The sequence below is a fragment of the Heteronotia binoei genome, chromosome 12, assembly GCF_032191835.1.
Source record: "Heteronotia binoei isolate CCM8104 ecotype False Entrance Well chromosome 12, APGP_CSIRO_Hbin_v1, whole genome shotgun sequence".
Taxonomy (NCBI): domain Eukaryota; kingdom Metazoa; phylum Chordata; class Lepidosauria; order Squamata; family Gekkonidae; genus Heteronotia; species Heteronotia binoei.
In genome coordinates, this window is record NC_083234.1 from 72,816,228 (window position 1) to 73,101,496 (window position 285,269).

General features: G+C 49.2%; 3 protein-coding genes and 1 non-coding gene across 4 annotated transcripts; 2 read left to right on the forward strand and 2 right to left on the reverse strand.

The window, feature by feature from the left end:
* The first annotated feature begins 45,881 nt into the window (after nucleotides 1-45,881).
* RALGDS (ral guanine nucleotide dissociation stimulator) lies at nucleotides 45,882-160,612 on the forward strand. Its single transcript, XM_060251657.1, has 18 exons — nucleotides 45,882-46,135; nucleotides 117,327-117,437; nucleotides 127,182-127,375; nucleotides 130,094-130,168; nucleotides 131,356-131,552; nucleotides 132,711-132,832; nucleotides 132,952-133,167; nucleotides 134,555-134,658; nucleotides 134,950-135,034; nucleotides 138,608-138,685; nucleotides 139,725-139,811; nucleotides 142,838-142,870; nucleotides 144,227-144,348; nucleotides 147,230-147,325; nucleotides 149,546-149,801; nucleotides 152,251-152,496; nucleotides 156,806-156,920; nucleotides 158,048-160,612. Exons 1-18 carry the CDS (start codon nucleotides 45,905-45,907, stop codon nucleotides 158,221-158,223), a joined length of 2,544 nt encoding a protein of 847 aa, XP_060107640.1. The 5' UTR covers nucleotides 45,882-45,904; the 3' UTR covers nucleotides 158,224-160,612.
* Nucleotides 74,850-74,916, forward strand: TRNAN-GUU (transfer RNA asparagine (anticodon GUU)). Its single transcript has one exon. It is a non-coding gene; the product is annotated as a tRNA-Asn (tRNA).
* Nucleotides 160,613-162,354: 1,742 nt separating the features above from the next.
* CEL (carboxyl ester lipase) lies at nucleotides 162,355-186,844 on the reverse strand. Its single transcript, XM_060251655.1, has 11 exons — nucleotides 186,714-186,844; nucleotides 184,071-184,221; nucleotides 180,235-180,357; nucleotides 179,789-179,986; nucleotides 176,635-176,765; nucleotides 174,155-174,262; nucleotides 171,652-171,769; nucleotides 170,741-170,927; nucleotides 167,863-168,066; nucleotides 165,620-165,817; nucleotides 162,355-162,594 (listed from the first exon to the last, which is right to left on the reverse strand). The coding sequence occupies exons 1-11, from the start codon at nucleotides 186,777-186,779 to the stop codon at nucleotides 162,399-162,401; spliced, it is 1,680 nt and encodes a 559-aa protein (XP_060107638.1). The 5' UTR covers nucleotides 186,780-186,844; the 3' UTR covers nucleotides 162,355-162,398.
* Nucleotides 186,845-190,562: 3,718 nt separating this feature from the next.
* GTF3C5 (general transcription factor IIIC subunit 5) lies at nucleotides 190,563-213,984 on the reverse strand. The gene is made up of 11 exons (XM_060251656.1): nucleotides 213,757-213,984; nucleotides 211,805-212,021; nucleotides 208,798-208,996; nucleotides 204,903-205,098; nucleotides 204,144-204,248; nucleotides 201,255-201,369; nucleotides 199,702-199,782; nucleotides 198,073-198,170; nucleotides 196,999-197,081; nucleotides 193,327-193,469; nucleotides 190,563-191,486 (listed from the first exon to the last, which is right to left on the reverse strand). The coding sequence occupies exons 1-11, from the start codon at nucleotides 213,898-213,900 to the stop codon at nucleotides 191,329-191,331; spliced, it is 1,539 nt and encodes a 512-aa protein (XP_060107639.1). The 5' UTR covers nucleotides 213,901-213,984; the 3' UTR covers nucleotides 190,563-191,328.
* Nucleotides 213,985-285,269: the final 71,285 nt, after the last annotated feature.

The following is a 285,269-nucleotide window of genomic DNA, read 5'->3' on the forward strand; positions in this document are numbered from 1 at the left end:
TGGAGCGGATAGCTGTATTCCGCTGGGAGCTAGAGGAAACTCTACGGTGTCAAGTGGTATAGCAGACAGAAATACCATTTGTTTGTAGAAAGACCAGTCCACGCATGCAGAGATGTACAGTTAGCAAATGCAGTACACAATTGCGTAGGCATTTTTTGAATGTCATATGTGCAAATGGACATGCATGTTTAGGGCAGTGGGGAAGTTCTGACTGTGGTGTTGAGATCTCGTACTCACATGCAAACAGTGTTCCCTCTAAGTTGAGTTAGCATGAGCTAGCTCACAGATTTTTAGCCTCCAGCTCACACATTTTTGTCTTAAAAAGGTAAAGGTAGTCCCCTGTGCAAGCACCAATCGTTTCTGACTCTGGGGTGACGTCGCATTTTAATGGGGTGGTTTGCCATTGCCTTCCCCAGTCATCTACACTTCCCCCGCAGCAAGCTGGGGACTCATTTTACCGACCTCAGAAGGATGGAAGGCTGAGTCAACCTTGAGCCGGCTCCTTCAACCCAGCTTCCGCCAGGATCGAACTCAGGTCGTGAGCAGAGCTTAGGACTGCAGTGCTGCAGCTTTACCACTTTGCGCCACGGGGATCAGGAAAAATAGCCCCAGAGCACAATAATTTATGCAGTAGCTCACAACGTTAATGCCAGTAGCTCACAAAGGAGAATTTTTTGCTCACAAGACTCTGCAGCTTAGAGGGAACATTGCATGGCTGACCTCATTCAATTCAATGATGAATGGGCACGTGGGAACAAAGAACTTGCCAAGCTTTTCTGGGTTAAAGTCTGCCTTCCTTTGGGACGCTTGTTCTCTTCAAGAAGCGCACGGCAGGAAGAATGTTGCTGGACGAACTGTGATGGGGGGTTACCTCGATTAAAATCCCATCTTTGTAGAGGATCTTGCCGTGTCCAGATTTGGAATCCCCACCCTGTCCAGCTCTTAACGGCTGAATTTTTAAGTATCTTGATACTTGTGTAGAGTGAAACGGTTTGGAAGTTTCTGAGTTTGCCTCTGTTTCTGCGCTTGTGAGAACCTTTTTGTCCGCTGGAGTTGCTGGTGGAAAGCGCTGTCAGTTTGCAGCCCACTTGTGGTGACCCCGTCAGATTTTCAAGACAAGAGATGAGCAGAGTTGGTTGGCCAGTGCCCGCCTCTGCTTGCTGGACCCTGGACTTTCATGGTGGTCTCCCATCCAAGTATTAACCAGGGGCCAACTGTGCTTGGCTTCTGAGATCTGATGAGTCTGGGCCAAACTGAGCAATCCAGGTTAGGGCTTCACTGGAGCTAGCCACTGGCTAGTTAAAAGTTCAGGCCAGGGGTGGCCAAACTTGCTTGACATAAGAGCCACAGAGAATAAACATCAGATGTTTGAGAGCTGCAAAACATGAACATCTGATGTTTGAGGAAGGAAGGAAGAAGAAGAAGAATTGCAGATTTATACCCTGCCCTTCTCCCTGAATCAGAGACTCAGAGCGGCTTACAATCTCCTATATCTTCTCTCCCCACAACAGACACCCTGTGAGGTGGGTGGGGCTGAGAGAGCTCTCACAGCAGCTGCCTTTTCAAGGACAGCCTCTGCCAGAGCTATGGTTAACCCAAGGCCATTCCAGCAGGTGCAAGTGGAGGAGTGGGGAATCAAACCCGGTTCTCCCAGATAAGAGTGCGCACACTTAACCACTACACCAAACTGGAAGGCAGGCAGGCAAATAGATGAGGGGTGGAGGTGGAAAGAAAACAACTTTAACTTTAAATGCATTTTCCAAGCCATTGGCTTGGAGAGGTGGTTTAAAGAGACAAATGCCTGCTCCAAGCCAAGCCGATGGGGTAGGGTCAGGGTGGGGGGCTTTGAGAGCCACACAACATGTGTTAAAGAGCCACATGTGGCTCCCGAGCCACAGTTTGGTGACCTTTGGTTCAGGCCATGCAAAGACAGCTTCCTAGATAAAGCTGCTGGTAAAGGCATAAGAACAGACTAGAAATTTTTTCTGGTCATCTGGCAGCACTGAAAGGGAAGAAGGGGAAAGAAGGGGAAAGCGGCATGTCTTTTCATCCAACACTAACTAGGAGACAGCTAATTAAATTAGGGCAGTCACCTTTTTTTGTTGGACCTGATCCGTAGAGTTGCTGGCCCAGCAGGAAGCATGTACCACTGAGTCGTGAATATTATAGAGGCTGTAAGACTCCAAAGATAAGAAATATTTAAATAAATATTTTTGAAGCTGACATAAGATTTAGAGCGCCTCAGAGTCAAGGCTTTAGTTATTCATATGCGCATCTCTTGACAAAGACACTAATCAAAACGGGAAATATAAGGATCGAAATTCCGTTGAGAACATATTTTATGCACAGTTGGAGGATATATTTATATCACCTTTGAGTGTTGTACAAGTCTTGACATATTCTTTTGAAGCCTTGAACTGTAATGGAACTTGATGGTTTGGTTTATGTTATTCTGGATATTGTATTTATTGGCAACAGAGTTGAGAGAGCCAGTTTGGTGTAGTGGTTAAATGTGCGGACTCTTATCTGGGAGAACCAGGTTTGATTCCCCACTCCTCCACTTGCAGCTGCTGGAATGGCCTTGGGTTAGCCATAGCTCTGGCAGAGGTTGTCCTTGAAAGGGCAGCTGCTGTGAGAGCCCTCTCAGCTCCACCCATCTCACAGGGTGTCTGTTGTGGGGGAGGAAGGTAAAGGAGATTGTGAGCCGCTCTGAGACTCTGAAATTCGGAGTGGAGGGCGGGATATAAATCCAATATCTTCTTCTTCAGTGTGTGTGTGACAACATTTTGAATTTTTCTCATAAGTAAAACTAGTGTTTTGTGTATTATTTATGTGCCGGAGATATTAGTGCATTGTTTTCATTATACAAGGGAGATCTCTGGTGTTTTCTGGTAAAGGCATAAGAACCGATCGCAAAACTTTTCAGGTCATCCGGCCACACTGAAAGGGAAGAAGGAAAAAGTAGTGTGTCTTTTCCTCCAACACTAACTAGGAGGCAACTAATTAAATCGGAGTAGTCACCTTTTTTATTGGACCTTGATCCATAGAGTTGCTGTGCTGTTGTAAGCACAGGGCCCAGGAATGAGACGGCAAGGATAAAAGAAACTGGGTCAGGGCAGGCGTCAAATGGACATTCCCCGTACGTATATCTTATATATTCCCCGTACGTATATTGCAGACTCTCATAAAGCCAGGGAGGGGCTGATTCCTTCAAGTGTCTTTACACTTCCAGTGTAAAGACATTGAAGGAGACAACTAAGGGAGGATGAGAGACGGAAGGAAACGCAGGGCTTTTTTTTTGTAGCAGGAACTCCTTTGCATATTAGGTCACACCTCCCTGTTGCAGCCAATCCTCCTGGAGCTAACAGGGCTCCTAGTAGAGGGCCTCCTGTAAGTGCCAGGAAGATTGGCTGCATCAGGGGGGCGTGGCCTAAGAGGCAAAGGAGTTCCTGCTACAAAAGAAGCCCTGGGAACAAGAGATGAATCTAAGACTGCACTTAGGCGTTGTTTCAGTTGGGGAGGGGGACTAATCTTAAAGGGCTGGACTAGGGTTGCCAGGCCAGCTCCAAGCTGGGAAATACTTGGTGATTTGGGGGGTGGAGCCTGAGAAAGGCAAGGTTTGAGGAGGGGAGGGAGTTCAGTGCCACAGACTCCACCTTCCAAAGTGGGCATTTTCTCCAGGTGAACTGGTCTCTGTCGTCTGGAGATCGGCTGTAATCCCCAGGAGATTTCCAGCTAGCACCTGGAGGCTGGCAACGCTAGGATGAACTGAAGACTTCCTAGAACAAAGTAGGAGTCCAGTAGCGCCTTTAAGACCAACAAAGGCTTATTCAGGATGGAAGCTTTCGTGTGCTTCAAGAACACTTCTTCAGACGAGGACCTCAGGTCCAGTGAGCTGACATACAGCTGGCAGGCAGTGGCTTAGAATGCAAAGTGGTACAAATTCTAAACCGCTGCCTACCGGCTATATGGAACTCTGCTCACTGTGCCTGATTCCTCATGTGAAGAAGTGTGCATGCGCACGAAAGCTTCCATTTTGAAAAAAACTTTGTTGGTCTTAAAGGTGCTACCGGACTCCTGCTTTCTTCTACTGCTTCAGACCAACACGGCTGCCCACCTGGATCTGAAGACTTCATAGACAAGTAGGTTCTGTACACACATACACACACACACACAGAGCGCGCATGACGCAGGAGTTCTGGGAGGACGATCCAGACATGTGGTGGTGGAAGGAGCCATCAAATCACAGCTGGCTTATTTATGGTGACCGTGCAGGAATCTCAAGGCAAGAGATGTTCCGAAATGGTTTGCTGTTGCCTGCCTCTGTTTAGCAGCCCTGGACTCCCTCAGTGGTCTCCCAGCCAGGCACTAACCAGGGCCAACCTTGTGTAGCTTCCAAGCTCTGAAACGCTTGGGCCAACCAAGTCAGGGTGATCCAAATACAACGGATAGCAAAAGAGAACGAGCAGATTTTCAAAGAGCACAATGGACTTGTGGAACTCAGTGGGACACGATAGGACATCAGGGTGCAGTTTCTGCTCGGCGATCTCCTGGGACTCAAGTCGTTTCGTTTGTTTCAGATTCAAACATTTGTACTCCAAAGAACTAAAGAGCCAGTTTGGTGTAGCGGTTAAGTGCGTGGACTCTTTATCTGGGAGAACCGGGTTTGATTCCCCACTCCTCCACTTGCACCTGCTGGAATGGCCTTGGGTCAGCCATAGCTCTGGCAGAGCTGTCCTTGAAAGGGCAGCTGCTGTGAGAGCCCTCTCAGCCCTACCCACCTCACAGGGTGTCTGTTGTGGGGGAGGAAGGTAAAGGAGATTGTAGGCTGTTCTGAGACTCTGTCCTTGAAAGGGCAGCTGCTGTGAGAGCCCTCTCAGCCCCACCCACCTCACAAGGTGTCTGTTGTGGGGGAGGAAGGGAAGGGAGATTGTAGGCCGCGCTCTGTCCTTGAAAGGGCAGCTGCTGTGAGAGCCCTCTCAGCCCCACCCACCTCACAGGGTGTTTGTGGTGGGGGGACAAGGTAAAGGAGATTGTGAGCCGCTCTGAGACTCTGAGATTCAGAGTATAGGGCAGGATATAAATCCAATATCTTCTTCTTCTTCTTCTTGTGTGGAATAGTGACCAAAGCCATCAAAGAATTACGTTTAAAAACCCCAATAAAACAGCTCTGATCCTGGATAGTCCAGACAAACTGATCTTGTCAGATCTCGGGTGGGAAGCAGGGTCAACTCTGGCAAGGGCTTGGATGGGAGACCTCCTTGAAATACCAGCAGTCGGGAGGCAGGGGCAGGCTCTATGCAGCCACCTCCCTGAATATCCACCGGGCCCCCAGTAGGGGTCAGTCACCAGAGGTCGCTGTGTCTTCCAGGTGCACAAAAAAACATCTGCATGCACACACACACACACACACACACACATCAATACAAAAATACACCTCTTAAAAACCCTCAATAAAATATCAAGGCATGGATGGAAAGTGTACCATCTGACAAGGAAGTCTCTCCTGTTGATCTCATACTGCCGTGGGCGGGTTGTGGCCACTGGGCGGGGGTCAGGCTTTCTGATCTTGCTCAGACGCATTCTTGCCAGAGCAGCGGCCAGAGAGTTCCAGCAACCAGGAGAGCAGATTTCGGATACCTTAAGGAAGATGAATGACAGCGAATGCACTGTGGCTTCCCCGCCCTTCTTCTCCCGATTGCAAGTGGTTATGTATGAGGACTAAAGTAAAGACTATTATGGGTGGTCCTGCCTGGCTCATTGGAGCCTGTAGGACTGAGCTTGGGGACTTAGGAACAATGGGCAGTAGGATCCAAACCCCTGCTGCCCTGCTCCAATCACGGGCCCCTTGCTGATTTGAATGATCCAATGGCATGCTAGCGTGGGAACCTTGAAGGGTATATAAGCTGGCCCTGTTGGCCCAGTTCCCCAGTCTTTTAGTGCAGCCCTATACTATGCTGTACTTAATAAAGAGCTATGATCACTACCACTTCGCTTCTTTCGTGTGTTGAACCCAGTATATTATAGCAAGAGAGGGGGAGTCCTCCCCACCCCCTTTCTCATTGTGTGCTGTGACAATGGAGGAGAAACTGGGTCAGTTGCCTTTGTGGTTCCTGCGGTGCTCCTTGTTTTCACTCCCACCTCCTCCCACTGGTCAGACCCCAGGTGTTCTGGGCTCCAGACAATGCAGAGGGGTGGGGATTTCCTCCTGCAAGGGGACTTTGTAGTTGTTTGGGTAGACCTTCCTTTCATGTCCCTTTGCTAAAAACATCTGATGCTGTTCTGGGTGGAACCCGCCCACGGATAAAAACAATTCACCGTTGCTGGAACGCAGAGAACTAACCATTCAGCACCATCTCCTCTGCAGCCAACCGGCTAGGTGGGCCAAACCCTCTCTTTTGGCGGTGGTAGCTCAAGGATACACGTGGCTCTTGAAGCCCTTGCTGGCCTGTCCCTGTCGGCTGGCTTGGAGAAGGCATTTCTTTTGAAAAATCGTTTCTCTAAGCCAAGCCAGCTGACAGCTTGGAGAATGCATTTACAGTTAAAGTTGCTTTTTTTCACACCTCTCCTTCCCTCCTTCCGTCTATTTGCCCACTGCCCTTCCTTCCTGATCTCGTCAGATCTCAGAAGCTAAGCAGGGTTGGCTCTGGTTAGCACTTGGATGGGAGGCCACACAGGACGTCCAGGGTCGCTACGCAGAGGCAGGCAACGGCAAACCACCTCTGAACATCGCTTATCTGGAAAGTCCTACGGGCTCACCAGGCCTTGAATTCAGCAGGAGCTCACAGGAGCACAGCTCCTGAACCTTTCTGTGGGTTCCCCCTCTTCCTCCCCACCTACCTACCTTGCCCATTGAATAGTAGGTGCAGCTGCATAACAATCCTTGGATTGGGAGAGTGGGCAGCCAGCCAGCCAGCCAGGGGCTTTGCCATGCCTCCAGCAGCCCTCATTAACCCCTGGAGAAGCCCACCCCACCCTTCCTCCACCTCTTAGGTGATTTTGGACGGCAGGTGGCTTGCTGTCCTTTTGACTGGGGAGGGGGCGGCCCTAGAAAGCCCCAGGCGAGCGAGGCCTGCTTGGGCTGGCTGGATCTCTAGCCAACCCAAGCAGGCCTCGCTTGCCCGGGGCTCTCCTTTCTTGCATAGGGTTGCTTTTGGCTGGGAGGTGGTGGCATAGGTTAATGAGCTCCACCACCTATTTTTCTACAAAGTGACCCCTGGGGGTCACCATAAGTCAGCTGCAACTTGATGGCCCTTTCCACCCAGCATGAAGAAGGGGGATGCTTTGCCTGCTTCGGAGGTGACGCCTCACTTGTTCAATCGGCCTGTGCCAAGGTGGTTTTCTTGCCAAGCCACTCTAGTTAGGCTGGCACAATCCCAACGAGGGCTTTTTTAGTAGCAGGAACTCTTTTGCATATTAGGCCAAACCCCCCTGATGTAGCCATCCTCTTGGGACTTACAGTGGGCCTTGTAAGAAGAGCCCTGTAAGCTCCAGGAGGATTGGCTACATCATAGGTGTGTGGCCTAATGTGCAAAGGAGTTCCTGCTACAAAAAGCCCCCCGATTCAGAAGTGCAGGAGGTGCCTGGCATCCCCTCCAAGACCCACATTGAACATTAGGTTGGACCTGGCTGGTGGCATGGGACGGGAAGGTGACAGGTATAATTTGCTAGGGGAGCAACAAGCTTTATTCCCTCTCTTGTTAGTGGCCTGCCTCACAGGGTTGTAGCACAAGCCAAACCGTTATGGACTCTAAATTATGGGTGTTCAATAACTGGTGTCTCCAACTGGCCTGGAGAGAAAAGAAGTCCCATGTTTTTAACAGAGGCTTAATGGGATGTTTTTGTCCTTGGGATGTTTTTATTTCCAGGCCAAGAAGCATGAAGCATCTATTAAAGGGACAGGATATTTCCCCCCCAGACCTGTTGGCAAACCTGTTTATAATGCTTAATACTGGGTAGCCAAACTTGCTTAATGTAAGAGCCACATAGAATAAACGTCAGATGTTTGAGAGCTTCAAGACAGGGATGGAGGGAGGGAGGGAAGGAAGGAAGGAAGGAAGGAAGGAAGGAAGGAAGGAAGGAAGGAAGGAAGGAAGGAAGGAAGGAAGGAAGGAAGGAAGGAAGGAAGGAAGGAAGATAGACATGGGAAGGGAGAGGTGGAAAGAAAACAACTTTAACTTAAAATGCATTCTCTAAGCCTGCTGACGATGTGGGGAGGGGGCTTTGAGAGCCACACAATATATGTGAAAGAGCCACATGTGGCTTCTGAACCACAGTTTCGCCACCCCTGCCTCATACAGGTGCCACCCTTTCCTTGTCCTGCTCAGGGAGAAATTAAATGGGTGAAACTGAAAACTTTCTCAGTTGCAGATCTGAAGCCAGAGGAGTTCTCTTTCTGTTTATCAAGGGTGCAGGCTGTATGTCATGGCTGAGAGCAGATGCTGTGGGAGAGGTAGCAATTCAACCGGTGAAGCATTTCCAAACAAAGAGGCGCAGCGAAAGGGTTTCTTCCAATGCCCAAACCCCTCCAAGTCACAGGAGTTCTGCTAGAGAAAGGTGGCGTGCTGTGAGGGCCACCCTTTCCCGCCACCTCCTTCTCTGTTGTTACAAGCATCCGAATGTCCTCCCTTCTAGGGCTGTTGTGAACATGGACCGGGGGTGGGGGGGAGGCTAACGGAGGCCTTTGTGTAGAATAAGCATGGGAATCTCAATAGCTTTTCAAGTGGGGCAGATGAAGCCCCTTTTCTGGGGAGTCCTCAGAAATGGCGATGGAAACGGCTGATAATTTGACCAGAATTAATGCACAGGCGCAAAGATGTTTCCGGCACGGATGAAGCCCGCGCAGGGCAGACATCCATGGTGTGAGGGTACTTGCGTAGGAGCTAGAAGTCATGAATTGGGTTGCTGTTTTTCTCTTTGTGGCCCTGCTCCTGTGTGCCGAATAGTGGATAGATGCAGACGCAGAAACTGAGCTGGCGAAGCTTTTCCTGGCTGGGAAGTAACACGCTGGGAAAAGCGTCACTCCCTTTGTTTACTTGGTGTGCTGCACAGTGATTGGGGCCAGAGTCTGGCAGCTCCCCTTTGGGGAATTCTGTCTCTACCTGCTTTCTATAGGCCTTGCTCCACTACTGTCTTGTTTTAGCTGTCTAAGGAAGGAGGGTGTAAATCTAGGACGGGGGTGGCCAAACTTGCTTAATGTAAGAGCCACATAGAATAAACATCAGATGTTTGAGAGCCACAAAACATGAACATCAGATGTTTGAGAGCCACAGGACATGAACATCAGATGTTTGAGAGAAGGGAGGGAGGGAAGAAGACAGACGGACGGATGGATGGATGGATGGATGGATGGATGGATGGATGGATGGATGGATGATGGGGAGGAGAGATAGATAGAAAGAAAGCAACTTTAACTTTAAATGTATTCTCCAAGCCGCCAGCTGGCTTGTTTTGGAGAAGTGATTTAAAGAGAGAAATGCCTTCTCCAAGCCAGCAGATGGGGTGGTGGGGGCTTCAAGAGCCACACAGCATGTGTGAAAAAGCCACAGTTTGGCCACCCCTGATCTAGGACATGAATCATTTGGGTTGCAGGAGTAAACTGATGGATGCTGGGCCGCCCCTAAGGGCCCTTGGGCAGGACTGTTCCACCCCTTCCCTTGCCTCCCCTTCGGATCTCCCTCGTTACAAATTAGGTATTACACAGATTGCTCTTCTTTAAATTATTCAGTGGTGCAGGCAGCCCTCCTGACTGTCCCACTAACCAAAGAAGCTTGTCTGGCATCGTCACAAGACAGGGCCTTTTCAGTGGCAGCCCCACAACTGCAGAACAACCTCCCCGGCAGGGGCGGGGGGGAGGTGTGTGTGTTCCTTGTCCCCTCACTTTCCATCTTTAAGAGGCAGTTGCAGACAGTGTTTTTAGGACTGCATTGAATAATTTAGGTTTTATTTATTGGCAGTCCGAATTGAGATTTTAAATTGGGATCTTTTGTGTGGTTTATAAATTCTGCTTTATTTGCATCGAAAGCGGCCTAGAGTTCTCCGAGGCAGAAATGCAGCTAGCAACTGTTTTAAGTAAAGCAAAATAAAATGTTAGAAAATGCACTGCCACCTGTTCATAGCAATATATAGTGAGAGCAACAATGAATAAAACAACCCTCATCCTGACAGACAGGATGGAAGGACTTCACCTCTCTTAGAATCCTTTCCTGGAAGGCCATACGTAGCCATCTGCGGGGTGGAATTCTAGCAGGAGCTCCTTTGCAGATTAGGCCCCACCCCACTGATGTAGCCAATCCTCCAAGGGCTTACAAGGCTCTTTTTTGTAAGCTCTTGGAGGATTGGCTACATCGGGGGGGTGGGGCTAATATGCAAAGGAGCTCCTGCTAGAATTCCATCCCTGGCCATTTGTATTTATTTATTTGATTTATATCCCGCCCTCCCCACCGAGGCGGGCTCAGGGCGGCTCACAACATAAAATACCAGAACAATAAAATTAGTAAATATTAAAACAACATTCAGTAATTTACAATAATTAAAACTATAAAACCAGGAAAAAAAAACAGTCTAACAGTTTGGTGCTATTCTGACGACCTTCCTCAGCAGTTCTTAAATACCAGTCAGTCGTATGCCAACCGGAAGAGGACAGTCTTGCAGGCCTTGCGGAACTGCCCAAGGTTCCGGAAGGCCCTCACCTCCTCCGGTAGCTGGTTCCACCAGCAGGGGGCTGTGATTGAAAAGGCCCTATCTCTGGTTGACTTCAGATGGGCTTCCTTCGGCCCGGGGATTACTAACAGGTTTTGAGATCCAGATCGAAGTACTCTCTGGGGAAACTCAGGGCAGACTCCCAATTCTGTGCTACTGCAGAGAGCAGGAAGTTCTCCTTGGGGCAAGTTAAGAAAGGCATTTGACCTGCAGGTGCCGGTGCTAAAGCCAGAGTTCTCACTGCGCGGCATCTGGTTGGAAGCTCTTGTGCGTGTGAGCTCGCGCGCAGGAGTGTGCCAGATGCACACGAGTGTCCTTCCTTTTCTCCTCCCCAAAGTAGCATTCAACTGCAAAATGCATTTGATTGTAGACTTTGTAGGCAGAGGGCCAATGGAGAATTCACCAGAAGCTGTCCCTGGCCGGGTGCCCTTACTAAGCCTCTGACCATCTCCAAAACAGACTGCTTTGTTCTGTATTGAAAAGGAAGCATGACACGTTTAGCTTTAAAAAAGAAGAAGCAAAGCATGTGGCCCTGACTTGGATGGGCCAAGCTAGCCTGATCTCATCAGATCTTGGAAGCTAAGTTTGGTCAACCCTGGGTAGTACTTGGATGGGAGACGGGCAGGGAAGACCAGGGTAGCTATGCAGAGTCAAGCAGTGACGAACCACCTCTGTATGTTGCTTTCGCAACGTTTTGACGGCAGACTTTTTACGGGGGGGGGGGGTTGCCATTGCCTTCCTCTATGCTTTCCCCCCAGCAAGCTGGGTCCCCACTTGACCGACCTCAGAAGGATGGAAAGCTGAGTCAACCTGGAGCCGGCTACCTGAGCCAGCTTCCGCTGGGGATTGAACTCAGGTCATGAGTTTTTTGCCCTGACCAGGGTGGCGCAGGCTAGCCTGGTCTCATTCGATTTCGGAGCCCAAGCAGGGTCAGCCCTGGGAAGCGCTTGGAAGGGAGACCACCAAGGAAGTCTGGGGCTGTGACGCGGAGGCAGGCAATGGCCAGCCACCTCTGAATGCCTCTTGCCTTGAAAACCGAAGGGGGTTTTGGGTTTTGGGTTTTATTGGACCATCGGTATGTTTTTTGATAAGGTTAAGAGGATAGAGTATAAGGGTTTTTTTTTAAAGAGATATTACCTTGTATTTTTAGCAATTTAAGTAAACACCGGCGGGGGTCAAAATAAGGGGGATGGAAGGGGTGAAAAGTGATGTATTGGTATTATTTTTGCTTTAGTGCTTTCTCTGTAGATATTGTTACAATAATAAAATTGGTTTGACGCACGAAAACCTTAGGGGTTGCCATAAGTAACCTGTGACTTGGTGGACGGCACCTGGAGTATTGTGTTCTGCTTGGGGCACCACATTTTAAGAATAAGCTGGAACGAGTCCAGAGGAGGGCGACGAAGATGGTGAGGGGTCTGGAGACCAAGTCCTATGAGGAAAGGTTGCTGGGGATGTTTAGCTTGGAGAGGAGGCGGCTGAGAGGTGATAGGATCACCATCTTCAAGTACTTGAAGGGCTGTCATATAGAGGATGGTGTAGAATTGTTTTCTGTGGCCTCAGAATGTTGGACCAGAACCAGTGGGTTGAAATTTATCTGAAAAGTTTCCGGCTCAACATCAGGTAGAACTTCCTGACTGTTAGAGTGGTCCCTCAGCGGAACAGGCTTCCTCGGGAGGTGGTGGGCTCTCCTACCTTGAAGGTTTTTAAACAAGCTAGATGGCCATCTGACAGCAACGCAGATTCTGTGAATTTAGGGGGAAGTATTTGTGAGTTTTCTGCATTGTGCAGCAGGTTGGATTAGATGACCCTGGAGGGCCCTTCCAACTCTATGATTCGATGACCCAAAAAAGAAAAGTGACTTTGGGTGTCAACTCTGTGTGACTCTTTCACACATGCTGTGTGGCTCTTGAAGCCCCCACCACCCCATCTGCTGGCTTGGAGAAGGCATTTCTCTCTTTAAATCACTTCTCCAAAACAAGCCAGCTGGCAGCTTGGAGAATACATTTAAAGTTAAAGTTGCTTTCTTTCTATCTCTCCTCCCCCATCTTCCATCCATCCATCCATCCGTCCGTCCGTCCGTCCGTCCATCATCCATCTATCTATCTATCTATCTATCTATCTATCTATCTATCTATCTATCTATCTATCTATCTATCTATCTATCTATCTATCTATCTATCTATCTATCTATCTATTTTCATCATCATCACCATCATCTACCTTCCTTCCCTCGATCATCTGAGGTTCATGTCTTGTGGCTCTCAAAGATCTGATTCTATGTGGTTCTTACATTAAGCAAGTTTGGCCACCCCTGTTATACAGCCTAGGTTTGCCATCGCTGTCCTCCCAAGGAGCAAACCTCTTTTAATTTCACGCCTGCAGTCACCATCAGCAGTGATCTGGGATCCCAGGAATGTGAAGTCTGTCACTGCTTCCACGTCTTCCCCTCCTGTTAGCCAATGCACTCCACAATCCAGCGAATGTTGGCAATCTGATCTCTAGTTCCTCTACCTCTCTGAAACCCAGCCTGAACCAAGCCCGTGCTCGGTTACAATTTGGCTTCTCCATGGCCCCCGGGGAGAGGCAGGGACGATTCTCAGCATCCGTTTGCCCTCGGGGAGACCAGGGTGTGACCCTTTCCAGGCGACAGCAGCAGCGTGGGTTGCAGGGGAGGGCAACGGTGGGCTGCGTCTTCAACTCCCCCCTTCCCATCTTCCCCCCTTCCTTCCAGCTCCCCCGCCTGCCGGAGAGACCACTGCAGGCAACTGCTGCTGCTGCTGCTGCAGCCGCCGCCTCTGAAGCCAAAAGCAGGCAGGACCTGTTGTGCCTTGGGAGACAATGCATGGGCTCAGGGCGAGCACCAGGCATGTCGATGAGGCTGGGGAGATGCTGGCAGCTGAAGGAGCCGTGCAGGAGAAGAGAGGCAGCTTGGGGGGCCAGGGGGCGTGAGGAGGAGCAGGGCAGCATCTTGCAGCAGGGCTGCCTGCCGGAGAGGGGCTGGCCCCTGGGGAGTCTCCGCCGCCACCTCCTCTGCACGCACGCGGAAGTCTCCGGCTGGTGCCCCCCTCTTGGATTTGTCACAGAGAGGAAAGGAGACCACTTCACTGCTGCTGCTGGCAAGATGCTCGGGGAGCGCTGAACGGCCAGGGGGAAGCTGCCAGCGCTCAGCTGCAGGGCCGGGCTTGGCAGGAGGGCAATTAGGAGCTGGAGGGAGAGGAGACCCAGTCCCCTTCTCTCCCCCCTCCCTCCTTCCAGCTGCCGGAAGATGGAGGCGAAAGCTTTGTTCAACATGCAGAAGGCTCTGGTGCAGCCTTTCCAGATGTGCATGCTGGATATCCCCCTCAGCGTGCAAGACGACGACGTGAGTAGGGGGCTGGCGGCGAGAGGGGGTGTGCTCGTGTGCTGGGGGGGGGAGGCAGGGTGGCAAGGGGTGGACGGCCTGCCCTGCTGCCTCAAAGTAAGGATTTGGGGGAGTTTGGATGGTCAGTTGCCAAGGGGTGGCCAAAGACTGACCCCCAGGAACCTGGCACGCAACTTGATTGCACAGGGTGTGATTCACTGGGGAAGTTCTCCCGCACAAGCTCCGTTGCAGCCAATGCTCCCTATAAGCCGTGGAGTCTTGTGAGCAAAATTCTGCTTTGTGAGCTACTGGCATTCAAGTTGTGGGCTGCTGCATACATTATTGTGCCAGGGTTCCCTCTAAGCTGCAGAATCTTGTGAGCAAAAATTCTGTTTTGTGAGCTACTGACATTAAAGTGGTGAGCTCCTGCAAAGATTATTGTGCTCTGGGGTCATCCTTCCTGAGGTAAGACAAAAAAACACGTGAGCTGGAGGCTAAAAATCTGTAAGCTAGCTCACGCTAACTCGGCTTAGAGGGAACACTGTCTGGGGCCATCCTTCATGAGCTAAGACTAAAATGTGTGGGAAAGGAAAGGTCCCCTGTGCAAGCACCAGTCGTTTCCGACTCTGGGGTGACATTGCTTTCACAACGTTTCCACGGCAGACTTTTTACAGGGTGGTTTGCCATTGCCTTCCCCAGTCTTTTACACTTTCCCCCCAGCAAGCTGGAGGCTCATTTTATCAACCTCAGAAGGATGGAAGGCTGAGTGAACCTTGGGCCGGCTACCTGAATCCAGCTTCCGCCGGAACCGAACTCAGTTCTTGAGCAGAGAGTTCAGACCACAGTACTGCAGTGCTGCTGCTTTACCACTCTGCGCCACGGGGCCGCTAGAAAATGTGTGAGCCGGAGGCTAAAAATGTGTGAGCCGGAGGCTAAAATAGGGCAAGCTAGCTCACACGAACTAAGCTTCGAGGGACCATTGGTTGCAATGCGTGGTGTGAGGAGGAGACCTTCCCGGGTGACGGTGATGCGCAGATCGGATGTGCCTGGCCATGGTTCTGCACACAGGGTCCGTGGCCTGAAGCGTCCCCTCCGCTTGCCTAGCGGCAGGGCTGGCGTGGCTCTCGGTGGTCTGAAACAGTGTGGTGCAAGGGACTTGGCTACGGAGCGAAACACGGGGTGGGGTAGGGAACGGTCCCTCTGAGAGTGACTGCCATCCCCAGATTGGGATCAGCAAGTGGGACCTCGTGGCTCTCCCATTGCGGGGGCCATGTGTCGTGTGCACACCAGGACTATTCGGAACCAAGCTGCAGAGCGGAATTATCTCTTGTGACATGCCGTTAATCACGCCCCCCCCTCCGTCCCAGTGTCTGCTGCCCCCCCCCCCGCCTGATGCTGTTTCGAGGTCTGCTGCAGCCCACTCTGCTGGCGCCGAGTTAACGGGGGGGGGGGGGGGCAGCCGATTCGACAGCTCACAACCCAGTTCTGTCCCGATTATTAAGAAGCAAAAGCCGAGTTGTACCAAGTCGTGGTACTTGGGGCTGAGAGCGGCCCCTCCGTTGCAGCGCCAGTCTCTGGGGAGGGGGCCGCGGGGAGGTTTTGGGGCTCACCGAGACACATGGCACGCACGGGGACTGGTGCATTTTAACAGGGGGGTGTCCTGTGGCGGCTCCCTGTTTGAGCCAGGCTGTTCCTGGCTGAAATTTTGCAGCGTCTAACAAACCACTTTCTCTCTTTTTTTTGGTGCCCTGTCTGTGATACGGGAATAGCGATCCTGACCTACCTTGCTGGTCTGGGTGGGTGTGCTTAACGATTGAATGAAATAATATACACGAAGTTCTTTACACACTGCAAAGCCTTATGCAGATGCCAAGACGGTTGTTATTTACTATCTGGTTCCTTACATGGGAGGAGGTATAGGGAAGCACTTGTGAATAGTATCAGGGTGGGAACATAAGTGCCTCCTAGTTCCAAGCACCATCTTCAAGCACTTGAAGGGCTGTCCTGTAGAGGATGGTGCGGAATTGTTTTCTGTGGCCCCAGAAGGTTGGACCAGAACCAATGCGCTGCAACTAAATCAGAAGAGTTTCCGGCTCAACATTAGGAAGAACTTCCTGACGTTTAGAGCGGTTCCTCAGTGGAACAGGCTTCCTCGGGAGGTGGTGGGCTCTCCTTCCTTGGAGGTTTTTAAACAGAGACTAGATGGCCGTCTGACAGCAATGAAGATCCTGTGACTTTAGGGGGAGGTGTTTGTGAGTTTCCTGCATTGTGCAGGGGGTTGGACTAGATGACCCTGGAGGTCCCTTCCAGCTCTATGATTCTGTGATTCTAGGGGGAAGGGATGCTCCCCAGTCATGTTCCAGAGGGAGTCATTGAGAGTCAAGCTTGTCAGTCAGTGATCCGTATTTGCCTCCAGGCAAGAGTTTGCGTTAACTTTTGCACAACTTCCAAGTTTTGAAATGTGGTAAAAATTGGTTTGCATCGTCCCGTCTCTCCCCCTGGATAACCACATCCCAGATCCTATTTCTTGGTTGGGCAAAAATGTGACAGAAGCAGAGAATTGGGCTTTGATGTGTCGGTTCTTTTTTGGGCGGCGCTTCTGATGTGCAAAACGCCTCTGGCTTTGCTGAACGTATTCTTGCAAGGGCTCTCCTTTGGGACTCAAGAACGAATTGGAGAGTGTTTCTGCAGAGAAAGTCGGCTGTTCTGGCCCATCATCTTTGCCCACCCTCCCCATCTTTAAAGAATTAGATGTGAAGGAATGTCATAATATCAGAACATGCACAGAATGTATCAGAACATTCCTTCCCCAATGCGCAGTTGAAGTCTGTCCCCCCCCCCTCCCACTTGGAATTCAGGAGTCAGGCTTCCAGTGCAGATGGCAAGGGCTTACCCCTTTGGTATTTTAGAAACCAAACTCCACCCCCTCCACACACACCCCTGACCTAATGAAAGATGTCCCATCCTTTTCATAGAGGCTGATTGGGATTTTCTTTGAACATAAGAGAAGCCATGTTGGATCAGGCCAATAGCCCATCCATTCCAACACTCTGTGTCACACAGTGGCCCAAAAACCCCAGGTGCCATCAGGAGGTCCACCAGTGGGGCCAGGACACTAGAAGCCCTCCCACTGTTGCCCCTCCCAAGCAGTAGGAATACAGAGCATCACTTGCCCCAGACAGAGAGTTCCATCAATATGCTGTGTCTAATAGCCACTGATAGACCTCTACTCCATATGTTGATCCAATCCCCTCTAGTGTGGCCTGATATGCAAATGAGTTCCCGCTGGGCTTTTGTGTGAAACAATGGTGATGTCAGGGGTGTGAATATAAGAATGTAAGAGAAGCCATGTTGGATCAGGCCAGTGGCCCATCCAGCCCAACGCTCTGTGTCACACAGTGGCCAAAAAAACCAGATGCAATCAGGAGGTCCACCAGTGGGGCCAGGACACTAGAAGCCCTCCCACTGTTGCCCCTCCCAAGCACTAGGAATACAGAGCATCACTTGCCCCAGACAGAGAGTTCCATCAATATGCTGTGTCTAATAGCCAATGATGGACCTCTGCTCCATATGTTGATCCAATCCCCTCTTGTGTGGCCTGATATGCAAATGAGTTCCTGCTGGGCTTTTGTGTGAAACAATGGTGATGTCAGGGGTGTGAATATAAGAACATAAGAGAAGGCATGTTGGATCAGGCCAGTGGCCCATCCAGTCCAACACTCTGTGTCACACAGTAGCCAAAAAATCCAGGTGCCATCAGAAGGCCTATCAGTGGGGCCAGGACACCAAAAACCCTCACACTGTTGCTCCCCCCCCAGGACCAAGAATACAGAGCATCTCTGCCCCACACAGAGAGTTCCATCTATAAGAACATAAGAGAAGCCATGTTGGATCAGGCCAATGGCCCATCCAGTCCAACACTGTGTCACACAGTGGCCAAAAACCCCAGGTGCCATCAGGAGGTCCATCAGTGGGGCCAGGACACTAGAAGTCCTCACACTGTTGCCCAGACAGAGAGTTCCATCAATACCCTGTGGCTAACAGCCACTGATGGGCCTCTGCTCCATATTTTTATCCAGTCCCCTCTTAAAGCTGGCTATGCTTGTAGCCGCCACCACCTCCTGTGGCAGTGAATTCCACATGTTAACCATCCTTTGGGTGAAGAAGGACTTCCTTTTATCCGTTCTAACCCAACTGCTTAGCAATTTTATTGTCAGGTGCCCTGAAAAGTTATCACATCTGCAGCCCTCCATGGTCTCTGGGCCACCTCTTCCCCTACGACACCTCTGCTCGTGTAACTGAGGGTTTCCGCAGGTGCCAACCAGCAAGTGGGCAGACTTGTCAATCGCTCCTCTGTGTGCCGCCTCCGTTGTGGGTCCCGCCTTGTGCCCTGCCTGGGGAGGTCAGGGAAGCTTCCGCTCGCCCGGCCTTCTGCAAACGATGCAGAAGCGAGCTGTTCAAGAGAGCTTTTCCGCGCAGGTTATAAGGCAGCACAGCACGAAATGGTTTCCCAAACGTGCTTGGGGAAACGATGGTTGGTTGAGTACGCTGCAAACGTTGCATGTTGCATACAGGAGTCATTGCTGTTTAAACCTGGCAAAGCTTGCATGTTTTCTTAGAAGCATTGCTGTTAAAAAGTTGGTTGTGGCATTTTTCCTTTAAACGCCGTTAACATAAATACTCAATACATTGCAGAGTGTGATGAAGTGTTTTTGTGCAAATCCCAATGGGGATTCCGGAAGGACTTTTTCCTTCACCAGAGATCAAGAAGAAGAAGAAGAAGAAGATACTGGATTTATATCCCGCCCTCCACTCCGAAGAGTCTCAGAGCGGCTCACAATCTCCTTTACCTTCCTCCCCCACAACAGACACCCTGTGAGGTGGGTGGGGCTGAGAGGGCTCTCACAGCAGCTGCCCTTTCAAGGACAACCTCTGCCAGAGCTATGGCTGACCCAAGGCCATTCCAGCAGGTGCAAGTGGAGGAGTGGGGAATCAAACCCGGTTCTCCCAGATAAGAGTCCGCACACTTAACCACTACACCAAACCGCTCAAGGTGGCAGAGAAAGCTGATTGCAGAGAGGCTCCTTTAATTTGCCAAAAGGACCACAAAGGGAGTGAAGATGTATCGTAGACCCTTGTTTTTAAGTTTCTTCCCCCTCCCTGGGTTTTTGCATGCTTCTTCCCTTTTGAACTCCTGTACTTGTTTAAAAAATGAGAAGAGAAGAGGGTGACAGCAACAGAGAACACCTAAGTAGTGCTTATTCTCCACTAAAGGGCTGCCCACCCCATAATTTTGCGTTCTTAGACAGAGGGTTCGAAATCCCAAGTTGCTCAGCACGTCGTCAACCATCAGTCAACAAAAGCATCACTATAAACACAAAGCAACCTCTGCGCAACCCGTAATTAGTGGCACCTCGGAGGCTTTTGCTGGGTGTTGCTTGCCTGGCTGAGATCACAACAGGCAGGAAGACGCTGCATTGGCTACCAGACACTGTTGTACCCCAGCTTGGCCTCTGTGTGGCTTGGCGGAGCACTTCTTGCTGGCCTGGCGGTTCGTCTCCTCATCGAAACCGGGAATGGAGAGTGGGCCATTCCCCAGTCGCAAAGAGGTTGCTTCGGAACGCCACCTAGCAATGTTTATAACAAGCGGCTTTTCTCTTAGCAACGCCATGAAATTGCTGAGCAGTCGGGTTAGAACAGGTAAAAGGAAGTCCTTCTTCACCCAAAGGGTGATTAACACGTGGAATTCATTGCCGCGGGAGGTGGTGGCAGCTACAAGCATAGATGGTGGTGGCAGCTACAAGCATAGATGGCTTCAAGAGGGGATTGGATAAACATATGGAGCAGAGGTCCATCAGTGGCTATTAGCCACAAGAGATAGATGAGTCCCCAGCTTGCTGGGGGGAAAGTGTAGATGATTGGGGAAGGCAATGGCAAACCACCCTGTAAAAAGTCTGCCAAGAAAACATCATGCTGTGACATCACCCCATGTAATGGGGTAATGACTCCGTGCTTGCACAAGGGACTATCTTTACCTTTTTATAGATGGTACTCTCTGTCTTAAAGAAGAAGATATTGGATTTATATCCCGCCCCCCACTCTGATTCTCAGAGTCTCAGAGCGGCTCACAATCTCTTTATCTTCCTCCCCCACAACAGACACCCTGTGAGGTGGGTGGGACTGAGAGGGCTCTCACAGCAGCTGCCCTTTCAAGGACAACTCTTACGAGAGCTATGGCTGAACCAAGGCCATTCCAGCAGCTTAAAGTGGAGGAGTGGGGAATCAGACCCGGTTCTCCCAGATAAGAGTCTGCACATTTAACCACTACACCAAATTGGCTCTCAGTCTGGGTCAAGTGATACTCTGTATTCTTGGTGCTTGGGGAGGCAACAGTGGGAGGGCTTCCAGTGTCCTGGCCCCACTGATGGACCTTCTGATGGCACCTAGTTTTTTGGCCACTGTGTGACAGCGTGTTGGACTGGATGGGCCATTGGTCTGATCCAACATGGTTTCTCTTGTGTTCTTATGAGTCGATGTGGTGGTGCGACTGGAGTCCTCAGTTCAGATACTCACTTGGCTATAAAGCTCATGGGTCATTCATTCTCTCAGGCTTGACCTACCTCACAAGGGTGTTGTCAGGATCAAATGGAGTGTGCAGTCCTAAACTGCTTGGGCTGCAACGGTAGAACTGGCCACTAGCTTGTCTTTTTAGTCTAGGCTTAATATGTAGAAACGGGAAGCTGAAGCTTTTCATGCCATGGAAGCAAATAACATCACCTGGTAAATAACGTCCCGTGAAAGGGACAGGGTGTTTTTTCTCCAGGTCAGCTGGCAACCCAACCTGGAACCTGCTGTTGGCACCATGATTCCAACCTGGAACATGCAAAGTGGTAGTTAGAACTACCATGCAGTTACAGTAGGCTAGCAGCCACTCATCTGTGGTGAGTAAAAATTGCCTGCAGGGGGATACACGAGGGTAAAAGGTAAAGGTAGTCCCCTGTGCAAGCACCGGTCATTTCCGACTCTGGGGTGACGTCGCATCACAATGTTTTCACGGCAGACTTTTTACGGGGTGGTTTGCCATTGCCTTCCCCAGTCCTCTACGCTTTCCCGCCAACAAGCTGGGGACTCCTTTTACCGACCTCAGAAGGATGGAAGGCTGAGTCAACCTTGAGCCGGCTACCTGAACACAGCTTCCGCTGGGATCGAACTCAGGTCGCGAGCAGAGAGCTCGGACTGCAGTACTGCAGCTCACCTTCCAAGAGGGACCTTGCTGCAAAATTGGGGGAAACATTCCACCCCTGTGTGCCTCCTCCATCAATGGGATCAGTGGTAGTTGGGCCAGGAAATATTTTCTGTGGCTTGACACCTTTTGCTGATTTATTTGCAAGGCTGAATGGAAGACGTTATCCTCCGCCTTTTCATTTATTATTTAGATATTCATACCCGGCCTTTCTCCCCCCGGGGAACCATAATGGCTTCCAACAGCATTCTCCTGTCCCGGATTTTATCTTCACCGTTAGGCTGAGAGAGAGCCCAGGTTCTGTCCCGTGAGCTTCCATGGCCCAGTAGGAATTTAACCCTGTGACTCCCAGATGCTAGTCTGACACTAAGGTAGTCCCCTGTGCAAGCACCAACTTTGCTTGCCAACTGTGCAAGTTTCCAACTCTGGGGTGACATTGCATCACGATGTTTTCACAGCAGACTTTTTACGGGGTGGTTTGCCATTGCCTTCCCCAGTCCTCTACGCTTTCCCCCCAGCAAGCCGGGTACTCATTTTACCGACCTCAGAAGGATGGAAGACTGAGTCAACCTGGAGCCAGCTACCTGAACCCAGCTTCTGCCAGGATTGAACTCAGGTCGTAAGCAGAGAGCTCAGACTGCAGTACTGCAGCTTTGGGGCTGACACTAACCGCTATATGAACGTATGAAGCTGCCTTCTACTGAATCAGACCCGCGGTCCATCAAAGTCAGTCTTGTCTACTCAGACTGGCAGTGCCTCTCCAGGGTCTCAAGCTGAGGCTTTTCATGCCTATTTGCCTGGACTTTTCTTTTTTTTTAGTTGGAGATGCCGGGGATTGAACCTGGGACCTTCTGCTTGCCAAGCAGATGCTCTACCACTGAGCCACAGCCCTCTCCCAAAGCAGTCTTGCACTGTTGCACGACGGGGGACTCCTGAGGATTTGTCTGCCTCCCACCCACAGTTCTTGGTAGGCCATCCATTAGAACAGACATAAGAAGAGTCCAGATGAATCAGACCTGGGTTCTCTTTAGTTCAACATCCTGTTTCCAGCCAGACGCCTCTGGGAAGTTCACAAGCAAAACATGAGGCATCGGGGGGGGGGGGGTATACTGTTTTTGGGCTGGGAAATTCAAGCTGGCTACCAGGACCAACAGCTCTGGTCAACATGATCTCTCCCCCCCCCCCACATAAATTATAGTCTAATCCCATTTTGAAGCCCTCTGAGCCAAGGGCCAGTGCTGCCTTCATGTGTGTAAAGTGCTGTCGCGTTGCAGCTGATTCGTGGCGATCCCCCGTAGCGTGGTCTAGGCAAGAGACAAAGAGAGGTGGCTTTCCATTGCTTGTCTCCGTGTAGTGACCGTGGATGTCTCTGAAGGTCTCTCATCCAAGTTCTAAAAAAGAAAAGAAAAAGGTCAAGGTAGTCCCCCTGTGCAAGCACCAGTCGTTTCCGACTCTGGGGCGACGTTGCTTTCACACCGTTTTCACGGCAGACTTTTTACGGGGCGGTTTGCCATTGCCTTCCCCAGTCCTCTACACTTCCCCCCCAGCAAGCGGGGGACTCATTTGACTGACCTCGGAAGGACGGAAGGCTGAGTTGACCTGGAGCTGGCTACCTGAAACCAGCTTCTGCCGGGATCGAACTCAGGTCGTGAGCAGAGCTTAGGACTGCAGCACTGCAGCTTTAATACTCTGCGCCAGGAGGCTCTTTTTTGTATATTGTAACCAGTCTGTATATTGTAACCAATCACATGTTAAGGCTGTGGGCATATCTGCACTGCAGAGTTAAGCTGGTTTAAGAGTTCAGCTGCATGTTTGCCATTGAAGGGATTGAACAATGAGTTCGATCCTGGCGGAAGCTGGTTTCAGGTAGCTGGCTCAGGTTGACTCAGCCTTCCATCCTTCTGAGGTCGGTAAAATGAGTCCCCAGCTTGCTCCTTTCCTTTTTGCCATTGCCTTCCCCAGTCATCAACACTTGCCCCCCAGCAAGCGGGGGCTCCTTTGACGACCTCGGAAGGAGGGAAGGCTGAGTCGACCTGGAGCCGGCTACCTGAAACCAGCTTCTGCCGGGATTGAACTCAGGTCGTGAGCAGAGTTCAGACTGCAGCACTGCAGCTTTACCTCCCTGCGCCACGGGGCTGTTGCCGTTCTAGTTCTAGGCATCCAAGTTCTAGTCAGGGCTAGCCCTGCTTAGCTTCTGAGGCCTGACGAGATCGGGCAAGCCTGGGGCGTCGAGGTCAGGCCGCACCGCTTCCAGGTGGCAGCACACTCCTGAAGTTCATGAATCCAGGTGAGGCGGCCATGTTGGTCTGAAGCAGTAGACCAGTGTTAGGGCCCAGCGGCGCCTTGAAGACCAGCGGAGTTTTATTCGAGGTATGAGGCTTCTTGCACCCGCACACCAGGCCCGTAGCCAGCAGCGGGGCACTGTTGGCGGTGCCCCCTCTTGAATTTACAGCACCTGCCCCAACAGCCGGGCCCCTCGCCAGCCACGTGCGTCCGCTCCTTAGCTTCCGCTCACCGCGGCCGCTCAGGGCTTGCCGGGTGGGCTCCTTGTCCAGGCCGTGCCGCGGAGCAGAGCTTGTGGCGGCAGAGCTAACTGCCAGCTTGCCACTGCCACCCAGGGTTGCAGCCAGGATTGTAAAAGTGGGAGGGGCTTGTAAAAAAGCCAGGGGGGACCCTTTCCCATCCACTGTGGGGCTTGCTGCTTCTCAGAAGCTTTCTGGAGTGGGGCAAAAGCCGGAGGCTCTGAAAGTGGCCCAGTCAAGGCAGCCAGCCCTATTGGAGTCAAGAAGGGACTGCACCATGCATGCACGCGGGGCGGGGGTGGTTTCCTTCCACCTCCCTACCTCCCACCCGGTGCTTTGCAGCCAGAAGCTCCATCCCCCCCCCCCCCCCGCTCCACATGGCTTCTTCCACCTCCTGCTCCTCCGCCTCCCTCCTCTCTGCTTTTGCTGCTGCACTGTGCCCTGCTCAGCTCTCCCAGCTCTGGCTGCTGCTGCTTTGATGGCTCAGCCATGGCAAAAAGGAAAAAAAAAAGCAGGATGTGTCCTGCAGGGTCCCCTGAGAATTGGGGGCCCTGCCTGGAAGTCGGGGGGCAATGCCCCACAGGGCCCCCCCCTGTGGCTACAGGCCTGCTGCCACCTCTTCCATGCCCCACATCTCTGGGCTCTTCATACCAGTGGGCAGCTGCCGCCCTGGCGCCTGAAGAAGAAAGTCAGGAAGAGCACGAGGTCATCTGAAGCCCCGGCTGCCGACTTTCCAGGCCGGTGAAAGCGTGCCCAGTGGGAGCCTCTGGAAAGGAGCAGGAAGCCCTTCCCCAAGCAGCTGGCTTGCCAGTTTGGTGTAGTGGTTAAGTGTGCAGAGTCTTATCTGGGAGAACCGGGTTTGATTCCCCCCTCTTCTACTTGCACCCGCTGGAATGGCCTTGGGTCAGCCATAGCTCTGGCAGAGGTTGTCCTTGAAATGGCAGCTGCTGTGAGAATCCTCTCAGCCCCACCCACCTCACAGGGTGTCTGTTGTGGGGGAGGAAGGTAAAGGAGACTGTGAGCTGCTCTGAGACTCTTCGGAGTGGAGGGCGGGATATAAATCCAATATCTTCATCTTCTTCTTCTTCTCCTCCCCCTCCTCCTGGCCCTATATCTTGGGGAGCTCCACAGACAGACGTAGCTCCAGGAAAAAGGTGCTCCCTGAGGAACAAGCCAAGATGGGCCAGGGGGGAGAAGCCCTGGGGGTTAATTGGCACCCTCCTGTAAGTGCCAGATCAAACCCTCTGGAGGCCCCTAGGCAGTCGACACCTTGGGGACCCCCTCACAAATTATCTGAGTTTTTGAGTGCCCGCCCCCCCACCCATGGCCCCCACCACCCATGGACCTTCTCAAAAGCCCCTTTGACAAAGCTGCAGGGGAGAGGCAGAGAGAGGCGAACCTGGCAGCAACGCCAGCAGCAGCCGCATTTCTTCATGCCTGTCCTTAAATTTTTTGCCAGTTATGTTTGAGTGCTGGCGTGACAAGAGAGAGAAGCGTAAACATCACCCCCCCCCCTCCACTGTGTGGAGACCAAGCATAAATTCCACTCTGCATTCGCCTGTCTTCTCTTTAATTGCCCTTCCTTCCTGCTCACCAAAGCCTCCAATCCCTGAGCTCTCGTGCTTCCAGGATGCTCTTTTCTGCCCCCGCCTGTCCTCACTGTTGGAGCTCCCGAGGGCAAGGAGCCACGTTCCTCTCCATCCTGCTTTGTAAACACCACCTAGGCAGACGAGAGCTGGAAGAACCGCCAGCAAGAGTGTCTCATATCCTACCTGAAGCTCCAGGAAGTGCGTCCAGCCAACAGAGACTTCCGGGCAGCTTAAGCGGCGCTTCCGTTGGAGGAAGAACTTCTCCCGCGGGAGAAAGGCCTTCAGCTTTGCTCTGTGGTTTGGCAGGGCACCCGCTGGTCTCTGTGGAGCCAGTACACCGTTTGTGTCAGGGCTCAGAGCCTGCAGCTCAGTGCGTGAGCCAGTGTTTCCTCTAAGCGGAGTTAGCGTGAGCTGGCTCACAGATTTCTAGCCTCTGGCTCCCACATTTTTGTTTTCGCTTAGGAAGGATGACCCCAGAACACAGTAATTTATGCAGTACTCACAACTTTTATGCCAGTAGCTCACAAAGTAGAAATTTTGCTCACAAGCAAGCCTCAGATTCAGCAGGAGCTCACAGGAGTGTAGCTCCTGAACCTTTCTGAGGGTTCCTCCTCTTCCTCCTCACCTACCTTGTCCATTGAATAGTAGGTGCCGCTGCATAACAATCCCTGGGTTAGGAGAGCAGGCACCAGCCAGCTACCGGGGGCTTTGCCGTGCCCCCAGCAGCCCTCATTAACCCCTGAAGAATCCTGCACCACCCTTTCTCCACTTCTTACGTGATTTTGGGTGGCGGGTGGCTTGCTGGCCTTTGGACGGGGGGGAGGGGCAGGAGAGCCCCAGGCGAGCTAGCCAGCCCAAGCAGGCCTTGCTTGCCTGGGACTCTCCTTTCTTGCATCGGGTTGCTTTTGGCTGGGGGCGGTGGCATATGCTAATGAGTTATGTTAGTGAGCTCCGCCACCTATTTTTCTACAAAATGACCCCTGCTCACAAGACTCTGCAGCTTTATCACTTTGTAATTCTTTTTCCAGAAATTGGACCATTGTTCTAAACTAGTATTATGTTGTAAATTCTGCGCCCATTTCACCATAGAGTTTTTAACCACTTCATCTTCTAATTTAATTTGCAACATATAATTATAAACTTTCTTAATTATTTTCTCCTCTTCCCTTAATAGCAATTTATCAAAATCGAAGTTTACTTTTGTAAATCCTTTCGCCTTGTCTGAGTTATATTTGGTTATTACTTGATTTCTGGTCCACCAATCCATACTTATCCCTCTAGAGTCTAGAGTCTAGATCTTCTTTTCCTCTTAAGTTATCTTTATCATCCAAAATATCCTGATATCTTATTATCTTTTTAAAGTTAACCAGTTGAGGCAAAATTGACGCCTCTTCAGGAGATATCCATCTTGGTGTCTTAACATAAATCAATCTTCTAATTTTTAACCAAACCTCATAAATGGTTTTGCGGATCAAATGATTTTTAAAATATTTCTGCCCTTTCTGCACATACCATAGATTAGCATGCCAACCTGATTGTAGATCTGAGCCAATTAATTACAGGGAAAATTTTTTTAAACTATTTCACAGATGGTATCTTACCCCGGTACAGATAGCTAAATTTAACCGTGCAATGTCACCTGTATGTTGGAAGTGCAAAGTAGATATTGGTTCATTTTATCATATGTGGTGGAACTGTAAAGTGGCCAAAACTTTCTGGAAAAAGATACACTGTATGATAAAGGAAATATTAGCTAGAGATTTTGTCTTTGAACCAGAAGTGATGCTATTATCATTTATTAAGAATACAGTTCCACAAGCAGAAGAATACATGGTGATTTATATTATAACTGCGGCAAGGATAGTGTACGCTAAGTACTGGCGTCAGGAGAGGGGTCCGAACCTGAGTGAAGTTATCGAAAAAGTCTTGGATGCCGCCAAAATGGATGTACTTTCAAATATGTTAAGAGGAGAATCTAAAGATGACGCTGTTAGAAACTGGGGCAAGTTTTATGAATGGTACGAGAAAAAAGAAAATATTTTTATCACTGATAAAACCGAAAAAACTTAAAAATAATTATTATCTAAAAATTATCTAAAAATGATTTGTTGTATTTATAATTTGTTCTGAATTCTATAAAGCAGATAAAAAGTCGTGTAATTGTAATGTAACGATCTAAAGTTAAACACTGTTTGTATTTAAGTTAAGATAGATGCCGCGGATATTCTCCTCAAGGAAGTTTATTCAACTCTACTTATGTAAATAACGTGTATATATTATGTGACAGTAAGTTGATGAAGTGGGTGTATTAATGCCATTGACATTGATACAAAGAAAATAAAAATTATTAAGGCAAAAAAAAAAACAAGACTCTGCAGCATAAGCATTGGTGTGAACTGTGCCACACCATCTAGCTTGCTTCTGCATTGGGTGTGGCAAGGGGGATTCCTGCACCTCAACGAATTGCTTTGTTGTTGTTGTTCAGTCGCACAATCGAGTCTGACTCTTTGCAACCCCATGGGCCAAGTCACGCCAGGCCCTCCTGCTTTCCACCATCCTCCGAAGTCTGCTCAAATTTGTGTTTGTGACATCAGTAACGCTGTCCAGCCATCTCATCTTTTGCTGTCCTCTTCTTCTTTTGCCTTCTGTCTTTCCCAGCATCACGGTATTCTCCAGGGAGTGCTCCCTTCTCATTTGGTGGCCAAAATATTTGAGCTTCAGCTTCAGCATCTGACCTTCCAGGGAACAGTCTGGGTTGATTTCCTTTAGGGTGGACTGATTTGATCTTCTTGCAGTCCAAGGGACTCTCAAGAGTCTTCTCCAGCAGCACATCTCAGATGGTGACTGTAGCCATGAAAAGACGTTTGCTCCTTGGGAGGACAGCTATGGCGAACCTGAGCAGTATAATAAAAAGTAGAGACATCAGCCTGCCAACAAAAGTCCGTATAGTCAAAGCGATGGTATACCCAGTAGTAATGCATGGCTGTGAGAGCTGGACCATAAGGAAGGCTGAGTGCAGAAGAATAGATACTTTTGAGATGTGGGTTTAGGATTGTCCAAACTAGACTGGAAGTACGTTGGGCCTCCAAAGTAGCTCATGCTTCTGTTTCTTCATGGAAAGTGCCACGTACAAAGGCTATATGTGTTCAGAGGCCAGCATGGTGTACTGGTTAAAACAGGGGTGTCAGACTCATTTGTTATGAGGGCCAGATCCAACATAAATGAGACTTTATCATAAAATAAGACTAGCTGATATGGATTTTTACTGTTTACTATTGTATATATATTGAGAACATGATCCAATCTAGATAAGCATAAGCGTGAACTTACAATATTCATATAATATTGGTTATTTTGACTCTATTCTGAACTTATTGAAGCACTCTGTGGCCTTTCTATTTTTAGCGATATATCGACATGCAGAATGCACTACCCTTTTTATCTATGTATTGTCTACCTTTGTCCCATTTCTCCTTCTTTTTATGGAAACTCAATAAAACTTTAAAAACAAATAAAATGAAATAAAGTCAAATATAATGCCAGCAGCAGGGATACAGACTTTTTAAAATTCACAGGCAAACACAATTAAAGATTTTTTTTAAAAAAACTTAAGACACGCTTAAAACATAATAATAATAATAATAATAATAATAATAAATTTTTATTTATACCCCGCCCTCCCTGCCGAGGCAGGCTCAGGGCGGCTTACAGGACATGGCAAAAGCCATGTTAAAACAATAAAGCAAGATAATACAATTCAATACAATTAACAATTAAGTATTTAAATAATCTAAAAACAGTCTAAAAATATAATCTAATAGTGCTACTATCTCAGTTATATTAACGATGGCGTGATGTTTATTCCAAGTTCCATCTTAGAAGGCTAGCCAGAAGAGGGCGGCTTTGCACGCCCTACGGAACAAGCTGTAATTACAGATAAAACAGAAACCTTGTGAATTGGGAGATACAGCTGACCCAGGAATAGGTGCTCAACCTGCAACAGACAGGGCTGAAGGGACATGAAGGGCAGTTTGGGCCTGCTACTGGAGGTCTTATTGATTAGCACTCGTTGATCTTAAAAGTACTTTCTCTCCTGTGCAATCCAGGGAATTGGGCAAAGGACGTTCTGGCTCTTTCCTTCTTTCCCCAGGGGACCAGGAGGGGGAGGAGCCTCAGCCAATAGAAGGAAAAGAGGCTTGGCTCAGTAGCTCTGCTGTGCAATTGAGCAAGCCTGGCAGAGCAAGCTGTGATGCAGAAGGCAGCAAGAGAGAGGGAGAAGAAGGAAGCAGATGACAGCCAGTTGCTCAGGGGCCTGTTGGGATCCCTCCCGGGACCTGATTCAGCCTTTGGGCCACATGTTTGGCATCCTTAGGTTAAAGGGTCGGACTAGGATCTAGGAAACCCAGGTTTGAATCCCCACCCTGCCATGGAAGCCTGTTGGGTGAACTGGGGGCACTCACACAGTCTCAACCTAGCCTACCTCATAGGATTGTTGTGAGCATAAAAAGGGAGAAAGGGAAATGACATAGGCCATCCTTGTCAGTGCCCCCAATTTTGGCCAGGCTGTGTCAAGAGTGCCTATTGCCATGTGATTCAGTCTCAGGATTGTTATGTGACTTGATGTAACCTTCCAGCATCCAGCTTAGTTTATCATTATCTTATTCCTGCATGCTTTTGCCCGTTATGTCTGTGCCTTACCAAGTAACCACTTCTGCCCTGAGAAAGAGAGCACGATGGTACCAGGGTCATCCTGTGTTATCTGACTCTCAGAGAATGTACTTTCCTCACCTTCTCACCGAGGTTGCTAGGGATGTTTGTAGGGGAAATAACTAAAGGTAGTCCCCCTGTGTAAGTACCAGTCCTTTCCGACTCTGGGGTGATGTCACATCACGATGTTTTCACGGCAGACTTTTTACGGGGTGGTTTGCCATTGCCTTCCTTAGTCACCTACACTTTCTCCCCAGCAAGCTGGATACTCATTTTATCGACCTCGGAAGGATGGAAGGCTGAGTCAACCTTGAACCGGCTGCCTGAACCCAACTTCCGCTGGGATCGAACTCAGGTCATGAGCAGAGGGCTCCGACTGCAGTTCTGCAGCTTTACCCCTTTGCACCACAGGGCACCTACTAGGGGAAATAGAGGGGGCTGCAATTGGTAGATTTTGGCGCTTAGCATTTTGAATGTATAATGGATGGATCCAAGCTTATATCTGGGGGAACTGAGGCCTTGAGCCTCTGTTTCAGCAAGAGAAATCTTGTTCACTGTACCTGTCTATTATCATGCAATAAATCTACTGTACTAAAACTGAGAGGTGATTATTGGTGAGAATTATTGCAGGACATCACAGGCTGCCGGGCCTTTCCCAGCTGTGTAGGTAGGCGGAAGACTCACAGGCCATGCTGACTTCAGTGTGGAAATGAAGTCCCGCAGAAAGCGTCGCCTCCTTGAAGTTGCCACATTAAAGGCACAAGAGCGCTGGCCAGAAAAGAAGTTGACTACCCGAGACAGAAATAAGAACTGTATACTGGGAAACCTGTGGATTGGCAGATGGGCTAATAGAGAATTTCATGAGCAGGAAAGTTTTGTGGAGATCATTGCAAGGGTTGGATAACGAGAAGCCAGGTCTCTTTATTTATTGTATTATCTCTTTGTATTTTTTATTGTAGGGAAATTGAAGAAATACTGTTGCCATTGAAATTATACATCAGAGAGGCTAGCACCAAATCATTTTTTGACTGTTTTAATTATTGAATATGAAATTTTATAATACTCTATGGATTTTGATTGTTTGTTGTGGGTTTTATGCTGTGAGCTGCCCTGAGCCTGCCTCAGTGGGGAGGGCGGGATATAAATCAAATAAAGTATAAGTATAAAGTATATTTACAGGGCTTTTTTTGGTAGAAAAAGCCCAGCAGGAACTCATTTACCTATTAGGCCACACCCCCTTACACCACCACTGTTTCACATAGGCCTTTTAAAAAGGAAAAGCCGAGCAGGAACTCATTTGCTTATTAGGCCACACCCCCTGAAACCACCACTGTTTTGCATAGGCTTTTAAAAAAGGAAAAGCTCAGCAGGAACTCATTTGCCTATTAGGCCACACCCCCTGAAACCACCACAGTTTCGCATAGGCTTTTTTAAATGGAAAAGCCCAGCAGGAACTCATTTGCCTATTAGGCCACACCCCCTAAAACCACCCCTGTTTCGCATAGGCTTTTTTAAAATGGAAAAGCCCAGCAGGAACTCATTTGCCTGTTAGGCCACACCCCCTGACACCACCACCGTTTCGCATAGGCCTTTTTAACAGGAAAAGCCCAGCAGGAACTCATTTGCCTATTAGGCCACACCCCCTAAAACCACCCCTGTTTCGCGTAGGCTTTTTTAAATGGAAAAGCCCAGCAGGAACTTATTTGCCTGTTAGGGCACACCCCCTGAAACCACCACTGTTTCGCATAGGCTTTTTTAAAAGGAGAAGCCCAGCAGGAACTCATTTGCCTATTAGGCCACACCCCTGACACCACCACTGTCTCGTATAGGCTTCTTTAAATGGAAAAGCCCAGCAGGAACTCATTTGCCTGTTAGGCCACACCCCCTGATGCCAAGCCAGCCGGAACTGCGTTCCTGTGCATCCCTGCTCAGAAGGAGCCCTGGTTCTGTGTATTGTGTTTACACTTTACAAAGAACGGGGAGGAGGGTGGGCAGAGCCGAGAAGGCTGCCTCTTTCTCCGCAGTGCCAGTCCCGCCCGAGAGCAACCACAGCAGGGGGCTGTGAGCCAGCTGCTGACTCACCCGCCGAGTCATGCTGCTCCCGAGGTTCCTGGAAATTGAGGGGCACCTGGTTTCCACTCTTGTCTCCTCGGAATAATAATGAATCCGAGTGTACCCTCCGGTCTCATCTGCTGGATTTCTTTTGGACACTGGATATCAGCATTGAGTCCACATTCATGAATAAGCACTCACCTGATCGCCTGGGGCGAGTGAGAGATTTGTTTTTGGTCGAACAGAAGGATAAATATGTAGGATTTAGGAAAGAATTCGTTGGGGTTTGTTGGTTTGGGTGTGTGTTTCTTTAGTTTCAGGCCATCTGTGTGTCAGAAGAAGTGACTAATGGAGCAGGCTTTGGCTACCAGGCTATGGAATGTTTTCACAGGTAACTTCAGTGCAAGAAAAGCCTGCGTTAGTCGCTGGAGGGCATCTGCCTTGCCTTGGCAGGACTCTGATTGTCCAGTTTAGAAAAATCCTGAGCGGGGAGGGGTGTTAAACTTACACAAGAGCCGTAGCCAGCCTTTGCCCCTTTATGAAGGGGCAGGAATAGAGATGTGCATTTGAATACATCCAGTCCCTATGTATGTGTATACACACACACACACACACACACACACATATACACACACTGAGGGCTATTTTTGTAGGGAAAAGCCCAGCAGGAATCATTTGCATATTAGGCCGCACCCCTGATATAAGCATTGTTCCACACAGGGCTTCTTTGTAGAAAAAGCCCAGCAGGGACTCATTTGCATATTAGGCCACACCCTCTGAAACCAAGCCAGCTGGAACTGCGTTCTGGTGTGTTCCCGCTCAAAAGAAAGCCCTCCCTCTCTCCCCTTATACTTTATATATATATACACACACACACATTTATACTTATACTTTTTATATATATACACACATACAGGGCTGTTTTTGTAGGGAAAAGCCCAGCAGGAACTCATTTGCATATTAGGCCACACCCCCTGAAACCAAGCCAGCCGGAACTGTGTTCCTGTGCATTCCCACTCAACAAAAAGCCCTCCCTTCCTCTCTCTCTATCTCCAATTGATATTTCCCAGATAGATTTGGGTCTGTGGCTGGTATTCAAGATTTTCTGGGAAGCCAGGAAATGGCTCCCTCAAAATCCTAGGGATATTTGGGGTTAGACATGAATATTGGGAGCCAGTGTTTAAAGCAGGGGTGTCATAGTCATCTGATATTAATGAGACCTTGTTGGGCTGGGCCATGCGTGTAATTTAAGATTAGGTAACAGAGATATAAATTTTATAAAGGACAGAGACAAACACAATTAATTAAAAAAACCCTCTTAAAATAAAGCTGTGCAATTGGGAGAGCCTGGCAAAGCAAACTCTGCCTCCCCCCCCCCCACTTCTGTCTCAAGGGAGGAGCCTCAGCCGGTTGAGAAAACAGAGGCTTTACTCTGTAGCTGCTGTGCTATTGAGCAAACCTGGCAAGGCAAGCTGTGATGTAGAAGGAAAGCAGATGACAGACAGTTGCTCGGGGGCCTGATAGGAGCCCTCGGGGGGCCTGATCTGGCCCCTGGGCCACATGTTTTGACACCCCTGGTTAAAAGGCTCTTAGGACTGTCTTTTGTTTTCTTTTTTTCTCCTGTGTGTCCGTGTCTTGCAGGGCTTGGTGTGGGCTTGCCATGTTGGTTTCATGTCGAGTCTATCCTTTTACGTTGGCTCTGTTAGACTTGCGCCATTGTATTCTTTGGATGAGTTTATATGCTTGTGTCAGGTTTGTGGTAGATTCTTGGGTTTGGCATTGCCTTTGGTTCTCAGGTTGTACACTGCCACAGATTCTCTGATTTTACAGTCGTTAGGCTTGCAGCAGCATCCCTGTGCGGTTTGGCTGGAACCGTTCTCTGGGTTGACGCTGGGTTGGATTCCTGGATTGAACATACGTTGTGTTAGTCTTGCCACGTTGCCCTGCAGTTTTGCTGGGATTCCTTGGCTCTGCATTGGTTCCTTGGGCTTTTGGGTTATTTCTGCTTTGAGAGGGGTTGCTTTGCTTGCTCACATGTCTCTCTTTCTATTCTTTGCCATGGATTCCGCACCTCACACCCCCAGTAAGCAGTGAAGTATAGCTGAGGGTATCTTGTTGAAGGGCCCATAGAATTGGGCCTCTTGGTCCGATCCTCTTGAAATCTGGGAGTTATTTAAAGGAGAGGCATCCGCAGCCCTGCTGTGGTTTTGGCGCAATTTGGTCAAAAACAAGCCTCTCCAGAAATATTCACCATAGGGAATAATAGAGCCAAATAATACTGGGATTTCCCCCTCCTCAACCCCCCCCCCCCCGTTCCGAATAACAAACTGTATTTGGAACTTGGAAAACTGAGAATACCAATATTTCTCAGCTCCCTGATAACTGAATCTGAAAAATACTGAAATATACGAAAAATACTGGGGGGAAATCCCTAGGGAGCTACGTGTCCCTAGCTGGCAATAGCCTTGCTAGGTGGGCTCAGACAATCAGGAAGTCTTGGGATCCCCTGTTCCAGCAGCCATTCTTTTCTCTGTTCTGCTCCCTGCTTGCTCTGTAGCAGACTGATCTTTTGTTAATCTTTCCCACGTTTAAAAAACCACAATGGACTCCCAGAGAAGAGTCCCAGACCTAACCGCCAAAGCCTGAGCTGAGCATGTTTACCCAGCAGTAAGTCGTATTGAGCTCTGGATACATACAAGCAAGCTTGTCCCATAAAACAGTCTAAGGGAGCTCACAAGATGATTTCTGCTCCTCATGGGCCTACCGCAGGGGTGGCCGAACTGCAGCTCAGGAGCCACGTGTGACTCTTTCACACATATTGTGAGGCTCTTGAAGCCCCCACCGCCCCATTAGCTGGCTCAGAGAAGACATTTAAAGTTAAAGTTGCTTTCTTTCCACCTCCCCCTCCCTCTCTTGTCCCTCCCCATCTATTTCCTTTTCTTCCTTCCTCATTAGGAAGAACTTCCTGACAGAGCGGTTCCTCAGTGGAACAGGCTTCCTCGGGAGGTGGTGGGCTCTCCTTCCTTGGAGGTTTTTAAACAAAGGCTAGATGGCCATCTGACAGCAATGAAGATCCTTTGAATTTAGGGGGAGGTATTTGTGAGTTTCCTGCATTGTGCAGGGGTTTGGACTAGATGACCCTGGAGGTCCCTTCCAGCTCTTTGATTCTATTCCTTCCTTCCTTCCTTCCTTCCTTCCTTCCTTCCTTCCTTCCTTCCTTCCTTCCTTCCTTCCTTCCTTCCTTCCTTCCTTCCTTCCTTCCTTCCTTCCTTCCTTCCTTCCTTCCTTCCTTCCTTCCTTCCTTCCTTCCTTCTTTCCTTCCTTCCTTCCTTCCTTCCTTCCTTCCTTCCTTCCTTCCTTCCTTCCTTCCTTCCGTCCGTCTTGCGGCTCTCAAACATCTGACAGTCATGTTTTGTGGTTCTTAAACATCTAATGTTTATTCTGTATGGCTCTTACGTTAAGAAAGTTTGGGCACCCCTGGTCTACAGACTGCCGCTGGCCTTCTCCCATCACAGCAGGACACTCCCCCATTCTCCTGCAGGATGAGCTGTGCCAGTTCCTGGGGGAAGAGGGCGCCCTCTCCTGGCCTGCCTTCCCTGGAACACAGAGCTTGAAGAGTCGACATTCTGGAAAGGTTGCCTCAGTGCTTGGAGCTGGTCCCATGGGTGATGTGAGGAGCGGGAAGAAACAGAGGAAGTCCAGGTGATAAGATGGGTTGTGCTTATTAGCCAGTTTGATGTAGTGGTGAAGTGTGTGGACTCTTATCTGGGAGAACCGGGTTTGATTCCCCACTCCTCCGCTCGCACCTGCTGGAATGGCTTTGAGTCAGCCGTAGCTTTCACAGGAGTTGTCCTTGAAAGGGCAGCTGCTGCGAGGGCTCTCTCAGCCCCACCCACCTCACAGGGTGTCTGTTGTGGGGAGAGAAGATAAAAGGAAATTGTAAGCTGCTCTGAGACTCTGATTCAGAGAGAAGTGCTGGGTATAAATAGACAGTTGTCGTCGTCTTCTTCTCCTTCTTCCTCTTCGACAGTTACAAAATGCTATTAATGTTCCCTCTAAGCCATGGAGTCTTGTGAGCGAAAATTCTACTTTGTGAGCTTCTGGCATTAAAGTTGTGACCTGCTGCATAAATTGCTTGGCTCTGGGGCTATTTTTCCTGAGCTAAGACAAACATGTGTGAGTCAGAGAGCAAAAATCTGTGAGCTAGCTCACACTAACTCAGTTAGAGGGAATACTGCCTGTCAGTGGTTTTCTGGATTGGGGTTGTATAGCCCTGGTAACTCCATCTTTATTACAGGCTGGTACTAATGACCTCTTTAGTTTCCTTGAGTTTTATGTGGGGATGGCCATCAAGCCGCTCCCAAGGGAATATTTCTCGCTCTCATGCTTGTTGTTGCTGTTCAGTCGCACAGTCGAATCCGACTCTTTGCAACCCCATGGACAAAGTTACGCCAGGCCCTCCTGCCTTCCACCATCCTCCGAAGGCTGCTCGAATTCGTATTCGCTGCATCAGTAACGCTGTCCAGCCATCTCCTTTTTTGTCGTCCCCTTCTTCTTTTGCCTTCTGTCTTTCCCAGCATCAGGATCTTCTCCAGGGAGTGCTCCCTTCTCATTGGGTGGCCAAAGTATTTGAGCTCTCATGCTACTTAACAGCTATTATTCAGGAAGCTTGATTTGTTTTCTCTCCCCGCTAGATTGCAAGCGTGAGATGCCCAGGCTCATCTCAGTGTTTGGGATAGCTCTATGACAGGGGTGGCCAAACTTGCTTAACATAAGAGCCACATAGAATAAACGTCAGATGTTTGAGAGCTGCAAGACATGAACATAGGAAGGAAGGAGGAAGAGAAGGAAAGGAATAGATGGGGAGGAGGGAGAGAGAGTGGAAAGAAAGCAACTTTAAATGCATTCTCCAAGCTGCTGGGCTGGCTTGGCTTGGAGCAGTGATTTAAAGAGACAAATGCCTTTCCAAAGCTGGCTTTCGAGTTATTAGTTGGCAATATAATAGCTAGCGAACAGAGTTGGATCATGGCAATAGCCTCTGCCAGTCTGACCTGTGTTGTTCATTGTGAAAGGAGGTGCTTTCACATACCGAGAGCCAGTGTGGTGTCGTGGATTCGAGGGGCAGACTAGGACCTTGTATGACCTGAGTTCGAATCCCCACTTCTGCCATGGAAACTCGCTGGGTGACCTTGAGCCTGTCATGAACTCTCACCCCGGCCTACCTCACAGCATTGTTGTCGTGAAAAATAGAAGAGTCGCGTAGTTCTGAAAGCTGCTTTGAGTCCCAGCTGTAGGGAGATAGGCAAGGCTATACATACACAAATGCATATAAGTGGCCAGGACGCACTCCTGAACCACCCCGGCCAAAGCACTCCACTTTGCTCATCTTGCCTCTACCAGGAGATGCCCGTCTTGCCTCTACCAGGGCCGGGACCTTTTCGGTCCTGGCCCCGACCTGGTGGAATCTGCTCCCTATGGAGATCTGGGCCCTACCTGGCTTGTTAGCCTTCCATAGGGCCTGTAAAACGGAGCTGTTCTGCCAGGTTTTTGGATGAGGCGATGGGCATCTATCCATTAGATCGGTTGGCCTCCCCTCCTGTACTTCTGTACTGCTGCACTATTCTGCTGCGCTATTCTGTAGTACCATTCTGCCATATGATTCTGTTGTCATCTTGCTGGACCATCCTGCTGTGCTTTACTAACTGTTGTAATTGGTTTTTATTGTGATGCTATTGTAATCTTATTGTGATTTTATTACTACTTATGGTGTACTCCCCTCTGAGCCCCCAAACGGTGGAACGGGCGGAATATAAATAAAATAATAATAATTAATAATAATTTGCTTGTGTGACACAGTTGGGTTTCACAAAGATTGACAACATATGCACACTTCATGTTTGAGAGCCGGTTTGAGAGCCAGTTTGGTGTAGTGGTTAAGTGTGCGGACTCTTATCTGGCAGAACTGGGTTTGTTTGATTCCCCACTCCTCCACTGGCAGCTGCTGGAATGGCCCTGGGTCAGCCATAGCTCTGGCAGAGGTTGGCCTTGACAGGGCAGACTCTTATCTGGGAGAACTGGGTTTGATTCCCCACTTCTTCACTTGCAGCTGCTGGAATGGCCTTGGGTCAGCCATACCTCTGGCAGAGGTTGGCCTTGACAGGGCAGCTGCTGTGAGGGCCCTCTCAGCCCCACCCACCTCACAGGGTGTCTGTTGTGGGGGAAGATAAAGGAGATTCTGAGCCGCTCTGAGTCTCTGATTTAGAGAGAAGGGCGGGGTATAAATCTGCTATTCTTGTTCTTCACAGGGAAAAAGGAGATGCAGAAGCAGATTTTTAAAAATTACGCATTGTGTTAATTTTTTTGTATGCTGTTTCTCACGCAACCAAGTGGATGTCCATAGAGAATTTGTTGACTCGGGATCTCAGCGCTTGCCTCCTTCTCTGTGTGCTCATCAGGGTAATTTTTACCCTGGCAACTTTTGAACCCACGTCTGTTTGCCAACTTCAAACGGCCCCCTGGAACAGGATGCGGGAGGCGCTGCTTGATCCAAGCCTGTTAAGATGAAGGATTTGGGGACTTAAAACAGCTTAATCTTCCTCAAGTGGATGCAAGGAGGCTGGTTTGAATTGCAAACCACCACTCCCTCCCCCCGCCCGGGGGGCTGAGCAAATTGTGGGATTGCTTTCCGTGCTGAGGAGGTGCGGGTGACGTGGGCGAGGACTGACACACAGGCACAAATTGAATCTCCAGCGCCAGTAATTAAATCGGAGAGTTTGATTAAGACTGAACCGGGATGCGTCCTGAAGTCGGATGCCGTCTCCCACGGGGCTTAACAAGGCCCTAGGCTTCCTTAGTCATGATGAGTTTTGGCTTATGTAGCAGAAGGAAAATGGTGTTATCACCATTGGACCATTATTATATGTATGGTCTCTGTACTGTTCCTCCTTACATTTGTATTTTACATAATTATGTTATCATTGTATTTCCTGCATGCTCCAGCCCTTTCATTTTGCTGTTTAATTGCCCCCATGACTTAACATAAGAAAAGCCATGTTGGATCAGGCCAATGGCCCATCCACTCCAACACTCTGTGTCACACAGTGGCCAATATATGTGTGTGTGTGTGTGTGTATATATATATATATATATATATACACACATACATACTGTGGGTAATAGCCACTGGTGGACCTCTGCTCCATATTTTTATCCAATCCCCTCTTAAAGCTGGCTATGCTTGTAGCCGCCACCACCTCCTGTGGCAGTGAATTCCACATGTTAATCACCCTTTGGGTGAAGAAGTACTTCCTTTTATCCGTTCTAACCTGACTGCTCAGCAATTTCATCGAATGCCCACGAGTTCTTGTATTGTGAGAAAGGGAGAAAAGTACTTCTTTCTCTGCTTTCTCCATCCTATGCATAATCTTGTAAACCTCTATCATGTCACCCCACAGTCGACGGTTCTCCAACTAAAGAGCCCCAAGCATTTTAACCTTTCTTCATAGGGAAAGTGTTCGAAACCTGTAATCATTCTAGTTGCCCTTTTCTGTACTTTTTCCATTGCTATAATATCCTTTTTGAGGTGTGGTGACCAGAATTGCACACAGTATTCCAAATGAGATCGCACCATCGATTTATACAGGGGCATTGTGATACTGGCTGATTTGTTTCCAATTCCCTTCCTAAGAATTCCCAGCATTGCATTGGCCTTTTTTATTGCAGTCGCACACAGTCTTGACATTTTCAGTGAGTTATCTACCACGACCCCAAGATCTCTTTCTTGGTCAGTCTCTGCCAGTTCACATCCCATCAACTTATATTTGTAGCTGGGATTCTTGGCCCCAATATGCATTACTTTGCACTTGGCCACATTGAACCTCATCTGCCACATTGATGCCCACTCACCCAGCCTCAGCAGATCCCTTTGGAGTGCCTCACAGTCCTCTCTGGTTCTCACCACCTTGAACAATTTAGTTCACAGTTGCCAAGTGGGAACCCACAATATGCATCTGACAAAGGGGGTGCAAGTTCACAAAAGCTTCTGCTGGGATAAAAACTTTGTAGTCGTAAAGGTGCTGCTAGCCTCCTGCCTATTTTTTATTGCAGATGTAACACTACCCAAGGCTTTTTTTTTTTAGCAGGAATACACAGGAACTATTGCAGTTTCTGCCCTTGCTGGACGGCTCCACAGAACCCTTGTGGCTGCTCACAGTCGAGTCTGACTCTTTGAGACCCCACAGGTCAAGTCATGCCAGGCCCTCCTGTCTTCCACCATCCTCCGAAGTCTGCTCATATTCGTGTTTGTTACATCAGTAACGCTGTCCAGCCATCTCCTCTTTTGCCGTTTCCTTCTTCTTTTGCCTTCTGTCTTTCCCAGCATCAGGGTCTTCTCCAGTGTGTGCTCCCTTCTCATTGGGTGGCCAAAGTATTTGAGCTTCAGCTTCAGCAGCTGACCTTTCAGGGAACAGTCAGGGTTGATTTCCCTTAGGGCTGACTGACTGGATCTTCTTGCAGTCCAAGGGACTCTCAAGAGTCTTCTCCAGCACCACAGCTCAAAAGCATCTGTTCTTCTGTACTCAGCCTTCCTTTTGCTCCTTGCGTAGCAAGCAGATAACAGAAGTCATGTGTTTAAAACAATGAAAACCAACAAAATGTCCAGATTAAAAAAACCAGCACTAAAAAAGAGGCGTTTCCCACGGTTGGCAGGTGAATTCACAACAAAATTAAAAGTTATCAAAGATTTCAGGTTTTCACGGCTGGTAACATCATTAGGGTTTGTAGAATCTTTCGGGATCAAGTGCCGTGTTCTACTGGAGAAGTAGTTCTACTGGAAGGAAAACTTTCTCCAGTAGAACACAGCACTTGATCCCGAAAGATTCTACAAACCCTAAAAATTAAAAGTGTGGCTCCAAATTCCTTTTCGAACAAAGACGTTTTAACATTAAGGAAGGAAACAGAGACCGTCTGGCAGATATTTTTTTTTGGGGGGGGGGGGAGGTATCACCACTGAGAGGGGCTCTACCCTTCATTCTTAAATGTAAAGTTAGTCCCCTGTACAAGCACCAGTCATTTCCGACTCTGGGGTGATGTTGCTTTCACATTTTCATGGCAGACTTTTTATAGGGTGGTTTGCCATTGCCTTCCCCAGTCTACACTTTCCCCCCCCAACAAGCTGAGTACTCATTTGACTGGCCTCGGAAAGATGGAAGGCCGAGCCAACCTTGAGCCAGCTACCTGAACCCAGCTTCCACCGGGATCAAACTCAGGTCATGAACTGAGAGCTCAGACTGCAGTATGGCAGCTTTTCCACTCTGCGCCACGGGGCTGCCTCACAACAGAGATTAGGACAATGGGGGTCCTTCAATGAAGCACTCTGGGAAGCTGATGTGCTCAGACACTGGAAGACCAGAGAGTGAGAAAAAAACAACCCTTTTCTCAATGTTGAGTCTGTAATAAAAGGGAAAACTTCCTGGAAGAAAACTTGTCAGGGGATAACTTAATTGCCCTCACAGTGATGTGGGGGAGGGCAATTAAGTTGTCCCCTGACAAGTTTCCTTCCAGGAAAGTTTTCCCTTTTATTACAGACTCAACGTTGAGAAAAGGAAGGGTTTTTTTTCTCACTCTGGTCTTCCATTGTCCTAATCTCCGCTGCAAACACAGGGAAACAATAGACTGGATTTGCCACATTCATCTCAGGAGGCCGTTAGGTTCCAAGATCAATCGTAGTTGCTCAAATGACAACTTGGTTAACTCTGCCTTCCGTTTAATCTCTGCTGCTGAATTCCAGCATTATCGACCGGGCTGGGGCACGCTCCTGAGTTGGAGACACGGTTCGCTCTTACGCCTTGCAAAGGTTTCTTTTTGGAGCGTGTGAATGTATAAACCACTTGTCGGCAGTAGATGCTATCCCTGCTGTGTGCCTGCTGGAGCCCCTGTTCTAAATGTGCTTCCCAATCGAAAGGAGCAAGCCTATGGCACTGACTCTTCGGAGATGTAACAGTCAGCCTCTTCCAAAAGCAGGGTGTTCTGCTGTATCTGTGGCACAGGTGTGATTGACTGAGACACTGAAGAACTGAACGCCCTGAGCTGAAGGCAGTCAGACCAGAACAGTTGAGCATGCAGAGATGTAACAGGCAGCCTCTTCTGCTCGCTGACACTTTGGACACCTTAATTTTTAAGTTATTCACTCAGTGGCATACTGCTTGGGACCCAGTATTGTAAAGTGCTGTTTGTTCATATAGAACTATCAATGTAAAGGTACTGTATAGAGTAACTATCACCAAATGTGCATGTACAACAAAAGCGTATACCCAGAATCAGGCCTCAGATTCAGCAGGAGCTCACAGGAGCACAGCTCCTGAACCTTTCTGAGGGTTCCCCCTCTTCCTCCCCACCTACCTTGTCGTTTGAATAGTAGGTGCAGCTGCATAACAATCCCTGGATTAGGAGAGCGGACAGCCAGCCACCAGGGGCTTTGCCAGGCCCCCAGCAATCCTTATTAACCCCTGGAGAAGCCCACACCACCCTTTCTCCACTTCTTATGTGATTTTGGGCGGCGGGTGACTTGCTGGCCTTTTGACTGGGGGGAGGACGGCCCAGGAGAGCCCCGAGTGAGTGAGGCCTGCTCGGGCGGGCTGGCTCTCTAGCCAGCCCAAGCAGGCCTCACTCGCCCGGGGCTCGCCTTTCTTGTGTCGGGTTGCGGTATATGCTAATGAGTTATGCTAATGAGCTCCGCCACCTATTTTTCTACAAAGCGACCCCTGCCCAGAATGAAACTTTGTCGGTCTTAAAGATGCCGCGGGACTGGAACTTTGTCGAATGGTATTTCTCCTCAAGCTGAGTGCCTAGCGCTTTGCAGTGAGTGTGCCGGAGATGACACCTGACCCCACTCCAAAGTGCACAAAGTTAGTGCCTGGTTTTCTGGCTGGGGTCCTGTCTCTTGTACCCCCCGCATTGCAAAGCAGGCATTTGGAGAAATGCAGCTTTTCCTTGTTCGAGCTCCTCTCTCTCAGCTTTCCTCCTCTGATCTACCTGGCAGGGTTATTGTAAAGGTCCCTAAGATAATGTTGATTGTAATGGGGAGTGTTACACAGCTGGAGCACCCTTGCAGGGCTTTTTTGCAGCAGGAACTCCTTTGCATATCAGGCCACCCCCCTCCCCCAATGTAGCCAATCCCCCTGGAGCTTACAGCAGGCCCTGCACTAACAGACCTGTAAGCATCCTGGGGGTGTGGCCTAAGATGCAAAGGAGTTCCTGCTGCAAAAAAAGCCCTGCAAAACTATCAAAATTTGTGGCAGGGCAGGAGCTTTGGTGAGTCATTGCTCCCTTCTAGAGGTACAGGCAGATCCTGCTCACTCCAGCTGTATGCCGCGCCATGAATTTTGATAGTCCTTTGAGGTGCTCCTGGACTCTTGCTCTTTTCTACGGCTTAATCAGCTTGTCTGAAAGATGCAAGGACCAAACTGGACTAACAAGCACAGTTTATATGGTCACCGTTTGTTTGGGTTTAATTCTTGGTGGTGGTGGGAGGGGGGGGGAAACCAATGTTCCCTCTAAGCCGCAGAGTCTTGTGAGCAAAGATTCTACTTTGTGAGCTACTGGCAGGGCTTTTGTTGAGTAAGAATGCGCAGGGATGCGGTCCCGACTAGCTTGGCATCAGGAAAAAGAAAAGGTCCCCTGTGGAAGCACCAGTCGTTTCCGACTCTGGGGTGACATTGCTTTCACATTGCAGCAGACTTTTTACGGGGTGGTTTGCTATTGCCTTCCTCAGCCATCTACGCATCCCCCCCCCCCCCCCACACAGCAAGCTGGGGACTCATTTGACCGACCTCGGAAGGATAGAAGGCTGAGTCAACCTCGAGCCGGCTACCTGAAAACCCAGCTTCTGCCGGGGATCGAACTCAGGTCGTGAGCAGAGCTTAGGACTGCAGCACTGCAGCTTTAACACTCTGTGCCACAGGGCTCTTTTGGCATCAGGAGGTGTGATCTAACATGCAAATGAGCTCCTGCTAGGCTTTCCCCACCAAAAAGCCCTTTGTGAAACAATGGTGATGTCATGGGGTGTGGCTTATGATGCAAATGAGTTCCTGCTGGGTTTTTCCTCCAAACAAAAGCTCCGGCTACTGGCATCAGAGTTATGAGCTGCTGCATAAATTAGTGTGCTCTGGGGTCCTCCTTCCTCAGCTAAGACAAAAATGTGTGAGCCGAAGGCTAAAAATCGGTGAGCTAGCTCACGCTCCCTCAGCTTAGAGGGTTGCAGGGGGGCAGCCATGTTGGACTGAAGCGGGAGAACAAAGCAGGAGTCCAATGGCACCTTTAAGACCAATTAAGTTTTATTCAGAATGTAAGCTTTCGTGTGCCTCATCGGTGTTCCCTCTAAGCTGAGTCAAGTTGCAACTTTAAGACCGACAAAGTTACCCCCCACCCATACACACACACGCACCCGCAGACACTGTCTTCCCACTGTATAAGTTTCCCCTCTTAATCAACAAACTGCCCGGATCTCAGCTCACTGGACCTGATCCCTTCGTCTGAAGAAGTGTGCTTTTAGCACACAAAAGCTTACGTTCTGAATAAAACAGGAGTCGCTCGCACCTTTAAGACCAACCGGTTTTTATTTAGAAGGTAAGCTTTCGTGCGCTCTTAAGCACACTTCGTCAGACGAGGGATCTGGCACAGTGAGCAGAGCCAAGCATAGCTGGTAGGCAGTGGCCCAGAATGCAACATGGTACAGAATGCAACATTGCATTCTGGGGCACTGCCTACCAGCTGTGTGTGGCTCTGCTCAGCTATTTTATGGCTTTGCTCACTGGATTCCTCGTCCGATGAAGTGTGTTTAAGAGCACACGAAAGCTTACATTCTAAATAAAACAGGAGTCAAATGGCACCTTTAAGACCAACCAATTTTTATTTAGAACATAAGCTTTCGTGTGCTCTTAAGCACACTTCATCAGACAAGGAATCGGGCACAGTGAGCAGAGCCATACGTAGCTGGTAGGCAGTGGCCCAGAATGCAACATGGTACAGAATGCAACATTGCATTCTGGGCCACTGCCTACCAGCTATGTGTGGCTCTACTCAGCTATGTGTGGCTTTGCTCACTGCGCTGGATGCCTCGTCTGATGAAGGGTGCTTAAGAGCTGGTCTTAATGGGTTGGTCTTAAAGGTGAGACTCGACTCCCGCTTTGTTGGGTCTTAAAGGTGCCACTTGACTCCGGCTTTGTTTTATCCCGAGTGCAAGCTTCCGCGTGCTAGAAGCACACTTGCATTCTGAACAAAGCTTCGTTGGTCTTAAAAGGTGCAACTTGACTCAGCTTAGGGGGAGCACTGGCGGGGACATGTATGACAATCAAAAGATTGATGGGCAGCTGATGTGACCTTAAGGGCGCAGGGCTGGGCTGGAGCTCCCCGCCCGGCTGTTACCGTCTCGCGAGGCTGCTCTCGGCCGCTAGAGGGCGCCAGCGGGCTTCCTTTGCCGCGGGGAGGAAAACGGAGCCTCCCGGGTCCGGTTTCGCTTTCGCCCGCCCCGCCGCCGCAGCGGATGACATCAGGCCCTGGAGCGGCGAAGGGGCGGATCGCCTGGCCCTGCTGGGCGGCCCGAGCTGCCTCCCGCAGCCCTGCAAAGGCAGGCAGACGGGCGAGCCGGAGCGCAGGAGACGCGCTCTGGGCAGCGGGCGAGTCCCCCCGGCGCCCCCCGGAATGAGTCCCAGGTAGCGCGGCGGCAGGAGCCCCTCGCCTCCCCCCCCCCATGGTGAACCTCATGTGGTCGGAGCTGCTGCAGGATGAGCGCCCCAAAGCCGCCGGCGGAGGAGGAGGAGGAGGAGGAGGCGGCGGCAGCCCGGAGAAGATGTTCGACGGCGGCTCCCGGCGGCTGCGGAGCTTGTGGGACGGGGTGAGGCTGGAGGTGGCGGCCGAGAGCGCCGGCCCCGTCGTCCTGCACAGCTTCACGCAGCTCGACCCGGACTTGCCCCCCCTGGAGGTAAGACCCCAGGGAGACGCCCGCGATGGAGGACTGGGGGGGGGGGGGGCGTAGGGGTTCCCCTCCCCACTTTGCAGCCTGTGCAGGTCTACTCTGGAGCAGTGTTCCCTCTAAGCTGTCTTGTGAGCAACAATTCTACTTGGTGAGCTACTGGCATGAAAGTGCATGGATTAGTTTGCTCTAGGGCAGGGGTGGCCAACGGTGGCTCTCCAGATGTTTTTTTTTTCGCCTACAACCCCCATCAGCCCCAGGCAGCATGGCTGGGGCTGATGGGAGTTGTAGACAAAAACTTCTGGAGAGCTACCATTGGCCACCGCTGCCCTAGAGCAAACTAATTCATGCACTTTCATGCCAGTAGCTCACCAAGTAGAATTGTTGCTCTTGGGTCCTCCTTCCTGAGCGAAGACAAAAACATGTGAGCTGGAGGCTAGAAACCTGTGAGCTAGCTCACGCTCACTCAGCTTAGAGGGAACACTGTGAGCTGCTGGTATTAACGTTGGGAGCTCCTGCATCAATGGAGGGTGCTCTGGGGTCCTCCTTCCTGAGCGAAGGCAAAAACGTGTGAGCCGGAGGCTAGAAACCTGTGAGCTAGCTCACACTCCCTCGGCTTAGAGGGAAAGGAGTCAGCCTGCCAGAGGGCAACGCTGCAAACTTCCCGGGAAGGTTTGAACATCCTCGCTCGACTGAATGGGTGGGCGATGGCGGGTTTGTCCTGTCATTCAGTCTTGCGGGATGAAGTTCTTGATTTGGTTTCTCTGCCAAGTTTCTAGTCCTCTTGTTGGGCGCGCTGCTTCAGCCAGTCAGTCGGTCATATTTGTTACGGTCATTAGACCTTCCGTACGTGTTGCTTCTGAAAGAGGGACATCTCTCTTCCTCTCGGGATTAGTTGTGGAAGCTGCAGGGTTCGGGCGAGCCAGAGCAGAATTCGACTCTGGTTCCAGAGGGGCAGCCCTCCTAGTCCGAGGGGGAATGCCAAAGAGTCTGTCTTAGAGCTCCATAGAGACCAGCAGTCTTGCATCTGATGAAATGGGCTATATAATCCACCCAAGTTTGTGCTAGAATAAATGTGGCTGGTTTTCTAAGAGCCACGAGATGCCTTTGCTCAACCCCTTTCCCCCCTTCAAGGATCTCAGGGTGGGGTTTCTTGCTCCCTTTTATTCTCACCTCAAGCCCCGGAGTGGAGTAGGCTAGTTCAAAAGCTAGAGACTGATTCCTAGTTTTGAGAAATCCTTTGCTTACGGATTTCACTCCTGTGAGATAGAGGGATGATGCCTGTTAACTTGAAAGGGATTCGCTAATTTCCCAGAGAGTAAATAAACTGATGTCTTTTAGCTGTAATAACTCACTGGAGCCTCCATGTTCTGGGGCTCTATACCTTTGCATATCCCAGGTAACAGAGCTAGGCAGTCAGGTAGAAGCTGTTGCCCATTGATCACCTGGCTGCTTGGTTGCAGGAAACAGAACACAGGATTAGTAGATGAACTTTGGTCTAGAAAGTCTTAGAAATGTTGGGATCGTCTCATCCCTCCCAGTTTTTGCCCTATATTTGTGGCAACCTCTGGGCAACCCGGTGGAATTTCCTAAATTTCTAGGCTTCCTGATGTATTTACTCTGCAGTAACGGGAACGACTCGATTGCTGCATCTCTCCTTCGTTTGCGTTTGATCTCCGGATGAAAGGTTGGGGACCCTCGAGTTTCTAGTTCTGCACTTGCGTCGAGAACCCTCCAGCTGAAAACAGCTGGATCTCAACAACAAAAAAGACTTTGTCTTGCTGTTGGAATCAACATCCAGATGTCAGGTGCTGGGAGGAAGCGGCCCTGCTGTGCTTGAAAGGGGAAGGGAGGGAATGGCGCCAGTTGAAAGGGCCGCGTCCTTGGTGCTGTCTGCTGTTTAACAATTCGTATTTTGTGGATTTCTCGGTGCTTAGTCTGTGGTTTTTGGCTCCTGCTAGATATCGAGGGGGTGCGCTGATGGACTGTAACCCGAACTGGGATGATCCGTGGGGGCGGTGGACATCTGGACTGGTGGAAATGCGGGGACAAATAGAACTGTGGGATCCTTGGGGATCTGCGGGTATGCGTTGCGTGAGCCTGATGGCGTCATCTGTGATCAGCGGCACAGTAGGGAACCTTCAAGTAGAGGCCGTGGCTTTTGGCTTGAGCTAGTTAAGGGTCACAGGTCGTCAGGGAGTGTCTGATTTTGAATGAGGCACAGGGCAGTGTTTGGTTTATGGATGCAAATGGATGGTTCTTTTTGGTTGGGGGGGAGTAATCTCCTTGCTATATGTGGGGGGAAAAGCTAGGGCAGGGGTGTCGAACATGTGGTTCAGGGGCCAAATCAGGCCCCCAGAGGGCTCCTATCAAGCCCCCGAGCAACTGGCTGTCATCCGCTTTCTTCTCCCTCTCTCTTGCTTCCTTCTGCATCACAGTTTGTTTTGCAAGGCTTGCTCAATTGCATAGATGCTACAGAGCAAAGTCTCTGTTTTTTTTCCATTGGCTGAGGCTCCTCCCTTGGGGAGGTAGGGGGAGAGGCAGAGCTTGCTTTTCCAAGCTCTCTCAATTGTACAGCAGAGCTACTGAGCCAAGCCTCTATACCTTCTATTGGCTGAGGCTCCCCCCCATCCCCTGGGGAAGGAAGGGAAGAGCCCGAGCTTCCTTTGCCCAGTTCCCTGGATCCCATGGGAGAAATACAAAGAAAGCACCTTTAAGACCAATGTGTGCTAACATTTTAAGCATGTTTTTGTGTGTGTATACATATATATATATAAAAATTGTGTTTGTGTCCTTTACAAAGTTTATATCTTTGCTACCTTATTTTAAATAGGTACACACACGGCCTGAACTGTCATGGCGCAGCCCAACATAGCTCAGCCCAACCCGACATGACCCGGCCCAACAAGGTCTCATTTATGTCAGTTCCGGCCCTCATAACAAATGAGTTTGACACCCCTGAGTGGGAGATGCCGTTTACCCCCGGGGGAAGTTCTGTGCATGAGCACTTTAATAGCAACTAGCTTTGAAAGGAGTTGGTCAAAGAGTGGCCAGGATAGATCTCTCTCAAAAAATTTTTAAAAATTGATAGAGAGAGGGCAGGTTAAGATTTTGCTCCCTGTCTCCTAAAGCTGGAACTCGGTCCTCAGTGCAATAGATTGGTGGCAGGTTTGGGAAAGAGAGAAAGGAAGGAAATCCGCCCCCCCCCCAACACACGCGCAAATGCATACATGTGACACAGAATTAACTTGTAGAAGAAATTGCCACGTGAGGTAGTGGTGGCTCTAGGATGCAGTAACTTTAGAAGGGGATGAGCTAGCTTGAGCTAGCAGTGGCTTGGTCTCATCCAGCAGCACCGCAGACAGGTCGTGGTTTGCAGAATTTGTTCTGTGGAATAGTGAATGAATAGTGGAATTGTGCGAGGCCCATCGGCCGTGCATACAGGCTTTGGCGTGCCCTTTCTTTCCGCCAGGGCCAAGAGCATCCTTTGGCGCGCACGCTCACGTGATGGCCTCATCAGTCATGCGATTATCACTCCAGCCGGCGCGCAGCCAAGCTCGAAGACCCATTAGGGGAGAGATTCTGTGGCGTGAGTTCAGGTCTGGCGCCTTTTGCGCATTTGATAGACGAGGCAGGCTTCCTGTGGTGGACCTGATTGGACCTTCTGTTCACATCCGAGCTGCCTGCCAAAAAGCTCTTTGGCCCAACCGGGGATCTGGGGAAGGCTCAGACCTTCTGTTGAGGAAGAGTCCACAGAGCAGACACGGGCTTCGGAGAATGAGTCCCAGCTGCTGGCCAAACATCTGTATTTCTGTCCCAGGGGAGCCACTGCCTTGACCTGTTGTGGCAGCTGGATTCCTGCAGGAGTTTTGGCTTTGCTTGTGACCAGTAGGTTCTGTCAGGGGGCTAGATGGGTCATGGCAAAAATCTATATGCTTCAGGCGGTAGATTGCATAGGAAAACTTTGGATCATCTGTGCCTCTGTTAAGCCTGACTTATGAAGGCACACTTCCTTGGTTACTTGCAGCGAGTTGAGAATGTTCTCCAGGAGACCACGACGACATTTTGCTTTGTTTGAACAGAGTGACTAAGGGTGTGTGTTCTTCCCCGTGAAGAAAGGTTAAAACACTCGCGGCTCTTTAGCTTGGAGAAATGTCAACCAAGGGATGACACAATAGAGGTTTACAAGATTATGCATGGGATAGAGAAGGTAGAGAAAGAAGTTCTTTTCTCCCTTTGTCACAGTACAAGAACTCGTGGGCACTCGATGAAATTGGTGAGCAGTCAGGTTAGAATGGATAAAAGGAAGTACTTCTTCACCCAAAGGGTGATTAACACGTGGAATTCACTGCCACAGGAGGTGGTGGCGGCTACAAGCATAGCCAGCTTCAAGAGGGGATTGGAGAAACCTATGGAGCAGAGGTCCATCAGTGGCTAATAGCCACAGGGTATTGATGGAACTCTCTGGGGCAGTGATGCTCTGTATTCTTGGTGCTGGGGGGGCACAGTGGGAGATCTTCTAGTATCCTGGCCCCACTGATGGACCTCCTGATGGCACCTAGGTTTTTTGACCACTGTGTGACACAGAATGTTGAACTGGATGGGCTATTGGTCTGATCCAATTTGGCTTGTCTTATGTTCTTATGTTCTTTTTATCAGGCTAGCCTAGATTAGGTGCTGACGAGAGAGGCTGAGGACTAGTAACTTTTCTGAACATAATTGCAAGGTTGTGTTAGACTGAGCGATGTGGAAGGTTTGGGGGCAGCAGCAAACAGCGGCAAATCGACCAATATTTCGGTTGTCATCGGATTTGTTGCAGCCTTTGGATTTTCCTTTCTCAGGCATCAAAATGGGGCAGTTGCCCGATCTTTCCAAGTAGCCAATAGCAAGCTTTCCTGTCCCCCCCCCCTTTCCCGACCCTTGACCCTTTGGCTGAAAACTGAGCTGAATGTTGTCTTTTCGAGACACGGGGCTTCATTCTGGGCCGGGGGGAGTAGGCGAGGGATGTTGTGGAACGCGCATCATCTGTTTCTCATTAGGTCTGGCAAGAAGTCATTTAACCTCCCAGATTTCCTCTCCCTTCCTCCCTCTCCCCCCTGCACAGAGTTGCCTGCCTAGGCGTGGCTGCAGCAAAAGAAGGGGGGGGGGGAGCTGTCCTTCATCCGCTACCTCTTGCAATGCAAGTAGAACCCATCAAGACTTTCTTGCCCCCTTCTTTGAAGGATTCTCTTGCAGGCAGGAATAAGTAGGGTTTGGTGAGGCGGAGTACCTACAAGAACAGAGAGGTAGAATACAGTCTTTTGCTGTGGCTGGTATAGACAAAGCTTTTTTTGTAGCAGGAACTCCTTTGCATATTAGGCCGTGCCCCCTGATGTAGCCAATCCTCCATGAGGGGATGGGCCAGTGGCTCAGTGGTAGAGCATCTGCTTGGTAAGCAGAAAGTTCCTGGTTCCAATCCCCGGCATCTCTAACTAAAAAGGGTCCAGGCAAATAGGTGTGAAAAACCTCAGCTTGAGACCCTGGAGAGCCGCTGCCAGTCTGAGTAGACAATGCTGACTTTGATGGACTGAAGGTCTGATTCAGTAGAAGGCAGCTTCATATGTTCACACGAGAGCTTACAGGGCCTACTGTAAGCTCTTGGAGGATTGGCTACAGCAGGGGTGTGTGGCCTAATATGCAAAGGAGTTCCTGCTACAAAAAAAGCCCATATAGATAATCTTCCTCCAGCTTTTCTCAGTGTAGCTTTGTCATTTTTATCCTGACCAAAAGGGCTTTTGCTCTTGTAAGGAAATATTGCCCTGCTGAGTCAGGTGGGATCGGCATTGTCTAGCATCTCGCTTCCCAGGGCCGGGGCTAGACTGGCCGGCACCTTAGGCAAGGCTAACTTCTGTTGCCCCCCCCCTCCGCACTGATAACATCACCAAGTCACATGGGAAAGGCCCAGTTCGGCACCCCCAGAAGGCCAGCGCCCTAGCCAATCGCTTCCACCAGCAGCTGGTAGGGCGAACCAGATTCCCCCCAAGGAGGGGACAGCACCCCGCCTCCTCTTGTTTGGTTGCAGCGTTTGAACCTACCTGAGCACTACTGTCATCTTTGGATTCTGTGCTTTGGGTGTCCCTGCTACCTGGGGGTAGACAGGTGGCAACCTGAGAAAGGGCCTTCTCAGTCGTGGCACCACAATTATAGAATTACCTCCTCAGGGAGATTTGTCTGTCCCCTTCTATCACTGTCTTCCACCAGCAGGCGAAGAACTCTCCTGTTTTGTCTGGCATCCCCTCACTGGTTGTCACTGACCCAACCTCCTGTTTATGTGTATTTATATTTCTTTTCAGTTTTTAAATGTTTGCATCGGTTTAGGAGCTCAAAGTTGGGTGGAAAGGCAGCTTAGAAATGCTTTAAATCAGGGCCGGCCAAACTGTGGCTCAGGAGCCACATGTGGCTCTTTCACTCGAATTGTGCGGCTCTCAAAGCTCTCGCTGCCCTGTCAGCTGGAGAAGGCATTTAAAATGCCTTGGAGAAGGCATTTAAAGTAGAAGTGGCTTTCTTTCCACCTCTCCCTCCACCCCAGCTCCCAACCTTCCACCCCAGCTCCCCACCTTCCTTCCTCCCCTCCTTCCTTCCTTCCTTCCTTCCTTCCTTCCTTCCTTCCTTCCTTCCTTCCTTCCTTCCTTCCTTCCTTCCTTCCTTCCTTCCTTCCTTCCTTCCTTCCTTCCTTCCTTCCTTCCTTCCTTCCCTCCCTCCCTCCCTCCCTTCCCTCCCTTCCCTCCCTCCCTCCCTCCCTCCCTCCTTCCTTCCTTCCTTCCTTCCTTCCTTCCTTCCTTCCTTCCTTCCTTCCTTCCTTCCTTCCTTCCTTCCTTCCTTCCTTCCTTCCTTCCATCCATCCATCCATCCATCTCAAACATCTGACATTTATTCTAAGTGGCTCTTACGTTAAGCAAGTTTGGCTTTCCCTGCTTTAAATATATCAATAAACCAGGATATAGTTGGGAATGTGTGACTGTCTCAAGGTAGCCCAGCAAGCTTGGCCAAATACCTTTACTCTTTACCCGCTTGCACCATTTATTGTTACCATACTTTTTCAATGAGCTCTTTCTGTTTTCAAAATTCAAGGCTAAGTTTTGTTTTGTTGCTTCGACTCGGAGGTAGAGCCTCAGCTCGTTGAGCTTCCTTTGAGGGTAAAAATCACGTTATTAATAAGTCAAAAAGCTCTGTTGGGCCTGAATGCAAATAGAGGAAGAACACACATAAATTGCTATTTATCCTAGGGAGTGCTGGTGGAAGCATTCTTGGGAGGCCATGAGTGGATGCTCACTACACAGCTGTTAATTTTTTGAAGTATTTTTTTGGCTGTTGTAGATTTTCCGGGCTTTGTGGCCGTGGTCTTGGCAAGACCACGGCCACACAGCCCAGAAAATCTACAACCACCAATGGACTCCGGCCGTGAAAGCCTTCGACAGCATGTTATTTATTTGGCCTTCAAGAGGCAGTCCCCGTCTGGTGACCCTAGAGCAGGGGAGTCAAACATGCAGCCCGGGGGCCAATTCAGCCCCCCTCAAGGGCTCCTATCAGGCCCCCAAGCAACTGGCTGTCATCTGCTTCCTTCTCCCTCTCTCTTGCTTCCTTCTGCATAACAGCTTGCTGGGCAAGGCTCTCTCAATCACACAGCAGAGCTACTGAGCCAAGTCCCTCCTCCTTCTCTTGGCTGAGGCTCCTCCCCCTCCTGGTCCCCTGGGGAAGGAAGGAAAGAGCCAGAGCTTCCTTTGCCCAGTTCCCTGGATCCCATGGGAGAAAGACAAAGAAAGTACCTTTAAGACCAAGTGCCAGTGGATGTTTTTCAGGTTTTTTTTTAAAAAAAAATCTTTGTGTTTGTCTGTTTCCTTTATAAAGTTTATATCTCTGCTACCTAATCATAAATAGGGACACACATGGCGCGGCCCAGCAAGGTCTCATTTATGTCAGTTTTGGCCCTCATAACAAATGAGTTTGATACTCCTGCCCTAGAAGTTTCAAGGCAAGAGGTGTTTAGAAGTGGTTTGACGTTGCCTGCCTCCAAGGGGTAACCCTGAACGTCCTGGGTGGTCTCCCAATCACCCTGCTTAGCTTCTAAGGTCTGATGAGATCGGGCTAGCCTGGGCCACGGAACAACAGAAAGCCAGTCTCAAGGGGCCGCTCAATGCAGAGTGGGGTATAAATATGAAAAATTCAATGTAAGCACGACAGCCATTCGCTCATTTTGTTGAGCTGGTTAACAGCTATAATGGGTTAGGACAGGTGTGGCCAAACTCGCTTAATGTAAGAACCACATAAAGTAAATATTTGAGAGCCACAAGACATGAACATCAGATGTTTGAGAGTAGGAAGGAAGGAAAGAAGGAAAATAGATGGGGGAGGGAGGGAGAGGTGGAAACAAAGCAACTTTTAACTCTAAATGCATTCTCCAAGCCGCTGGCTGGCTTGGCTTGGAGAAGTGATTTAAAAAGAGAAATGTCTTCTCCAAGGCAGCCGGCAGGGCAGTGGGGGCTTCGAGAGCCACACAGGATGTGTGAAAGAGCCACATGTGGCTCCCGAACCGTAGTTTGGCCACCCCTGGGTTAGAACTTAAGACTAAAGATTTGCTAATGCAGTTAACTCGTGTGATTTCAGAGGAGTATTCTTGTTAGTCTGTGGCAACATCAGTTGTTCAAAAGATGTAATTTTTCTCACTCGGCCCGCTTCATCAGGTGCACGAAGTGTTGCGCGTTTATTGCGCAGATGCATTTCTTTGCACATTTCTCCGTTTGCCTAATGGGGATTCACTTCGTGTTCACACACATACAAGCCTTTATTGGCATAGATCAGATAGCAAATAAAACAAAGAACAGGTATAGAAGTAGCAAGGAGAAAAGGTATGTCAGTCATGTACATCTAAACATTAAGCGATCGATCCTTAATTACCGGACTTAAAAATAAGGCTACCTGTTCAGTTGTTTCGGTTGATGCGTTCAGGAGATGAAGCACCTTAATGGTATCTGAGTAACCCGCCGTGTTGCTGAGGAAGCGAGGTGGGCCCCGTGGTGGGAATCATTTGGTTGGTTTTTAAGATGCCCTTGGAGTCTTGTTTAATTTTAACTAGCGATTAAAAATCTCAAATCCTTGTTCAAGCTGGGGGGTTGGGGAGGGAGAACAGGAATAATATTGGACTTCTTGCTGAATCCAAATTCGGCACTTTGGCGTTGGATTCTCCCTTTGAAGTTCTTTTGTGCGAGAAATAGAATACCCTGGGCTATTATACTCCCCCCTCCCCTCCCCGTGTCAGGACATTGCCAATTTTCACAATAGATCGAGGTCTTGTTATTCTTTTTCACGGGGAGGGACAATGTTGCTCCAGCGACGTGGAGAGCAGAAGGGTATTGTTGACATGTTAGGGCTCTTGTTGCATTGGAGGATTTCCTGGCCTCTTGACCCGGCTGTTTTGTTTTGTTTCCATACCTCCCGCATCAAAGGACGGCTTAGTGCAGCTCCACTCATTGCCTCTGACAAACGAGGCTGCGGTCCAGGAAGGCTTGGGCTGGGCTACGATTTTGCTAGCTCTCAAGGTGCCAAAAGGATTCCCATTTGTATTTGTTGTAATAGATGAACTTGGCTGCTGCTGTGGGGTTTTTTTTTTAAATCACTATAAAATAGTCGGGAGAAATGTACGGCCTCTGTGTCCCTGTCTCTGTGGTAGAACAAAGCAGGATTCAAGCGGCGCCTTTAAGACCAACCAAGTTTTATTCGGAACGTTCCGAATAAAAACTTGGTTGGTCTTAAAGGTGGGGCTTGAATCCTGCTTTGTTCAGCTGCTTCAGACCGGCACGGCTGCTCTCTTGGATCTATCTCTGTGGTAGCTTTCCGCGTGGCTCAAACCATTTAGGTCAGGGGTGTTAAACTCATTTGTTATGAGGGCCAGAGCCAACATAAGTGTGACCTTGTCAGGCTGGGCGATGTGTATCATAAAATGTAATGCCAGGGAATGGAGATATAAACTTTATAAAGGACACAAATGCAATTAAAGGATTTTTTAAAAATAAAACATGCTTAAAACATTACCATTTGTTGGTCTTAAAGGTGCTTTCTTTGCATCTCTCCTGTGTGATCCAGGGAACTGGACAAAGGAAGCTCTGGCCCTTTCCTTCCTTCCTTAGGGGACCAGGAGGAGGAGGAGTCTCAGCCAATAAAAAGAAGAGAGGCTTGGCTCAATAACTCTGTTGTGCGATTGAGAGAGCCTGGCAAAGCAAGCTGCCCCCCCCCTTCCTTCCCAAGGGAGGCGCCTCAACCAATAGAGAAAACAGAGACTTTGCTCTGTAGTTCCTGTGCGATTGAGCAAGCCTTGCAAAGCAAGCTGTTATGCAGAAGGAAGCAAGAAAGAGGGAGAAGGAAGCAGACAACAGCCAGTTGCTCAGGAGCCTGTTAGGAGCCCTCCGAGGGCCTGATTTGGCCTCCAGGCTGCATGTTTGACACCCCTGATGTAGCCAATCCTCCAAGAGCTTACAAAAAAGAGCCTTGTAAGCTCTTGGAGGATTGGCTACATCAGAAGGTGTGGCCTAATATGTAAAGGAGCTCCTACTAGAATTCCACCCCTGCTGTGTGACTCTTGAAGCTCCCACCGCCCCTTCAGATGGCTTGGAGAAGGCATTTCTCTCTTTAAGTCACTTTGCCAAGCCAGCCAGCGGCTTGGAGAATGCATTTAAAGTTGCTTTCTTTCCACCTCTCCCCCCAATCTATTTCCCTCCCTCCCTCATAGATGTTTATTCTGTGTGGCTCTTGCATTAAGCAAATTTGGCTGCCTCTGGTCTTTAAGGTGCTACTGGATTCTTTTCTACAACCTCTGTTTATCTCTGCCCTGATTTGGCTGGGCTAAGCAGTGTCGAACCTGGTTAGTACTTGCATGGGAGACCACCAAGGAAGTCCAGGGGGGGTACACAGAAACAGGCAATGGCAAAACCGCCTCCGTTTGTCTCTTGCTGTGTAAACCCTATAGGAGCCACCATAAATGAGCTGCATCACCAGCAGCTTTCAAGGGAAGACATCTGATCCCCAAAATTTTCCTGTGATCCTGGGACAGCACATTGCAAATACTTGCCTCTGGGGCTCGTATGCGACAGCTGGTGTGTGGCAGCATACGGTATCCGACAGCTGACGAGATTCCGCACTTGATGGCTGCCAAAACAAGCCCGAGATGCCGCGGAGGCCTAGCCCTTGAGCGTGGAGGTTGGAGATGCCACGTTCCAGTTTGACATCTGGGCCTGGAATGAGGCGGAAGTCAAGATATTTGTTTCAGATTTCGCCCGAGAGGATGTGGTTTGACCGTGGAAGCCGGGGGCGGAGCGCAGTCTGCTTGCCGAAGGCTGTGAGAGTGGGTTGGGACCGAGCCCAGGGTGGCTGAGAAAGGGCTGTGTTCAGAGCCCCAGTAAAAGCGGTGAGCATATCCTTGCTTTGGATCTCCCACTTCCTTGCAAGTCTCTGCCTCTTCCTCCTCAGTTGCCCAGTTGCAGCTTGTGCTGGGCTCTGGTCGATGTACAACAGTGGTCCCCAACATTTTTGGCACCAGGGACTGGTTTTGTGGAAGACAATTTTTCCACGGACTGGTGCGGGGGGTGGGGCTGATGGTATTGGGTTGATACAACTGTGCACTTTGTTTCGGTGCGGTAGTTACGTGTGCAGACTCTTATCCGGGAGAACCCGGTTTGATTCTCCACTTTTCCACTTTCAGCTGCCGGAATGGGTCAGCCATAGCTCTTGCAGAGCTGTCCTTGCAGAGCTGTCCTTCTGGGAGAGGTCTCTCAGCCCCACCCACCTCACAGGGTGTCTGTTGTGGGGGAGGAAGATAAAGGGGATTGTGAGCCACTCTGAGATTTGGAGTGGAGGGCAGGATATCCAATGTCGTCTTCTTCGCCATCACCATCATTACATGTATTATTACATTATTACATTGTAATATATAATGAAATAATTATCAGTTAAAACAGTATATCAGTTAAAGGAAAGGAAAGGTCCCCTGTGCAAGCACCAATCGTTTCCGACTCTGGGGCGATGGTGCTTTCATAACATTTTCAGCCAGACTTTTTACAGGGTGGTTTGCCATTGCCTTCCCTAGTCCTCTACGCTTTCCCCCCAGCAAGCTGGGGACTCATTTGACCAACCTCAGAAGGATGGAAGGCTGAGTCAACCTCGAGCCGGCTACCTGAAAACCCAGCTATAGCCTGGAGATCAGGGAGATCTCCAGACCCCGCCTGGAAATTGTCAACCCTAATTGGGAAGCTGATGGAGTGTTGATCTTGCAACCGCGATCCCTTCATTCCTGAATCGTCATTTCATGGGCATGCAGGTCAGGCACAGAAATGGTTACGGAGGGGTACAAGTGGTTTAAAAACAAGCTGCTGGTCATTCACACTTCATGGATAGATTTAGTTCCAGATGGGTAACCATGTCAGTCTGCAAGCAGCAAAAAGCACACATAGGAATGCATTTCTATTGGGAAGACACGCATGTTTTTCCAGCCGCCTAATGGATATACCCCTTGTGCAACTGAGGAAGTGAACCTCCACGTTCAAAGGCAATCAGCCTCTGAATCCCAGAGCCAGGAGGCAACATCAGGGGAAGGCCTCGGCCTCTCTGCCCTGTTGTCGGCCCTCCAGAGGAACTGGTTGGCCACTTTGTGAGACAGGAAGCTGGGCTAGGTGGACCCCTGGTCTGATCCAGCAGGACTCTTCTGATGATCTTAGGAAGGCCTCAGCTTCTGTGCCCTGTTGTTGACCCTCCAGAGGCAGTGGTTGGCCACTTTGTGAGACAGGAAGCTGGTCTAGATGGACCCCTGGTCTGATCCAGTCGGGCTCTTCTGATGATCTTAGGAAGGCCTCAGCCTCTGTGCCCTGTTGTCGGCCCTCTAGAGGAACTGGCTGGCCACTTTGTGAGACAGGATTCTGGGCTAGATGGACCACTGGTCTGATCTAGCTGGGCTCTTCTGATGATCTTAGGAAGGCCTCAGCCTCTGTGCCCTGTTGTTGACCCTCCAGAGGAACTGGTTGGCCACTGTGTGAGACAGGATGCTGGACTAGATGGACCACTGGTCTGATCCAGCAGGGCTCTTCTGATGTTTTTTGAAGGCCTCAGCCTCTGTGCCCTGTTGTTGGCCCTCCAGAGGAACTGGTTGGCCACTGTGGGAGACAGGATGCTGGACTAGATGGACCACTGGTCTGATCCAGCAGGGCTCTTCTGATGTTTTTTGAAGGCCTCAGCCTCTGTGCCCTGTTGTTGGCCCTCCAGAGGAACTGGCTGGCCGCTGTGTGAGACAGGATTCTGGGCTAGATGGACCACTGGTCTGACCCAGCAGGGCTCTCCTGATGTTCAGTGAGCTCCGATCGACAAAAAACACTGGAATAAATTTTGTTCCTCTTTAAGGTTGTGCTAGGCAACCTTCAGTAGATAGGCTTGGCACTGCAGGAGCGTGACTAAATAAATAAAATTCAAGCGTGTCAGCTTTCTAGTAGCTGGGGTGGAGCTTTAGGGCCTTTTCTCCTCCCCCTGTGCGGGAAAAACAGGAATATCTGTGGTTTATAAACTGTCAGTCTTGTGGTAAAGGAGGGGACGGAAGGAGAATTGTTCCCAGGGGGCACGCTTTTAAAAACTAGGATCTTTGGTACGGTCGTGGGCCATGAGAAGGTGGGCTAGTCTTTGCAGATTTCTTTAGAAGGCTGACACGCCTTATGCAAAACTGGCAAACATTTTTAGCCGTGTTTATTTTTTGCAGTACATCGGGGGTCCTCGGCTCAGTGCCCGTGGGAGCCTTAATGCCTGCTGGCATTAACCTGGTACCTGCCACAGGTGGGGTGGATGAGGGGGCCAAAAGAGCTTCTTTCTGGTTGTTGGAGTGCTGCAGGGCTTTTTTTTGGGAGCAGGGACTCCTCTGCATATTCGGCCACACGCTCCCTGATGTAGCCAATCCTCCAGGAGCTTTCAGGGCTCTTAGTACAGGGCCTGCTGTAAGCACTTGGGGGATTGGCTATATCAGGGGTGTGTGGCCTAATATGCAAAGGAGTCCCTGCTACTGCTACCAAAAAAAAAAAAAGCCCTGAAGATCTGACAGATGAGTGTTTCTTAGCTGGCTCATTGGGTATACTTTGTGTGCAGGCAGGGAAACATTTTTAAATAACATGTTCCCTTTCAAAAGTGTCCTGTTAAAGAGTGCTTCTGCCTGAAATGCTGCAAAGCCACGCCCAGAGTTACGCGTCGCCTCGGTTCCTGATGTTTTTTGTGCGTGGTTGGCTTCACCTCTTGTGGCAGCCATCTTGTGGATGCACCCACCACCCTGTGTCCAGTTTCCAGAGGTATCCGCAGGCTCAGAATTGTTGGGGAACCCCTGCTTGGCAGCTGTGTGGGTTGGCCTTTTTGGTGGAGAACTCTTGGGTTTCTTAGAGCCGATAGCGGATGTTGAGAGCATGCGTTGATCCGTGTCATGGAAAAAAGAACTGTGGCCCCGTGAAACGTCGGGAGAAAAAGCTGAAGAAGAACTTGATAAGCGAAACCGTGAGGATTCCTTCAATAAGCGGTTCCTTATTCTCTCCATACAAACCACGAGCGGAACACTAAAAGACTCCACCCATAGCCACAACAGCTCATTTGGAAGAGACATTGCCCTTAAAAGACTGAGGTAGTGACTTTGGGGGGGGGGGGTTCAATATTCAGTATTAAGTGTTCTTTTGTCTTATTTCTTTTCCCCTTATTGCACGAAGGCTGCGGGTCTCTCGTCTGTGCCCTCCTGCCCTAATGTGGTTCTGCAGGTCTCTTGGAGAAAGGCCTTCTCTCTCCCCCTCTTGCTGCTGTCTTTGGCAATCCAGAGAGCAAACGTCACCCGTCAGCTTTTCCTGGCAGGGTCCTCCTGGCTCCTTTCCAAGGAAGGTGCAGCGGGGAAGTCCTGCTATGCCTGGAGAAGAACAGTGAATAGCACCGGACGTCTGAGGAGCAGAGGGAAGATGCTTTACTCTCTGCCTGGTTGCCAACGATTGCTGCGCAGGGCGTCCGAAGGAACGCACGGCCATTTCCAGTGTGCCAACCCGAGTTGGGAGCTTTAAGAGGATTTGGGGCCAGCTTGGCAGCTTTGGGAAAGAGGCTTCCGCTTATCCCCTGGCTCCCATCCAAGAACAAACATGCCCTCGCCTAGCGGGACCACCCAACGGTCTTTTGTTCGCACGGCGTGTGTGTGTCGCTCCAGTGCTCTGTTTCGAGGGCTGTGTTGGAATTAGGCTTGCCGATAAGAGTCTGGGCGGGCGGTTTCTCCCACCCCTTTCCTGAAACACAAGGCCTGATCCAGCTTGGTTGGTGCCCTTCCTTGACAAATGGAAGTATATTGTTCATGTGCATTGCCCTTGAGAGCCAGTTTGGTGTAGCAGTTAAGTGTGCAGACTCTTATCTGGGAGAACTGGGTTTGATTCCCCACTCCTCCACTTGCAGCTGCTGGAATGGCATTGGGTCAGCCATAGCTCTTGCAGGAGTTGTCCTTGAAAGGGCAGCTTCTGGGAGAGCTCTCTCAGCCCCATCTACCTCACTGGGTGTCTATTGTGGGCAGGGGGAGGGGAAGGTAAAGGAAATTGTGACCGCTCTGAGATTCAGAGTACAGGGTGGATTATAAATCCAATTCAAGAGCCCCATGATGCAGAGTGGTAAAGCTGCAGTACTGCAGTCCTAAGCTCTGCTCACAACCTGAGTTCGATCTCAGCGGAAGCTGGGTTCAGGTAGCCATCTCCAGGTCGACTCAGCCTTCCATCCTTCCGAGGTCGGTGAAATGAGTCCCCAGCTTGCTGGGGGGAAAGTGTCGATGACCGGGGAAGGCAACGGCAAACCACCCCGTAAAAAGTCTGCTGTGAAAACGTTGTGAAAGCAACGTCGCCCCAGAGTCAGAAACGACTGGTGCTTGCACAGGGGACTACCTTTGCCTTTTATGAACTTTTGCCTTTTATATTATTATTGTTGTTGTTGTTGTTATTTCTTCTTCTTCTCCTCCTCCCCCCCCTTCCACTTCTGTCTGTGTCCTGGGTGCATTTAAAGTTCTTGAGCAGGGTTCTTGAGGGACGGTGGCTCAGTGGTAGAGCATCTGCTTGGGAAGCAGAAGGTCCCAGGTTCAATCCCCGGCATCTCCAACTAAAAGGGTCCAGGCAACTAGGTGTGGAAAAACTCAGCTTGAGACCCTGGAGAGCCGCTGCCAGTCTGAGTAGACAATACTGACTTTGATGGACCCAGGGTCTGATTCAGTATCAGGCAGCTTCAGATGTCCCTCTGGATGCGGCCGACAAGCTGCCTCAGTGCAGCCGCCTCTCCAAGTCGTAGATGCAAGCAGGGGACATTTTGTAGAAAAAGAAGTGCTGGGGCTCATTAGCATAACTCCTTTGCATAGGCCACACACCCCTGACATCACCGGAAGGTGGGCTAAACTATATCCCAGCTCAGCGTTTACCTTAAAAGGCTTCTTGAATAAGAATGGTCATCTTAAAACCTGACTCCCATCATACTTTTTAGATGACTTTCTCCTTTGTGGCCACAGGGGCAGGAGGAAGATTTGGTTCTTTCCCCGTTTTTTTGTGGGGGGGAAATGTTAGAAAGTTTGTCAAACCTTAGCGTTCACCAAAATTCTCCCAAGGGGGTTCGAACAATGGAGCCCAGAAGCAAGCATTGGGGGTGGGGGGTGGGTTTAAGAACGAAAGAGCTCAATAAAATTGAGAGGTTCTGGAGTGCCGCTCCTGTGAGCTCCTGCCCAAAATGAGGCCTGGATGCAAGTAAGGCAGAAGCCAGGAATTTGGGTGCCCTAGATCCGGGTTCCCCAATGATGCCCCCTGACCCCTTTCCTGGCTTCCACCAAGCCTTTATAGAAAGCGGGCATGGCAGAGTGGGTCATCTGATTGGCCCCTGGAAATCTGCTTGGGTGTGCAAGTTTAAAATGATGTTTCAGCAGCAGCTGGCTCTGCCACCGCAGTGCTGGGCTTATTCTTTCTCCTCTTTCCCTGTGTATTTTAAAAAATTACTCCTCACCAGTGTTCCTTCTAAGCTGAGTTAGTGTGAGCTAGCTCACAGATTTTTAGCCTCCAGCTCACACATTTTTGTCTTAGCTCAGGAAGGATGACCCCAGAGCACGCTGATTGATGCGGGAGCTCACGACTTTAATGCCTGGAGCTCACAAAGCAGAATTCTTGCTCACAAGATTCTGCAGCTTAGAGGGAACATTGCTTCTCACTCTGTATCACTGGATGTGTGTGTGGGGGGCGGGGAGGAGGTATTTGTGAATTTCCTGCATTGCGCAGGGGGTTGGACTAGATGACCCTGGAGGTCCCTTCCAGCTCTATGATTCTAACTCGGGATCAGCAGTGAAAATAGGTCTGGTCAGGGCTTTTTTTTGTAACACATCCCTGATGTAGCCAATCGTCCAAGAGCTTACAGGGTTCTTCGTACAGGGCTTATTGTAAGCTCTAGGAGGATTGGCTACATCAGGGGTGTGTGGCCTAATATGCAAAGGAGGTCCTGCTACAAGAAAACCTCTGGGTCTGGGGTGCCAATTTGTGGGATGATGGGGAGGCCTGTTGCAGTTGCCTCGGCTGTGCGACGGAGAACTTTCAGAAATGGATGTTTGGACGGTATTGAACACATTGTAAAGTAAAATTGCACATATTATTGTTGGGCTTAAGCTGGAAGCGAGGGTGACAAAACGTGGATTATGTTCTCAGTTGGTGGCCAAGTCACAGGACTTGCAGTGTTTTTTGAGAAGTCCTTTGGCTGGTAATAAACATAGCTGGATGTATTTTCCAAAGCGGCGTTGCTATGTTATTTGCTTGGTAAGGCAGAAGCGAATAGTATTAAGCCGGCGTTGAATGTATTAACTGGGGAGCAAATAGAAGGAAAACATTTGAAATGGCTTTTTTTAAAAAAACAACAGCTGCCGATGAGGAAATGCTTGAGCCCGGCTCTCAGGAAGGATGAAGGAGATTACAGAAAATATACTGGGATTGGTTTTATAGGACCACAAGACATACCATTGCTATCTGTTAAAGCATAAAGTCATTCATATGATGGGAAAGAAACGAGCATATTTTGTTTTGAGGCTGTTCACAATCGGAAAACGCTTTCCTCTTTCCTGCAGAAGGGAGAAGGGAAAGGTGTTTTCCAAGGACCTCAGTCACGTATGCACGTTAAGAAATCCAGACTTTGCAGCCTGAATTAATGGGGGAGGGATGGTGGCTCAGTGGTAGAGCATCTGCTTGGTAAGCAGGAGGTCCCAGGTTCAATACCCGGCATTTCCAACTAAAAAGGGTCCAGGCAAGTAGGCGTGAAAAACCTCAGCTTGAGACCCTGGAGAGCCATTGCCAGTCTGAGTAGACAATACTGACTTTGATGGACCCAGGGTTTGATTCGGTATAAGGCAAGCTTCATATGTTCGTATGGGGCTCTTTCCAGTGCTGCCTCTAAGCTGTGGAGTCTTGTGAGGAAATATTCTACTTTGTGAGCTACTGGCATTAAAGTTGTGAGCTGCTGCATAAATTAGTGTGCTCTGGGGCCATTTTTTCCTGAGCTGAGACAGAAATTTGTGAGCCGGAGGCTAAAAAACTGAGCTAGCTCACCCTAACTCAGCTTAGAGGGAACACTGGCTCCTTCTAAGAATGTTAGAGCCCTCCTGGATCAGGCCCAAGAACCTTTTAGTCCATCATAGCATTTCCCTCAGATGCCTCTGGGTGCCCACCAGCAAGGCTAGAATGTGTCATTCCCATCTCAACACCCTGTTAGGCATGTCCACTTTCTCTGAGTATGGAGGCTTCATTTGGCCATTGTGACTAGCAGCCATCGCTAGAGCCTGTAATCTGGGAATTTGTCTAGCTCCTTTTTCAAACCGTCTTAAGCCTAGAGGCTATCTTGTGGCCTTATTAATCAGGAGACTTTTAATTAATTCACCCAGTGACTCTCCTAATCTGTGGAGCCCTGCAGGGTTTCTAGGGCCTTCAGGTAGGTCCTCTGGAAGGCGGGGTATGGGAAAGGGGACCGCCTTGTGCCTTGAAAATGGGTGGCACTTGGGGGGCAGTAAGCGCTTTGCCCCAACTTAGGTCTGCTGTCCTCCAGGTGAGGCCTGCAGATCTCCTGGAATTATAACCGATCTCCGAATTGCAAGAGATCAGTTTGCCTCGGGGAAAAATGTCATCTTCCAAGGTTGGCACTGTACCCCAAGGAGGTCCCCGAAACCCACCATCACCGAGCTCCGCCCCCAAATCTCCACGAATTTCCCAACCTAGAATTCGCAACCCAAGTTCAAGCTGCGTAATAGCTGTAATACGATTTTAACTCGGGGTCAGAAGTGAAAATAGGTTCGGTCAGGGCTTTTTTTTGCAGCAGGAAATCCTTTGCATATTAGTCCTCCGTTCCTGAGGACTGGAAGGTAGCAAATGTCACCCCCATCTTTAAAAAGGGTTCCAGAGGAGATCCGGGAAATTACAGGCCTGTCAGTCTGACTTCAATACCGGGAAAGTTGGTAGAAACCATTATTAAGGACAGAATGAGTAGGCACATTGATGAACACGGGTTATTGAGGAAGACTCAGCATGGGTTCTGCAAGGGAAGATCTTGCCTCACTAACCTGTTACAGTTCTTTGAGGGGGTAAACAAACATGTGGACAAAGGAGACCCGATAGATGTTGTTTACCTTGACTTCCAGAAAGCTTTTGATAAAGTTCCTCATCAAAGGCTCCTTAGAAAGCTTGAGAGTCATGGAATAAAAGGACAGGTCCTCTTGTGGATCAAAAACTGGCTGAGTAATAGGAAGCAGAGAGTGAGTATAAATGGGCAGTCTTCGCAGTGGAGGACGGTAAGCAGTGGAGTGCCGCAGGACTCTGTACTGGGTCCCATGCTCTTTAACTTGTTCATAAATGATTTAGAGTTGGAAGTGAGCAGTGAAGTGGCCAAGTTTGCGGATGACACTAAATTGTTCAGGGTGGTGAAAACCAGAGAGGATTGTGAGGAACTCCAAAGGGATCTGTTGAGGCTGGGTGAGTGGGCGTCAACGTGGCAGATGCGGTTCAATGTGGCCAAGTGCAAATAATGCACATTGGGGCCAAGAATCCCAGCTACCAATACAAGTTGATGGGGTGTGAACTGGCAGAGACTGACCAAGAGAGAGATCTCGGGGTCGTGGTAGATAACTCACTGAAAATGTCAAGACAGTGTGCGTTTGCAATAAAAAAGGCCAACGCCATGCTGGGAATTATTAGGAAGGGAATTGAAAACAAATCAGCCAGTATCATAATGCCCCTGTATAAATCGATGGTGCGGTCTCATTTGGAGTACTGTGTGCAGTTCTGGTCGCCGCACCTCAAAAAGGATATTATAGCATTGGAGAAAGTCCAGAAAAGGGCAACTAGAATGATTAAAGGGCTGGAACACTTTCCCTATGAAGAAAGGTTGAAACGCTTGGGACTCTTTAGCTTAGAGAAACGTCGACTGCGGGGTGACATGATAGAGGTTTACAAGATAATGCATGGGATGGAGAAAGTAGAGAAAGAAGTACTTTTCTCCCTTTCTCACAATACAAGAACTCGTGGGCATTCGATGAAATTGCTGAGCAGCCAGGTTAAAACGGATAAAAGGAAGTACTTCTTCACCCAAAGGGTGATTAACATGTGGCATTCACTGCCACAGGAGGTGGTGGTGGCCACAAGCATAGCCACCTTCAAGATGGGTTTAGATAAAAATATGGAGCAGAGGTCCATCAGTGGCTATTAGCCACTCTGTGTGTGTATATATAAATTTTTTTGCCACTGTGTGACACAGAGTGTTGGACTGGATGGGCCACTGGCCTGATCCAACATGGCTTCTCTTATGTTCTTCTGTGGCACAGAGTGTTGGACTGGATGGGCCATTGGCCCGATCCAACATGGCTTCTCTTATGTTCTTAGTCCACACCTGCGTTCCCTCTAAGCTGTGTTAGCGTGAGCCAGCTCACAAGATTTTTAGCCTCCAGCTCACACATTTTTGTCTTAGCTCAGGAAAAATGGCCCCAGAGAACAATAATTTATTCAGTAGCTCACCACTTTAATGCCAGAAGCTCACAAAGTAGAATTTTTGCTCACAAGACACTGCAGCTTAGAGGGAACATTGGTCCACACACCCCTGATGTACGAAGAACCCTGATGTAGCCAGTCCTCCAAGAGCTTACAGCGTTCTTCGTACAGGGTCAACTGTAAGCTCCAGGAGGCTACATTGAGGTTTTAGCCGGGGAGTGTTTGTGGGGCTTCCTCACAGAAAGCACAGCTGTATAGAGAGCCAGTTTGGTGTAGTGGTTAAGTGTGCAGGCTCTTATCTGGGAGAACTAGGTTTGATGCCCCACTCCTCCACTTGCACCTGCTGGAATGGCCTTGAGTCAGCCATTGGTAGCACAGGTGCTGTCCTTGAAAGCGCAGTTTCTGAAAGAGCTCTCTCAGCCCCACCCACCTCACAGGGTGTCTGTTGTGGGGGGAGAAGATATAGGAGATTGTAAGCCACTCTGAGTCTCTGATTCAGAGAGAAGGGCAGGGTATAAATCGGCAATTCCTCTTCTTCTTGGGCGGGTTCAATGTCTTCCCCGCAGGTTTGGGATCCAGCCTGTCAGGATCTCCTCACTGTCCTCTTCCCGCTTGTTCAGATACGTCTTTTATTTCCCCCTTTTCTCAGGGCCGGACCTCAGTTCCTGAATGAGGGGAAAGGGAGGACGGGAGTAGCTGTTTACCAGGCCTTGAGCGCACAAGAGATTCCCCAGCAGAGAAAACAAAAGGAGCTTTGTGTGGGGCTCTTGTGTGTCAGCCCTCATGCGCTCCAGCTCAAGGGAAGGGGGAGGGCATGGAACACAATAGCCCACAGGCACCGGGCATCAGCAGGGTGCTGTGTAGCCCTGTGTGTGTGTGTTTGTGTGTGAAGTGGGCCTTGGTAGTCCCTTTTCTTGGCCTGTTTTTTGAATTGCCTGCAGTTTGGACAGGCTTCCCCCCCCTCCTCATGTGTTTGTATCTTATTTATCCCCTCTGAAAGCTGGACAGTTTGGACAGGCTTCCCCCCCCTCCTCATGTGTTTGTATCTTATTTATCCCCTCTGAAAGCTGCTCTGCAAATTGTTATAGCTCTCTGTAGAAATCCAGTGGGCGGAGGGATGGGGGGGCCGGGGGGGGGGAGAGCCCGTTGCTAAGGAACGGGTTTTGGATGCGATGCCTGCCGAGCTGGAAGGGATTGCGTGTGTGCATCGCTTGCTTGCGCTCTCCATCTGCAGCTTTGCATCCTGGGAGGTGGAATTCCGGCCAGGGCGTGTTCAGTCATGTGACAGCGATGAGCGAACCAGTGGAAGGTTTCTTTACCAAAAAAAAAAAAAATAGCAGCAAAAATATCCCATTGTGGAAGGGCGAGGGACAGTTTTGACCACAGCGCAACCAGGATTCGATAATTCTGCAACTAGGACCCCTTAATGTAGATACAATTAACGTGCACCAGGGCGTTTTTGTTTTTTCTAAGCCGGAACTCCTTTGCATATTAGGCCACACCTTCCTGATGTAGCCAATCCTCCACGAGCTTACAGTAGGCCCTGCACGGAGAGCACCGCAAGCTGCTGGAGGATTGGCCACATCAGGGCTGTGTGGCCTAATATGCAAAGGAATTCCTGCTGCAAAAAAAAGCCCCTCCATGCGGGACTTTTCCAACTTCGAGCAAATGCAGTTGAAGCTCAGGGTGATGCTCAGGATTCTTCTCTCCCTCAGGAGAGCCAGCTTGGTGTCGTGGTTAAGTGTGCGGACTCTTACATGGGGGAACCGGGTTTGATTCCCCACTCCTCCGCTTGCTCCTGCTGGAATGGCCTTGGGTCAGCCATAGCTCTGGCAGAGGTTGTCCTTGAAAGGGCAGCTGCTGTGAGAGCCCTCTCAGCCCCACCCACCTCGCAGGGTGTCTGTTGTGGGGGAGGAAGATAAAGGAGATTATGAGCCACTCTGAGATTCGGAGTGGAAGGCAGGATATACATTTTTTTTAAAAAAAGTTTATCCTCACAAATAACCCTCCAAAGGAGGTTTGGCTGAGAGAGAGCAACTGGCCGAGGGTCACCCCATGAGCCTTCGTGGATCCTGGTCTCCCCCCTCCCTTTCTGATAGGGTTGCCAACTTTGGGATGGGAAATTCCTATTGATTTGCTTGTCTATACATTAGATTTGTTCAGGGCTTTTTTTTTATAGCAGGAACTCCTTTGGAAATTAGGCCACACACCCCTGATGTAGCCAATCCTCCTGGAGCTTACAGTAGGCCCTGTACTGAGAGCCCTGTAAGGAATTCTAGCAGGACCTCCTTTGCATATTAGGCCACACACCCCTGATGTAGCCAATCCTCCTGGAGCTTACAGTAGGCCCTGTACTGAGAGCCCTGTAAGGAATTCTAGCAAGACCTCCTTTGCATATTAGGCCACACACCCCTGATGTAGCCAATCCTCCTGGAGCTTCCAGTAGGCCCTGTACTGAGAGCCCTGTAAGGAATTCTAGCAGGACCTCCTTTGCATATTAGGCCACACACCCCTGATGTAGCCAATCCTCCTGGAGCTTATAGGGCTCTTAGTACATCAGGGGGTGTGGCCTAATGTGCAAAGGAGTTCCTGCTACAAAAAAAGCCCTGCTGCTGCTACATTGAGACTGGAGGTGGAGTCCAGGGACAGGAGAAGATGACATTGGATTGATATCCCGCCCTATACGCTGAATCTCAGAGTCTCAGAGCGGCTCCCAATCTCTTTTACCTCCCCCCCCCCCACACACAGACACCCTGTGCGGTAAGTTGGGCTGAGAGAGCTCTTACAGCAGCTGCCCTTTCAAGGACAACTCCTACGAGAGCTATGGCTGACCCAATACCATTCCAGCAGCTGCAAGTGGAGGAGAGGGGGATCAAACCCGGTTCTCCCAGGTGAGAATCCATGCACTTAACCACTACACCAAACTGGAGGGACTTCAGCATGGTACAACGCCATAGAGTCCACCTTCCAAAGCAACCATTTTGTCCAGGAGAACTGATCTTGGTATCTGGAGATTGATTGTGATTCCTGGAGGTGTCCAGCTACCAACTGTAGGGTGGCAACCATGCTTCCTGGTGCAGTATCTCAACAGGCTCTGTGCATTGCCATCACCTCCTCCTCTTACACATGAGTACAAATGGAAACTACCTTATACTGCAGGGGTGGCCGATGGTAGCTCTCCAAATGTTTTTGCCTACAACTCCCATCAGCCCCAGCCATTGGCCATGCTGGCTGGGGCTGATGGGAGTTGTAGGCAAAAAAACATCTGGAGAGCTATCCTTGGCCACCCCTGTTATACTTGATCAGAACCTTGGTCCAGCAAGGTCATACTGTCTACTCTGGCTCTGCAGGGTCTCCAATGGAGGCCTTTCACATCACCTCCTACCTGATCTTTTCAACCGGAGATGCCGGGGATTGAACCTGGGACCTTCTGCAGGCCAAGCAGAGGCTCTACCACTGAGCCATGGCCCCTCCTTAACTGACCTCAGTAGGCTGGAGATTGGTTGTGATTTTTTGGAGATCGCCTGGTCCCAGTTGGAGGGTGGAAACCTTGTTTCCTCGCTCAGTATCCTAACTGGCCTTGTGCTTTGCTCACCCCCCACCCCCCGGCCTGCTCCTTCTTTTGATAATAAAGTCTTCGCTCAGCCCAAATTTTGCCCTGAGAATAAGTGAAGTTTACAACCTCTGCACGTTAAAAGGCGGTTGCGCAAATGGCTGTGGTTTTCTAGTCTGAGAGCTGCAGGGGGGATATGGCAGGTACCGGCAAGCCGTGGCCCAGGCTCTGGTGCTCTCGTTTCTGCCTTCTTCAGCTTCTGGTACTTCAAGTAGACATTTCTGCAAGCTTTCAAGCATATTTCGCAGCTTGCACTGAAACGGAGGCATTGGATCCCGTGTAAGCGCTGTAAATGCGCACTGCAGGTTTCAGTCTTCCTCCTTTTCCAACCTTTTCAGTCTAGTCCCTTGGAGTGCTGGTGACTTGATGTAGGTTAACATAAGAACATAAGAACATAAGTTCTTATGTTAACATAAGAACATAAGAGAAGCCATGTTGGATCAGGCCAATGGCCCATCCAGTCCAACACTCTGTGTCACATAAGAACACAAGAGAAGCCATGTTGGATCAGGCCAATGGCCCATCCAGTCCAACACTCTGTGTCACACATAAGAGAAGCCATGTTGGATCAGGCCAATGGCCCATCCAGTCCAACACTCTGTGTCACACATAAGAACATAAGAGGAGCCATGTGAGATCAGGCTAGTGGCCCATCCAGTCCAACACTCTGTGTCACATAAGAGAAGCCATGTTGGATCAGGCCAATGGCCCATCCAGTCCAACACTCTGTGTCACACATAAGAACATAAGAGAAGCCATGTTGGATCAGGCCAATGGCCCATCCAGTCCAACACTCTGTGTCACATAAGAACATAAGAGAAGCCATGTTGGATCAGGCCAATGGCCCATCCAGTCCAACACTCTATGTCACATAAGAACATAAGAGAACCATGTTGGATCAGGCCAATGGCCCATCCAGTCTAACACTCTGTGTCACATAAGAACTTAAGAGAAGCCATGTTGGATCAGGCCAATGGCCCATCCAGTCCAACACTCTGTGTCACAGTGGCCAAAAATTTTATACACACACACACACACACATACATACATACATACATATATATATATACATATACATATACATATACATATCACACACACACACACACTGTGGCTAATAGCGACTGGCCCCTCATATTCCCCTTGGGTTTCTGGCAATTCAGGGCCAAAAGGAGGGGGTTGATGGTTTCTAAAATGAAAGCTGCAAAACTAGAGAACGGGTCTGGAGTATCCCCTAAGATTTACTGAGTCTCGGCAAGAAAGGGGGCCTGTAAATAAAGGCAATAGTAGTGTGCGAATTGTCCTCTGCGACGGAGGCTGCATTAGGGGCTTATGGGGTGGGGGAAAGTCAGATACATCTTTTATTTCCAAAGCAGCAGTACTGCAGTACTGTGGGTCTGAACTCTCTGCTCACAACCTGAGTTCGATTCCGGCGTAAGCTGGGTTTTCAGGTAGCCGGCTCGAGGTTGACTCAGCCTTCCATCCTTCTGAGGTCGGTAAAATGAGTATCAGCTTGCCGGGGGGAAAGTGTAGATGACTGGGGAAGGCAATGGCAAACCACCCTGTAAAAAGTCTGCCGTGAAAATGTTGTGAAAGCAACGTCACCCCAAGTCGGAAACGACTGGTGCTTGCACAGGGGACCTTTCCTTCCCTTTCCTTGCTGGGTGGAAAGTGTAGATGACTGGGGAAGGCAATGGCAAACCACCCCGTAAAAGGTCTGCTGTGAAAACATTGTGAAAGCAACGTCACCCCAGAGTCGGAAGCGACTGGTGCTTACACAGGGGACCTTTCCTTTCCTTTCTCAGGGCCGGACGTCGGCCCACACTGTTGGTGAAATTGCTTTTGCATTGAAACAGGCTTCCAGAGATCTGTCGCCCCCCCATTAAGATGTTAATACCATCTTTGCCGCCCTACCTAATTGTGAGTGATGGCATAATTGTTTTAACTTTAAAACCGTTTTAAATGTTTAAGTTGTTTTAAATTGATTTGATTGTTTTAACGTGTTGGAAGCCGCCCGGAGCCCACTATGGGAAAGGGCGGCCTATAAAGCGACGAAAATAAATAAATAAATAATAAATTAACAGCTGGGAATAGGGTCAGGTGTTGCTTTCCCGCAGGGCGGAAGAAAGAGAGCAGGGAGGGCCATTTCCCCTGTTTGTGTTGTGTCCCTAGTGTCACGGAGTGGCTTGTACGGCACCCGCTATTGTTCAGCTTCTGGTGCCATCTCTCTGGTTCTCCTCGTCCTGCGGGTGTGATGCGTTTCACTAGACACACTGCAGCAGAACTGATCGCCACCGTAAGCCTTGGAGTCTCATTTTCCTTCGAGGAAATGGATGGTTCAGTGAGAAACAGTCCTCTCCCAAGAAAAAGCACCCTAATTTTGGGATGACGGGAGCGAAGGGGAGCTGGTGAGCAGCTGGCATGCTGTGTGAGCACAGTGAGGGAGAAAAGGTGGTATATTTGTTGCTATATTCCTTCTAAGCTTGTGAGCAAAAATGCTACTTTGTGAGCCACTGGCGAGCAATTTTGTGAGCGAGCAGTTTTGACTGCTGCATAAATTAGTTTGTTTCGGGGCCAGCCTTCTTGAGCTAAGACAAAAGCATGTGAGCCGGGGGCTAGAAAATTGTGAGCTAGCTCACACTAACTCAGCCTAGAGGGAACACTGGTTGTAGTTCAGATGTGAGCTTGAAAACATGGAGTTCAAATCTCACTTCAGCCCTAACCCCGCCAGCTGTTAATAGGAAATTGCTAGCCAGTTTGGTGTAGTGGTTAAGTGTGCAGACTCTTATCTGAGAGAACCAGGTTTGATTCCCCACTCCTCCACTTGTAGCTGCTGGCACGGTCTTGGGTCAGTCATAGCTCTCGCAGAGTTGTCCTTGAAAGGGCAGCTTTGGGGAGAGCTCTCTCAGCCCCACCTACCTCACAGGGTTTGATTCCCCACTCCTCCACTTGCAGCTGCTGGAATGGTCTTGGGTCAGCCATAGCGCTCGCAGAGGTGTCCTTGAAAGGGCAGCTTCTGGGAGAGCTCTCTCAGCCCCACCCACCTTGCAGGGTCTGATTCCCCCACTCCTCCACTTACAGCTGCTGGAATGGTCTCGGGTCAGCCATAGCTCTCGTAGGAGTTGTCCTCGAAAGGGCAGCTTCTAGAAGAGCTCTCTCAGCCCCCCTACCTCACTGGGTGTCTGTTGCAGGGGAGGAATGGAGGGCGGAATTTAAATCCAGTGTCGTCGTCTTCTTCCCACTCACAACACTGACCTGGATGGTCCAGGCTAGCCCCATCTTGTCAGATCTTGGAAGCTAACCAGGGTCAGCCCTGGTTAGTCTTTGGATGTGACACCACCAGGGAAGCCCAGGGTTGCTACGCAGCGGCAGGCGATGCCAAACCCCCTCGGTTCCTCTCTTGTCTTGAAAGCCCCAGGAGGCATCTCTGTAGGGGTGGCACATGCCACCACCATGCTTCAAAGAAAGAATTCAGGATGCCTGGCCTGGGGTTACATAACAGTTTCTTGAGCCCTGACGTCACACCCGAGGCACACACTAGGAACTTGGCTGTCCTCGTCATGCATACCTGTCCTGCCTGGAAACAAATGCCATAAGGAAATAAATTCTTGATTGCCAGGCAGGTGCCAATTAGGGCTCCAACGGTTGCTTATCTGGGCCTGTGTGCCATTGGCCAGGGCCATGAGGTTGAATTGGAGTGTGGAGTGCGGATTCTGAGCAGAGCTGGAAGCTCCGTAGCAGCTGCAGTGCTGGTGAGCTATTTGAAATTTGGCTCTGCAGCGCTCGTTCCTGGCGTTTCAGCTCAGCATCGAGGCACAGAAGGAAGCACCAATTTGGGGACGGATGGTGGCTCAGCAGTAGAGCATCTGCTTGTTAAGCAGGAGGTCCCAGGTTCAATCCCCGGCATCTCCAACTAAAAAGGGTCCAGGCAAGTAGGTCTGAAAAACCTCAGCTTGAGACCCTGGAGAGCCGCTGCCAGTCTGAGTAGACAATGCTGATTTTGATGGACCAAGGGTCTGATTCAGTAGAAGGCAGCTTCATATGTTCATATGTTCTGGGGTGGGATGGTGGTTCAGTGGTAGAGCATCTGCTTGTTAAGCAGGAGGTCCCAGGTTCAATCCCCGGCATCTCCAACTAAAAAGGGTCCAGGCAAATAGGTGTGAAAAACCTCAGCTTTTGACTTTGATGGACCCAGGGTCTGATTCAGTGTAAGGCAGCTTCATATGTTCATGTGCACTGGTTCCTGCAGCTGCCTTTCCACTTCTGATCTTCTTGGCTCTTGAGGCCTCCACAAGTAACGCAGAGCTTGAATTCCCAGACACCCATGTGTGTGTTTGTGAGGGAGAGAGAGAGAGGCTGAATGTTGGCGAGGGTTGTTGGGGAGAGAGGCATCTTTGCTTCGACTTGCAGAAGGCACAGACTAGGGAGGGATCCGGCTGGAGGCATCTTCGTCCAGAATGCCAGCTCTTTATTTTTAGAGTGCACGTGTCGGCCGCGTTGTAACACACAGCAGCTGAGCAAAGTTGGACGCTCTTGGGAGGGAGAGACCCGAAGAGTGGTCTTTATTTTTAAAGTGGTGTCTGGGGAGGTGGGGAATCAGTGATGTAGCAAAAGTTCTCCAGATTTCCCTTGCCTTTTCACCAAACGTGGCCCTGTAGTGGTCTTGCAGATAAGTCCAAATGACTTATAAGTCCAAAGAGGAAGCTTTGTTCTCTTTGCGTTCTGAAGTTGGAACTCTGTCTGGGGCAAGTGATGCTCTGTATTCTTGGCACTTGGGAGGGGCAACAGTAGGAGGGCTTCTAGTGTCCTGGCTCCACTGATGGACCTCCTGATGGCACCTGTTTTGTTTTGATTTTTTGCTACTGTGTGACACAGAGTGTTGGACTGGATGGGCCATTGGCCTGATCCAACATGGCTTCTCTTATGTTCTTATAGATGGAAATCTCTGTGTGGGGCAGTGAAGCTCTGTATTCTTGGTGCTGGGGGTGGGGGTGGGGTGGGCAACAGTGTGAGGGTTTTTGGTGTCCTGGCCCCACTGGTGGACCTCCTGATGGCACCTGGGTTTTTTGGCCGCTATGTGACACAGAATGTTGGACTGGATCGGCCATTGGCCTGATCCAACATGGCTTCTCTTATGTTCTTATAGATGGAACTCTCTGTGTGAGGCAGAGATGCTCTGCTTTCTTGATGCTGGGGGGCGGGGGGGAACACAGTGTGAGGGCTTCTAATGTCCTGGCCCCACTGATGGACCTCCTGATGGCACCTGGGGTTTTTGGCCACTGTGTGACACAGAGTGTTGGACTGGATGGGCCATTGGCCTGATCCAACATGGCTTCTCTTATGTTCTTAGTTAGATGATGGCCGTGTCGGTCTGAAGCAACAGAACAAAGTCTGAGTCCAGTGGCGCCTTCAAGACCGACAAGTTTAATTCTAGGTATAAGCTTTCATATGCATGCACACTATTTATGCGATGAAGTGTGCATGCACACAAAAACTCAGGGCTTTTTTTGTAGCCGGAACTCCTTTGCATATTAGGCCACACACCCCTGAAGGAGCTTACAGCAAGCCCTGTACTAAGAGCCCTGTAAGCTCTTGAAGGATTGGCTACATAAGAGGAGTGTGGCCTAATGTGCAAAGGAGTTCCTCCTGCAAAGAAAGCCCTGCGAAAACTTATTCCCCAAATAAAACTTGGTTGGTCTTAAAGGTGCCGCTCTATGGAAGCACCTAAAATCGGGGGTGTCGAACTCATTTGTTATGAGGGCTGGCTCTGACCTAGATGAGACCTTGTCAGGCTGAGCCAGGCCATGTGTGTACCTATTTAAGATTAGGTAACAGAGATATAAACTTTTAAAAGGATGCAGACAAATGCGACTAAAGATGTTTTAAAAACCCTTAATATAAAACTTACTTAAAACATTAGCACTTGTTGGTCTTAAAGGTGCTTTCTTTGTATTTCTGCCCTGGGATCGAGGGAACTGGGCAAAGGAAGCTCTGACTCTTTCCCTCCCTCCCCAGGGGGCCAGGAGGGGGAGGAGCCTCGACCAATGGAGAAAACTGATATTTTGCTCTGTAGCTCCTGTGCAGTTGAACAAGCCTTGCAAAGCAAGCTGAGATGCAGAAGGAAGCAAGAGAGAGAGGGAGAAGGAAGCAGATGACACCCAGTTGCTTGGAGGCCTGGTAGGAGCCCTCTGGGGGGGCCTGATTCGGCCCCCCGTGCCACATGTTTGACACCAATGACCTACATGGAGTCAGTGTTTAGCTCCAACCGGCAGCAGCTCTCCAGGGTCTTTCCTCACATCTGCTCCCTGAGATGCCAGAAAACAGAACCTGGACCTGTCTAAATGCAAAGCCACGTGCTGTCCTGCTCGTCCGTGGCTCCGAATTGGGGAGCCCGAACCTGCTATGGCATTCTTACCCTTGGCAAGGCAATGAGTCCTGGCCTTTCTCAGCCAAGTTCCTTAGGGGCAGAAGGTGAAATTGACGTGGGAAAGAAGAGCAGAGCGAGAGGCTGCCAGGGACTGAGCCAGACAACGTGAGTAATACCTCTGTAAAGAAGTCACCCGACAGGTTTCTGGGTGGCACCGCAGCTTTTGTGTTCCTAGCAACGGAGCGTTATTAAATCGCAGTGTCTTGGGGCAAACGACCCACCCCTGGTTTTATTGCCCACTGTCGGAAAAGGACCTGAAGGTATCGGTTCACCTGACGGGAAAGGTTTCTGCTTTTCTATTCCCCTGTCACATGGGTCGGTTGGGGGTGCTTCCTGGCCACACTTGTCTTATAGCTCCCTCTAAAAACCCTGGAGGAGGAGGAGGAGGAAGATTGATGATGATGGTTGGATTTATATCCCACTCTCTACTCTGAATCTCAGAGTCTCGGAGCGGTCACAATCTTCTTTGCCTTCCCCCCCACAACAGACGCCCTGTGAGGTAGGTGGGGCTGAGAGAGCTCTTGCAGCAGCTGCCCTTCCAAGGACGACAACTGCGAGAGCTATGGCTGACCCAAGGCCATTCCAGCAGCTGCAAGTAGAAGAGTGGGGACTCAAACCCAGTTCTCCCAGATAAGAGTCCGCGCACCTAACCACTACACCAAGCTGGCTCTCTATAGATGTCAGGGGGATCAGCTGTCTGGGACAATAGGCTTGAGCATCAGGCTGTTTCCAGATGGGGATGAAGGTCTTCAGCTTACCTGGCCCGTTGCTTTGTCATGGTGACCCTCCCGCGCAACCGGATGCCATCCGTGGCCGGACTCCTCCATCCCCACATCCAAACTGTGGTTGGATGTCTGCCCAGAAATGCGTTGGCTTCCCGCTTCAGACTACAGGCCCATTTTGGGGAGGGACGGTGGCTGAGTGGTAGAGCATCTGCTTAGTAAGCAGAAAGTCCCAGGTTCAATCCCCCGCATCTCCCAACTAAAAAGGGTCCAGGCAAGTAAGCGTGAAAAACCTCAGCTTGAGACCCTAGAGAGCCGCTGCCATTCTGAGTATACAAGACTGACTTGGATGGACCGAGGGTCTGATTCAGTATAAGGCAGCTTCATATGTTCATGTTCTGGGGAGGGACAGTGGCTCAGTGTTAGAGCATCTTCTTGGTAAGCAGAAGGTCCCAGGTTCAATCCCCAGCATCTCCAACTAAAAAGGGTCCAGGCAAGTAGGCGTGAAAAACCTCAGCTTGAGACCCTGGAGAGCTGCTGCCAGTCTGAGTGGACAATACTGACTTTGATGGACCAAGGGTCTGATTCAGCATAAGACAGCTTCATATGTTCATTTTCCAGAACATTCATGGACATAAAGAGCCGGGCTGGGCCGAAGCCTTTTCCTTGATGTGTTAGTTTTCTGTGGCTGCCGTCGTGCTGACCTGCAACCAAACAGCAGCTTTGCCGTAAGGGGACATGAACACTGCTTGTTTGCCATGCCTACCGCCTTCCCTTCTCACACAGAAACAAACCCCACTAGCCTTGAGTGCTTGATTAGGCGAGTGGGTGACTGGCTAAACCTGGCTTTTGTTTGTTGCTTACCAGCTGAGATTCTAAACTGGAACTCAGCCTGTAGTTTAGAACAAGGGTCTCCAGCCCCCGGGCCGGGGACCGGTAGTGGGCCACCGCCTGTTTTCCATGGGCCGCGCAGCCTCAGGCCCCACCCCCCCAGTGGGCCTCCCCCTCCCCCCTTTGCCTCCCCCCCCCCCGCACAGCCTCCCCGCCTCCTCCCACCGATCAGCTGATCGGCAGGGAAAGCTGCTTTGAGCGATCTCAAGTGGGAAGAAGGCAAGGGCAGCATTACTCGCCGCTGCTGCCGGCCGCCCTTCCTTTCCTTTCCCTTCCCGTCCCTTTGCCTCCTGCCCCCCTGCGCCTGGGCTGCAGCCCTAGCATGCCTGCCTCCTCCTCTGTCACCTCTTTCGCTTCCCTTCCTGTTGCCTCCCCCCCACCACTGCCCTGCTGGCCGCGGCCTGTCTGCTTCCTCCTCGGAGCCCACCAATGCCACCCGCCCCCTCCTGGGGCGTTTGTAGTGCTTTGGGGGGTGCCTGCCTGGGGCGCGATGTGTCCTCGGCTGCCATTGGCTGTGGCGGTTCCCCCCCCCCCCGCAGCTGTTTGGCGGTGGGGCGGCCTGGGAGGCTTTCACCACCCCTTCCCCAGCCTTAAAATGGAGAAAATTATCTGGTAGGCGGTGGTTTAGGATGTAAAATGGTGCAATGACAGAATAGTAAAATTAACAAATTGAGCAAACCTTTGATCTGAGTAGCATTAGATCAAAGGCTTGCTCAATTTGTTAATTTTACTATTCTGTCATTGTACCATTTTACATTCTAAACCACCGCCTACCAGATAATTTCACTTCACAGTCATTGGTTCTTAAATCTACCATGTTGCATTCTGGGCCACTGCCTACCAGCTATTTATGGCTCTGCTCACTGTGCCGGATTCCTCGTCTGATGAAGTGTGCTTAAGAGCACACGAAAGCTTACGTTCTAAATAAAACTTGGTTGGTCTTAAAGGTGAAACTTGACTCCTGCTTTGTTCAACTGCTTCAGACCAGCACGTCTGCCCGCTTGGATCTCTCTTTAAGAGGTGGCGAGGCTGCACAGGGGGAGAAGGAGAGAGGAGGAAAATAGGGGGAGGAGGAAGCGGTGAGGCTGCACGGGAGGAGAGAGGGAGGAGGAAAACAGGAGGGAGGAGGCGCCATGGGGGGGAGGCCGAATTGGGTCCCCCCCCCCGCCTGCTCTGGGCCGTAGTTGGCGGGCCGGCCGGCCCTGGAGCCGGTCCCTGGGGCCAAAAACAGGCTCGGTGGGGAGCACATGGGCATGACAAACAAGCTGCATTTGTGGCCGTCTTGACAGCTTATTTATTTATAACCCCCACCCCCCTTTCCTGGCCCCTATTGAGTCCAAATTTGTAATGAGCATGGCCAAATATCTTATTTACTTGGATGCCCCATCTTATAGAAAAGGAGCCCCGTGACACAGTGTGGTAAGCTGCTGTACTGCAGTCCAAGCTCTGCTCACGACCTGAGTTCAATCCCGGTGGAAGCTGGCTTCAGGTAACCGGCTCAAGGTTGACTCAGCCTTCCATCCTTCTGACGAGGTCAGTGAAATGAGTCCCCAGCTTGCTGGGGGGAAAGTGTAGAGGACTGGGGAAAGCAAGGGCAAACCACCCAGTAAATAGTCTGCTGTGAAAACATCCTGATATGACGTCACCCCATGGGTCAGTAACGACTTGTTGCTCGCACAGGGCGACTACCTTTACCTTGTAAGCTCTAGGAGGATTGGCTACATCAGGGGTGTGTGGCCTAATATGCAAAGGAGCTCCTGCTAGAGTTCCACCCCCGGTCTCCAGGCAAGTAGCCAAATTCTGCTTCCACTTGGTAAAATTTCACTATATGAAGCATGAGCGTGAGCATCTATAGTTTTTTAGTTGTATGACTCGAAATCACTTGATGGATGGATGGATGGATGGATGGATGGATGGATGGATGATAGATAGATAGATAGATAGATAGATAGATAGATAGATAGATAGATAGATAGATAGATAGATATTAGACATTTTAGACTCACATTAGATTTTGGGATTGTTATATCTTGCAAATTGCTAAGGTCACCCTAGAATCGGTGCATTGTGCCCGCTTTCCCAAGGGCCTTGAGACAGAGGCTGGCTGTACTCCTGGGTCAAAAACACATTGATGTGGTAGAAGAACATGAGATAAAAAGGGTAATAGTTCATTAAAGTTAATATGATCCAGTTAGGATGACGTCAAAGAAGGGAAGAGAGTGACGTAGTGGGAAAATAAATTTTTATTATGTTTCACTCAAAGATCTCTTTGCGTTTCATGCGCTCCTTCATCAGCCGTCTCTCAAGATGTTCCCACCATAAGTAAGTGCTTTGCACCATGGGTTTTTCTTCTGTTCTTAGGCTCTGCATTGGTGCAGCTCTCTCCACCCCCCCCACCCCCCCCCACCCCCCCATTGGATGGCAGACTGGACTCGGACCAGGAAAGCTTGTGTTCAAACTCCTGTCTGTCATTTTACAGCACAAGGCTCTACATTGAAATCAGTGGACTCTGCATAGGATTGCACTGGTACTAGACCAGGGGTGGCCAAACTTACGGAACGTAAGAGTCACTTAGAATAAATGGCAGATTTTTGAGAGCCGCAAGACATGAACATCAGATGTGTGAGAGCTGCAAGGGAGGGAGGGAGGTAAATAGATGGGGAGGGAGGGAGAGGTTGAACGAAAGCCACTTTAAATACCTTCTCCAAGCCAGCCGACAGGGCAGTGAGGGCTTTGAGAGCCACACAATATGCATGAAAGAGCCACACGTGGCTCCCGAGCCAGTTTGGCCACCCCTGTATTAGACTAAATGACCTTGGGGTACTGTCTCTCAAACGATGTCACAGGAAGGACAAAAAAAAGGATAACCTCCATGTGATGCTGCTGTGGGTGAGGTCTCTTTGGAAGTCCCCCGTCCCAATTCCAACCAGGGTTAACCCTGTTTAGCTTCTGAGATCTGACAAGCTCAGGCTAGCCTGGGCTATCCAGGTCACAATTGCTCTGTTTCAGATATACATAAAGGGATATCTGTGAGGTTTAAGAGAACAACCGTGTAAGCTTTTTTTTTTTTAATTGGGACCAGCTCAAATGTCACAACATCACGAGCGCAAGCTTTCAGGTGTGCCAGAATTCTTCACGAGGATTCCAAATTGGCATAATGCTCTAAGGCGGCTCAAGGCCTTAAAATGCCCATTTATGCCAAGGAGCATAAAATGCCAATTTGGAATCCTCCTGGAGAAGTTACAGTCCCACACTGTCTTAAAAAACATTTAGCGGTAAGCAACGTGCCCTGGAAAGATCAACAGTGAGCAGCCTTGAATGGGGACGTCTTTTTTTTTTTGAAAATTCATGGAGCACCCTTTGCTGGCAGAGTGGGAGTCGAAGCAGGACTTTTAAAGTCGACAGCCTGCGCATCGGGGCTCCTTGTGGAAGATATCTCATGAATTATGTTCTGTATTTTGTATATGCGCTTTATCACATAGTAATTTGTCACTGTAACGATTGAGTTGTGTATATTGTTGGTCCCGTGGTGACTTCTTTCCTGTTGTTACAGAATTCTTCATGAAGGAGGGTGATAAATCCAGAATGCGGAGTGGGGAGGGGATCCAGGGCACGCTGGTAGAACCGAAATATCCGGAGGTTGTTGCTTGCTTTGAAAATGGAGACCTGGAGGTGTTGTGGGCTTTAGCAAACACAGGGCTGGGTACAAATCAGATTGCGACATGCTTCTAAAACCCACAGGATGAAGAAGCAAAAAGAGAATCTGGTTTTTGCACACCACTTAAGTTGAATCAGGGGTGGCCAAGGGTAGCTCTCCAGATGTTTTTTTTCCCCTACAACTCCCATCAGCCCCAGCCGTTGGCCATGCTGGCTGGGGCTGATGGGAGTTGTAGGCAAAAAAAAACCATCTGGAGAGCTACCCTTGGCCACCCCTGTGTTAGGTGGCTCAAGTACGTGAACCAGAAAGTGCCAGTCTGTAGCCAAACTTCATGCCTCACGCAGAAAGTGACAGAGGCAGAGTTCAATAGTAGAGTGCGTATGACTTTAAGAATCAGCAGGAAGCTTTTATGAAACAGCAGAGGGAGTGCAGCAGGTGTATCTGGGCATTCCTCTGTGTGTGCCTAATAAAAGTGTTATTGTATTGTTTGTCTCTGATCCTGCATATGCTATATCAGCGTGTCCTGAACTGTTAGCACTTGAGACAAGCCTTCTCTCTTGAATTACAACTGAAGTCATGCCTCATTCTTGCGCCTAAAAGAGTTTTAAACTTATTTAGAGTGTGTAGGATAAGGATTCCCATGATGGGAGGAGTCTGCCTGCTGCGTTTCTGCACAAGCTGCTGTTTCGAGCAGGATTCCTGATGAGGAGTCTGGCCCAGAGCAGCGACTCCTGCAGAGGTGCAGTGGGTAGCTTCCTCTGAAGTCCTTTGGTGTGTGAGTACTGGAAGCATCTGATCTAATCATATCAAAAGTGGAGATTCGTCAGAGTTACGTCGTGGCTAGCGTTACCTTCGTCTTTGTCTCTGTCTGAGTCCATGGATATTTGGTGATGTCTGCTAAGAATAGTGTTTGAATCAAATTGGAGGGAGGGCTGCCCCTCCAGACAGGAGTATCTGAAAGGCATGAACAAGAAAGCACAGACCTGTTGGCCTCTTGCATGTGAGCCTTCTCCACCTAGGAGGAGCCCATCAGTGAAAGATTTTCAGTGGGTGTGGATTTTTTTCCCCTTCCAAATTCTTTGGAAGCTTTTGATACGTTGGCATTGTGGGATCTGGTTTTTGGCAAGGTCCATCCAGTCCAGTCTTTTCTCAACTCCTGTGGTCTCCTGAGCCACAAACATTGGAAATGAGAATTCATGTGAGGGCAGTACGTTGGGATTATCGCCTACCTCTTTAGCCATCTTTGTTCTAGGCTGGGAAGTTCCAGATGCTCCATCTTTTTCCCACAGGAACGGTGCTCTGCTTAGACATCAGAATGGACAGAAGAAGAAGATGATATTGGATTTATATCCCGCCCTATACTCTGAAGCGGCCCTGTGGCGCAGAGTGGTAAAGCAGCAGTACTGCAGTACTGTGATCTGAGCTCTCTGCTCACGACCTGAGTTCGATTCCGGCGGAAGCTGGGTTCTGGTGGCTGGGCCAAGGGTTGACTCAGCCTTCCATCTTTCTGAGGTCAGTCAAATGAGTACCCAGCTTGCTGGGGGGAAAGTGTAAAAGACTGGGGAAGGCAATGGCAAACCACCCCGTAAAAAAAAAGTCTGCCGTGAAAATGTTGTGAAAGCAACGTCACCCCAGAGTCAGAAACGACTGGTGCTTGCACAGGGGACCTTTCCTTTCCTATACTCTGAACCTCAGCGTCTCAGAGCGGTCACAGTCTCCTTTTCCTTCTCCCTCCCCCTCCACAACAGACACCTTGTGAGGTAGGTGGGGCTGTGAGAGCTCTTACAGCAGCTGCCCTTTCAAGGACAGCTCCTACAAGAGCTATGGCCAGAGGTGGCCAAACTTTCTTAACGTAAGAGCAGCATAGAATAAACATCAGATGTCGGAGAACTGCGAGACATAAACGTCAGAGTTTGAGAGCCAGAAAGAAGGAAGGTAAATAGATGGGGGGAGGGAGGGAGATATGGAAAGAAAGCAACTTTAACTTTGAATGCATTCTCCAAGGTGCCAGCTAGTTTGGCTTGGATGTGTGATTTAAAGAGACAAATGCTTTCTCCAAACCAGCCAGCAGGGCAGTTGGGGCTTTGAGAGCCACACGTCATGTGTGAAAGACGTGACTCCCAAGCCACAGTTTGGCCACCCCTGCTATGGCTGACCCAAGGCCATTCCAGCAACTGCAAGTGAAGGAGCGGGGAATAAAACCCGGTGCTCCCAGATAAGAGTCCGCACACTTAACCACCACTGCACCAGACTGGCTCTCACTCAAGGAGAATCTCAAGGGGGATTTTTTGGGACCCAAGGAGCCTTTTGAGTCTCCTGGTAGTGGCAAGCGAAGGGGTCTCGCTTCAGCTGCGGCCGCGGTGGGCGGATGACCCAGCCATGGAACAAAAGGTCTCCTTTTATTCCCGCCACCAGCACCCTCGAGCCTTTCGCAAACAGCTCCCTGCTGGCAGCGGCATCCTCTCCCTCAATGGAGGTCGTTCTTGTGTTTTCCTGCTTCAGCTGTTTACTGGGTTACTGTACGACAGGCCCGCGGGAGCGGGGAGAAACGCCGGCTTTGTCGTTCGGCTGGTCTTGGCACAATGAGCCGGTTCTGCCGCTTGCGGCGACTCTGCACAGAAGCCACACTGAAGGATGTTACCGCCGTTCACTGACCTTCCCTCCGCTGTGCGGTTTCCTCCTCTGTAGCCCACTTTGTCAGCTTTTGAAGAGTCGCTTTCTTCTCGCAAGTCTCGGAGGAATGACCTGAGATAGCCCTCGTGTGCTTTTAGAGACGCGCCTCGGTCGGGAACAGAAACTTAACGTGCGCCGGTCCACGCTCAGAATCCCGAAGACATGCAAATAGCCCTTCTGGATGAAGGCAAAGATCCCTTTGGCAGGGGCTCCTGGGAATTGGCAAGCTGGGCAGGAAGTAGGGTTGCCAGCAGCCAGGTGGAGCTTAGAGCTCTCCCAGGTTTACAAGCGATACCCAGATCACAGATAGCAGTTCCCCCGGAGAGAACAGCTGCTTTGGAGGGTGGGTTCTGTCGCATCGGCTCCCTGCTGAGTTCCCAGTCCCCACCATTCTCAGGCACTGTTTCCAAATCTCCAGATGCTGCAAAAGCTGGCGGTTGCCAACTTTAGTAGGCAATCGCTCCATCTTGCTTTTTGATCCCCGGCAAGCTGTATTCAGAGGTATGCCGTTTCCAGGCTAAACCGGCAATTTCTCCCGATTTCTCCCGTCCCACTGCAGTCTCCCATGTCACCTGTTTGGTGACAGTTTGGTGCAGTGGTTAAGTGTAAGAGCCAGTTTGGTGTAGTGGTTAAGCGTGCGGGCTCTTATCTGGGAGAACTGGGTTTGATTCCCCGCTCCTCCACTTGCAGCTGCTGGGATGGCCTTGGGTCAGCCATCGCTCTCGTAGGAGTTGTCCTCGAAAGGGCAGCTTCTGGGAGAGCTCTCTCAGCCTCACCTACCTCACAGGGTGTCTGTTGTGGGGGAAGGAGATAAAGGAGATGGTAAGCTGCTCTGAGACTGATTCAGAGAGAAGGGCGGGGTATAAATGATGATGATATTGGATTAATATCCCACCCTCCACTCCGAATTCCAGAGTCTCACAGCGGTTTTCTCCTTCTCCATCTCCTTCGTTGTCTTCATCGTCTTCGTCTTCTTCCCATCAGAAGCAGCATTTTGTGGAGAACAGTGGGCTACATGGAGGGGCCAGGGAGGAAAGGTCTGGTCCAGCAATGGAAAATTTAGTCTGGTTCCAACACCACAGAAGTTCCATGTTGTCAGTAATGGCCGTTGATAACTCTACGAGCCTCGAATGTGTCTAATCCTTTCCAAAAGCTGTTGGTTGTTACGACTTCACACAGCAGAGAATTGCATTAGTTAATTAGGCAGGGTATGTGAGGAAGTATTTCCTACTAGTCTTTCTGGATGCAACTGCCCAGCGGTTTCCATGAGTAACCACTACTGACTGAAGGAGGAAAAAAATCTTTATTATCTCTGCCCCATTCATAACGTTTCTAAGCCCCTCTTTAGTTGTGTCTTTCCTGAACTGTCAAGCCTCAAATTCTAGAGCCTTTGCTAGCAGGGAAAGTGCTCCAGACTCCTTGATAATTTGGTTTCTCCTTTAGAGCACTAGGAATCCTTTGTGGGTAGGGTTGCCAACTTCTGGGTGAGACCTGGGGGTCTCCCAGAATTGCACCCAATCTCCAGACGATGGAGATAAGTTTGCCTAGAGACAACGGCTGCTTTGGAGGGCAGTCGGTGACATTATACCCTGTGGAGTTCCTTCCCCTCTCTAAACCCCACTTCCCCCAGGTTCTACCCTCAGACAACCAGGAATTTCCCAGCCGAAGCTGGCAACCCTGTTTGGGGAGTGGAAGAAGCAAAGCTCCTTTCCTGACAGGGCAGACAGCTGATGGCGAATGCTCCTGGGTGGCTTCCTTTTCAACGTGTGGTTTTCCACCCCTGCTGTTGGTGTGCATTCTGTGTATGGGACAGAGCAATGCTTCACCCCACCAGGAGGAAACAAAGCAAGAGTCAAGTGACACCTTTAAGACCAACAAAGAAAGTTTTATTCAGAATGTAAGCTTTCGTGTAGCAGAGTAGCAGAGCTTTCCGTGGCGCGGAGTGGTAAAGCTTCAGTACTGCAGTCTAAACTCCCTGCTCACGACCTGAGTTCGATCCCGGCGGAAGCTGGGTTCAGGTAGCCGGCTCGAGGTTGACTCAGCCTTCCATCCTTCGGAGGTCGGTAAAATGAGTATCCAACTTGCTGGGGGGGAAGTGTAAATGACTGGGGAAGGCAATGGCAAACCATCCCATAAATAGTCTGCTGTGAAAACGTCATGGTGTGACGTCCCCCCTTGGGTCAAGTAACAAGTATCTTATAGAAGATAAAACAGTGCCCAGCTTGCTGGAGGGAAAGTGTAGATGACTGGGAAAGCCAATAGAAAATCTCCCTGTAAAAAAATCTGCCAAGAAAACGTGAAGCGACGTCACCCCAGAGTTGGAAACGGCTGTGCTTGCACGAGGGACTACCGTTACCTTTAAGCTTTCGTGTGCCAGAAGCACTCTTCATCAGACAATAGGATGAAATGGCCAACAGTCCTAAATATAGAGAAAGTGGGCAGTGAATTAGTTTGCAGAGTCATGGAAATGTTTTTTAGCAGATTAGAAGAGTCACAAGTTGGGGTCTGGTGTTCGTTCGTTTAATGTTAACTGGGCTGAAACAACAACAATTAAGTTAGAATAGCAGCTTGATGTCCATGTACTAAACCCATGTAACGTATGTATTGAAGTATCCTGAGTGTAAAGTGCAATAAATGAGAATCTGTTGTAATGTTAGCTCTGGGTTACAATGAGGGCATAGGTTTCTCAGGGGTTTGATTTAAACATGTAACACACGTATAAACAGCATTCTCGTTTGCCATTAGAAAAAAGAATACATTAAAATATAGTGGAAGATGAGTTAGTATATGTAATGAGATAAACAGCCAGTATCCCTATTTGAGTATGTTAATACAAAAAATATTATTTTGATACACTGTTCTAAAAGAAATACATTGGAATACTGGACCCACCAGGATGGTCATGTTTAACAAATCTTCTTCAGCCAGTTTGGTGTAGTGGTGAAGTGCGCGGACTCTTATCTGGGAGAACCGGGTTTGATTCCCCCACTCCTCCACTTGCACCTGCTGGCATGGCCTTGGGTCAGCCGTAGCTCTGGCAGAGGTTGTCCTTGAAAGGGCAGCTGCTATGAGAGTCCTCTCAGCCCCACCCACCTCACAGGGTGTCTGTTGTGGGGGAGGAAGATAAAGGAGATTGTGAGCCGCTCTGAGACTTTTTGGAGTGGAGGGCGGGATATAAATCCAATTTCTTCTTCTTCTTCTTCAGATTTCTTCTAGGAGGGGGTTATCAGTCAGTCAGTCATTCAGTTTATTATTACGGGCTCATGGCAAACACAGATCAAAACAAACTAATTTAGATAAAATACAGAAAGTGCACACAAGCCATTGGTATGGGAGTATTGTAGAAGAGCCCGTGGCGCAGAGTGGTAAAGCTGCAGTACTGCAGTCGGAGCCCTCTGCTCACGACCTGAGTTCGATCCCAGCGAAAGCTGGTTCAGGTAGTGGGCTCAAGGTTGACTCAGCCGTCCACCCTTCCGAGGTCAGTAAAATGAGTCCCCAGCTTGCTGGGGGGAAAGCGCAGATGACTGGAGAAGGCAATGGCAAACCACCCCGTTAAAAGTCTGCCGTGAAAACGTTTGTGAAAGCAACGTCACCCCAGAGTCGAAAACGACTGGTGCTTGCACAGGGGACTACCTTTACCTTTTTATTGTAGAATAGTATACAAAGACTTAAGAAGGAGGTATTTAAGGGAAGAAGGGAACTTACAGCATTCTTGAGAGGGGGGAAAAAGAAGAATTCAAAGCCTAAGGGACATTTATATCACTCCTTTGCGAAATCTTCATGAATTCTAAAGGCTGCAGCCAAAAATCTGGAGCGAGCAAGTGCCACTTGAGAGTTAGAGTCTGCCAAAAGTATATTCCTTAATTCAGAGTCCGGAAGACCCATAAATTTTACCAGTAGAAGTTGCATAAATTTGGCTCGTATTTCTTCATAGTGACTACACCCAAGCGGATAGTTTCTACTTTATCTGTGCCACACGGACAAACACGCTCAGCCATAGGTACCTTTTTATAGCAACCCTCAATGACTGCGGAAGTGTTACATCAGGCCATAGAAAAGGCCCTTCTCTGGGATGGCATTGCCATATTCAAAAGATAGGGGGCTGAGGAAACTACATATCTCTTTTGGAGAGGAGCATAAAATCTCGAAACCTTGGCAGTATCATGCAGGAGGGGGGTGTTGTCCAGCTTGAAGCGAAATGGCTGCCTGCCACTTTTCCACAGGGTGGCCAGATCAAGGTGGGAAACTACCTGGAGATTTGGGGGGCGGGGCCCAAGGAGGGTGGGGTGTGGGGAGGGGAGGGGAGGGACTTCAGTGTGGTATTACGTCACAGAGTCCACCTTCCAAAGTGGCTGTTTTCACTCAGTGAACTGATCTCTGCTGCCTGGAGATAGGTTGTAACGCCAGGAGATCTCCAGCCATCACCCAGAGGGTGGCAACCCTGTGGTCATCCTGGGAAACCATAGGACAAAACTCACACATGATACATAAGTTGTGACGCGTGCGCATGTGTCAGTGTGGCACATTAAGAGTATCAGGAGCTTCCGGCTTTGAAGCTGAGGCCTTAACTACCTTCGGTGGATCAAGATGGCCGCCATGTTAGTCTGGCTGTAGCAGCAGAAAAGAGTAGCACCTTAAAAACTAACAACTTTGTGGCGGAGTAGGAGCTTTTGTAAGTCACTGCTCACTTCAGATATTTATCTGAAGAAGTGAGCACAGTGACTCACGAAAGCTCATCCCCTGCCACAAATTTTGTTTGTCTTTAAGGTACTACTGACTCTTGCTCTTTTCTACTGCTATCAAAGGTGGTGAGCGTATGTAGGCCTCAGTATCCTCCTCAGGCATGAAAGGAGTAGGGATGAAAAATATTGGCCCCTCTGGATGGCAAAGCCGGTTTGGCTGGGCCAGGTTGTAAATCGGGGCGGCTCGGGAGCAACAAGTGGCTCTTTTACACATATTATGTGGCTCTCGAAGCCCCCACCCCCCACCCCATCAGCCAGCTTGGAGAAGGCATTTCTCTTTTTAAATCACTTCTTCAAGCCAAGCCAGCCAGCAGTTTGGGGAATGCATTTACAGTTAAAGTATGTCTATCCGTCTTTCCATCTTCCATCTACCTACCTACCATCTACCTACCTTATCTATCTACCTTATCTCTCTCTCTCTGTCATCTCTCTCTCTCATCTCTCTCTCTCATCTCTCTATCACCTTCCTTCCTTCCTTCCTTCCTTCCTTCCTTCCTTCCTTCCTTCCTTCCTTCCTTCCTTCCTTCCTTCCTTCCTTCCTGTCTTGTGGCTCTCAAACATCTGACGTTCATGTCTTGCCATTCTGAAACATCTGACATTCGTGTCTTGCCATTCTCAAACATCTGACATTTACGTCTCGCCACTCTCAAACATCTGACGTTCTATTCTTGCGGCTCTCAAACATCTGACATGTATTCTGTGGGGCTCTTAACGTTAAGCAGGTTTGGCCCCCTCTGTTGTAAATATTCAGTGCAGGACCTTCTACCTGCCTTTTAAAGAAAGGCAGGGTTTTAAGCTACCGAAGGTTATAGAAAGCTGGGTTTTGCTGAGTGCCGCTTGTGGCTAGAACAGAAGATCTCCTTTGTTAGGTTGTTTTTCCACCCCAGGTTTACAAAATAAGCCTTTAACCCTCACCTTTGATGACTCGAAATTTCCCCCTCCTCCGTTAAACCTGGCCTCCACCATTTAATCAATCAAAGCTTCGGTTAATTGATCCACTGTGTAATGCTGGCGGCCCTAATCATGGTAGTGATTTCTCTCTAGCCTCTGCGTGCGTGGACAACAATGGCTCTGAGCATGGCCCGGCTTGCGCATCACCCACGGCTGGCTTAACCGGCGGGCGCAGAGCTGAAGAATGCAGAGCCGCTGGTGATCTCGTAAAATTGCTTTGCTGGCAGGGTGCTCCTGCCAAGACCTTACGTGGGAGGGAAGCACGAGCCTTACTGCATTGAGTTCATCTCCTGCATTTCATCACCGCAGGCTGTGAGCGGTTTCCCAGAACGGCGGGGTGGGGTGGGGGGAGTGTCAGGCGGCCATTCTTCCAGAGGGAGGCAGACGCCTAAATCCAAATCCGTACGCCACTTGAATGTGCTGGAGTCCCATTTGCAAGCTCTCTCTCTCTCTCAAGCTTTCAGTGAAATGGAGCGCAATTGATGTGTTGCTTAGTCAGCTTGTGCACCCGATGAAGGTCACAGACAGAGGAGCCAAGGAATTTGCCGCGTGGGTGCCGTGCCGAAGCCGTTAGAGCCCCCTGGAATTTTCACGACTGGACCTCTACATTTGTTTTTAAAAGAACGTGTTGACTAGCCCTCAGGAATTGTTGGCAAAAAACAAAAGCAAAAAAAAGCTGGTTTCTGTTATCAGGACCAGATTTACATGTTTTTTCGAGGAGGCGCAAAATTAAAAAATGATGCCCCCCTGTGGGCCATTATATCTTATGGTCCCATAGAATACAGTGGACACCATGACCAGTATGCTAAGAAGGGTATGGAACCTTTAGTTTCCGTTCTCTTCGTGTTAGGTTGTCATTCTCTGCTTCTTTGTGTAGTATATACAAGACCCTCACAGGAGGCAAGGAAGGGGGGGGGTCAGTTTTGCTCGTGAGTAAGCGTAACCAGCCCTGACCTGGACGGCTCAGGTAGAGATGCCAGCCTCCAGGTGGGACCTGGGGATCCTCTGGAATTCCAGCTCATCATAGAATCATAGAGTTGGAAGGGACCTCTAGGGTCATCTAGTCCAACCCCCTGCGCAATGCAGGAAACTCACAAACACCTCCCCCTAAATTCACAGGATCTTCATTGCTGTCAGATGACCATCTAGTCTCTGTTTAAAAACCTCCAAGGAAGGAGAGCCCACCATCTCCCGAGGAAGCCTGTTCCACTGAGGAATCGCTCTAACGGTCAGGAGGTTCTTCCCAATGTTGAGCCAGAAACTCTTTTGATTTAATTTCAACCCACTGTTTCTGGTCCTACAATTCCACCCCATCCTCTATATGACAGTCCTTCAAGTACCTGAAGATGGTGATCATATCACCTCTCAGCCGCCTCCTCTCGAGGCTAAACATCCCCAGCTCCTTCAACCTTTCCTCATAGGACTTGGTCTCCAGACCCCTCAGCAACTCTGTCACCCTCCTCTGGACCCATTCCAGCTTGTCTAGATCCTTCTTAAAATGTGGTGCCCAAAACTGAACACAATACTCCAGGTGAGGTCTCACCAGAGCAGAGTAAAGCAGAGATCAGTTCCCCTGGAGAAATGCATGCTTTGGAGGGTGGCATCCATGACGTAGTACCTCACTGAGCTTCTTGCCCTCCCCAAGTCCCATCCCCAAATCTCTAGGAGTTTCCCAACCTGGAGCTGGTAACTCTAGCAGACATCCCCTGCTAGGGACCTGGAGACCCTAGGCCCAGGCTAGCCCAGTGTTGGAGGCTAAGCATCATCAGCCCTGGTGAATACTTGGATAGGAGGCCACCAGAAGTCCAAAGTGGCACAGCACCTCTAAACACTGTGAGGTTTTGTTCGGCTTCAATCACGAGGCTCCTTAGGCTGGTTCCAAAGAAGCTTTTAGTGATGAGGCTCGAAGCAAACATTAATTACACGTGTCGCAAGAGCAGGCCTTGCCAGACTGAATTCACATTCCGCACACCCTTCCCAGGTCAGTCGGTTCCTATCTGCGTTGCCCAGGGAGACAGAGCCAGCCAGGCCTATAGCTACGGGCCCATCCTTTCAAACTCCTCCCCCCCCCCTTCCAACTATATGGCCCCTCCATCGGAGGGCCTCCAGTCTGTCCCTTTTGCTCACTGCCATTCTGAACAAGTAGTAGCACTGCTGATGGTCTTTTTGCTTTTTTCTCTCCCCTTCCCTAACACACCTTGCAGAGCAAAGTGGGAGGGGGGTGGTCAAAAAGTCCCTGTCTCTCTGGGAGGAGGCACCTAAGGAAGGGGGTAGGGGGAGCGGAGCTGTTGTAACTGCCCAGGCAAAGCGGGGAGAGGTTAGCTTGTGGAACTCAAGGCAGCTTACAGTGCTGAGAGCCCTGGCCCCCCAGCCCCACAAACAACAAATCCTACTATGGGCCCCACCAAACATGAAATCCTGGCTATGGCCCTGGAGCCGGCCCTGCCACTAGCCGAACTAGGTGATCGCCTAGGCTGCCATCCTTCTGAGGATGCCAGATTGTGACTCAGTGATCTTATCAGTGTGTGGTGTGTGTGTGTGTGTGTGTGCCAGAAGTTAACCTTGCCTAGGGTGCCAGATGGTTTAGGGCCAGCCCTGCAGGGAGACTAGTGGTGTCTCCCCATGCTTCTTGTCTACCTGCTTCTCATCCACCTGTGTTCCTCTTCCACCTACAGGCCTGGAACATCCCACAGAACACAAAATACTAAATGGCTACCAAAATCAATGGGGTTAGTATTCATGGACACAATTCACAATATGGAGTTAGTACAGGGGTGTCAAACATGCAGCCCGGGGGCCAAATATGGCCCTCGGAGGACTCCTATCAGGCCCCTGAGCAATGGGCTGTCATCTGCTTCCTTCTGCCTCTCTCTTCCTTCCTTCTGCACAACAGCTTGCTTTGCAAGGCTTGCTCAATCGCACAGGAGCTACAGAGCAAAGTCTCTCTTTTCTCCATTGGCTGAGGCTCCTCCCTTGGAGAGGAGGGGAGAAGGAATAGCTTGTTTTGCCAGGCTCTTTCAGTCGCACAGCTACTGAATCAAGCCTCTTTTCCTTCTATTGGCTGAGGCTCCTCTCCCTCCTTGTCCCCTGGAGAACGAAGGAAGGAGCCAGAGCTTCCTTTGCCCAGTTCCCTGAATCCCATGGGAGAGATACAAAGAAAACACCTTTAAGACCAATGAGTGCTAATGTTTTAAACATGTTTTATTTTAAGGTTTTTAAAAAAAAAAAAAATCTTTAATTGTGTTTGTGTATTTTATAAAGTTTCTATCTCTGCTACCTAATCTTAAATAGGTACACACCCGACTTGGCCTGGCATGGCTCGGCCCAACAAGGTCTCACATCAGATCCAGCCCTCATATCAAGTGAGTTTGACACCCCTCAGTTAGTACATCATATGAATGCAAAGACAACAACATGCTAATAATGGAGCGTTAATAAGCAACGTTAATAAGCCCCGTGGCGCAGAGCGGTAAAGCTGCAGTACTGCAGTCCTAAGCTTTGCTCACGACCTGAGTTTGATCCCGGTGGAAGCTGGTTCAGGTAGCCGGCTCAAGGTTGACTCAGCCTTCCATCCTTCTGAGGTCGGTAAAATGAGTCCCCAGCTTGCTGGGGGGAAAGTGTAAAAGACTGGGGAAGGCAATGGCAAACCACCCCGTAAAAAGTCTGCCGTGAAAACATTGTGAAAGCAACGTCACCCCAGAGACGAAAACGACTGATGCTTGCACAGGGGACTACCTTTAATTTTTTAATAAGCTAAGGAAATAATACCAGTAAAACCAACAGCTATAATGTCAGGGACTTGTTCCTGACAAACATCGCTTGCCTTGAAAACTCTACAGGGTCACCAGAAGTCAGCTATGACTTGGGGACACTTCTTCCACCACCACCACCACCACCACCAAGCTCAGCCATGCGCTGGTGGAAACATATAGCCTTCCCTCCTTTGACTAGGTTTGCTTGACTAGGATCGCTGTGTTGGCTGCCGTTGCCAAGCAAACCTGACTTCGTGTGCCTTCTCTTTCTCTCTCTAAAGCCCAACCGCCAAAAGAAAGTCACTTTTGTAGCCCCAGTTTATTACAGAATGTGAGGTTCACTTTTTAAAAAAGGAACGAAGAAAGCACTTGGATGGGAAGTATAAAAGGACTAAAGACAAGCTAAACAGCCCCGTGGTGCAGAGTGGTACAGGTGCAATACTGCAGTCTGAGTTCTCTGCTCACGACCTGAGTTCAATCCCAGCGGAAGCTGGGTTCAGGTAGCTGGCTCGAGGTTGGCTCAACCTTCCATCCTTCCGAGGTCAGTAAAATGAGTACCCAGCTTGCTGGGGGAAAAGCGTAGAGGACTGGGGAAGGCAATGGCAAACCACCCCATAAAAAGTCTGCCGTGAAAACGTCATGATGTGATGTCACCCCAGAGTCGGAAACGACTGGTGCTTGCACAGGGGACTCCCTTTACCTTTAAAGACAAGCTTCCTTCTCTTCATTTATGGGTAGAATCAGGCTTTCGAGCCAGGTGTCTTGCTGCCTTTGGCACAGTGGGATTGCCACAGAGGGGACGGAGCCTGAAGGAAGACTTTTTGAAATGGCTGTGTCGCTGGTGGGTTGTTACAGGCTTCTCTCTGGCTTGAGCAGGGCCCTCTGAGGCAAGGCCCAGGAAAAACTTTGAAGGATTCAGTTCTGCCTGACTCCAGCTTGTGTCTGGAACGAAGAGATTTAAGTTTCTAATCCCTCGCTTTGGTCAGTGACTCACTTTTCGTGTAAGTCACAAGACTCTTAATTCTGCCTCTCCCCCCCCCCCCCCGAAAGAAACCCTTCAGCGGCTGAGTTTTCTCTTGCCAAAGTCAAGAGGAATGGAACGTGGAGGGAGGGGAGACTTTACTTGGTTTCCTGCCTCTTCTGGTGCATGTTTTTATTTCATTTTTGAAGCATTATGAAGGCACAAAAGATAATCTTTCGCTAGCGTATTGGCACATATTGAACAATAGAAAAGAGGTACTTTCTCTGTCTGGGGATGAATGACTGATTTCCAGCAGCGTGGCGTGTTTCTGCAAGCAGCCGCGACTTGGGAGGGAACAGAAGTGTGCAAAGGCAGTGGGAAAGAAATAGTTGGGAGATGATGATTGAGAGCGGGCGTCTCCAGGATCGCAGACCCCCTTCTGAGCAACCCAGAGATTTAATGCACTCCTTTAATGCCAACCTGGAGCATCATAGTGTGACCTGGATAAAAGAATACATGCAACACCTGAGAGTTTGGAAGAAAGGAATACCTTGACTTTAATCAGGAATCTGGAGTGGCCAAACTTGCTTAACATTAGAGCCACATAGAATAAATGTCAGATGTTTGAGAGCCGCAAGACATGAACATCACATGTTTGAGAGCTGCAAGGAAGGAAGGAAGGATTTTGGGGGGAGGGATGGTGGCTCAGTGGTAGAGCATCTGCTTGGTAAGCAGAAGGTCCCAGGTTCAATCCCCAGCATCTCCAGCTAAAAAGGGTCCAGGCAAATAGGCATGGAAAACCTCAGCTTGAGACCCTGGAGAGCCGCTGCCAGTCTGAGTAGACAAGACTGACTTTGATGGACCCAGGGTCTGATTCAGTAGAAGGCAGCTTCATATGTTCATATATGTTCATATGTCTAAGGGGAGGGAATGGTGGCTCAGTGGTAGAGCATCGGCTTGGTAAGCAGAAGGTCCCAGGTTCAATCCCTGGCATCTCTAACTAAAAAGGGTCCAGGCAAATAGGTGTGGAAAACCTCAGCTTGAGACCCTGGAGAGCCGCTGCCAGTCTGAGCGGACAAGACTGACTTCGATGGACCCAGGGTCTGATTCAGTATAAGGCAGCTTCATATGTGTTCATATGTGTAAGGAAGGGTGGAAAGAAAGAAAATAGAGGAGGAGGGAGGGAGAGTTGGAAAGAAAGCAACTTTAATTTTAAATATCTTTTTCCAAGTTGCCAGCTGGTGTGGCTTGGAAAAATTATTTAAAGAGACAAATGCCTTCTGCATTCTGCTGACGGGGCAGTGGGGGCTTCAAGAGCCACACAATAGATGTGAAAGAGCCACATGTGGCTCCCGAGTCACAGTTTGGCCACCCCTGGTCCAGATAATGGAGATAATTCAGGGGAAATTGCCTATTGTCGACTATGTATGTACCCAGTTTGGCATAGTGGTTTGAGTGTCAGACTGGGGTCTGGGAGACCCACATTCGAATTCTCACCCTGCCGTGGAAGCTTGCTGGATGACCTTAGCTCAGTCACGTGCTCTCACCCTAACCTACCTCATCGTGTTGTTGTGAGGATGTAATGGAATAGAAAAGAGCAATGTAAGCTTTTTTGGGTTCTCATTGAATATGGCCTTACTTGGCTGCTTTTGTAGAGATCAGGCAGTACCATATGACCTGCTCTGGCCTATTAGAAGCTTTCTTATTGACCTGTCAGGCTTCCCTGTTGTTGTCTCTTCTGGTCATAGTTTGGCAGTGGCACGTCCTTGCCTAACATCCCTCAGATCCCAGGATTTGGATTCGCCCAAGCCCTTTTTCTCCCGACATGTGGTCAAGAATGGCTCTCCTCCCTGCCCATCCAGAGTGAGGGTACGATGGTCTCGAAAGCATTGCCCTCACTACAGACTGGCTTCGTTAGCCCTCGGTATCATCACAGTGCTGAATCCATTTGGCACAGTGACATCATCATAGTCACATTGTGGTCCCTGATTGGCTAGGATCCTCTGGTGAGGTGGGAGCCCAGTGGAGGGAACCACAAAACGGTGATGAATCGGATGCAAAGAGACATCAAAAAGATACGCAAGGAGAGGGCAGGATTGAAACAGAAGCCCTTCTTCTCACACACACAGAATTGCTTGAAAATGTTTGACACAGCCAGAGGCTTTACCTCTAGGCTAGCTCCTAATGTTAGACTGGTCCGACCCTTGGAGAGAACATTCAGCGTTTAGGTTAGCAAGTCTCTTTATATACGTAGTTACACGCAGCCTCTATCTGCAGCTATCTAAATCCAGCTGTGTACCTCTACCAACTTCTAGCTCCAGATTTGCACAGAGCCTTTTCCTTGGCCAAATTCAGTGCCCTTCCATCAGCCATTTTGTTTGGCAGATTCCAAGGGACTCCCTGTTCAAGTAGGTGCTGTCCCTGTAAAATGGATTGTGTTGAGACTGTTCCCCATGTTCTTCTCCAATGTCCTCTCTCTTTGGCATCCCGCTGGGATCTTTTATACCCCACATTGGCCCAAATTTTAGAGACCTCTGATGATTTTAAGGTGTTTTCCTTGCTTGATAATTCTGATCCGGAAATAACAGAATTAGTAGCAAAGGTTTTTTTATAGAGCTATGGTCACTCGTCCTGGTAAGTAGTACTATGCATCAGGTTTTACTATGTTGCTACTTTTATCTTTTAATCCTAATGGTATCCTGTATGGATTATGTATTCTTTTAATATGTAACCTGGCCGACCCTCTATCTTATATTCTTGTATATGCCAATAAAGGCTGCCTTGTGCGTGATATACAGAAACTTGTCAACCAGCTATCTAAATCTGTAGATCGGGGGCCAACGCTGACACTAAGCAGATTTTCCTGCAAACTTGGAGGTCCCCCCCCCCAGGTTTGTAGCAAAACGGGACATCTTTGAAAAAAGACATAGGGGGTTTAAATTTCCCTGAACATTTTTTTAAAAGGCATTGTCTGAGCATGCTTAGGATTCTGTGGCAGCCTCTGGGAGCTGCTCTGGGCCCGGCTGTGGCAGCATCTGCTAGCAGGACCCGCTCCGAACCCAGCCGTGGCAGTGAGGGATGCTGGAAGCCGCTCTGGGCTTGGAGCCGTTTTGAGACATCATTGTTGCTGGAGCTGACCTCAGGGCCGGGAGGGGGGTGGTGGGATCTGGAGTCACGCTGAACTCAGTGACCAGGAGGAGAGACGGAACTCTCCCACTGTCCTGGGGCAGGGTAGTCCTGGGCAGCGGGGACCACTGTGATGGTGTCAAGCCACTAACTGGAAGTCAAGGGTTCAGTTCGAGAGTCGAGCACCAGGGAGGTCAGACAAGAGTTCCGGAGGCAAGATGAGAGCCAGGGGTGGAATTCTAGCCGGAGCTCCCTTGCATATTAAACCACACCCCCTGATGTAGCCAATCCTCCAAGAGCTTTCAAGACTTACAAGAGCCAGTTTGGTATAGTGGTTAAGTGTGCGGACTCTTATCTGGGAGAACCGGGTTTGATTCCCCACTCCTCCACTTCCACCTGCTGGAATGGCCTTGGGTCAGCCATAGCTCTGGGAGAGGTTGTCCTTGAAAGGGCAGCTGCTGTGCGAGCCCTCTCAGCCCCACCCACCCACCTCTGTTGTGGGGGGAGAAGATAAAGGAGATTGTATGTCGCTCTGAGCCTCTGATTCAGAGAGAAGGGCGGAGTATAAATCTGCAATTCTTCTCTTTTTTGTAAGCTCTTGGAGGATTGGCTACATCCGTGGGGTGTGGCTTAATGTGCAAAGTAGCTCCTGCTAGAATTCCACCCCTGGTGAGAGCAGGTCCGAGAAAAGTAGTCAAGCTGGTCTAGGAGTCAAGGCCAGGGGTTCAGGAGTCTCAGGGTCAGAGCTGTGGTTACAGCATCTCCGGAAAGGTGATGAGTTGCTCCCACACCTGAGTTGTTGGGAGCAACTCTCTTTATGGCCCACAGCTGGCTCTTGTTGAGCTCACAAGGGAGCCGTCCTTTTGACTCATTAGACCCAGGTGTTCCTCCTGGCTGGATAAACACCGCACAGCAAGATGCACCCTTCTCTCCTTCAGTTTCAGTTGTAACTAATACCGTCATGTCTGGGTCACGCCCCCACACCACTCTTCTATCTAGCATATTTTTTTAAATTATCACTCTTCTCCCCTGCATATGGTTTTCCTCTGTGCGAGTGGGGCTCTGCCTCTTGCGGCAGCCATTTGGTCATTGCCCCACCTCTTGGGGCAGCCATTTTGTCATTGGCCCCACCTCCTGCGGCAACCATTTTTTTCTTGTGCCCAACACCCTTTTTTGAATTTTAGAGATGCAACCCAGCTCAAAAAGGATGGGAATCCCTCAGTTAGGATCTCTGCAAGGGTATCGCAAAAGGATTCGATTCCTCTCTTTCTCCCCCATAATGTACATCAATCACTCTTGTACCCAAAGTCATTAGGCTACACAGTGTTCCAGAGACTCGGCAGGAATGGAGTTCCAAGTGTGTCAACCATCTCCCGCGTTCTCTTGGCTCCAGTGAAGGAGGAGGCTAGGCGGCCCGTGGTGTCTTCCCTAGATCCTGGGTTGTTGGGTTGCCCTCTCCGAGGTCTCAGTGCTCGTGAGGCTAGAGCACCTGTTGTCCTTAGTGACCAATGTACTCGGACCTGCCCAGAGCTGGATTAGGCCAAGTAGGCACTGGCTTATGGGCTCCCTTGCCTTTCGAGGCCCTGAGCCAGCTTCTCCCCTGTTTGCGGCCCTCCCAGCCTGCATGTGTAGCCAGCAGCTGAGCCGCTCTTTGCCTGACTTGCCTAGTGCGGCTGCTGGTGTCATTGCCAAGTTTGCCTCTGCCTCTTCCCAAAGCCTTGTAAGGGAGGCTTTTGAGAAGGTGCTTGCAGGCAGTGGGGTGGGCGCTCTGACTCTGAGGTAATTTGTGAGCCCCCCCCCCCCAAGATTTTGACTGCTTAGGGGCCTCCACAGGCTTTAATCCAGCACTGGGCCTGCCTCAGCTTCCTCCGAGTCGCTGACAGAGGTGGGACCAGCATAAGCCCGTTGAGTACGGCTAATGCAGGCTGGACCACACCACCCACCAACGCCTGTTGTGTAGCTTTCAGAGTATACGGCAGCGGCACCCAAGAGAGTTTTGTAAACAGAGGGAGACAGGTCCCTGCTCCCAAAGAGCCTGCAGTGTGAAGCTGACAATGAGGAAGATTTGATGAGGGTGGCATGAATTTCCAGAGGGGTAGGAAAGGAGTGAAGGCAATACTATGTCCTTTTGCCAAAGGCACTGGGGTTTTTTGACCCTGTCGGATCTGCTGGCTGACCCGCATCCCTCCTTCCCCTCTGACAGAACTTTTTATGACTGTTTGGGCCTTGTTACTTTTGGCTGTGAGGCAGGAAGGAAGGCAGAGCTGAAAGAATTTCCTGCCTCTATTGTGAGGCCGCTTGCTCTGAGGGGATACAAGCAAGTGTTGGGATGGTGGGAGGGGGGCGTGTGGAAACCTTCAACCTGCCCCCTTTCCTTCCGGGCAGTCTGACTGAGCCACTCAGTTTTGGGGGGACTGGCACCCCCTTCCCCAGTTAGCCTTCCAATATTTCTCGACCTTATGGTATGCTCACTTCTGGTGGTGGTACAGCTGTATATTGCCATAAGTCAACTGCTGCTGCTGAAAATGGTAGCTTGGGGTTGGGTTCCCCACAAAATAGGTAGTACTTCGTATGTAGTACAAAATATGTAGCACACGTGCTTATTACTTTCCCATTCCTGGCAACACTGTGAGGCAGGGGAATGTAGTGTAATGACTTTGGGTACAGGAGTTATTGATGTACGTTATGGAGGAGAAAGAGAGGTGATAGAGCCGTGGTGAGACGGGCGCATACGCCGTGCTGCCTGATCTCTTGACCATATCTCCAAGATTTAGAACACTTTCTGGGCTTCTGCGTCTCTCCGGCTTCCTTCCCTTTTGCACGCAACTCTTTTCCTGCTCCTCTCCAATCAGAGTTAACCACAGCGTTTTAAAAAAAACCCAGCATTTTCAAAAAACCACAGTTGTCACCATCTGTTAAGCTTAACAACCACAGTTTAAAAGATGAGCGCAGGATAAAAATACTATAAATAAATATGTTCTAAATCAGGGGTTTCAAACTCATTGGTTACGAGGGCCAGATCTGACATAAATGAGACCTTGTCAGGCCGGCCATGTTGGTCTGGGCCATGTGTGTACCTATTTACGATTAGGTAGCGGAGATATAAACTTTATAGAGGAAACAAACACAATTAAATATTTTAAAAAACATAAAAGGAGGGGAGGGACGGTGGCTCAGTGGTAGAGCATCTGCTTGGGAAGCAGAAGGTCCCAGGTTCAACCCCTGGCATCTCCAGAAAAGGGTCCAGGCAAATTGGTGTGAAAAACCTCAGCTTGAGATCCTGGAGAGCTGCTGCCAATCTGAGAAGACAATACTGACTTTGATGGACCGAGGGTCTGATTCAGTAGAAGGCAGCTTCATATGTTCAAAACTTAACAGTCATTGGTCTTAAAGGTGCTTTCTTTGTATTTATCCCATGCAATCCAGGGAACTGGACAAAGGAAGCTCTGGCTCTTTCCTTCCTTCCCCAGGGGATGAGGGGGTAGGGAGGAGCCTCAGCCAATAGAAGGAAGAAATGCTTAGCTCAGTAGCTCTGCTGTGCAATTAAGAGAGCCTGGCAAAGGAAGCTCTGCCTCCCCCCTCCCTCCTCAAGGGAGGCACCTCAGCCAATGCAGAAAATAGAGGTTATGCTCTGTAGCTCCTGTGCGATTGAGCAAGCCTTGCAAAGCAAGCGGAGATGCAGAAGGAAGCAAGAGAGAGGGAGAAGTAAGCAGATGACAACCCATTGCTCAGGGGCCTGATAGGAGCCCTCCGGGGGTCTGATTCAGCCCCGGGCTGCATGTTTGACACCCCTGTTCTAAATAATAATAAAATCAGGTTTGAGCTCGCTGTGGCTGCTAAAATCCCTGCACAGATATTTTTGTGGTTGCTTCTGACAAAGGAAGCGGGGCGGAGGGATGACTTGGAGGGAATACCGTGTCTGCTAAGCATGGTTAGCCGATTGGCCGTGTTTCCCTGTTGGGTCCCTGAAGTCTGTTTTGATGACAAATGAGTTCCTCCACGTTTCGTCCTCCAGGAAGGTTTTTTGTTGTTGTTGTTTTAAACCAAGGTTACCAAATGGAGTCGCTGGTCTATCAGAGTGGAATAGCAAAGGTGGGGGAAGGGAGACAAAAATAACGGGAGGAAAGGTGGTTCCCAAAGAAAACACTGGCCCTGATAGGGGGGGGGGGGGAGGATTGCCAGACAGGAAAAAATAGTCCATGTGACGGCGCTATGAAATATGTTCCTGATTGTAAATGAAACGAATATGTGTTGCAAGGGCAGCATGCCTCTCGGGCATCGCTGGCAGACGTGACTGGGGATTTTGATGCCCCAGGTGTAGCCTGTGGAAAGTCTCTGGAAACGGGGTTCCCTCGCTGTACCATTTCCAGGGGAGACTGCTGGGCCTGAATCTGAATTTTGCATCCCGTCCGGGATACAGCATTGACATTAACGCTGTTATGTCCAAATGCATAAAGCTGCCTTGTACTAAGTCAAGCCATTGGGACATTTAGCTCAGCGCTTCCTGTTCTTCCGGGCAGGGACTTTACAAGGGTGCAGGCAGATAAAAGTCTCAACTTCTGGCAACATGAAATTGAACTCGGGGCCTGTTTGCATGCAAGGCTTACGGTTTTGGGGGTTTTACAGTGTACTTCCTCAGAGGAGGTCAGGGCCTATACATAATTCGTCCCTCCCCATTTTATCCTTAGGAGAACCCTGCAAGGAGTCGTTGAGTCTTCTGTGGTGGTCTGGATTTGAACCCAGGACTCCCCAGTGTTCTGACTGCTGCATCACACTTTTTCCTTAACTTTTGACTTACAGTCCCCCTCTTCATAGTGTCCAGCATTTGCTGTATTCATGACTTCAGACTAAAAAAAAATTTGGCATTAAAAATCTTGGTGTGAGAAATTTTTTTGGTGTTAGGCGTTAGTTCTCTGAGATTATCCTTCAGTATGCCAGTTTGGTGCAGTGGTTAAGTGCTTGGGAGACTGGGTTTGACTCCCCAGTCCTCCACATGCACCAGCTGGAATGACCTTCAGTCAGTCACAAGTTCTCACAGAGCTGTTCCTCTCAGGAGCAGTTTCTGTCAGCTCTCTCAGCTCCACCTACCTCACACAGGGTGTCTGTTGTGGGGAGGAGAAGGAAAAGGAGATTGTAAGCTGCTCTGAGACTCCTTCAGGTAGTGAAGGGAGGGGTATACGCCATCTCCTCCTCCTCTTCTTCGTCGTGTTCCATAGTCATCCTTACACCATTCTTTATTATAGAAACAGAGATCTGAAAGAAACCCCAAAGATCATCTAGCCCATCCTCTTGCAAAGTGCAAGAAATTCACAACTATCCCCCCCCCCCCCGCATTCCCCCAGCGACCTCTGCTGTAGGCCCAAAGAAAGGCAAAAAATCTGCAGGGTCCCTGGGCCAACCTGGCCTGGAGGAAAATTCCTTCCTGGCCCCAACATGGCAGTTGTCATTACCCTGGACATATAAGAAAGGGTCATGAGAGGCGAGCATGTAGCATCCTATTGTATACATCCTTGATCGGACACCTTTGGGTGCTTTCCCTGGCACCTGCAATTAGTCACATGGCAACAGCACAAACAGGAGGATGGATTTCCCCCGGCTCTCTTTTTACTCTCGTTGCTGGCTTGTTCCTATTCTGGAAGGGCAGTGAATGGTTCTGCTTTCTTAACGCTTCTGCCCAGAGAGAACATAGGCTGGTTTCTGTGTATTGGGCAGAGTGTGGGAGTGGGTTTCTGGAGGCGTTTCTAATACTGTGAGTTGACTCACGTGCTGTTGAGCTTGTTGAAGAGCTGTTGGCGATTTTTTTCATTCTGTGCATGAGTTGCGCAGGGCTCGATTATATTTGGGAGCTTTCAAGCTATCGTTAGGACTTTGTCTTTTTAGAGCTCATCGCAAGGTGGGGAGAAGAAGACCACCACCACCACCCTGTCCTTCACTCAGTGTCTCAAAGCGGCTCAAAAATCACTTTTCCTTCCTCTCCCCACAACAGACACCCTGCAAGGTAGGTGGGGCGGAAGAGAGCTCTGCGAGAACTGTGGCTGACCCAACTGTGGCTGGAGGAGGAGTGGGGAATCAAACCCGGATCTCCCAGATTAGAGTCCGCCGCTCTTAACCACTACACCACTCTGGCTCTCAAGCAGAGACATCATCTCGAATCTTGATGGAAACATAAGAATCACCTTTATGGAGTGTGTCCAGGCCCACCTCTGATTAGCTGCTGTCCATCAGAGAGCTTGCAGTGTCCCAATACCCTGAGGAAGACCGCCTCTATGGCTTGGAGGTTTCATTCCGCTGATGTAATGAATAGTAGGGTTGACCTGTCTTCTAGGACAGGGGTCCCCAACACGGCACCCATCAACACCCCTCCTGGTGCCCACTAAGTGTTTTTAGTAAGTGGACAGGGCCAGGGGGGTGGACTTCTGCCCAGGGGGACTTCTGATTGGCACTGAAGGTTTGATTGGCTCTGCAGCTTTTTAAAAACGTTGCTTTGGCAGCAGCTGCTACTACTACAGCACTAGGATCTTCGCTGAGTGAAGGTGGGCTGCAGCAGCCATTTTGTGTCTGGCTTGGCCATCTGTGGCAGCCATTTTGTGCCTGCGTCCACCAAGTGGTGTCAGAACTCCAAAGGTGCCCGCAGGCTCAGAAAGGTTGAGGTCCCCTGCCTTAGGAGCTGGTCCAGTTCTTCTTGAGGTCCATCTTGGCTGCCTCGTGGCTGCAAGTTTCCGTGTTAGTGGCGCATTGTTTGAAGAAGTACTTTGTTCGTTCACTGTGGGGGAGGCCAGGATTGCAGTCCTCTTGTTGCAAGGAGAGGGCCTAGGTTGAGAGGTTAGTAGGCTGCTCCAAGCTGACCTGTCTGTTGGCACCTGCGGTAAGATTTGAAGCAGGGCCTGGGGTTCCCAACTTCCAGGTCCCTGCAGGGGTTCCTCCGCTTTTCAGGGCTTTGATTTGCTGCTGGCCAGCGGGGGAAACGCCACCCCCGTACGGGAATGTCGCCAGGTGACGTCCCTAACTCTGTGACATCACCCAGAAGTGATGTCATCACATCGCCAATGTCAGGATGGCCAATTCTCTAGTTTTTGGGCAGACTCTATGGTTTGAAGGCAAAAAGACCATAGAGTTTTGCCCAAAAGCTAGAGCGTTTCCCCCCTCTGATGACAGTAACCAGGAAGCAGAAGATCCCAGGAAGGACTCAATTGCCAAGTTGGACCTGGCAACCCTAACAGGGTCTTCTGCTGCTGTTTTTAGCTGCTCGGTCTTCCTGCCTCTCGGTTGTGGGCAGAGCTGGTACATTATCCATTCAGTTTATTATTATAGTCATTGACCAGAACATTTTAGTCGTCTAGAACCTTATAAAAGTACCTTATAAAAAGTCCCACAAAGAATCTGCAGGTTAAAATTCGATGACTTGAGGGTTATAACAGTAAAAAAGAATTTTAAAGATTATTATTTAACCCTTTAAACCATTTTAAAAAGTCACTTTAAAGTTTGTTAAAAGATTTACAGTTTGGCCTATTTGTCTCGCTTTTTGCGTTCTTTATAAACCCAGGAACAGAACCTAGCCACCTGTTTTGTTGTTTGGTGGTTCCTATCTGACAGAAGGTAATCTAATTTGAGTTTATTTGATCTGCCAGGGAACCTTTCCAACAGCGGGCTAATAATTTCCCTTCGGCTCACCGTATGAAAAGAACAATTAAAAATATATATATGCTCCAGAGGGTACATTATCTTTGTTGTGCCCCTCTCTCCCCTAATACACGCAGAAGTCCGTGCTGAGTGTGTAGAGAAGATGGGTGGAATCTCAACGCAGGGAAGTCTCAAATGGGCTTCCCTTTGTCCATTCAGCAGCTTCCACCATTTACCGCTGATGGAAGTAGATGCGGGCACCGAGAGTTTGTTGCACATCCTAAAAATACTGTAGCCGTAGTAACAGCGATCAGTGCCTGCAGCTGTGTAGTAACAACAGTGGAAAGCAGTGATCGTGGTGCCGAAAGAAGATGGAAGTTGTGACTCATTAAAGGATGCAAAGCACTTTTGGTGGCAAGAATGAGAAAGTGCTGGGGAAATGAAAGAAGGCCTTTGCTCCTCGGCCCGCTTGTTCAGATCATTGATTTTCCTGCCTTCCTGGCATGTAGCAGGATCTGAACCTGGGACTTGAGGGGACATCAAGCAGGGATTCGGCTTTAGGGTTGCCAGCTCTAGGCTGGGAAATTCCTGGAGCTTTGAGGGTGGAGTCTGGGGAGGGGAGAGGCCATAGAGTCTACCCTCCAGGGGTCGTTTTGTGGAAAAAAATAGGTGATGGAACTCATTAGCATAACTCACTAGCATATGCTGCCGCCCCCAGCCAAAAGCAACCCTATGCTTTTGGCTGGGGGCGGAAAGGAGAGCCCCGGGCACATGAGGCCTCCTTGGGCTGGGTAGAGATCCAGCCAGCCCAAGCAGGCCTCGCTTGCCTGGGGCTTTCCAGGGCCACCCCTCGCAGTCAAATGGCCAGCAAGCCACCCATCACCCAGAATCACATAAGAAGTGGAGAAAGGTTGGTGTGGGTTAATGAGGGCTGCTGGGGATGTAGCAAAGCCCCTGGTGGCTGGCTGCTCTCCCAGTCCAGGGATTGTTATGCAGCTGCACCTACTATTCAATGGACAAGATAGGTGAGGAGGAGGAGGGGGAATCCTCAAGGTTCAGGAGCTGTGCTCCTGTGAGCTCCTGCTGAATCTGAGGCCTGGTACCCTCCAAAGCCGTCACTCTTTCCCGGGGGGATAAATCTTTGTTGTAATTATGAGGAATCTCCAGGTTGCGCAACGCTCGCTTGTGTTGCCGTTGGAATCTGGAGTAAGGAGAGAAGAAGGAGGGAGGCCATTGTGGTCTGTTGCAGGTACTCGGAATAGAGAGAGAAAACGTTTGTGTGGCTGCCTTTGCCCAACCCTCAGGTATAGTCAGAGGTCGGTGGGACCGTTTTCAGCTGAATTTGGGCCCATCGACGTTCATCAAGGGCATGCGGATGCAGTACTGTCCTTTTGAGATCACATTAGTGTTTGATGCAGACAGAAGGAGCGCCGGTTGAGATTTCGCTGGAAGTGGGAAGTTGGCACATGGGCAAAGGAAAAAGGTTTTAGACCACTCTCATTCCCTCTAAGCTGTGGAGTCTTGTGAGCAAAAATTCCTCTTTGTGAGCGACTGGCATTAAAGTTGTGAGCTACTGAATAAATTAGAGGAAGACGGCAGATTTATACCCTGCCCTTCTCTTTGAATCAGAGTCTCAAAACGGCTCTCCTTTACCTTCCTCCCCACAACAGAACCCTGTGAGGTAGGTGGAGCTGAGAGGGCTCTCACAGCAGCTGACCTTTCAAGGACAACTCGTAGGAGAGCCAGTGAACTCTTATCTGGGAGAACTGGGTTTGATTCCCCACTCCTCCACTTGCAGCTGCTGGAATGGTCTTGGGTCAGCCATAGCTCTTGCAGGAGTTGTCCTTGAAAGGGCAGCTGCTGTGAGAGCCCTCTCAGCCCTACCACCTCACAGGGTGTCTGTTTTGGGGAAGAAGATATAGGAGATTGTGAGCCGCTCTGAGTCTCTGATTCAGAGAGAAGGGCGGGTATAAATCTGCAGTTTTCTTCTTCTTCTTTGGCTGACCCAAGGCCATTCCAGCAGCTGCAAGTGGAGGAGTGGGGAATCAAACCCGGTTCTCCCAGATAAGAGCCTGCACATTTAACCACTACACCAAACTGGCTCTCTATTAGTTTGCTCTGGGACCATTTTTCCTGAGCTGGGACAAAAATGTGTGAGCTGGCAGCTAAAAAACTGTGAGCTAGCTCACACCAACTCGGCTTAGAGGGAACAACTTCCAGTCATTCTAGCATTCCAAGTGCCTGGTTGTATCATGAGGGTCCAGGGCTGTACTGCCTGTCCCGCCAAACACATGAATCAACTTTTAACAAGAGAGAGAAGACAAAGAGGTCTTAGGATTGCAGTAGGAATAGCGGTAAAAATAGCCTCTGTAAGCACCTTGCACTGCCGGTCAGCTAATAACCGTTCCTTATTTCTGTTTGCTGACGGAGTGCTTGCTAATGGCTCTTAAGAGTCTTGCAAGTCCACAGTTGGTCGTTAATTGCTTGCTTTCAGTGCGTAAATATTCAGCGGAGAGGCCGCAGAAAAACCACAATTCCTGCAGGCCCATCTCTGCAGCACCAGCTTCTGGGCTAGGACTGTTCTGTTTTTACTTCAGAGTACCTGAGTAAGCAAAAACAGACAGGCCTCCAAGTGGAGACACTGGGCCGGAAACAAGGGGGTGGGGGAGTTGGAAATGAGCAAATGCCCCTGCTGAGACTTCGTTTCAGCTGGGAAAAAGAACAGAAACTCACAAGGGGGGGACTAGGAAAAAGAACAGAAACTCACAAAAGGGGGACTAGGAAAAAGAACAGAAACTCACATAAAGTGGCCCAAAGCCAAGTGCTATCAGAAGGTCCACCAGTGGGGTCAGTTATCTACTGTTGTTCCCCAAATACCAAGGATACAGAGCATCACTTCCCCAACACTGGACTCAAACTTTGCCCCAACATAGTGTTCCATCTATTCCTTGTGCCTAGTAGCCGCTGATGTACCTCTGCTTTAACCCTTTGAAGCTGGCTATGCTTGTAGCCTCCACCACTTCCTGAGCCAATTTGGTGTAAGTGGTTAAGTGTGCGAACTCTTATCTGGGAGAACCGGGTTTGATGATTCCCCACTCCTCCACTTGCAGCTGCTGGAATGACCTTGGGTCAGCCATAGCTCTCGCAGGAGTTGTCCTTGAAAGGGCAGCTTCTGTGAGAGCCCTCTCAGCCCCACCCACCTCACAGGGTGTCTGTTGTGGGGGGAGAAGATATAGGAGATTGTGAGCTGTCTCTGAAATTCGGAGTGCAGGGCGGGGTATAAATCTGCAGTCTATTTCCTGCAGCGGTGAATTCCACACGTTCATTATTATTACTCTTTAGGTGAAGAAGTACTTCCTTTTATAATCTAAACCTGCTGCTCATTAGAAAGACAACGGGGATAGAAAGGGCCGCCAAGTCACAGCGGATGCTCAGAGGTGGTTTGCCATTGCCTGCCCCACATCATACCCCTGGTATTCCTTGGAGGTCTCCCATCCAAATACCAGCCAGGGCTGACCTTTTTAAGCTTCTAAGATCGGGCTGGCCAAACTTTCTTAACGGAAGAGCCACATAGAATAGGCATCAGACGTTTGAGAGCCGCAAGACATGAGCATCAGATGTTTGAGAGAGGAAGGAAGGGAGGAAGGAAGGAAGGAAGGAAGGAAGGAAGGAAGGAAGGAAGGAAAATAGACTGGGAGAGGGAGAGGTGGAAAGAAAGCAACTTTAACTTTAAATGCACTCTCCAAGCCACCAGCCGGCTTGGCTTGGAGAAGTGATTTAAAGAGAGAAGTGCCTTCTCAAAGCCAGCCGACGGGACAATGGGGGCATCAAGAGCCACACAATATGTGTAAGTTTAAACAATTTTATTGATAACATATGGTTACAATGTCTAATTATATCCTTACTATCTCTAACCTATATGATATTTTCAATCCCCCCTCCCTCCATTACTAGACTAGACTTTCTACCTCTCCCCCCCCTCCCTCCATTACTAGACTAGAGCCACACAATGTGTGTGAAAGAGCCACATGTGGCTCCCGAGCCACAGTTTAGCCACCCCGCTGGCCTAGGCTATCCAGAAAAGGCAGTCCTGGTAAGCGGCGTTCCTTCCTGGTGTGTGGCCGCGGCTGTGTTTTCTTTGGTCGAGCAGAAATCCGAACCTCCCCGTAGGGGTGGGCCTTTGAGGGGGAAAGCAGATGGCGCTGGCATATGCGTGGCACATCCCCTGGACTTCTGATCTGGAAGCTCCTGACAACCTGGCCGTTCTGCTTGTCAAGTAGGGTTTCTGTTAAAGCGGCCCTGCTCCGCTCACTAAACGGTGGAGATGCCAAGGAGCTTTTACCGGGGCGTGTGATTTATGTCGTTCAGGCCCTGCCAGCCCTCCAAGGTGAACTCTTGCCTCTTTACGATAGGCCATTAAGCTCTCCGGGAGAAATTTGCTCAGTCACTCTGTGCAAATGGATAATTGCTTGCCAAACGGCGTTTTCAGGAGCACGGGGAGACGTGGGCGGCTTGCGGGTAAGCAAAGCACCGTCGGGCACAAGAGAGACGTGGGCCTTGATTGGCACCGAGTGTTTGTTCGAGTGGCATCGTGTCACCTTTTGTGTGCGCACGTGTGGTGCGTGCAAACTCTTGACTCCCCATCTGGCAGAGTCCTGCTGCTCTGAAGCCTCCTTGAAATTAATAGGAGCTCACGTGGTTGTGCCGCTGTTTGGTCAATATTAAGCAGGCCTGACTTGTTCTGGACTGACACTTTCACAGTCTCCCCGAAAGTTCCTTCCCCAAGTTGTACCCCAGAGCGTGCTGTGTCTGCCGTCCACAAAATATGTGCACAGGATGAACCTTTCCATGGAGTGCATGCTACATAGTTCACGGGTGGCCAAACTTGCTTGATATAAGAGCCACGTAGAATAAATATCAGATGTTTGAGAGCTGTAAGACATGAGCATCAGGGGAAGGAAGGGAGGGAGAGGTAGAAAGAAAGCCACTTTAAATGCATTCTCCAAGCACCTGGCTGACTTGCCTTGGAGAGGTGATTTAAAGAGGCAAGCCAGCCAGCAGGGTGGTGAGGGCTCCAAGAGCCACACAGTATGTATGAAAGAGCCACATGTGGCTCCCAAGCTGCTGTCACGTTCTCAGGGTGCAGGCAGGCAGGAGTCCAAAGCCAGTCCAAGGTCAGCGTCCAGGAAGTCAAGCAGGAGCCAAGTCACCAATGCAGAATCACAAACCGGAATCAGAAGTCAGTGTCCAAAAGCCAAAGATCAGGGTGCCAAGGAAATCAAGCAGGTCAGGATCAAGAATCAGGAAGGAGCGTGGATGCAAGCCGGAGAATAGACTTGTTGCTTCCACAAAGTTACCAGGTCCTGGGTGGGAACTATATGGGAGTCTCAATCAGCCTGCTCCCTGGGTTGCAGTGACTCTGCTAGAACTCAGGGCTGAGAGATCTGAAGCCTTGGCGTGCCTCATGTCTTCGCTCTGAAAGTTCTTTCCGGAGCCTGCTTCGAATTCTTGGGATGGGAGGAGGAGAGCTTGGAGGAGATTGATCCTCAACAGCTGACACTGGTGCCTGGAGAGTGATTGATGGGCCAGCTGCTGTTTGTTCAGCTGAGGAACTGGTTGGCAACTCTCCCAGGTCTGTTAACTCTTCCAGCTCCTCCTCGTCAGGGCTCATGACATCTGCAGTTTTGTCACCCCTAGTCCAGGCCATGTATAGGAGGTATATAGAAGACCCTCGAATGATCAGACTTAAGCTCCATGGGGCCGAGCAGCTAGCCTGATGGGAGCCCCGTATGGTGACTGTTTTCCCCTTTCATTTGTCCCCCAGCCCTTAGGTTTCAGAGGTAGACAGCTTTTGTACATGGAGGTTCCATTTAGCATTCAGAGCCACCGATGGGACCCCCGTCTGCCTTGTTCCATCTCGTCAGCGTTTTTGTGAAGGATTTATTTATTTATTTATCAGAATTGTATCCCGCCCTCCCCCGACAGGCTCAGGGCGGCTAACAACAGTTTAAAAACATTAGCAATTTTCAAAAAATATTAAAATTAAGTACATAAAGACATTAAGTACATAAAGAAAGTGGTTTCGCTGCTACACAGCATGGTAGTAAATTCCATAAATCAAATCAGATATAACTTCGGGGAGGAAAAAAAAGTGTAAATTCTGCAGTTGGAATACAGCAGTGCAGATCCAAGAAAAGTGCATGTTTTTTCTTGCTTGTTATCTGACTCCTGTTCAGGGAGAAAGGCACTCCAAGGCCTGCCTGATCAAGGCATAATGAAGTACACCCCCCCCCAACCCCTTTCAGGGCCAATTCTGGTAGCCTTAAGGGCTAGAAACTTACGGAGTCATAAAGAATAAATAAGAGAAGCCCGAGGTCCTCAGGACGCTGGCTTTTGTCCCCGCAAGATCCGTGCCACCCCAACAAAATCCTTCAGCATCCCCTTTGTTCAGAAATATTATCACAGGTGGCAAGCAGCATTTCCAGCTGTCTCCGTTCCAGCTTTATTTTTCTTTCCCTTCAATTCCGGGAGCACATGGAGAAGGTGCAGCGTCAGCAGGAAAAGGATGTGTGCGCTGAGAACAAATAAGTGATCCGAAAAAGAAATTTCCAAGTCCAGCAACGTCTGCCTGTTTGGGGGCTGCGTCGGATTTCTGCTTTCCGGTTCCGCTGTAAACTCCCAGCAGTTTCCCCATCCAGCCCCAAAACATGAATGAGCTGAGCAGACTTCTAAAAAACGGGAAGGAAACTTGGGTCAGCTCTTCAGGGGCCCTGGGGCATTCCCCCCTTCCGACCCGGGACCTCGTGAGCTCGGGCAGAGTTGCAGAGTCAACACTCCCATTCCTGAATCAGAGTTCCTTGGTATGCTGATGAAGCATTTGTACATTCAAAGTTTTTTTAACCAGACAAGCAAGTGTGGGGGTTTTGGGGGGAGGGGGAAGACAGCTGATCAGAATACTCCTTCTGAAGGCCCTCTTCTGAATCTGCACCACTGCAACCCAGTTTCTGGAGATTTGCATCTCTGCTTGCAACGATACTGCAAAGTGATCCTGGTCTCCTTTTATTGGTAGTGGTATTTCTTTGTATTCTGGAAGCCATACCAGGGCCTTTTTTGAGCAGGAATGCAGTTCTGGCTGGCTTGGCATTGGGGGTGTGGCCTAATATGCAGATGAGTCCCTCCTGGGCTTTTTCTACAAAAAGCCCTGTGTGAATCAATAGTGATGTCAGGGGGTGTGGCCTAATATGCAAGTATGTTCCTGCTGGGCTTTTTCTACAAAAAGCGCTGTGTGAATCAATAGTGATGTCAGGGGGTGTGGCCTAATATGCAGATGAGTCCCTGCTGGGCTTTTGCTACAAAAAAGCCCTGTGTGAATCAATGGTGATGTCAGAGGGTGTGGCCTAATATGCAAATATGTTCCTGCTGGGCTTTTTCTACAAAAAGCCCTGTGTGAATCAATGGTGATGTCAGGGGGTGTGGCCTAATATGCAGATGAGTCCCTGCTAGGCTTTTTCTACAAAAAAGCCGTAAGCAATATACAGACAGGTGAACAGGGGCAGCAGAACTGTTGGAGAACGATAGGAAATCTTGTCAGGGCATCAGAATGTTGCGTTTCAGAGGGCAGCTGTGTTGGTCTGCCGCAGAACACCCAGGTTCGAGTCCAGCGGCACCTTAAAGCCCAGCAAGATTTTGGGGATGGGAGCTTTGGAGAGTCAAAGACCCTTCGTCAAGTTGTGTGCGTTGTACTTGGTAATTTCCCCAAGCCCCAATGTTTAGATGGTCCCAAGCATATCCGCATAGCCATATGGGCTAGAAACTTGATTTACTTTGAATGAAAGAAAAGTCGGGATATTGCAGTGCAGATTTTTTTGGGGGGGTGGGGGGAGGCCACTGTCCTGTATGTCTGCACTCTGTGTGTGTGTGTGGAGACTGCAGATTTTCCCCCTGCCCTTCTCTCTGAATGAGAGACTCAGAGGGCTTACAATCTCCTTTATCTTCCTCCCACACAACAGACACCCTGTGAGGCAGGTGGGACTGAGGGAGCTCTTGCAGCAGCTGCCCTTTCAAGGACAACTCCTGCCAGAGCTATGGCTGACCCAAGGCCATTCCAGCAGCTGCAAGTGGAGGAGTGGGGAATCAAACCCGGTTCTCCCAGATAAGAGAGTCCACAGACTTCACCACTACACCAAACTGGCTCTGTGTGTGTGTGAATGAATGAATGCTGAGGAAAGTATAAATAGATGTGGCTGAAGGCCACACTAAAAGAGAAGAGAGTTGCCGTTGGAGATCTATTTATGCATTCCTTGTCTTTTCCCCTTCTGCATTTAGACTAAGGGTTGCCACGCCAACTCTGGGCTGGGACATGCCATAGAATCCACCTTCCAAAGTGGCCGTTTTCCCCAGACGAACTGATCTTAGTCATCCAGAGATCCGTTGTAATAGCAGAAAAGCGCTCTCTACCGCCTGGGGGTTGGCAACCCTCCACACGGAACTCCAGGCCCCAGGACAGTTTGGCAGTAGTTTGAGGGGGTAGCCACAACTGAGCTCAAATCTATGCAGGAAGCTTTTTCAGATCGCGTTCTGGGACGTGTAGCCACCAAAGGGTTCTCGGACTGCCCCACGCAACCCTGATTGTCCTCTTCCACATTCCACTCCCCCCCCCCCCCCACAAGACAACGAGAGCACAATTACTTCCTCCTTATTGGCAACTGCCTTTGGAAGTAGGTTACCGGAATCTGGGATGCAGCCCAGAAGGACCTGGCAGCCACCCAGCGGGTTGGGCCTGGCCTGTTTGTTCAGTACATGTCTGACCCCCCCTCCTTCCCCCGTGCCTGATCAGGTGTGCGTTATCCCTCTGGAACGTTTCAAGGCAAATGCCTGACCTGGGTAGATAAATAAAAGAGGGAAAGGTTCGTGGAGCTGCTGGGGAAGCTGGTGTAGGCCCCCCCCCCAGTTGTGTAGGGTTGCCAGCCTCCAGGCAGGGCGTGGAGAATTCAAACTTGGTCTCCAGACTACAGAGATCCGCTCCCCTGAAGAAAAATGGCTGCTTTGGAGGCTGGATGTGAAGAACACAGGAGGAGCCATGTTGGATCAGGCCAATGGCCCCATCCAGTCCAACACTGTGTCACATAAGTACATACGAGAAGCCATGTTGGATCAGGCCAGTGGCCCATCGAGTCCAACACTGTGTCACATAAGTACATAAGAGAAGCCATGTTGGATCAGGCCAATGGCCCATCCAGTTCAACACTCTGTGTCACGTAAGGACACAAGAGGAGCCATGTTGGATCAGGCTAGTGGCCCATTCAGTCCAACACTCTGTGTCACATAAGAACACAAGAGGAGCCATGTTGGATCAGGCTAGTGGCCCATCCAGTCCAACACTCTGTGTCACATAAGAACACAAGAGGAGCCATGTTGGATCAGGCTAGTGGCCCATCCAGTCCAACACTCTGTGTCACATAAGAACACAAGAGGAGCCATGTTGGATCAGGCTAGTGGCCCATCCAGTCCAACACTCTGTGTCACGTAAGAACACAAGAGGAGCCATGTTGGATCAGGCTAGTGGCCCCTCCAGTCCAACACTCTGTGTCACATAAGAACACAAGAGGAGCCATGTTGGATCAGGCTAGTGGCCCCTCCAGTCCAACACTCTGTGTCACGTAAGAACACAAGAGGAGCCATGTTGGATCAGGCTAGTGGCCCATCCAGTCCAACACTCTGTGTCACGTAAGGACACAAGAGGAGCCATGTTGGATCAGGCTAGTGGCCCATCCAGTCCAACACTCTGTGTCACATAAGAACACAAGAGGAGCCATGTTGGATCAGGCTAGTGGCCCATCCAGTCCAACACTCTGTGTCACATAAGAACACAAGAGGAGCCATGTTGGATCAGGCTAGTGGCCCATCCAGTCCAACACTCTGTGTCACATAAGAACACAAGAGGAGCCATGTTGGATCAGGCTAGTGGCCCATCCAATCCAGCGCTCTGTGTCACACAGTGGCCAAAACCCGGGTGCCCTTAGGACAGGGGTATTAAACTCACTTGTTAAGAGGGCCGAATCTGACATAAATGAGGCCTTGTTGGGCTGAGCCATGAAGATATGAACATATGAAGCTGCCTTATACTGAATCAGACCTTTGGTCCATCAAAGTCAGTATTGTCTTCTCAGACTGGCAGCAGCCATGTTGGACTGGGCCATGTGTGTACCCATTTAAGATTAGGTAGCAGAGATATAAACTTTATAAAGGACACAGACAAACACAAAGATTTTTTAAAAACTTAAAACATCCTTAAAACATAGCACGTGTTGGTCTTAAAGGTGCTTTCTTTGTATTTCTCCCATGTGATCCAGAGAACTGGCAAAGGAAGCTCTGGCTCTTTCCTCCCTTCCCCAGGGGACCAGGAGGGGAAGGAGCCTCAGCCAACAGAAGGAAGAGAGGGTTGGTTCAGTAGCTCTGCTGTGCGATTGAGAGAGCCTGGCAAAGCATGCTATCCTTCCTCCCCAAGGGGGGGAGCCTCAGCCAATGGAGAAAATAGAGGTTTTGCTCTGTAGCTCCTGTGCAAATGAGCAAACCTTGCAAAGCTAGTTGTTATGTAGAAGGAAGCAAGAGAGAGGGAGAAGGAAGCAGATGACAGCCAGTTGCTCAGGGGCCTGATAGGAGCCCTCCAGGGGCCTGATTAGGCCCCTGGGCCACGTTTGACACCCCTGCCTTAGGAGGTTCGCCGGTGGGGACTCTGTGGCATTATACTCTCCAAGCTCTGATCTCCACAAGTTGCCCCCAAATCTCCAGGAATTTCCCAATGGGGTAGGCAACCATAAATTGTGACAGTCTTGAATTCCTGACCACCACACAGTTTTTGTTCTTGGTACTTCAGGGATCAGATATCGGTGACTGGCAAATGCTGATGCCCCTAATAGGTCGGAGTTTGCCGTTCCTTTGAAGGGAAGCAGTGAAGCTGACAGAAAAGGACACACTTATTTATTTCCCCCCCCCCTTTTTTCTCTTGTCTCCATTCCAGAGCTCCACCCAGGAGATCGGAGAAGAGATAGAAGATGGCGTAATCTATAGCATTTCTCTCAAGAAAGTCCAGCTCCACCACACAGCCAACAAGGGCCAGCGATGGCTGGGGGTAAGTGAGAACTGGTCAGGCTGTTAAAATCCTCACTTCAGTCCCTGACTTTTCAGGTGAGGCGCCCTCCCTCAGCCGCCTTCATTTGCTTTCAATATGAGGACGATGACCGTGGCCTACTTTGCGAGGCTGCTGTTAGTGAGATCACATTGGATGCCTCGAATGCTTGAAATGTGCCAATGTGAACGCTTAAGGGGGCGGGGGATTAGTGTTGGATCTATTTGACGTTAGTACTTGTGGGGAGACTGAATAGATTTTTCACGGGGGAGCTGGGTTGGCTATGGGCTGTCTGAAAGTTGTACACAGTCTAATCCAGAGATGGGCAGATTGTGGCCCGTATCCATCCCATCAGAACTTTTTATCTGGTCTTCAAGCGGCTGAACAGTTTGCCAGGATCTTCCACCTGCTAGTTTGCAGTGTTGGCTAGTGAGGTCACCGTGGTCCTGAAAACTGTTAAGCCGCTCAAAAGTTGCATGCCACTTCAGGTCACATGGTAGGGAGAGGGACACCTCTGGAATGTGGCTCTTTGTGTTGCATTTGCATTTGTTTATCTCACGCTTTTCTCCTCAAATGAGACTCAATGTGGCTTAGAGCTTCCTTCTTCCTCCTTCCATTTTCTCACAACAACAAAAATTCTGTGATGTAGGCTAGGCCAAGAGTTTGGGATGGGTCCAAGGTTCACCCAGCGAGCTTCTGTGGTAGAGGCAGGGATTTGAACTCAGGTCACCCTGCCTGCTACTCTGTCCACTGCATCGCACTGGATGCCAGCTCTTCCTCCTGGCACCAATGCCGGTGGTGCTGGAAAAAGGATAAAAAGCCAGCCAAAAAAAACACTGAGTTGGTGCAGCCTGAGTAAAGAGGAAGATATTGGATTTATATCCTGCTTTCCACTCCAAATCTCAGAGCGGCTCACAATCTCCTTTATCTTCCTCCCCCACAACAGACACCCTGTGAGGTGGGTAGGGCTGGAGAGGGCTCTCGCACCAACTGCCCTTTCAAGGACAACCTCTGCCAGAGCTCTGACTGACCCAAGGCCATTCCAGAAGGTGCAAGTGGAGGAGTGGGGAATCGAACTCGGTTCTCCCAGATAAGAATCCGCATGCTTAACCACTACACCAAACTGACTCTAAGTGGGACTATAACATTTTGCGATTTGGATGTTATGCCTCTCTTGATACACCCCAAGATGTCATTTGCCTTTGTCCCCATAAGTGATACTTCTGAATCCAGAAACAAAGATCCATCCATCCATCGTTTGGGTGCAACATGAAGCCATTGTTTAAGCTTCAAGAGTACTGAATAACAGAGCTGCCATAGAGTCCACCCTCCAAAGTGGTCATTTTCTCCAGGGGAACTGATCGCTGTAGTATGGAAGTCAATTGTAATTCTGGGTCCCACCTAGAGACAATGACGACTGCAGATTTATACCCCACCCTTCTCTCTGAATCAGAGACTCAGAGCGGCTTACAATCTCCTGTATCTTCTCCCCCCCACAACAGACGCTCTGTGAAGTGGGGGGGGGGGGCTGAGAGGACTCTCACAGTAGCTGCCCTTTCAAGGACAACCCCTGCGAGCGCTATGGCTGACCCGAGGCCATTCCAGCAGCTGCGAGTGGAGGAGTGGGGAATCAAACCCGGTTCTCTCAGATAAGAGTCCAGGCACTTAACCACTATACCAAACTGGCTCTCAGTTAGTGACGGTCGTTTAGCTGGTGATGGGAAGAAGACTGCAGATTTATCTCCAGCCCTTCTCTCTGAATCAGGGTCTCAGAGTGGTTCATAATCTCCTTTATCTCCTTCCCCCACAACAGACACCCTGAGAGGTGGGTGGGGCTGAGAGAGCTCTCCCAGAAGCTGCCCTTTCAAGGACAACTCCTGCGAGAGCTATGGCTGACCCAAGGCCATTCCAGCAGGAACAAGTGGAGGAGTGGGGAATCAAACCCGGTTTGCCCGGATAAGAGTCCGCACACTTCACCACTGCACCAAACTGGCTCTCTGTCTGAGCAAAGGATCTGAGCAAAGCACATCTTGCCGTTTATCTGTCTACTTGTGTTTATTTCCACTGGTTGTGGAGAAGGGACTTGAGCAGCGCAGGGCCTCTGTGCCCCACCTCCCTTGGGATGCCTGTAGCCCTCATGGTCCCTGTTGCCACTGCCCACGCAATGGGAACCAGCCTCTACGGCAGGGGTTCCAAACCTTTCTAAGTCCGCGGGGACAGGCCCCACCACAAAAACGACTGCTGGAGGAAGTGGAGGCTGCTAGAAAATGGCTGCCACAGGAGACAGAGCCAGCCACACAGGTCTTTTCTTTTCTTTTCTTTTTTGGTAGCAGGAACTCCTTTGCATATTAGGCCACACCCCCGATGTAGCCAATCCTCCAGGAGCTTACAGTAGGCCCTGTAAGAAGAGTCCTGTAAGCTCCTGGACGATTGGCTACATAAGAGGGGTGTGGCCTAATATGCAAAGGAGTTCCTGCTCCCCCCCCAAAAGCCCTGCAGCCATGCGATGTGAGAAAGCGACATTGCGCATCGCTCTAGTAGTAATTCTTCAGCATTTCAGGCAGAAGTTGTACTTAACAGGATGCTGTTAAAAGTACACGCAGGCAGTGCAGCGAAGATCCTTGTGCTGTGGGGGCTGCCGTCGCTGAAGCAACTTTTAAAAAATCTACGCAGCCAATCTGATCTCGGGTAGCCGCTCAGAAGCCCTGCTGGGCAAAAGCCCCACGTGGCCCTAGCCTCTTTCTAAAAACCGGGACTTTTTTTTGTAACAGAAGCTCCTTTGCATATTAGGCCACACCCCTGATGTAGCCAGTCCTTCTGGAACTTGCAGTAGGCCCTGTACAAAGAGCCCAGTAAGCTCTTGGAGGACTGGCTACAGCAGGGTGTGCGACCTAATATGCAAAGGAGTTCCTGCTACAAAAAAGCCCTGGATGTGGCAATCCTACCTCTCAGCAGGGATGGAATTCTAGCAGGAGCTCCTGTGCGTATTAGGCCACACCCACCTGATGTAGCCAATCCTCCAAGAGCTTACAAGGCTCTTTTTTGTAAGCTCCAGGAGGATTGGCTACAGCAGGGGGGTGCAGCCTAATATGCAAAGGAGTTCCTGTTACAAAAAAAGCCTCGCTAAAACTACTTGGCAGGCACCAGGCAAGGTGCCAGTGGTCACTGTGGCATCTCAGGCACCACATTGGGGGACCCCCGTTCTTTGCCCTCCCCCAGAAATAAAATACAAGATGAGATTTTCAGTCTGCTGGGTTCGGTGGCAGGAGGCGTTAAGCCCCAGAGATTGGTGGCTGCTGCCGCCTCTTCGCCCTTAGGAAAGCCTCTCCCTGGCCGCAGAACGGAGGGCTTGGTGTTTCTAAGACAGCCAGAGTGTGCCTTTCAGCCGAATGCACTTCATCAACCCAGTTTTTAAAGCTCCCTTTGGGGAAACGGCACAAGGTAGAAGACAAAGGCATGAACCGCTATTGAGATTTGGTAGAAGAACTGAAGCATTTATACGTCGTTTTTGAAGGAACTGAAAGCTTCACTGGTGTCGTGTTGGTTATCTTTACAATGAAAAAACAGGGGCAGGGAGAAAGACTAAGCAACCAGAAAACACCAGATATCTCCCTTGTACAGTGAAAACAATGTACTTAATATCACCAACGCATAGGGAGAGTGGAATATGGCTCTAAGTTGCGTCTACATTTATTTATCTCACACTTTTCTCCCCACTATTACTAGTGTTCTGTGTATTTTTTTATGTGTTGGTGATATTAAGTACATTGTTTTCATTGTACAAGGGAGCTATCTAGCGTTTTCTGGTTGGTTACCTTTACAACAATCCTGTAAAGTAGGCCAGAGTTCTTCCTGCCAGGATAAGGCTTGGGGTGACCTGTTTGTGGCCACTGGAAGAATCTAGAACAGAGGCCAGATTCCAGCTGGTGGTTTCTGGTTTCCACAGAGTGGTTTCCTAACCACTTAAGTACACTGGCTTTTCTCAGGTTATCTGGTTCAGGTGTGTGTCTGTATATTTGTTGCACTTTGTTTATGCCTCACCTTTCTCCACAACGGGGACCCAAAGCAGCTTAGATTGTCCTCCCCCCATCTGGTTTACCCTCACAACAACCCTGTGAGGTAGGCTAGGTTGAAGACGAAGAGCTGGGGTTTTTTATACCCCTCTTTTTTCTACCCTGTGAAGTCTCAAAATGGTTTACGATCACCTTCCCTTTCCCTCCCCCCAACAGACACCTTGTGAGGGACTTCTGGGCAGGGCTTTTTTTGTAGCAGGAGCTCCTTTGCCTATCAGGCCACACCCCCCCTGGTGTAGCCAATCCTCCAAGAGCTTACAGGGCTCTTAGCGCAGGGCCTACCGAAAGCTCCAGGAGGATTGGCTACATCAGGGGTGTGTGGCCTGATAGGCAAAGGAGTTCCTGTTCCAAAAAAACCTCAGAGAGAACTGTGATTGGTCCAAGGTGTCCCCCTGCAGGCAGAGAGCCAGTATAGTGGTTAAGAGCGACGGACTCTAATCTGGAAAAGTGGGTTTGATTCCCCACTCCTCTGTGCAAAGCCAACTGGGTGTCCCTGGGTCAGCCACAGTTCTCTCAGAGCTCTCTCAGCCCCACCTACATCACAGGGCATCTGTTGTGGGCAGGGGTGGTCAACGGTAGCTCTCCAGATGTTTTTTGCCTACAACTCACATCAGCCCCAGCCATTGGCCATGCTGGCTGGGGCTGATGGGAGTTGTAGGGGGGAAAAAATCTGGAGAGCTACCGTTGGCCACCCCTGGTTATGGGGAAAGGAAGGGAAGGCAAGTGTGAGCCGTTCTGAGACTCCTTTGGGTTGTGAAAAGCAGGTATAAAAACCTTCTTCATTGGGGAGGCAAGGGGAGTGAAACCCGGTTCTCCAGTTTAGAGTCCACTGCTCTTTACCACTATACCATGCCGGCACTGAGAGCGAGTGACAGGCCCAAAGTCACCCAAACACTTCCGCAGCAGAATGGAGATTCAAATCCAGATGTCTCAGATCTACACCACCTGTTACAGATAGAGATGTAAAATTTCCGGAGATTTTGAAACTTGGAAAAAACTCAGGTTTTTTCCGGGGGGGAGGGGGTTTCGGCGGGAAATGGGAATTTTCGGGAAAATTTAAAAACAAATGCTACATTAGCACATCTTTTTTCTTTTCCAGCTTGAAAGTCATTCTGTCACTTTAGGAACATAAAATGTCGCTATGGACAATTTTACTTGGCAGGAATTTGTCCCAACTAGCATATTAAAAATATAGAGTATCCAAACAATTATTACAAACAGAATTTACTTTTTAAATAATATTTATTTGTCACTGTAACAAATGGAGCAATAATCTCCTGAACTGTTTATTCGTTTATGTGGAACAGACAAAAAAAACCTCCACAAAACAATTTTTAAAAATCCAGAAATAACAATTATTCATATTTCCTTTCCACAGTATTAAATAAAGATAAAAAACTCATTCTCATAAAAAGAATTGAAGAGGGAGGAAATGTATAGAAGGGAGTATAGAACTAAGTTTCAGTGAATGGGCATGACCTAGGACTTGCTTGTCCTCAGTGCACAGAAATTAGAACAATTTGATACCATATATATATATATATATATATATATATATATATATATATATATATATATATATATGGAAATGATTTGGAAAATATTCGAACACCTTGTCTTAAAATATTTTATTAATCGTGTTGAAATAAAACGTTCCATAATCAAAGCAGGAGTCAAGTTGCACCTTTAAGACCAACCAATTTTTATTTAGAACTTGACTCCCGCTTTGTTCAACTGCTTCAGATCAACACGGCTGCCTGCTTGGTTCCATAATCAATTTCTTTTCTTTCTTTTTTTTTCGGTTTTTCCAATTTTTCGGGAAAAAAAAACAAAAAAGGCTTCAGGAAAAAAAAAACAGAAAAAAACCTGTTTTTTTTTTCAAATTTTCCTGGTTTTTTTCCGGGTCTTCACATCTCTAGTTACGGGATGTGGAGGGAGGGGCAGAGTATACTTGCACCTTTCATTCTGGGGAGCAAGGGGTTAATGTGGCTTCAGAGGCCAGTCGCCCCCCCCCCCCCAAGCTCTCCATAGGCTCCCACAAGCACACTTGCCTTTCCGTGTCACTTGGCTTCTGCCCAGGCACAGCTGACGCACCAACCCCCCACCCCCTCCAAAATAACTTGCTGGGCAGGGGAGGCTGGAACGCGGCAAAGGAATTTGTCTATTATTGTTGCTCTTTATTTTCCGGCTGGCGTGCTGAGAAGACAGGGAGGCCGGAGCATCGGTGAGCGCCTCGGGGAGTGCTCTCCAACCTCCTCTCCGCCTTCTGCGCCATTCTTTTGGCCCTCCCCACTCCCCGGTGTCCTGGACAGATTGGGGTTTTGTCGCTGCTGTGGTTAAACGTACAGTCACAGAACTGTAATGTTATTGTATAGAAAATAAATGTTGAAACGTTGCGGGGGGGTGGGGGGGAAGGAGTGCGAGAGCAGACGAAAAAAGCTGCCTCTCTCTCAAGGTCGGTTTTGTCTCCACTGGCTGGCAGCAGCTCTCCAGGGTCTCGGGCAGAGGCCCTTTAACATCACCCGCCACCTAGGGTGTAGTGGCTAAGTGCATGGACTCTTACCTGGAGAACCGGGTTTGATTCCTGCTGGAATGGCCTTGAGTCAGCGATAGCTCTCGCAGGAGTTGTCCTTGAAAGGGCAGCTTCTGGGAGAGCTCTCTCAGCCCCATCTACCTCACAGGGTGTCTGCTTGGTGGGGGGGAGGTAAAGGAGATTGTGACCGCTCTGAGACTCTGAGATTCAGAGTATAGGGTGGGATATAAATCCAATATCACTGTCATCACCTGATCAGAACTGCCAGGCCTCCATTATGTTCGCTATCTCGTTGTAAACGGCTGTCTTACAAATAGGAGGAAGGAATCAAAATCCTGCACCAAGAACAGTCAAGAGCCAGTTTGGTGGGGTGGTTAAGTGTGCAGACTCTTATCTGGGAGAACTGGGTTTGATTTCCCACTCCTCCCCTTGCAGCTGCTGGAATGGCCTTGGGTCAGCCATAGCTCTCGCAGGAGTTGTCCTTGAAAGGGCAGCTGCTATGAGAGCTCTCTCAGCCCCACCCATCTCACGGGGTGTCTGTTGTGGGGGAGGAAGACAAAGGAGATTGTGAGCCGCTCTGAGACTCTGAGATTTGGAGTGGAGGGCGGGATATAAATCCAATACCATCATCAAGTTCCTCTGACCTGGATAGGCCAGGCAAGCCCGAGCTCAGAAGCTAAGCAGGATCGACTCTGGCAAGTACTTGGATGAGAGACCTTGGAATCCCAGCAGTCGGGAGGCAGGGGCAGGCTCTATTCAACCACCTCCCTGAATATCCTCCAGGCCCCCACTAGGGGGCAGTCACCAGAGGTCGCCATGACCTCCAGGTGCAGATACACACACATCATAATGCAAAAATGCCTGAAGGCAGAACAGCCAAATTCCATACCTGCATAAGCCGGGGGTGGAATTCTAGCAGGAGTTCCTTTGCATATTAGGCCACACACCCCTGATGTAGCCAATCCTCCGAGAGCTTACAAGGCTCTTTTTTGTAAGCTCTCAGAGGATTGGCTACATCAGGGGGTGTGGCCTAATATGCAAAAGAGCTCCTGCTAGAATTCCACCCCTGGTATAAACTGCTGATTTTCTCTGCTTTTGTGTATATTGTTTTGCTTTTGCCAGGCCTGGAGGGGGAAGGGAGATGTTCAGAGTGGCAAAACTCCCTCCCTTTCTTATTCTGTCTAGCCTTTGAGATTACACCATATGAACTCATGAAGCTGCCTTTGGTCCATCGAAGGCAATATTGCCCAGACCGGCAGCCAGAGGTCTTTTGTATCCCCGGCTACTAACTGGAGATGCCGGGGATTGAACCTGGAACCCTCTGTATGCCAAGGAAATTCTCTGCCACTGAATCTCAGCCCCTCCCCCGTAGGCACTCCAGGTGTTGCCTGTTCAATTTCACAGCCACATGGACCAGAAACTTGTAGAATCCTTGCACCTTCCAAATTGCAAAAGCAGTTGCTGGACAGAAGCTGAATTTAAACGCAATACGTAGAGAGCCGGTTTTGGTGTAGTGCAGGGGTGGCCGGTAGCTCTCCAGATGTTTTTTGCCTACAACTCCCATCTGCCTCATCAATTGGCCATGCTGGCTGGGGCTGATGGGAGCTGTAGGCAAAAAACATCTGGAGAGCTACCGTTGGCCACCCCTGGTGTAGTGGTTAAGAGTAGTGGGATTCTAGTAGTGGGATATGATCCACCATCTTCAAGTACTTGAAGGGCTGTCATCTAGAGGATGGGGTGGGATTGTTTTCTGCGGCCCCAGAAGGTAGGACCAGAACCAAGGGGTTGAAATTAAATCAAAAGAGTTTCCGGCTCAACATTAGGAAGAACTTCCTGACAGTTAGAGCACTTCCTCAGTGGAATAGGCTTCCTCGGGAGGTGGTAGGCTCTCCTTCCTTGGAGGTTTTTAAACAGAGGCTAGATTTCCCTCTGACAGCAGTGAAGATCCTGTGAATTTAGGGGGAGGTGTTTGTGAATTTCCTGCCTTGTGCAGGGGGTTGGACTAGATGACCCTGGGGGATCCCTTCCAACTCCAGGATTCTCTGATTCTAATCTGGAGAACTGGATTTGATTCCTCGCTCCTCCACCTGCAGGCAACTGGGTGACCTCGGGTCAGTCACAGATCTTTCAGAGCTGTTTTCTCAAGAGCAGTTCTCGAAAGAACTCTTTCAGCCCCACCTACCTCACCGGGTGTCTGTTGTGGGGAGAGGAAGGGAAGGAGATTGTAAACCACTCTGACTACGAGTGAAGGGTGGGGTATGAATCCAACCTCTTCGTCATAGAGCAGGGGTGGCCCATCAGCCTCAGCCATTGGCCATGCTGGCTGGGGCTGATGGGAGTTGTAGGCAAAAAACAGCTGGAGAGCTACCATTGGCCACCCCTGCCATAGATGTGATTAGCTGCTAAAGCAGGGGTGTCAAATTCATTTGTTATGAGGGCCGAATTTGACATAAATGAGACCTTGTCGGGCTGGACCAAGCCATGTCGGACTGGGCCATGTGTGTACATATTTAGGATTAGGTAGCAGAGACATAAACTTTATAAAGGACACAGACAGACACAATTAAAGATACAAAAAAGGACACAGGCACAAAACCCCCCCAAACCTTAAACCATTAGCACCCATTGGTCTTAAAGGGTTCTTTCTTCATAGCTCTCCCATGGGATCCAGGGAACTGGGCAAAGGAAACTGTGGCTCTTTCCTTCCTTCCGTAGGGGACCAGGAGGGGGAGGAGCCTCAGCCAACAGAAGGAAGAGAGGCTTTGCTCAATAGCTGTGCTATGTGATTGAGAGAGCCTGGCATAGCAAGCTGTTCCTCCTCCCGTCTCCCCAAGGGAGGAGCCTCAGCCAATGGAGAAAATAGAGGTTTTGCTCTGTAGCTCCTGTGCGATTGAGCAAGCCTCGCAAAGCAAGCTGTTATGCAGAAGGAAGCTAGAGAGAGGCAGAAGGAAGCAAATGACAGCCAGTTGTTCAGGGGGCTGATAGGAGCCCTCCGGGGACCTGATTCGGCCCCCAGGCCACATCTTTGACATCCCTGTTCTAAAGGTTGCAGGGTTTTTTTTTCTTGTAATCATTCAGGATTCCTGTTCCTGCAAACGTATTCACCCGTTGCTGTGCCCCCGCCTCTTCTTCTCTCTTCAGTATGAGAACGAGTCAGCCTTAAACCTCTATGAGACCTGCAAGGTGAGGACGATAAAGGCAGGCACCCTGGAGAAGCTGGTGGAGTACCTGGTCTCAGCCTTCAAGGGCAATGACTCCACATACGTCACCATCTTCCTGTGCACCTACCGGGCCTTTGCCACTACCAAGCAGGTGCTGGATCTTCTCCTGAACAGGTTGGTATTCCTTGGTTTACTTTTTTCCCCTCCCCTGGGGGGCGGGGGCGGTTCTGGTGGCCAAGGCCCACATCTTCTGTGCCCTGACTGCTACGGGAGAGATGAAGCCCGTTTGCTGAACAAGAAAGCGTGTCAAGGGAAGGTTGGAGAACAGCAGTTTGGGGCAGTGGCTAGAGTAGTGACTCCTGCCCCCCCCCCCCAGCGTGCTATGCAAAAAGCTTTCCGATGCAAAGAATAAGAAGTATCTGGCTGGAAAGGAGGTTGTTCGCCGCAGCTCTGCATGAGTCCCTGCTCTGGACTGGTCTCTTGATCGGATCAGTGGCAAACACAAAATATCAGTGGGTCAGTCAGATTCAGGTGGCAGCCAGTGTCCCCTCTCAACTGAGTTAGTGTGAGCTAGCTCACAGTTTTTTAGCCTCTGGCACACACGTTTTTGTTTGTGCTCACGAGACTCCACGTCGTAGAGAAAGTATTGTAGCCATGTTGGTTTGAAGTAGCAGAGCAAAGTTTGACTCTGGTGGCACCTTTCAGACCAACAAGTTTAATTTTGGGTATAAGTTTCCACCTGTGAAGCACACTTCTTCAGGTACAGTGAAACAGAATTTCCTCAACCATTACATATAGAAGGGGGGGCAGGTAGCTGCCAGGAAAGCCCAGTGAGAATCAACACAGGCAGGAACAAAAGTGAGAAATGGCCAGTCTAAACATGCAGGGAGAGCATGAGCTGTAAATTAGCATACACCATAATGGAGATGTTTAACGGATTCAAGGATCAAACAGGAATAACAAGCCTAGTTTACATGGTAACCGTTTGGGTTCAGTTCTGGGACAAAAACAGTGAAGGAAGTAAATAGTGTCAGAATTGGAGATTAATTGTAGAATGTAACTGTAGAATGCTGGGAGAAATTAACTGAGACCCTGGCTGTCCATCTCCTCTCAAGCATGGAGGCGACTTTACAGCAGTTAAGCAAAGTTCTGAGTCCAGGATCACCTTTAAGACGGAGAAAGTTTCGTTCAAGGCACGAGCTTTCATGTGCAGGCCCACTTCCTCGGATACACTGAAATGGAAGACAGCAGTGCAATGTTATAATTAAAGGGTGAGCAGCAAATCAGCACACAACACAGTGATGATGTTTTAATAGATGCAAAAACTAAACAGGAATAATAAGTTAAGTTTACAGGCTCACCATCCGCTTGGATTCAGTTGGGGGGGGCAACGCAGTAAATATGTCAAAAGTGGGAGGCTGATGGTGTAAAAGTGTCCTCCTTAATTGTGGGAATGTTAAGATCAACCAAGACTTTGCCTCCACGCCCCAGTCGTCTCCTCCCGACTGTGGAGGTAATCAACAGCATCCTTTTCTTTGAGGTGGGGTATTCATTGCATTCTATTACAGTCATGTTTCCAATATACTATAAGAGCCCCGTGGCGCAGAGTGTTAAAGCTGCAGTACTGCAGTCCTAAGCTCTGCTCACGACCTGAGTTCGATCCCCGGCAGAAGCTGGGTTTTCAGGTAGCCGGCTCGAGGTTGACTCAGCCTTCCATCCTTCCGAGGTTGGGAAAATGAGTACCCAGCTTGCTGGGGGGAGGTATAGATGACTGGGGAAGGCAATGGCAAACCACCCCGTGAAAAGTCTGCTGTGAAAATGTTGTGAAAGCAACGTCACTCCAGTCGGAAACAACTGGTGCTTGCCTTTCCTTTTTGCAGTATACTATTTAAAAATAAATTCACTGAAATAAAGACCAACATGGCTGCCCACCTGAATCTATTTACTATAGTTAATCTCAGTGCAAGTCATGCTTAAAAATAAACTTTTAGGGTGTAAGTGTAAAATATACCTAGATTTTTGGAGGTCTCTGTGTGTGTGTGTGTGTGTGTGTGTGTGTGTGTGTGTGTGTGTGTGTGTGTGTGAGAGAGAGAGAGAAATATTGGGCAAGAGTTCCAGGTGTAGAGTTGGGGAGATCTGAGTTCCACTTCTTACTCTGAAAGGCAGCTCACTGTGTGTCCTTGGGCCACTTACACTCTGTGTGTGTGTGTGTGTGTGTGTGTGTGTGTGAGAGAGAGAGAGAGAGAGAGAGAAATATTGGGCAAGAGTTCCAGGTGTAGAGTTGGGGAGATCTGAGTTCCACTTCTTACTCTGAAAGGCAGCTCACTGTGTGTCCTTGGGCCACTTACACTCTGTGTGTGTGTGTGTGTGTGTGTGAGAGAGAGAGAGAGAAATATTGGGCAAGAGTTCCAGGTGTAGAGTTGGGGAGATCTGAGTTCCACTTCTTACTCTGAAAGGCAGCTCACTGTGTGTCCTTGGGCCACTTACACTCTCAGCCTAACCCTACCTCCCAAGTGAAGTAAGATAACTCCCATATCCCTTGGACAAAGGGCAAGATATAAATAGAAAAAGACGACGAAGACGTTGAATTTATATCCCGCCTTCCACTCAGAGCGGCTCACAATCTCCTTTATCTTCCTCCCCCACAACAGACCCCCTGTGAGGTGGGTGGGGCTGAGAGGGCTCTCACAGCAGCTGCCCTTTCAAGGACAACCTCTGCCAGAGCTATGGCTGACCCAAGGCCATTCCAGCAGCTGCAAGTGGAGGAGGGGGGAATCAAACCCAGCTCTCCCAGATAAGAGTCCATGCACTTAGACTACACCAAACTGGCTCTCTTATAGCATCTTCAGGGCATGTGGAAAACAACACTAACTTCCTGTTTCTGCCCCATAGGTATGGGAAGCTCTACCTCCAGGCTAATGGAGACCACCCCAGGCATGCTGTGGATGAGAGGCTGGAACTGAAGAAGTGAGTGTCCGACTCCTGACCTTATCTTTGGCCCCTTCCTTAAGCTTTTAGCAGCTTAATCTTCTGCTTGGTGTCAAGCATCTCATAGAGTTCTTAGTGACTCATCCCAGAGGTTAGATATTGTCAAGAGACAACAGCTTCATAGACCACAGATCCTCTCAGATATCACCTCTGCTGGCTGCGATAAATCACTGGGCTTCTCTGCATTGCTTGTGTGCCTGTATGGCTTTATTTTCTTTTCTGCACATGCTTTGCTCCATCTAGTGGTCACTTTGATATTACAACTCTGTATCTCCAGCTTATTTCCCACAGGGGAACATTTACTCGATGCCCCTTCTTTGTATAACTAGAGCAGGGGTGACCAAACTGTAACTCGGGAGCCACATGTGGCACTTTCAAACATATTGTGTGGCTCTCAAAACCTCCAATGCCCTGTTGACATTTAAAGTTGCTTTCTTTCTGCTTCTCCCTCCCTCTCCCCTCCCCATTGACCGACCTACCTTCCTTCCTTCCTTCCTTCCTTCCTTCCTTCCTTCCTTCCTTCCTTCCTTCCTTCCTTCCTTCCTTCCTTCCTTCCTTCCTTCCTTCCTTCCTTCCTTCCTTCCTTCCTTCTTTCCTTCCTTCCCTCCCTCCCTCCCTCCCTCCCTCCCTCCTTCCTTCCTTCCTTCCTTCCTTCCTTCCTTCCTTCCTTCCTTCCTTCCTTCCTTCCTTCCTTCCTTCCTTCCTTCCTTCCTTCCTCGTCTTGCAGCTCTCAAACATCTGTCATATATTCTGTGTGGCTCTTAGTTATTAAGCAAGTTCGGCTACCCTGGAACTAGAGTGAAAAGTTTAGCAGCATAACGTCACAAGTTAATTTCCTGTTGTGCACCTCCGATCTAATCTGCATCTGAGACAGGTGGATGTTTCAGAAGCACGGGGCTTTTTTGCAGCAGGAACGCAGTCCCGGCTGGCTTGGCGCCAGTGGGTGTGGCCTAATATGCAAACGAGTTCCTGATGGGCTTTTTCTACAAGAAAGTCCTGTGCAAAACAATGATGATCTCAAGGGGTGTGGCCTGATACGCAAGCGAGTTCCTGCTGGGCCGTTTCTACAAAAAAAAAAAAAAAAAAGCCCCGCAGAAGCGTCTGGCACTGCCCTGTGTACGCTGCCGAGGCAGCTCACTGACCCAGCCCTCTGCTCCCCTCCTCAGCACCATCTCTTCCATCCTGGGGGCTTGGCTGGATCAGTACTCAGAAGACTTCCGCAAGCCGCCGGACTTCACTTGCCTCAAGCAGCTCATCATCTACGTGCGTCACAACATTCCCGGGTCGGACCTGGAGAGGCGGGCGCGCATCCTCTTCGCCCAGTTCCAGCAGCAGGAGCGCTCCCTGGAGCCAGAGGCAGAAGGTGAGCAGTGCCGAGGAGCGTTCTGCCCCCTAGTGGCCCAGGGGGACGGCATTCCTTCCAATGGGTTCCCCGTGTGGCTACTTCCCCCCCTCACACACACGCCCCAACCATGTTCAGCAAGCAGTGTGTAGATGGTTGAGTCTACAGCAGGGACTGCTCTGCTCAGCTACTGAAGCTTCCTAAGAGAGCCAGTTTGGTGTAGTGGTTAAGTGTGCGGACTCTTATCTGGGAGAACGGGGTTTGATTCCTCACTCCTCCACTTGAAGCTGTTGGAATGGCCTTGGGTCAGCCATAGCTCTCGTAGGCGTTGTCCTTGAAAGGGCAGCTGCTGTGAGAGCTCTTTCAGCCCCACCCACCTTGCAGGGTGTCTGTTGTGAGGGGAGGAAGGTAAAGGAGATTGCAGGCCGCTCTGAGACTCTGTCCTTTGAAAGGGCAGCTGCTGTGAGAGCCCTCTCCAACAACACCCACCTCATAGGGTGTCTGTTGTGGGGGAGGAAGGTAAAGGAGATTGTGAGCCACTCTGAGGCTCTGTCCTTGAAAGGGCAGCTGCTGGGACAGCTCTCTCAGCCCCACCCACCTCGCAGGGTGTCTGTTGTGGGGGAGGAAGGTAAAGGAGATTGTGAGCCACTCTGAGACTCTGTCCTTGAAAGGGCAGCTGCTGGGACAGCTCTCTCAGCCCCACCCACCTCGCAGGGTGTCTGTTGTGGGGGAGGAAGGTAAAGGAGATTGCAGGCCGCTCTGAGACTCTGTCCTTTGAAAGGGCAGCTGCTGTGAGAGCCCTCTCCAGCCACACCCACCTCACAGGGTGTCTGTTGTGGGGGAGGAAGGTAAAGGAGATTGTGAGCCACTCTGAGACTCTGTCCTTGAAAGGGCAGCTGCTGGGACAGCTCTCTCAGCCCCACCCACCTCGCAGGGTGTCTGTTGTGGGGGGAGGAAGGTAAAAGAGATTGTGAGCCACTCTGAGACTCTGTCCTTGAAAGGGCAGCTGCTGTGAGAGCTCTCTCAGCCCCACCCACCTCGCAGGGTGACTGTTGTGGGGGAGGAAGGTAAAGGAGATTGTGAGCCACTCTGAGACTCTGAGATTCAGAGTATAGGGCGGGATATAAATCCAATATCTTTTTCAATATTTTCTTCTTCCTCCTCCTCCATCCCTTCCAGCCGTGGAGCACCCCAGCTGCCCTCTGCGGTTGGAGGAAGAGAACGGGCTGGCGGAAAGCCAGCCAGACTTCCTCTCCTTCTCTCCAGAGATGGTGGCCGAACAGTTCACGTTAATGGATGCCGTGAGTATTGGACTCTGGGGGTGCCCTGGCCAGTCCTTCTTGCTTGCTGGTGGGCAGGGGGAGCCCTTTGCTGCCGCCCGCTCTGAGTCCTTCCTTCCCTCTGTGTCCCTCCGTCCCAGGAGCTCTTCAAGAAGGTGATGCCTTCCCACTGCCTGGGCTGCATTTGGTCCCAGCGGGACAAGAAGGGCAAAGAGCACCTGGCCCCCACCATCCGGGCCACCGTCTCGCAATTCAACAGCGTCACCAACTGCGTCATTGCCACCTGCCTCGGGGACCGGACGCTGAAGCCGCAGCAGAGATCCAAAGTGGTGGAGCGCTGGATCGAAGTGGCTCGGGTATGCTGGGCTCCGGAAGCCTCTTGGGAGAGCCAGTTGGGTGTAGTGGTGAAGTGTGCGGACTCTTATCTGGGAGAACCGGGTTTGATTCCCCACTCCTCCACTTGCACCTGCTGGAATGGCCTTGGGTCAGCCGTAGCTCTGGCAGAGGTTGTTCTTGAAAGGCCAGCTGCTGTGAGAGCTCTCTCAGCCCCACCCACCTCGCAGGGTGTTTGTTGTGGCGGTGGAAGGTAAAGGAGATTGTGAGCTGCTCTGAGATTCAGACTGGAAGGCGGGATATAAATCCAATATTTTCTCCTTCTTCTCCTCCTCCACCTTCTTCTCCTTCTCCTTCTTCTCCTCCTCCTTCTTCTCCTCCTCCACCTTCTCCTCCTCCTCCTTCTTCTCCTGCTCCACCTTCTCCTCCTCCTCCTTCTCCTCCTCCACCTTCTTCTCCTTCTCCTCCTCCTCCTTCTTCTCCTGCTCCACCTTCTCCTCCTCCTCCTCCTCTTTCTTCTCCACCTCCTCCTCCTCCTCCTTCTTCTCCTCCTCCTCCTTCTCCTCCTCCTTCTTCTCCTGCTCCACCTTCTCCTCCTCCTCCTCCTCTTTCTTCTCCACCTTCTCCTTCTTCTTCTTTTCCTCCTCCTCCTTCTCCTCCTCCTCCTCCTCTTCCTTCTCCTTCTCTGCCAGGAGTGGGGTCTGAGCCGCAGACCGTTGACTCTGAAAGGCTTTCAGCAGTCATTTTTTTAAAGCTTGCAGGGAGGGTTTTTTTTGCTGGGCTTGGTAAATGCTGAGGGGGATGTTCAACAGAGAGTGCCTCTGCTCCATCTCCCCCAAGAGCCGCTGTACTGTCTTTCTCTAGTGAAGCCAAAATCAAAGCAATGGGCTTTGAAGACAGCCCCCCCATCCTAAATAGCTCCTAGATCAGGGGTGACCAAACTCGCTTAGCATAAGAGCCACATAGAATAAATGTCAGATATTTGAGAGCCACAAGACAGGAACATCACATGTTTGAGAGAAGGAAGGAAGGAAGGAAGGAAGGAAGGAAGGAAGGAAGGAAGGAAGGAAAATAAATGGAGGGAGGGACGTGGAGGTGGAAAGAAAGCAACTTTAACTTTAAATGTATTCGCCAAGCTGCCAGACAGCAGGGCAGTGGGGTCTTTGAAAGCCACAATGTGTGTGGAAGAGCCACATGTGACTCCTGAGCCACAGTTTGGCCACCCCGTCCTAGACGCACCCAGTCCTGTCTAGCCTTCCCTCTTTCCACTCTGATTACTTGGGAGGGGGGGTGAGTTGGACATACAGGCTGTCAGAGAGCTAGTTTCTAAGCGGACTTCAGCCTCTGGGTGGGCCCATCTCCTCCACACCGCTGTGTTAACTCCTGCACCCTTCTGGTTTCTATCTCCAGGAATGCCGGATTCTGAAGAATTTCTCTTCCCTACGTGCCATTCTGTCTGCCCTGCAGTGCAATGCGGTGCACAGGCTGAAGAAAACGTGGGACGAGGTGTCGCGGTTAGTTTGGGGGGAGGGGAGGGGGGATAGGGAGGAGTTATCCCCCCAAGTCTCCAGTTCAAAACCCCCCTTTGCATTGGGGGGGGGGGCGCCCCATCACCTACCATCTACGGTCTCGGGAGAGTAATACTGGCTCGTCTTCGCAAAGGTTAATACTGGACTGCCTTCCCAAAGCAGAATGGGTTTTGCAGCCCCTGCAAGAATGTTAAAGATGTCGTTAAATAACATTTAAGATGTCTTTCACCGCTAGAAAACGCTGCATTTTTACACTCGGCCTTCCATCCTTTACAGGGAGAGCTTCCGCACTTTCCACGAATTGTCGGAAATCTTCTCGGACGAGAACAACCACTCCTTGAGCCGGGAGCTCCTCATCAAGGTAGGAGGCCGTCAGCAGCCCAGGTCAGCTCTTGGTTCCCATCAGGTCAAGAACCGGCCTCTCCCGCTCCCTTGGGGGTGGCAGGTGGGATTCAACAGGTCCAGCTGCCCTGTTTATATCATTTATACCAGGGGTGTTAAACATGTGGCCTGGGGGCCGAATCAGGCCCCCGGAGGGCTCCTATCAGGCCCCCGAGCAACTGGCTGTCATCTGCTTCCTTCTTCCTCTCTCTGGCTTCCTTCTGCGTAACAGCTTGCTCAGTCGCACAGGAGCTACAGAGCAAAGCCTCTATTTTCTCCATTGGCTGAGGCTCTGTCAATTGCAGGTTTCTAAGCAGTGCACGGACTTCAGCCTGTGGGTGGGTCCGTCTCCTCCGCACCACTGTGTAAACTCCTGCACCCTCCTGGTTTCTATCTCAAGGAATGCTGGATTCTGAAGAATTTCTCTTCCCTACGTGAGGCTCCATTGGCTGAGGCTCTGTCAAAGGGGAGGAGGTTGTTTTGTCAGGCTCTCTCAATCTCACAGCAAACCTCTCTTTATCAAAGATTTCAGGTTTTCACAGGTGGTAACATTAGGGTTTGTAGAATCTTTCGGGCTCAAGTGCCGTGTTCTACTGGAGAAAGTTTTCCTTCCAGATGTTTCATTCTCAGCTGCAGAGAACATCCTCAGTGGCGACTCATCCTCGCCACTGAGGATGTTCTCCGCAGCTGAGAACAAAACGTCTGGAAGGAAAACTTTCTCCAGTAGAACACGGCACTTGAGCCCAAAAGATTCTACAAACCCTAATAAACCTCTCTTTCTTCTGTTGGCTGAGGCTCTTCCCCCTCTTGATCCCCAGGGGAGGGAAGGAAAGAGCCAGAACTTCCTTTGCCCAGTTCCCTGGATCCCATGGGAGAACTACAAAGAAAGCACCTTTAAGACCAACCAGTGCTAATGTTTTAAGCATGTTTTAAGGTTGTTTTTTTAAAAAATGTTAATTGTGTTTATCTCTGTCCTTTATAAAGTTAATATCTCTGCTACCTGATCTTAAGTAGAGACACACATGGCCCAGCCCGACAAGGTCTCATTTAGGTCAGATCCAGCCCTCATAACAAATGAGTTTGACACCCCTGATTTATTCTTTTCTTCTCAGTGGGGCCCAAGTAGCTTACGACATCCTTCTCTCCTCCACTTCATCCTCAAAACAGCCCTGTGAGGTAGACTAGGCTGAGAGCTTGTGACTGGCCCAAGGTCACCTGGCAAGCTTCCATGGCACTACTGGGCATTCGGACCTGGGCTTCTCCAATTCCACTCTTAACCGCTGCACCATGCTGTCAAGAACGCTTCTTGCCGCAAGCGCTTCCATTTTGGGGCCCAGACAAATGCTGTAGTGGGAACTGCTGTCGTGGGAAATCGCTATGTTTCACCTGTTCGCTGGCTTATCGACAGCATTCTGTCTGTAACGCTTCACAAGTAACTTTCTTGCCCTAAGTGCCTGGTACGGCTTTGAGCTTGAAGGGCCCCGGCTTGGAGACTTTCATTTTCGAGGCAACTTGCTTAAGCTGGTTATGACAACAATGCAGGGGAGTCGAGGGGGATGTTTCAGGGGTTGAGAAAAAGGCGCCTAGTGCTTCAAACAGGCAGGGCTCATTTTGTAGCAGGAACTCCTTTGCATATTAGGCTGCACCCCCCTGATGTAGCCAATCCTCCAAGAGCTTACAGGACTCTTCGTACAGGGCCTACTGTAAGCTCCAGGAGGATTGGCTGCATCAGGGGCATGTGACCTAACATGCAGAGGAGTTCCTGCTCCGATTGGCTGCATAAGGGGCATGTGACCTAATATGCAGAGGAGTTCCTGCTCCGATTGGCTGCGTCAGGGGCATGTGACCTAACATGCAGAGGAGTTCCTGCTCCGATTGGCTGAATCAGGGGCATGTGACCTAATATGCAGAGGAGTTCCTGCTCCGATTGGCTGCATCAAGGGCATGTGGCCTAACATGCAGAGGAGTTCCTGCTACAAAAAAGCCCCTGCAAATAGGTCACGGTCTGGACCCCAGAGTAGAATTGTAATCCTCAGCCTGAGTGGCCCAGTCTCACCAAGACAAAGTCTCAGACCTGTAACATCTTCATTTAATAAACACACTCTGATTTCACTGTAGAGGTCGTTATTGAGGGAGATGGTGCAGCACCTGACACAGACTGGCACTTTGGAATGTCAAATTGTGCTTGTTGGCGACAGCCAAGACCTGCGCACGCTTCCCCCCCCCACCCCCATGCTGAATAAAGCACTTTTGACTGACTTCCAGGGCACTTCAGCGATCGCTCGCGAGCAGATTTTGCCATTTTTGGGCACAAATCCACAACTCCTGTGTGATAATTATTTACTGCATAATTTTATTTGAAGACTGTATGTTATAAGTGCTCGTTGTGTCGTTTGTGTTGCGCTGTGATGTAATAAAATCCCTTTGTTGAAAAAAAATGATAAAATCCAGTTGCAAAGTGCATTGGAAAAGGCTCGAAAGTGCATCGTTCAGCGGGTGTGAAAGTGCCACTGCCTCTCTCTCTTTCTCGTTTTCTCTCACCCCCACCCCGGAGCCAAAGAATGTGCTGCAGAGTCAAGGCCTGGCTTCTTTGCCCCTTTCGGGCTCTCGGGCCAAGCAGGCTGAGGCTGAGTGCCGACAGCTGCTCTGTCTGCTTTCTTTCAAAGGCCTGGGCGGCTCCGAGGCCCAGCAATCCCCTGCGGGAGCAAGAGATAAACAGCGGAGGGGAACGCCCTGGGAGACCTGGCCTGCCTGTCTTTCGGCAGAGGGATTCCCTGCCCTTATCTCTGCTCCGCAGAGGGAGCAGCTGACAGCCCAGCGGTGGAGTTCCCAGACTCCCTCCTGACTCAGTCGTTTGCTTTGAAACCCACGTCATGAACGTGGCCCGTGAAAGGCCTCCTTGTCCCTGCGGTTCTCTCTTAGCCGGGCCCCTCAGGAGCTAAATATGGATGCTTCACTCACGGCCACTCTGCCAGTGCTTGGCCCGGGCTAGCCCGATCTTGTCAGATCTTTGGAAGTCGAGCAAGGTCAGCCTGGGTTAGTATTTGGATTGGGAGATCACCCCAGAAATCTAGGGCTGCTGCAGAGAGGCAGACGATGGCAAACCACCTCTGGAAAGAAGGAAGGGAGGAAGGAAGGGGAAGGCAAATAGATGGGGGAGGAGGGAGGGAGAGGTGGAAAGAAGGCAACTTTAACTTCAGATGCACTCTCCAAGCTGCCGTCTGGCTTGGTTTGAAGAAGTGATTTAAAGAGACAAATGTGGTGGGGGCTTCAAGAGCCGCACAATATGTGTGTAAGAGACACATGCGGCTCCTGAGCCACAGTTTGGCCACCCCTGGTACAGACCAACGCGGCTACCCATCTTCACCTTCCAGTGTTCTCCGCTGGATCTAACGAGAGTCCGCACGACCGCCTTCCAATTTGCCCCACGAATCAGAAGCAGCAGCAGCAGCCTGGGGGCTTCGTGCCCTTTTTAGCAACAGCCCCAGCGAGAGCGTGCCTCAGCTTGCCTTGCCTTTCTCCTGACCTTTTGTTTTCTCCGGTGGCTATTTAGGAGGGGACCTCGAAGTTCGCCACGCTGGAGATCAATCCCAAGAGGGCTCAGAAGCGGCAGCAGCAGCAGCGAGAGATGGTGAGTCCCTGGGAGGGGTCCTTGTTCCAAGGCAGGCGTGGAGGGTCCATCAGGCCCACGATGCTCTTCCCTGCCGAGCTACGGAGGGGCGTGGTCTGCCCTGCATCCTAAAGTCCTTTGTGGTGAGCTTGGCGCCAGGCGTTGGCTGTGGAACCCTCTTCATGCAAAGCGGCTGAGCCACGCTTCCCTGCTGCCATCTTGGCATGTTCTGTCTTTTTGGACATGTTCTGTCTTTTGGAACTCACTGCCGCAGGAGGAGGTGGCGGCTACAAGCATAGCCAGCTTCAAGAGGGGATTGGATAAGCATATGGAGCAGAGGTCGCTGAGTGGCTATCAGCCGCAAGGGATAGATGGGACTCTCTGTTTGGGGCAAGTGATGCTCTGTATTCTTGGTGCTTGGGGGGGTCACAGTGGGAGGGGTTTCATGTCCTGGCCCCACTGATGGACCTCCTGATGGCACCTGGGTTTTTTGGCCACTGTGTGACACAGAGTGTTGGACTGGATGGGCCATTGGCCTGATCCAACATGGCTTCTCTTATGTTCTTATGTGACACAGAGTGTTGGACTGGATGGGCCATTGGCCTGATCCAGCATGGCTTCTCTTATGTTCTTATAGATGGAACTCTCTGTGTGGGGCAGAGATGCTCTGTATTCTTGGTGCTTGAGGGGGCCAACAGTGTGAGGGGTTTTGGTGTCCTGGCCCCACTGGTGGACCTCCTGATGGCACCTGGTTTTTTTGGCCGCTGTGTGACACAGAATGTTGGGCTGGATGGGCCATTGGCCTGATCCAACATGGCTTCTCTTATGTTTTTACCATCTGCCTATCTTGGAATTCCTTGGCTCACTGAGGTCTTAGGCAGACTTTCCTTCCTAGTCCTGCTGCCCAGAGGACCTTTCTGCTGGGGAGTTCAGAGGTCAAACATGGGACTTCTGCATGCGGAGCATTGTGCTTTGGCTTCTCCCCCCTCTGGCCATGTTGGGGCCTCTCCGGCCACACCGGTTCCTCTCTATGATCATAACTCTCATTCTCCCTTTACAGGGGGTAATGCAAGGCACCATCCCATACCTGGGCACCTTCCTCACTGACCTAGTGATGCTGGACACAGCCATGAAGGACTACTTGGATGTAGGTACCGCTAACCCTCTCCCACCCACTTACCCCCCACTGGATTTTTAAAATTCACCTGTGTCAGCCAGTTTGGTGTAGTGGTGAAGTGTGCGGACTCTTATCTGGGAGAACCGGGTTTGATTCCCCACTCCTCCACTTGCACCTGCTGGCATGGCCTTGGGTCAGCCATAGCTCTAGCAGAGGTTCTCCTTGAAAGGGCAGCTGCTGTGAGAGCCCTCTCAGCCCCACCCACCTCACAGGGTGTCTGTTGTGGGGGAGGATGGGAAAGGAGATTGTGAGCCGCTCTGAGACTCTTTGGAGTGGAGGGCGGGATATAAATCCAATATCTTCTTCTGCCCAGTCTGTTGCCCACATGGGAATTTAACGGTGGCTTTTGCAGAACCAACGGCATTTTACAGAATCCAGCCCCGTGGCACAGAGTGGTATAGCTGCCGTACTGCAGTCCAAGCTTTCTGCTAACTACCTGAGTTCGATCCCGGCAGAAGCTGGGTTCAGGTAGCCGGCTCAAGGTTGACTCAGCCTTCCATCCTTCCGAGGTCGGTAAAATGAGTCCCCAGCTTGCTGGGGGGAAAGTGTAGATGACTGGGGAAGGCAATGACAAACCACCCTGTTAAAAAGTCTGCCGTGAAAACCTCGTGATACGACATCACCCCAGAGTCGGAAACGACTGGTGCTTGCACAGGGGACTACCTTTACAAAAAAAGATTTGACAAACTTTCTAATATTTCCCCCCACAAAAAATAGGAAAATAACCCAAACGTATAAAGCAGAGAGATAGAAATCTTTATCATGCCACTGTGGCCAATTTAAAATAATTTAATTAAGTAATTTAAAAAGTAATTTAAAAAAAGTATGGTGGGAGGAAGGTTTTATGATGACAGTAAAGAAGCATTTTAAGGCAGATGCCAAACTGATCTAATTTATTGCACCTTCCGGGGATGCCGGGTGAGTGGCACATGCAAATGAGTTGTGCTAATGAGCTCCAGCACCTCTTTTTCTACGAAACGACCCCTGCAACTCGGTATCTCCAAGAGCGGCAAACCAGGACTCACGAGAAAGATCCTGGACTCCGCTTTCCAAGTTCTGAGCCTGGCAAAGCACTCAAAACAGGGTGGCTGGGTTTGCCCTTTGGCGTCTTCATGATTCATGGAGGGCTGCTCTGGGTCTGAGCTGTTTGTTTTAAATATAAACTTCTTTATGCAGCAGGTGATTAAAATGTGGGATTTGCTGCCAGAGGACATCGTGATGGGATTAAAAGGGGATTAGACAGATTAATGGAGGAGAGGTCTGTCAGTGGCTCTCAGCCATGGTGACTAAAGGGAGCTTCCCTGTTCAGAGGCAGTTAACCTCTGAATACCAGTGCCTGGAGGCAACATCCAGGAAGGTCTCGGCCTCTGTGCCCTGTTCCTCCAGAGGAACTGGCTGGCCACTGTGTGAGACAGGATGCTGGACTAGATGGACCACTGGTCTGATCCAGCAGGGCTCTTCATGTGTTCTTATCCTCAGGGGTGGAATTCTAGCAGGAGCTCCTTTGCATATTAGGCCACGCACCCCTGATGTAGCCAATCCTCCAAGAGCTTACAAAAAAGAGCCTTGTAAGCTCTTGGAGGATTGGCTACATCAGGGGTGCGTGGCCTAATATGCAAAGGAGCTCCTGCTAGAATTCCAGCCCTGTTTACCCTCCACATTTAGAGGCACTAAGTCTCTGAATCCCAGAGCCAGGAGGCAACATTAGGGGAAGGCCTTGGCATCTATGCCCTGTTGTTGGCCATCCAGAAGAACTAGCTGGTCTCTGTGTGAGACAGGATGCTGGACTAAATGGACCACGGATCTGTTCTTAAGTTCCTATGGTGTCAGGTCACCTGGCAGCCAGGTGAGCCAAGTCTGGGGGTCTCCCCCTCCCTCCCTCCCAGCGGTGCTTGAGCTCACCTGTCTTTTTGTGACGGAGAATTCGGACACAACTGGTACAGGGCCAGTCCTGCTTGTACTTTTTGAAAGCTTGTCTTTGCAGGAGCCCCATAGAGGCCGTCACTTCCATGGGCCTAGGGTTGGGGGTCAGAGAGGTGGCAGCTCGCTAAACTTAAACGGTAAGACCTCGGGCTGCCCACAGTATTTGAAATACGAAAACTCTCTTTCCTTTTAGGTCAAAGTTGAAGTCCGGGGGCACCTTTAAGACCAGCAAAGTTTAATTCTGCAGACAAAAGCTTGTACCCAGAATTGAACTTGGTTGGACTTGAAGATGTCAGTGGACTCAGACTTCATTCTGTTGCTTCAGACCAGCCGGGGTCGTTTTGTGGCGGAGCTCATTAGCATAACTCATTAGCATATGCTCCCCCCAGCCAAAAAGCAACCTGATGCAAGAAAGGAGAGCCCTGGGCGAGCGAGGCCTGCTGGGGCTGGCTAGAGATCCAGCCAGCCCAAGCAGGCCTCACTCGCCTGGGGCTCTCCATGGTTGCTCCCCACTGCAGTCCAAAGGCCAGCAAGCCACCCACCACCCAGAATCACATAAGAAATGGAGAACGGGTGGCGTGGGCTTCTCCAGGGGTTAATGAGGGCTGCTAGGGGCGTGGCAAAGCCCCTGGTGGCTGGCTGGCTGCCCGCTCTCCTAATCCAGGGATTGTTATGCAGCTGCACCTACTATTCAATGGACAAGGTAGGTGGGGAGGAAGAGGGGGAACCCTCCGAAAGGTTCAGGAGCTGTGCTGCTGTGAGCTCCTGCTGAATCTGAGGCCTGAGACCAAGACAGCTACCCACCTGGATCTTTCCCTTTAGGTGCTCCCCATTCATTCTACACGATTGCTTCGCTTACTCTCATCTCACTTGAATCTCAGTCTTCTTCATTCTCTGAAAAAGAAATCTCTTTCAACGTGCGTTTGTTCAGTCTCCAAGTGCTGCTTTCTCAGCTGTGGGAAGGGAAACAAACACGCTGATTTTAAAATTTTATGAAGACCCCCCATGTGTTGGATACCTGCCAGTTACCGGGATGTCAGGCGGTTTGTAACTGCCTGTTTTTTCTCTTTCAGGGGGGCTTGATCAACTTTGAGAAAAGAAGGAAGGTGAGAGCTTTTCGCTGAGATCTAGCAACTTGTCTTCCGCTCTTCCTTATAAACAAACTCCGGCATCCTGCGTTTGCTCTGCGTTTGGTGTGTGCTTAACATAGACCAGGGGCTCCCCATGCCTGTGGGTTCCATGGCACCCACCAACATAGTTTTCTGATGCCCGTGAAATGTTTTTAGAAAGTGGGTGGAGCCAGGTAGGGTTTTTGCTGACAAGATTTCCAGTTGCCTGTTGGAGATTCATTTGGCCATGCAGGAATCTCTGAAGACATTGCTTTGGCAGCAGCTGCCACCTCAGTGCAAGAATTTTCACTGTCTGGTTGAAGGTGAGCTGCGGCAGCCATTTTGTGGCTGGCTCCGCCTCCCGCAGCAACCATTTTGTGGCAGCCGTTTTGCGGCTGTGCCCGTCGCACTATGTCAGAATTCCAAAGGTGCCTGCAGGCTCAGAAAGGTTGGGAACCCGCGGTTTAGACAAAGTCCTGTCAGGATTAGTGACTGGGAAGCGGCTTTTTCCTCTTGTGAGACAAACAGATCCCCCAAAGTGGAGGGTTTTTTTTCACCCTTCAGGGGTGCATCTCTGCGGCCAGTACAGCTTCTCACTCACAGAGCTGCTGTCAGTTTTCCGTCAAAAATGGCACACTGTAAATCTCTTCGTTTTGAGGGCTGTTCTGCTCTGCAGAGCTCAGAGGCTAGGTGGGGCCCTGGGGGATTACAAGACAGGGCTAACAGGCTGCGTTTGGGTCTGGTGGCAGCTTCTTCCTGGTGCCTTCAAGGAAAGGAGGAAGAGGGAGGTGGGTCTAGAAAGCCCGGACTTGATATGGCAAGCGGGTTGCTTGTAAAAGGGCTGCCATTTTCAGAACAAAGGGATTTTGAGCTGGTCGCGTTCCCACATTGACAAACTGGATTCAACTCCAGGACTCCCTTAGAGATCAACAAGATCTTCAGCCTATAAGCTGTTGGGAGTCAAAGTTCCATCAGATTCTTGAAAGCGTGGACCCACCCTGTAACCTGCCCTGAGCCCTCTCGCAGGGAGGGCGGAATATAAATTGGAAGAAAGAAATAAAATTTCCCAAAACGTTGTTGGCCACTTAAGGTGTCGCCAGACTTGAATCTGGTTGTCCTACTGTAGACCATGGTGGCTGCTCTCTGAAAACATCTGCATTGACCAAAAAAAAATCTGCAAGATGAGGCAGAAGAGGCTAGGGGTCCCGTGTTGTAGGCTGTGTCCCCTCCAGGCAGTGACTCTCGTGGCGACTGCCTGTGACAGAGTGTGCAAGTCGGGCTGCTGGGGGGGGGCGGGAGGGGGAACGGAGGGCGGCCAGGGTGCGAGGGCCTCACTCTCTTCATTTCCTGCAGGAATTCGAAGTCATCGCCCAGATAAAACTGCTCCAGTCGGCCTGCAACAACTACAGTTTCACGCAAGAGGATCGCTTTGTGAGCTGGTTCCACAGTGTGGACCGGCTCACGGAGGCAGAAAGGTAAGCTCTCCCCACCCCCCACCACCTCCCGAGCCGACCATACATTTTAGAGTCCTGGTGTTGTCACTGGGGTAGTCCTCATGAATTTTACCTTCTCTTTTTCAAACAAAACGAGAGCTGGGTTTTTGCTCTTGTGAAACAATGAAGTAGGACTTACTCACGCTACAGGGGATCCCATTCCTGTTGCAGTTTCTACCCCTGCAGTATATGCATCAAAACGACGGTGTATAATGGCACGGCAATATCAGTTTGATCCGTTTTCCAATTCTATATTAACATTGTGAGCCAATCCAAATCTCAACTTGGGGGACACATTTTTGTGTGTGTGTGTGGGAGGCTTCGGCTAGTGAGGGGGTTTTTACATTGAATCCGTTGGTAGATTCTGAGGCTGGGTTTGTGCCATTTTCTCAGCTGAACACTAGCTAAGGTTTGTTACCTTCTGTAGAAGGGCAGTGCTGAACAGTCGCAGCATTGGTTAGTATCCAGGCCTCAGATTCAGCAGGAGCGCAGCTCCTGAACCTTTCTGAGGGATCTCCCTCTTCCCCCCCACCTATCTTGTCCACTGAATAGTAGGTGCAGCTGCATAAGGAGGAAGTGCGGGCCCTGCGGAACCTCGACCAGTTCCGCAGGGCCTGCAAAACCGCCCTTTTTAGACAAGCCTATAACGATATCGACTGCTGAGTTGCTAGGAACAAAGAACCGCCATCTATAATATTGTCTAAACTGGCAGAACCAGCGCCAGAACAGCTTTATTGCTGCCAGATATATATAATGTAACTTAAACTATGTATTTTAATTTAACTAACTGGTTTTTATATGTTTAATTTTAATTGTTAAATTCAATGTTTTACCTATTTATGTTAATGTTGAATTGTTGTTAGCCGCCCTGAGCTGCCTAGGCGGGGAGGGCGGGATATAAATAAAATCTATTATTATTATTATTATTATTATTATTATTATTATTATTATTATTATTATTATTATTATTATTATTATTATAACAATCCCTGGATTAGGAGAGCGGGCAGCCAGCCAGCCCCCAGGGGCTTTGCCACACTCCCAGCAGCCCTCATTAACCCCTGAAGAACCTTGTGCCACCCTCTCTCCACTTCTTATGTGATTTTGGGCAGTGGGTAGCTCGCTGGCCTTTTGATTGAGGGGGTGGCCAAGGAGAACCCCAGGTGAGCGAGGCCTGCTTGGGCTGGCTGGATCTCTAGCCAACCCAAGCAGACCTCGCTCACCCGGGGCTCTCCTTTCTTGCATCGGGTTGCTTTTGGCTGGGAGGTGGCATACGCTAATGAGCCCAGTCACCTATTTTTCTACAGAACGACCCCTGTTAGTATCTAGATATGGCCCTGCGGCATTGAGTGTCTCAGCGTGTCTCTGATGCCCCTTTGCTCCTGGCAACCCTAATCAAATCAAAGCAGGAAACCGAACCCCAAAATGTTCGTTCATAAAGTCCTGGAGATTCGGGGATGGAACTGGAAACCTCCAAAGGCAGTTTATTTTTATTTTTTTTATTTTATTTATTTAGGATTTATATCCTAAATACATATATATATAAATATATCAATAAATATATAAATAATATATAGAGTACTAGTAAGGAGCCAAAAGTTAAAAACAGCAATAGTTACAGACAAAAGTACACGTGTGTCTTACAAAAACTATAAATGTATGTATATATAATAATTGGGCCCAAAATGGAATGTTCCAGTCTGCAAATGAATGACACAGTATTTGCTGGCGTATAAGACTACTTTTTTGCCCCGAAAAACATGCCTCCGAGTGGGGGGGTCGTCTTATACGCCGGGTGCACTTCAGTTGGGATAGACATAGCTGCCCATAGTGGCCTTCTGATGCTCGCCCGGTGCCCATAGTGGCCTCCCGATGCCCGCCCACCTCATTCTACATACCGTCCAGTATCGCGCGGTATCCAGTGCGGCCGCGGCGGGTCATCAGCGTGGCTGCGGCGAGCATCAGTAGCGAGACAGGGGTGCCAGCCTTTTGGGCGTGTCCGGCCCGTTCTGCTCGGCGGGAAGCAGCGGCGCTCCGGCCCGCCCCTTGCCTACGCAGAGCTCGCACATGCGCACTTGCGCACTAGTGCCGGTCACAGGGAGATGCAGGGGCGGGCCAGATGTTCTTTTACCTTTTATTTGGTGTGTGGAAGGTGTGCGGAAGAGGGGGTAGTCTTATACGGCGAGTATATAACAAACCCTATATTGTGAGTGGAAATGTTGGGGGGTCGTCTTATACGCCCCGTCGTCTTATGCGCCGGCAAATACGGTGATTTTGTTGTTGTTGTGACGCCACAGCTGTATCTGACCATATGTCAGCAGCAATTACATATACTGCAAACAGGAATCTTGCCAATACATACCTTGGGGAGGGACGATGGCTCAGTGGTAGAGCATCTGCTTGGTAAGCAGAAGGTCCCAGGTTCAATCCCCGGCATCTCCAACTAAAAAGGGTCCAGGCAAACAGGCGTGAAAAACTTCAGCTTGAGACCCTGGAGAGCCGCTGCCAGTCTGAGTAGACAAGACTGACTTGGATGGACCAAAGGTCTGATTCAGTAGAAGGCAGCTCATATGTTCATTGTTCCAGTTTAAGTCCCAAGAGTACAAGGGAACCCCCCTCCCTCTCAGGGCCAGGGTAACATCGGTATGTATCAGTGGGGGTGGAGCCTGAGGAAGGCGGGGTTTGGGGAGGGGAGGAGCCTCAGTGGGGTGTAACACCATAGATTCCGCCCTCCAAAGCAGCCATTTTCTTCGGGGGGATCTCTTCTTGGTCGTTTAAAGATCAGCTGTAATTCCGGGAGATCCGCAGGCCCCACTCGGGGGCCGTAGCGCTGAGCCAGCCTCTCTCCCTTGTTTCTTTCCAGCTACGGCCTCTCCTGCGAGATCGAGCCCTTGTCCGAGTCGGCCAGCAACACTCTGAAGACAAAGAAGAACCCTGGCATCATCAAGCGCTGGAGCGAGTGAGTGTCCCGGGACTGGGATTCTCTGTTCAGAGGTCTTTAGGAGCTCTGGGCTTTAGGAGAGGCTGGCTTCGGTTAACATCTGCTTTGGAGGGGTGCTGCTCATACATGTCAGACACCAAAGAGCAATGAGCCCGAACCTAAAAAGGGCGATGCAGGGTGACCCTGAACCATACTGAACCGAGCTGGTCTGGGCAAGTCCACTTCCCCCTTTCTTCCAGCTGTGGCTTGCTGGGAGAAAGGGGGTGGGGCCAACCTGGAAGGGACTTTCCTTCCACCTTTGTTCTGGCTGTGGCTTACCAAGGCTTGGAGAATGGGCAAGGGGGGAGGGATCTCCCAGGAAAAGAAGACGACAATATTGGATTTATATCCCTCCCTAGACTCTGAATCTCAGAGTCTCCGAGCGGTCACGATCTCCTTTACCTTCCCCCCGCCCTCAACAGACACCCTGTGACGTGGGTGGGGCTGGAGAGGGCTCTCACAGCAGCTGCCCATTCAAGGACAACCTCTGCCAGAGCTATGGCTGACCCAAGGCCATTCCAGCTGGTGCAACTGGAGGAGTGGGGAATTGAACCTGGTTCTCCCAGATAAGAGTCCACACACTTCACCACTACCCCAAACTAACTCTTCCTTTCCCTTTTTCTCCCGGCCATGGCTTGCTGGAGAAAGGGGGTGGGGATTGCTCAGAAAGGGACTTTATTTAACCCTTCAGTTTTGTTCCTTTCTCCAGCCATTGAAACTTAGCATTGGAGCCCATGCTGCTCAGCTTTCAGGTTTCAGGACCCCACATGTTGGGAAACGCTGACCTGCAGTTGACCGGTTGGGCAGAGACAGCGGGGTGGACATCATTCAGGGAGAGTTTAATAAAACCATTAAACTGCCCCTGAACGATGTCCCCCCCAGTTTTATTAAATAATTGGCAATATATCAATATTCCTCATATCCGGGGTGGGATTCTAGCAGGAGCTCCTTTGCATATTAGGCCACACACCCCTGATGTAGCCAATCCTCCCAAGAGTTTGAAAGGCTCTTTCTGGTAAGCTCTTGGAGGATTGGCTGCATCAGGGGGTGTGGCCTAGTATGCAAAGGAGTTCTTGCTAGAATCCCACCTCTGTTCATGTCCGGAAATACTTGATTTTAATATTATTGCCCGCTGCCAAAACATGCACGGCACGAAAATGGAAATCTATAGATTCCCCTGGTATTATTCAATGGGACTCAGTTATTTTGGGACCATCACATTATGGATGAGATCACTGTGGGTGTCTCCCAAGTAGATCCATATTGGGAATACCTTAAACGTATAGCAAAATGGACCAAACAACACAGGGTACAAGGAGCACCTGTAGCGCAGAGTGGTAAAGCTGCAGGACTGCAGTCCGAGCTCTCTGCTCACGACCTGAGTTCGATCCCGGCGGAAGAAGAAGAAGATATTGGATTTATATCCCGCCCTCCACTCCGAAGAGTCTCAGAACGGCTCACAATCTCCTTTACCTTCCTCCCCTACAACAGACACCCTGTGAGGTGGGTGGGGCTGGAGAGGGCTCTCCCAGCAGCTGCCCTTTCAAAGACAACTCTTGTGAGAGCTATGGCTGACCCAAGGCCATTCCAGCAGCTGCAAGTGGAGGAGTGGGGAATCAAACCCGGTTCTCCCAGATAAGAGTCCGCACACTTAACCACTACACCAAACTGGAAGCTGGTTCAAGTTGCCAGCTCGAGGTTGACTCAGCCTTCCATCCTTTTGAGTCAGTCAAATGAGTACCCAGCTTGCTGGGGGGGAAGTGTAGATAACTGAGGAAGGCAATGGCAAACCACCCTGTAAAAAGTCTGCTGTGAAAACCTCGTGATGCGACGTCACCCGAGTCGGAAACAGTTGGTACTTGCACAGGGGACTGCCTTGACTTTATACAGGGTACAAGTTCCTTTAGTAACCATAAATATTCTGGATTTATGCAGTTTTATTAAAAGCGACGGGTCAGCTAATATTAATCATAGCATAGATTTTTGTTCGTTTTTAAACTTCCTGTCCTTTTAACTGCCACTATTATTTTTATTTTTATAATGCTGTAGTTGCTCTTCATATATTTTAGTTAAAAAAATTTAAAAAAAAAAATCAGTTGAAGCTGCCATTTACTGACTCCGAGAGTCCAAGCCTGGGGAAGAGCTCGGCAAGGGAGGAAGGAGGTTTCTGACGGTGCTTTCTGTGCCCTTTCCCCGCAGCCGGCAAGTCCCCAGCACGGAGCCCTGCGCCAGCAGCAGCTCCCACTCCAAGTCCTTCGACCAGCTGAAGTGCGGGCCGTACCTGTGCAGTGGGGACACGGCCGACTCAGTCAGCGTCACCTCTGCCGGCTCCAGCAGCTCGGACGTGGAAGAGATCAACATCAGCTTCATCCCCGAGTCCCCTGACGGCCAGGAGAAGAAGGTACAGGACAGCGGCTCGCTGGGCTCCGCTCGTGCCCAGGGGGGCAGGTGGCAGGTGCGCCCCACGTCGGGGGAGAAGCTTTTTCTTGGGGAGGGGGGGAATAGGGAGGCGTGGGGGGGTGGGGGGGTTGGAGGCCTTTGAGTAGCTGGATTCCGGAATGGGCACAGCTGTTTAGTCCTCGATGACTTGTCCTCTCCTGCATTCCAGACTCAGAGCTCTATGGCTAAACTTCTGTTTGGGGCCTGTGACTGGGAGCACGTTGGCTTTGTCCTTTTAAAGCAGGGGTCCCCAACCACCGGGCCGTGGGCCGGTTCCCGGGCCGCGGCCCGTTAACAACTGGGCCACAAAGTAAGACAGAGCATCCCCAGACTAAAGAGATTGCAGGGGAGGCAGCCTCGGAGTGAGGCCTCGCCGCCTTTTTCACCCGCCCAGGTCCTGGACCGGCAGAAGGGGCAGCACTGCTGTGACCTTAGCCTACCCCTCATTTATAGACCTCTCCAGCTATCAGCTGATCGGCAGGGATCTTTAAATGGGAGGGGGAGGCAGAAACAGCTCCAGTCTCTCCCTCCATTTAAAGACCCCCATGGGAGGTAGAGATGTGGCACGGGGGGGGGGGGGCAAAACCCGCAGTGTTGCCTCCCCCACTGGTTCGTGGAAAGATTGTCTTCCTTGAAACTGGTCCCTGGTGCCAAAAAGGTTGGGGGGGGGCCTGCTTTAAAGCACTACATGGCTTGGAACTGGGATATTTGAAGGACTGTCTTCTCCCCCATATGTTCCAGCTCAAAAATTAAGATCACCAGGAGAGGCCTTCCTGATTGTCCCCCACCACTCAAAGTAGCTTGTCTGGTGGGCGCAACCAAGAGGGCCTTTTCAGTGGTGGCCCCACAATCGTGGAACATCCTCCCCAGGGAAGCATGCCTGGCCCCCTCACTCTTCATTTTTGGGAGGCAGTCATTTTATTTAGGACTGCATTTGGCTAATTTTTTTTTTTATTTATGGACAATCCTGATAGGGGATTTTAAATAGGAGATTGTGCTGTGTTTTTTCCTTATAATGGCTGCTTTATTTCTAAGCTGCCTTGAGTTCCACAAGGTAGAAAGATGGCAAATGAATGCTTGACATTAAATAAAGAAACTCAAGGTGGGGTGAGCCTATGATCTGTAGAATGGTTAGATGTGGGTCCATGAAAATCTTTCCTGCCGTGTTATTTGTGGGTCACTTTTTTAACTCCACCCTTCCTCACAAGAGGTCAGGATAGCATGCCTGGTTCCTCTCCTACGTTGTCCTCATGACAACCAGGGGTGGGATTCTAGCAGGAGCTCCTTTGCATATTAGGCCACACCTCCCTTGTGTAGCCAATCCTCCAAGAACTTACAAAAAAGAGCCTTGGAAGCTCTTGAGGATTGGCTACATCAAGGCTGTGTGGCCTAATATGCAAAGGAGCTCCTGCTAGAATTCCACCCCAGATGACAACCCCCTGAAAAGGGAACTTTGGATGTGAGGGAGGAACAACCTGTCTGAGTCCTGTCCTCAGTTACCCCCCACCCCACCGTTGCTCAAAAGCTTCGCCTTTACATGTTGGCTGCAGGTAGGAGCCTTGTAGCACTTCCTTTAGTGGATCGTTTTTGTAAACTCTGCCCCGTGGCTCAGAGTGTTAAAGCTGCAGTGCTGCAGTCCTAAGCTCTGCTCACGACCTGAGTTCAATCCCCGGCGGAAGCTGGGTTTTCAGGTAGCCGGCTCAAGGTTGACTCAGCCTTCCATCCTTCCGAGGTCGGTCAAATGAGTCCCCCGCTTGCTGGGGGGAAAGCGTAGATAACTGGGGAAGGCAATGGCAAACCACCCCGTAAAAAGTCTGCCGTTAAAACGTTGTGAAAGCGACATCACCTCAGAGTCGGAAACGACTGCAGCTTGCACAGGGGACCTTTCCTTTTTCCTTTATAAACAAAGGAGGCACAGGGACATCGGACACATCGTTCCCAAGGGCTTGTGTGTTCTTAGTCATAAGAACTTCAGAAGAGCCCTGCTGGATCAGACCAGTGAGGGTGTATCTAGCCCAGCCTTCTGTCTCACAGTGGCCAACCAGTTCCTCTGGAGGGCCGACAACAGGGCAGAGAGGCCGAGGCCTTCCCCGGATGCTGCCTCCTGGCCCTGAGATTTAGAGGATTAGTGCCTCTGGATGTGGAGGTTCCCCTCAGTCACCCTGGCTAGTGACTCATCCTCCTTGAATCTCCCTTATCCCCATTTAAAGCTGTTTGCTCCTCTGGCAGAGCGAATTCCACATTTTAATCTCTCTCTGTGTAAAGTGGTATTTCTTTTTGTCTGTCCTGAGCCTCCTGTCCTTCATCGGATGCCCTCAAGTATTTCGATAGAGGGAGAAGAAGTTCTCCTTGTCCACTCTCTCTCCGCCGCATGCATGACTTTATAAACCTCTACAGCACCCCCCCCCCCTGCTTAATCGTCTCTTTTGACGTCCTTTAACTCGTCTCCCTCCCCACGTCTGCAGTTCTGGGAATCCACCTCTCTCTCTTCCTTGGACACGTCTGGCATCGGCTCCAGCTCCAGCAGCGCCTCCTCGTCCTCCGTCTCCTCCACGCCGGTGCCGGCCTCGCGGACCCACAAGCGCTCCGTCTCTGGCATCTCCAGCTACTCCTCCCTCTCCCTGCCTCTGTACAACCAGCAGGTGGACGACTGCTGCATCATCCGAGTCAGCCTGGCGGTGGACAACGGGAACATGTACAAGAGCATCCTGGTGAGTGGGGGGAGGCCATGCGGAGCACCGAGGGACAAGCCCTGCAGCAGGCCTGGCTCCTGTTGAGGTCTCTGGGCCAAAGGTCTTGAGTGATGGGGGGGAGCAGCTGACATTCATCCTCCCAGGCCTTTTTTTGTAGAAAAACCCCAGCCAGAAGTCATTTGGATATTAGGCCACACCCCCTGATGCCACCATTGTTTCACACAGGGCTTTTTTTTCCAGGAAAAGCCCAGCAGGAACTCATTTACATATCAGGCCACACCCCCTGATGCCATCATTGTTTCACACAGGACTTCTTTGTAGAAAAAGCTCAACAGGGACTAACTGGCATATTAGACCACACCCCCTGATGCCACCATTGGTTCACACAGGGCTTCTTTGTAGAAAAAAGCTCAACAGAGGCTCATTGGCATATCAGGCCACACCCCCTGATGCCGCCATTGTTTCACACAGGCCTTTGTTTGCAGAAAAAACCCAGCAGAGATTCATTAGCATATTAGGCCACACCCCCTGATGCCGCCATTGTTTCACACAGGACTTTGTTTGCAGAAAAAACCCAGCAGGGATTCATTGGCATATTAGGCCACACCCCCTGATGCCGCCATTGTTTCACACAGGACTTTGTTTGCAGAAAAAACCCAGCAGGGTTTCATTGGCATATTAGGCCACACCCCCTGATGCCGCCATTGTTTCACACAGGACTTTGTTTGCAGGAAAAACCCAGCAGGGTTTCATTGGCATATTAGGCCACACCCCCTGATGCCGCCATTGTTTCACACAGGACTTTGTTTGCAGAAAAAACCCAGCAGGGTTTCATTGGCATATTAGGCCACACCCCCTGATGCCAAGCCAGCGGGAACTGCGTTCCTTCACACACACACAAAAAGGCCTTCATCCTCCTGTCTCTCCCAGGTGTGGGCTGTCAAGCTTTCGGGGTTCCTGGCCCTTTTTGAGCCTGGGGGCAGAGGTGGAATTCTGACGCAGCAAAGTGGTCCCCAAGGGCTGTTTCAGGTGGCAGAGCCAGTCACACAAAGGCTGCCGCAGTGAAGCTCCGTGTGCTGTGGGGGCAGCCGCTGCCAAAGCAACATTTAAAAAAAAAAAAATCGACACAGATAATGAAAAAGTCTTGTCAGGCAAAAGCCCCAGTTGGCCCCAGCAAATTTCTAAAAACACTTGGCAGGTGTCACGGCAACCACCGGGACCATGTTGGGGGGTCCGCTATACAGCCTTATTTCGAGCAGGAGCTCACAGGAGAGGAGCTCCAGAACCTGTAAATTTCCTTGTGCTTTCTTTCTTAAACCTCCTCCTCCCCCCCCCCCCCAAATACTTGCTTCTGGGCTCCAGTGTTCAGCCCCCCTGTGAATTTTGCTGAACGCTAAGATTTGACAAACTTTGTAATATATTCCCCCACAAAAAATGGGAAAAGAACCCAAACATACAAAGCAGACGGATGGCAATCTTCCTTGTGCCACTGTGGCCATGGAGGAGAAAGTCTTTTAAAAAGTATGACGGGAGTCAGGTTTTCTTATGACGGTGATAATTCCAGAAGCATTTGAAGGTAGGTGCTGAGCTTCACTGGGTAATTTAGTCCACCTTCCGGTGATGTCGAGGGTGTGTGGCGTATGCAAATGTTAGGCAAATGAGTTGTGCTAATTAACTCCAGCACCTCTTTTTCTACAAAATGACCCCTGCCGGTATATATAGTAAAAGGTCAAGGTAGTCCCCTGTGCGAGCACCAGTCGTTTCTGACTCTGGGGTGACATCGCATCTCGACGTTTTCACGGCGGACTTTTTTACGGGGTGGTTTGCCATTGCCTTCCCCAGTCATCTCCACTTCCCCCCTCCCCCCACCAGCAAGCTGGGTCCTCATTTGACCGACCTCGGAAGGATGGAAGGCTGAGTCAACCTGGAGCCGGCTACCTGAACCCAGCTTCCGCCGGGATCAAACTCGGGTCGTGAGCAGAGAGCTCTGACTGCAGTACTGCAGCGTTACCACTCTGCGCCGCGGGGCTGTAGCCGGTATATAGAGATGGATGTAATTTAAGATGGCCGATGTAAGCAAATGATTCAGCGTTCTGTCGTGTGCTGGAGTGACCAAGAATTGTGCACATAGGAGCGGGCTTGATGCTCCGCTGTGGGCTTGTGGGGAGGGGGCCACCAGGGCTGGACCAGCAGGCTTTAGCCCTCTCGGCCACAATCCCTCACTTCCCACCCCCAGCACGCTTGTAGCGCTTTCACACACACGAAATAACATACTCTCAATGCACTTTGCAATGGGATTGACTGCATGAAATGGTGACATCGACTTGCAAACGGTGGCTGAAGTGGTTTGAAACGGCATTATTTAGCATTGATGTTCCTGGGAGGAAAACGTATTCCATGCCCCTCTGTTCCTGCTGCCACACCGGTTGCGTGAATGTCTCACAAACGCACACTCACATCTGCCTGGCATAATGATGGCCATTTTGCTAAGTGTTGTTTATAGGCACTGTTGGTGCTTAGCTGCTGATGTGGCTTCCTTCTGCGCTGGGGAAAGAACTGGTGTGCTGTGCCAAGGACAGATGCCTTCTGTCCGCTGCCTAAACGAGAGGCAGTGCGAAATTACTCCTTTTCTCCCATTTTATGGTTTCTCCCAGGCGTCACAGGCAGCGACTTCTCAGAAGCACCTCTTTGCAGCTGGGATGGGGTTCAAAACTTGCTTAGTTGAAGAGGAAAGCTGAGATTCTCAGGAAGCGAAATGTTGCATCCGTTTCTGCTGCCTGCTCTAATGTAGGATAGCTGTACAGATAAAACCCTCGCCTTGATGTGCTTGGAATAAACTGGGATTCCTTCACTCAGGGCTCCCTGATTTGCAGCAAATCCAGACAGGACTTTATGTTCTGTATTACCCTAGAGCAGAGGTGGGGAACCTTTTTTCTGCCAAGGGCCATTTGGATATTTATAACATCATTTGCGGGCCATACAAAATTATGAACGAAGGAAACAGTGCTCCGCCGAGGGAGAATGAATCAGGCCGGCAAAATTAATGCAAATAATTCTTCTATTTGAAGTCATGTGGGGAGGACCTAATTCAGCACACAGCAACCTAATTCAGCAGCTGCTCTATACAAGTTCCAAGGTCCAAGGCTTTTTTTGTGGAAAAAGCCCAGCAGCAACTCATTTAGCATGTTAGACCACATCCCCTAATATTAGCATATGAAGACACATGCTCATTAAGATATTAGGCCACACCATCTGGGATAATCAAGTGCAAATTGAAGTGGTGGTAGCTGGCTCCCACCCGCCTTCATGTGGAAACTGCAGTTGCTCCCAGGGGACCTTTAAAAACACCCACATACCCCAGCAGCAGTCCTTCACAATGCCCACCACTCAGGGGAGAGGGAAGGAGAGAGAGAGAGAGAAATGGGAAGAAAGGGAAAGAAATGGGGGAAAGAAAAGGTAATAAAGGAAAATAAAAAGGGGGAAAGAAAGGGGAAGAAATGGAGGGAAGAAAAGGTAATAAAGGAAAATAAAAAGGGAAGAAAGGAAAAGAAAGAAATGAGGGGGCGAGGAACTTACCTGAATTGTAACAGTGACTTTTCCAGGCCCGCAGTGATCTTAGCTGGCTAGCCAGGCCCCCAGGAGGTCGCTGCACAGTGTGGCTGGGCCCCACAATTGTCCCTGGCCAGCCAGGCCCCAGGGAGGCCGCCACACGGCTCAGCCTGTCCCAGCAATCCCTGAGGGCCAGACCGAGCGATCTCAAGGGCCATAAACGGCCCTCGGGATGGACGACCCCCACCCCGGTAATAAAGAGTCAGTTAAGATTACATAATCAGTAAACAGCAACAGCGCCAATACTATCCAGAGATCTCCACGGGTATAGTGCTGATGGTATTAATGCAGCTGTGCTGGCCAAGTGTGTTCTGTGGTGACCTGACAGCTGTCTCCCATATTATTCCTTGAGCGCAAGGCGGAATAGTTCAGTCTTGCAAGCCCTGCAGAACTGTGAAAGGTCTCGCAGGGCTCTAATGTTATCTGATAGTGCATTTCATCATGTGGGAGCTGCCACGGAGAAGGCCCTGGCCCTGGCGGTACTCAGCCGGGCCTCCTTCGGCCTGGGGAGCACCAGATGTTGAGTCCCTGAGCACAGTGCTCTCTGGGGCACATGTGGGGAAAGGTGGTCCCAGACAGGCCCCAGGATATAGAGGGCTTTAAAGGTCAATACCAGCACCTTGAAATGGATCTGGTAATGCCACAGGCAGCGAGTTCCTGTGCAGAACAGAACATTCCGGATGCAGAACCATCTGTCATTTCTTCCTGAATGTTCCAGGTGACCAGCCAGGACAAAACGCCGGTGGTGATCCGAAAGGCCATGGCCAAACACAACCTGGACGGGGACCGGCCGGAGGACTACGAGCTCATTCAGATCATCTCGGAGGAGAGAGGTATGGGCCGGGCCGGAGCCCCGCAGGTGGCTTCAAGGCTGTCGGTGGCTTCTCGCCTCTCCCGCTTGATTTTCCCTCCTCCTCCCCTACCTCGGCTGCACCGCCTCCGAGTGTCTCTTGGCCTTAGGCCTCTGCTCAGCTGGCCAGTGGGGGGGGGGGGATGGCAGGAAACCTGGAATGGGGGGGGGGAGGTAGTCAGCAGCGTCTCCTACACCTTTCAGAAACTAAGCATTTGCCACACTTCCGGGAATTTCGGGTGTCGTGAACCCAGTGGGTTGCTTTGGATTGATGGTCCCTTGGAAAGGCCCGGAGTCCCCTCCCAAGCCCAATCAAAAATGCCCCTTTTAGCCGAGAAGCACAGGCATGATGACAGGGCAGAGAACATTGTTATAAAAGATAAAGGCTTATTAATACAGGGATGGGTATTTAAACAAGGCAAGGTGCTTAACAGATATAACAGTGGATAAAGGCAAATGAAGATAAACCCTAACGCGGCTACCTGTCCTTCTCCTAGCCCAGGGAGGGCCAACGGTAGCTCTCCAGATGTTTTTTTTTGCCTACAACTCCCATCAGCCCCAGCCAGCATGGGGGCTGATGGGAGTTGTAGGCAAAAAAAACACCTGGAGAGCAACCATTGGCCGCCCCTGGCCTAGCCTGTTAGTCGTCAGGGCCCACAGGCTGACTGCCTGTGACTCACTCTGCATTCTGAGTGAGGGATCTTTCTCTCAGCCTGACGCTGTGAGAAAAAAGAACACAGTTCCGCACCCCACAAAGTTTCATGTATCCATCTCCTCACACAATCCCTGGACGCTGATTGGTTACAGTAGGTGCCAAGCATTGTGGGGATTGTAGGCTGTGTCTGCTTCCTATTCCCACACTAGTCTTTAGGCCCAGGCCTCCCTAGGCCTTGTCTCCCAGTCCTGCACAGATCATGACAGCAGGCAAAACCAAATTGCAAGTTTTAGAATAGGCTTGGGAGTTCACCACTTGGAGCCACGGTCCCATTCCAGCCAACCAGCAGCGTGGGTGGGGAAAGCAGGTCTGGGGGGGTGGCTCTCCAGGCTTTTTTACTCTCCTCAGCCCTGAGAGGTAACGCTTTCCCTCTCGCTCCACTCTCCCCTTTCTAGAACTCAAGATCCCGGACAACGCCAATGTCTTCTACGCCATGAACTCCGCTGCCAACTATGATTTTGTGCTGAAGAAACGGGGCTTCTCCAAGGCCGTGAAAATCAAGCACGGCTCCAGCTCCACCCTGCCCCGGATGAAGCAGAAAGGCCTCAAGATTGCCAAAGGCATCTTCTGAACCGGGGGAGGTCCCCGGGGCTTGGCCTTCCCGGGGCAGCAATGCCTTTTCCGCTATTGGCCATTGGGCTCAGTCTGACTGTCTCCCTCTGGTGGCGGCAGCCGCTAGAGAGTTGCCCTTTCTCCGGGTGGTCACGGCCAGGGGAGCAGGGAGAGGAACCCGAAAGTGGCGGATGAAGCCGGGAATGTGGAGGGGGGGGGTCCCTCCCACATCCCTCTCACTCGGTCGGCGGCAGGCCTCTCTCGCCTTGAATCAGGTCCCCTCGCACTCTTTTTTCTACATGGAGGATTTTTATGCCAACCAGCCAACTTTCCACGGTCCAAGCGCCACATCCTCGCCACCTGTGGAGCCAGAACCCACCTCTACGCCATAGGTGCCTTCTGTCTGCGCCGCTGAGACCGCTGCCGCAAAGGGACAGGATTTTGCTCTCCTGTTACACTAGAACCCGGAAAGGCGGGACGTCCCAGCCAGGGCCGAGGGAGACGGCCAGCTTGCCTCCCAGGGAGCTGCGGCCAGTTCCGGGCTTTGGGGCAAGAGGATTCAGTGTCCTTATCGGAGACAGTCCTTACTCTTAGCAACCCACGCCTGCCTCTGTAGGGAGCTAGATCTGCACTTCTCCTCCTCCTCACGCACTGCCTGGCAAGAGGTGCTGCGGCATCTTGTACGGATTTCACCGCCAGACTCTGGACTTTCTGGGACGCAATGGCCGGCTCCCCTCGGACGTGGGAGGGAGTTTTCCCAGCACCAAAGATCAAATGTTCGTCGGCAGCCGTCGCCTTTGGCTGCCCGTCTGGGCCGACTCTTGGCCTCCGGAGTGAAAAGAACCCGTTTCTGTACAAACTTTGTAAATAAAAACTTCAGAGGGAGTTGGGGGAAAGGAGAGAGAAGGCCCTCTCCGTTCTGTGGGGCTGCCCCGCTTCTCTCCCCTTCCACCGCTTTCTTTGGGAAAATGCCACTGCTTTGGTGTTTCGGCGGACTGACGACTCCGACGCGGAAAAAGGGCACCGTCCCGTGTTCTGCCGTGATCAGATTTTTGTACAAAAAACCTCATACCCCTGCCCCACCCCGAACTTACTATTTTTCCATATTTATTGGTTGTAAATAGACCAGTTGCGTTTGTACATTTTACTAACACGGTTTAAAATCCACCTGTAAGCTCTCCTTGTTTTTAATGAAAGATTTGGGCCGGGGAAGGGGGCACGTGAGTGTATGGGGGAGATGCCTTCCTTCAACAGGGACTGCTGTTTCAGAAGCGCTTAACATGAAATTCCAAAAGGGCTGCAGAGGAAGTCGGACTTTGGGGGTTCCCGAAGTCTAAAACCACAGCAGAGCTGGAAGCTGAGGTCTCCAAGTGACCTCCAGCTCCAGCCAGCTACGGCAAAAGTCTGTTCTGAGCAGGGCGGGCTCTGGCTTCCACTGGCAGCTGCCTCCCTCCCCTCGTGGTCTCCAGTAGAGGAGCTGCACAGTAAAGGCTGCACTGTTTTTTGCGTACCCAGCCTTAAGCTGGGAGGACCAGAGACTGAGACCTGCTCATTTCGCAATTTTTGGCAAAGCCATCGGGTCAGAGGAGAGGGTGGCAAAACGGGAGAGAGCCAAAAGTCATCCTAGGCTGTACTGGAGTTCCCCTGTGCCTGTTTCTACACACTGGCCTTGTCCCAACCGTAACTGCAGCAGTGTTATTTCTCAGGATCCCAGAGACAGGTAAGGGGTGGGGGTAGGGGGAATGCTCCGGAGTTTCTTTTCTAAAAGTGTGTCTCTTGGCAGTATGCGTTCCTTTGCTTATGAAGGGAGTCTTTTGTCTCCCGGAGGGCAGGGGACGGATATCTTCCCCCCCCCTCCCGGGTCGAGCCTGAGCCTTCTTCATCGAGCGCTTCAAAGTCTTAAGGACGGCCCGCCTCTGTGGCGCCCCTTTATCGGACGTCCCTTTTGTGCTGGCTGGGAGGAAGGGATCTGGCGGGGCCTCTGCTCGGTGGCCCTTGGCAGGGATCCTCTCTGTGGATCAGCCAGCCCTGAATCTTGCCTCAGGCACCGAGGACGGACTATCTGGATCCGGGACCTGGTAGGGGGCTGACCTGGATCCGCACAGTGCCTACAGCTGCCTCGCCTAAGCCCTGTCTTTTCCCGCTTTTAAATCACGACTATTTTTAATTCCAGGTCAAAGGCGACAGCTCTCTCCCCTCCATCTGCCCCCGTTCCGGGTTGGGATGCGCACACAGGCTCCGTAGCGCCCTCCCCTACGCAGGAGTGTAAGAATGTATGTATGTATGAAATGTGTAGTTTATGGGATATATGTTTTGTAACAGTTTCCATGAAGTAGCACACGACCTTGTGTGATGTGTATACTGCACTGTAAGTAGCCTTTTCAATAAAAAGACCACCGTTTTGATAACAACTGCTTGGCTGGAAAGGGGGAGGGGCGGCGGGTTTCTTCCCGCAGGAATCTAATAATTCCTGTACAGTTCACTGAGACCAGGGCTTTTTGTGTAGCAGGAACTCCTTTGCGTCTTAGGCCACACCTCCCCGATGTAGCCAATCCTCCGAGAGCTTACAGTAGGCCCTGTTATAACAGCCCTGTAAGTTCTTGGAGGGTTGGCTGCATAGAAGGAGTGTGGCCTAATACGCAAAGGAGTTCCCGCTACTAAAAAAGCCCCGAGACCTTTTACTGCAAGTCTCTTGGGAGCACTGAGTCCCGTCTCTTCTGCCGCTTGACGAGGATTCCTCTGGTCTTGCTTTCCCCTTGGCTGCCTCCATCTCAGCTCCGATGAAAACACAGCCGAATCAGGGGCCATCAGAGGAGGCTGCCTGTTGCACCTCTGCCTGAATCCATGCGCTGATGCCAGCAAAAGAGCCGGGTCCTGAAAGGAAGACCTCAGTGCTGCATTGAGAATGAAATACTGAAAGCACCTGATCGTCTCATTTTCAAGAAAGGGGGCGTGTGTAGACCTCTGCAGCATTCCAGAGCAGCTCTGCTGGATCAGACCAGCGGTCCATCTAGTCCAGCATCTTGTTTGACACAGTGGCCAGCTAGTTCCTCTGGAGGGCCAACAACCGGCCCTAGAGCAAGAGTGGTCAAACTCGCTTAACGCCAGAGCCACACAGAATAAGCCCCAGATGTTGGAGAGCCGCAAGACGGGAACGTCAGATGTTGGAGAGGGGGAAGGAAGCTAGATGGGGAGGGAGAGGTGGAGAGAAAGCCACTTTAAATGCATTCTCCAAGCTGCCAACTGGCTTGGCTTGGAGAAGTGATTGAAAGAAATGCCTTCTCCAAGCCAGCTGAAGGGGCAGTGGGGGCTTCGAGAGCCACGCGATAGGTGTGAAAGAGCCACACGTGGTTCCCGAGCCACACTTTGGCCACCCCTCAGGTCGAGGCCTTCCTTTGATGCTGCCTCCTGGCTTTAGTGCCTCTGAATGTGGAGGTTTCCCTCAGTCACTGTGGCTAGGAGCCATCGACAGACTCCATGAATCTCATTTTTAAAAGCTTCGTTTTCGAGACCAGTGGTCCCCAACCCTTTTTGCACCAGGGACCGGTTTTGTAGAAGACAATTTTTCCACGGACCAGGGGGGAGGGGAATGGCTTCAGGATGATACAGTTTATTTTGGTGTAGTGGTTAAGCGTGTGGACTCTTATCTGGGTTTGATTCCCCACTCCTCCACTTGCAGCTGCTGGAATGGCCTTGGGTCAACCATAGCTATCAAAGAGGTTGTCCTTGAAATGGCAGCTTCTGGAAGAGCTCTCTCAGCCCCACCCACCTCACAGGGTGTCTGTTGTGAGGGAGGAAGATAAAGGAGATTGTGAGCCTCTCTGAGGTTTGGAGTGGAGGGCAGGATATAAATCCAATATCTTATTATTATTATTACTACATTGTAATACATAATGTAATTATACAACTCATGGCCCGGTTGCTAACAGGCCACGGCCCGGTACCAGGCCACAGCCCGGGGGTTGGGGACCCCCGTTCTAGAACACAAGAATGTTTGTGTGACTACTACCCTAACGTCGTAGCGCTTTCAATTGCAAGTGGTTTATTTGCAAGCCTAAAAGAGGGGTATTGCAAAGTGGTTTTGTGGGCACTGATAAAAGGAGCAATCCACTTCACCGACTCCAGCGTAAACACATGCGCACGCGCAGAGTTCGAAGCCAGAAGCTCAAATTTAATGTTTCCAGCAAATGAGTTCTACTCGTCCTCCAGGGTGCTTGCTGCATTTGGAAGGTTGCGGTAGGCGACGTTCCAGAACTGCACAAAGGGGGCTCTCAGGCCCTGCTTCACAGAATCGTAGTTGATATCTTTGTTGATCTCCAGGTAGTAGCTGTGCACGGGGTCGTAGGGGACCCAGCCGATGGGCACAGAAGACTCGCCCTTGTTTGGATCACTAAGAATGAAAAAACAGGGACGGGGAGAAAGACTAAATGACCCGAAAACTCCAGAGATCTCCCTTGTACAATGAATACAATGTGCTTAGAATCTCCAACGCATAAATAATACACAAAACACCATTACTTACGAGAAAAATTCACAATGTTGTCACACGCACGCTGTTGTCCATGAACGCAATAGCCAGAATAACACAAACCAAAACACCCAAGTTCCACGACAGTTCCAGAGTTTCAAGGACTATGTCGAGACTTGTACAACGCTCAAAGGTGATATAAATGTATTCTCCAAAAGCGGGCTCTCGACGGAATTTCGATCGTTCTCTTTCCCGTTTCGATCAATATCTTTGTCAAGAGATGCACATATGCATAACTTGAGCCTTTACTCTGAGGCTCTCTTAAACCGTACGTCAGCTTCAAAAAAGAGTCATTTTAGTATTTATCATCTCTGGAGCCTTACAAGCCTCTGTGATATTCACGACTCAGTGGTACATCCTTCCTGCTGGGCGAGTAGCTCTCCGCCACTGGCCCAGAAGGATCGCTAAGAAAACAGGACAAAACCAACACACAGCTGCTCAGCAGAAAGCAAAACCCAGCCGGGGGCAACGCCAGGGGGTGAAGCCAGAACCGCAGCTCCAGCTGGACCAAGCCTTTCTCTCTTGCCCCTGCTAGAAGTCCATCCAAGAACTGACCCTGTGGCAAAGGGAGGCATGCTCCAGCAGCTTGAGGCAGTTCCGGTACTGAGGCCTTTACTGGCGCCTCTGCACTGGCCCCATCGTTACCACCAACGTGGCTGAAGTGGATGGCACTCAAGATGTCCTCCTGCTAGTGTCTATGCCTGTGGCCAGGGCTTTTTTTTTTGTAGCAGGACCTCCTTTGCATCTTAGGCCACACAGACCTGATGTAGCCAATCCTCCAAGAGCTTAGAGCAGGCTCCATACTAAGCCCTGTTGGCTCTTGGAGGATTGGCTACAGCAGGGAGGTGTGGCCTAAACTGCAAAGGAGTCCCTGCTACAGAAAAGCCCTGCCTGTGGCAAAAGCAGGATAGCCAGGCAGTCACCAGTGGGGCTCGGGTTGCCCTTCAGCTGGCTCTGGCCTCCAGCAAATGCCCCCCACTGCCCCACTGCTGGTGCCAGCAGCCCCATCTTGTCAACAGATTTGTTTCTTGTTGACACGGAAAGCAGGAGATTCTTCCACAGACCCTGCACATCTTTCCTTGCAAAGAGGAGCTGCTGATAGGCGCTTCCTTGCAAACAGGAGCTGGCCACAAAACGTTTGTCTCACAAGCGGTAGGTAGGCAAAGAGAACGGAAAGAGGGGCCAGGAAAAAGGTGCAATCGAGGGAGGGAGGGGGGAAGCCTACTAGGAAAAACGGCCCCCCAAAGAACTCCGTGAAATGCCCTCGAGAAGGATGAGTATGTGGCCTCCTTGGTTCCCCCGCAGCCATCTGCAGCTGGGGCTGATGGGAGTTGTAGGCAAAAAACAGCTGGAGAGCTACCCTTGGCTACCCCTGCTCTATGACGAAGAGATTAGATTCATACCCCACCCTTCACTCGTAAGTCAGAGTGGTTTACAATCTCCTTCCCTTCCTCTCCCCACAACAGACACCCGGTGAGGTAGGTGGGGCTGAAAGAGTTCTTTCGAGAACTGCTCTTGAGAAAACAGCTCTGAAAGATCTGTGACTGACCCGAGATCACCCAGTTGCCTGCAGGTGGAGGAGTGGGGAATCAAATCCAGTTCTCCAGATTAGAATCAGAGAATCCTGGAGTTGGAAGGGATCCCGCAGGGCCATCTAAATCAATTTCGCAGGTCTTGTAAAACCACCCTCTGTCAACTCGCATTTAAGATGGCACCCGGAGATGACACCTAGCCATCCTATACACATCCTGAACTGCGGCACTTTAATTTTATATTTGATTAATTTTAATTGTTAACTAACTTAATCTGAATTGTATTTAACTATTTTAACTGTTTTAACGTATTGATGGATTTTAGTGTAATCATGGCGTAAACCATGTCATGTGAGCCGCCCTGAGCCCGCTTCGGCGGGGGAGGGCGGGATATAAGAATAAATTTATTATTATTAATAATAATAATAATATTATTATTATTATTATTATCTAGTCCAACCCCCTGCACAATGCAGGAAACTCACAAACACCTCCCCCTAAATTCACAGGATCTTCATTGCTGTCAGATGGCCCTCTAGCCTCTGTTTAAAAACCTCCAATGAAGGAGAGCCCACCACCTCCCAAGGAAGCCTGTTCTGCTGAGGAAGAAGAATTGCAGATTTATACTCTGCCCTTCTCTCTATGCCCCACCCTTCTCTCTGAATCAGTCTCAGAGCGGCTCACAATCTCCTTTACCTTCCTCCCCCACAACAGACACCCTGTGAGGTGGGTGGGGCTGAGAGGGCTTTCACAGCCGCTGCCCTTTCAAGGACAACGCCTGCAATAGCTATGGCTAACCCAAGGCCATTCCAGCAGCTGCAAATGGAACCGCTCTAACGGTCAGGAAGTTCTTCCCAATGCTGAGCCGGAAACTCTTTTGACTTTTTTAATTTCAACCCATTGGTTCTGGTCCTACCTTCTGGGGCCACAGAAAACAATTCCACCCCATCCTCTAGATGACAGCCCTTCAAGTACTTGAAAATGGTGATCTGATCACCTCTCAGCTGCCTCCTCTCCAGGCTAAACATGCCCAGCTCTTTCAACCTTTCCTCATAGGACTTGGTCTTCAGACACCTCACAATCTTCGTCGCTCTCCTCTGGATCCGTTCCAGCTTGTCTATATCCTTCTTAAAATGTGGTGCCCAAAACTGAACACAAGTCTGAGTCTTCATTTGACTGCACACCCCTCTCTCTCTCTTCAAGACTGATGAAGCCAAGTTGATTTTCACATGGAAAAGCCAAGCTAAAGAGGGAAGATGATTCCTTGGAGATTGTACAAGGGGCCTGTGGGGAAATAAGGGGGCTGCTGCTGCTGCCCAGCCGGGAAACACCCGTGAGCTACATCGATCTCTTACCCCGTTCTGGCAAAGTTGGTCCAGTAAGCGATCATGGCCTTGGAGACGGTTCTGTGCTGAGGCCAGTAGCCCAGTGGGGTGGCAAAGGGCTTCCCAAACACGTATTGAAGATCGTCAGCATGGTCCGCCCCTACCCAACTGGGATAAACTGGCATTCGAGACGGCTGGGAGAACAGGTAGCTGTAGGTCTTGCCGCTCCTGAAGACAGAGAGGGAGAGATGGAGATGGAAAGACATACAGACACAGGAGTAATTGTTCAGTGACATATAGGGGAGTGACAGTGGTGGTTCAGCAGTAGAGCATCTGCTTGGTATGCAGAAGGTCCCAGGTTCAATCCCTGGCATCTCCAACTAAAAAGGGTCCAGGCAAGTAGGCGTGAAAAACCTCCACTTGAGACCCTGAAGAGCCACTGCCAGTCAGGGGAGGGACGGTGGCTCAGTGCTAGAGCATCTGCTTGGTAAGCAGAAGGTCCCAGGTTCAATCCCCGCCATCTCCAACTCAAAAGGGTCCAGGCAAGTAGGCATGAAAAACCTCAGCTTGAGACCCTGGAGAGCCGCTGCCAGTCTGAGTAGGCAAGACTGACTTTGATGGATCCACGGTTTGATTCAGTATAAGGCAGCTTCATATGAAGTGATATTATCATATCAGGTGAGGCAGTTGGCCCCCTTCCTCGAGCGCCAGGACCTAGCAACAGTGATCCACGCAACGGTCACCTCAAGACTGGATTACTGTAATGCCCTCTACATGGGGCTGCCTTTGTGCCGAACCCGGAAGCTGCAGCTGGTGCAGAACGTAGCGGCTAGGCTATTGTTAGGGCTCCCGAAATGAGAGCACATACAGCCGGGGCTGCGTGGGCTGCACTGGCTGCCGGTTGCATATCGAGTTCGGTACAAAGTGCTGGTTATTACCTTTAAAGCCCTATATGGTCAAGGGCCTGCCTACCTGAGGGACCGTCTCTCCCCATACGAACTCCAGAGAGCACTGAGGTCAGCGGGAAAGAACCAACCGAATATCCCTGGGCCAAGGGAGGCCAAATTGAAGAACACAAGGGAACGGGCCTTCTCTAGCGCAGCTCCACATCTGTGGAATCAACTTCCGGACGAAGTCCCTAACCTTTTTGAGCCTGCGGACACATCTGGTTTTCTGATACAACATTGTGGCTAAGGGTGTGCATTTGGTATAAACCTAACCAAATAAATAAAATACCTTATTGGTATTTTTCGGGTATTTATTCAGCCAAATGCAGATTAGACAATCTGATTCGGTTACTGATATATCTGGCACCCAAAAAAACCTGGTATTATTTGGCTTTTATTCGGGCCAGCTATATCACTGAGTGACACCACTGCACGGCTTGGAGAAGATCTTGGCACCATGACTCTGAAGGGTGAAGGAAAGGCATTTTAAATGCCAAATGAATGTGACAATCCCAATTATTTGAATATCCTGATTATTTCAGCAGTATCAGGAAATACAGGCATTTTTCAGGTCCCATAGACCCGAATCCAAAAAAACAGCCAACTTTTTTTTGTGCACACCCCTATTGGTGGCAGCTGCTGCCAAAGCAGCATTTTTTAAAAATTAAGGTCAAGGTAGTCCCCTGTGCAAGCACCAGTCGTTTCTGACTCTGGGGTGATGTCGCATTATGACATATTCACGGCAGACTTTTTTACAGGGTGGTTTGCCATTGCCTTCCCCAGTCCTCTACACTTCCCCCCCCAGCAAGCTGGGTAATCCTTCTACTGAACTCAGAAGGATGGAAGGCTGAGTCAACCTTGAGCCAGCTACCTGAACCCAGCTTCCGTCGGGATCAAGCTCAGGCCGTGAGCAAAGAGCTCGGACTGCAGTACTGCAGCTTTACCATTCTGCGCCACGGGGCAGATGGCTAATCAAATTACAGTTAAACAAATTGCAGCTAATCAAATCTCCAATGGCCAATCAGAGGCCTTGTTGAGCAAAAGCCCCACCTGGCTCCACCCACTTAAAAAAAACCTTGGTGGGCACCTTGTTGGGGGACCAGTGCTTTAAGTATTACAAGGTTTCAGACTACATTTCGATTCAAGCTTTCCCAAGGGGGAGCTCAAGAGTTCCACCCCTTCAAAAGAAGATCCCTCTTCAGAGACTTCCTCTAACTCAGATTGTGGCTGACTTCTGGAATCCAACGAATGGTGGATCCCACCCACAGACACACAGGAATACTACACCCCCCCGACACGCTCAAGCCTCACCCCGGGAATACTCACTTGGCATTTTCATAATGGAGTTGAAGGGCTTGCTGGGTGGGCACCAGGAATATATAATCGGTCTCCAGATCCACCACGGTCCTTTTCATGACTTCCTGGGTGACGCTGTCACTCCACACCTGAGTGTAGAGCGAGAAGGCTGAGCTGGCCCCTTCTGTGCCCTTCTCCCAAGTCAGCCCCTGGATCACACGATACACCTCCTCCCTGCAAAAGTCAGGACAATATTACTGGGACTCCGGGATAGCCAATGAAGTAGACGGGCAACAGGTACAGGACAGACACAAGGAAATAACTTCTGTACTCAATGGATAATTATGGAATTCACTGCTGGTGGAGGTAGCAATGGCCACGGGGCAGATGTGGCTTTAAAAGAGGGCGAGACGTCCATAGAGGAGAGGTCCACCAATGGCTACTGGCCATGATGAATCAATATTCAAAGGCAGTAAACCTCTGAAACCCAGTGGCAGGAGGCAACAGCAGTGAGAGGCCTTGGGCCTCCATTAGCCCTCCAGGGCAACTGGTTGGCTGCTGCGTGAATGAGGATGCTGTATTAGATGGGCCACTGATCTGATCCAGCAGGGCTCTTCTGACGTTAAACTGGCTTCCTCCACATTGCTGTCAGCATTGGACACTCCAGGCAAGAGCCTGCATCCACCTAAAAGGGAGACATCCCATGCACTGGCTGGGCTTCTGGTTCTTAAGAACATCAGAAGAGCCCTGCTGATCCATCTCATCCATCATCCTGTCTCCCACAGTGGCCAACCAGTCCCTCTGGAGGGCCAGCAACAGGGCAGAGAGGCCGAGGCCTTCATAAGAACATCAGAAGAGCCCTGCTGGATCAGACCAGTGAGGGTCCATCTAGTCCATCATCCTGTCTCCCGCAGTGGCCAACCAGTTCCTCTGGAGGGCCAGCAACAGGGCAGAGAGGCCGAGGCCTTCATAAGAACATCAGAAGAGCCCTGCTGGATCAGACCATTGAGGGTCCATCTAGTCCTGTTTCCCGCAGTGGCCAACCAGTTCCTGTGGAGGGCCAGCAACAGAGCATACAGATTGAGGCCATCCATCCCTTGGCTCTGAGATTCAGAGGCTTCGTGCCTGTGAATGTGGAGGTTCTCCTCAGCCACCATAGCTAGTAGCCACCGATAGACTTCTCCACGAATCTATGAAATCCTCTTCTGCAGCCTTCCATAGACAACTGATGCTGCCTATGGAAACCAGGCATCCAGAGCCACGGTCCCCTTTCCAGGGACAGGAATTCTTCTTGGCCGATGTACAGTTCTGCACTCCTACCAGGCTACGGATAAGGAGGCTTACCTACAGTTTGCTGCCCTGATTGTCAAACGGTGGTTTACAAATGGCTGCCAAAGCGGGCACGGAAAGTGAATTGATGCAAGACTGCCGATCAGAGTTTGGTGCCATGTCAGACAGAGCTCTGCTGCCAGGGGACCATGAGCCCAGAGGCTGGGATCTCTGAAGCCCCAGATGGCTAGATGTATGCTTGGGAGCTCACACTGTTTAAGTGGGGTTAGCAGATAATGTCAAATTAAGCGTATCTAGCGCAGGGGAGGCCAAACTGTGGCTTGGGAACCACATGTAGCTCTTTCACACTTATTGTGTGGTTCTCGAAGCCCCCAATGCCCCATTGTCCAACCACAAGCCTATGGTTGAGGCAGTGGGCGTCCTATTAGTCCATCATTCGACCTCCCTTGTGGTGACATCGTGCCTTACTACAGTGCTATCCTATTGTTATGACCATCGTATAAGGTGGGCCTACAACTGGTTATGGATATGCTGTGCCCTGTCCGCTGGTGGGGCGTTTTATTTATCGTTCTCACTGCTTAATTTTAATATGGTTTTTTTATTGTTGTTATTATATGCTGTGATCGGCCTCGAGCCCGTTTACGGAAAAAGGCGGAATATAAGCCTTCTAAATAAATTGCCTGGCTGGAAGAAGAAGACTGAAGGCTGCAGATTTATACCCTGCCCTTCTCTCTGAATCAGAGACTCAGAGCCGCCTGCAATCTCCTATATCTTCTCCCCCCACAACAGACACCCTGTGAGGTGGGTGGGGCTGAGAGGGCTCTCACATCAGCTGCCCTTTCAAGGACAACTCCCTCTCTCACAATACAAGAACTCGTGGGCATTCAATAAAATGGCTGAGCAGTCGGGTTAGAACGGATAAAAGGAAGTACTCCTTCACCCAAAGGGTGATTAACATGTGGAATTCACTGCCACAGGAGGTGGCAGTGGCTACAAGCATAGACGGCTTCAAGAGGGGATTGGAAAAAATATGGAGCAGAGGTCCATCAGTGGCTATTAGCCACTCTGTGTGTGTGTGTGTATTTTTGGCCACTGTGTGATACAGAGTGTTGGACTGGATGGGCCATTGGCCTGATCCATCATGGCTTCTCTTATGTTCTTATGAGAGCTATGGCTGACCCCAGGCCATTCCAGCAGCTGCAGGTGGGGGAATCAAACCCGGTTCTCCCAGGTAAGAGTCCACACACTTAGCCACTACACCAAACTAGCTTCTCTTGGACAAGCCTTTTCTCTCTTTAAATCACTTCTCCAAGCCAGCCAGCAGTCGCTTTAAAGTTGCTTTCTTTCTACCTCTCCCTCCCCCCATCTTCCATCCTTCCTGCTTTCAACTATCTGACGGTTTATCCTGTGTGGCTCTAAACGTTAAGCGAGTTTCGCCATATTTCGCCGCATTTCGCATCTAGTGCATTTAAGTTCCCTTTTCTCAAGGAACTCAGGGGCGGTGAACTTGCACACAGAAGCGGCAACTGACTCTTCAAACAAGCTCGGTTGTGAGAGGCAGACTGCAACAGCTTCTCGGAGCCCGGCTTAGTCTCTCCAACAGTCCTTTCCGCCTTACGCTGTGATCTTCACCAGGGGGCGGTTGAGGGCTGGCAGGTCGAGCCCGGCAAAGAAATGCCCGTCCATGTTGTTCACGCCAGCCATGTAGTCGATGTCGGCAGCGTTGGCAAAGAGCTTGTCGGGGCTGTCGGGGATGAAGTCTCCATCGACCACCGGGGAGAAGGCCAGGTAGTGGACCAGGGGGTCTGTGGGGAGAGGAGAAGAGACCAGAGGATTTGACCCAAGGAGTGAAGCAGGAAAGCAGCCAGGGCAGGGAGCTGCAACACCACACCTGAACTACTTGCAGGTCCTCACTGTGCACAGCCAAACAGGTGTGCAGCTATAGCCGTTTCCAAAAAATAGTCACAAAGAGAGTCTGTACTTGGGGAAACGTCTCTCGGAGACTGGAGAAAGTCGGAGCCCTCGGCACTCGCTGGAAACACTAAAGAATTGAGGGGGGTTGTATTTGGAATTTGGGTTTGTAAGGCTGGGATGGAACCAGAAATATGGGAAGAAGAAGATATTGGATTTATATCCCATGCTCCACTCCAAATCTCAGTCTCAGAGCGGCTCACAATCTCCTTTATCTTCTTCCCCCGCAACAGAAGACGACGACGACATTGGATTTATATTCCGCTCTCCACTCAGAGTGGCTCACAATCTCCTTTCCCTTCCTCCCCCACAACAGACACCCTGTGAGGTGGGTGGGGCTGAGAGGGCTCTCCCAGCAGCTGCCCTTTCAAGGACTGCTCTGCCAGAGCTATGGCTGACCCAAGGCCATTCCAGCAGCTGCAGGTGGAGGAGTGGGGAATCAAACCCGGTTCTCTCAGATAAGAGTCTGCACACTTAACCACTACACCAAACTGGCAGGAAGGGAGGTCCTTAGCAGCAGCTTCCAAAAACCCAGCCCCAGCCTCTGGCCCAGCTTACATTGCAGGTTGAGCACTTCCAGGTGGTAGGCCAACGTCAGAGCTTTGGGGTCCGTGATCTTCAGGCAGTTGGCCAGGGCCGTGGTGTTGTGTGTCGGGCAGCCCACCTTCTGCGCTACCTGCAAGAAACAAGGCAGCCCTCGTCAGCCATGCAGCTCCAGCAGCCTCTGTGGCTCGTTGTTGGCCCTCCCTCCAGAGGAACTGGCTGGTCGCTGGGTAAGACGGGATGCTGGTCTAGGTAGGCTGCTGGTCTGAACCAGTAGGGCTCTTCTGGTGAAGACAGCAGGGATGAGGGGGGCTCCTAGTTTAGGCCTGCGGCACAGACAGGCCCATAGCCAGGAAACTGGGGGGGGGGGGGGCGGGCATGGAGATGCATGCGCCTACATCACTTCTGTTCTGACCAGGGCTTTTTTATCTTGTAGCAGGAGCTCCCTTGCATCTTAGGCCACACTCCCTTGATGTAGTCAATCCTCCAAGAGCTCACAGGGCTCTTCGTATAGGGCGTACCGTAAGCTCCAGGAGGATTGGCTACATCAGCCATACATGTTGTATGGAGATGCGTGGCCTAAGATGCAAAGGAGTTCCTGCTACCAAAAAAAAAAAAAGCCATGCTTCTGTTCTGACATCATCTGCAGCTATGCGAAGCCCTCCGCCCTGTTCTGGGCCACAGTTTAAGGGGGGTGGGGGAGCCTTCAAAAGGTAGCTTTTAAAACAAAATACCCAGCTTTAACCAAAGGGGGGAAAGTAGCCTTTAAAAAAAATACCCAACTCGGCCTTGACACAGGCCTGCCCCACACAGCACCACACAACAAAAAATGCCAGCTAGTGACCAATTTACTAAGTATATAGAAACCAGTCCAAATGTCCAAAACATGTATATTCAAGTCCCAAAGTAGTGTGGTGACAAGCCAATCGGTTAAGTACTTGTTTCTTTCCAGTCTTCATCAGAACTGGGACCAATATTGATTCAATGATATAGATTCTTTACACAATTTTCAAAAAAGAGGGACGCAGAGCGTCTCCAGCAGCAATTTCACATCAGCTACAGCTCAGTATGAGGCTTCTTGCTGAGCTGCAGCCGATGTGAAATTGCTGTTGGAGATGCTCTGCGTCCCCTTTTTTAAAAACTGTGTAAAGAATCTATATCATTGAATCAATATTGGTCCCAGGTCTAATGAAGACTGGAAAGAAACAAGTACAGTACTTAACCGATTGGCTTGTCACCACACTACTTTGGGACTTGAATGTACATGTTTTGGACATTTGGACTGGTTTCTATATACTTCTTAGTAAATTGGTCACTAGCTGGCATTTTTTGTTGTGTTATCCATTATAGTGACCTCTCTCGGATTGTATTCTCTCTCACACACAGCACTACAGCCGCACAGCACGCATGGCCCCCCTGCCCCCCATGAGTAGCAAATCCAGTCACAGGCCCAGAATTCCTTCCTGAGAAAGTCAGCCTGTGGATCACTGGAAATGACTGCCCGTGGCTGGCAGGCTAAAGTAGTCTGTTCTGCTCGTAACAAGAATGGTCAACATCCAGTCCAGGGGTGTCAAACATGCAGTTTGGGGGCCGAATCAGGCCACTGGAGGGCTCCTATCAGGCCCCCGAGCAACTGGCTGTCATCTGCTTCCTTCTCCCTCTCTCTCTTGCTTCCTTCTGCATCACAGCTTGCTTTGTGAGGCTTGCTCCATTGCACAGGAGCTGCAGAGCAAAACCTCTATTTTCTCCATTGGCTGAGGCTCCACCCTTGGGGAGGAAGGGGGGAGGGAGAGCTTGCTTTGCCAGGCTCTCCCAGTTGCACAGTGGAGCTATGGAGCCAAGCCTCTCTTCCTTCTATCGGCTGAGGCTCCTCTCCACCCCCCTCCGCCCCAGTCCCCTCGGGAAGGAAGGAAAGGTCCAGAGCTTCCTTTGCTCAGCTTCCTGGATCTCACGCGAGAGATACAAAGAAAGCATCTTTAAAAATGCTAACGTATTAAGCATATGTTAAGTTTATTTTTAAATATATATTTGTGTTTGTCTGTGTTCTTTATAAAATTTATCTGCTTAAATAGGTACACACATGGCCCGACGGACACGGCCCGGCCCAGCAAGGTCTCATTTATGGCAGATCTGGCCCCCATAACAAATGAGCTCGACGCCCCCAATCTCGTCGTTTATTTCATTTACTTCAGGTACCCCTTGCCTTCCTCCTCAACGGGAAGGCAAAGCAGCCTACATCTGTCTTCTCACGACACCCCTGCGAGGTAGGTGAGGCTGAGCGTGTGGAACTAGCTCACGGTCAGTCCACAAATTCCCCTAGCAGAAGGGACCCTCGCTCCCTGGGTCTCTCCCAGATCCTCGTCCGATAGACCAACCACCACGCGGGCTCTCTCAACGTAGGCTCAGCAGGCCTGAGAGCCACCTTCTCTTGGATTGCCAGGGCCAGGATTTATTTGGGGGCGGGGAGAGGGAGGGCCCGCTGCTGCAGCACTTGCTCCGTTTCCACAGGCCGCTTTACCTTGCTTGCCCAGAAGAGGGGGTTCTTCTGAACGGCCCAGGAGCACAGGCCCACTCCGCTCTGGCTGATGGCCCGCTTGATCAAGCCTTTGTTGTACGGAGACAGCGTCTGCAGAGCAAATCGTTTGGAGAAAAGGTTAGAAGACCATCGATTTATACCCCGCCCTTCTCTCTGAATGAGAATCTCAGAGCGGCTCACAATCTCCTTTCCCTTCCTCCCCCACAACAGACACCCTGTGAGGTGGATGGGGCTGGAGAGGGCTCTCACAGCAGCTGCCCTTTCAAGGACAACCTCTGCCAGAGCTCTGGCTGACCCAAGGCCATTCCAGCAGCTGCAAGTGGAGGAGTGGGGAATCAAACCCGGTTCTCCCAGACAAGAGTCTGCTCACTTAACCATTGCGGCAAACTGGCCCTCTGCACCAAACTGGTTAGGGAGAAGAGTTCTAGTCCAGTCCTCCGCATGCACTGCTAGTTTTCCACCCACTAGTTTTCCGCCCACAGGGCATTATTAACGGAAGGGAACTTGGAAAAACACAACCTTCCACTTGCGGTTCATTCTACCACCTCTCTGCCTCGTCAGCTGCCTGACTCTGCTGCAGGTTTCTCCTACTTCTCTAACTAAAAGGCATGCTGGAGCGTGCAAGACGGGACTGGGGAATCGCTACTTTGAGAGGAAGATCTTGTCCAGGGGCACGTTCCCGATGGTACAGGTGCCTCAGAGGATGTGCCCAGCTTTGCAGGTGAAATTCTAGCACATCAGCTGACTTCTAGTGTTCTGGCCCCGCTGGTGGACCTCCTGTTGGCATCTGGTTTTTTGGCCACTGTGTGACACAGAGTGCTGGACTGGATGGGCCACTGTGTCAGGCGTAGGTTCATTGAAGCTCACAAGTAAGCAGACTTTGGTATTTTGAAACAAAGTTGCCTTTATTGGATACTTCAGAGTTACTCCAGCATAACAGTTACTGGAACTGATGGAGATCAGCTCGAACTATTGGCATTTAACCTTCTACATCAAACCTTCTACATCTACGCCCTGATTCCCAAAACAAAAGGTTGCTTTGCATGTGAGACTTTTCCCAACACTTCCCCCCCTTATCTTGTCCGTTGGTGGTTACAATTCCCAGAGGCAATGTCCTTGGGCCTCCGGAGAGGAGGTGAGAATTTGGCACATACTGTATGCTTCAAAGGGATCTTGGCAACCTTTGATATTCATGGGAAGCGGCCTCTTCCCCCCTCCCTCCTGGTTGTTTCCAGCTTCTATGTTAGTTAGCATTTCTATGCAGCATTGAATATGGTTAGTAACAGCATTTCTTAATATCATAAATGAACAGAGCCTGACACACTGGCCTGATCCAACATGGCTTCTCTTTTGTTCTTACGGCTGGTTATCGCAAATAAATCAAAACACAGGCTCCCCAACCGTTTCAGGGCTGAGGGCACCTTTGAGGTTATGACTCAGGATGGTGGGCCCAATAGTGTTGTCAGGTCTCTCTGGACAACTGGGGGTAGAACTGACCAGGAGAAAGAGAAAAGCCCAGGACACATTGCTGGTGTTGCACAGGAAGTGATGACATCGTGCCAGCGACTTCCGAGGGATGCTCTGGTACTTGGGCAAAAATATATGGTGAAACTGGCTTCTACCATAGAGGTTTTGCCCAAACACCAGAGCATCACCCTGAAATCACTGATTTGATGACATCACTTCCTGTGCAACGTAGCCTAGGCAGCTGGGGGTGGGGCCTGGAGGTAGGAGACCCCACAGTGGGGGAGGGGTCTGGCAACCCTAGAGCACAACCACAAAATGGGCGCCAAAAGCAACAGTGCCAACCACGAAACGTCAAAGAATGCGTTCATTCATCGCTCTCATAAGTAACTCTTCAACATTTAAGGCAGAATCTCTGCTTACCAGAACGGTGTTTAAAATGAAAAGGTCAAGGTAGTCCCCTGTGCAAGCACCAGTCTTTTCCGACTCTGGGGTGACGTCGCTTTCACGTTTTCACGGCAGACTTTTTAACGGACTTTTTAACTGGGCCTTCCCCAGTCATCTACACTTCCCCCCCAGCAAGCTGGGGACTCGTTTGACCGACCTCAGAAGGATGGGAGGCTGAGTCAACCTGGAGCTGGCTACCTGAACCCAGCTTCTGCTGGGATCGAACTCAGGTCAGGAGCAGAGAGCCCTGACTGCAGTACTACAGCTTTACCGCTCTGCGCCACGGGGTTGCTACTGTCTTCCTGCACGGACACTGCTTACCCTCAGCTGTGCTCTGAAGATCCTTGTCCTACGGTGGCAGCGGCTGCTGAAGCAACTTTTGTTTTTGGAGGAGGGGGGACTGCACAGCGAATGAAATCTCCAGTTGCCACTAACAAGCCCCTCCCCCCACTCCCTCACTTTCTCAAAGCACTTGGTGGGCAATGGGAAAGGTATCAGTGGGCACCACTGGCAACCCTTGCTCTACTCAGGGCCCAGGAAGAAGTCCTCACCTGCAAGGAGACGCTGACGGCCCCCGCAGACTCCCCAAAGAGGGTGATGTTGTCTGGGTCCCCTCCGAAGTTCTTGATGTTCCTCTTCACCCAGGCGATGGCCATGTGCTGGTCTTTGAGCCCGTAGTTTCCTGCAATGGGGGAGGGGGGGAAGGCGTTTCAGAGGCGGGAAAGCCAAAGGCAGGCTGGCTGAGAGCACGTTCTGGTAAGGTCTGCGCCCGAACCCCTTCACAGGTTAAAAAGAGATCTGTTCATTCCCAAAGGATGCATGAAGTATCGATGGAAGCAGGAAGCTCGTTCACGACGGTGATTATTGTAGGCATAAGCTGTTTTTGCCAATCCTCCTGGAACCTACAGTACGCCCTGCATGAAGAGCCCTGTAAGCTCTTGGAGGATTGGCTACATCAGGGGTGTGTGGTCTAATATGCAAAGAAGTTCCTGCTACAAAAAAAGCCGTACTCATTCAAAATACCCCTGACTACTGAAGCGGTGATCATGGCTTCTAACTAGGAATGTTCCTAACCTTCCAACCCAAAAAGAGGACATTTTCATCAGTTGTTTTTTTTTTTAAACGAGGCCAAAAGAGGATAGACACCAAAAAAAAAAGAAAAAGGACATCTGTGTTAACCCTAAAAGAACACACAATTATAGCCACTCGTCTGGTCATCTGTGGTAAGTGTCATTTAGTTAAAACATCTACGCTCAGTTCCAAGAGCATCTGTTCCAATGTATCCGTGCTCAGAAACTATGAACTATCAAATAAAGTCTTAACATTGTAACAAATGGAAGTCTGCCTACTTTCAAGTCCCATTGTCTGACAGTAAGTCAGTGCTGTCTACCAGTGACGGGTTGAGAAAAGTTTTAGGAAAGTTAGTTCTTATATTCCCTCTACGCCACCCACACGAATAACGAACAGGTTTGGACTGGTGGCCCAGTAACTTTTTGTGAACTTCTCTGCAAGGCTGACAGAGTGCAAGAGTTCAAAGTACTTCTCCTCTTCAGGGCAGAACAGCACACAAGAGAAAACAGGACTAAAATTGGCATCGGGCAACCAAGCCCAATCAGTTATCTTTGGATAACAACCCTCTGGCACCTTTAATCGCTCCCTTGTTCAAACTTGCCAGGACGGGGAATAATTGATCATTGTTTGTTAAACTCTGGCACAAAAGGTATGAACTTGCTGGATATTCACCCTGCAAAGTCCTACAGGAGTAACACAAGTTTTCTAAAAAGATCAAGGTAGTCCCCTGTGCAAGCACCAGTCACTTCCGACTCTGAGGTGACGTCGCATCACAACATTTTTGCAGCAGACTTTTTACGGGGTGGTTTGCCACTGCCTTCCCCAGTCCTCTACACTCCCCCCCCCCCCCAGCAAGCTGGGGACTCTTTTTACCGACCTCGGAAGGATGGAAGGCTGAGTCAACCTGGAGCCGGCTACCTGAACCAGCTTTCGCTGGGATCGAACTCAGGCCGTGAGCAGAGAGCTCGGACTGCAGTACTGCAGCTTTACCACTCTGCGCCACAGGGCTCAAAATAGCAGGGTTTCCCAGAAGCAGATCTGGGGAAAGAACTGGCTGTTTACAGTGAACAACGATGCATGAACGTTCTTCGTGGTTTTGAAACCATGGCACCTTTGGTGCATCTTGCATGAAGCAGAACTGAAACAAAGACCAACGTTTTGTAAAAGCGGGGGTTGGAGAAGTCACCCCTCTCGCATCCCAGGATGAGGGGGAAACAGCAGCATGGGGACATCTGGAGTGTAGAGTTCACTCTGCCCTCCCGCCAGTCGCACACAGATCCCTGGGGTTCAGCCAACCAAGCATTCATCATCTCTTCTCTATCTTCTCTGAATCAGTGCACCATAGAAAATGAGCAAATGGCCCGGGCCGTATTGGGGAAGGGACGGTGGCTCAGTGGTAGAGCATCTGCTTGGTAAGCAGAAGGTCCCAGGTTCAATCCCCCGGCATCAACAAAAAAGGGTCCAGGCAAGTAGGCATAAAAAACCTCAGCTTGAGAACCTGGAGAGTTCCTACCAGTCTGAGTATACAATACTGACTTTGATGGACCCAGGGTCTGATTGAGTATCAGGCAGCTAGATAGACTGATTGATTTGTTGGGGAGGGATGGTGGCTTGGTAAGCAGAAGGTCTCAGGCTCAGTCCCTGACATCTCCAACTAAAGAGGATCCAGGCAAGTAGGTGTGAAAAACCTCAGCTTGAGAACCTGGAGAGCTGCTGCCAATCTGAGTAGACAATACTGACTTTGATGGACCGAGGGGGGTCTGATTCAGGATAAGGCAGCTTCATATATTGATACATGTTCATATGACTCTTTTTTAGGGAGCGACAGTGGCTCAGTGGTAGAGCAGCTGCTTGCCAAGCAGACGCTCCCAGGTTGAATCCCAGGTATCTCCAACTAAAAAGAGTCCAGGCAAAGAGGCGTGAAAAACCTCAGCTTGAGAGTCTGGAGAGCCACTGACAGTCTGAGTTCGATGGACCCAGGGTCTGATTCAGTAGAAGGCAGCTTCATATGTTCATATGCATCCAGTGTTCCCTTTCAGCCATTGAGTTTTGTGAGCAAAAATTCTACTCTGTGAGCTACTGGCATTGAAGTGCTGAGCGACTGCATCAATTAGTTTGCTCTGGGGCTATTTCTCCTCAGCGAAGACAAAAATGTGTGAGCCAGAGGCCAAAAGTCTGGGAGCTGGCTCACACTAACTCAGCTTAGAGGGAACACTGGCTGTATCCCAGAATCCTCAGCAGCCGACGTAGAAGGACTGCAGAAGGGCCTCTCTGAGCCAGCAATTAGCCCAAATGGGCAACAGACAGCAAAGGGCTATATAGCTGTGGGCTTTGGGAGGAGGCTTTGTGGAAGCAACTAGTCACTTACCTGACGTTCTAGCATCCACTTCGGCTCTTGACTTTGGCTTCTGGACCCCCTGACTTTGGCAGTGACTTCTGGACCCCCTGACTTCGGCTTCTGAACCTCTGACCTGCGATACCTGGACTGTGATTCGGTTTTGGTGCCTTGGACCCCCTTTGCTCACCAGCTACAGACCTTGGACTGCCCCTGGACTTTGCCTGACCCAGTCCCAGCCCGTGACACTGAGGAGGGGTGAGGAGAGAGACACCCCCCCCCCCCGCAAGGGCCCTTACCTGGCAGGTTCTCATCTCCTGTGCTGAGGAAGCCGAGGGGTCCCAGGCGGTAGTTCAAGGTCACCACAATGACCTTCCCCCGGGTGGCGATCTCCTCCCCATCGTAGAGGTAGTTTTTCAGGAAGTTGGGGCCCTGCCCACCTCCCCAGATATAGGCGCCCCCGTAGATCCAGATCATCACGGGTAAGTTGGTCGAAACTGAAGCGGAAAAGGCAGGACCGGGAGAGAAAAGGAAAGTAGGTGAACAAAAAAGGCCAGAAACGCACAAGCGTTAAATCCACGTTCTCACCCAATTGCATTCTGGGTGGTTTGCCACGGAATTGGTGGTAAAGGGTGCCCCAGGAATCAGATCAGCTTCCCCCCCCCCCTCTCTTGCCAAGCAAAATCCAGGGCACTTGGCCCCTCCCCACATCCAACCCCCCTTCCCCCTCCCTTCTAGATCTCACCTTGCTTTTTGCCTTGAGGGATCCAAATGTTCAGGTACAGACAATCTTCGCTGCCCCGAGTGTCCGTCTGGGGAAGCGTGGACTGCATGCAGCGGTTCTTGTAGTCCTTGGCTTGCAGGGTGCCTAGTGAAAGGGAGGAAACTGTGACAACTTCTGGGGAAAGAGTCCTGGGAGCTGGATTCAAATCCTGTCCCTCACAGCCAACATTCCCTCTAAGCTGTGGAGTCCTGTGAGCAAAAATTCTACATTGTGAGCTACTAGAATTAAAGTTGTGAGCTACTACATCACTTAGTTTGCTCCGGGGCCATTTTTTTCCTGTGCTCAGACAAAAATGGGTGAGCGGAAGGCTAAAAAACTGTGAGCTAGCTCACACTAACTCAGCTCAGAGGGAACACTGCTCACAACTGCAAATCCTAATCCTCACACCTGCATCAGCAGATGCTCTGCTGAGGCAACAGAGAGAGAAGATGATGATGATATTGGATTTATATCCCACCCTATAGTCTGAATCTCAGAGTGGTCACAATCTCCTTTACCTTCCCCCCCCACACACACAACAAACACCCTGTGAGGTAGGTGGGGCTGAGAGCTCTCACAGAAGCTGCCCCTTCAAGGACAACTCCTACGAGAGCTATAGCTGACCCAAGGCCATTCCAGCAGCTGCAAGTGGAGGAGTGGGGAATAAAACCCAGTTCTCCCAGATAAGAGTCTGCACACTTCACCACTACACCAAACTGGCACAAAACTGGGATCCCCCAACGTTTAACAAAAATGCCAAAATGTTTTTTCTTATTGCCAAGAAAAATGTAAAATTTAAACTGGTACTTTTGGAGGAGGGGGGTTTGGCATGTTTGTATTTTGTGCTTGTGTGTGTGTGCGTGTGCACACACACTTTGAAGTCATGGGCACCTCTATTGATTGCCCCCTACTGGGGGCCTGGAGGATATTCAGGGAGGTGGCTGAATAAAGCCTGCCCCTGCCTCCAGCTCCGGTATTCCAAGGAGGTCTCCCATCCAACTACTTGCCAGGTCAACTTTGCTTAGCTTCTGAGATCTAACGAGATCAGGCTTGTCTGGGCTATCCAGGCCAGGGCAATTTTAAACTGGGGTGCTTAATAACCCCCCCAAACTTTATGTGAGGCTGCACAGCATGAAAATCAGCCTCCCAAATTAACCGGACATGCAGAATATTGCAAGGTTATGTGGACCCTAATGGGGCAGGTAAGGCTGTGGAAAGTCACCAGTTTTGGTCACATTTAGCCTGTGTCTGCATTATAAGACATCCAGTCCCAGAACTTAGGATGCTGCAATTCTTCCAGAACTCAGAAGGAGGGACCCAAGGCGATACTGACTGCAAAGGGGAGCTGCCTGAGAAACTGGACATCCAGGTGGTGGTGGTTGCTTTAAACAGCAAATGAGCAAGTTTCTTGCTACTAAGGTAGGCTTGGGAGTTATCTAGCAGGGCTTACAGAAGACTTCAGGTAGCTGAATAAGATTCTGACCTATCTGGCTTCCACTATGCAGCCAGAAGGCATAACATTTTAAGACAGTTATTTCTGGCCTGGGAAGAGTCCATTCCAAAGCAGGTTGCTCATTACAAGTACTAGAAGACGTGGCAGAAGGAATGGGGAACAAGCGCTCATGGCTCAAGGCATTCAGCACCGTTACTAGCAAAAAAAAAAACCTTCTCCCAGCCTGGATAACACAAAGTAAGAAAAAGTATACAAATTGAAGAAGAAGAAATTGGATTTATATCCCGCCCTCCACTCCGAAGAGTCTCAGAGCGGCTCACCATCTCCTTTACCTTCCTCCCCCAATACAGACACCCTGTGAGGTAGATGAAGGTATTGGATTTATATCCCACCCTCCACTCTGAAGAGTCTCAGAGTGGCTCACAATCTCCTTTCCCTCCTCCCCCACAACAGACACCCTGTGAGGTAGATGAAGGTATTGGATTTATATCCTGCCCTCCACTCTGAAGAGTCTCAGAGCGGCTCATAATCTCCTCTACCTTCCTCCCCCACAACAGACACCCTGTGAGGTGGGTGGGGCTGAGAGGGCTCTCCCAGCAGCTGCCCTTTCAAGGACAGAGTCTCAGAGCAGCTCACAATCTCCTTTACCTTCCTCCCCCACAACAGACACCCTGTGAGGTAGATGAAGATATTGGATTTATATCCCGCCCTCCACTCCGAAGAGTCTCAGAGTGGCTCACAATCTCCTTTACCTTCCTCCCCCACAACAGACACCCTGTGAGGAAGATGAAGGTATTGGATTTATATCCCACCCTCCACTCTGAAGAGTCTCAGAGTGGCTCACAATCTCCTTTCCCTTCCTCCCCCACAACAGACACCCTGTGAGGTAGATGAAGATACTGGATTTATATCCCGCCCTCCACTCCGAAGAGTCTCAGAGCGGCTCACAATCTCCTTTCCCTTCCTCCCCCACAACAGACACCCTGTGAGGTAGATGAAGGTATTGGATTTATATCCCACCCTCCACTCTGAAGAGTCTGAGTGGCTCACAATCTCCTTTCCCTTCCTCCTCCACAACAGACACCCTGTGAGGTAGATGAAGGTATTGGATTTATATCCCACCCTCCACTCTGAAGAGTCTGAGTGGCTCACAATCTCCTTTCCCTTCCTCCCCCACAACAGACACCCTGTGAGGTAGATGAAGGTATTGGATTTATATCCTGCCCTCCTCTCTGAAGAGTCTCAGAGCGGCTCACAATCTCCTCTACCTTCCTCCCCCACAACAGACACCCTGTGAGGTAGATGAAGATACTGGATTTATATCCTGCCCTCCACTCCGAAGAGTCTCAGAGCGGCTCACAATCTCCTTTCCCTTCCTCCCCCACAACAGGCACCCTGTGAGGTAGATGATGATATCGGATTTATATCCCGCCCTCCACTCCGAAGAGTCTCAGAGCGGCTCACAATCTCCTTTCCTTTCCTCCCTCACAACAGACACCCTGTAAGGTGGGTGGGGTTGAGAGAGCTCTCACAGCTGCTGCCCTTTCAAGGACAACCTCTGCCAGAGCTATGGCTGACCCAAGGCCATTCCAGCAGGTGCAAGTGGAGGAGTGGGGAATCAAACCCGGTTCTCCCAGATAAGAGTCCACACACTTAACCACTACACCAAACTGGCTCTCCTTGAGCTGGTTGGTAAGGCGCTGTGCTCTACCACTGGGCCACGGGCCCTCCTCCATCTCCTCTACCCCACTGCAGGAATAAGCAATATATTTTTGACCTGTTTTATAGGGCTGCCATAATACGATCAAGAGAGCTGTGTGAGTCACCAAGCCAGTATGTCACTTGAGATGCTATGGACTGTAGTGTTCGGAGTCAGGGGGCCCCCCTTCTCCCGGAACCCCAGGCGGGGTGCCGGTGGGGGGCACGCCCCCCGCCACAAAAGATACAGCCACCACCAGCTGTCCCACCGGGACTTCCGGTTCCTCAGTCCCACCCGATGGTTCCCCTGCGAGTGAGGCTCAAGCAGGCAGCCCGAAGCGAAACACCTGCGCCCTGCAGGGCTTGACTGGGGGCAAGGGCAGAGGGAGCAGGGAGGGGGATTTAGCCATGGGTTACAAGGGCGGCCAGGGAGGACGAGCCTGGGGCTCACCACGAAGCAGCTGCCCACAGAGAGGAAGAGAAGGGAGCAGTGGTAAGTCCCAGGAGGAGGTGACAAAGGACAACAGGTGAAGCCAGCCCCCTTTCCACCCTCCGTTCTGAGGCCGCACCAAACCCAGTGTTGGATCCCCCGCCCTCGAGCCGGCACCCCCACCTCCAGCTAGCGAAGACCCCCGTATACTGACACATAGCAGAGAGAGACCCTTACCTGGCCAGCCAGGGTGTGGCTGGGGGTCTTCGAGGGTCTTCGTAGGCGCAGCAAAAGGGATTCCCTTGAAGATATCCACATAGTCCCCAAAGAGGCCCAGCTTCTTATTAACCCCTTCGACGAAGCCTCCTTCTGTGTTCACGATGCCCAGCTAAACTCACGCCAAAAGAGAAAAAAAAAAGTATCATGGACTCTTCAACACAATCCTAATACTGTCAGGTCAGAACTAACAGGTGATAAACCAGAACATAAGAACACAAGAGAAGCCATGTTGGATCAGGCCAATGGCCCATCCAGTCCAACACTCTAGGTCACACAGTGGCCAAAACTCAGGTGCCATCAGGAGGTCCACCAGAGGACCAGAACTCCAGAAGCCCTCCCACTGTTGCCCCCTAAGCACCAAGAATGAGAGAGCATCACTGCCCCAGAAATAAGAACATTGGAGAAGCCATGCTGGATCAGGGCAATGGCCCATCCAGTCCAACACTCTATGTTACACAGTGGCCAAAACCCAGGTGTCATCAGGAGGACCAGAACTCCAGACGCCTTCGGACTGTGCCCCCCACCCCCGCAAACACCAAGAAGACAGAGCATCCACTGCCCCAGACATAAGTGCATAAGAGAAGCCATGTTGGATCAGCCCAATGGCTCATCTAGTCCAACACTCTTGTGTCACACAGTGAGCAAAATTCAAGGGCCATCAGGAGGTCCACCAGTGGGGCTAGAAGCTTTTAATGGGGGGGGGGGGGGGGAAAGCCTATACAGGTTTCTTAAGACTTATAATGAATGGAGGAGGCCTTGGTGGATAAAAACCATCACAGTGGCTCAGTGGGAGAGAATCTGCTTGGTATGCAGCAGGTCCAAAGTTCAATACCCAGCCTCTCCAGCTGAAAGGATCAGGTGTAAGGTGATGGGCACCTGGAGAGCTGCCTTCAGTCTGCAAAGACAAGACTGACCTTGACAAACCAGTGATCTGACTCGGGATACGGCCCACTTAGGGGAGGGGCCTCTAGCTCAGTGTTGGAGCCTCTGCTGCGCTGCAGAAGGCCCCAGGTTCAATCCCAGACATCTCCAGTTAAAAAAGTACCAGGCAGTTGGTGATGGGAAAGACCTCTGCTGAGACCTGGGAGAGCCACTGCCCATCTGAGTAGGCAAGACTGACCTTGCTGGACCAAGGGGCTGATTCTGTATAAGGCAGCTTCATGTGCCACCGGAACACGAACTACAGTACTAGAGGGGTGTCAACAGGCATCTGGAAAGCTCAGGTTGGCTTTGCAAAAGCCCAGCAAAATTTCTTCCTAGTCTCTTTCTGGCACACGCATAAAAAGGTAATAGTCCCCTGTGCAAGCAGCAGTCGTTTCCGACTCTGGGGTGACATCGCATCAGGATGTCTTCACGGCAGACTTTTAACGGGGTGGTTTGTCATTGCCTTCCCCAGTCATCTACACTTTCCCCCCAGCAAGCTGGGAACTCGTTTTACTGACCTCGGAAGGAAGGAAGGCTGAGTCAACCTGGAGTCGGCTACCTGAACCCAGTTTCTGCTGGGATCGAACTCAGGTCGTGAGCAAAGAGCTTCAACTGAAGCACTGCAGCTTTACCACTCTGTGCCACGGGGCTCTCACGTGCATACCCACAAGCTATTCCACAAACTTCTTTTTGAGAGTTTAAAAAATCAGTTTGCTAGGCAACACAGGGGGTGTTGTTGAAGAGAACACAAACAAAACCAAACTGAAAACCCTCACAGCACCAAAACCGGCTCTTCAGAGCATGAGTTTTGAATGCTAAAAGGAGAAGGAGAAGATATTGGATTTATACCCCACCCTTCACTCTGAACCTCAGAGCGGTTCACAATCTCCTTTACCTTCTTCCCCTACAACAGGCACCTGTGAAGGAGGTGGGGCTGAGAGAGAGAGCCAGTTTGGTGTAGTGGTTAAGTGTGCGGACTCTTATCTGGGAGAACCGGGTTTGATTCCCCACTCCTCCACTTACACCTGCTAGCATGGCCTCGGGTCAGGCATAGCTCTGGCAGAGGTTGTCCTTGAAAGGGCAGGTGCTATGAGAGCCTTCTCCAGCCCCACCCATCTCACAGGGTGTCTGTTGTGGGGGAGGAAGGTAAAGGAGATTGTGAGCCGCTCTGAGACAATTCGGAGTGGAGGGTGGGATATAAATCCAATGTCTTCATCTACCTCACAGGGTGTCTGTTGTGGGGGAGGAAGGTAAAGGAGATTGTGGGCCGCTCTGAGACTCTTCAGAGTGGAGGGCAGGATATAAATCCTGTATCTTCATCAACCTCACAGGGTGTCTGTTGTGGGGGAGGAAGGTAAAGGAGATTGTGAGCCACTCTGAGACTCTTCAGAGTGGAAGGCGAGATATAAATCCAATATCTTCTTCTTCTTCTCCCACAAGCTGCCTTTTCAAGGACAACTCCTGCGAGAGCCATGGCTGACCCAAGGCCATTCCAGCAGCTGCAAGGGGAGGAGTGGGGAATCAAACCCGGTTCTCCCAGATAAGAGTCCGCGCACTTCACCACGACACCAAACTGGTCATCCGTGTCCTTCTCCTCTCAAGCGAGCCGCTCTTTCTCATCACCGGACAAAAGGATTTTAGGACTATCAGTTGCCATCTCCTCTCCCCTTCACTGACCTTGGCAGCCCTCACTGCCCCCAGGCAGAAGGTGAGGGACAGGCACACAACCTCCCAGCGAGCCATGATGTATCCTCCACTGGAAGACTTGGCCTCTGCGCCGCCGCCAGCCTTTATACCCTGAGCACCAGTCAAGGGAGCTCTATATAGGCCCAAACGGTTTGGCTGGAATTTCCACGGCAAACAGAAGGAGGGGTCCTTGATGCAGGCTCGTTTCCCAGCTCCACACCTCTAACAGCTGCCACCCTCCCACACCTCCAGGGGCTATCTGAAGGAGGAGGAACATACAACAGGAATAGGTCAAATGGCAGGTTGGATTTTTCCAAAATTAATCCTAAGCCCCAACGTTACATTTTTAGGGAACAGGGCCAAAGGTTATCCATGCACCTGCACTGCCCAGGTCTTCCTGCATCAAATATTTCCAATGCTTGGGGTCCAGCAGCATCGACTCTGTAAGGGCCTGGACTTATCGGACTCTCGGGATTGTTTCCAGTTCTATTGAAATGTAGCTGATCTTAAGAAAAGCGCCGGGTGCAGAAGGAGATTCAGGACAAAAAAAAGAACAGCCCAGGGTGCTTTAGAAAACATGACTCCGGCACCGAAACGTGACAATCTGGGTAGATCCTGCAAATTCAGTCGGTTAGCGTAGTTTGTGTTTTGCAGAGTTTAACCCCAGGGAAGGGCCAGGAATTGTGACAGGCACTGAACCATTGGCCCCAAACGCTGGGCATCTTAACTTGCCACTTCTCTGGTTTGAGGTTTCAAACCCTTCTGGCTATATGGATTAGAATGTGGCCCAAGTCTCCAGACCCTCACCAAACTGGCCTCGGCTATCCCGACCTCATTAGATTTCAGAAGCTAAGCAGGGTCAGCCATAAGAACGTAACATAAGAACATAAGAGAAGCCATGTTGAATCAGGCCAATGGCCCATCCAGTCCAACACTCTGTGTCAACAGAAGAACGTAAGAGAGGCCATGTTGGATCAGGCCAGTGGCCCATCCAGTCCAACACTCTGTGTCACATAAGAACATAAGAGGAGCCATGTTGGATCAGGCCAATGACCCATCCAGTCCAACACTCTGTGTCACATAAGAACATAAGAGGAGCCATGTTGGATCAGGCCAATGGCCCATCCAGTCCAACACTCTGTCACATAAGAACATAAGAGAAGCCATGTTGGATCAGGCCAGTGGCCCATCCAGTCAAACACTCTGTGTCACATAAGAACATAAGAGGAGCCATGTTGGATCAGGCCAATGACCCATCCAGTCCAACACTCTGTGTCACATAAGAACATAAGAGGAGCCCTGTTGGATCAGGCCAGTGGCCCATCCAGTCCAACACTCTGTGTCACATAAGAACATCAGAGGAGCCATGTTGGATCAGGCCAATGGCCCCTCCATTCCAACACTCTGTGTCACATAAGAACATAAGAGAAGCCCTGTTGGATCAGGCCAATGGCCCATCCAGTCCAACACTCTGTGTCACATAAGAACATAAGAGAAGCCATGTTGGATCAGGCCAATGGCCCATCCAGTCCAACACTCTGTGTCACATAAGAACATAAGAGGAGCCATGTTGGATCAGGCCCATGGCCCATCCAGTCCAACACTCTGTGTTACATAAGAACATAAGAGAAGCCATGTTGGATCAAACCAATGGCCCATCCAGTCCAACACTCTGTGTCACACAGTGGCCAAAAAACCCCAGGTGCCATCAGGAGGTCCATCAGTGGGGCCAGGACACTAGGAGCCCTCACAATGTTGCCCCTCCAAGCACCAAGAATCCAGAGCATCACTGCCTCAGACAGAGAGTTCCATCTATACCTTGTTGCTGATAGCCACTCATGGACCTCTGTCCTTGTTCATACTCAGATGGGAGACCACCAAAGAAGTCCAGGGTTGCTCTGCAGAGGCAGACAAGGGCAAACCGCCTCTGAATGCCTCTCGCCTTGAAAACCCGCAAGTCAACTGCTGCTTGCTGGCGCTTCCCACCACCACCACGAGTCTTCAGAAACTGAACTACACACCCAGCCTTGCCTTCTGCCCTGTGAATCTGCAGGACACAATAACATAAGAGAAGCCATGTTGGATCAGGCCAGTGGCCCATCCAGTCCAACACTCTGTGGCACACAGTGGCCAAAAAACCCAGGGGCCATCAGGAGGTCCATCAGTGGGGTCAGGACATTAGAAGCCCTCCCACTGTTGCCCCCCAAACACCAAGAATGAAGCATCTCTGCCCCACACAGAGGCCTCCATCTATAAGAACAGAAGAGTAGCCATGCTGGATCAGGCCAATGGCCCATCCAGTCCAACACTCTGTGTCACATAAGAACATAAGAGAAGCCATGTTGGATCAGGCCAATGGCCCATCCAGTCCAACACTCTTGTCACCAAAAAAGCCAGGTGCCATCAGAAGGTCCACCAGTGGGACCAGGACACTAGAAGCCCTCCCACTGTTGCCCCCCCCAAGCACCAAGAAAGCAGAGCATCTCTGCCCCACACAGAGAGTTCCATCTATAAGAACATGAAACACCATGTTGGATCAGGCCAGTGGTGTCAGACTTGGAACTTCAAAGCAAAACGGACCATCAATTGTAGCAAAGTTAATCCATTTATTTGAGAACTAGTAGTCTGGGACAGGAACGAGTTGAGATTGATACACTTCAAGGCAAGACATACTATTTTAACCTCTCACATCAAAAGCTAAACAATAAACCCATTCTCACACTTTTGGGAGGCAATTGCCGGTTTTCAGGCCTCCTTATCTCTTTCCCAAGGAAGGAACCCTGCTGGTTACCTTGAGGCTTACTATCTTCAAAGTCTTACTGTGTTTGTTAGTGCTATGCAAGGAATTTCTCACTGTGGTTAGTAACGGTTACAAAAGCGTTTGAAATGCAAACCTTTATTCACAGGATTAGTGGAATCGTTCAAAATGGAGTTAGTTAGGGCAAGGGAACATGAGCAGTTTAAAGAAGAAGAAGATGAAGATATTGGATTTATATCCCGCCCTCCACTCCGAAGAGTCTCAGAGCGGCTCACAATCTCCTTTACCTTCCTCCCCCACAACAGACACCCTGTGAGGTGGGTGGGGCTGGAGAGGGCTCTCCCAGCAGCTGCCCTTTCAAGGACAACCTCTGCAGAGCTATGGCTGACCCAAGGCCATTCCAGCAGGTGCAAGTGGAGGAGTGGGGAATCAAACCCAGTTCTCCCAGATAAGAGTCCGCACTACACCAAACTGGCTCTTGAGCAAGTAAGTTACAAGGTCTAACATACTGCCCCCCCTAAGCCCTTGCTCGGGGTTTGCTGCCCCTTACTGACCTATTAAAGACAAAATGGAACATGAGCAGTTTAAGGCATACTTGAGCAAGTAAGTTACAAGGTCTGACAAGTGGACCATCCAGTCCAACACTCTGTGTCACACAGTAGCCAAAAAAAGCCAGGCGCCATCAGGAGGTCCATTAGTGGGGCCAAAATACTAGAAGTCCTCCCACTGTTGTCCCTCCCGAGCACCAAGAATACAGAGCATCACTTCCCCCAGACAGAGAGTTCTAACAATACGCTGTGGGCTAATAGCCATTGATGGACCTCTGCTCCATAGGTTTATCCAATCCCCTCTTGAATGCTTGTTTCAAACCCTTCCGGCTATATACATAAGACATAAGAATACCCCGCCGAAGCTGCTGCTGCATGAAATAAAGGCAAGTCTTGCGGTGACTGACGCACCACCGCTTGCAGGATCAGCAGGTCTAAGGTAAAGGCAGAGTCCCAGAGAACAGAGGTCTTGAAAGCAGGAACAAGGACTGACGCTGGTGAGTCACAGGACAGAAAGAAACGCAGGGACGCAAGTTTAAATTCCTTGTCAACATTTTAATCGCCTCCTAGAAGCTGCAGCTAAAGACACGGGACAAAACACTTTGAACATGCATGTATAAAAGAATGTAACTGCCCTTGGACAAAATGTTTTTGGAGGCTCAGTCTTTTTTAAGAGGAAAAGGCAACATCGAGACAAGAGCAGGTTTTAGAAAGCTCGGTTTGTTTCGAAAAGCAGGGGAGGCACTAGGACCATCGGGAGCCCCCGTTACACGAACCCGAAGCCCCCTTTCTTTAATCAACTCTGTTCCTGAAGTCCGCACAGCAAGAGTGCTAACATGTGCTTCTCTCGCCGGTGTTCAGCGATCCAGAAGGCCGACGTTAGTGTGACAGACACAGCAGCTGCCTCAGGAGCACATCTGAAAGGGTCAGCGTTGGAATCAAATGTCCTCATCCCCTGGTTGGTCCAAGGCAACAGCAGGCTGAGACGCAGCGGAGAGGCACGCGGAAGAAAGCAGGCTGCAGGCCGCTGAAGATGACGCACACTTGCAAAGAAACAGGGAAAAAGCAAGGCCCAGGGGGGACACGAAGACGCCCAGGCTCAGGGGCCGATTCCAGCGACTCCACACTGGCCAATTCAGCTTTGGACAAACCTCAATATTCATCAGAGATGGAAAGAGGCGGATCGGCATATGTCAGATCAGGCCTGCTGATGGAGTGAGTTCGCTGGCAAAGTGCTGGGATCAGGGAAGCCAAAGCCCTCCCCCCCAGCAAGAGGTCGGCAACGTCAGTTCTGGAGGAATCACACGTAATCCAGAATCTCTGTTTCCATTTCATTTTCGCTCCCGTCGGAGGGCTTGAATTCTTCCTCCTCCTCCTCCTCTTCCTCCTCCTCCTCCCCGGATTCAAAGGTGAGCTGCTCTTTGCCCTCTTCAGCGTTTGACACAGTGGTGAAGAGAGCTGAAACAGAGCGGGGGAAAGGACTGAATGCTGATCAGGGGAGGTCTCCAACACATGCAGGGCGAGAGCTACCGGGGCCTGTTGTGCTGGTCTAAGACCGTTTTCAAAGCTTGCACCTTACTGAGGCCTGCCGTCCTACTGCGTCACTCGTTCAGTCATGAAGAGACCCCAAAGCTACAGCCTGTTAAGTTGCTAGCAGGTTTCTCTTACTCAAGGGTCCCCCCCGCAACCTTTTTGGAGCCTGTCGGGCACCTTTGGAATCCTGACACAGGGCGAAATGGCACAGCCCTAAAAGGGCCGAGAATGCTTTGGACATTCTGGAAAGGCTATGCCAAGTCTCAGAAGCATTTCGGGAGAAAAACAGAATTAGTGCCTGCAGCATGACAGCCCTCCCCCTCTGCTAGATGAAGAAGAAAAAGATATTGGGTTTATATCCCACCCTATACTCTGAATCTCAGAGTGGTCACAATCTCCTTTACCTTCCCCCCCCCCCGCCCCACAACAGACACCCTGTGAGGTGGGTGGGGCTGAGAGAGCTCTCACAGCAGCTGCCCTTTCAAGGACAACCTCTGCCAGAGCTATGGCTGACCCAAGGCCATTCCAGCAGCTGCAAGTGGAGGAGTGGGGAATCAAACCTGGTTCTCCCAGATAAGAGTCCGCACACTTAACCACTACACCAAACAAAGAAGTAGAAGTAGAAGAGACATTTATACCCACTCTTCTCTACCTTCAGGAGTCTCAGGGCAGCTCACAGTCGCCTTCCCTTCCCGCAACAGGCACTTTGGGGGGTAGGTGGCGCTGAGAGAGCTCTGAGAGAATTGTGACTGACCCCAGGTCACCCGGCAGGCTGCATGTGGAGGAGGAGTTGGGGAATCAAACCTGGTTCTCCCAGATTACAGCCCACCGCTCTTAACCATTACATCACACTGGATCTCACACCAGGTGCTGCACCAGTCTGCCATTTCCCCACCACTGCCTTAATCTGCTTCCTAAAAACTCCAGACTGGCAGAGGGGGAGGTACACAGACCATTACAGCATACATCTAATTTATTAAGCATCTACAGGCAGAAGACAGCTAGAAAGAAGCAGTTCCTGCTCATGGTCTTTCGGTCTAAAGAGATATGAAGAAGACCGCAGATTTATACCCCACCCTTCTCTCTGAATTCGAGTCTCAGAGCGGCTCACAATCTCCTTTATCTTCTTCCTTCACAATAGACACCCTGTGAGGTGGGTGGGGCTGAGAGAGCTCTCCCAGAAGCTGTCCTTTCAAGGAAAACCCCTGCAAGAGCTATGGCTGACTTAAGGCCATTCCAGCAGCTGCAAGTGGAGGAGTGGGGAATCAAACCCAGTTCTCCCAGATAAGAGTCTTCACGCTACACTAAACTGGCTCTCCTAATTCAGAGAAGGAGGAGGAGAAGACAACAGTAGATTTATATCCCACCCTGATCTCTGAATCAGAGCCTCAGAGTGGCTTACAAACCTCCTTTCCCTTCCCCTCCCCACAACAGACACCCTGTGAGGTAGGTGGGGCTGAGAGAGCTCTCCCAGAACTGCTCTTGAAAGGAACAGCTCTATGAGAACTTGTGGCTGACCCAAAGCCATTCCAGCAGCTGCAAGTGGAGGAGGGGGGAATCAAACCCGGTTCTCCCAGATAAGAGTCCACACACTTAACTGCTACACCAAACTGGACAGGAGGACAGGGCAGAGGGGAAAGACCAGAGCAACCTTCTCAGCATCTCTTGAAGAGGTCCCTGGACAGGAGGAGGCTTCTGTCTGACAGTGAGTATTCCAGCAAGGGAGACACAGAAAAGGAAGGCAAGCGCCAGAAGACAGCCTTACCTGGCCTTTTGGAACGGATGATCTGCTTGATCATGAGAGACATGGTATCCCTCAGGTCGTCAGTGGTCTTGGGAAAGCACCATCCATCCCGCTCCGTGCACACTGCCTCCGTACCGTCGTTCCTGTGGATGATCTTCTGCAAGCTGAAGAGAGACCAACCTCAGGCTCAGCCCCTGCCCAGGCAAAGAGAACTGAACCACCCAAGGTGGTGCTCCAAAAGGTTGGCCTTGCCCTGGAGCAGGCTGAAGGAAAGGGCTCGGAGTTGAAAAAACCCAGACTCGTGAACCTGACGCTGCCTTCTACTGAGTCAGACCCTGGGCCCGTCAAGGTCTGTATTATCTACTCAAGACTGCCAGTGGTTCTCCAGGGTCCCAGGCAGGGGTCTTTCTCATCCCCTATTGCCTGACCCAGTTTTAAACTGGGGGTGACAAGGATCGAACCTGGGACTTTCTGCATGCAAAGCAGAGGCTCTGCCACTGAGCCATGGCCTCCCATAGGTCGATGTGCCAAGCCAGCAGCGTGACCCTTATGTCCAGAGTGCCTCTTGAATATATTTTCTGACGGTCTGTAATCTTCTGGACCCTGCTTTGCTTGCTATCAGCTTCTTCTTGTACACTATGGCCTGTCGTGTCTGCACTGTCAAGCATGATATTTCTGAAGTTTAATTTACAGTTGCGCTCTCCCCTTTCTCTCCCCCTTTCCCTAGTCTCTCTCTGAATAAAGGTTCCTTTTCTCTTTCTGAATAAAGATTCGTTTTCAAAGCTCCCCACCTGTGGATCTTCAAGGATGCAGTAGGGGCCAATCATCTTCACAAGGCAAAGTAGAAGCACCTCCCTCGTATTCCCATACATAACCGCAAGCTAGGAATGTGTGGGAAGTGGGGGATGTTACGGTACCCAATGGTTAGCAGATAGCACGCTTGGAACTCTGAAGTTTTTCACATCTGTATGTTACGTTTTGGGACTATCTGAACTGTGCCTTTGATGCAGCCTTGAAGATGCCACGCTGTGTTTCAAACTGTATCACTTCCAAGGTATCTTACCTTGGACAAGTATGGGATTATCAATAAAATGAGTCTTTTAATTAAACAATAGCTCATTTATTCGAAATACCGATGCTTGACATGCACTGTATGAAGTATCTATTTCAGCCCTGGGAACAGGGAATGCACCGGCTCCAAGGCCACCTGCTGTTATCTAACTCCCAGAGACTTTCATTTCTTTTTTCATACTTAAAATTTTTATTAATTTTTCTAAAAAAATATCCACATTAAACAAAATAAAGAACAAAAAATAAATACATAAAACAATTCTAATAAGAGCACTCTTACAGTCTTCTATTAATTAATAGTTTTGCATTTACAATTCATATTTCAAATATACTATCTTTCGCTATACTATATTATATATATAAAAAAGCTTCAAAGATACGAGACGTTTATGTACTTATTGGAATACACTTTTCAAATTCGACTTCTAAGTTGACGTAATTAAAAAAATGGGAACCAGTTTTCAATAAAATTGTTTTCTTTCTGCGGTAAGTCATTTACCCTTATCTGTATGGCTAGTTTATCTAATGCCGCTGTTTCCCATACTTTAGACATCCATTGTTGTTTTGTAGGAGACGCCTCTCGCTTCCAATGTTGAGCTATCAGAAGTTTAGCTGCCGTGAGTAATAGAGTTGCCAATTCTTTTTTTACTGGAGAAAGTTTTAAATTTGGCCAGTAATTCAAAAGGATTGATTCTGGGGGTAAAAGGAATATTGCCCTCTACAATGTTGTCTACAATTTGTTGAGTCTCTTTCCAAAAATTAATTTTCGGGCACAGCCACCAACAGTGCAAAAAAAGACCCTTCCTGTTTCATTTCCATTTCTTCGTGCTTAGGAGGGCTTGGAATGCCAACAGAGGGGAGCAATTGGTAGGTTTTGGCGCTTAGTGTCCTGAATGTATAACGGATGGGCCCAAACGTACACCTATGAGGGCTGAGGCCCTGCACCTGAGTTCCAGCAAGAGCCACCTTGCACTATAACTGTCTAGCTCAGGGGTGTTGAACTCTTTTTCTTATGAGGGCTGGATCTTGTAGGGCTGGGCCACGTGTGTCATAAAATGTAATGCCAGGTAGCGGGAGGCATAAACTTTATAAAGGACACGGAAAAACACAAAGATTTTTTTAAAACAAAAACAAAATCAAACATGCTTAAAAAATTAGAACTCTTGCAATATTTTGTTCAACAGTCTCTGATAACTGAAGGAGGCAAGAGAGAGGGAGAAGGAAGCAGCCTTGCTTGCAGGCCTGATAGGAGCCCTCTGGGGGCCCTGATTCGGCTGCTGGGCCACACATTTGACGCTCTTGGTCTCGCTTATTCAATAAACCAGGGGTGGCCAAGGGTAGTTCTCCAGATGGTTTTTTTGCCTACAACTCCCATCAACCCCAGCCAGCATGGCCAATGGCTGGGGCTGATGGGAGCTGTAGGCAAAAAAAAAAAAACACCTGGAGAGCTACCCTTGGCCACCCCTGCAAAACTACCTTTATTCAACTATGAAGGAGTACTGATTGGCAAAGGTTGTACAGTACTTGACACATTAATTCGTTGGCTCCAGGCTTAAAAGCTTCCAGGGCTCCCTTAGACTGGATTTCCCAGGGTTCAGCGAGGAAATTGAACGAAACCTCCCCCCACCCAAGCAGTAACTGGAAAAAACAGTACAGCCAACCCTAAAACTGAATTAGAGGCAAAACCAGGTTTGCAACTACCACTGGGAAGCAGTGGCCAAAATCATGACTCCCAGGCACGTACGTTGGTGCAATGCATGTATTGAAAAACAGGTGCCTGTCATAGTAACCCTTTCAGGTGTACGCTTATATGTGTGAAGGGGAAACATGAGAGTTCAGAGCAGGAGGGGAGAGTGAAGAAGAAGAAGAAGATATTGGATTTATATCCCGCCCTCCACTCCGAAGAGTCACAATCTCCTTTACCTCCCTCTCCCACAACAGACACCCTGTGAGGTGGGTGGAGCTGAGAGAGCACTTGCAGCAGCTGCCCTTTCAAGGACAACTCTTACAAGAGCTATGGCTGACCCAAGGCCATTCCAGCAGCTGCAAGTGGAGGAGTGGGGAATCAAACCCGGTTCTCCCAGATAAGAGTCCGCACACTTAACCACTACACCAAACTGGCTCCCCCCACTGGGTGGGGGGGAATGGAAGAATGCCAGCCTCTTGTTAAGGGGCCAGCAAAAAGGTAAAGGTAACCCCCCTGTACAAGCACCGAGTCATTACCAACCCATGGGGTGATGTCACATCACAACGTTTTCACGGCAGACTTTTGACAGGGTGGTTTGCCATTGCCTTCCCCAGTCATTTACACTTTCCCCTCAGCAAGCTGGGGACTCATTTGACCAACTTCGGAAGAGTAGAAGGCTGAGTCAACTCGGAGCCGGCTACCCGAACTCAGCTTCCCCTGGGATCGAACTCAGGTCATGAGCAGAGCTAAGGGGCCAGCAGCTGATGCCGAAATCCCCCCTCCCACTGCAGACCCCCAACTATTCCCATTTCTGAGGTTCTGCTGAACTCCTCCCCACTCACAACAGATTTTCAGAAACTGCATCAGTGGTCTGTATCAGCAATGGACAGACAGACAAACCCAGCAGATCCCAGGATCAGGACGGCACTACGTACCATTCCACGTTCAAGTCACAGAGCTGATAGAACATCTGTCGATAGGGAGGCAAGGATCCTTCTCGGAAGATGTAAATCGAATCCTAAGGTGGAGGGGAGGGGGTGGGTGAGAAAAAAACAGTTGAGGGGTTCCAGATGAGTGGACTTGTTAGTGCGTAGCAGCAAAATAAGACAGCAGCCCAGTGAAATCTTAAAGACAAACACGACTTAAACCAGCACGGGGATTGAGGATTCCCAGGTTGTGTTTCATCCCAGTGGCTCTACTACTAGAGAAGTGTTTGGCTCAGTGTGGTGGAGGAACTGGTTGGGAAGGGGCTTGTCCATCACTACAGCCTCCCTATTCACTTTTGGCAGGGTCATCTAGTTCAACCCCCCGCACAATGTAGGAAACTCTCCCCCCACATACATCCCCAGTGACCCCTGCTCCATGCCTAGAAGAGGGCAAAAACCTCCAAGATCCCTTGCCAAATTGGTCTGGAGAAAAACTTCCGACTGACCCCGAAGTGGCAATCAGCATCTCTCCGGGCACGTTAGAAAGAGCCACAAGAACTAAGCACTGATTCAGTCTTTCCTGCCCTCCTTCTCATGATCTGCCTAATTCGCAAAATCAGCATCGCTTTCAGATGGCCAACTAGCCTCTCTTGAAGAACCTCCAAGGAAGCAGAGCCCACCGCCTCCCGAGGAAGCCTGTTCCACCACCGAGGAACTGCTCCGTCAGGAAGTTCTTCTTAATGTTTAGCCAGAAACTCTTTTTGATTTAATTCAACCCGTTGGTTCCAGTCTGACCTTCTAGGGGAACAAAAAACAATTGTGCACCATCCTTCCTTTCCACATCACCGGCTCCAAGCCTGCCCGAGTTTCCTAATTTCAGTGGTCAAAGTAAGGAAGCAGAGAGATTCTGCAGACTAGTCGCTAAGCACATCTATCAAACAACTCCTATCAAACAACTTCAAAGCACCTGGTCAGCCTACAAGTCAGAAAAGGGCATCAGCCGCCCAGAGCTGAGTTCTCCTCCCACAGCATCAGGCTGAGAACGAGTGAAGCCAGAACCTGCACGCAGTAAGCCAGACTGACCTTCAGTTTGTACTTGCTAAAAGCTGGCTTTCTTGGGCTGGGGGTCCCAGATGTGCTCAGTCCTTGCTTTAGGTCTTGGATGCCGACCGTGTGACTTGCTGAAAAAAAGATGGGAGAACGGACCCAAATGGTGTTAGGGCAGCAAGGACTCGGTGCCAGGCAATGTCTTCCCTCCCCTTTCCGTTGGTGTTTGGGAAAGGAACATCTGATGTTCTTAGAGATCCTCCAGCACAGTCAGCATCATGAATACATGGTCAACAGCAAACAAAGCTGAGATGGCAAATTTTCCCCAAAGGACAACTTGAACATATGAAGCCTCCTTATACTGAATCAGACCTTCAGTCCATCAAAGTCAGTCTTGTCTACTCAGACCGGCAGCAGCTCTCCAGTGTCTCAAGCTGAGGTTTTTCATACCTACTTGTCTGGACCCTTTTTTCGTTGGAGACGTCGGGGATTGAACCTGGGACCTTCTGCTTACCAAGCAGATGCTCTACCACTGAGCCACCATCCCTCCCCAGAACATATGAAGCTGCCTTATGCTGAATCATACCCTGGGTCCATCAAAGTCAGTCTTGTATACTCAGACCGGCAGCAGCTCTCCAGAGTCTCAAGCTGAGGTTTTTCATACCTACTTGTCTGGACCCTTTTTAGTTGGAGATGCCGGGGATTGAACCTGGGACCTTCTGCTTACCAAGCAGATGCTCTACCACTGAGTCACCATTTCTCCCCTTAGACATATGAGCATATGAAGCTGCCTTATACTGAATCAGACCCTGGGTTTATCGAAGTCAGTATTGTCTACTCAGACTGGCAGCAGCTCTCCAGTCCAGAGTCTCAAGCTGAGGTTTTTCCACGTCTACTTGCCTGGACCCTTTTTAGTTGGAGATGCCAGGGGTTGAACCTGGGACCAAGAGAGAGAGAAGGAAGTAGATGACAGTTAATTGCTTGTGGGCCTGATAGAAGCCCTCCGGGGGCCTGATCCAGCCCTCAGGCTGTATGTTTGACACCACTGCCTTAAAATATTTCATTTGTTCCAAAACAGAAAATTATAGAAATTATAGGAAATTATAGGAATTTCCCCCCAAAACCCACTCCCTACTCCAATTTTTCCAACAGAAAAATTGGGGGGGGGGGTTCCCTCAAAACAAACAGTCCACACATTTTTTAATAATCTTTTTTGGAGAGCCAGTTTGGTGTATTAGTTAAGTGTGCGGACTCTTATCTGGGAGAACCGGGTTTGATTCCCTCCTCCTCCACTTGCAGCTGCTGGAATAGCCTTGGGTCAGCCATAGCTCTCATAGGAGTTGTCCTTGAAAAGGCAGCTTCTGTGAGAGCCCTCTCAGCCCCACTGACCTCACAGGGTGTCTGTCATAGGGGAGGAAGGTAGAGGAGATTGTGACCGCTCTGAGAATCTGAGATTCAGAGTATACGGCGGGATATAAATCCAGTATCTTCTTCTTTTTCCATCTCCACCCCAGGTCTTCAAATACCTCTGCTCATCTCATTCAGAGCCTGCCATGCGGCCCGTTAATGGCTACCAGGTCTCAGTATTCACATTTCTCGCAACAGCCCACAGCAGCGGACACCCCACTCTTCCCCCCACCCTTGCCTCACACTCGCAGAGCACACCTGGCTTTTTCACAGTGATGGGCAGGCTGTAGTTGTACGTGCTGCGTTTCGCTTTCACCGGCATGTCATTTGGAGCATACCCTACGGGAGGAAACAGACATTTTCAATCAGGAAGAGCACCTGCAGGCGATGACGTTTTGCTGACTTGTTAATGAGAGAGATCAGGAAATCCAAGGGCTCCGGATACAAACTGCAGTGTCATAAGAGTGGGTTTCAAATGGCATTCAGAAAAAGCTTAGGCGTCAGAGCAGTGAGATGCTTCCCTGGAAGACAGCTTTGGCAGTCTGTCATGATCCTGGGCCTAGTGAGGCCTGCAGGCCCCAGGGAAGCCTGCTTAGGAGTTGCTGGGAAGAGCCTACATTTCCCAGGATCCCTCCTGTCCCTCTGATTGGGTTGCCAGGTTTTGGAAGGAAACTGGCCCAGAGAGGGGTGAGGCCTGGGAGGAGAAGATAAAAGGACCAAGCCCAGGAAGGGGGTGTTCTTTTCCTAGGAGGTAGAGCTGAGAAAGAGCTGCTGCCAGGAAGAGTCCCTTGCCCTGTGAGGAAGGGTGAGTAGGCCCAGGTCTAACTGACAGTTTAGGGACAGTAAGTTCAGACGCATTAAGCCATTTGGTTATTTTTCCCTTCACCCCTTTTACTGTTTTATGCATTTTGTTTGCTATATTGCACTGACCTTTTAAATAAACCATTTCCCCCCCCCATTGTTCACTCTGCCTGGTCCTCACGCCTATTATTTGGCCTAAGCTAAGGGAGGCCTGGAAGGGCTTGGGAGGGGACTCTGGACCTTCTCAAGGGAGACCCTTAACCCAAAGTGGTGGCAGCAATTGGTAAGACCCCTCTGAGTCGTGACACGGTCTTCTCGGCTTCCCTTGCCAGACGCTGCCGCAGGGGATGTTGGGTGTCTCTTGACGATGCAGCAACAGAATCCCCTTCCCAGAATCCTCTGCAACATGCAAGGGTGCAGTGGCACACAGGTCAGATTGGGGTTCCTAACCAGACAGGGATGTGGAAAGAGTGCCCTGAGGCCACAACGTTTGAACACCACTGCATTCTACAAGAGATTTGTTTGCAAGACTCTTCACCCCACAAGTAACTGGGATGAGATCTGCAGCTGAAGGGAGATGGGGAATGAAGTGGATCGTTTGTTGATGCTCAGATGCTAGGCTACGATTGTGAAACCAGTTTGTGCAGATTTTGATTCCAAGCTGGAAAGCCAACTATAGGCAGCCCTGTGGCACCCTAGAGACTAACAGCATTTATTCCTGCACAAGCTTTTGTGAGTCAGAGTTCACTGCATCTGAACTGCCTATCGGGCAGGTATAACACTATCAATCATTCACTCTTTATTTCAGTCAAAGACCAGAACAGCAATAAAGGAAGACAACACTATCATCAATAACCACATCTTTTCACACTTGCTTTCACAACAACCAATACTCCAAACTTGCTATTTTTTTTAAACAAATGCTTGTGATTCTGCCGGCTATCTCACGATTCATAAGATAATGACCAATAAAGTGGGGCAGCCCCATGGCTGTTGGTTTCCATATTTACCATATTTCATTCCACAGCGAATTCTGAAGTCCAGGACCTGGTAGATCTTTGCCTCTGGATGTTTTCTGGGATCATAACCAAAGCGAACCCACAGGCTTCTCCAGGGCCCTGTTAACTAAAGGAGCAAACGAAACAGCAAACGTAATATGCTGTTACAAGAAAGAGCAGGGAAGTCATTTTCTAATTCAGGGTGAAAGAGCCTGCTGAGACAGACCACTCCAAAACTGGCATTCTCAGCCCCAGACCAAAGACATCTTTCAACTACACTTGTTTGACCCACCACTGCAAAAACCTAGTTGTCTAGCTAATGATGACATCCAGCATTTATGCAGCACTCTGAAGACTCTGAAGCACTTCAACATACCCTTGCCATAGATCCCGCAACAGTCCTGCGTCATAGGCCAGAATCATCCCAATTGCAGACGGGCAACCTTAACAAATTGCCTTTGGCTCTAGGAACCAGCCCCAAAATCTAGGAGCTGGACTCCTTTTTCAGCCTTCAGGGTTTTGCAATTTAAGGACCACACCATTTAACTGTATTTTGGAGCCAGCTCAGTATGCAACTGATTAAGAAATGAATTCATCCACCACCAGTAAATGGTGTAGAGTTAACATATAAACAATGATATGTTTACAAACAATTATATGTTTAGGGAGGGACGGTGGCTCAGTGGTAGAGCATCTGCTTGGTAAGCAGAAGGTCCCAGGTTCAATCCCCGGCATCTCCAACTAAAAAGGGTCCAGGCAAGTAAGCGTGAAAAACCTCAGCTTGAGACCCTAGAGAGCCGCTGCCATTCTGAGTAGACAAGACTGACTTGGATGGACCGAGAGTCTGATTTAATAGAAGGCAGCTTCATATGTTCACATATATATATATGACCAACAAAGTTTTATGGGGAGGAATGGTGCCTCAGTGGTAGAGCATCAGCTTGGTAAGCAGAAGGTCCCAGGTTCAATCCCCGGCATCTCCAACTAAAAAGGGTCCAGGCAGGCAGGCATGAAAAACCTCAGCTTGAGACCCTGGAGAGCCGCTGCCAGTCTGAGTAGACAAGACTGACTTTGATGGACCGAGAGTCTGATTTAGTAGAAGGCAGCTTCATATGTTCACATATATATATGACCAACAAAGTTTTATGGGGAGGAATGGTGCCTCAGTGGTAGCTTGGTAAGCGGAAGGTCCCAGGTTCAATACTGGCATCCCCAACTAAAAACGGTCCAGGCAAGTAAGCGTGAAAAACCTCAGCTTGAAATGCTGGAAAGCCACTGCCAGTCTGAGTAGACAAAACTGACTTGGATGGACTGAGAGTCTGATTTAGTAGAAGGCAGCTTCATATGCTTACATATATATATGACCGACAAAGTTTTATGGGGAGGAATAGTGCCTCAGTGGTAGAGCATCTGCTTGGTAAGCAGAAGGTCCCAGGTTCAATCCCTGGCATCTCCAACTAAAAAGGGTCCAGGCAGGCAGGCATGAAAAACCTCAGCTTGAGACCCTGGAGAGCCGCTGCCAGTCTGAGTAGACAATACTGACTTTGATGGACTGAGGGTCTGATTCAGTAGAAGGCAGTTTCCTATGTTCATGAAAAGAACTGTGTGCGTGCATTGTTACGTCTTATCACTAAACATATTCTGATACGAAATAACACCTTTTGAAGTACTACTGAGGATTATTGAGAGACACAACAGTAAAAACCACTACTGAAAGTGCTTGGTGCCACGTTGAAATTTTTAGGTGCCTTGCCATCCTGGCACCTGGAAATTTGTCAAGCCCTGAGACAGGTGCTGGGGCCAAGAAAGGCTTGCTTAAGGCTGCTTCGGGATTTTGTAGCCAAGGAGACATCTGAACCACAGAGTTGCCAGGTCTTAACTGCTGGCAGCCTCCCTTCCTTCTGGCACTGGAAAGAGGCTGCAGCCCTCTTTCCAACTGGGCATGACGAGTTGCTGGAGTTCTTGACGGCGATACGCCCTTGCTGAGAAGAGGGAATGAGCAATGAGCTGTGCTTTACAGTCAGCAGGGTGGCACAGCCTGAGAGTCAGACCAGAATCTAAGAGACCCAGGTTTAGATTCCCACTCTGCCATGGAAGCTTGCTGAGTGCCCCTGGGCCAGTTATACTCTCAACTTAGCCTACCTCACAGGGTTGGTGTTGAGAGGATAATAGGGAAATGAGGAGAAGAGCGCCCAGCTGCTTTGGGCCCCTTGTGGGGAGAAAGGCCAGAGATAAATGAAATTTTTAAATAATGTACAAAGAAATGTCTCTTGATATTCTTGCCCCTTTGGTCTCCTATCATTGCCCCGCCCCCCTTTTTACTTCTGCATAATGAGACAAAATATGCAAAGCTTTACTTCTGTTATACATTCCAAGAAAGAAGCTTTCCTTGGGATAACTGATATCACTTATATCCAAGAATGAAAATGAAATGCTTGGACAGCAGCAAAAATGGCAAGTGCACAACCCCGGAAAAACAAAAGTGCAGTTTTCAGTGTCAGCCAATAAGAAGACGACGACAGGAAGTTAATCCAACCAGGCACATTCAGATGGACAGCTGCATTGGCTTGAAGCAACGGAATAAAGTTTGAGTCCAGTGGCACCTTTTTAAGAAAACTTATTATGCCCAGAATAAAACTTCGTTGGTCTTAAAGGTACCACTGGACTCACATTTTGTTTGAAGCAGACAGAGTTTGTGCGCTACAGCGCTTACATCTTTTTTGAAGAAGCCTTATTTGAAAGATTTCTTTCTTTTTAGATTTCCCCTCAACGGCCAGATTTCTGGAAGAATTTCTGATCGCTGCCTCGACCATGGGATGTCCTACGATTAACCAGTTAAAAAAAAAAAAAAGCACCGTCAATAAAAAAAATGAACCGCCACTGTGCCAAAACACAACTCACCATGTAGTACGCCAAGTAGGGCAGGAGAAACTTCAGTTTGTCCGGATGAATGCTAATATTGGCCTTCACGGCATTGCGAGACCAGATAGGACGGACCTCAAAGAGCTAAAATGAAATACAAGAATGCAAAAAGGGACAGATCTTCCCCAACCCGTGCAAACCCTCCTCGTTAGCCATCACACCGAGATGCCACTTTAAAAGCTGCAAGAAAGCCATGTTTAAGAGGGGACGGAGGGGCCACCTCGCTGGGTCCTAACAACCAACTGCAATTCAGATGAACCAGCAGCTTGTTACAGTGCGTTCTAATGCTTTAGTGCAATACAGCGTTATAATGCTAAAGCACAACAGCGACTATTGCCGTTCCAAAAAAAGCCCTCCGACTTGGCACGACAGGAGGGGGAAAGGCAGCCGACGGAGGAAAGTGCACACACAATGCTCATATGGACACCTGGTTGCCAAAGCACATGCCTCTGCGGTCACCACGGCAATATCAGGGAAACAAAGAACCCTCACGGTGCAGGTGCAGCCTACACCTTGTTATTTTCTCTCCCTTTCTGTAGGCTTAGGCCCAGTCTGCCCCTTACACAGTAGTACACCCAGGGCTCCTGCCAACCATACTTTTCACACCAAGAGTCACAGGCAACCCAAGCTCTCAGATGAATATATCCCCATGACGCGGGTGCAAGACAAACGTTCCAAACGTTCCAAAATGGGAATGCACATAAAGAATATGGAAAGAACCCTTCAGGGTCCACCTACTTTTCTCAGTTCTTCTTCTGCTTTGTGATCGAGGGCGTTGCTGCAAACTCTCTTCCAGGTCTGCTCAGCTGCATCGAGTGGTTTTGCAGGGATCTCTTCATCCTCGAAGGTGACAAAGACAGCGTTGTGGGGCCGACGGGCCCGGCTGAGTCCTATCAGGTTCTCGCTGGACAATGGGGGGTTATGATATCCTTCCCTAAGGATCAAGGGAGAGGGAGATGGCAAATCCAATTTCATTTAACAGTTAGCCGCGTTTTGCAATGCAGTTTACTTCAGGGTCCGTACAAACGTCAAAGGTTTTAACAAACTGTATCTATAAAATGGTTTCCTTCCTCTTAGCAGTAGCAGAGAATGAATAGGAAAGTTGTGCTTCAGAGAATCATTATCTGCATTAACCACATTTCTTTCCCTTTCAGGGGGAAACGCATGAACTTGAATGGATTTCTGTGCAATTTGGAAGCGGGCTGGATGAATTTGGAAAGGTTCTGAGGAACACATATGAGTCAGGGAAGTTCACCTGCCAATTAACAAGCTGATGCTATTTATTTTATGCTGGGCGACAATTTTAATTTTTGCCGTTAAGTCACAGCTGACCTTTGGCGACCCCGAAGGGTTTTCGATCTCGGCGGAAGCTGGGTTCAGGTAGCCGGCTCAAGGTTGACTCAGCCATCCATCCTTCTGAGGTCGGTAAAAGTGTCCCCAGCTTGCTGGGGGGGGGGAGTGTAGATGACTGGGGAAGGCAATGGCAAACCACCCCGTAAAAAGTCTGCTGTGAAAACGTTATGAAAGCGACATCACCCCAGAGTCGGAAACGACTGGTGCTTGCACACGGGACTACCTTGACCTTTTAAAACCTTTTTACACCAGTAAGGAGAGACCCTGGATGCCGTCGGTGGTCTCCCGTCCATGTACTGATCAGGACGAACCCCGCTTAGCTTCTGAGATCTGACAAGATCAGGTTTACCTGGGCTCTCCAGGTCTAATTATTTTTGCTTAATTTTTAAAAGAAAAACAATGGTTTATTTGAGGAGGTGGGTGGCTAGATCACATTGTTATTAATGTGGCAGAGAAATAAAGTCATTGTTTTTTTGGGTTTTTTTTTAAAGATGAAACATGAAGAATGGAAAAGGTGGGGAAAAGGTTTTTCACTTCAAAGAGAGACAAAAGCAGGACTGGTGCGAAACAAAAAGGATTCCCCATCCGACTCCATCCATTTCCTATATGCTGCTCCTATATACCCAACTCCTGCTGACTCAAACATTTCAAGTGATTATTGTCGCATCCTTTCATCTTCTATTCTGAAGGGCAGCAGAGACTTTTTGGGCAAAGCCAGGCGATTTTATTTTTCTTTTGAAATGTTGCAAGACCCACTTATTTGGACTCACATTTGGAACTCAAGGTTAAGTCAGGAAAAGTGGAACAATTTCACTGGATCGGGGCAAAAACAGATGTGACGTTCAACACAAACTTCCAAACTTCTCCCCTTTCTTCCTGCAACGTTCAGGGACCTCTACTACCGATGTTATCATGTTGCACATTTCTTTACATACAAACACACAGACACCCATGTAACTAACTGACTCTGGTAGGGGCAGGAAAAAACCTATGGAAAGTTTGCCTTGCATGTTTCAGGAAAAGATGCTGAGAATTCAAGATTCTGAGAGTCCGTGTGGCACAGGCAAAGTAGAAACTACCAAACATACTCTGCTTGGGTGTAGTCTCTATAAAGGAATACGAGCCAAATTTATTCAACCTCTACTGGTGAAATTTATGGGTCTTCTGGACTCTGATTAAGGAATATACTTTTGGCAGACTCTAACTCTCAAGTGACACTCGCTTGCTCCATATTTTTGGCTGTAGCCTTTAGAATTTGCGAAGATTACGCAAAGGCATGATATATATGTCCCTTAGGTTTTGCATTCTTCTTCCCGCCCCCCTCAAGAATGCTATAAGTTCCCTTCCTCCCTTAAATACCTCCTTCTTAATACAATACTCCCATACAGGGCTTTTTTTGTAGCAGGAACTCCTTTGCATGTTAGGCCACATACCCAATGTAGCTAATCCTCCTGGAGTTTATAGGGCTCTTAGTACAGGGCCTACTGTAAACTCTTGGAGGACTGGCTATATCAGGGTGTGGCCTAATATGCAAAGGAGTTCCTGCTACAAAAAAAGCCCTGCTCCCATACAAACGGCTGTGTGCTTTCTGTATTTCACGTAAATCAGTTTGTTTTGATCTGTGGCCATGGGCCGTAACAATTGACTGACTACACAGGGGGCAGCAGCTGTGTCAAGCTTAATCCAGTTCCGCCCTGACCCTCTTTTATTGATTTTTATTTTGTTCTCCTTCCTGAGCCTGTGGGATGAGATCTAACCACGAAACAAGAAGGAGCTCGTTAACATTTCTCAAGGGAAAAGTCACTTTTCCAAGAGAAAATGCAGGATTCCCAAGAAACCAGAAGAGGTAGAAGAGCATATATAAAGGAGATTGCCTGAACGGCAGCTGGATGATAATTTACCTCCTTTTTTAGCTCAAACGAAGGTCAATGGTGGTAAAAACTGAAGGTGCTGCGGTGGGAGCCATTGCAGGTGTTACCTTGACTAAGTGAAAAGCAACCGAGATTATGCAGCGGGGTCTCCTGTGGTCAATGTCAGCTCAGAGATAAGGTGGCGTTTGTGCCAGATACAGGCAACTACCCACATCCCGGAATTTGCGTGATGGGACAGGAGCAGCTGCATGCAAGGTGGGCATAACGCCCTTTGAAGAGGAGTGCATCGTTCCCTTTGCACCTTGTTTTCCTCCCACTGCGTACCCAAAACAAAGAGGAGTTAGGACACAACAAAGGGAGACAGAAGCAATGGATAAGCTCGCTACTCAAATATATGTAGCAGTAGTTTCTGCGAGGAAGAATAATGTTTTGGGATAAATGCTTTTCTTTCTCTGACTATGTAAACAAGGAGGTGTTGTGTCAAATTGCCTTCTTTTTCTGCTAACTCTGCTGAACTATTCTGTAAAGCTTGTGATATTGTGTTGAAGCTGTCGCTTACAATGTATTATGATTTCAAAGTGCAACGGGGGTATGTTAGTAACCCTTCACTGTGTAATGATAATTGCTTTATGGTTCTGTAGTTGTTATCAAAAATTTTAAAAAATAATTTTGTATGGTTTTGTTTTGTATTTGTTATGAATTTAAAAAAAAAACACAGTATCAAAAGCAGTGTATATTCTGAAATACCTAAGGAAGATAAAAGATTCTGAGACTGTTGCTACAGGCACTCAGAGCATTCATTCCAGTGGGAAAATGCAGGTAACCACATGGGGAAAGTATTTGCTCCCTTTTAAACACATGAACATATAGAAGTTGAACATATGAACATATGAAGCTGCCTTCTACTGAATCAGACCTTCCGTCCATCAGTCAGTCTTGTCTACTCAGACTGGCAGCGGCTCTCCAGGGTTTCAAGCTGAGGTTTTTCACGCCTATTTGCCTGGACCCTTTTGAGTTGGAGATGCCGGGGATTGAACCTGGGACCTCCTGCTTACCAAGCCGATGCTCTACCACTGAGCCACAGTCCCTCCCCAAACATATGCTAAAGTGCTGAAAGACAGACAAACTCGGCTGATTTGACAATAGTCTATAGCTGGTGTTCTCCACTCCTAGCATGGAAGGCTGAGTCAACCTTCAGTCAGCTACCTGAACCCAGCTTCCGCTGGGATTTGAACTCAGGTTGTGAGCAAAGCTTGAACTGCAGCTTACCACTCCACCACGGGGCTACTTAAGCATACCATTATATTTATACTCTATTTGTTCCCAGTGAGATACTTTTTTTTTTCCTGCCTCCTGTCCAAAGCATATCCTTAAGGCTACTTTGCTCTCACTGCAAGAGAGCCACTGACCTATGCCTTATTTCCGGCCGGTAGTAATAATCCGCAGGAGTGTCCAAGCGTGAGAAAATGGGTGGAGGGATGTAGAGCGGCAGGTCGTTCATGAAGAACTCCTCTTTCTCCGGCTTGAGCATCAACACTTTGTCATACATGGAAGTGTGCTTGCCCTCAGGTCCAGAGTGCATTGCCAAATACTGGAAATCAGACATCCCTGTATGTGGGAAGGAAAGGGAGGATGAGAAGAAGACATTGGATTTATATCCCGCCCTCCACTCCAAAGAGTCTCAGAGCGGCTCACAATCTCCTTTACCTTCCTCCCCCCACAACAGACACCCTGTGAGGTAAATGAAGATATTGGATTTATATCTCGCCCTCCACTCCGAAGAGTCTCAGAGCGGCTCACAATCTCCTTTACCTCCCCCCACCACAACAGACACCCTGTGAGGTAAATGAAGATATTGGATTTATATCTCGCCCTCCACTCCGAAGAGTCTCAGAGTGGCTCACAATCTCCTTTACCTTCCTCCCCCCACAACAGACACCCTGTGAGGTAGATGAAGGTATTGGATTTATATCCCGCCCTCCACTCCGAATAGTCTCAGAGCGGCTCACAATCTCCTTTACCTTCCTCCCCCACAACAGATACCCTGTGAGGTAGATGAAGATATTGGATTTATATCCCACCCTCCATCCGAAGAGTCTCAGAGTGGCTCACAATCTCTTTTATCTTCCTCCCCCACAACAGACACCCTGTGAGTTGGTTGCGGCTGGAGAGGGCTCTCACAGCAGCTGCCCTTTCAAGGACAACTCCTGCCAGAGCTATGGCTAACCCAAGGCCGTTCCAGCAGGTGCAAGTGGAGGAGTGGGGAATCAAACCTGGTTCTCCCAGATAAGAGTCCACACAAGAAGATATTGGATTTATATCCCACCCTCCACTCTGAATCTCAGAGTGGCTCACAATCTCTTTTATCTTCCTCCCCCACAACAGACACCCTGTGAGGCAGGTGGGGCTGAGAGGGCTCTCACAGCAGCTGCCCTTTCAAGGACAACTGCTGTGATTGCTATGGCTAACCCAAGGCCGTTCCAGCAGGTACAAGCGGAGGAGTGGGGAATCAAACCTGGTTCTCCCAGATAAGAGTCCGCGCACTTAACCGCTACACCAAACTGGCTCTGCACCCCAAGATGGACAGGTTTGCCACACAATGTCAGCTCTGGGACTCTCTTCAATATAAGCAGATCTCGCTTAGTTCAAAAAGGTTAATTTTATTGAGGCAGGTAACAATAGCATGAAAGTTCTGGGTCAGATCTGGCTCTCCTGGGGTTGACCAGATCTTTATACCCTTTCAGGGCCATTAGGGAGCCTGCCAATTGTATCAGTAAAAAGCCCGCAAAAAAAAGGAGATAAGGTGGCCTTGAGATGTAGTTTCCCTCACAGGGCAGAGCAGTTACTTAAAACAGGTTCATCAGCACTACCCCCCAGAGTTCCCAGAGCCAGAGTACAATAATATCAAAGCATATGTAGTACAGTACACAGCAGTAGAAAATGGCAAACGCCCTTGACATAAGGGCCCTGCGGGACCTCTCCCAATTCTGCAGGGCCTGCAAAACCAAACTCTTTCGACAGGCCTACAACAACTACGGGGGATGAGGCTGCAACTGCTATGCTGCTGAGCAATACTATCTGCAAGTCCGCTAACAGAGTAACAGAAGAACTGGGATATCTATATAAACCGCCTGGTTAACAAAATCTTTTTCCTAGCACCAAACGTTTGGTTTTTTAAATTGTCTATATATGTTTTTTTATCTTTTTACCACTAATTTTAAAATGTTTTATTATGGCTGTTAGTCTCCCAGGGTCCGCTTGCCGAGTGGGTGCCACAAAAATCCAAAGTCAGTAAAATAAACAAACAGACTAAACAAGAGAAGGGAGCCTCTTGCACTGCACCACCTAGGTGGTGCCACAAATTGAGGAACACAGTCAATTTGTGCAAGATTAGATACACAGTGGAGTACTTAATGCTCACAATATGCCCCGCCAAGCAATGTGAATGCGTATGGCAACATGACCCAAAAGATGGCATTTATTTATTTACTGCACTTATGCCCCCATGTTTTTCTCCAATAGGAAACAAATGGGGCTTACAGCATTCTCCCCCTCTCCATTTTGTCCACACCAACAACTCCGCAAGATAGGCTAGACTGAGAGCATACGACTGGCTTGTGGTCATCCCGTGAGCTTCCACGGCAGAGTGGGGATTTGAACCCGAGTCTCCCAGATCCCAGTCCAACACTCTAACCATTACGCCATGCTGGCTTCCCAGAACTGCAGTTTCAACCCAGTGGGCAGCTGGACTCAAGTTTCCCTCCCATGTTCCCAGCTGAGTTTGCCCAACTTTTGCCACCTGCTTTCCCTGCTATCCTTTTTTCAGCAGAGACTTGGGGGGGGGGGCGGGGAGAAGAGACACAAGGAGAATGGATGGAGGAAGCAAAGGCTACCTCTTCGCTCCCTTCTTTCAGACATCTGTGCCTTCATTGCCCTGCCCTTCCCTGCCCGCCCACCCCCCAGCCGCTGTTTCCTTCCTCTCACTTCATTCTAAACTTCCCGGGGCTTGGGCTATCTAGGAAAACAGATGTGACCATTATTTAGAAGAGCAGAGAGGTAATCACAGGCAGGTCATGCTGTGCATGTCACCTTCCTGGAGGTATGTGCCTAGGCACTGTAGCCTCAGCCTGATCCAGAAAGAGGTTCTGAGAATATTTCAAGACAGTTTTTAAAAAATGAATGACTTTTAATGAGCTGTTGTCACGTAGCAAATGCACATTGTACCATATTTGCATGTTTTAGGGCAGAACTGGGGCATCATAGTTGGGAAAGGCCTTATTCTGCGATTCCAGAGAGCACTGACCATCAGTGGAGACCATCCTAGACTAGATGAGCCAAAAATCTGACTGAGACACATGCAGCTTCACAAGTTCACACAGGCCCCCTGCAGCAGACAGGTCACACCACAATTATTACCTTGAAACTTATAGACGGTGTTGACAATCCCGAGAATCTCTACTTCAAACTGGACGTCTTGCTCAGACTCTCCGGCTTCTGTCCGCTTCCTCCTAGTGGTCCTTCTCACTTTAAGCAGCATGGAAGACGTAGGGAAGCGGTTGGCGCACACGGGGTGGCAGTAGGGGTCCTTGGGGCGGAAGTAGAGCTCAAGCCTTCTGTTAGGGTCAGCGTAGACCTAAAGGGAATGTTCATTACTCATGAGTAACAATGGCTAGATCCAATCTGCAACAGGCACCCTCCCTTCCATACTTACCTCCACCTCCCACAAAGGACAACAATTTAATGCGAACTATACCATTGGGACTTCCCTGAAAATATATATAAGCAGTAAGCTGCCAGCTACCCTTGAGCCTTGGAAAGAGTTGTAATTCAGCAACAGAGACTCTGCCTGGCATGCAGAAGGTCCATGTTCAAATCCCGGCATCTCCAGGTAAAAGGACAAGACAGAAAGTAATATGAAAGACCTCTGCCTGAGACTCCAGAGACCCATTGTAACTTAAGTCTAAGTAGACTATATTGTAACCTGCAAGTCTAAGTAGATTATACTGACTTTGATGAGCCAAGGTTCTAATAATTAATTCTCATATGGCCAGGAGGTGCTACGATTGTCTGGCAGCCGGAGGTCAGAATCACAGTATCATAGAGGGACCTCCAGAATCATCTAGTCCAACCCTGTGCACAATGCAGGAAAACCGCAAGTACCTCCCCCTGCCCTCCTTCTCATGATCTGCCTAATTCACAGAATCAGCACTGCTGTCAAACGGCCATCTAACCTCTGGTCTCCAGAGTCCTCACCATCTTTGTTGCCCTTCTCTGGACATGTTCATGTTCATGTCTATATTCTTCTTAAATTGCAGAGCCCAAGACCGAACACAGTGCTCTAGGTGAGGTCTAACCAGAGCACAGTAAAGCAATACCATAACTATACTTCTGTTGATACAGCCCAAAACTGCATCTGCCTTTTTAGCTACTGCACTATATTGCTGACTTATATTCAGTGTATGGTCCACTAAGGCCCCTAGATCCTTTTCGCACAAACAAGTCTCCCCCCTCTTATAATTAGGCATTTGATTTTTTCCCACCTAAATGGAGAACTTCATATTTATCCTTGTTAAAATTCATTTTATTTGTTTTAGTCCAGTTTACCAATTTGCCAAGATCATCCTGCTATCTTGACTCTGTCTCCTACTGTATTTGCAACCCCTCCCAATTTAGTATCATCTGCAAATATAATAAGCGTCCCCTCTATTCCTTCATCCAAATCATTTATAAAGAAATTAAACAAAACAGGTCCCAGGAAAGATCCTTGAGGCATCCAAGAGGTTGAAGAACCATTCACAAGCATTTTTGGGGTGCGATATGTCAACTAGTTACAGATTCACCTAAAGACAAGCAAGTGGGATTCCCACAACTCTTCCTTTTACACACAAACAGGGAAACATGAGAAATAAAGGTTATGACAGGCAGCTGTGTTGGTGTGCAGCAGCCCTTAAAGATCAGCAAAAATAAACTTTCCAGAGCCAAGAAGAAAACAGTAGATTTATATCCTGCCCTTCTCTCTGAATCAGAGAGGCATTTAAAAGGCACGTGGTCCCTTTCAATGTGATGGCCGGAACTCCCTTTGGAGTTCAATGATGCTTGTCACACCCTTACTCCTGGATCCACCCCCAAAGTCCCCAGATATTTCTTGAATTGGACTTGGCAACCCTACAGTTTTCACTTCATAGCATTAACGAGGCTGGGATGGAAAGAGCTCCCCTGAGCATGTGCCAAGTATAACTCCTTCTCTTCTCGCCCCCTCCACAAGCACAATAGCTGAGACACGAGGGGAGGGGATTCCAAAGACCCAGCCCCTCTTCATTGGGGAGGAAAGCCCGATAAGGAGCAGAACCAGGGGGCCCTGTCCTCACCCGAGAGACTCCCTCTTCGCCCCCCAGAGTCTGCAGCATCTTGTCCTCGTTCCGCACCACGCCGGGATACTCGACGCACACCAACCGCTTGTCGCGCACCAATTGGGGAGTCGCAGCCCCCGCGCCCGGCTTGCCCCCCGCCATTTTGCTCCTGTAGAAAAACGCCGCGGTCCGACTCTTCAAACGCCCCCTCTTCCCACGCAACAACCCGACCGCAGCTTCTAAAGTTCCGGGGAATAAGAGTTCCTACGCGAGGGACACACCTCCTGTAACTCTCCTGCCGGATAAGATGAAACAATTATACTGGTGTTTATCCGGGCTCGCAAAGGGCTCTGGGAGTTGTGGTGTTTCAGCTCCTTGTAGCTTTAGGACACTAAGCTTGCAGAAGAAGGCAAATAATTTAGAAGGGACTATTGAATAATGTAAACTATGCATGCAAGAGGATCTGAGAATTCTCTCACTGGTAGGGTTGCCAAATCCAATGCAAGAAATATCTGGGGACTTTGGGGGTGGAGCCAGGAGACATTAGGGGTGGAGCCAAGATAAAGGCTGTGACAGGCATAATTTAACTCCGAAGGGAGTTCTGGCTATCACATTTAAAGGGACTGCACACCTTTTAAATGCCTTCCCTCCATTGGAAATAATGAAGGGGTACTTTTGGGGGGGGCTCATAGAATTGGACCTCCTGGTCCAATCTTTTTGAAACTTGGAGGGTGTTTTGGGGAGAGGCACTAGGTGCTATACTGAAATTTTGGTAACTCTACCCCAAAAAACAGCCCCCCCCCCCCAGAGCTCCAGATACCCGCAGATCAATTCTCCATGATTTTCTATGGGAATAAATCTCCATAGGGAATAATAGAGTTCCCAACAGACATTTCCCTCCCCTTCCCCCGCTTTCTGACTACCCTGCAGCGGGGGGAAGGTCTCCAAACAGGGGGATGCCCTACCCCCACCTGGGGATTGGCAACCCTAGGGACAGGGGTGGATAAGTTAGTGAGGGTGAGTGGGTTAGTGGGGGTGGAGGAGGGAAAGGAAAGGAAAGGAAAGGAAGAGGGGTTGATGAAAGTAGAGGAAGAAAGGGAAAGAAGAGGAGAAAGAGTAGTGGGGAAGAGGAAGCAACAAACAGCAGAGATGCAGGAAGTAACTGATGAGGAGACATAATGTGATAAGAGGAAATACTAGCCACTCTTTGTTAAACTTTTGATGTTGCATCCCAGGAGTCCCAACGTGTGTTGCTAGGATACTTTTGTGTGCAGAATGAGGAGAAAAATCTTGGCGGCTAAAACGTGGCAGAGAGGATTTCATTTAAAAAACTACATTTCAAAATCTAGCACGGACACAGGCTTTCTGAATCGAGTTGTGTGTCATCCTTATCAATCCAATTGGGATATGCTGGAGAGAGTAAGCTGTTACACAACCGAATCGAAGAAATTAGATGATGATTGCACTGGGAAGACGGGATCGGAACAATTTTTGACTGCAGAAGCGTGACCATTAGAGCCCTGAGAGCATTTTCTACTTCTACTGTTGGTATTCCCCCCTCCAATTACAATGGCAAGAGATTTTCTTCCGCTGCCAGTACCAAGGTCCAGAAGAGCCATTTATGTTAGCAATTTTAGTGGGAAGATACCAAGGCATACCATTTCCTGATAGGTGATGTACGTGTGGCTCAGAAGGCCCAGGGTTTCTTCCGTAGAAAAAGCCCAGCAGGGACTCATTTGCATAATGGGCCACACCACCTGACACCGAGCCAGCCAGAATTGCATTCCTGTGCGTTCCTGCTTAACACACACACACACCCCGCTATGGCCCATATACTATTTGATTGTCCTGTATTTTCAGATTTCAGATCAGGCTTAATTTCCCCATTATTTGCAGCTGGTTTTGATTCCCCAGTACAGCCTATTTCTTCACTATTTGGAGACGTAGAAGATCAAATTACTGAACAGACAGTCAGCAACAGTTATAGCACAGAGTATTTAAAGAACCATCTGGCCGCTTTGTTTTCCCTGATTGTGTGCTTCTGTTAATGACAAGGGTCAAAAGAATTGTAATTGGATTTGGACTGCACTGGACCTGTTCTTGAATATCCTGCATGAGAATGAAACTCTCTTGAGAGTCATTTTGGCGTAGTGGTGAAGTGTGCAGACTCTTATCTGAGAGAACCAGGTTTGATTCCCCACTCCTCCACATGCACCTGCTGGAATGGTCAGCCATAGCTCTGGCAGAGGTTCTCCTTGAAAGGGCAGCTGCTGTGAGAGCCCTCTCAGCCCCACCTACCTCACAGGGTGTCTGTTGCGGGGGCGGGGGATAAAGGAGATTGTAAGCCACTCTAAGTCTCTGATTCAGAGAAAAAGGCGGAGTATAAATCTGCACTCTCCTTCTTCTTCGAATTCTGTCATTGACAAAATAAAAAACCTATGATTATAGATATGAGTGATGGTGAGATTTAATATTAAATGACACCACATAAATACAAACATTTGACACTCTCTACAATTAAGATGTTTAATATATTAAGAAAAATATATAAAGTTTTCTTTTTATTGACAAAGTAAAGGAAATGGTCATAGAAGCTATAACTGAAAAAGCTATATGAAAATATACAACATTAACCTAGCTAAAGGAACAATATCAAGCAGTGTTAATGAATATGGAATGTGTTTTTGCAATTTTTAACAAAAATACAAAAAAAATTGTGTAAAAAAAAAGAAAGATGAAAACTTCACACACACATATATGCAGAGTTAATAAAATACACTGCAGGGGCCCACCAAGAGTACCTCAGCCTGCTACTAAGAGCATTTTGACGTGACATCAAAATACCAGCGGCAGCCATGAAGACCCCATCAAGTCTAGTTTGGACTGAGATTTCATAGAGACGTTAGGGATAGCCAAACTTCACAGAGATCTCCATCTCCTTCTGCCGCTCCTCAAAATAATGGACCCGCCCCAAAGAAGTCCATTTTGCTGCCTCCTCCCTCTGTTTCTGAGCTAGCCTTTTCATCATCTCCCTTCCGGGGCGTTGTTCTTCAGTGATGGGGGTGGAGACTTCCAGATCCCTGGGGGGAGGTCTCCAGTTTCGGAAGGCGGCCTGAAAGGGTAGGACTGGTGGACAGGGATAACAGCGAAGACCCAGGCCATGATCTCTGGGGAGCGTCTGTGGGCAGAATCTGGGTATTGTCTTCATCGGCTCCCTGGGCTGGCTGTGGATCGGCCTCTGGTTCGGTGGCCTCGAAATGCCCTGCCCCGAGTGAAGAGTTGGTGGTCTCATAGCAACACTACTGGGGTGGCTCCTCTTTAATGATGTCAGCTGAGGCTTCTCTCTGGGAACTGGCTGTGGCACCAGCACAGGGATATGGGATGGCTTTGCCAATGAGGAGGGCGGTGGTTTCGGCAGTGGCTTGGGGACTGGTGGCTGGGCTTTGCTCACTGTGGTGGCCGATGGGTTTTGCAGTGGTTTGGGGACTGGTTTAGCCAGAGCTTTTGAATCAGGCCTTGCACATGTAGAGGCTGGCTTCACGGGAAAGGTGGAAGAAGTCCTTGAGGGAGCCTTTGGAGCAGCCGTGGTGGAAATGCTGTTTTTCCCCAGGGGATGGAAGACCTTCACAGACTCCATCATCCGCCAAGCCAGATTGCTCTTGGGCACAGGTTGTAAACGCTCTGTGCTTGCTTTGGCCTGCATCTTATTTCTTGCAGTCGGTCGTCTAGGTGCCTGTGCCTTCTTAGGCTGCGTGTTTTTCTTGTCCGTTGGCAGGTCTTTTGATTTTGAGCCACTCTCTTTGATGTCTAGAGTCTTCTCCTTCGTTCTTAACATTTGGGGATCTAGTAGATGGATTTTTATTTTGGGCTGTGCAGGTGAAGTTGGATCGTCCATTTTTCTCTTCCTCCATCGTTTCTTTGGGGGAAGTTTCTCCATTTGCAGATGTCTTTTGAGAGTCACTGCTGTATTCAGAATCCCTTCCTTCGATTCCTCTGTAGTTTCCCCTCTTGCCACTGGAAGGATTTTGGTCTCCGTAAGCTGACCACTCTGGACTGGACCACGGGAATTAGTTTTCTTAGCTGCTAATGTCCCTGAGCCTTCATCTTCTGATGCATGCAGGTTCAGGATGCCCATCGGCCCTTCCCTTGGAGTTGGTATGGGTGCCACAGATGACGAGGCTGTGTTGGTTCTGCTTGGAATCTCAAGCGGAGGCATGTTGATGTCCTGACGCTGTCTTCCGCCAGTTTCAACAAATGCCGTTCCTCTGGCTTCCTGGGTGTCAGGGGAATCATCTGCCACTATAAGGAAGAATAAAAGCAAAAGTAACGATTAGAAAGCAAAGAATCTCTTCTTGGTGATGAGTGAGAGGGGTCTGGAAGGTTCCTAATGAAGAGATCAGGTCCTTTCGATCAACTCTAGCACGTGACAAGACCATGGGAGCGATGGTGGCTCAGTGGTAGAGCATCTGCTTGGTAAGCAGAGGGTCCAGGCAAGTAGTTGTGAAACACCTCAGCTTGAGACCCTGGAGAGCCACTTCCAGTCTAAGAGGACAATACTGACTCTGATGGACCCAGGGTCTGATTCAAGATAAGGCAGCTTCAGATGTTCATAAGACCCTTTGGGCAAGCTCTGGCCAGTGGTTCTGAACTAATGGGCCTGACTGGATTAAAGAGCCAACCCTGTGTCAGAAGGTATCTGACTTGTAGGGGATGATGGGATGTGTCATAGAGTACATGACTGATTCAACTGGCCAGGCCTGTTGGGGCATCTCATTCCCAAGAAGTGAAAATTCAGTGGCTCCTGAAACACATCCAACCCTGACTTCTGCCTGTGGGGCCTTATTTATGGGGCTGGATATATTTGGTGCCTGCAGGAAGAGGGCCACTGTTGACCTCCTTCTGCTTGATGACTCTCGTTAGCAGCATCAAGGCACCCGGGAAGACTCTTTGAAAACAGGTCTCCAATCAACCTGAAGTAGAATGCAGCCAGGACCGCCGGAATGCTTGTGTGGCCTTTGGAAAGTCAGACTAGCACAAACCTTTGGTCCTCTGGTGACTAGCCGCAGGCTGCAGATTTGCAGGCCACTGTTCCACTGGACGGTATGAAGATGACATTGGTCCCGTGAATGAGCCAGGAAAACTGCCAGTCATTCCCCAGCCATGGGCTGAAGGATGAAGAGCCACGGACTGGGGGATTGGCAGTGGGTCCTCCCTCCTGAGTGATGTTGGCTGCAAGATGGAGACGTTCGGCGGCAGATAGTTGAATGTGACGGTCGTTCTCAAGCTTGGCTGGACCACCAGGGTGGGAACCAAAGGCTGGAGCCAAGCTGCCCTCAGACATGGTGCAAATGTTCTGAAGAACCACTGAGAAATCTTTGATAACCACTGAGAAGGCTCTGCAGGTGTTCTCTGAGGCTGGGGATTCGACCCTTCTGGCTGATGAGAGTTATGGGCCTCATCTAGAAATTACAAATGTAATGGATTGGGCATTCAGTTTGTGAACCTTGAAAGGACTTCCACAACCAGAGCCATCTGACAGAGAAACCCCAAGCTGCTTTAATCGTCTGCATTCTGCCATGCTAAGATAACTGGTCTCTGCAGACCATGCAAGGGCCTTGTCTCACTCCATTCAACCCCTCTTGAACAGCAGCAGTAGTGGAGGCTGGATTAATACCAGCTTGCTCAAGATCTCTTGGTGAGTTCCTGTCTCTGACCAGATCTGGACCCCGCATTTCCTGTTCAGGGCTCAGGTCTCAGACACTGTGCTACACCATCTCCTCTTTGCGTTGCTGGCAGTTTTGAATGGGAAAGCTATCTAAAGAACCCTTTTGTTCTTTACATCAGGGACGGTGTGTGCCCTCTCTCCCTCCCGACCTGCAGGGTGACCTCCTGACCCCTAGGGATGAGAAGAGTAGGTCCTGGGCAGGGGGTTTGGACACAAAACACTCTTGGACCAATCAGGACATCTCCATGCTCGTATCTATTAGCATAAAGCAAATCAAGCAAATGGTACTTTGGTTCATCTCCTTTAACCTGCCACCAAAGTCATCCCGCTATGAAGTTATGACCTCAAGCTGGCACTCTGCTCAATACATTGGGAAGTGGAAAACTGGAGAGGCCTTTTTTGAGCATCTAATCCTAAGGATTTCCTACCTGCCATGATGAATGAACAAATCAGTGTTCAGCAGGTTAAAGGAGGTTTTCTCCACTCACTGGAGTGAGGGACCACCTCTGATGCTGACAAGAGACCAAGTGTCCGGTAAGGAATAACCCAGAGAATGGTTAGGATTCAAAATTGTGTCCGGTAAGGAATAACCCAGAGAATGGTTAGGATTCAAAATTGTTTATTGCCATCCCTATGGTAACTCTGCAGGTTGTGAAGGGGGAGGGAGAAAAAGAACCTTTGGAGAAGAACGTGATGATGAAAGATGATGTCACCATAGAATGCAGACGAAGTGACCGGGGGCTGCAAGCGAGAGGGGGAGGGAAGGAACAGGTGGCTTTGTTCAGGTGGCCTGGCAGGCACTTCTGGAGTGGTCTACTTCTAGGCGAAGGCTGGGGATCACCCAGAATTACAATTCCGCTGGAGAAAATGGCTGCTCTGGAGCTCATATTTTCTGGCATTCTATCCCATAGAGGTCCCTTCCCTCCCCAAACTTCCCTCCCAAGCTGTAACCCAAATCTTTAGGAATTTCTGAACGCCAATTTGCCATCTCTAGACAAACATCGTGTACAGACTTCCTATATCCGTCCGTCCATCCCTTTGATTTATAGAAGGGAAATTGGCAGAGACACCGATCGTTTCAAGGATGCCCTAGGATTTGATGTCTGAGTGGAAGCCCATCTTGTTATCCCTTCAGGCCCCCCAAAGTCCAGTTCCACAATGTTTCAGGAAGAGCTAATTGCTGTTGAATGGTAGGTCCTTTCCTCATAGGCTGAGACTTAGTGGGACATGTTTGGCTGCATTAGACCTGGTATTTTCCAAGTTGCACTCTGAATGTTTTTTTTCTCCGCTCTATCTCCAATAATTTCTCCAGTAATTTGTTTCATCTCCTTTAACCTGCCACCGAAGTCATCCTGCTATGAATTTATGACCTCAAGATAGCACTCTGATAAATGTCTTGGGAAGTGGAACATAAGAACATAAGAGAAGCCATGTTGGATCAGGCCCGCTCACGTCGCACTCCATCAGGGGGCACTCTTCCCAGCTCACGTCGCACTCCATCAGGGGGCACTCTTGCTTGAGATGGCCCCACTGGCCGCAGGTGAAGCAGGGCCCTACGTCTCCCGCCGTGCGGTGGGCCTCCAGCGGCGGGCGTCCCTCCTTCTCCCCCTCGCGGCCGCCGGGGCATAGACTCGGTCCGGGTAACGTCGGGCGTCCTCCGGGCCCCCACCATCCAGGCACGGCGCGGGCCGGCAGCAGCCGCGCCCGGCCTCCGCGGTCTCTGGTCCCGGGCGCTTTTCCTGGTGTTGCTCCTGGGGCGGGGCGGCCGCCGGGCTGGGGAGAGCCCTTCCCTGGCTTGCCGCCCTCTGCGCGGGGGGGCAGGCTGCGGTGGTCAGCGGCCTGAAAGTTCTCCCACAGCTCCTGGACTTCACTGAGGCGGGTTGGCTTCCAGCAGGCCACCCAATGGCGGGTACGCGGCGGCAACACCTGCAGCAGTTGCTCCACTATCACCAGCTCCACGATGCGCCGCCCGTCGCTGGTGGTGGGGTTGAGCCAACGGGTGGCAGCATCCTTAAGGATCGCTATCGCCGAGCGTGGTCGAGTCTCCCCTGTCGGAAGCCAGGAGCGCAGCTTCTGGCGGTGGGCCTCGGGCGTGATCTCCAGGCCGTCTAGGATGGCTGCCTTGAGTGCTGTATCGTCCGCTGCCTGGGCCCACTCCAGGGCTTTCATGGCAGCCTGGGCCTCCCCTGTCAGGTAGGGTCCCAAGATAAGGGCCCACTGCTCTCGGCCAACGAGCGGCCTCAGCCACTCGCTCAAACGCCTCCAGGTAGGCCTCAACATCATCCTCCGCCCCCAGCTTCGTCAGAGAGGGCCAAGGGCTCCTTCCGGCGCCAAATGGTGGTGGCCCTGCCGGCTCTGGGCGGGCCAGGAGCGCCTGGTGGAGGTCCCGCACCAGGGTGGCCTGAGCCGCCGTCTGCTGCTGGGTGACCTCCCGTAGGAGCTGCGCCTGGTGGTCTGCGAGCCACTGCCCAAATTGGGCCAAATACACGGGGGCGGGGTTAGTGTCCATAGCGGACGTCAGTTCTAGGTTTATCACAGAGTCCTCACTCGTTTCGTCCGTTGACGAGTCGCTGGACTCCGGCTCGATGTGTGGGGTCACCACTCGGCTTGAGTGCCACCCGGGCGGGGCCGGAATATGGGGGCATGGCCGTCTTAGGCTCGGGATAGTGCCCGCATCCTCCACCACGTTGTCAAGCTCTGGGTACCCCTCCCGGTCTCCCGGCGTCGCAGTTGCCCCTCCCGGGCACTCTGGGGCGTTCCCCGGAGGTCTCAGAAACAGGGGAGGGGGCACTGGGTTACTTCACCGCAGGCCCCCGTTCCCTCCTGGCCGTGCTGTGGCTCCTGTCCCTCTCTCTCGCGAGGCAGCTTCTTTGGGCATCAGCCAGCTTCCTCAGCGACCTCCTCCCTCCCTCCTTTTATGCTTCCCGACCCGACCTTCCCCCTTCCCGGGTCCTGCCCCTCTCTGGCTCCTCCCCCCTTCAAAGCCCCAGACACCCAGGAGAGGCGCGCCAGGGCTGGGCTGACTGGGCGTGCCTCGGGCGTCCTAGCCCTCAGCTGCGTACTGCGATGGGGCGTCTCGCGCTGCGACGAGACGAACGGCTCTCCTCCTCCCGGCTCGGTGCTGGGCTCAGCTTCTCCCTCTTGCTCCCCGGCGCCTTGCCCTGGCCAGACTTCGCAGACTCGGAGTCGGGCGCACCGCCTGGGAGGCGCTGCTCGGGTGGCTGCTGGCGCCCTGTCAGTCGAGGTGAGGGGTGGGGCCGCCACGGGGGCTTGGAAAGGTGGGGAAGGCTCTCGGGGCGACGACGAGGGCTTGGAACGGCTGGCAGGCAACGGGGGTCTCCTCCGTGCAGTCCCCGCCCGGGCTGGGCGGGACACCTTGTCTATCTTGCTTTTTTGTCCTTTACCCTTTCTCTGATGTTTCTACTTTTGTCATCATTTGCATACTAGGGGGTATGGTCCAGCCAATGGTGTCACTAGGTCCCATCAGAATCCATTGAGTGGATCCAAGTTTTCAGTTAACATAGTTTTGACTGAGACTTAGTTGGGACTTGTTTGGCTGCATGAGACCTTTTATCTTCCAAGCTGCACTCTGAATGTTTTTTTTCTCTGCTCTGTCTCCAATAATTTCTCCAGTAATTTGTTTCATCTCCTTTAACCTGCCACCAAAGTCATCCTGCTGTGAATTTATGACCTCAAGATGGCACTCTGCTAAATACATTGGGAAGTGGAAAACTGGAGAGGTCTTTTTTGAGCATCTAATTCTAAGGATTTCCTACCTGCCATGATGAATGAACAAACCAGTGTTCAGAAGGTTAAAGGAGGTATTTCTCCACTCCCTGGAGTGATGGACCACCTCTGATCCTGACAAGAGACCAAGGTCCGGTAAGGAATACTCCAGAGAATGGTTAGGATTCAAAATTGTGTCCGGTAAGGAATAACCCAGAATGCAGACGAAGTGACCGGGGGCTGCAAGCGAGAGAGGGGGAGGGAAGGCACAGGTGGCTTTGTTCAGGTGGCCTGGCAGACACTTCTGGGGTGGTCTACTTCTAGGCGAAGGCTGGGGATCACCCAGAATTACAATTCATCTGGAGAAAATGGCTGCTCTGGAACTCATAATTTCTGGCATTATATCTCATAGAGGTCCCTTCCCTCCCCAAACCCCCCTCCCAGGGTGTAACCCAAATCTTCAGGAATTTCTGAACTCCAATTTGCCATCTCTAGACAAACATCATGTACATTCTATATCCATCCATCCATCCATCCATCCATCCATCCATCCATCCATCCATCCATCCCATCCCTCCCTCCCTCCCTCCCTCCCTCCCTCCCTCCCTTGATTTAGAGAAGGGAAATTGCCAGAGACACTGATCTTTTCAGGGATGCCCTAGGATTTCATATCTGAGCGGAAGCCCATCTTATTAACCCTTCAAGTCCCCCAAGGTCCAGTTCCACATTGTTTCAGAAAGAGCTAATTGCTATTGAATGGTAAGTCCTTCCCTTATAGGATGAAGGAGGAGATGGCTGCATGGGCTTCTTGTACCTCTTTTAACTTCTTCAGAGTGTCTTAAAATAAGTTAGTGCAGGAGATAACTTTTATTTTCTTTAAGCGCAATGTAGCCCAAAGTGTATATTTAGTATACACTTTTCCATCAGGTTTCTACAGTAGATGTGAGTTTTCAACAATTCTAGACCGAATTCCTCATGCTCCATGGGGGCACCCACTTTGGAAAGCGCTTTGATTCTGGGCCTGAGGCTACAGAAGGTGGGGTTGCAGCCCTGTCCCTCATATTCTGGGGGCAGCCCCTCCTCCTATGGATAATGCATGGATTTCTTCTGGGTCACAGAACACATTTTTCAACATCCTCTACAGCAGAGTTGTGTACAAAGACCTCTTGTTGAAAAGTGTAGTCAGAGAAAGTATTGGCCACCCTTTGTTAAAGGTTCTGTGTCGCATCCCAGGAATCCCAAAATGTGCTGCTGGGATATTTTTGTGTGGGAAGGAGGAGAAAAGTCGTTGGAGGTTCAAGTGTGGCAGAAAGGATCTAATTTAAAAATCAAAATTTTAAAATCTAATACTGAAAAGGCTTTTGAGTCTAGTTGGAAGTCATCATAAATCCATTTGGGATAGGATGGTGGAGAATGAGTTGCTACACTGCAGTCTAAGAAATGAGATGATAGCTGCCAGGGTAAGACGGGATCTAAACTCTTTGGGTCAAATGTTGTCTGAAGGACCTAGACCAGTGGCTCCCAACCTTTTGGGGATTAGGGGCCGCTTTGGTGTAAGACAACTCTTCCAAGAACCGATGTGGGGGGAGTATGCAGGGGGTTTTGCCCCCCCAGTCTGCCCCCCACCCCGTCCCTGCCCCCCATAGGGGTCTTTATATGAGGAGTAGGCAAAGGTTGCTGCTGCCATACCCCTTCCACTCACCGGGGACCCAGGCAGAGGTGGTGCTTCGGAGCTAGGCCGCGCTGCCTCTTTAGTCCGCTTCATCATCTCCCTCTGGGTCGTTCTTCCTCTGTGATGGCGATTGAGACTTCCAGGTCCTTGGGGGAGCTCTCCAGTTTCTGAAGGCTAATTCAAAGGGTAAGACATGAGGAGGTGGATAATAGTTAAGACCTAGACTATGATTTCTTGGGAGTGTTTGTGGGTGAAAGCTGGGTATTGTCCTCATGGGTCCATTATGTTGGTTAGGGCTCAGCCTCTGATTCTTTTGCTGTGAAATACCGTATCTAGAGTCAAGAGTGGATATTCTCCCAGCAGCACTGGGCAGGCTCCCCTTCAACGATGTTGGCTGAGGCTTAAGTCTGGGAACTGGCTGAGGTACCAGCACGGGGATCAGGGATGGTTTAGCCAATGAGAAGGGTGGTGGTTTCGGCAGTGAGGCTGCTGGCTTGGCTTTGCTCAGGGTGCTGGCCGATGGGTTTCCCAATGGTTTGGGGACTGGCTTAGGCAGAGCATTTGGAACAGGCCTGGCAGATGTAGAGGTTGGCTTCACTGGAAGAAGGGTGGAAGAAGTCCTTGAGGGAGCTTTCTGAGCAGGCACAGTGGAAACACTGCTTTTACCAGTGGATGGAACACTTTTCACAGACTCCATCATGCGCCAAGCCAGATTGCTCTTGGGCACTGGTTTTAATGGTTCTGTTCTTGGCTTGGACTGCAACTTATCTTTTGCAGATGTATGTTTAGGTGCTTGGGTCTTCTTGGGCTGCGTGTTTTTCTTGTCCGTTTTAAGGCCTTTAGATCTTATACATCTAGAAGTCTAGAGCCTTCTCCTTCATTCTTAACACTTGTGGATCTGGAAGATGGATTTTTATTTTGGTTTGTGCGGGTGAAGTTGGATTATCCATTTTTCTCTTTCTCCATTGTCTTTTGGGGGGTAGTTTCTCAATTTCCAGATCACTTCTGAGAATCTCTGCTGGATTCAAAACCTCTTTCTTCCATTCCTCTATAGTTGCTCCTGTTGCCACTGAAATGATTTTTGTCTCCATCTGATTTGGCCCAGGGGAATCAGGTTCCTGAGCTCCTAATGTCCCTGAGCCATCATCCACTGATGCACGCAGGTCCAGGATGTCCATTGGCCCTTTGCTTGGAGGCTGCATGGATGCCAAAGATGATGAGGCTGTCTTTGTTCTGTTTGGAATCTCCAGTGCAGGCATGCTGTAGTCCTGGTGCTGTCCTCCACCAGTTTGGATGATATCAGTTCCTCTGGTTTCCTGGGCATTGGGGAGCATCCACCGCTATAAGAAAGAAGAAAAGCAAAAGTAAGAATTAGAGAGCAAAGAATCTCTTCTTGATGACGAGTGCATGGCGTCAGGAAGGGTCCTAATTAACAAGGATATCAATTATGAGAAGAAGACTGCAGATTTACACCCCGCCCTTCTCTCTGAATCAGAGACTCAGAGCTGCTTACAACCTCCTTTATCTTCTCCCCCTACAACAGACGCCCTGTGAGGTGGGTGGGGCTGAGAGGGCTCTCACAGCAGGTGCCCTTTCAAGGACAACCCCTGCAATAGCTCTGGCTGACCCAAGGCCATTCCAGCAGCTGTAAGTGGAGGAGCGGGGAATCATACCTGGTTTTCCGAGATAAGAGTCTACGCATTTAAGAAGAAGAAGAAGAAGATATTGGATTTCTATCCCGCCCTCCACTCCGAAGAGTCTCAGAGCGGCTCACAATCTCCTTTACCTTCCTCCCCCACAACAGACACCCTGTGAGGTGGGTGGGGCTGGAGAGGGTTCTCACAGCAGCTGCCCTTTCAAGGACAACCTCTGCCAGAGCTATGGCTGACCCAAGGCCATGCTAGCAGGTGCAAGTGGAGGAGTGGAGAATCAAACCCGGTTCTCCCAGATAAAAGTCCGCACACTTAACCACTACACCAAACTGGCTCTCATTATTTCAGTGAAAAGAACATATTAGGTAATAAGCAAGAGTTAAAGCTGCAAAATTCCATCAGATCTTGGGATCTGAAGAAATGGAAAGGTGGGTGCACCCAAATCTGTATTTCTGGTTGGTTTCTTTTTCAACCCCCCCAGAGACTTAAAGCACAATGTACGTGCAGTGTGCCCAGAGTGCACAAATAAGCCAAGCAGGCATGTAGCATGCAAATAACTAGATTTAAACAATACTCAGAGAAACCAGGACATTTAGAGGGAAGTCCTGGGTGATTTCTCCCTATCAACCTCAAGTTCTCAACGGCAACGTAGGGGAGGAGGAACATCTAGCCCTTTTCACCAACTCTAGCAGGAGAGAAGACCCTTCGGGCAAGCTCTGGATCATATGAACATATGAAGCTGCCTTATACTGAATCAGACCCTCTTTGGTGCATCAAAGTCAGTATTTCCTACTCAGACTTGCAGTGGCTCTCCAGGGTCTCAAGCTGAGGTTCTTCACGCCTATTTGCCTGGACCCTTTTTAGTGGAGATGCCGGGGATTGAACCTGGGACCTTCTGCTTCCCAAGCAGACGCTCTACCACTGAGCCACCGTCCCTCCCCAATTCATGATTCTGAATGAGTGGGATTGACTGGTTGAAGAACCAACCCTTTGACAGGTGGCTTCTGACCTGTAGGGGATGATGGGATGTGTCGTAGTGTGCATAGCCAACTCAGCTGGTAAGGTGGCTTCACCTGTTGGGACATTTCATTCCCAAAAGCTGAACATTCAGTGCATCCTGAGACACATCCCACCATTTTTGCTTACTGTGGGGCCTTATTTATGGGAATGGATAAATTCTGTGTCTTCAGGAAGATCATCACTGTTGACCTCCTCCTACTTGATGACCCTCTTTAGAAACATCAAGGCTCCTGGGAAGATTCTTTGGAAACCACTCTCCAATGAGCTGGAAGTCTGAGAGTGATGCAGCCAGGACACCAGGAATGCCCACAATCCTACGTAAAGGCTCGTGTGCCCTTTGAGAAGTCAAAATAGCACAAACCTTTTGTCCTCTGGTGACAAGTTGCAGGCTGCAGATGTGCATGCCACTGCTCCGCTGGAAGGTATTCAGATGATCTTGGCCTAATGAAAGGGCCAGGAATACTTCCAGTTGTTCCCCAGCCATGGATTGAAGGATTAAGAGTGGTGGAGTGGGGAATGTGTGGCGGTTCATCTATCCTGAGCGGTAGCAGCTGCAAGAGAGAAGTGGCAGATAGTTCAAAGTGATGGTTGTTCTGGAAGATGGTTGGACCTCCAGAGTGGGAACCAAAGGCTGGAGCCAAGCTGCCCTCAGACATGGTGCAGACATCCTGAAGAACCACTGAGAAGTCTCTGCAGGTGTATTCAGAGGCTGGTGATTTGATCTTTCCGGCTGACATCTGTTACGGGCCTCATCTAGAAATAAGAAATATAATGGATTGGACCAGGACTCGGATTCAGTGGGAGCTCACGGGAGCGCAGCTCCTGAACCTTTCTGAAAGTTCCACCTCCTCCCTCTGAGAGTTCCACCTCCTTTTCCATTGAATAGCATGTGCAGCTGCATAACAATCCCTGGATGAGCTCCACCACCTATATTTCTACAAAATGACCCCTGGATTGGACGCTGAAAGGAGTATCAGAAACTGTCAGCTGATGGATAAACCCCAAGCTGTCTTCATAGTCCCCATTTTGACATGCTGAGACAACTGATTTCTGCAGCCCATGCAAGGTCCTCGTCTCACTCCATTAAACCCCTCTTGAGCAGCAGGAATACCTGAGGTGGGGTTAAAAACAGCTGGTTTAAGGCCTCCTGGTGAGTTGCTGGCTCTGGCCAGATTTGGACCCGTTTCCTTTTCAAATCTCAGGTTTTAGACCCTCTGCTACATCATCTCCTGGTTCAGTTGCTGGCATTGTGAATGGGAAAAGCTACCTAAAGAACCCTTTTGTTCTTTACATCAGGGACAGTGTGTGCTCCCTTTCCCTCCTGACCTGCAGGGTGACCTCCTGACCCCTAGAGATGAGAATAGTAGGTCCTGGGGAGGGGATTAATACACGGAAGACTCTTTGGCCTTGCCACCAACCTGGATGTCTTCATGTTAATAGCCATTTGAATAAAGCAGATCAAGCAAACTGTTTCTGTTCTTTCAGTCCCCCATTTAAAAGCTCTCCTATCCTATCCAGGAAGTGCCCATTCAATTTAACACTAGTCCAATGGTAGGGGTGCTCTCCATCAGTTGGCACCACCATGCTTCCTTCAAAGGCCAGCAGCTTTATGGGATTCTCCCTCAAACTAAACTCAAACGTAAGCTCGATGTATCAAGATGAAGGAGGAAAGTCATGGGCATTGATTTCCCTTGCACTTAACCTTATTTTACTTCTTCATCCTTTACCCCAGGGATGTCAAATAAGTGGCTCGCGGGCCTCATCCTTCCCCTGCAGGGCTGGTATCTGGCGGCTGAGCAATGACCTCTCTCCATCTCCCTTCTCTCAGCTGCTACTGCATTGCCAAGCCTCCCTGAGGGGGAAGGAAAAAGAGCGCGCACTCATGTGCAACACAGAAAAGTTCCCCCTGCTCTCGTCTTGCTTCCACCATTGGGGCTGTTGCTACTTGCCCCCCTATCTTACCTTCTTTGGTGGGGAGGAAGGAAAAAGAGCGTGCACTCATGTGCAACCCAGAAAAGTCCCCCCTGCTCTCTTCCTGCTTCCTCCATTTTGGCAGTTGCTACTTGCCCCGCCTATCTTCCCTTCTTTGGTGAGGGGGAAGGAAAAAGAGGGCGCATGTCCATGCTCCAAAGAAAACTTCCCCCTGCTCTCTTCTTGCTTTTTCCGCTGGGGCTGCTCTTGAGTTGCCAAGCCTGTCTTCCCTGGTTTGAAGAGGGAGGTGGAAAGAAACAGAGAGCGTGCGCACAAGAAAAGGGAGCCCCAGGGAACGTTCAAGACCAGCAAGGTTTTATTCCAGGTATAAGTTTTCCGGTGTTTGCACACTTGCGGGGGGGGGGGGGGCGGGGTAGAAGGGAGAGTCTTCTGACAACCCCTCTCTGCTGTTTTCTTTGAATCTTGACACACATACACATGTTAAAAAAGGAAGGGAGGCAGGAAAGAAAGGCATCTAGGATAAGGGGAATTAAAGGGAAATTAGTTTGGCTCATTCTGAAAAGGTTTTTTTTTTAAAAAAAATTCTATATGTGTTTTTGGGACTTTATTTTCTTTCAAAAAGACCCTGTTTAGGAATCGGATACCATGATTTAATGACTGGAAGTCAATGGCTAAGTTTAACTAAATCCATTTATGGTTCCATATATTTCACTTTAACATGTGGTGTTTCTCTCCTCGCCCACCTCACTGGCCGCCTTACTTCACAGTAACAACCCCCCCCCCTTTTTAAACTATATTATCACTAGCAGTGAGTAGATTTTATCCATCTGAAAGCAACACATTATTTCACTTGGAGAGATTCCCCTTTCCAATTCTAAGAGATGAAAAAAAGTAATAAAATACACTGAGATTTTGGCTGTGGTCAGACTACAGGCTTGGCGCAGTCAGGCCTCTAATTATACCATCTTATTTTGTTATGGGAAGTTTTGATCAGACATCCCTCCCAGAACTGGCTTCACTGTGTGCTCGCCCCATGGTGGATCATCCAGATTGTTGAAGCATCCTTCCCCCTCTCCCTCCTTTTTGGTCTATCACCCGTGCGCATAAGTGTGTATCCGAAGCTGCAGCTCCTTTCCGACAGCTTCACAATCCTTCTCCCATGTGCTCTGGCCCCTCTCAGCCTCCTTTTCTTTGTGTCTCTTCCTTGGAATACATGGGGGGGGAGGGAAATGTTGCCACGAGAGCCAGAGCCTTTTTGGTGGCAGCCCCTGCTCTGTGGAACACAGTTCCCGAAAACATCAGGGCCCTTTGGGACTTGCCATAATTCCTCAGGGCCTACAAAAGAGAATTGTTTAAACTGACATTTAATATCTAACAGGGAGACGACCGCTATTCCACCATCCCAAAGCACTGATATCTGAACTCATCTCAGCATAAATGTAGAGCGCCAAACAACATCATTAACTGTAGCGCTAAATAAAAACTAATAATGACGTCATCTTGGATTTTAGGGATTGTAATCTGAAATTGTAGGAAACTAAATGTGATGATTTTAATGATTATATTGTGATTTTATCACTAATATTATGTTGTTTTAACTGTTGCTAGCCACCCTGAGCCTGTCAGGGGAGGGTGGGATACAAATAAAATAAAATAATAAGATAAATAAATGCAGTTTTACATTAGAGTAGTCTCATTGACTTCAATCATGGGATGCTGTCAGAAAGCAACTCTGATAGAGAAACCAGAAAGAGGAGGGGTTTGGGGGGTGGATTTGTCTGTCCTAATCAACTCCTCCACGGACTCCCCATCCAGAATTACTACTTGGACATGGTGATTGACAATGCCAAGGCGATGATGGATTTATGAGGGCGTCACTACCTGATCCAAAACGACAAACAGGAGGTAGAAACAGAAGGGAAGGTTCAGATTTCCCAAACAGTTTGACTTCACAAGAGGGGAGTTCAGACAGGTGGAAATGCGCTGGCATCTGTAAAGACTGAACTGTCTCCAGTTTTATTACCTTTGCTTCAAAGATGGGGAAGAACAGGGTGGCGATGACTGGGGCACAGAAGGCAGATGTCACTGTTGGATCAAGCTCATTAAATCCACAAGGGTAGTGCAACGATATCGGGATCAAACTGCTTGTGTGACTGCAGCCTTGGGACTTGTTTTGCTGCATTAGATCTGGTATCTTCCAAGCTGCATTTTGAAAGTTTTTCCCCCTCTTCTCTCTCTGTAATAATTTCTCCATTAATGTGTTGCAGGTTCTTTAACCTGCGCCAGTGTCATCCAACTATGAATTTATGACCTCAGGATGGTATTTGGCTAAATACCTTGGGAACTGGAGAACTGGAGAGGCCTTTTGAACATCTAATTCTAAGGATTTTCTACCTGCCATGATGAATGAAAAAATCACCATTCCGAAGGTTAGGACTCAACATTGTTTCTTGCCCTCCTTATGGTGTCCCTGCAGGTTGTGAAAGAGGGAAGGAGAAAAAGAATCTTAGCAGAAGAATGTAATGATGAAAGATGATGTCATCGTGGAATGCAGGTGACTTTGATGGACCAAGGGTCTGATTCAGTATAAGACAGCTTCATGCGTTCTTGTGTTTTCTCAAAAATCTTTTTTACCTCAGTTGGTTCTTGGGGCAAACATGACCTTGGCTCAGAGCTGAAAGGATCAGTCAATGCCATGTCTGGAATTGTGGTGAAAAAAAGTGTGGTACATCTGGATAACGAGTGAGACCTCTTCATATCAATAGGTGTGGAATCAAAAAGACAGGTCTCCAGCAAAATTTGAAGAATCTTGGAAAGTATTTACATGGTACTGGAGTAATATTATGAATTTGGATCGATTTAATTTAGTTTCAGTTAAAACAACATACAAGCACACCATTTTCCGAAAAGTGCAATAAAGTTGGCCACCACTTTATTGGTTACAATGTAGTAAGCCTTGGTACAGCATGGGGTAAGGATCCCGTGGCCATCCGATGGCCAAAGAGGGCAGGCGGTGGCAGCATTGGGTCCTAAGTAGCTGCTGGCCATCCCTGCCCTCCGACCAACCCCAGAGACAGCTCATAGGGCCAGCATCAGGCTGGGGGTTGGCCCTGCTTCCCGCGTTTGGCCTGGTCTGTCCCCCTCCAACCAGCAAAAGGCTGTTCTCCCTCTCCCCCCTCCCCGCAGCACCGCAAGTGGGACCAGGGTGAGTCCAGGTCCCTGCTTTCAAACTGTGGTACTTTTTTCCCTGATACTTCAAAATAGCAGTGGTAGTCTTGTGGCAGCCATGAGGACAGCGTCACATCTAACGTGGCCCTGAGACCTCTCGGAGATGTTAAGGATAGCTAAACATAATTGCAGTCTCCATTTCTTTCTGCCGCTCCTCAAAAAAATGCACCCCCTCCCCCAAAGAATTCCACTGTGCCGCCTCCTCCCTCTCTTTTTGAGCCTGGTGCTTCATCATCTCCTTCATGTGATGTTGTTCCTCAGTGATGGGGGGTTGAGACTTCCAGGTTCCTGGGGAGCAGTCTCCAGTTTCAGAAGGCTAGCTCAAAGGGCAAGACAGGAGGAGGTGGATAATAGTTAAGCTTCAGACCATGATCTCTGGGTAGTGTTCATGGGAGAAAGCTGGGAGTTGTCCTGATTGGTCCCTTAGGTTGGCTGTGGCTCAGCCTCCGATTCTGTTGCCTTGAAATGCCGTGCCTCGAGTCAAGAGTGGGTGGTCTCACAGCAGCACTGGGTAGGCTCCTCTTCAGTGATGTTGGCTGAGGCTAAAGTCTTGCAACTGGCTGTGGTGCCAGCACAGGGATCAGGGATGGTTTAGCCAATGAGGAGGGCAGTGGTTTTGGCAGTGAGGCTGGTGGCTTGGCCTTGGCCAGTGTGGTGGCTGATGGGCTTACCGGTGGTTAGGCAGAGCGTTTGGAAGAGGCCTTGCAGATGTGGAGGCTGGCTTCACTGGAAGAAGGGTGGGGAAAGTCCTTGAGGGAGGCTTCGGAGCAGCCATGGTGGAAACACTGCTTTTCCCCAGTGGATAGAAGACTCCATCATACGCCACGTCAGATTGCCCTCGGGCACTGGTTTTAATGGTTCTGTGTTCGGTTTGGCCTGCATCTTACTTTTCGCAGTTGTTCCCTTAGGTGCTTGTGCCTTCTTGGGCTGCATATTTGCTCCTGGAATTAGCAGATTTAATTTTAGAAAAAAACTTTTTCTCTTTGAGGGATGATGTTTTCTTCTTCAGAAGATTGCCATGGGCACGCCTATGATGACGTGCTGGAAATTGATGGGGATGCAGGATCGGGTGAAGAATGGATTTGTTGGATGAATTCACTGCACCCACCCGTTACTTTTCCCCATATGACAGATGCTGACAGTATGGTTTTCTTCGACGTGGTCATCTATAGAACTAAATTTAACAAACTAGCAGTTAAAAATTATAGAAAACCTACTGATAGGAATACCTTCTTACATTTTACTTCACATCACCCTTCACATTTAAGATATAATCTTCCATTCAGCCAATTTCTTCAAATTAAACAGAACTCCACATCGGTGCAAGATTTTTGGACTGAAAGAAGCTTTTTATCTAAACAACTTAGGGGAATGTGGTTACCCAGAAAAAGTGATTGAGAGGACTCAAACTGACCAGACTGTTGGGGAATTCCTGTTATTTCCTTATATTACATAGACGTCTTTTCATAGCGCTGTTTCTCAAACAAAACTTATTCTCCCAGCCTCTAATACATGAGAGGCAGAGTTGCAATCCATAAACAACTGATAATACTTCATTATTCCCTGTACCAAGCAGCTTATAGAGAGGCAAAATGATTCCCAGTTATAGATAACAAGACTTACACACTCTACTTTTATTAGTTAGAGGCTCTTATACTTTTCTGTACCTGCTAAATTCTAAGCATTCAGAGGCTACATCTCTAAATCTCTGAAAATTCTCCTAAGTGCTCTCAGCAGATACCTATTAGAGATCTAACAGAGATTGACTGACACCCCAGGGAGCGGTTCAGCTCTCTGACGTGACAGCAGAATATGGGGGGAAACTTACGGCTTATATAGCTTCTGCCTATGAGAACCCTTCTCTTCTCATATGCTTATCTCAGATAATTATCTTGCCTACTAATGTCACTCTAACAATTTTCTCACCACTTGCTAGTGCAGATGGACTCCCATGTTGACTAAGTCCATCTCCCTTAGATCTCAGACTGGACTCAGATAATGCCCGATGAGAACTCTTGCTATCTACAGTATCTCATCTTCAATTAAGCAAAAATATCTTTCTTACCAATTTTTACTCCTTTCCCATCTGAGATTCCCCTCAGATAAACTCTCCTGATCAAGATTCTCTTCCGGCAGCTAAATTCTACAAAGCTAATAGGCAACAAGTGATTTTAAGTGCTTCAAACAGTGTATGAATGACGTAGAAATTTGAAAGGTTGTTTTCATGAAGGGGCTAATTCAAAATCTTTCTGCAACAAAGAAGCCTCCATCCTAACCCACTCCCTGCAGTTCTCGCCTCTTTCATATGACATTCAGAGAATTATTTAAACATTTGGGGCATATTGACCAGGGAATACCAGGATGGTTGGAACCACCTAGGATTGGCCTTAAAAGAACTAAAAATCTGGGTAATACACTAGTTAGAGCTGACATTCCCGAGGAGTGTAGAGCAAGGGATCCTGTAAATGGAACCTACAAATGTGGTACCTGCTTGGCATGTATTTGTTGCTTGCAGATCATTGAATATACATCCAGCTACTGGGTATAAAAGAACCTTGAAGGGACTTACTACATGTGCTACTAAGAGGGCTGTGTATGGGGTCCTGTGTCCATGCTCCTTGCTGTACTTAGGCAGTACAACAGGCAGAGTAAAAACATGCGTGAGAACAGCATTTGCAGATTAAGGGAAAGGAAAGCAGATTAAACATGGTGTGAAAAAGGCTTCCCTAGTAGAAGATCGTAGGAACTGCGACTATGATCCTGATTCTTTAAGATTTTTCATTATTTCAAAATTCACTCCTGATAAATATAAAACAAGTAGATGTCTGTAAATGGTTGGTACAGCAAGAAATGGGATTTTCAAACTGAATACTTTAGAACCCCACAGACTGAATAGCGAAGGGGACCTGTCTTGTTTTCTGTGATTTTTAAAAAAAATGTAAAATTGTATGTATTTTTGTATGAATGTGGGCTCCATCTTCTTGTTTCCCATGTCAAATGGTTTTATATGCAAATGTAAAAGTGTGGCTTAATAGCATTTTATTTATTTCTTGTTTTATTATTGTATGTTGTGATCCGCCCTGAGTCTGTTTACAGGAAAAGGCGGAATATAAGCCTACCAAATAAAGAAATAAATGAATTTCTGTAAGTTTTATCGGGAAGAACACACATTGGTGGAATGGCCTCTTTAACAGAATAATGTACTAGGATCTCTGTCAGACGAAAGAAAGTTATGATCCTGCCTACACCTTAATTTCTGAGTAGCACCATGAATGTATTTTAATTGTTAATTTAATTGTTTTTTAAACTGTAACCTCAAATTGTGTTTTAACTGATCGTTAGCTGCCCTGAGTCCGCTTGCGGAGAGGGCGGTATAGAAAACTAAAGCAATAAATAAATAAATAGTTTGTCATGACTCACACTTGGATGCCTGTATAAGTGAGATCAGTAACTGAACTAAAGTAATGCTCGGGATCTACTGAAAAGGTAGACTGAACTTTTCATCCTTCTGAGGATGGTAAAATCTGTACCCGGCTTGTTGGTGGGAAAGCGTAGATGACTGGGGAAGACAATGGCAAACGTCATAATGCGACGTCACCCCAGAGTCAGAAACGACTGGTGCTTCTGTAAGGAACTACCCTTTTTTGCTTGATTCCCCAGTACAGCCAATTTCTTCGCTATTCGGAGATGTAGATCAAGTTACTGAACCGACAGCCAAATATCCAGCAGCAGTTAGAGCACAGGGCATTTAAAGAATCATCCGGCCACTTCGTTTTTCCCAGTTGTGTTCTCCTATTAATGACAGGGGTCACAATAACTATTATTGGATTTGGACTGGACCGGACCTGTTCTTGAGTATCCTGGGTGAGAATGAAACTCTCTTGTTCCTATTTTGCTTTGTATTTTGTCATAGACAAAATAAAAACCTATGATAATATGAGTGATGGTGAGATATAATAAATATTAAATGACACCACATCAATACAAACATTTGACACTCTCTAAAATCAAGACGTTTAATATATTAAGAAAAATAGATCAAGTTTTCTTTTTATTGAAAAGTAAAGGAAATGGTCATAGAAGCTAAAATGCCTAATTGAAAAATCTATATCAAAATATCCAACATCAACCTACGCTAAGATACAAAGTCCAGTAACATTCATGAATACAGAATGCGTTTTTGCAATTATTAATGACAATTTAAAAAATGTTGTGTAAAAAAAGAAGGATGACGATTTCACACACACACACATGCAGAGTTGTTAAAACAAGCTGCAGGGGCCCACCCTGAGTGCCTCAGCCTGCTATTAAGAGCATTTTGACGTGACTTCAAATACCAGTGGCAGCCATGAAGACACCGTCAAGTCTAGTTTGGACTGAGATTTCTTGGAGACATTAGAGATAGCCAAACTTCACAGAGATCTCCATCTCCTTCTGCCACTCCTCAAAATAATGGACCTGCCCCAAAGAAGTCCATTTTGCTACTTCCTCCCTCTGTTTCTGAGCTAGGCTTTTCATGATATCTATTCTGGGGTGTTGTTCTTCGGTGATGGGGGTGGAGACTTCCAGGTCCCTAGGGGGAGGTCTCCAGTTTCTGAAGGCGACCTGAAAGGGTAGGACTGGTGGACATGGATAACAGCGAAGACCCAGGCCATGATCTCTGGGGAGTGTCCGTAGGCAGAAGCTGGGTATTGTCCTCATCGGTCCCCTGGGTTGGCTGTGGATCGGCCTCTGATCCGGTGGCCTTGAAATGCCCTGCCCTGGTCTAACAGGAATACTACTGGGGAGGCTCCTCTTTAATGATGTCGACTGAGGCTTCACTCTGGGAACTGGCTGTGGAACCAACACAGGGATATGGGATGGCTTTGCCAATGAGGAGGGCAGTGGCTTGGGGACTGGTGGCTTGGCTTTCCTCAGTGTGGTGGCCGATGGGTTTTGCAGTGGTTTGAGGACTGGTTTAGCCAGAGCTTTTGAATCAGGCTGTGAAGATGTAGAGGCTGGCTTCATGGGAATGCTGGAAGAAGTCCTTGAGGGAGCCTTTGGAGCAGCCATGGTGGAAATGCTGTTTTTCCCCTTGGGATGGAAGACCTTCACAGACTCCATCATCCGCCAAGCCAGATTGCTCTTGGGCACTGGTTTTAAAGGTCCCGTGCTTGCTTTGGCCTGCATCTTATTTCTTGCAGTCACTCGTCTAGGTGCCTGTGCCTTCTTAGGCTGTGTGTTTTTCTTGTCCATTGGCAGGTCTTTTGATTTTGAGCCACTCTCTTTGATGTCTAGAGCCTTCTCCTTCATTCTTAACATTTGGGGATCTGGAAGATGGATTTTTATTTTGGGCTGTGCAGGTGAAGTTGGATCGTCCATTTTTCTCTTCCTCCATCGTTTCTTTGGGGGCAGTTTCTCCATTTCCAGATGTCTTTTGAGAGTCACTGCTGTATTCAGAATCCCTTCCTTCGATTCCTCTGTAGTTTCCCCTCTTACCACTGGAAGGATTTTGGTCTCCATCAGCTGACCACTCTGAACTAGACCAGTTTTCTGAGCTCCTAATGTCCCTGAGCCTTCATCCTCTGATACACACAGGTCCACGACCGGCCCGTCACTTGGAGACTGAATGGATGCCAAAGATGATGAGGCTGTGTTGGTTCTGCTTGGAATCTCAAGCGGAGGCATGTTGTTGTCCGGACGCTGTCTTCCGCCAGTTTCAACAATGGCAGTTCCTCTGGCTTCCTGGGTGTCAGGGGGACAATCTGCCACTATAAGAAAGAATAAAAGCAAAAGTAACGATTAGAAAGCAAAGACTCTCTTCTTGGTGATGAGTGCAAGGGGTCAGGAAGGTTCCTAATGAAGAGATCAGGCCCTTTCGACCAACTCTAGCAGGAGAAAAGTCCTTGGGAAAGAAGGTGGCTCAGTGGTAGAGCATCTGCTTGGTAAGCAGAAGTTCCCAGGTTCAATCCCTGGCATCTCCAACTAAAAAGGGTCCAGGCAAATAGGTGTGAAACACGTCAGCTTGAGACGCTGAAGAGCCGCTGCCAGTCTGAGTAGAGAAGACTGACTTTGATGGGCCGATTCAGGATAAGGCAGCTTCATATGTTCATAAGACCCTTTGGGCAAGCTCTGGCCAGTGGTTCTGAACTAATGGGCCTGACAGGATTAAAGAACCAACCTGTGTTAGAAGGTATATTACTTGTAGGGGATGATGGGATGTGTCATAGAGTACATGACAGATTCAACTGGCCAGGCCTGTTGGGGCATCTCATTCCCAAGAATTGAAAATTCAGTGCCTCCTCAGACACATCCAAACCTGACTTCTGCCTGTGGGGCCTTATTTATGGGGCTGGATATATTTGGTGCTTGCAGGAAGAGGGCCACTGTTGACCTCTTTCTGCTTGATGACTCTCGTTAGCAGCATCAAGGCACCCGGGAAGACTCTTTGAAAACCAGTCTCAAATGAACTTGCAGTAGTATGCAGCCAGGACCCCCGGAATGCCTGCAATCCCGCATAAAGCCTTGTGTGCCCTTTGGAAAGTCAGACTAGCACAAACCTTTGGTCCTCTGGTGACTAGCCACAGGCTGCAGATGTGCAGGCCACTGTTCCGCTGGAGGGTATGAAGATGACAATGGTCCCGTGAAGGAGCCAGGAAAACTGCCAGTCATTTCCCAGCCATGGGCTGAAGGATGAAGAGCCACGGACTGGGGGATTGGCTGTGGGTCCTCCCTCCAGAGTGATGTTGGCTGCAAGACGGAGACGTTCGGCGGCAGATAATTGAATGTGACGGTCGTTCTCAAACTTGGCTGGACCACCAGGGTGGGAACCAAAGGCTGGAGCCAAGCTGCCCTCAGACATGGTGCAAATGTTCTGAAGAACCAGTGAGAAGGCTCTGCAGGTGTTCTCTGAGGCTGGGGATTCGATCCTTCTGGCTGATGTGAATTACGGGCCTCATCTAGAAAATAAAAATGTAATGGATTGGGCATTCAGTTTGTGAGCCTTGAAAGGACTTCCGCAACCAGAGCTATCTGACAGAGAAACCCCAAGCTGCCATGCTAAGATAACTGGTCTCTGCAGACCATGCAAGGGCCTTGTCTCACTCCATTAAACCCCTCTTGAACAGCAGCAATAGTGGAGGCTGGATTAATACCAGCTTGCTCAAGATCTCTTGGTGAGTTCCTGTCTCTGACCAGATCTGGACCCCACATTTCCTGTTCGTGGCTCAGGTCTCAGACACTGTGCTACACCATCTCCTCTTTGCGTTGCTGGCAGTTTTGAATGGGAAAGCTATCTAAAGAACCCTTTTGTTCTTTACATCAGGGACGGTGTGTGCCCTCTCTCCTTCCCGACCTGCAGGGTGACCTCCTGACCCCCAGGGATGAGAAGACTAGGTCCTGGGCAGGGGATTTGGAAACAAAGCACTCTTTGGACCAATCAGGACATCTCCAAGAAGTATCCATTGGCATAAAGCAAATCAAGCAAACGGTTTATGATCTTTCAGCCAACTGTTTGAAAGCTCTTCTTTCCTAGGAATCCTTGACCTTCAGCTGCATGGGATTGTGTGGGTTTCTCTCACAAGTGCCTCCTCACACTCAACTGAAATGAAACCTTCTTGTATCAAGACGAGGTAGCAAAGCATTGATTTCTCTTGCGCATCACCTTGTCTATCTTACTTTTTTGTCGTCTACCTTTTCTCTGATGTTTCTACCTTTGTCATAATTTGCATACTAGCCAATGGTGTCACTAGGTCCCATCAGAATCCATTGAGTGGATCCTAGTTTTCAGTTAACATAGACTTGGCTGAGACATAGTTGGGATTCGTTTGGCTGCATTAGACCTGGCATCTTCCAAGTAGCACTCTGAATGTTTTTTTCTCTGCTCTATCTCTAATAATTTCTCCAATAATTTGTTTTACCTCCTTTAACCTGCCACCGAAGTCATCCTGTTATGCATTTATGACCTCAAGATGGCACTCTTGAGAAGTGGAGAACTGGAGAGGCCTTTTTTGAGCATCTAATTCTAAGGATTTCCTATCTGCCATGATGAATTTACAAATCAGTGTTCAGAAGGTTAAAGGAGGTATTTCTCCACTCACTGGAGTGAGGGACCACCTCTGATGCTGACAAGAGACCAAGTGTTCAGTAAGGAATACTCCAGAGAATGGTTAGGATTCAAAATTGTTTATTGCCATCCCTATGGTAACCCGGCAGGTTGTGAAGGGGGAGGGAGAAAAAGAACCTTTGGAGAAGAACGTGATGATGAAAGATGATGTCATCATAGAATGCAGACAAAGTGACCGGGGGCTGCAAGCGAGAGGGGGAGGGAAGGCACAGGTGGCTTTGTTCAGGTGGCCTGGCAGACACTTCTGGGGTGTTCTACTTCTAGGCGAAGGCTGGGGATCACCCAGAATTACAATTCAGCTGGAGAAAATGGCTGCTCTGGAGCTCATAATGTCTGGCATTATATCCCATAGAGGTCCCTTCCCGCCCCAAACCCCCTCCCAGGCTGTAACCCAAATCTTCAGGAATTTCTGAATTCCAATTTGCCATCTCTAGACAAACATCATGTACAGACTTCCTATATCCATCCGTCCATCCATCCATCCATCCATCCATCCATCCATCCATCCATCCCTTCGATTTAGAGAAGGGAAATTGCCAGAGACACTTATCTTTTCAAGGATGCCCTAGGATTTGATATCTGAGCGGAAGCCCATCTTATTATCCCTTCAGGTCCTCCAAAGTCCAATTCCACATTGTTTCAGGAAGAGCTAATTGCTGTTGAATGGTAGATCCTTCCCTCATAGGGTGAAGGAGGAGATGGCTGCATGGGCATCTTGTACCTCTTGTATCTTCTTCAGAGTGTCTGAAAATAAGTTAGTGCAGGAGATAACTTTTATTTCCTTTAAGCGCAATGTAGCCCAATGTAATATTATATTTAGTATACACTTTCCTATCAGGTTTCTACAGTAGGTGTGAGTTTTCCACACCAGGAAGACACCTCTGAATATTCTAGACCGAACTCCTCATGCTCCAAGGGGGCACCCACTTTGGAAAGTGCTTTGAAGAATGGGCCATGATTCTGGGCCTGAGGCTACACAATAGGCTTCCCAATCCCCAGGTCCCAGCTGGGGATCCCCCGTTTTTACAGGCTTCTCCCCACCCCCAGCCAGCTGGCAGATGGGGAAGCCCCGCCCCCCACAATCACCATGTAGCTTTAGACCTCTTGCAGGTCCGTTTTTAAAATATGTGCCTTTAAGGTTGAGCAGGAAGCAGGAAACATGAAGGGCTTCAGAGAACAGCACCTCCCTTTGTTTTGCTTTCATTTTCAGATGAAGTAAAGTTCTGCTGGAACAAGACCCAGTAAGTATTTTTGTGTGTGAGAGAGGGAGGGGGCAGGGGATTCCCTGGTTTGGAGGCCCTCCCCCCGCTTTAGAAAGTGGTGGGGGGAGGGAAATGTCTACTGGGCATTCTATTATTCCCTATGGAGAACAATTCCCATAGGGAATAATTGGGAATTGATCCGCAGGTATTGGGGGCTCTGTGGGAGTTATTTTTTGAGGTAGAGGCACCAAATCTTTAGTATAGCATCTAGTGCCCCTCCCCAAAATACCCCCCAAGTTTCAAAACGATTGGACCAAGGGGTCCAATTCTATGACCCCCAAAAGATGGTGCCCCTATTGAGACAAATTCCCCTGGAGAAAAAGGCAGCGCCTCCTCCAGTCTCTGGTAAATCGATGGATGTTAGAAAGCCCCCCTTTTTTTGGAAATGCAACCCAGAGCCACTTCATCTAATTTTCTAGTGAGACTGGCATTTCTCAGCTGCCTTACCCAAAGAATCAACCTGCCCTGGGTTTTTGAGGCATGCCAAATTATTGGTTTGAATTGGTTTTGTTTCCTACCCACCCTATGAAAGTCTGGGGCTTGGAAGCCTCAAAATGCAGCTGCCTGACCCAGGAGGTTCCTTTTCTAAAGTCGGAAAGACTCTGTGAAGCTCCAGTGACTTGGGGAAATTCAGCTGCCCTCTGTTTGGATGGACATTTCTTCTGACTTTCAGCTGCAGGGAGGACAAGCGACAGCAACTCACGTATCGTATGGAAGTTCAGGTCTGAAGAGCTGTAAATCCCCAGCCTGAAAACTTGTACGTTCAAGGTTAAAAATGACTGCAGTTCTGTTTACATAGCCACCTGGGATGAGAGCCAACAAACAAATGATAGTTACAGAGTTCAAAAGGACCTCCAGAGTCATCTAGTCCAACCCCCTGCACAATGCAGGAAACTCACAGGTACCTCTCCCCCACATGCCCAGTGACCCCTGTTCCATGCCCAGAGGATGGCAGAAAACCTCCAGGATCCCAGACCAAAGCAGCCACAGAAGAATTGCTTCCTGTCCCCAAAATGGTGATCAGCATTTCCCTGGGCACGTGTGAAAAAGGGCTGTGACGGCTAAGCACTGATGCAACCCTTCCTGCCCTCTTTCCCATGATCTGCCTAATTCCCTGTATAGGCAAAGTGGGATGATTCAAGGGGCTTTTTCACACAGGTGAGAGGGCTGTACTCTTGCAAGATGGTTCAGAAATGTGGACTCTGCTACTGTGGATGGGTTGTGCTCTTTGTTGCTGGAACTATGTCTTTTTTACACAGTTTAAGACTTGTGGCTTGTTTCAGTTCTGTTTGAGTGTTCTGGTTGGGTCTAGATGTCTATACAACTCAGGGGCCACAACGTAAAAGCAAAATATACAATTAAATCGTATCAGCCTCCTTCCTTCGTAAAATAACAATGGGAAGCCACTGGACCTAGTGCATTTCGACCTAGAATGGTCTTCTTTAGAGGGCAAACAAGTATATCCACATCCAGGCTCATGATACAAAATACAATAAACCAATGCTGGACTAAAAAGGAAGTGGTTTCTGTGATAAAGATGTCTTGAAGGCTAAAGTGTGCCAAAGATGATTTAATTTAAAAACCGAGATTTTAAAACCTAGCAGCAAAACAGGCCTTTGAATCTAGTTGTGTGTTGTCCTTATATATCCAATTGTGATAGGATGGTAGAGAATAAATTTGTAAAGTACTGGGGTTGGCGCAGTAAGAGACCAGAGTTGGAGAGTGATTTCAGCAAGCTTTACTTCAGGAACACACGCACAGACTGAGCTCTATTCAAACTTCCCGCTCTTTTATACAATTCTTGCCCCCTTCTGATTGGTCCTTAACTATCTACATGGATTGGCTATTTACAGGGCCCTAAGGGCCTATCAGGGTACAGTATGAGCCTAGATGTTGATTGGCTACTTATGTTTCAATCCTTCCCCTGATTGGGCACTCTTAGGCCTTCTCTGGAACCCTGGTGTGGAGTACAAGCTTTGGCTTGTTCAGCTTCCCTCCAAAAGTAACAGTTCCCTCCAAAAGTAACAGTTCTCCCATTTAAGCCTAGGACACAACAAAATTGTTACACCTAAATCTAAGAAATGAGATGATGGTTGCCCTGGGAACACAGGATAAGAAGAGTTTTGGTCAAATGTTGTCTGAAGGATCTCGACTACAGAGAGCCCAGAGAGCATTTTCTACTTCTACTGTTGCTATTCCCCCACTGATTACAATGCCAAGACATTATCTTCTGCAAGTACCAAGGTCTAGAAGGGCACATATGTTAACATGGATGTTTCTGTTGCTGTCTGGAGTTTTAATGGGAAGATAGCAAGACATGCCATTGCCTGACAGTGGTTCAGATGAAATAGACTCCGCTGTTGATTGTCCTGTATTTTCAGGTGTGAGATCAAACTTCATTCTCCATTATCTGCAGCTGGCTTTGATACCCCAAGATAAGCCAATTTCTTTGTTACTCAGATGTAGAAGAACAAGTTACTGTGCAGGCGGCAAACTATCTAGCAGCAGTTATAGCAGAGGGTATTTAAAGAGCCACCTGGCTGGGATGTTTGACTTGATTGTGTGCTTCTGTTAATGACAAGGGTCAAAAGAACAGGAATTGGTTTTGGACTGGACTGGGCTTGTTCTTGAATAAAGTGGGTGAGAACGAAACTCGTTTGTGTTCATTGTGCTTGGTAATCTTTCATTGACAACAAAAAACCCCCTAATAATTATAATAAAGATGAGCAATGGTGAAATTTGAAATAAAAAGATGCCACACAAATAAAAACATTTTGAACACTCAAAAATAAAGACATCTCATATATTTTAAGAAAGAAAAAAAATCTATCCATGTGATAGGAATACTATCATACAGCATAGAAGAAATACAGCCTTTAAAATTACCTGTGAAAGGTTACCAAACAAATACAAATATAATGAAAGAAGAAAATAATACAGATATGTACATATATGCAGAATTAATTGCTAGCTGCAGAGGCCCACCCAGAGTGCCTCAGCCTGCCATGCTGCATCACCTCACAGCGTTTGGAAATTATTTCAAACTAGTAGCAGCCGTGTCGTGGCAGCCATGAGGACACCGTCGAATCTAGTATGGCCCTGTGACCTTTCTGAGACATTAAAGATAGCCGAACATAAGACACGTCTCCATTGCTTTCCTCCGCTCCTCAAAAAATTGGACACACCCCAAAGCAGTCCATTGTGCCGCCGCCTCCCTCTCTTTCTGAGCTTGTTGTTTCATTAGCTCCCTTCTGGGGCGTTGTTCCTTGGTGATGGGGGTGGAGACTTCCAAGTCCTTGGGGGGCGGTCTCCAGTTTTGGAAGGCTATCTTGAAGGGTAGGACAGGTGGAGGCTGATAATACTTAAGCCACATACTGTGATCTCTGGGCAGAGTTTGTGGGTGAAAAGTGGCAGCTGTCCTCACTGGCCCCTTTGCTTGGCTATGGTTTGGCCTCCGATTCAATGGCCTCGAAATGCCAGGCCTTGACTCAAGAGCGGATGTTCTCTCCGCAGCTGTGGAGTGGCTTCTCTGTAATGATGCTTGCTGAGGCTTAGCTCTTGGAAGTGGCTGTGGTGCCAGAATGGGGATCAGGGAAGGTTTAGCCAAGGAGGGCGGAGGTGGTTTAGTCAGTGAGGCTGCTGGCTTGGCGCAGCTCAGTGTGCTGGACGATGGGTTTCCCAGTGGTTTGGGGAGTGGCTTAGGCAGTGTGTTTAAAATGGGCCTTGAAGATATGGAGGCTGGTTTCACTGGAAGATGGGTGGAATAATTACTCGAGGGAGCCTTATGAGCAGCTGTGGTGGAAATGCTGCCTTTCCCCAGTGGATGGAAGACCTTCACAGACTCCATCATACGCATAGCCAAATGGTTCTTGGGCACTGGATGTAATGGTTCTCTGCTCCATTTGGCCTGCATCTTCTCTTTTGCAGTGGTACGTCTCGGTGCTTGTGCCTTCGTAGACTGCGTGTTTCTCTTGTCTGTTTGCAGGCCTTTGGATCTTGAACCACTCGTTTTTATGTCTAGAGCCTTCTCCTTCGTTTTGAAGGTTTGTGGATCTGGAAGATGGATTTTTATTTTGGTAGGTATATGTGAAGTTTGATTGTCCATTTTTCTCTTCCTCCACTGTTTCATGGGTGGTGGTTTCTCAGTTTCCGGATCACTTCTAAGAGTCTCTGCTGGATTCAACATCGCTTTCTTCCATGCCTCTGTCATTGCCCCTCTTGCCATTGAAGGGATTTTTGTCCTCATCAGTTGACGGCTCCGAATTGGCCCAAGGGCATCAGGTTTCTGAGCTCCGGATGTCCCTGAGCCTTCATCCTCTGATGCACGCAGGTCAGGGATGTCTGTTGCCCCTTTGCTTGGGGAGTGCAGGGTTGCCAAAGAGGATGAGGCTGTCTTTGTTGGGTTTGGAACCTCCAGTGGGGACATGTTGTTGTTGTCCTGGTGCTGTCCTCCACCAGTTGGGATGATGTCAGTTCCTCTGGCTTCCTGGGTATCAAGGGGAGCATCCACCACTATAAGAAAGAACAAAAGCAAAAGTAATGATTAGAAAGCAAAGGATCTCTTCTGGATGATGAGTGCAAAAGTTCAGGAAGGGTCCAAATGTGTTCTTTCAGCCCCCCATTGAAAAGCTCTCCTTTTTTAGGACTCCTCTGGAATACTCCAGGAAGCACCCATTCAGTTTAGCATTAATCCAGCCGCTCCATCAGTTTGTTCCGCCATGCTTACATTAAAGGCCAGCAGCTGCATGGCATTTCTGTGCGTTTCTCTCACCAATTCTCCCTCACACTAAAATGAAAACTAACCATGATATCTCAAGATGAACTAGGTTTCCCTCACACATAACCATGTATATCTTACTTCTTCATCCCCTACCCCTTCTCCGATGTTTCTACTATTGTCATAATTTGCATTTAAAATGCCACAAAAGATACTTGTGGGCACAGTCCAGCCACTAAGTTCCTTCTGAATCCATTCAGTGGATCCTTGTCTTCACTAAGCAAAGTGCCATGGACTTGACTGAGACTTAGTTGGGACTTGTTTTGCTGCATCAGAACTGGTGTTTTCCAAGTTGTGTCTGAATGTCCTTTTTTCCCTTCTTTGTCTGCAATAATTTCTCCATTAATTTGTTTCACTTTCTTTAACCTGCCACCAATTTCATCTAGCCATGAATTTATGTCCTGCTAAATACATTGGGAAATGGAGCATCTGCTTCTGAGGATTTCCTACCTGCCATGATGAATGAAAAAAATCACGGTTCAAAAGGCTAAAGGAGGTCTTTCACCACTCACTGGAATGAGGGACCACGTCTGATCCTAGTAGAGACCAAGTAAGGCATACCCAGAGAATGGTTAGGATTCAAAATTGTGTCCGGTAAGGAATAACCCAGAGAATTGTTAGGATTCAAAATTGTTTATTGCCATCCCTATGGTAACCCTGCAGGTAGTGAAGGGGGAGGGAGAAAAAGAACCTTTGGAGAAGAACATGATGATGAATGATGATGTCATGGTGGAATGCAGAAGAAGTGACCTGGGGGGGGGGGCACTGCAAGTGAGGGAGGGGGAGGGAAGGCGGAGGTGGATTTGTTCAGATGACCTGGTAGAAAACTCCGGGGTTGCCTACCTTCAGGAGAAGGTTGAAGATCTCCCAGAATTACAACTCATCTGGAGAAAATGGCTGCTCTGGAGTTCATAATTTCTGGCATTATACCCCACAGAGCTCCTTCCCCACTCCAACCTCCCTCCCGCCCTTTAACCTAAATCTCCAGAAATTTCCCAATCCCAATTCGGCCACCCCCAGCAAATGACCTGTGTAGACTCCCTATTTCCATTCATCACCCATCTCTTTAATTTAGGGAGGGGAAACTGTCAGAGATCCTGAGATTTCAAGGCTGTCCTTCATATTTTGGGGACATCCCCTCCTCCTCTGTTCTGCCACAGCAACTTTGCTGACTGGAGCAGGGACTTCTGCTGGGACCAGTTCTATAATTTTATCGAATCATAGAGCTGGAAGGGGCCTCCAGGGTCATCTAGTCCAACCCCCTGTACAGCGCAGGATATTCACAGGTACCTCTCCCCCACATGCCCAGTGACCCCTGTTCCATGCCCAGAGGATAGCAAAAAACCTCCACGATCCCAGATGAAACCAGCCTGGAGAAGAATTGCTTCCTGTCCCCAAAATGGTGATCAGCATTTCCCTGGGCACGTCTGAAAAGGGGCTGTGACAGCTAAGCACTGATGCAACCCTTCCTGCCCTCTTTCCCATGATCTGCCTAATTTCCTGTAACGGCAAAGTGGGATGATTCAAGGGGGCTTTTTCAAACAGGTGAGAGGGCTCTACTCTTACAAGATGGTTCAGAAATGTGGACTCTGCCGCTGTGGATGGGTTGTGCTGTTTGTTGCTGTAACGATGTCTTTTTTGTGTAGTTTAAAACCTGTGGTTTGTTTCAGCTCTGTTTGAATGTTCTGGTTGGGTCCAGATTCCTAAACAACTTAAGGGCCAAAAATTAAAAGCAAAGTATACAACTAAATCATATTATCCTCCTTCCTTTGTAAAATAATAAAGCAACAGTGGGAAACCACCTGGCCCGATGCATTTCGACCTAGAATGGTCTTCTTCAGAGGTCAAGCAAGTCTATCCACATGCAGGCTCGTGATACAAAATACAATCCGTCAATAAACCAATGCTGGACTGAAAAGAAAAAGGTTTCTGTAATAAAGAAGTCTTTGAGGCTAACGCATGCCGGAGATGATTTGATTTAAATACCCGAATTTTAAAACCTAACAGCAAAACTGGCCTTTGAATCTAGTTGTGTGTCGTCCTTATAAATCCAATTGCGATAGGATGGTATAGAGAAAATAGTTACACCTAAATCTAAGGTGAGATGATGGTTGCCCAGGGAAGACAGGATCAGAACAATTTTCGTCAAATGTTGTCTGAAGGATCTAGACTACAGAGAGCCCAGAGAGCATTTTCTACTTCTACTGTTGCTATTCCCCCACTGATGGCAATGCCAAGACATTATCTTCTGCTGCCCGTACCAAGGTCTAGAGGGGCACATATGTTAGCATGATTGAATGTGCTGCTGTCTGAAGTTTTAATGGGACGATACCAAGGCATGCCGTTGCCTGATAGATTACATACCCATGGTTCAGATGAAATAGACTCCATGGCCCTTATATGAATTGATTGTCCTGTATTTTCAGATGTGAGATCAAACTTAATTCTCCATTATTTGCAGCTGGCTTTGATACCCCAGATGAGCCAATTTCTTGGTTACTCAGATGTAGGAGAACAAGTTACTGTGCAGGTGGCAAAATATCCAACAGATATTTTGGGGAGGGACGGTGGCTCAGTGCTAGAGCATCTGCTTGGGAAGCAGAAGGTTTCAGGTTCAATCCCCAGCATCTCCAAATAAAAAGGGTCCAGGCATATAGGAATTAAAAAAACTTAGTTTGAGACCCTGGAGAGCCGCTGCCTGTCTGAGTACACAATACTGAGTTTGATGGATCAAGGGTCTGATTCAGTATAAGGCAGCTTCATATATATGTTCAGCTGTTATAGCACAGGATATCTAAAGAGCCACCTGGCTGGGATGTTTGACTTGATTGTGTGCTTCTGTTAATGACAATGCTCAAAAGAGCAGGAATTGGATTTGGACTGGACTGGGCTTGTTCTTGAATAAAGTGGGTGAGAACGAAACTCGTGTTCATTGTGCTTGGTAATCTTTCATTGACAACAAAAAAACCCCTAATAATTATAATAAAGATGAGCAATGGTGAAATTTGGAATAAAAAGATGCCACACAAATAAAAAAAATTTGAACACTCAAAAATAAAGACATCTCATATATTTTAAGAAAGAAAAAAAATATATCCATGTAATAGGAATACTATCATACAGCATAGAAGAAATACAGCCTTTAAAATTACCTGTGAAAGGTTACCAAAGAAATACAAATATAATGAAAGGAGAAAATAATACAGATATATACATATATGCAGAATTAATTGCAAGCTGCAGGGGCCCACCCAGAGTGCCTCAGCCTGCCACGCTGCATCACCTCACAGCGTTTTGAAATTACTTCAAACTAGTAGCAGCAGTCTCGTGGCAGCCATGAGGACACCGTCAAATCTAGTATATCCCTGAGACCTTTCTGAGACAGTAAAGATAGCCGAACATAAGACACGTCTCCATTGCTTTCCTCCGCTCCTCAAGAAATTGGACACACCCCAAAGCAGTCCATTGTGCCGCCGCCTCCCTCTCTTTCTGAGCTTGTTGTTTCATTAGCTCCCTTCTGGGGCGTTGTTCCTTGGTGATGGGGGTGGAGACTTCCAAGTCCTTGGGGGGCGGTCTCCAGTTTTGGAAGGCTATCTTGAAGGGTAAGACAGGTGGAGGCTGATAATACTTAAGCCCCAGACTGTGATCTCTGGGCAGATTTTTTGGGTGAAAGGTGGCAGTTGTCCTCACTGGCCCCTTCGCTTGGCTATGGTTTGGCCTCCGCTTCAATGGCCTCGAAATGCCAGGCCTTGACTCAAGAGCGGATGTTCTCCCCGCAGCTGTGGAGAGGCTTCTCTGTAATGATGCTTGCTGAGGCTTAGCTCTTGGAAGTGGCTTTGGTACCAGAATGGGGATCAGGGAAGGTTTAGCCAAGGAGGGTGGAGGTGGTTTAGTCAGTGAGGCTGCTGGCTTGGCACGGCTCAGTGTGCTGGACGATGGGTTTCCCAGTGGTTTGGGGAGTGGCTTCGGCAGAGTGTTTAGAATGGGCCTTGAAGATGTGGAGGCTGGTTTCACTGGAAGATGGGTGGAATTATTACTCGAGGGAGCCTTCTGAGCAGCTGTGGTGGAAATGCTGCCTTTCCCCAGAGGATGGAAGACCTTCACGGACTCCATCATTCGCAAAGCCAGATGGCTTTTGGGCACTGGATGTAATGTTTCTGTGCTCCGTTTGGCCTGCATCTTCTCTTTTGCAGTTGTACGTCTCGGTGCTTGTGCCTTCTTGGTCTGCGTGCTTTTTTTGTCTGTTTGCAGGCCTTTGGATCTCAAACCACTCGTTTTTATGTCTAGAGCCTTCTCCTTTGTTTTGAAGGTTTGTGGATCTGAAAGATTTTTATTTTGGTAGGTATATGTGAAATTTGATTGTCCATTATTCTCTTCCTCCACTGTTTCATGGGCGGTGGTTTCTCAGTTTCCGGATCTCTTCTAAGAGTCTCTGCTGAATTCAACATCGCTTTCTTCCATGCCTCTGTCATTGCCCCTCTTGCCATTGAAAGGATTTGGTCTCCATCAGCTGACCACTGTGAACTGGCCCAAGGGAATCAGGTTTCTGAGCTCCGGATGTCCCTGAGCCTTCATGCTCTGATGCACTCAGGTCAAGGATGTCTGTTGTCCCTTTGCTTAGTGAGTGCAGGGATGCCAAGGAAGATGAGGCTGTCTTTGTTGAGTTTGGAACCTCCAGTGTGGGCACGTTGTTGTCCTGGTGCGTCCCTCCATCCATTTCGAGAATGCCAGTTCCTCTTGCTTCCTGGGTGCCGGGGGGAGCCTCCGCCACTATAGGAAAGAACAAACGAAAAGTAATGATTAGAAGCCAAAAATTTCTTCTGGACGATGAGGGCAAAAGTTCAGGAAGGGTCCAAATGAACAAGGAACTTCCGTGATTTCAGTTAAGGGAACAGATTTGGTGATAGGCAAGAGTTAAAGCTGCAGAACGCCATAAGATCTTGGGATCTGAAGAAATGGAGTGGTGTATGCACCCAAATCTGTATCCTTATTTCTGGTTCGCTTGTTTTTTTGCCTCACAGAGGATTAAAGCACAAATCAGGGCTTTTTTGTAGCAGGAACTCTACAAAAACCTTGCATATTAGACCACACATCCCTGATGTAGCCAGTCCTCCAAGAGCTTAAAAGACTCTTCCTACAGGGCCTACTGTCAGCAATTGGAGGACTGGCTGCGTAAGAGGTGTGTGGCCTACTATGCAAAGGAGTGCCTGCTACAAAAGAAGCCCTGAGCACAATGTATGCACCATGTCAGTGGCATGCGCTCTGCACAGCGTGTCTACACTGCACAAGCCAGCCAAGTGAGCATGTAGCACGGCAAGGACTGTAGACTTAAACAATAGCCAGAGAAACCAGGACATTTATTCATATAGCATCAAGTCCTCTACAGTCAGAGAGGGAAAGAGACATATTTGGCCCGTTCGACCAGCTCTAGCAGGAGAGGAGACCCTTTGGGCGTGCTCTGGTTAGCGATTCTGAATTCATGGGATTGGGTTGGTTCTTTAACAGACAGAAGGCTTCTGACCTGTAGGAGATTATGGGATGTGTCATAGGGTGAAGGACTGTATGAGGTGGGCAGGTCCGTTGGTCATCCCATCCCTAAGAACTGACAGTTCAGTGCCTCCTGAGACACATCCAACCCTCTCTTCTGTCTGTGGGGCCTCATTTATGGGGCTGGATAGATTTGGTGCCTTCAGGAAGATGGTCACTGTTGATCTCCTTCTGCTTGATGACTCTCTTTAGCAGCATCAAGTCTTCCTGGAAGATTCTTTGGAAACCACTCTCCAATGAGCTAGAAGTCTGAGGGTGATGCAGGCAGGACACCAGGAATGCCCGCAATCTCACATCAACGCTCATGCGCCCTTTGAGAAGTTAGACTAGAACTAACCTTTTGTCCCCTGATGACTAGCCACAGGCTGCAGATGTGCATGCCACTGCTCCGCTGGATGGTATTCCGATGATATTGGACCCAGGAATGGGCCAGGAATACTGCCAGTCGTTCCCCAGCCATGGACCGAAGGATGAAGGGCCACACGCTGGGGAATTGGTGGCTGTTCATCCCTCCTGAGTGGTGGTGGCTGCAAGAGAGAGGTGTGCCCTGGCAGATAGTTGAATGTGATTGTCGTTCTTGAAAGTGGTTGGAGCACCAAAGTGGGAACCAAAGGCTGGAGCCAAGCTGCCCTCAGAGATGGCACAGACGTCCTGAAGAACCACCGAGAAGTCTCTTCAGGTGTTCTCAGAGGCTGGCGATTCGATCCTTCTGGCTGATGCGAGTTACGGACCCCATCTAGAAATAAAAAAAATAAAATGGATTGTGCATTGAGTTTGTGAACTTTCACAGAACTATCCGGAACAGGGAGCTGACAGATAAATCCCAAGCTGCCGCAATTACAACTCATCTGGAGAAAATGGCTGCTCTGGAGCTCATAATTTCTGGCGTTATATCCCACAGAGCTCCTGCCCCACTCCAACCTGCCTCCCACCCTGTAACCTAAATCTCCAGGAATTTTCCAACCCCAATTCAGTGACCCTAAACAAATATGTATATTTATTTATATTTATTATTAATTGGATTTATATCCCGCCCTCCCCGCCGGAGCGGGCTCAGGGCGGCTCACAGCAAGTAAACCAAAACAATAAAACAACCGATAAACCTCCTTCTGTGCAGACTCCCTATACCCATTCATCATCCATCTATGCATCAAAGGCCAACAGCTGCATGGGATTCTGTGGGTTTCTCTCACTAATTCTCCCTCACACTAAAATGAAACCTCAACATGATATCTCAAGACGAATTAGGAAACTATTGGTTTCCCTCGCGCATCACCTTGTATATCTTCCTTCTTCATCCTCTTCCCCTTCTCTGATGTTTCTACTATTGTCATTTTAAAATGTCACATAAGATACTTGAGGGCATCCTCCGGTCAATGGTGTCACTAAGTCCCTTCTGAATCCATTGAGTGGATCCTAGTCTTCCCTTTAAAAAGTGCCATGGAGTTGACTGAGACTCAGTTGGGACTTGTTTTGCTGCATCAGACCTGGTGTTTTCCAAGTTGTTGTCTGAATGTCCTTTTTTCCCTTCTTTGTCTACAATAATTTCTCCATTAATTTGTTTCACTTTCTTTAACCTGCCACCAGTTACATCTAACTATGAATTTATGTCCTCAAGGGGGCTCTCTGCGAGATACCTTGGGAAATGGAGCATCTACTTCTAAGGATTTCCTACCTGCCATGATGAATGAAAAGGTCACCGTTTAGAAGGCTAAAGGAGGTCTTTCACCAGTCACTGGAGTGAGGGACCACCTCTGATCCTGACAAGAGACCAAATGTCCAGTAAGGAATACTCCAGAGACTGGTTAGGATTCAAAATTGTGTCCAGTAAGGAATGCCCCAGAGAATGGTTAGGATTGTTTATTGCCATCCCTATGGTAACCCTGCAGGTAGTGAAGGGGGAGGCAGAAAAAGAACCTTTGGAGAAGAAGGTGATGATGAATGATGATGTCATGGTGGAATGCAGAGGAAGTGACCAGGGGCTGCAAGCGAGGGAGGGGGGGGGGAGGTGCATTTGTTCAGGTGGCCTGCTGGACAACTCTGGGGTGGCCTACCTCCAAGAGAAGGTTGGAGATCTCCCAGAATTACAGCTCATGTGGAGAAAATGGCTTCTCTGGAGCTCATAATTTCTGGCATTATATCCCACAGAGGTCCCTACCCGACCCAACCTCCATCCCAGGCTGTAACCTACGGTAAATCTTCAGGAATTTCCCAACCCCAATTCAGTGACCCTAAACAAATGACCTGGGCAGACTCCCTATGTCCGGCCATCCATCCATCCATCCATCCATCCTTTTGACTTAGGGAAGGGAAACTGCCAGATATCCTGAGATTTCAAGGATGTCTATGGGTTTGATATCTGAGTGGAAGCCCATCTTGTTTTGCCCTCAGGTCCTCCAAGGCCCAATTCCACACTATTTCATGGAGAGATAATTGCTGTTGAATGGTAAGCCTTTCTCCATAGTATGAAGAAGGAGATGGCTGCATGGCCATGGCCTCTTGTATCTTCTTCTCAATGTCTTATAATAAGTTAGAGCAGGAGATGTCCTTTATTTTTTTAGCTGCAGTGTAACCTATAACCTTCTTTTGTCTTTTACATTTAGCATACTTTTTCATCAAGTTTCTACAGCATATCTGAACATTCCACACCAGAAAGGCAACTCTGAATACATCTTCCAAATACATAAGAATGGGAAGGTGCTTCGTACCTCAGAAGCACTCCAACATTGCTTTCCAGTTAGGGTTGCCAAGTCCAATTCAAGAAATATCTCGGGACTTTGAGGGTGGAGGCAGGAGGCTTTGGGGGTGGGGCCAGGAGCAAGGTTGTGACAAGCACAACTGAACTCTGAAGGGAGTTCTGGCCATCACATTTAAATGCCTTCCCTCCATTGGAAATAATGGACATGGCACATTCTTTTGGGGCTCATAGAACTGGACCCGCTGTTCCAATCTTTTTGAAACTTGGCAGGTGTTTTGAGAAGAGATATTGCATGATAAGATGCAAATTTGGGGTCTCTGCCTCAAAAAACAGCCCCCCCCCCGAACCCCAGAAACCTGGGATCAATTCTTCATTATTCCCTATGGGAATTGGTCTCTCTAGGGAATAATGGCTTGCCTAGCAGACATTTCTGTCCCCCACCCCCACTTTCTGATGACCCTGAAGCGAGGGGAGAGCCTCCAAACCGGGGGATCCCTTATCCTCACCTGGGGATTGGCAACCCTGTTTCCAGTAGATCTGTAGAAATTAATGGCTGGTGCCTCGCTGAGAAACTCACCATGCAAAGCAGTAACAAAGTTAGGACTTGCAGAAGGGGGCCCCCCACCTGCTCTCTCACACCTCCCCACCCTGGTCTTGCCATGCACCCACCTGCAGAGCCTGTCAATCACAAGGCGGAGGGAGATCTTTTCTGTGTTTGGCCTCCATGCACACACAACGTGTGCATGCACAGAAGCCACGATGAGGAATCCCAGAGGGGCTGCAGAACTGACTTGCTGCTTCAGCCATGACTCTGCTCATCTGCTCTGACCCTCTGGGATCTCTATCGTGTCCAATAGTACCAAACAGAGGCAGAGCATCCGCTTGGCCTGCAGAAGGTCCCAGGTTCAATCCCTGGTGTCATGACTAGGCTTGCCAATCCCCAGGTCCCAGCAGGGGTTCTCCTGCTTTCCCAGGCTCCCTTCCGCCCCCAGTTAGCTGGCCGGAGGGGGGAAGCCCCGCCCCCACAGCCATCATGTGCCTTTCCAGCTCCGGAGGCTTCAGTCTCTACTTCAGAAAGCCTTCCTCTTTGGATGGTGTGTCTGTGTCTTTAAGGCTGAAGGGGAGAGGGGGGAGGAGGCAGAACAACATGGGTGTGAAAGGAGCCCAGATCCTCCGTTTGGTGCACAATCTTTGCAGAGGTCGTTTGCATAGTGTGAAGGTAAATGTGAACCTTTGGTTGCCCTGTGTTACTGTGAAAAACTTGGAAGTTCAGCAACTCGTGAGTAGAGGTGCCAGTCCCCAAGTGGGGGCAGGGGATCCCTGGTTTGGAGGCCCTCCGAAGCTTCAGGGTCATCAGAAACGGGGGGAAAGGAATGAAACGTCTGCTGGGCCATAGGGTATAATGGAGAATAATCCCGGGGTATCTGGGGCTCTGGAGGGTCGGTGTTTTGAGGTAGAGGTACCAAAGTTTCAGCGTAGCATCTGATGAGTCTCCTCAAAATGCTCTCCAAGTTTCAAAAAAGATTGGACTAGGGGGTCAAATTCTATGAGCCCCGAAAGAAGGTGCCCCTATTCTTCATTATTTCTAATGTAGGGAAGGCATTAAAAAAGTATGTGGTCCCCCTTAAATGTGATGGACAGAACTCCCTTGGAGTTCAATTATGCTTTAGAAAGTTGTAAGGGGAGGGAAATGTCTACTGGGCCTTCTATTATTCCCTATGGAGAACTATTCCTATAGGGAATAATGAGGAATTGATCCGCGGGTATTGGGGGCTCTGTGGGAGTTATTTTTTGAGGTAGATGCACCAAATCTTTAGTATAGCATCTAGTGCCCCTCCCCAAAATACCCCCCAAGTTTCAAAACGATTGGACCAAGGGGTCCAATTCTATGAGCCCCAAAAGATGGTGCCCCTATCCTACATTATTTCCTATGGAAGAAACGCATTTTAAAAGGTGTGCTGTCCCTTTAAATGTGATGGCCAGAACTCCCTTGGAGTTCAATTATGCTTGTCACACCCTTGTTCCTGGCTTCACCCCCAATGTCTCCTGGCTCTGCCCTCAAAGTCTCCTGGCTCCGCCCCCAAAGTCCCCAGATATTTCTTGAATTGGACTTGGCCCCCTTACTACAGAAGGTGGGGTTGCAGCCCTGTCCTTCATATTTTGGGGGCAGCCCCTCCTCCCATGGATAATGAATGGATTTCTTCTGGCTCACAGAACACATTTTTCAGCATCCTCTACAACAGAGTTGCTACAAAGACCTCTTGTTGAAAAGAGTAGCCAGAGAAAGTATTGGCCACCCTTTGTTAAAGGTTCTGTGTCGCATCCCAGGAATCCCAAAATGTGCTGCTGGGATATTTTTGTGTGGGAAGGAGGAGAAAAGTCTTTGGAGGTTCAAGTGAAGCAGAAAGGACCTAATTTAAAAATCAAAATTTTAAAATCTAATACTGAAAAGGCTTCTGTGTCTAGTTGGAAGTCATCATAAATCCATTTGGGATAGGATGGTGGAGAATGAGTTGCTACACTGCAGTCTAAGAAATGAGATGATAGCTGCCAGGGTAAGACGGGATCTAAACTCTTTGGGTCAAATGTTGTCTGAAGGACCTAGACCAGTGGCTCCCAACCTTTTGGGAAGACAACTCTTCCAAGAACCGATGTGGGGGGAGTATGCTGGGGGTTTTGCCCCCCCCAGTCTGCCCCCCACCCCGTCCCTGCCCCCCATAGGGGTCTTTATCTGAGGGGGAGGCAAAGGTTGCTGCTGCCATACCCCTTCCACTCACCGGGGACCCAGGCAGAGGGGGTGCTCCGGAGCTAGGCCGCGCTGCCTCTTTAGTCCGCCCAGGTTCCAGGAGGGCGAAAGGGGTGGCGAGGATGCTCTGCCTCTTTTGGGGAAAGGGTTCGCACGGCTGCTTTGCCTCACTCCGCGGCCTGGGTTCTAACAGCCCACAGACCAGTACCAGCCCAGGGACCAGAGGCTGGGGACCCCTGACCTAGATCATTAGGGCCAAGATCTAGGGCCTTCTCGGTGGCAGCACCAGAACTCTGGAACACCCTCCCAGAAGCTATAAGGGCCCTGCGGGATTTGTCGGCGTTCCGCAGGGCCTGTAAGACCGAACTGTTTAGGCAGGCTTTTCTGGTTGACTGAAAATGGGCTGCCACCGGACATCCTACAGAAGCTGGCGGTCATAGTCAGACCCCAATACCGCCAGACTAGACTGAGATAGCGTACTAGTTTTTAACTTGATAAATGTTTTATGGTTTTATATGTTTTATGGAATTGACTGTTTTATGATACTGTAAGCCGCCCTGAGTCCGCTTGCGGAGAGGGCGGGATATAAATGTAAAGTAATAATAAATAATAAATAAATAAATCATTAGAGCCCGGAGGGCCTTTTCTACTTCTACAGTTGGTATGTCCCCCCGCCTCCGATTACAACACCAAGAGATTTTCTTCTGCTGCCAATACCAAGTTCCAGAAGAGCCATTCATGTAAGCCGCTTTAATGGGAAGATACCAAGACATGCCATTTCCTGATTATGTTCCCGTTATTCAGATGAAATACTTCATGGCCCATATACTATTCGATTGTCCTGTATTTTCAGATTTCAAATCAGCCTTATTTTCCCCATTATTTGCAGTTGGCTTTGATACCCCAGTACGAGCCCTGTGGCGCAGAGTGGTAAAGCTGCAGTACTGCAATTTGAGCTCTCTGCTCATGACCAGAGTTTGATCCCGGCGGAAGGTGGGTTCAGGTAGCTGGCTCAAGGTTGACTCAATGTTTCCCCTTCTGAGGGGAGGACGGTGGCTCAGTGGTAGAACATCTGCTTGGTAAGCAGAAGGCCCCAGGTTCAGTCCTTGGCATCTCCAAAAAAGGGTCCAGGCAAATAGGTGTGAAAAGCCTCAGCTTGAGACCCTGGAGAGACACTTCCAGTCTGAGAAGACAATACTGACTTTGATGGACCAAGGGTCTGATTCAGTATAAGGCAGCTTCATATGTTCAAAATGACTACCCGGTTTGTTGGTGGGAAAGTGTAGATGACTGAGGAAGACAATGGCAAATGTCATAATGCGACGTCACCCCAGATTCAGAAACGACTGGTTCTTGCATAAGGTACTACCTTTTTTTACTTGATTCCCCAGTACAACCAATATCTTCGCTATTCGGAGATGTAGATCAAGTTACTGAACCGACAGCCAAATATCCAGCAGCAGTTAGACCACAGGGCATTTAAAGAATCATCCGGCCACTTCGTTTTTCCCAGTTGTATGTTATTGGATTTGGGCTGGACCGGACGTGTTCTTGAGTATCCTGGGCGAGAATGAAGCTCTCTTTTTGTTATTTTGCTTGGTATTCTGTCATTGACAAAATAATAACCTATGATAATAAATAAGAATGATGGTGAGATTTACTATTAAATGACACCACATCAATACAAACATTTGACACTCTCTAAAACCAAGACGTTTAATATATTAAGAAAAATAGATCAAGTTTTCTTTTTATTGAAAAGTAAAGGAAATGGTCATAGAAGCTAGAATGCCTTATTGGAAAAGCTATATCAAAATATTCAACATCAACCTATGTAAAGGGACAAAGTCAAGTAACACTAATGAATATGGAATGTGTTTTTGCAATTGTTAATGACAATACAACAAATGTTGTGTAAAAAAACATAACATTTGACACACACACACACACGCAAAGTTATTAAAACAAGCTGCAGGGCCCACCCAGAGTGCCTCAGCCTGCTATTAAGAGCATTTTGACGTGACTTCAAATACCAGCGGCAGCCATGAAGAAACCCTCAAGTCTAGCTTGGACTGAGATTTCTTGGAGACATTAGAGATAGCCATACTTCACAGAGATCTCCATCTCCTTCTGCTGCTCCTCAAAATAATGGACCCGCCCCAAAGAAGTCCATTTTGCTGCTTCCTCCCTCTGTTTTTGAGCTAGCCTTTTCATCATCTCCCTTCCGGGGCGTTGTTCTTCAGTGATGGGGGTGGAGACTTCCAGATCCCTGGAGGGAGGCCTCCAGTTTCTGAAGGTCCTTGAGGGAGCCTTTGGAGCAGCCATGGTGGAAATGCTGTTTTCCCCAGGGGATGGAACACCTTCACAGATTCCATCATCCGCCAAGCCAGATTGCTCTTGGGCACAAGTTGTAAAGGCTCTGTGCTCGGTTTGGCCTGCATCTTATTTCTTGCAGTCGGTCGTCTAGGTGCCTGTGCCTTCTTAGGCTGTGTTTTTTTTCTTGTCCGTTGGCAGGTCTTTTGATTTTGGGCCACTCTCTTTGATGTCTAGAGTCTTCTCCTTCGTTCTTAACATTTGTGGATCTGGAAGATGGATTTTTATTTTGGGCTGTGCAGGTGAAGTTGGATCGTCCATTTTATTTTTTTATTTTTGTATTTATTTATCTGGGATTTATATCCCGCCCTTCCCATCGAGTGGCTCAGGGCGGCTTACAACATATGTAAAACTAACATAAAAATAAATTACACTATAAAATTAACATTTCATTAAATAATTAAAATCCAACGTTTGTTATAAATGTACATATCGTTAAAATCAGACAGCGGTCGTAAAGCTACACTCTATTCAAATTCAATTACTGATTCGGTATACCGTCTTCAACATTTCGATGTTCCATATTCGATATTCAGTAGTCGGTATACAGGCATACAAGGATACAAGGATACAAGGCCGGTTAGTTGTGGGCCAGCCGGAAGAGGGTTGTCTTACAGGCCCTGCGGAATTGAGTAAGATCCCGCAGGGCCCTTACCTCCTCCGGCAGTTGTTTCCACCAAAATGGTGTCATTACAGAGAAGGCCCGGTCCCTTGTGATCTTCAAGCGGGCCTCCTTTGGCCCGGGGACGACCAAAAGATTTTGAGATCCCGATCGCAGTGCTCTCTGGGGAACATGCGGGGAGAGACGGTCCCTTAGGTAGGCAGGTCCTAGACCATATAGGGCTTTAAAGGTAATAACCAGCACCTTGTACCGAACTCGGTAGGATATTGGCAGCCAGTGCAGAGCCCGAAGTCCCGGCTGAATGTGCTCCCATCTTGGGAGCCCCAATAACAGCTGGGCGGCGGCGTTCTGCACCAGCTGCAGTTTCCGGGTTCGACACAGGGGCAGCCCCATGTAGAGGGCATTGCAGTAGTCCAATCTCGAGGTGACCGTAGCATGGATCACCGTTGCTAGATCGTTGCGTTCCAGGAAGGGAGCCAACTGCCTTGCCCGCCTAAGGTGAAAGAATGCGGACTTGGCAGTGGCTGCTATCTGGGCCTCCATAGTTAAAGAAGGCTCCAGAAGTACCCCCAGGCTCTTGACCCTGTGCGCCGCTGTCAGTGGAGCACCGTCAAAAACCGGAAGGGGTATTTCCCCTCCCGGGCCGCGACGGCCCAAGCAAAGGACCTCTGTCTTCGCTGGATTTAGCCTCAGCCCGCTCCGTTTGAGCCACCCAGCCACAGCCTGTAACGCCCGGTCCAGGTCTTGTGGGGCGGAAACCGGCCGGCCGCCCATGAGCAGATAGAGCTGGGTGTCATCAGCATACTGGTGACAACCCAGCCCATACCTTCAGGCAATCTGGGCGAGGGGACGCATATAGATGTTTTCTCTTCCTCCATCGTTTTTTTGGGGGCAGTTTCTCCATTTCCAGATGTCTTTTGAGAGTCATTTATGTATTCAGAATCCCTTCCTTTGATTCCTCTGTAGTTTCCCCTCTTGCTACTGGAAGGATTTTGGTCTCCATAAACTGACCACTCTGGACTGGACCAGGGGAATTAGTTTTGTGAGCTCCTAATATCCCTGAGCCTCCATCTTCTGATGCATGCAGGTTCAGGATGCCCATCGGCCCTTCCCTTGGAGTTGGTATGGGTGCCACAGATGACGAGGCTGTGTTGGTTCTGCTTGGAATCTCAAGCGGAGGCATGTTGTTGTCCTGACGCTGTCTTCCGCCAGTTTCAACAAATGCCGTTCCTCTGGCTTCCTGGGTGTCAGAGGGACCATCTGCCACTATAAGAAAGAATAAAAGCAAAAGTAACGATTAGAAAGCAAAGAATCTCTTCTTGGTGATGAGTGCAAGGGTCTGGAAGGTTCCTAATGAAGGGATCAGGTCCTTTCGACCAACTCTAGCAGGAGACAAGACCATGGGAGGGATGGTGGCTCAGTGGTAGAGCATCTGCATGGTAAGCAGAGGGTCCAGGCAAGTAGGTGTGAAACACCTCAGCTTGAGACCCTGGAGAGCCACTGCCAGTGGACAATACTGACTCTGATGGACCCAGGGTCTGATTCAAGATAAGGCAGCTTCAGGCTGAGCCCATCTCGGAGGAGCAGCTACGGTGAAGCGGAGAAGAGGCGGCGGCAGCACGGCGTCGTCGCCCACTCCGCTCGGCCTCTGAGGTGAAATCAGAGAAGGGGAGGGTGGAGGGAAGGAAGGCATTTAAAAAGTTGTGAGGTCCCTTTAATTGTGATGGACAGAACTCCCTTTGGAGTTCAATTGTGCTTGTCACACGCTTGCTCCTAGCTCCACCCCAGTGTCTCATGGCTCCACCCCCAAAGTCTCCTGGCCCCACCCCCAAAGTCCCCAGATATTTCTGGAATTGGACTTGGCAACCCTAGCAGTACCTGTTTCCCTTACCTTCACCACCCCCTACTGCTCCTTATTCCATTCCCTCCACCGCCCCACACTGTCCCCTCCCCAGCTCACTGGAACTCCCTCCTCTGCTAACCTTCCTGCACTGACTCTATCTCTCTTTCCTCCAGGGCTTTCTTTGTAGAAAAAGCCCAGCAGGAACTCATTTGCGTATTAGGCCACACCCCCTGACAGCACCATTGTTTCACACAGGGCTTTTTTGTAGAAAATGCCTAGCAGGAACTTGTTTGCATATTAGGCTACACCCCCTGACACCAAGCCAGCCGGAACTGCATTCCTGGGCATTCCTGCTCAAAAGAAAAGCCCTGCTTCCCTCCTTTTTGACCACCTCCGCCACGTCTTCTAACCCCTTCCAACAATGGATTGGGAGGTTTGTAGCTGTCTTGTACCTGTTTCCCTTTCTTTCACCATCCCCTATCGCTCCCACTGGCTCTCTTTTGACCACGCCCGCCGTGTCTTCTAGCCCATTTTAAGAACGGAACAGGAGGTCTGTAGGTGTCATGTACCTGTTTCCCTTCCTACAACGCCCCCTACCAATCCCTGTTCCGTTCCCTCCACTAGCCCCACAGTTGCCTATTGCATTCCCTCTGTCGCCTCAACCAATGGAGGGAATGGGGGACGCAGGGCTTTTTTTGTAACAGGAACTCCTTTGCATATTAGTCCACACACCCCTGATGTAGCCAATAGGGTTGCCAATCCTTAGGAGGGGGCAGGGGATTCCCTGGTTTGGAGGCCCTCCCCCCGCTTCAGGGTCATCAGAAAGCGGGGGAGGGGAGGAAAATGTCTGCTGGGAACGCTATTATTCCCTACGGAGACTTATTCCCATAGGAAATAATGGAGAATTGATCTGTAGGTATCTGGGGCTCTGGGGGAGCTGTCGTTTGAGGTAGAGGCACCCAATTTTCAGTATAGCATCCAGTGCCTCTCCCCAAAATACTCCCCAAGTTTCAAAAGGATTGGACCAGGGGGTCCGATTCTATGAGCCCTCAAAGAAGGTGCCCCTCTCCATTATTTCCTATGGAAGGAAGGCATTTTAAAAGGTGTGCTGCCCCTTTAAATGTGATAGCCAGAACTCTGGAGTTCAATGATGCTTACCACACCCTTGCTCCCAGCGCCACCCCCAATGTCTCCTGGCTCCACCCTCAAAGTCCCCAGATATTTCTTGAATAGGACTTGGCAACCCTAGCAGCCAATCCTCCTGGAGCTTACAGCAGGCCCTGTACTAAGAGCCCTGTAAGCTCTTGGAGGATTGGCTACATCAGGGATGTGTGGCCTAATATGCAAAGGAGTTCCTGCTACAAAAAAAGCCCTGGGGACAGATACAACGGGGACAGGGGTGGATAACTGTCCTGATGAGTAACTGATGAGAAGACATAATGTGATAAGAGAAAATACTGGCCACTCTTTGTTAAACTTTTGATGTTGCATCCCAGGAGTCCCAACGTGTGTTGCTAGGATACTTTTGTGTGCAGAATGAGGAGAAAAATCTTGGCGGCTAAAACGTGGCAGAGAGGATTTAATTTAAAAAACAACATTTCAAAATCTAGCACGGACACAGGCTTTCTGAATCGAGTTGTGTGTCATCCTTATCAATCCAATTGGGATATGCTGGAGAGAGTAAGCTGTTACACAACCGAATCGAAGAAATTAGATGATGGTTGCACTGGGAAGACAGGATCGGAACAATTTTGACTGCAGAAGCGTGACCATTAGAGCCCCGAGAGCATTTTCTACTTCTACTGTGGGTATTACAATGGCAATTACAATGGCATTTTCTACTTCTACTGTGGGTATTACAATGGCAATTACAATGGCAAGAGATTTTCTTCCGCTGCCAGTACCAAGGTCCAGAAGAGCCATTTATGTTAGCAATTTTAGTGGGAAGATACCAAGGCATACCATTTCCTGATAGGTGATGTACGTGTGGCTCAGAAGGCCCAGGGTTTCTTCCGTAGAAAAAGCCCAGCAGGGACTCATTTGCATAATGGGCCACACCTCCTGACATCAAGCCAGCCAGAATTGCATTCCTGTGCGTTCCTGCTTAACACACACAAACACACACACACACGGCTATGGCCCATATACTATTTGATTGTCCCGTATTTTCAGATTTCAGATCAGGCTTAATTTCCCCATTATTTGCAGCTGGCTTTGATTCCCCAGCCTATTTCTTCACTATTTGGAGACGTAGAAGATCAAGTTACTGAACAGACAGTCAGCAACAGTTATAGCACAGAGTATTTAAAGAACCATCTGGCCGCTTTGTTTTTCCTGATTGTGTGCTTCTGTTAATGACAAGGGTCAAAAGAATTGTAATTGGATTTGGACTGCACTGGACCTGTTCTTGAATATCCTGCGTGAGAATGAAAATCTCTTGAGAGTCATTTTGGTGTAGTGGTTAAGTGTGCAGACTCTTATCTGAGAGAACCAGGTTTGATTCCCCACTCCTCCACATGCACCTGCTGGAATGGTCAGCCATAGCTCTGGCAGAGGTTGTCCTTGAGAGGGCAGCTGCTGGGAGAGCCCTCTCAGCCCCACCTACCTCACAGGGTGTCTGTTGCGGGAGGCGGGGGGGAGATAAAGGAGATTGTAAGCCGCTCTAAGTCTCTGATTCAGAGAAAAAGGCGGAGTATAAATCTGCACTCTCCTTCTTCTTCGAATTCTGTCATTGACAAAATAAAAAACCTATGATAATAGATATGAGTGATGGTGAGATTTAATATTAAATGACACCACATAAATACAAACATTTGACACTCTCTACAATTAAGATGTTTAATATATTAAGAAAAATATATAAAGTTTTCTTTTTATTGACAAAGTAAAGGAAATGGTCATAGAAGCTATAACTGAAAAAGCTATATGAAAATATACAACATTAACCTAGCTAAAGGAACAATATCAAGCAGCGTTAATGAATATGGAATGTGTTTTTGCAATTTTTAACAAAAATACAAAAAAATTTGTGTAAAAAAAAAGAAATGAAAATTTCACACACACACATATATGCAGAGTTAATAAAATACACTGCAGGGGCCCACCAAGAGTACCTCAGCCTGCTACTAAGAGCATTTTGACGTGACTTCAAAATACCAGCGGCAGCCATGAAGACCCCATCAAGTCTAGTTTGGACTGAGATTTCATAGAGACGTTAGGGATAGCCAAACTTCACAGAGATCTCCATCTCCTTCTGCCGCTCCTCAAAATAATGGACCCGCCCCAAAGAAGTCCATTTTGCTGCGTCCTCTCTCTGTTTCTGAGCTAGCCTTTTCATCATCTCCCTTCCGGGGCGTTGTTCTTCAGTGATGGGGGTGGAGACTTCCAAATCCCTGGAGGGAGGCCTCCAGTTTCTGAAGGCGACCTCAAAGGGTAGGACTGGTGGACAAGGATAACAGCGAAGACCCAGGCCATGATCTCTAGGGAGGGTCTGTGGGCAGAATCTGGGTATTGTCTTCATCGGTTCCCTGGGTTGGCTGTGGATCGGCCTCTGATTCGGTGGCCTCGAAATGCCCTGCCCCAAGTTAAGAGTTGGTGGTCTCATAGCAACACTACTGGGGTGGCTCCTCTTTAAAGATGTCAGCTGAGGCTTCAGTCTGGGAATTGGCTGTGGCACCAGCACAGGGATATGGGATGGCTTTGCCAATGAGGAGGGCAGTGGCTTGGGGACTGGTGGCTGGGCTTTGCTCACTGTGGTGGCCGATGGGTTTCGCAGTGGTTTGGGGACTGGTTTAGCCAGAGCTTCTGAATCAGGCCTTGCACATGTAGAGGCTGGCTTCACGGGAAAGGTGGAAGAAGTCCTTGAGGGAGCCTTTGGAGCAGCTGTGGTGGAAATGCTGTTTTTCCCCAGGGGATGGAAGACCTTCACAGACTCCATCATCCGCCAAGCCAGATTGCTCTTGGGCACAGGTTGTAAAGGCTCTGTGCTTGCTTTGGCCTGCATCTTATTTCTTGCAGTCGGTCGTCTAGGTGCCTGTGCCTTCTTAGGCTGCGTGTTTTTCTTTTCAGTTGGCAGGTCTTTTGATTTTGGGCCACTCTCTTTGATGTCTAGAGTCTTCTCCTTCGTTCTTAATATTTGTGGATCTGGAAGATGGATTTTTATTTTGGGCTGTGTAGGTGAAGTTGAATCATCCATTTTTCTCTTCCTCCATCGTTTCTTTGGGGGCAGTTTCTCCATTTCCAGATGTCTTTTCAGAGTCATTGATGTATTAAGAATCCCTTCCTTTGATTCCTCTGTAGTTTCCCCTCTTGCCACTGGAAGGATTTTGGTCTCCATCAGCTGACCACTCTGGACTGGACCAGGGAAATCAGTTTTGTGAGCTCCTAATGTCCCTGAGCCTTCATCCTCTGATGCACACTGGTCCAGGATTGGCCCTTCACTTCGAGACTGAATGGATGCCAAAGATGACGAGGCTGTGTTGGTTCTGCTTGGAACATCGAGAAGAGGCATGTTGTTGTCCTGACGCTGTCCTCCACCAGTTTGAACTATGGCAGTTCCTCTGGCTTCCTGAGTGTCAGCGGGACCATCTGCCACTATAAGAAAGAATAAAAGCAAAAATAATGATTAGAAAACAAAGAATCTCTTCTTGGTGATGAGTGCAAGAGGTCAGGAAGGTTCTTAATGAAGAGATCAGGCCCTTTCAGCCAACTCTAGCAGGAGAGAAGACCTTGGGAAGGAGGTGGCTCAGTGGTAGAGCATCTGCTGGTAAGTAGAAGTTCCCAGGTTCAATCCCTGGCATTTACAACTAAAATGGGTCTGGGCAAGTAGGTGTGAAACACCTCAGCTTGAGACCCTGGAGAGCCGCTGCCAGTCTGAGTAGACAATACTGACTCTGATGGACCCAGGGTCTGATTCAGGATAAGGCAGCTTCAGATGTTCATAAGACCCTTTGGGCAAGCTCTGGCCAGTGGTTCTGAACTAATGGGCCTGACTGGATTAAAGAACCAACCCTGTGTCAGAAGGTATCTGACTTGTAGGAAATATGGGATGTGTCACAGAGTACATGACTGATTCAACTGGCCAGGCCTGTTGGGGCATCTCATTCCCAAGAAGTGAAAATTCAGTGGCTCCTGAGACACATCCAGCCCTGACTTCTGCCTGTGGGGCCTTATTTATGGGGCTGGATATATTTGGTGCCTGCAGGAGGAGGGCCACGGTTGACCTCCTTCTGCTTGATGACTCTCGTTAGCAGCATCAAGGAACCCGGGAAGACTCTTTGAAAACCAGTCTCCAATGAACCTGAAGTAGAATGCAGCCAGGACCCCCGGAATGCCTGCAATCCCGCATAAAGGCTCGTGTGCCCTTTGGAAAGTCAGACTAGCACAAACCTTTGGTCTTCTGGTGACTAGCCGCAAGCTGCAGATGTGCAGGCCACTGTTCCCCTTGACGGTATGAAGATGACATTTGTCCTGTAAATGAGCCAGGAAAACTGCCAGTCATTCCCCAGCCATGGGCTGAAGGATGAAGAGCCACGGACTGGGGGATTGGCGGTGGGTCCTCCCTCCTGAGTGATGTTGGCTGCAATACGGTGACGTTCGGCGGCAGATAGTTGAATGTGACGGTTGTTCTCAACGTTGGCTGGACCACCAGGGTGGGAACCAAAGGCTGGAGCCAAGCTGCCCTCAGACATGGTGCAAATGTTCTGAAGAACCAGTGAGAAGGCTCTGCAGGTGTTCTCTGAGGCTGGGGATTCGACCCTTCTGGCTGATGTGAGTTATGGACCTCATCTAGAAATTACAAATGTAATGGATTGGGCATTCAGTTTGTGAACCTTGAAAGGACTTCCGCAACCAGAACCATCTGACAGAGAAACCCCAAGCAGCTTTAATGGTCTGCATTCTGCCATGCTAAGATAACTGGTCTCTGCAGACCATGCAAGCGCCTTGTCTCACTGCATTAAACCCCTCTTGAACAGCAGCAATAGTGGAGGCTGGATTAATACCAGCTTGCTCAAGATCTCTTGGTGAGTTCCTGTCTCTGGCCAGATCTGGACCCCGCATTTCCTGTTCAGGGCTCAGGGCTCAGACACTGTGCTACACCATCTCCTCTTTGCGTTGCTGGCAGTTTTGAATGGGAAAGCTATCTAAAGAACCCTTTTGTTCTTTACATCAGGGACGGTGTGTGCCCTCTCTCCCTCCCTCCTGACCTGCAGGATGACCTCCTGACCCCCAGGGATGAGAAGACTAGGTCCTGGGCAGGGGGCTTGGGCACAAAACACTCTTGGACCAATCAGGACATCTCCATGCTGGTATCTATTAGCATAAAGCAAATCAAGCAAATGGTACTTTGGTTCATCTCCTTTGGTTCATCTGCCCCCAAAGTCATCCCGCTATGAATTTATGACCTCAAGGTGGCGCTCTGCTCACTACATTGGGAAGTGGAATACTGGAAAGGCCTTTTTTGAGCATCTAATCCTTCAGTTAACATAGTGCCATGGAGTTGACTGACTTAGTTGGGACTTGTTTGGCTGCATTAGACCTAGTGGCTTTCAAGTTGCATTCTGAATTTTCTTTTCCCCTGCTCTATCTCCAATAATTTGTTTCGCCTTCTTTAGCCTTCTTTAGCCTGCCACCAAAGTCATGCAGCTATGAATTTATGACCTCAAGATGGCACTCCTCTAAATACATTGGGAAGTGGAAAACTGGAGAAGCCTTTTGAATGTCTAATTCTAAGGATTTCCTACCTGCCATGATGAATGAACAAGTCACTGTTCAGAAGGCTAAACAAGGTCTTTCACCACTCACTGGAGTGAGGGACCACCTCTGATCCTGGCAAGAGACCAAGTGTCCGGTAAGGAATAACCCAGAGAATGGTTAGGATTCAAAATTGTTTATTGCCATCCCTATGGTAACTCTGCAGGTTGTGAAGGGGGAGGGAGAAAAAGAACCTTTGGAGAAGAACGTGATGATGAAAGATGATGTCATCATAGAATGCAGACGAAGTGACCGGGGGCTGCAAGCGAGAGAGGGGGAGGGAAGGCACAGGTGGCTTTGTTCAGGTGGCCTGGCAGACACTTCTGAGGTGGTCTACTTCTAGGTGAAGGCTGGGGATCACCCAGAATTACAATTCAGCTGGAGAAAATGGCTGCTCTGGAGCTCATATTTTCTGGCATTATATCCCATAGAGGTCCCTTCCCTCCCCAAACTCCCCTCCCAGGCTGTAACCCAAATCTTTAGGAATTTCTGAACGCCAATTTGCCATCTCTAGACAAACATCATGTACAGACTTCCTATATCCATCCATCCGTCCATCCATCCATGTATCCATCCATCCCTCCCTCCCTCCCTCCCTTTGATTTATAGAAGGGAAATTGCCAGAGACACTGATCTTTTCAAGGATGCCCTAGGATTTGATAGCTGAACAGAAGCCCATCTTATTATCCCTTCAGGTCCCCCAAAGTCCAGTTCCACAGTGTTTCAGGAAGAGCTAATTGCTGTTGAATGGTAGGTCCTTTCCTCATATGCTGAGACTTAGTGGGACATGTTTGGCTGCATTAGACCTGGTATCTTCCAAGTTGCACTCTGAATGTTTTTTTTTCTCTGCTCTGTCTCCAATAATTTCTCCAGTAATTTGTTTCATCTCCTTTAACCTGCCACCGAAGTCATCCTGCTATGAATTTATGACCTCAAGATGGCACTCTGATAAAAATCTTGGGAAGTGGAACATAAGAACATAAGAGAAGCCATGTTGTATCAGGCCAATGGCCCATCCAGTCCAACACTCTGTGTCACATAGTGGCCAATATATGTGTGTGTGTGTATACACACACCCCCACATATACACACACGCACATATATACTGTGGCTAATATCCACTGATGGACCTCTGCTCCATATTTTCAACCAATCCCCTATTAAAGCTGGCTATGTTTGTAGCCACCACCACTTCCTGCGGCAGTGAATCCACATGTTAATCACCCTTTGGGTGAAGAAGTACTTCTTTTTATACGTTTTAACCTGACTGCTCAGCGATTTCATTAAATGCCCACGAGTTCTTGTATTGTGAGAAAGGGAGAAAAGTACTTCTTTCTCTACTCTCTCCATCCCATGCATAATCTTGTAATACTCTATCATATCACCCCGTAGTCGACGTTTCTCCAAGTTAAAGAGCCCCAAGCGTTTTAACCTTTCTTCATAGGGAAAGCGTTCCAAACCTTTAATCATTCTAGTTGCCCTTTTCTGCACTTTTTCCAATACTATAATATCCTTTTTGAGGTGCGGTGACCAGAATTGTACACATTATTCCAGATGAGACCGCACCATCGATTTATACAGGGGCATTATGATGCTGGCTGATTTGTTTTCAATTCCCTTCCTAATAATTCCCAGCATGGCGTTGGCCTTCTCTATTGAATCGCACACTATCTTGATATTTTCAGTGAGTTATCTACCATGACCCCAAGATCTCTCTCTTGGTCAGTATCTGCCAGTTCACATCCCATCAACTTGTATTTTTAGCTGGGATTTTTGGCCCCAGTGTGCATTACTTTGCACTTGGCCACATTGAACCTCATCTACCACATTGACGCCCACTCACCCAGCTTGCCCAAGATCTCTTGGTAAGTTCCTGTCTCTGACCAGATCTGGACCCCAAATTTCCTATTCATGGCTCAGGTCTTAGACACTGTGCTACACCATCTCCCGTTTGGGTTGCTGGTGTTATAAAAGGCAAAGCTATCTAAAGAACCCTTTTGTTCTTTACATCAGGGACGGTGTGTGCCCTCTCTTCTTCCTGACCTGCAGGGTGACCTCCTGACCCCTAGGGATGAGAAGAGTAGGTCCTGGGCAGGGGATTTGAACACAAAACACTCTTTGGACCAATCAGGACATTCTCCAAGAAGTATCCATTAGCATAAAGCAAATCAAGCAAATGGTTTATGATCTTTCAGCCGCCTGTTTGAAAGCTCTTGGCCAGCAGCTGCATGGGATTGTGTGGGTTTCTCTCACAAGTGCCTCCTCACACTAAACTGAAATGAAACCTTCATGTATCATGTATCAAGACAAGGTAGCAAAGCATTGATTTCTCTTGGGCATAAACTTGTCTATCTTGCTTTTTTATCCTTTTCCTTTTCTCTGATGTTTCTACTTTTGTCATCATTTACATACTAGGGGATATGGTCCAGCCAACAGCATCACTAGGTCCCTTCAGAATCCATTGAGTGGATCCTAGTCTTCAGTTAAAATAGTGCCATGGAGTTGACTGAAACTTAGTTGGGACTTGTTTGGCTGCATTAGACCTAGTGGCTTTCAAGTTGCATTCTGAATTTTCTTTTCCCTTGCTCTATCTCCAATAATTTGTTTCGCCTTCTTTAGCCTTCTTTAGCCTGCCACCAAAGTCATGCAGCTATGAATTTATGACCTCAAGATGGCACTCCTCTAAATACATTGGGAAGTGGAAAACTGGAGAAGCCTTTTGAATGTCTAATTCTAAGGATTTCCTACCTGCCATGATGAATGAACAAGTCACTGTTCAGAAGGCTAAACAAGGTCTTTCACCACTCACTGGAGTGAGGGACCACCTCTGATCCTGGCAAGAGACCAAGTGTCCGGTAAGAAATAACCCAGAGAATGGTTAGGATTCAAAATTGTGTCCGGTAAAGCAATACCGCAGAGAATGGTTAGGATTCAAAATTGTTTATTTCCATCCCTACGGTAACCCTGCAGGTTGTGAAGGGGGAGGGAGAAAAAGAACCTTTGGAGAAGAACATGATGGTGAAAAATGATGTCATCGTGGAATGCAGAAGAAGTGACTGGGGGCGGCGAGGAAGGGGGAAGGAAGGTGGTGGGGGATTTGTTCTAGTGGCTTGGCAGACACTTCTGGGGTGATCTAGTTCTAGGACAAGGTTGGGGATCTCCCAGAATTACAACTCCTCTGAGAAAATAGGTGCTGCGGAGCTCATAATTTCTGGCATTATATCCCACAGAGCTCCCTCCCCTCCCCACATGCCCCTCCCAGGCTGTAACCCAAATCTTCAGGCATTTCTGAACTCTATTTTGCCAACCCTAGACAAACATCATGTACACTCCCTATAGCCATCCATTCATCCACCCTTTTGATTTAGAGAAGGGAAACTGCCAGAGACACTGATCTTTTCAAGGATGCCACAGGATTCGATATCTGAGCGGAAGCCCATCTTGTTATCCCTTCAGGTCCTCCTAAGCCCAATTCCACATTTTTTCAGGGAGAGCTAATTGCTGTTGAATGGCAGCTCCTTTACTCATTGGATGGAGGAGAAGATGGCTGCATGGCCATCTTGTACCTCTTGTATCTTCTTCTGAGTGTCTTAAAATGTTATGTTTAGTATGCACTTTTCCATCAGGTTTCTACAGTAGATGTGAGCTTTCCATGCCAGGAAGGCACCTCTGAATATTCTAGGCCAAATTCGTAGTGCTCTAAGGGGTCGCCCACTTTAGAAGGCACTTTGAAGAATGTGTCTTGATGCTGGGTCTGAGGCTACAGAAGGTAGTGTTGCCAATCTCCAGTTGGGGGCAGGGGATCCCCTGATTTGGAGGCCCTCCCCCCACTTTAGGTTATCAGAAAGCGGGGAGGGAAATATCTGCTGGGAAACCAGTTCCCTAAGGGTATAATGGAGAATTAGGTATTGGGACCTCTGGGGTGGGTCGTTTTTGAGGTAGAGGCACCAAATGTTTCACATAGCATCTGGTGCCTTTCCTCAAAACACCCACCAAGTTTCAAAAAGATTGGACCTGCGGGTCTTATTCTCCAAGCCCCCAAAGAAGGTGCCCCTATCCTTCCCTATTTCCAAATGGAGGGAAGACCTTTAAAATTTAATGGCTAGACCTCCCTTTGGAGTTCAGTCATAGTCACACCCTTGCTCCTGGCTCCACAACCCAACGTCTCCTGGCTCCACCCCCAGTCCCCAGATATTTCTTGCGTTGGACTCGGCAACCCTAGCAGAAGGAGTGCCCTGTCCTGTTAGCCTCTCCTTCAACAAGTGATCCATGCAACCGTCACCTCAAGTCTGGATTACTGTAATGCCCTCTGCATGGGGCTGCCTTTGTGCCGAACCCGGAAGCTGCAGCTGGTGCAGAACGCAGCAGCTAGGATGTTATTAGGGCTCCCGAAATGGGAGCACATACAGCCGGGGCTGCGTGGACTGTACTGGCTGCCAGTTATATGCCGGGTTCATTACAAAGTGCTGGTTATCACCTTTAAAGCCCTATATGGCCGAGGACCTGCGTGCCTGAAGGACCGTCTCTCCCCATATGAACCCCAGAGAGCACCGAGAGAACTGAGGAAGAACCAGCTGACTATCCCCGGGCCGAAGGAGGCAAAATTAAAGAACACCCGTACACGAGCCTTCTCCATTGCAGCTCCGCACCTATGGAACCAGCTCCCGGAAGAAGTGCGGGCCCTGCGAAGCCTCGAACAATTCCGCAGGGCCTGCAAGACCTTCCTTTTTGGGATGGCCTTTATCTGATTGAACAACTGATGATTCGCCATAAGTGATTCCGCCATAGTATTTACATCTTACAGAGTTGCACTAGCAATGTTAATTTTAATTGGATGTTTTTAAGTGAATGTGATTTTAAAACGGTTGTATAATTTATTGTATGGATCGATGTTGTTAGCCGTCCTGAGCCTGCTTCGGCGGGGAGGGCGGAATATAAATAAAATAATATTATTATTATTATTATTATTATTATTATTATTATTATTATTATTATTATTATTATTATTATTATTATTATTATTAACAAGGGCCCCAGGCCTTGTGTTCATTTCCCAGCAGGCCGAGAGTTCCCAAGTGCCCTCCAAGTTTCCTGATTGGGCTGGAGGAAAAGGGAAGGACAAGCAGGAGCCAATCACCTTATCTAGGAGACTGATCTGGTTGCCAGCCTCCAGGTGGGGACTTGGCTAGTTCTCTGGGAATTACAAGTGATTTCCAGACTTCTTGAGACCAGTTCTCCTGGGGAAAAGGCACTGTTGATTACTGAACCCAGGGCATAAAAAGCCTCACCTCTAATCTCTGGTAAAGAAATGGGCATAGGGAAGCCCCGCCCCCTTTTTGGGAAATGCCTCCCAAAGCCACTTCACCTGCCAACTACACTACTGAGATGTTGGAACTACTACGGGTTTAACTGTTAGTAAAGGACAATCCCGCCTAGGTAGTTATTTAACAGCACCGTAAAATGGTTTTAAAAATGTTTTAATAGTGTTTATTGTTTGAAGTTTGATTGTTTAATTGTATTTATTGTCTGAAATTTGGAACTGACTGTTAGTCGCCCTGAGTCCGCTTGCGGAAAGGGTGGGGTATAAATTAAAGGTAATAAATAATAAATTAATAAATCTAATTTTCTGCTGGGCACTCCATTATACCCTATTGAGACCAGTTCCCTAAGGCCATAATGGAGAATTGATCCATGGATATTGGGAGCTCTGGGGTGGGTAGTGTTTGACATAGAGGCTCCAATGTTTTTGCAAAGCACCTCGTGTCTTTCCTCAAAACACCCATCAAGTTTCAAAAAGATTGGACCAGTTATGGCCAGAACTCCATTTGGAGTTCAGTTATGATTGTCACACCGAGGGCTTTTTTGGTAGAAAAGCTCAGCAGGAACTCATTTGCATATTAGGCTACCCCCCACATCAACATCGTTTCACACAGGGCTTTTTGTAGGAAAAAACAGCAGGAACTTATTTGCATATTAGGCCACACCTTTTGATGCCAAGCCAGCCAGAACTGTGTTCCTGTGTGTTCCTGCTAAAAAAAGAAAAGCTCTGCTCACACACTGGCTCCTGGCTCCACCCCCGAAGTCTCCAGGCTCCACCCCCAGTCCTCAGATATTTCTTGAGTTGGACCTGTGGCAACCCTAGCAGAAGGAGCCCTACAAAATACCTACAATTAAAACGTGATGGAAAATCTGAATCTTACAACTTTGTGGAGAAATGCTTCCCCTTTTTAGAATATGTAAACATTAATAATTCTGTTGAATGTAAAGTACCATCTAAATATCTTGGTTTTGTTCTGTATTGATTTGGTGTCTGAATACAGATTATTGTATAGTTATTATATTTTAAATTGAGTTTTATTTTTATATTTACACCTCAGTTCTTCCTGTTTTATAATCTTATGTATCTCGGGTATTAAGTTATTTTGATATTTGTATTTTATTTTGGTTACGTTGAAGTTTTTAATTAAATAAAACTTGGGGGGGGGGAGTACAGGAATTGAATTTGGATTGGACTGGGTATTTGCTTGAATAAACTGGGTGAGATTGAAACTCCCTTGTTTTCATTTTGCTTGTTATTCTTTCATTGCCAACAAAAAACCTAATATAAATTATAATAAAGATGCGCAATGGTGAGATGTAAAATTAAAAGACGCCACACAAATATACAAATTTTGCACACTCTAAAATGAAAACATCTCATATGTTTTAACAAAGAAAAAAATCTGCAACACATAAGAACATAAGAACACAAGAGAAGCCATGTTGGATCAGGCCAACGGCCCATCAAGTCCAACACTCTGTGTCACACAGTGGCAAAAAAAATTTATATACACACATACACTGTGGCTAATAGCCACTGATGGACCTGTGCTCCATATTTTTATCTAAACCCCTCTTGAAGGTGGCTATACTTGTGGCCGTCACCACCTCCTGTGGCAGTGAATTCCACATGTTAATCACCCTTTGGGTGAAGAAGTACTTCCTTTTATCCGTTTTAACCTTTCTGCTCAGCAATTTCATCGAATGCCCACGAGTTCTTGTATTGTATTGTGAGAAAGGGAGAAAAGTACTTCTTTCTCTACTTTCTCCATCCCATGCATTATCTTGTAAACCTCTATCATGTCACCCCGCAGTTGACGTTTCTCCAAGCTAAAGAGTCCCAAGCGTTTCAACCTTTCTTCATAGGGAAAGTGCTCCAGCCCTTTAATCATTCTAGTTGCCCTTCTCTGGACTTTCTCCAATGCTATAATATCCTTTTTGAGGTGCGGCGACCAGAACTGCACACAGTACTCCAAATGAGACCGCACCATCGATTTATACAGGGGCATTATGATACTGGCTGATTTGTTTTCAATCCCCTTCCTAATAATTCCCAGCATGGCGTTGGCCTTTTTTATTGCAGATGCACACTGTCTTGACATTTTCAGTGAGTTATCTACCACGACCCCAAGATCTCTCTCTTGGTCAGTCTCTGCCAGTTCACACCCCATCAACTTGTATTTGTAGCTGGGATTCTTGGCCCCAATGTGCATTACTTTGCACTTGGCCACATTGAACCGCATCTGCCACGTTGACGCCCACTCACCCAGCCTCAACAGATCCCTTTGGAGTTCCTCACAATCCTCTCTGGTTCTCACCACCCTGAACAATTTAGTGTCATCCGTAAACTTGGCCACTTCACTGCTCACTCCCAACTCTAAATCATTTATGAACAAGTTAAAGAGCATGGGACCCAGTACCGAGCCCTGCGGCACCCCACTGCTTACCGTCCTCCACTGCGAAGACTGCCCATTTATACTGACTCTCTGCTTCCTATTACTAAGCCAGTTTTTGATCCACAAGAGGACCTGTCCTTTTACTCCATTACTCTCAAGTTTTCTAAGGAGCCTTTGATGAGGACCCGGTGACTTATTAGTTTTTAATTTGTCTATCAGTTGTAGGACCTCCTCTTTTGTCACCTCAATCTGTCTCAGGTCTTTCAACACCCCTTCCAAAATTAGTGGTTCTGGGGCGGGCAAAAAGTTCTCATCTTCCACAGTGAAGACGGAGGCAAAAAATTCATTTAGCTTCTCAGCCATTTCCCTATCCTCCTTCAGTAATCCTTTTACCCCATGGTCATCCAAGGGCCCCACTGCCTCCCTGGCTGGTTTCCTACTTCTAATATATTTGAAGAAAGTTTTATTGTTGGTCTTTATGTTTTTTGCAATATGCTCCTCATAGTCCCTTTTTGCCTGCCTGATCACAGTCTTGCATTTGATTTGCCACAGCCTATGTTCCCTTTTACTAATCTCACTTGGACTGGTTTTCCACCGCTTAAAGGAGTCCTTCTTACCTTTTACAGCTTCCATTACTTTGTTTGTTAACCACGCAGGCCTTTTCTTATGCCTGTTTGTGCCTTTCCTAACTTGTGGTATGTATTTTATCTGAGCTTCTAGGATTATAGTTTTAAATAGCGTCCAAGCTTCCCCAAGGGTTTTGACATTATGTACCTTTCCTTTAAGTTTCCTCCTCACATGCCTCCTCATCTCAGTGTATTTACCCCTTTTAAAGTTAAACGTGGTTGTGGCGGTCTTTTTGGACAACTCCCTATTTATACAAACGGTGAAATCAATAACATTATGGTCACTGCTCCCAAGCGGCGCAATCACTTTTACATCTCTCACCAAGTCTTGGGCATTACTTAGGACCAAATCCAGGATCGCCCCACCCCTGGTAGGTTCTGAGACCATCTGCTCCATAGCGCAGTCATTGAGAGCATCAAGAAACTCAATCTCTTTCTCTCGACCAGAACACATATGGACCCAATCAATCTGCGGGTAGTTAAAATCACCTATTACGACACAGTTTTTACGTTTAGCCGCTATCTTTAAGCTTTCCATCATATTATAATCGTCCTCTCTCTTTTGATTTGGTGGGCGATAACAAACTCCCATAGTTAAATTTCCTTTTGGGCCCTCTATTTCAACCCAAAGCATTTCTAAAAGTGAATCTAATTCTCTGACCTCAGTCTTACTGGACCGTATATCCTCTCTGACATACAGGGCCACCCCACCTCCAACCCTTCCCTCCCTATCCTTCCGATATAGCTTATATCCAGGAATCACCGTGTCCCACTGATTCTCCTCATTCCACCAAGTTTCTGAAATTCCCACAATGTCTATGTTTTCTCCCAACACTAAACATTCCAATTCACCAATTTTACTTCGAACACTTCTAGCATTTGCATACAAACATCTATAATTTCCCAGGCGAGCTAGGCCCGCCACCTTCCTCCTGCCACCTCGAGACTCTGGCAGACAGTCCATATTGTTTGTCGCCTTCACAGTGGACAACTCTGGTCTGTTACCCGGTAGAAAAATAGCAGCTAACCCTTCATCTCTTTGAGACGAATCCTCCCGAACCAGAGACATTTCATCTCCTGTCGGCTTTCCCCCAAGATTTAGTTTAAAAACTGCTCTGCCACCTTTTTGATTTTAAGCGCCAGCAGCCTGGTTCCATCCGGGGACAAGTGGAGACCGTCTCTTTTGTACAGCTCCCGCTTGTTCCAGAAAGCATCCCAGTGCCTAACAAACTTAAACCCTTCCTCCTTACACCATCGTCTCATCCACACATTGAGACTTCTAATTTGTGCCTGTCTCTCCTGCCCTGCACGTGGAACAGGTAGCACTTCTGAGAAGGCTACCTTGGAGGTCCTGGCCTTAAGTCTCCCGCCTAGCAGCCTAAATTTTTCCTCCAGGACCTCACGACTGCATTTCCCCACATCGTTGGTGCCAACATGCACCACGACCACAGGCTCCTCCCCAGCACTGTCTATCAGTCTATCTACTACACGCGTAATGTCCGCTACCTTCGCACCAGGCAGGCAAGTCACCATACGGTCAGTACGCGGTTTCGCCACCCTGCTGTCTACTTGCCTAAGGATCGAATCAGCAACTACCAAAACCCCCCCTCTCCCCCTGCTCAGGGATGGTTCCTTGGCGCGAAAGGATTCCCACTCACCAACCGAAGAAGAGGTCCCTTCTGAGGGCGCATTCCCCTTGTCCTCAGCACGGTGCCCTGTTCCCTCTCGACCCTCTCGCTCTCTGGCAACAACGGGGCTGCTACGTTCAGAGCGGGGCTCATCTAATACGCCCCCGAGAATCTTCCCCAAGTGCCTAACTGACTGTCTCTGCTTCTCCAGTGCAGTCACCTCGGCCTCAAGGGTACGAACTCGTTCCCTGAGGACCAGGAGCTCCTTGCATCGAGCACACACCCAAGACTTCTGTCCTTTGGGCAGATAGTCATACATGTGACACTCAGTGCAAAACACTGGAAAGCCCCCAACCCCCTGCTGGCATTCTACTGGCATTCATGTACTATCACACATGTACTGTGATACATGTATCACAAAGCTTAGAATAAATACATTCTGTGATATTTTTCTGAAATGTTACAAACATAATAACAATCAAACATAAAATCCAGACTCTGAAAGTCCTTGAAGGGTGTTTGTGAATGCAGGTTTTAAAATCAAGCAACATCCCAAAGATGGAAATTTATATACAAAGATGGAAATTACATATATACACAAGCTGCAGGGCCCCCCGAGACTGCCTCAGCCTGCCATGGTGCACCTCCTTGCAGTCTTGTGGCAGCCATGAGGACACCGTCACATCTAGTGTGGCCCGGAGACCTCTGGCAGATGTTAAGGGTAGCCAAACAATTGATGTCTCCATTTCTTTCTGCTGCTCCTCAAAAAACTGGACACGCCCCAAAAAGTCCACTGTGCTGCCTCCTCGCTCTCTTTTTGAGCTTGGTGCTTCATCATCTCCCTCTGGGTCGTTCTTCCTCTGTGATGGCGATTGAGACTTCCAGGTCCTTGGGGGAGGTCTCCAGCTTCTGAAGGCTAATTCAAAGGGTAAGACATGAGGAGGTGGATAATAGTTCAGACCTAGACCATGATCTCTTGGGAGTGTTTGTGGGTGAAAGCTGGGTATTGTCCTCATGGGTCCATTATGTTGGTTAGGGCTCAGCCTCTGATTCTTTTGCTGTGAAATACCGTATCTCGAGTCAAGAGTGGATATTCTCCCAGCAGCACTAGGCAGGCTCCTCTTCAACGATGTTGGCTGAGGCTTAAGTCTGAGAACCGGCTGAGGTACCAGCATGGGGATCAGGATGGTTTAGCCAATGAGGAGGGTGGTGGTTTTGGCAGTGAGGCTGCTGGCTTGGCTTTGCTCAGGGTGCTGGCCGATGGGTTTCCCAATGGTTTGGGGACTGGCTTAGGCAGAGCATTTGGAACAGGCCTGGCAGATGTAGAGGTTGGCTTCACTGGAAGAAGGGTGGAAGAAGTCCTTGAGGGAGCTTTCTGAGCAGGCACAGTGGAAACACTGCTTTTCCCCAGTGGATGGAAGACTTTTCACAGACTCCATCATGCGCCAAGCCAGATTGCTCTTGGGCACTGGTTTTAATGGTTCTGTTCTCGGCTTGGCCTGCAACTTATATCTTGCAGTTGTATGTTTAGGTGCTTGGGTCTTCTTGGGCTGCGTGTTTTTCTTGTCCGTTTTAAGGCCTTTAGATCTTGTAGATCTAGACTTTGAAGTCTAGAGCCTTCTCCTTCATTCTTAACACTTGTGGATCTGGAAGATGGATTTTTATTTTGGTTTGTCCAGGTGAAGTTGGATTATCAATTTTTCTCTTTCTCCATTGTCTTTTGGGGGGTAGTTTCTCAATTTCCAGATCACTTTTGAGAATCTCTGCTGGATTCAAAACCTCTTTCTTCCATCCACCGCTATAAGAAAGAAGAAAAGCAAAAGTAAGAATTAGAGAGCAAAGAATCTCTTCTTAATGATGAGTGCATGGCGTCAGGAGGGGTCCTAATTAAAAAGGAATATCAATTATGAGAAGAAGACTGCAGATTTATACCCCGCCCTTCTCTCTGAATCAGAGACTCAGAGCTGCTTACAGTCTCCTTTATCTTCTCCCCCCACAACAGACGCCCTGTGAGGTGGGTGGGGCTGAGAGGGCTCTCGTAGCAGCTGCCTTTTCAAGGACACCCCCCGCGATAGCTATGACTGACCCAAGGCCATTCCAGCAGCTGTAAGTGGAGGAGCGGGAAATCATACCTGGTTCTCCCAGATAAGAGTCTACGCATTTAACCACTACACCAAACTGGCTCTCATTATTTTAGTGAAAAGAACATATTAGGTAATAAGGAAGAGTTAAAGCTGCAAGATTCCATAAGATCTTGGGAAAGAAATGGAAAGGTGGGTGCACCCAAATCTGTATGTTCTTTTCTGGTTGGTTTGTTTTTCAACCATCTCCACCCCCACCGAGGCTTGCAGCACAATGTATGTGCAGTGCGGCCAGAGTGCACAAATAAGTCAAACAGGCATATAGCATGGAAATAACTGTAGATTTAAACAATACTCAGAGAAACCAGGACATTAAGAGGGAAGTCCTGGGTGATTTCTCCATATCAACCTCAAGTTCTCAACAGCAAGATAGGGGAGGAGGAACATCTAGCCCTTTTCACCAACTCTAGCAGGAGAGAAGACCCTTTGGGCAAGCTCTGGCTAATGAGTCTGAATGAATGGGACTGACTGGTTGAAGAACCAGCCCTTTGACAGGTCGCTTCTGACCTGTAGGGAATGATGGGATGTGTCGTAGTGTGCATAGCCAACTCAGCTGGTAAGGTGGCTTCACCTGTTGGGACATTTCATTCCCAAAAGCTGAACATTCAGGGCATCCTGAGACACATCCCACCCTTTTTTCTTACTGTGGGGCCTTATTTATGGGAATGGATAAATTCTGTGTCTTCAGGAAGATCATTACTATTGACCTCCTTCGACTTGATGACCCTCTTTAGAAACATCAAGGCTCCTGGGAAGATTCTTTGGAAACCACTCTCCAATGAGCTCCACCACCTATTTTTCTACAAAATGAACCCTGGATTGGACGTTGAAAGGAGTATCAGAAACAGTCAGCTGATGGATAAACCCCAAGCTGCCTTAATAGTCCCCATTTTGACATGCTAAGACAACTGATCTCTGCAGCCCATACAAGGCCCTCGTCTCACTCCATTAAACCCCTCTTGAGCAGCAGGAATACCTGGTGGGGTTAAAAACAGCTGGTTTAAGGCCTCCTGGTGAGTTGGGCCAGATCTGGACCCGTTTCCTTTGCAGATCTCAGGTTTTAGACCCTCTGCTACATCATCTCCTGGTTCAGTTGCTGGCATTGTGAATGGGAAAAGCTACCTAAAGAACCCTTTTGTTCTTTACATCAGGGACAATGTGTGCTCCCTTTCCCTCCTGACCTGCAGGGTGACCTGCTGACCCCTAGAGATAAGAATAGTAGGGGATTAATACACGGAAGACTCTTTGGTCTTGCCACCAACCTGGATGTCTTCATGTTAATATCTATTTAAATAAGCAGATCAAGCAAACTGTTTCTGTTCTTTAAGTCCCCCATTTAAAAGCTCTCTTATCCTAGGAATCCTCTGGCATAATCCAGGAAGTGCCCATTCGATTTAACACTAATCCAATGGTAGGGGGCCTCTCCATCAGTTGGCACCACCATGCTTCCTTCAAAGGCCAGCAGCTTTATGGGATTGTGTGAGTTTCTCTCACCGATTCTCCCTCAAACTGAACTCAAACGTAAGCTCGATGTATTAAAATGAAGGAGGAAAGTCATGGGCATTGATTTCCCTTGCGCTTAACCTTGTTTATTTTACTTCTTCATCCTTTACCCCAGGGATGTCAAATATGCGGTTTGCGGGCCTCATCCTTCCCCTGCAGGGCTGGTATCTGGCGGCTGAGCAATGACCTCTCTCCATCTCCCTTCTCTCAGCTGCTACTGCCTTGCCAAGCCTCTCTGAGGGGGAAGGAAAAAGAGCGCGTACTCATGTGCAACACAGAAAAGTCCCCCCTGCTCTCTTCCTGCTTCCTCCATTCTGGCTGTTGCTACTTGCCCCGCCTATCTTCCCTTCTTTGGTGAGGGGGAAGGAAAAAGAGGGTGCATGTCCATGCTCCAAAGAAAAGTTCCCCCTGCTCTCTTCTTGCTTTTCCGCTAGGGCTGCTCTTGGGTTGCCAAGCCTGTCTTCCCTGGCTTGAAGAGGGAGGTGGAAGGAAACAGAGAGCGTGCGCACAAGAAAAGGGAGCCCCAGGGAAAGTTCAAGACCAGCAAAATTTTATTCCAGATATAAGCTTTCCTGTGTTTGCACACTTGCGGGGGGGGGGGGGGGAGAAGAGAGTTTTCTGACAAGCCCCTCTCTGCTGTTTTCTTTGAATCTTGACACACATACACATGTTAAAAAAGGAAGGGGGCAGGAAAGAAAGGCATCTAGGATAAGGGGAATTAAAGGGAAATTACTTTGGCTCATTCTGAAGAGAGAAAAAAATTTCTATGTGTGTTTTTGGAATTTTATTTTCTTTCAAAAAGACCTTGTTTAGGAATTGGATCTCATGGTTTAATGACTGGAAGTCGATGGCTAACTTTAACTAAATCCGTTTCTGGTTCCATATATTTCACTTTAACATGTGGTGTTTCTCTCCTCGCCAACCTCACTGGCTGCCTTTCTTCACAGTAACAACCCCACCCCGTTTTTTAAACTTTATATTTTCACTAGCAGTGAGTAGATTTTGTCCATCTGAAAGAACACATTATTGCACTTGGAGAGATCCCCCTCTCCAATTCTAAGAGTTGAAAAAAAGTAATAAAATAAAGTGAGATTTTGGTTGTGGTCAGACTACAGGCTTGGCGCAATCAGGCCTCTAATTATACCATCTTATTTTGTTATGAGAACTTTTGATCAGACATCCCTCCCAGAACTGGCTTCACTGTGTGTTTGCCCCATGGTGGATCATCCAGATTGTTGAAGCATCCTTTCCCCTCTCCCTCCTTTTTGGTCTATCACCCATGCGCATAAGTGTGTATCCGAAGCTGCAGCTCCTTTCCGACAGCTTCACAATCCTTCTCCCATGTGCTCTGGCCCCTCTCAGCCTCCTTTTCTTCATGTCTCTTCCTTGGAATACATGGGGGGAGAGAATTGTTGCCACGAGAGCCAGAGCCTTTTTGGTGGCAGTCCCTGCTCTGTGGAACGCAGTTCCTGAAAACATCAGGGCCCTTTGGGACTTGCCATAATTCCTCAGGGCCTACAAAAGAGAATTGTTTAAACTGACATTTAATATCTAACAGGGAGACGACCACTATTCCACCATCCCAAAGCACTGATATCTGAACTCATCCCAGCATAAATGTAGAGCGCCAAACAACATCATTATCTGTAGTGCTAAATAAAAACTAATAATGACATCATCTTGGATTTTTGGGATTGTAATCTGAAATTATTGGAAACTGAATGTGATTATAATGATTATATTGTGATTTTATCACTAATATTATGTTGTTTTAACTGTTGCTAGCCACCCTGAGCCTGTCAGGGGAGGGTGGGATACAAATAAAATAAAATAATAAAATAAATAAATGCAGTTTTACATTAGAGTAGTCTCATTGACTTAAATCAGGGGATGCTGTCAGAAAGCAGCTCTGATAGAGAAACCAGAAAGAGGGTTTTTTTTGGGGGGGGGGGTGGATTTGTCTGTCCTAATCAACTCCACGGACTCCCCATCCAGAAGGACTACTTGGACATGGTGATTGACGATGCCGAGGCGATGATGGATTTATGAGCGCATCACTATTTGATGCAAAAGGACAAAAAGGAGGCAGAAATGGAAGGGATGGTTCAGATTTCCCAAACAGCTTGACTTCAGAAAAGGGAGTTCAGACAGGTGGAAATGCGCTGGCAACTGTAAAGACTGAACTGTCTCCAGTTTTATTAACTCTGCTTCAAAGATGGGGAAGAACAGGGTGGCGAT

Bases quoted from the DNA above. Each gene is read 5' to 3' on its own strand.
- RALGDS (XM_060251657.1), top strand. From the start codon at position 45,905: ATGGTGAACCTCATGTGGTCGGAGCTGCTGCAGGATGAGCGCCCCAAA. The intron at 46,136-117,326 runs GTAAGACCCCAG...TCTCCATTCCAG, and splicing joins CGGACTTGCCCCCCCTGGAG to AGCTCCACCCAGGAGATCGG. The intron at 142,871-144,226 runs GTGAGAGCTTTT...CATTTCCTGCAG, and splicing joins ACTTTGAGAAAAGAAGGAAG to GAATTCGAAGTCATCGCCCA.
- CEL (XM_060251655.1), bottom strand. From the start codon at position 186,779: ATGGCTCGCTGGGAGGTTGTGTGCCTGTCCCTCACCTTCTGCCTGGGG. The intron at 176,766-179,788 runs GTAAGGGCCCTT...CCCCCATTGCAG, and splicing joins AGGAGATGAGAACCTGCCAG to GAAACTACGGGCTCAAAGAC. The intron at 170,928-171,651 runs GTAAGCTGGGCC...CTCTCCCCACAG, and splicing joins GGAAGTGCTCAACCTGCAAT to ACCCCCTGGTCCACTACCTG.
- GTF3C5 (XM_060251656.1), bottom strand. From the start codon at position 213,900: ATGGCGGGGGGCAAGCCGGGCGCGGGGGCTGCGACTCCCCAATTGGTG. The intron at 204,249-204,902 runs GTAGGTGGACCC...ATTTCATTTTAG, and splicing joins CAGAAGAAGAACTGAGAAAA to CTCTTTGAGGTCCGTCCTAT. The intron at 197,082-198,072 runs GTCAGTCTGGCT...CCTCCACCTTAG, and splicing joins TTAGCAAGTACAAACTGAAG to GATTCGATTTACATCTTCCG.